Here is a 288,358-nt window from a genome sequence, read left to right on the forward strand (position 1 = left end):
AGAAATATGCATTAATGCTAAGAAGAGATCAGGCATGACTGGAATAAGTTAGGGTGTTGCGCGCTCACGTAAATGAGATGACTTCCAGTCCTAGGATAAATGATGCCTTAAAGGAATGGTGGTTTATTAGTTAATGGGGTAGATACTATCTTAGGTAAGATATTACAGAAATGAGAGCAAAGGAAAAGCACCAGCCTGACAGCCATCGACAAATTAACTTTGTAGGAAGATAGAATATGACTACATGGTTGCCCCCACTCACTTTTTTTCTGGTGTTTTGATGGTTGTTGACTTAGTTTGGCTGGGATCCTGCTAATCAGGACCCCAGCCTATCTGCTTTCCTCTATAAACTGATTGCATGTACTTAAGGTACACTCCAGATTGGTTACTGGGTTACCCTTGTGAGTCCCCAGTATATGGTACTGCAGCCTGGGTAAGGTGGTGGTTGCACCTCTTACTAAGATATAGGCTACCTATATATACCTTTAAGTACAGACACATATTAACCTATAAGTTACTCCTATGGCAGGCCTTAACAATCCTGAAGGCAGAGTGCTTGGTTTTGTGTAAGAGGTTGCACAAGCATGAGCTGAGCCCCTCTGCAGCTTTCGGAATCACTTCTCTGTAGCTGTTCTGTGATACAGCCATACCATGTACTCTTAAGTGCATTATAACGTTGCGGTAAATGCTAACTTTGGAATGGCTGCATCAAAACCTGTCGTGTTTGGTGTCAAACACTTTAGAATCCTACCCCCACCCCCCTCCCCAGCACCCCACCCCCTGCCAGTCCTGGCGGCGGGGGTATAATTCCACCCTTCTAGAGGGAGAAGACATGTACACTTTCACTTAACCGGTAATAGATTAAAAGAGTCCCAGTATCACAAAATGGATGCTGCTGCCACAGACACGAGTCTGCCCTCCTGCTGCTGGATGAAACTCCGGCAGGGGAGGCCTAGACAATAGGTTTCCTGTCACAGGGAGGTGTAACCACCTCCCCAGACAGGCTGTAGTGTATTGGGGCTGAGCGGATGCATTCAGTGAATGCTTTTCAGACAGTGCTGGGGGCACACCTGGTGTTCCTGTGCATACCCCAGTTCAAACCGGTTGCAGGGGTACTCACTACTCAGCCCCTGCTCTGGTGCAAAACTGGACAAAGGGAAAGGGGTGTAACCACCCCCTCCCTAGGTTCTCCCATAGGTGGGACCTTAGATTTAGTCCAACCCCTAAACTTAGTATAAGTATAGGGACCCAGTCCTTTGGACTTTAGATTACCCTGGACAAAACTCTGAAACATATATCCTGGAACTTCGACATTCTATTTCGACTAGAAGACAGAAGAATCTCCCTTGGGGTCAAGGAGTGACTCCCCTGTTCAAACAGGCACCAAAGAAGCATCTTGCCGGTCTGCCCTTCCAAGGCTCCCGCCGGATCCCGAAGGATTTGTAACACAGGACATGGACTTCCAGATATTTCCGAGGTCGACAGGAGATCACAGCAAAGCTGAGACCTGTAGCCATCACGAGAAAGTGGGACCAGAACTCTTGGACACCATGCACATTTGCTAGTGCATCTACTTCCCAAGCTTTCCTGAAGTTGTGCATTGGGCTACTCGTAGTCCAAGCCCTGAGCACCATCTGCACCGAAGATTGTAGGCCTACACTCCACCAGTGTTCCGTGGGCCCGCTTCTAGTAATTCCGCTCGAGGCCACTTCGCGATCCCTGGTCCGTTAACTGGTGGGTCCCCAGAAAGGTAACTCTTCTGTTTCTTGGGCTTTCCTGGTTGCTTCAGATGTGCCCTCACTCCCCTCCAAAGGCTGAGTCCCTCAAGCCTTGCTGGTCTGCACCAAAGCCAATCTCTGCTTTCTGCGTGGGTTGCTGTTGCCAAGGCCTGTTGGGTCCCATCCGGAATCCAACACTGCAGCACTCAACATACTTCATGGGACAGCTCGAATCCAGCTACTGGTCATCGTCGAGGTCTCCTGCTCCTCGTACCTGAAGAGTCAAGCTTGGCCTTCTTCACTTGAAAGCACCTGACATCGGTTGGCATCTTCTCTTCGCCTTCCTGGTCACTGGCTAGTGACCCAGACTCTGTCCCCTCTGCTTTCAGGTTCTTCATGACTCCGATTCAGGCTTGGATCCATCCGGACACTTTCGACTTGGTCGCCTGCAGCACTTTCTTGCAGCTCGCCATTGAAAACGACGACGAAACCCAACACGAAAAGACACCTATGCACCCGGCTTCCCTGGGTGAGGTAACACGAGTACTCCGGTGCTCCCTGTGGGTATTGACTCTAGAACTGCCTAGTTCTAAAGGGGTTTGCTCTAAGTCCTCTTCTAAGTGTCCTTCCTTTGTAATTTTCCAACTGCGACTTTCCCCATAGAAGTAAATTATGATTCGCGTCTGTGTTTAGACACTGCACGCGTCCCCCGTGGGTCCCCTGTGTCAATACCTTGGGTGGTTCCTGGTGGCCCCAGCGGTTCTACAGGCCCTAGGCCTTGTATCTTTGTCAGTCATGGTTCTTAGACCACTTTCTTAGTATATGGTTTGTGAGGCCCCTAGGGCTAAACGTATACTGTGGTAATTTACTGTGAGCTAAATAAGTTTAACTAATGTACTTTGGCCTCTAGCCTCATAAAGAGACTAGAGGAGTGTGTTTAGAATAAATACATATATTTTATATATATACCTGGTGTGGTTCCCCTTTCATTTGGTCATTCACGATGTTAGAAATGGGGGTCTCTAGTTGGCAGAGGTAGGTACCACTGTCCAAATAGGGACCCTTGCTTCTAGTCAGGGCAAGGAGGAAACCCTCTGAGATAACCCCTGATCACCCTCTAGGTAGCTTGGCACGAGCAGTCAAGGCTAATCAGAAGGCAATGTGTAAAGTATTTGTACCAACACTCACAGTAACACAGTGAAAACACCACAAACTGACTCCACAACAGTTTAGAAAAATAAAGGTATTTAATCTAAACTACACCAAAACGACAAAAATCCAACATACACAGTTCAAGAATATGGTTTCAAAAGAGTTCTTAAGGTTGCGATAAAAATTCTGCAGGTTGCGTTAAAATTCTTTAGGTTGCGATGAAATAATCCACAGTTACGTGAAAAAGTTCACAGTTGCGTCACGTTTAGCTCACAGTTAAGCATGGGCGGATTTTGCGGATTGGCAATCCGCGAACTTGCGTATTTACGGATTCGCAATCCGCGAAGATCCGCGAACTCTAGCGGATTTGCGGATTTTTCCGTTTTTTGTGTTGGCGCGTGTTCGCGCCGATTTTGGGACAAGTTCGCAATTGCGAACTTACTTTTCGGCTTGCAACGGCCGCGACTATGTTGTTTCTACGTCTGGTTTATCATCACAGGTTCACAGCACCCTCTGTTTCACCACTGCCACCCTCTGGGACACCCATGCCACCCTCTAGTACATCCTCACTGGCACCTATTAGGTTTATTTATCACTGTAGATTATGGTGGTTGAAAAAAGCAAGCACACCTGCCCTTCTTCAACTGCCATCAATTAATTTGTTTCATTAATGTGTCACTAATTTTGAAAGTTCCAGTCTGGCTGGCACCTGCTTCCTTCCTTATCTGTAATTTGCTTTTTGTTGCAGTGAAATTTTTTTTTCACAGGACCTTTATGGTGCTATTCTATGAGCCTGCTGTTTGGGTCATAGCAGGGTCATAGAATAGTTGCAAACTCTGGAGGGGCCCATCAGGAAGCACTACCTTGAATGTTACTAATGTTAAGTTTGAACTTTTGCACCTGCTCATTGCTTTCATTTTAGCTAAAATCGTTTTTTCTGCAATTTCGCGCGTTTTTTGGGGCGCGAATCCGTGCGAGATCGATTTCGGAAGCCGCGAATACGTGCGAATACAAAATTGTTTTTGTTGCGACGTGTATGTTCGCGTGATCTTGCTCGTGTTCGCGAGGCGCTCCTAGCTATTCGTTTGCCAAGTTACCCTATCGGTCGTACACGGGCGCGGCCATCTTGTTGGCGTGACGTAATTCCGTTTCCGCCCGCTATGTGTAATCTCGCAAAGTGTGCTGCTCGCTAGTACAATTTCACGCGTACTCGCAAGGAAAATCTCGCGCGAACTTACCCACGCGGTCGTGAACGGGCGCGGCCATCTTGTTTCTCATTCATTGCTATGGTTCTGGGCATGCTTTCTCTATCCTCTCTCAATCTCTGCCATCCTTTGCTTGTTTGAAGTTTTTTTGATCTAATTTTACTTATTATCTAACCCTCTATTTTTCTAGCTCTATATTTTTGTGTTTTCTGCAGCTTTTATTTACTTTTAAACTACTTTTTTAAACTCTTTTCTTTTCTTCTTCACTATTCTATTTCTTCTTTATCATTTAAGTTTATTTCTGCCCAGACCATGGTAAAGGGAGCCGGGAAGCACCCTGAGAAGGGGAAGGGTCCCGCACCCCGTGCCCGGCTCCCGTGCGGGCGTTTAAGGGGGGAGCAAGTGGTCCCGAGGGAGATCTTCAGCGCGGAGGAAGTGGCGGCACTGATCTTCCACGTCCAGCGCCGCCTCCCCAAGACGATCCTGGGAGGCGGCAAGATCGCGACCGGCTATGGCATCCGGGAGCGCCGCCAGCGGTGGGAGAAGGTGTGCCGGGCCATGTACAAGATCTCTGGGGTCCGGCGCACATATAACCAGGCCACCCACCGCTGGACCGATGTCATGGACCGGGAGCGGGACTTGCTGGACGCGCTCGGCGTAGAGGTCCCCGGGATTGGTGAGTAGTAGTAGTGGTACATTTACTACTCTGTTTTATCCTGCTCTGTTATTTGCAAATCTTTGTTCTTTACCAAGAGCAATAATGCTGCCGATTACATTGAGGTAAATTATATTTCAAAATCTTCTATGCATTTCATTTTCAGGTGCACTGCTCTCCTTCTCAGTAGCCTTGCTTGCTACTATGCTTCTTTGTTTTGTATGTTGTGTTCAGAAGCATTTCATTGGCCTGAGAAATTATGTATGAGTGTACTGTAAAGAAAAGAACTGCGTAATGCTAGACAGTAAGGGTCATATTTTCAATTACCGGCGCATCCCTGCAAAGTAGCAGGGATGCGGCAGTAATTGTGTGCCATGCCACCACCACCCATTGGCCCAAAACGTCACAGAAGCCTTACGCATCTGTGCCGTAAAGGCAGCGCATTGCTGGAGTTGCGTGCCAACGATGTCGCAGCTCCAGCAATGCTCTGGGGTACCCTATCTCCCCAATGCTGCATCAAGCCGTACGTCGGCTTCAAGCGCGCAGGGTTTGAGTCATGCATCATTGTCCTAAAAGTGACTGATTGACATCTTGTAGATTTCCCCCAGCCACTTTTAGGATTCGTTCCTGCGCAGGTACGCCCTCCCTTGCGCCGGAACGCCCCCTGATGGCGCAGGGCTTTACAACGTGATGCATCGCCCATATGCCCATATGTGTTTTTTTTTTAATATATACGCCGCACCAACACCATGGCGAGTCTTTTGTTCTGCCGCTGCGTCAGAAAAGGCACGCAACAATGGAGGAAAATCAACCTCTTTAGTAGTCTGTTTATTGAGTTACATAGGAACTTTCTAAGTCAACGTTCCGCAAATCAGGCAATACGAATAACGTAGTATACCACATGAGATAGATCCCGTGGAATAGTTGTCTATCTATTTGCTATTTTTCCAAATATGTTGTTATTGTTCTTTTGAAATGTTTGATTTGGTTGAAAAATCTCATCCATGTTTTCTGGTTTTTCTTTCTTTCATGTTGTACATCAGCTCCCCCCAAGGGCAAGAGGACACAGGAGGAGGGTGCTGAGGATGCAGGCCAGGATCGGGCAGGCGAGGGCTCCTTTGCTGGCCCCAGTAAGTTTACATTTTAATAAACAGTACATATTTTTTCCTAGCGTTCCTCATTCGATTTTTTCTAAATCATCTTTGATCTTCTTGTAGACTGGATATAAATTCTTATCCTGCCTCGAATATGACTCCCTGTGGTATTATTAGACTATTCTTATTAGTCTGTCTGTGTAGCTAACTAAGATTGGACATTTGGCAATTCCATTGGACTCCCATTATATTCAGCAATACCTCTATGCACTGTCTCCTTACTGACTAGATAGTGTGGTAGAGTCATTCAGCTCCCGAAGTCACCGATTATAGATCCCCAATGATCTCTAGATTATCGTACGCAGGACAAGAGAGTAGTACGGAGTCACAGCACAGTCAAGAAGTGTCAGAGGCACTCATGCTTGCAAAAATTCCAAAACCTTTAGCTCATCCACTCTAGTCTAGAGGAACAAAAACCACAGAGTCTATTTAAGTGTAAAAGCTTTATTAAAAGTAAACACATTTATTAAAATCTACTTTGTCATAAAACTATTTAACTGTAAACGGAAAAGTGGTTAGTGCTGACGATTAATTGGACACATTTCTTGTGGTCGAGCCGAACTCTCACCTAGTTTGAACTTGATCCTGGTCATGTTCTTAGGACTCAGTCAGGACAGGAGTCAAGCTTCTGTCTGTTAGGAGAAAAAGTGGTGCGTGTTAAAAATCAAAAGCAAGCATTCATCAGTTGTGCATAAAAGTGCAGCAAGACAACAGCCTTCCCTGGAAAATGGGACATTTTTACTATGGAGTAGACAGTCACAAATTATTACATTGTATTCTGTTTTTTTAACATTTCTCCTAGACCAAATATTATATAGTAGTGAGTGGTGTATTCTAACATTCTTAAATGTACTTTGTAGGTGTAACATCTGGTGACGGGGCCAGCGCGGAGGTGGCTGTGTTGGACTTGGACTCGGAGGCCTCTGGGGAGGAGGCGGCGTTAGAAGAGCTGGTGGCCGTTCCTGTGGGGGATCAAACGGTGGTGGCGGAAACAGGTAAGCTATATATTCCTTACTTATTGAGATTGAAGACTGCATAGTGTGCTTTTTGCACGGGTGTATTACAATTACAAATCAACCAGGTAGTAGCCTCCTCGAAATGTACTTCGACTTAGCTGTGAAGTTTTTGGTGAGAAGAATCCCAATAAGTTCTTAGACGAACGTGATGGATGGGATGAACGAAAAGCGAAAGAAGGGTGTAAGTAAGTGGGACGCGAACTTGTATGATGGCTGGCAAAGAAGAACGATATGTGTTTGCTTGGACCCAGAGGTGGCTGGGAAGGAAAGAATATGGTATGGTGCATGGCTGGGTCAATGATGAAGCAAGGATGGGTGGAAGGACAGCAGCCTGGGTGGGTGAAACAGAAACTGTATGTGTGCGTATACTTTGAATGAATGGATGCCTGGAGCATGGTATTCTCTGACTCTTACATAGCAAATGTGTATCTAGAGAGAGTAGATGGTCGCCAGGTGAAGTAAGTGTTACCTTGAAGAGCATGTACCACCGCACCCGCACGTCCGTCCCAGTGCAGGGAAGGCAAGGAAAAGAAATTGTAAATGTGTCCAATACTACCATGAATAGTAGCAGTACTTTGTATTGCGTTTGCATTCACAGCATATATCTGGTTATTACGGTGGACACTCCGTACCTCTCTTAATAACTTTAGTTTACTTGTAGTACGTCATTCATGTGTGGGTGTATCACTGTGTTCACTCAATATTAAGCAAAGCACCTAAAGTCATCTCATCTGTCATTAAATACGTCCCATGTGAAGTGATAGATAATCAAATTAGTTAGCTTCTTCAGTTTCCTTTTCTAGTACTCATTTGCACTGTAGGGTGAAAGGTAAATTAATTAAGCAGTAGCCCTTGTAACAGAGTATTCTCAGTGCCACCCGTAATAGAAAAGTAATAGCTTCACCACCTGCATGTACTGGACCGGTACAGTAACGCAAGTCTGTCTCCATCATCATGGTGTGCAACTTTTTTTCTCGGGTGCAACTTCACTGTGCTGTGTCCATGTCATTCTGCCGGCTTGCATAAGATAACGTACCCATTTCCCTAAACAAGAGAGAAGAAGAAGAATAAGACTGGTGTACTGTCATAGTCGACTGTAATGGAAGTCCATAGTGGTCGTAGAATTAGTTCATTAAACTACCACTACTGTTAGAGCAAGGATGCAGAAGTGGGAGGTTACATAGATACTGTCCTCAATAGTTATGTACTGTGCTTTCAATTTGCTACTTGTACTCTGTGACCCAACTTTCGGCTCAATCACTTTGTGTTATTAATAAGGAGCATTGGTTACAGACTATGTCTTTCTTTCTTCATATAGTTGCTCCTTCCAAATCAACAACAAGGAGGGAGCAGGCTAGATTGGCCCGGCAACGGAGGCTGGAGGCCACAGTCGCCGAGTATCGGCGGCTGGTGGCCCTGGAGGAGGAGGAGGACACGCAGTCGAGCGGGGCAACATCTTCGACTGTGACCACTGCATCCTCCTCCGTGACTAAACCAGCGGGACCGAGCCGGGCTAAGAAAGCCGACCGCCACCGCCAAGCACCCGAAATACCAGCTGCCCCCCACAGGAGCTGCAAGGAACGCCAACGCCGCCTACGAGTCCGCATGTCCAACCTGGAGCAGGAGGTCCTGAGGTATAAGACCTTGGTTAAGGGCCTCCGCTCCGAGCTTGCCACCCTCCGCAAGGAGTATGATGCCCATGCCGCATCATGCACCAGCACCAGCACCCTCCAGTAGTGGAGTGTCCCTTGCCCTTTTTTTATAGACTTTTGGGGGGTGGGATTTGGGAGTTGGGATCGTTTTGGGACGTTTCAGAGACAATCGTTGGGGTTAGGGTGGGTGAGGGAGATTATTTTGTTAGGGATAAATAAATATATTTTTCAACTTTATCTGACCATACCTGTTTTTTACTGCTTTTCAGTCTGGTGGGTGGGGGGCGGGGGTGTAACAGTAACTTTGTTTTCCTGAACAGTCGTAGGACTTTAGTAGTACAACCGTCAATCTCTTGTCTACTCCGAAATAATACTCCATTATACTACCTCCCACCAAACGCTTATCTTACCTGTAATTTGTGTTAGAAATTAGGGCTAGGCCCAGGGCTGGCTCCAGGTGAAATGGGGATTAACGTTGTCATTCCTGGGCGGGTGACATTTCCTCATTGCGGTGTTACTAGTGGTGTGACACAGTGGCAGTTGCATGCCTATGGAAAAAAAGAAAACGAAACCTTGTTTGTACTCCTTACTGTAGCATTACAACGGTTACGGTACGATCGAGAAAATAGCAGGTGACAGTACACTAGAACAGTGCCATAATGTAGCCTAACAAATGGTAAAGTATTGCAAGTATAACTAGTACTTGCGTTGAATTTATTTGACATTGGCTACTACTACTAGAAGATATAGTACTGAAGCTGAGTAAGTCTAGAAGATATCCTCGTATTCCTTCACCAGCCTGTTGCTGCTATCACCTTATCCTCCCCAGCAAGTGTGTGGAATTATTGATGTCATTTTAGTCAGACATCAAGCAAAACAACACAGCCCGGGGGAAGAGGGTTAGGGTTTGTAAAATGGATGGGAATGGGGGTTTCTTTTTGGGTAGGTTTTGTTGAGAGAAGAAAAAAAAAGCAGAGCATGGACAAACAATAATTGAAGATACAGAGTTTACAGACAATCTTTGTTTACAAACTAAAGGTAAGCACATGCAGTGACACTCATAGAATAAAAGACAACAATGGATACTGTATCTGTATTGCGTATGTTGTTGGAGTTGTCCTGTTGAAATTGGTAAGTAAGTTGCATGCAGCAAACAATTCCTCTTATTGGCGGCACTCCTCCATTCCAGCTGACGCTTCGTCCATCAATGTGGTGGTGACCACTGACAGAAGAGACACCCTGTCCACTGCCTGCCTGGCGGATGTTGACTGAAACCCGGCCTGTAATTATTGAACGGAAAACAGGAAGTGCTATTACAATACCACTGATAAATAAATAAAAGGTATGTACGCTGTGTGGTTCAAAAAGTGACACTTTGATTTCCCTAATAGACAGTACAATATTTTTGAAATTGCGTGCTCTGTCTGAGTCACCTTTTTAAGGATCAATAAGTATGGCCAAAATATTATAGCGGATCTTTCCCCTCAAGGTGGGTGTACTACTGTGTTTTAGAACAAAATTTGACCTTCCCAGCAATGCTCCCACCAAGACCCTTACTAAAGCCAGTCGCAAAAATGTAGAAGAACCCAATCATATCTCCAAAAACGATGCCTAGCAGAAAAATGGTTACAAAACGTACTTTGAAAGTAACAGTAGACCCAAATACAGACCGTGGATTGTATTCAAACCACTTGCCTGCAAGCAAAAGTATCCATAGCCAGCATCGCTCCAACAGTGCTCTACAACAACAGAACCGCGTTGCAATCGAACCCCCCTAAACACATGCAATCCTGCTGCTAGGGCTAACCCTAACGAACCCTAACTTACAAAAAGTGCCAAAACTGGTGTTTCCTTATGGATTTTGTCCAACTAACTTCTAGCCGGTATTAGACCTTCCCAGGAATGCCCCAGGCAAGACCCGCCAACCCACCCGCAAAAAAACACCCGACACAACACCACCAAACAGCGAAAAAGCTAAATCTCATACTTACAATGTCTCTCGGCCTTCGGTCCGAACGCGGCGCTGTGCAGCTAGGTCGTCATCATCATCAATCATCATAACTCCTGTTTTCCACCACGGATTTCCTGAAAAGCAAATGCAATCAAGATTAGACTGTCGCAGCAGTGCTTCGACAGAGACCCCGGCCGCAACCCACCCACGAACAGCAGGAAGCCCCCCAAAACGCTACATTGAGCAAGATGTCTGAAGAAATGGCAAAAAAAAGGCTGTTCCTTATGGATTTTGTCCAAAACACTTGTATCCGGTATTAGACCTTCCCAGGAATGCCCCAGGCAAGACCCGCCGGCGCCAACCCACCCGGAAAAAAACACCCGACACAACACCACCAAACAGCGAAAAAGCTAAATCTCATACTTACAATGTCTCTCGGCCTTCGGTCCAAACGCGGCGCTGTGCAGCTAGGTCGTCATCATCATCAATCATCATAACTCCTGTTTTCCACCACGGATTTCCTGAAAAGCAAATGCAATCAAGATTAGACTGTCGCAGCAGTGCTTCGACAGAGACCCCGGCCGCAACCCACCCACGAACAGCAGGAAGCCCCCCAAAACGCTACATTGAGCAAGATGTCTGAAGAAATGGCAAAAAAAAGGCTGTTCCTTATGGATTTTGTCCAAAACACTTGTATCCGGTATTAGACCTTCCCAGGAATGCCCCAGGCAAGACCCGCCGGCGCCAACCCACCCGCAAAAAAACACCCGACAACACCCCCAAACAGCGAAAAAGCTAAATCTCATACTTACAAGTTACAATATCTCTCGGCCTTCGTTCCAAATGCCGCGCTGTTCAGCTAGGTCATCATCATCAATCATCATAACTCCTGTTTTCCACCACGGATTTCCTGAAAAGCAAATGCAATCAAGATTAGACTGTCGCAGCAGTGCTTCGACAGACACCAAAAATTACACACAAACCCCCGGAACCCCGCCAAAGAGCACCTCAAAGGCAAGCAAGTCAGCAAAAACGGCAAGAAATTTCCACCTCATATTTGGTCCAAAACACTTTTGTCCATTATTAGAGCTTCACAGCAATGGGCCCAAAACCATCAACTCACCCGCAAAGAAGTACAACACCCCCACAAGTGCTGAGTCTTTCTTCATTGTGCGTAATCCAGCACTCTGCTTGGAGGTAAATCGCAGTCTGGAGGAGGAGGATAGAGGAGCATGTTCTTCAGAACTTGTGAACCTGAGGAATGTAGACTGCGGCACCTTCAAATCAATAAGCAAACAAGTGAAGACAGTTCTGATGATGGTCTTGTTTTTGGGATTAGGTGATTAAAGTTTGAATTAAATTAACTGTGCAAAACAAAGAAAGAGAGACACAAAGCACACAGGAATAAAAGTGAATAAGGACGAAAAAGAAAGTTCTTGATTGATTGTCTCATTTTCAGGGCTCGGTGTCAGGGAATAAGAACAAGATTTCGTCATCATACTCTGCGAATTCAGGCTGGATGAGGTCAGTGGCACCGAACAGAGAAAAAATCCCCTCATCTACGTTGCTGTCCTCCTCGTCTTCATGTGGCGTGCTTTCTCGCACTTTGTAATCTGGTGGTATGAGGTGCTGATTCATCTTGATCATTGTCAGCCGCTCCACATTTTTGGGCGATAGGCGGCTCCGTTTGGGAGTTACAATGCCACCAGCAGCACTGAAAACACGTTCAGAAGACACACTTGCGAGTGGGCAAGACAAATAGTTTATAGCCAGGTTGTAGAGCTGTGGCCACAATTGTTTTTTGCCATGCCAATACTGCAATGGCTCCTCATTAAGAAAGACCACTGTTGAGTCATTCAGATAGTCCTGCACCATCGACTCAAGGTCATCAACTGTTCCTCCACTTTGCTTACTTTTTGCTGTGCCTGTGATATTTTTTCGAGAACCATGCCCCATCAAACTTAGCCAATCCTCCTCCCCAGCCACTGTTAGTGTTGTCATTGTGTGTGGTGCAGATGATCCAGTTGCCGGTGTCTTTAACGGCTGAGAGGTCACTTGTGCCCCAGCCACAGGTGCAGAAGTGGATTCTTGTGACTGCGGATGGCCTGCTGATGCTGATGTACTGGCTTCTCCTTCAATAACCTGCCGTTCTTTTTCAAACCTCTTGGCTGACCAGGCTAACCAATGTTTGTACTTTTGAACATCTGCATCAGCGAAAGGAAAGAATGCGTTGTCTGCCAGCGCCTTTTTGTAGCGTGGATCCAGAATAGTAGCACAAATGTAATGCTGATCTGAGTTGATGTTTTTAAGACGTTCATCACCACGTAGGCGATGTAATAATTTCTCAGACAAAATGAAATGGTTTTTTTTTTTTTCATCTTTTTCAAACTCAGAAGAAACCGCCATCAGTTGGTGCTCCAGTATGCACAACAATGGGATAGCTTTTCCCAAATTACAGTCCTCCTGGCTGACTGCACGCGTGAAGAACTCAAAAGGACGAAGCATGTCTGTCAGGCTTTTAACTATGGCCCATTGCGCCTTACTCATCCGCAGGTCCTCCTTCTGAGATGTAGCCTCTGTCAAGAAATAGTGATCGAGTACCGTATACTGCTCATGCAGACGCTCAAGCATGTAGAAGGTTGAGTTCCAACGTGTTGCCACCTCCTGGATGAGTGCTTTCACTGGCATTCCACGTTGAAGTAGCAGTCTCCGCAGATGCTTCCGGGCCTTAAAAGAATGGCTGAAATGGTTGCACATTTTGCGGCAGGTGGCCATTACCTCGAACGCTGGACTCTCTTTATCACTCAAGAATTTTTGAACTACCAGGTTGATACAGTGCGCCAAACACGGCACTCTAACATGGTCACCCTGTAACATGGCCTTAACTACATTGGCGCCATTATCCGTGGAAACATAACCAATCTTGCGTTTTAGGGGGGATAGCATTGTCAAGACCTTTTTGTTAAACTCTTGCAAAAGGTTTTCTGCTGTGTGACTTTTCTCCAAGCCAAACATGGCTAGTGTTGCATGTTTCCGAGCAGCTTTGAAAACTTGGTCCGGGTCAACACCTGCGTTTAGCTTTGCTATAACACCTGAAAAAGAGACCCAGTGTGCAGTGATGCACATGTAATCATCGCCTGGGCCACTGGTCCACATGTCTGTTGTCAGATGTATTGTGTGAACAGCACTCTTCTGCAAAGCTGCCCCAATCGCCTGCAGCACATCTTCATGTAGTGCTGGAACCGCAACTCTGGCAAAATAGAACCGGCTCGGAACCTTCCATTTAGGGCAGAGCGTTGCAACTAATTCAAGAAAACCTACCGCTTCTACAAAAGAAAAAGGTAGAAGGTCCACAGCTAGCATTTTAGCCAGCTTAGTGTTATACAGACGCGTCAGTGGGTGGTTGCGTTCATATGGCACCTCTGAAGTAAGCATTGTTCTAATGTTGCCCTGGACCAAGCATTTACGGGCTGATAATGACTTCGTTGACCCAATTTTGCTCGCTGGTGAACTTTTGTGCGTTGGTGTCTCACTCGCTCCAACACTCTTAGTGTGCCTCACATTGGGTGTGCTGCTGAGAGGGGTACTGGGTGTAAGGGAAGTGTTTGACACGTCTTCTTCCTGCTCGTCAACATCAGATGAAACATCAACGTTTCCTTGATTTTGGCCTTTCTTGATCGCAGCTAGGTGCGCAAACCATTTGACAGCGTGCTTTCTCTCAAGATGACCACTCTGGCCGCCGGTACCATAGTTGCTACCTGGCTTACCACGACTAACTGCAAGCTTACAAAGGGTACAAATGGCAAACTTTGGATTTTTGGGACAAACAGTAAAGAAGTCCCAAACTGGGGACTTGAAGTGTCTGTGGGACCTGGAGGAGGCGGCGATACTGGTGGTGGTGGTCATGAAGCTAATGCCAGATGAAGTGGAGGATCTGGATTGGCCAACTTTTGTACGTTTTCCACTTTCACCGCCACTAATTAAGGTCGAGGTTGACGCAGGTCTCTTCTTGCCAGAAAGAAATATGGAAGCGGGACGAGTTGGTGTACTACTTAACTCCAATGATTGTGGTGTTTCCACTGCCTCCTCATCGACAACATCATCATCATCATCATCACGCGCAGCAGCTTTTCGGGCTAGGGTCAAAATGTCTGTTTGCTGCATGCCCGCTGGGGCTGCAGTGACCTTTATGATGACTGGGTCGTCGTTGGCAGAGTCTTCATCAGCAGCAGTATCCGCCACTTCTTGTTGAGCCTCATCACACTCCATAAGTCTGAGACTTTGGACGAGCTTCCTTTTACGCTTAAGTACCTTTGTTGGATCATGGTGTGCCTCACTCTCAGACGGCTGTGGTGCTGGTTCCCAAGTTTGATCCGTATCATCAGAAGGAGGTGTGCTTGAAGAAGATGTAGACACCACCCTTGATCTCTTCCTTGCTAGGGGTGTGGAAGACAATGAAGGATCATCAGGAGGAGTGGCTTCCTCAAATGATACCTCGCCTTGATTGTCGATTTCCTGATGTGCCCCTACTTCGGGAGGAACAACTATTGTGGGCACTTGTGACCCTCCATGCACCTCTGCTTGCGCATCTCCTTGCGCTGCCTCTCCTTCCACATGTACTTGGGCTTGTACTTGCACATGTGATTGTTGTTGCGGCTGTGGTTGTTCAACACTCGTCAGATGAGCTACAACAACCTGTGTTGATTGAGGGACATTGCTGCTGCTTTCTTGCGATGAGCCAACATCACTGGTCGATGGTGATTGAAGAACTATACTGGCTGCCTCTGCAGCACTCAAGGGCTTGGACTTAAGTTGGCGTGGTGGTGGTGGTGGCACTGAGCCCAATGGAGCGGGGGTGCTGCTGCCAGCTTGGTCCCCAGCAGATCCCGCTGCTGCTGCAGGCATACTTTTTTTTTTACTCCCAAAAAAAGGGGCGGGCGGCACACCAGTGTCCTTGGTAACTTGCTTCTTCTGCTCCTTACTGGCACCTTTCTTGCTAGAGGAGCTACGGGTTACTTTTTTTGGGGCCATCTTCTTCAGAGCAGGTCAGCAGGCAGCAGTTGCATGAGTTGCAGAGGGTTCTGTGTCCAGACGTGACGTCGCGTGACGTTATGCTGCACACACACACCGCTGCAGGACTTCTTCCTGGCACTGGTGGTTCTCTTGAGTCTTCTTGTGCACCTAAAAGCAATGGAAGACAGAGGAACATCAGTTCAGTTATACACCCCAAAAAATCGACAAAACACAGAAAAATTAGCACAATCCCATGCCATCCATGATGTTTACATTGAAGACACCCCACAGAAAGACTACGGACATGCAAGTATGCAACACTCACTACCCCTGGGCATAATGGATGAAAAGTAGGCAAAATAAGTGCAGGCCTCAGACACTGCCTCTCCTCAAAATGGCCCCTTACACCCCAGGCACATGTTGCCTGTACCAGCCAGCACTCAAGATGGCCACCACCACCACCCACATGACCAGTCCACATCAACAGTACACCCCCAAAAAACAGAAAAACAGCCAGAAATCACCACAATCCAACGCCATCCATGATGTTTACATTAAAGAGAGTGAGACCACACCACAGGCACACTCAGTCCATGCACCACCACCCCTGGGCAAAAGGCCACACCAGCAGCCCCCCAAAAACGACAAAAAACAATAAAATAAGCACAATCCCAGCCCATCCATGGCCTCTATTATGTTTAAATTCAAGAAGACACCCCACAGAAAGACTAGGCCCATGCAACACTCACCACCCTTGGGCAAAGGGCCCCACCAGCAGGCCCAAAAAAACGACAAAAAACAATAAAATCAGCACAATCCCAGCCCATCCATGGCCTCAATGGTGTTTAAATTCAAGAAGACACCCCTCAGAAACACTAGGCCCATGCAACACTCACTACCCCTGGGCATAATGGATGAAAAGTAGGCAAAATAAGTGCAGGCCTCAGACACTGCCTCTCCTCAAAATGGCCCCTTACACCCCAGGCACATGTTGCCTGTACCAGCCAGCACTCAAGATGGCCACCACCACCACCCACATGACCAGTCCACATCAACAGTACACCCCCAAAAAACAGAAAAACAGCCAGAAATCACCACAATCCAACGCCATCCATGATGTTTACATTAAAGAGAGTGAGACCACACCACAGGCACACTCAGTCCATGCACCACCACCCCTGGGCAAAAGGCCACACCAGCAGCCCCCCAAAAACGACAAAAAACAATAAAATAAGCACAATCCCAGCCCATCCATGGCCTCTATTATGTTTAAATTCAAGAAGACACCCCACAGAAAGACTAGGCCCATGCAACACTCACCACCCCTGGGCAAAGGGCCCCACCAGCAGGACCAAAAAAACGACAAAAAAACAATAAAATCAGCACAATCCCAGCCCATCCATGGCCTCAATGGTGTTTAAATTCAAGAAGACACCCCTCAGAAACACTAGGCCCATGCAACACTCACTACCCCTGGGCATAATGGATGAAAAGTAGGCAAAATAAGTGCAGGCCTCAGACACTGCCTCTCCTCAAAATGGCCCCTTACACACCAAGCACATGTTGCCTGTAGCAGCCAGCACTCAAGATGGCCACCACCACCACCCACATGACCAGTCCACATCAACAGTACACCCCCAAAAAACAGAAAAACAGCCAGAAATCACCACAATCCAATGCCATCCATGATGTTTACATTAAAGAGAGTGAGACCACACCACAGGCACACTCAGTCCATGCACCACCCACCACCCCTGGGCAAAAGGCCACACCAGCAGCCCCCCAAAAACGACAAAAAACAATAAAATAAGCACAATCCCAGCCCATCCATGGCCTCTATTATGTTTAAATTCAAGAAGACACCCCACAGAAAGACTAGGCCCATGCAACACTCACCACCCCTGGGCAAAGGGCCCCACCAGCAGGCCCAAAAAAACGACAAAAAACAATAAAATCAGCACAATCCCAGCCCATCCATGGCCTCAATGGTGTTTAAATTCAAGAAGACACCCCTCAGAAACACTAGGCCCATGCAACACTCACTACCCCTGGGCATAATGGATGAAAAGTAGGCAAAATAAGTGCAGGCCTCAGACACTGCCTCTCCTCAAAATGGCCCCTTACACCCCAGGCACATGTTGCCTGTACCAGCCAGCACTCAAGATGGCCACCACCACCACCCACATGACCAGTCCACATCAACAGTACACCCCCAAAAAACAGAAAAACAGCCAGAAATCACCACAATCCAATGCCATCCATGATGTTTACATTAAAGAGAGTGAGACCACACCACAGGCACACTCAGTCCATGCACCACCCACCACCCCTGGGCAAAAGGCCACACCAGCAGCCCCCCAAAAACGACAAAAAACAATAAAATAAGCACAATCCCAGCCCATCCATGGCCTCAATTATGTTTAAATTTAAGAAGACACCCCACAGAAAGACTAGGCCCATGCAACACTCACCACCCCTGGGCAAAGGGCCCCACCAGCAGTCCCAAAAAAAAGACAAAAATCAGCACAATCCCAGCCCATCCATGGCCTCAATGGTGTTTAAATTCAACAAAACAGTTGTATCATGCACCCCTAACCAACCCTGGTCCTACTGGATACTGTGGCTACCCACAATATAATTTATTTAATGTTCTGAAAAAGTTCCAAAATTTTACTTGCAGCAACTGTAATGCCCCAAACAAACTTACTTGTGAAAGTTGATTTCTAATCCAAAAGTGATCCAAAGACAGTCAAAAAGGCCTCAAATCCAAATATCCAGCAGCACCCACAAAAAGTAATCCTTCCAGCTCCAGATCCAAATGAAAGTGACCAGGAGATGGACAAAGCACTGGGAGGAGCCTGCTGGACAGGAACAGGAAGTTGGAGACTGTGGGGCACTTCCTTCCTCCCCCCCCCCAAAATGGACTCCTTGCAAAAAAAAAAAGCCATGCAAATGTCAACCTGAGGAGTGATTCTGATAAAAATCATAATTTTCTGAAGGTTTATCCTGTTTGCTGGTGATTTTCTTGTGCGAAATTGCAAAATCTCTATTTCGCAAGTGCGAGATTGTTCCTTTCCGCCGCAACTACGTGTTCGCAATTGCGAACTCTCGCGAGGTGTGCTGTGCAAGGTGGCAAGCCGCGAGTACGTATTCGCGGGCGACAAACTCCCGCGGGAACACGCAGCAAGATCTAAAATGGCGCGTCACTCGCAAAGAAAAACAACTCGGCAAACGCTAAAATGACGGAAAGTGAACGCCGTGCACCACGCCGCGCGCCGCAACCAAGCAAAAAATCCGCCGCGAGCGGATTCACGGATTTTCGACAAATTCGCGAGCGTTCGCGGATTGCGGATTTGCCGAAAATCCGAAAAATCCGCGAGCGGAGCGGATTTTACGCCCATGCTTACTCACAGTACCTTTAGTTGTGACAAAGTTCACAAAGCAGAAGCTGGTGCGGTGCAAAACAAGCGATGCGTTGCTCCTGAGACCCTGGGGAGGCGTTTGCGACAGCCCCGCTGCAGCAGTGGGCGTGTTGCGACGAATCCGGTCTGTATGGGGAGGAAGGCCACTCGTCTGGATTTCGGTGTGTAGGTTCCGTAGGAAGTTTGTTCTCGCAAAGGCATGATGCGACAATCTTTGGAGGTGCGGCGATCTCCGGAGCGACGATGAGCGGACCAGCGGTGATCTTCTCTCTCACAGCTCCTCGATGCGTTGGCTTCGGCGATGTTGGACTTTGGCCCTTAGGGCAGGTTCACCCCTAGACTTTTTGCGTGAAATGGTGACCTGGCAATGGTGATTTTTGGATTCTGCGCACTTTCACTGTGTCCCAGTGGAAAGTGCGTGCGCACTCTGAGTGCATGTGCTGAGCTAGGCCTGCCCGCCCATAGGAATGCATGGGGAATGTATGTGTCCCTGGTAGTTCCTGATGCGTGGGGTGTACAGGCTTGAGTCTGGTATGTGTGAACTCGTGTGAGTGAATGCTGCGCAACGGTGTATGCAGCATGTATGTGTCTAGTAGGGAAGAGCCATTTCTAGACATGGCTGTACGTGTGCTGTGAGGGTGCTGGCGGGTGATTGGCTGGAGCTGGCTGGCATGCCAGGCTCCAGGAAGTCTGGATGGGTCTGCCCGGTGGTGAGTGGGAGATTAGCATGAGTGATGTGTGGGAGGAGTGTACCTGTGTCCTGGATGGGCTGGGTTTTCCCCACACAATGCTGGCTCCGCCCCCCTGTGGTGTGTCTAATGACCCAGGCCCTGCCAGTGAATAGAGAGGGTGGTTGAGGTAAACAGAGTACTCAAGAACCAGCTGCGACTGGTTCCGCCCCCACTCTGCACCCTTGAACAAAGGGAAATACTGTATAAAAATGGGGCTGTGTCCCCACTGAAGTTGTTCTCTTCCAGGATCCTGAGGGGGCTGTTGCTGCTGCTGGGCCAGAGGACCGCCACTTGGGGTGTCTCCCTGCCTGGAGACCCAGTGTGCTGGCTCTGGGCCCAGCCTTGTCCCCCCTGCCTGCCCAAGGACTGCTGGGACTCTGCCCTGCTTGCTGAGGGCACCTGGGACCTTTATTTTTACTTATAGCGCCTGGGAGCGCTCTATGTTGGTCCTCTAGCGCTTGGGAGCGCTTGATTTTGTTCTAGCGCTTGAGAGCGCTGTATTTGGCATTTAGCGCAGGGAGCGCTGTAAATTGCCTTTTAGCGCTGAGGAGCGCTTTGCCTGCCTAGCGAGTGCCCACCTCGCTTATTTTGGTTAATTTGCCCCCTGGCAGGTGCCCACCCTGCCAGGGACCTTGCCGCTATATTTTAAGTTTACCTCGAGGGAGCCCACTCCTCGGTAAACTCATCCCCCGCCTACGAGTGCCTGGAACGGGCCGCCGCGCTGCCCGCGACGACCCGGAAGTGCAGGGCCCGTCGGCCAATCACAGCGCGGCCCCGGGGGAAGCGACCGGAAGTCCCGCCCCGCAGCCGCGACCTGGGAGTCAGGCAGGCCGGGGGCAGGAGAAAGGCAGGCGGAAGCTGTTGCCTGCCGGGGCTCCGGTGCCGGAAGGAGAGCCCCGCGCTGCACGCGGAGGAGTGCAGGAGAGAGAGGAGAGCTGCAGCGCCAGAACCCGGTGAGTGCTGGTGCCTTGGAAAGGAGAGGGGGGCGTCGGGACACATTGCCGGTGTCCGCCCCGCCCCCTCTCATTACCGCGACCTCAGAGGCAGTTTCCTTTTGTTTCTGAGCGGCCCCGGTTGGCAGAGGGCCGCTCCAACGACCTGAGGGCCCATTTGTTGGTGAGCCCTGAGAGGCTCAGGGGCCCAAATGCCATTTCGAGTCCCCCGGGAGGGACTCCAACGCTAGTGACGGGCCCAGAGAGGCTCGTGTAGGCATTGTTGGTTCGAAGAGCCTGCGAGGCTCAGGGGGCATTTGGTGTCTGTGGTGGAGTGGCCCCAGAAGGCCCCACCTTGCCCCCACCTTCTTGCGAGCCCTGAGAGGCTCAGGGGCAGTCCATTTGTTTAGAGCCTAGAGAGGCTCCCACGTGGCCCCCTCAATTGCACCAGTTGCCCAGCACTTTGTGGGCAACTGCTACGTTTAGGACCCTGACACTGGACACAGGGCGTCCTAGCCCCAACAAGGCCAGAGGGCCTAGGGACAGTCACAGAGGGTGACTTACGTGAGTTTGGCGCAATTGTACTTTCTATGCACCTCTGAATGTATTGTTTATGCGTCATGTGCCTTTACACCTCTGAATGAATGTTATGCATTGCATCATGTGTTTTCCTCTTATACCCCTACAGGTATTGTAATACATAGGTGGTTGTTTTCTCCCTAGTACAGGTGGTGCTAGTGAGGTCCTGGTTACCAGTGATTACTGGTTGTGTGCTATTTTGTGCTATATTCTATGTACTAAGTGCTATTTCTGAAAGTGTTACTTCTGATTCCTGACAGCGGTCCAGGTGGCCCTGTCTTGTAAATAATCCCTTGTAAATTCTGCCCGTGCCTCTGGCACATTGTAAAGTGTGTGTTTTATCTAATGTGTTTTGGTGTAATACAAAGGCTATTTTTCTATAACCTTGTGTGGAGTTTCCTTTGTGGTGGGCCCTGGGAGTTGTTGCTGGGGTGCATGCGCAAATACTTAACTTACATCGCCTCCAAGTTTAGCCTTGCTGCTCGCGCCACGTTACCTAGAGGGTGAGTAGGGGTTATCTTGGCGTGTAACTCCCTTGCCTTGACTTGGGGGTGGTGGTCTCTGGCTGACTTTGGCGAAAGCCCTGGCCAGCCGGGGATCCCATTTCCAACATTGGCGGCAAGCGGTGGGATAAGGATTTGTGTTTGCGTTGTACCTTAGTAGTAACTGGCCATACCACAAAACTCTGCATTTAGATGACCACATTTTAGGGGATTGTTTTTTTGGAAGTTTCATATTTTCTTCTCCTGAAGGTATCATTGTGCAATTGTGTCAGTACATTTGTTCCCCTGCCCCGCGCCCAGAGTCTGGTACCTGTGTCACATGTGGTCAGGTTGAGAAGTCAGGGGTGGTAGAAACTGCCTTACTAGTCCGAGGGGGGGGTTGTGTGTGGATGAATGGTGTGTGGCACTAGGCAAGTGAGTGTGAGTTCTCTGGGGTAGAGAGCTTGCTGAATACCTTTGTAATTTGGACTCTTGCTTCAGCTCTGACAGTTAAGTCCCCTGTGTTGCACGTGTCTGTGAGCATCTTGCCAAGATGGAGTCTGCTTTTAATGTCTGGGGTCTGTTTTTGCATGAACTGAGAGACTTTTTGCGAAGAGAGAGACATTGAAGTGAATGAGTCAGACACCCAGTCCCAACTTAGGGGTAACCTGATCCAATGGCAGAAGGATGACTGGGAGCGTGAGCACAGTAAGGAGAGGGCCCGGGTCTCACACCATGAGGGTGGTGGGTCTGAGGGGAGCCCTGAAGAGTCTGAGGAGGAAGAAGATGATAGCACAGGGACGCCAGCAGATAGTGAGGACCCCATAGATAGGGAGTCCCTTGCTGGGTCCAGTTTAGGAGGCAGCGCCTCATCCCTTTCCCTGTCCCCAGAGGAGCTGGAAGATATGAGGAGAGAAAGGGAGCACCAGCTGGCTTTAGAGAGGCTCAGGTTGGAGCATGCCCAGGCTATGGCACAGCTGGGCATTAGAAAGCAACAGCTGGAGGTTAAGAAGCAACAGCTAGAGACCGAGAGGGTCTTAGCGCAGGAAAGGATAGAGGAGGCTGAGAGGGCCTCCACCAGAGGCGAAGTAGCTCTGGAGGGTAGACTATCCCCTGCGCGCAGTGTTGAGTTTCTGGATCCCCCAGGGAGGGTTGGGTCCAGTGGTGGCAGCTATTTAAATCTCAGTCTAGAAAGTCCCAGTTCCCAGAGTATGGCTCCTGTTTCCCCAGAGGAGGAGAATAGGTTGAGGTTTAGGAACCTTAGGAAACCGTCTCATCAGTCTTGGGAAGACTTTGAGGATGACTGTTGTAGAGCCCTGTGTGATTGGGTACGGGAGCCCACGAAATGTGATTGGGACCTATTGCTCGATATGTTTCTCAGAGAGCAGTTGCTCAGTTGTTGTTCACCAGGGTTGCGCCAACACCTGTTAGGGTGTGGATTGTCTGAACCATGTGAGCTGGCAGAGGAAGCAGACCGCTGGGAAGGGACCAGAGGTTCTGTAGAGTCATTGGTGAGTGACTCCAAAAGTAGTGGGTCAGGGATCTTCCAGCCCAGCGTGGTGGAAGAGGCTCAGTGTAGCCCAGCGAGGTCCCAGTATAGTGAGAAGGGTGGAGGGGCTGACTGCCTGGCTCAGTGGAGCAGGAGTCAGTGGGTGGCTGAGAGCCCCCAGAGGCCCGAAGCCCTGTCTCAGAACCTGGGTGGTTTCTTGAGGGAACACCAGGTTGGGGACCTAGGCTGTCCTGTTAACCCAGTTGAGGAGGATCTCCTAGTGAGTAGAGGACCTGGAGCGTCTGTAACCAGAGCTCCTGTGGTTCTAGAGTCTGGCAGTACCGCTCCGATAGGGAGGGTACAGGAGTCCAGAGTGAGGAGTGATTGGGGGAGTTCCCCAGTGGAAGGACCAGTGGGTCAGGGACTACCCAGTTGGGCTAGGTTCCCGTGTAGTGACCATGGTAACACCACTTCTGGTCTGGGGGATCGTCACGCACTGTCAGGTGGACAGAGGGCGGGAGATCTGCGCCAGACAGACAGTCACGCAACAGATGTGACATTTGTTAGCCTCAGGGGGATTGCGTGTGAATCCCCAGAAGTCCTGGAGTGCCAGGCAATTGTTCCACCGAAGGTTCTAGACCAGAGGTTGGGAGGCCAGGTTCAGGATCAGCCTGACCTGAAGGGTAGGACGACTGTAACCAGTGTCCTGACCGGTTCTTCGTCCAGAGGAACTTCTCCAGGTGGGAGAGGGCAGACCTCTGGAAGGGGGTGCAGAGGGTGGGAGAGCCCACCTCTGACCCCGGTGCAACCTGAGTGGATAAGTCCTGGGTTGGAATGGCGTTCTAGGGGTACCCCTCGCAGAGGGAGGAGGAACCCTAGGAGAAGAGGTAGGGGGAGGAGAGCCTTCCCCGAGACTCCTGGTCCGCCTGAGGTTGTAGGCCCTAGGCTGGAGTACCAGTGGCAGTCTAGTCCTGTCTTGCAGACAGGAAGAGTGGAAAATGGCTCCTATGTGCCAGGGGTTACTACCCCCCGCTCTGCGAATTGGCATGGACCAGTGGCACCTGGGTGGCCCAGGGCCTGGTCCTGGCCGCGGACAACTTGGGAGTACCAGTGGGGTAGCCCAGTTGGTCCAGACAGTGTGTTTAGAAGGAATCCCATGGGTTCACCATGGCGTAGAACAGGAGGGTGTCCCTGCAGTTGTGGGCCCGCGTCCGTGTTCTATCGCCCCAAGCAGGGAAGTCCATCACGGTGGTGATTGGTCTCCCCTGCGTTTTGGCTGGAAGGGGGTTATGTTGGACTTTGGCCCTTAGGGCAGGTTCACCCCTAGACTTTTTGCGTGAAATGGTGACCTGGCAATGGTGATTTTTGGATTCTGCGCACTTTCACTGTGTCCCAGTGGAAAGTGCGTGCGCACTCTGAGTGCATGTGCTGAGCTAGGCCTGCCCGCCCATAGGAATGCATGGGGAATGTATGTGTCCCTGGTAGTTCCTGATGCGTGGGGTGTACAGGCTTGAGTCTGGTATGTGTGAACTCGTGTGAGTGAATGCTGCGCAACGGTGTATGCAGCATGTATGTGTCTAGTAGGGAAGAGCCATTTCTAGACATGGCTGTACGTGTGCTGTGAGGGTGCTGGCGGGTGATTGGCTGGAGCTGGCTGGCATGCCAGGCTCCAGGAAGTCTGGATGGGTCTGCCCGGTGGTGAGTGGGAGATTAGCATGAGTGATGTGTGGGAGGAGTGTACCTGTGTCCTGGATGGGCTGGGTTTTCCCCACACAATGCTGGCTCCGCCCCCCTGTGGTGTGTCTAATGACCCAGGCCCTGCCAGTGAATAGAGAGGGTGGTTGAGGTAAACAGAGTACTCAAGAACCAGCTGCGACTGGTTCCGCCCCCACTCTGCACCCTTGAACAAAGGGAAATACTGTATAAAAATGGGGCTGTGTCCCCACTGAAGTTGTTCTCTTCCAGGATCCTGAGGGGGCTGTTGCTGCTGCTGGGCCAGAGGACCGCCACTTGGGGTGTCTCCCTGCCTGGAGACCCAGTGTGCTGGCTCTGGGCCCAGCCTTGTCCCCCCTGCCTGCCCAAGGACTGCTGGGACTCTGCCCTGCTTGCTGAGGGCACCTGGGACCTTTATTTTTACTTATAGCGCCTGGGAGCGCTCTATGTTGGTCCTCTAGCGCTTGGGAGCGCTTGATTTTGTTCTAGCGCTTGAGAGCGCTGTATTTGGCATTTAGCGCAGGGAGCGCTGTAAATTGCCTTTTAGCGCTGAGGAGCGCTTTGCCTGCCTAGCGAGTGCCCACCTCGCTTATTTTGGTTAATTTGCCCCCTGGCAGGTGCCCACCCTGCCAGGGACCTTGCCGCTATATTTTAAGTTTACCTCGAGGGAGCCCACTCCTCGGTAAACTCATCCCCCGCCTACGAGTGCCTGGAACGGGCCGCCGCGCTGCCCGCGACGACCCGGAAGTGCAGGGCCCGTCGGCCAATCACAGCGCGGCCCCGGGGGAAGCGACCGGAAGTCCCGCCCCGCAGCCGCGACCTGGGAGTCAGGCAGGCCGGGGGCAGGAGAAAGGCAGGCGGAAGCTGTTGCCTGCCGGGGCTCCGGTGCCGGAAGGAGAGCCCCGCGCTGCACGCGGAGGAGTGCAGGAGAGAGAGGAGAGCTGCAGCGCCAGAACCCGGTGAGTGCTGGTGCCTTGGAAAGGAGAGGGGGGCGTCGGGACACATTGCCGGTGTCCGCCCCGCCCCCTCTCATTACCGCGACCTCAGAGGCAGTTTCCTTTTGTTTCTGAGCGGCCCCGGTTGGCAGAGGGCCGCTCCAACGACCTGAGGGCCCATTTGTTGGTGAGCCCTGAGAGGCTCAGGGGCCCAAATGCCATTTCGAGTCCCCCGGGAGGGACTCCAACGCTAGTGACGGGCCCAGAGAGGCTCGTGTAGGCATTGTTGGTTCGAAGAGCCTGCGAGGCTCAGGGGGCATTTGGTGTCTGTGGTGGAGTGGCCCCAGAAGGCCCCACCTTGCCCCCACCTTCTTGCGAGCCCTGAGAGGCTCAGGGGCAGTCCATTTGTTTAGAGCCTAGAGAGGCTCCCACGTGGCCCCCTCAATTGCACCAGTTGCCCAGCACTTTGTGGGCAACTGCTACGTTTAGGACCCTGACACTGGACACAGGGCGTCCTAGCCCCAACAAGGCCAGAGGGCCTAGGGACAGTCACAGAGGGTGACTTACGTGAGTTTGGCGCAATTGTACTTTCTATGCACCTCTGAATGTATTGTTTATGCGTCATGTGCCTTTACACCTCTGAATGAATGTTATGCATTGCATCATGTGTTTTCCTCTTATACCCCTACAGGTATTGTAATACATAGGTGGTTGTTTTCTCCCTAGTACAGGTGGTGCTAGTGAGGTCCTGGTTACCAGTGATTACTGGTTGTGTGCTATTTTGTGCTATATTCTATGTACTAAGTGCTATTTCTGAAAGTGTTACTTCTGATTCCTGACAGCGGTCCAGGTGGCCCTGTCTTGTAAATAATCCCTTGTAAATTCTGCCCGTGCCTCTGGCACATTGTAAAGTGTGTGTTTTATCTAATGTGTTTTGGTGTAATACAAAGGCTATTTTTCTATAACCTTGTGTGGAGTTTCCTTTGTGGTGGGCCCTGGGAGTTGTTGCTGGGGTGCATGCGCAAATACTTAACTTACATCGCCTCCAAGTTTAGCCTTGCTGCTCGCGCCACGTTACCTAGAGGGTGAGTAGGGGTTATCTTGGCGTGTAACTCCCTTGCCTTGACTTGGGGGTGGTGGTCTCTGGCTGACTTTGGCGAAAGCCCTGGCCAGCCGGGGATCCCATTTCCAACAGGCGATGACTCTCGCAGCGACGTGATGCAGTCCGCAAGCAGGCGGTGCTGCGATCTCACCCAGAGACGACACTCGCAGCGATGTTAGACTTCCCGCACCGATCGGGTGCGTCCTCCCGCACCGATCGAGTGCGTCCCGCAAGCGAAGGATGCGACGGCTCCGACAGCGGCAACAGGTGCTGCGACGATCTCGACCTTCGTAGCGACGGGAATCTTCTCGCACTGTCGGGGATGCGCTCCGCAGCGAGCGATGCGATAACTTTTCTTTAGTAAAGTCTCTCAAGCTTAATTTCCAGCTTCCCAACACAGGTACAACTTCCAGAGGCACCACACATGGTCCAAGCACTCCAGGAAGGACAGAACTCTCTCAGTAGAGCTCAGGGGAAGCTGGGGGGAAGTCCTTTTGTTCCTGGGACTTCCGAACAGGGAGCCAGCTCTTCTCTGGCCCTTGGAGATTCCTTCAAGCAAGGGGATACAGCACAAAGCAAAGTCCTTCCCCTCTCCTTGGTAGCAAAGCAACAGCAGGGCAATCCAGCAGAGCAACAGCTGGACAATCTTCCTTCTTCAGTTTCAGCTTTCTCCTTGGCAGAGGTTCCTTCTTGATTCCAGGATAATCAAATTTTCTGTTGTCAGGGGTCCTGTACTTATACCCCTAAAAGTCTTTGTTCTCTTTGTGCAAGTGGGCCCTGAGCCCGGTCTGAACCAGTTCTGGGTGTTGCTTGAGCACTTTGTTTTCCTGGCTTCACCTTTCCTTTCAGAGTGAGGGGCAGGGTCGTCAGCCGCCCAGCAGGAGGTGGAGCCAGCATTGTGGAAGGCAGGCACAGCCCTATTCAGGCCCAGGTGCTATCTCCTCCCACCACTCAAGTTGCAAATGCAGTCATTCAGCCTAGGGCTGACTCAGCCAGCCTCCTGGGGAATCCCCAGCCCCTGTCACTCTCAAACCAGACAGTCAATACACAAACAGGCCAAGGCACACAGAAGGGTCAGACAAGAGAACAGCAACTTTCTAAATGTGCTGTTCTCAAACACAGGATTTAAAAACAACCTTTCCTAAAAGATGTGTTATTAAATTCAGAGTTCAGGGATACTAGACTCTTATGTCCTATCTTGTTCCTATGAGAAGAAATGCTGGTAGCGACTGTAGCCAGCATCCCCCATGTTAATCTATGGAGCAAGATAGCCTTACAATAGTGAAAAACGAAAATGGCTGCCATTTACTACCAGAGCATGTCACCTGCACCAGTACATGCTCTACCTTTCACATACACTGCACCCTGCCCAGGGGGGTACCTTGGGCCTTCCACAGGGGTGACTAATGAGCACAAAAAGGGAAGGGCTAGGCCTGGTCAGTGGGGACACTGACCAGGAGGACATGGCAGTTCACAGACTGCATGCAGGCACTGCAGTGGCAGGCCTGAGACACCATTTTAGGGCTACTCATGTGGTTGGCACAATCAGTGCTGCAGGCCCACTAGTAGCATTTGTCATCACCAGCCCTGGCACACCCAGTGCACTTTACTAGGGACATCATGGTGATACAAATATGCCAATCATGTATATCCAATCATCATAACAATTTACACAGAGAGCATATGCACTTTAGCACTGATCAGCAGTGGTAAAGTGCGCAGAGTCCTATTGCCAACAGCCACGTGTCAGGATAAGTAAGGGAGGAAGAAGCAAAAAGTTTGAGGATGAGCCTGCAAGAAGGGCCAGTTCCAACACATGAGATTATATACTGGTAAAACTAGCTGCTTTACATTCCTTCAAGACTTAGCCTGAAGGCTGCTCTCCACAGCTACAACTAGGATAGCTTTCTTTAAGGTTGTCATCAACCTACCACCAATAAGGGGTCGTTTGGACTGGTGCAAGGTGCCCACAAGAATAGTAGACAGCATATGACAGGCCAACTTCTCACAAACTTCTTGGACGAATCTGTGTTAGTTTGTTTTGTAAGCATAAGCGAGACTATGCTGGGTCCAGGTAAAGCATCATACCCATGGAATGTTTCATCCTATTGGCTACTTCTTTACAGACCCGCGCGTGGAAGGACAGGCCCACCAAACATGGCAGCGGGATTATGTGGCACCGCAATCTCCAGCAACAGGTGAAGGTTCACCGTAAAGGTGAGCCAGACTATCATCTCATGTGTCACCTGTTAAGCATAACAAACACTAATAGAAGTCCACAGGTCTAACAGGTCCAGGTAGCCTTACAAAATCACAATGATCTCACAGACAAATAGTTAAAGAGAAGGAAAAGTTTGGAGGAAAATTTCCGGAGGAAAAAATCCCCTTTTGAACTAAAAACACGAACCACCTAAAGGAAAATCCTTAAAGTAGGACGGATTCCCATCACTCACCTAGACATGCTTCATCATCTGAGATCTCCTCCTGGTTACCCTCTGAGGTAACCAAGGGCAACAACCTTCCGTCTACCAGAAGGGAGGGTGCGGATGTTTTCAACTGACCTCTTTCAAATTCTATACTATCTCTTCAGTATGATGAACAAGAACTATATCAGAGTGACAGGCGCAGTGCAAGATCAAACAGTGTGAAGAGTGCAATTTAAAATTGAATACCAGGAGAAACAGTTATTTTAATAGATATCCCCTACTATCCAAACTAAAAACAGTGCAAGAACAGTTTTGACAAAATAACTGCAGAAAACGGGTCTACATGTTTCAGCCAACTGGACACACAATCATCCAAGGCTTTCTTCAGGACCACTGCATAAACTTTTGCTACTGCGTGTGTGAAAAAACTAATAGTGCCACAGGAAAAATCAAATTACTAACATTCAAAGATATTGGAATAAATACAACCAATAAACCTGAACTCCAGGCGTACTAATCCTCCCCAAATCACTGGATGCTGATGGCACCTGTGGAGAAATAAGTCTGTGAGAAACAGTGCCATTTAAACTGTAAAAAACTTTAAAAATGTATAGAACCTGTGAAGCAAACTTAAAAGAGGATTCTGAACACTGGTGACGAATGCAGAAGTGTGTTATCCAATTTAAGTTGGTTTCCAAATCTCATCATCAATTCCACACCAAAGTTTTACTCTAATTTTGAATGTTTGTGGTGAAGTCAAAATAACAGTAGTAGAATGAATTATTCAAACTACACCTTTGGTATCCTTGAAGAAAATGTGCTCCATGGTTGAGAGAGATCTAAGAAGAGCCCCTTTTCAGCTAGAACCTCTTAGTGTAGCCCTTAGCTGCATCTATTTCAATACTGGAAGGGGAAAAGAAATGAACCTGTCCATTAAGGAGTCACAGACTAGCAGTCCAGTCTGCCTGTTTCAATGTGACTGGCCTTTTCAATTCTTTCAATCCTACACTTTTCAAATATGTTAAGATCTCTGGTGAGACAAGGCTGGGGAGGAAACCACAGGGATGATGTCAGAAAGGGCCAATGCATTCCTGCCTTTAGGAGTGTTTTGCCACCTACAATGTCAGACAAGGACACTGAAAATAGATGTCCTTGTTCAGTAATGAGATGTAAAATCAATCAATATGTGTATTGTCATTTCTATGGGGTGCATGCCTGTCAATGCATGTGATGACCTACTGTGGCTGTAGTGCTGGGATGAGCTGCTATATATTAATTCTGAAAATCTGGCAGACCTAACAGCCTTCTTATGGTTAGGAAAGTACAATATGGAATAAGAAAATACCCCAGATTATTGCACAGAAAACAATATGTCAATGTCAAGGAGATTAGTAAAGCGCACTGTTACCAAACGGTGTCTTGGTGCGGGTACGAAGAACGTAACTAGGGAATGTGAGAGGATAACCATTTAAACAGAGGTCATTCTGGTAACCCAATACCCTATCAATTTTCTCCATCTGTTGAGAATATGCAAACCGCTGGATATGGAAATTCTTGATTGCATGAGAGTGCTGATGTATCATCCTAAAAGTGCCCTAAAACAATACCTCCCAGACCATAGATTGTGCTTATTTCATCGATAGGGAGCTGCAGGAGTCTCCCTACTCAAGTTCAACTCGAGTAGGGAGACTTCTGCGGCTCCCTATCGATGAAATAAGTAGAATCTATGGTCTGGGAGGTATTGTTTTGTGGCAACTTAATTTTGATTCCAGCCTCCACAGTCGGTAACTGAATCACTCCCCATTAGGAGACCCGTATCATCCTAAAATGGCACCTTACAATAGTCCAGTTGGACAGATCGTAACATCTGGGTAATTGTTTTGATTTCTGGATATAAATGAAAAGATCCTATTATAAATCTATTTCAAAGTTAGGTTGCCTCAAAGAGATACCTTCGAAGAACTGATTTTGATCAGATGTGGTCTTCTGCAATTTGTTTGTTTAGTTTAGCCTTTGAATATGTTAATTCCGAATGGAAATGGGCTAGCATATGAAGATGGTGGGGAACATCGTTTACAACGACTTTCGCTGGAGGGCGCTGTTGGACAGGGAATAGTTTAATTTTCTATCCAACTCCTTCCCTACTATCCACGGGGATTGGAGTTGGAATAGATAATTAAATTATTCCACTATCCAGCGCCCCAACGCAAGTCGTTGTAAGGACTTGCGTTGTAATACCTGCGTTGTAAAGGCATGCGTGGTAAAAGCATGCGTTGAAACGTCATACATGGAAGATGGTTAACCCTAGCATTAGAAGGTCAGTTTCATAATCTTGCAGTAGAAGAAGACCGCTTTCATCCATTGGTGAACAATACTGAGAGTTTGAAAGGTCTTCAAGAGGTTTGCTCTGGTATCACCAGAGGACCGGTATAAAGCATGGTTATCTGTATACAGTGCTTTACTAGACACTGGACTTGGCACTGTCCCATTTGTTAGTTGTGCTAATTGAACAGCTGATATAATGGGTATGATGTCTTATATTCTCTTTCATGAAGAGAATATTTCATTAGTAATGCTTGCCTTCTCTGTCGTGGTCAGAATCTGTGCTTAAGCTGCCCTCATGGCGCTGCATTCCCAGGAGAGTTCAAATGCACAAGAGCTTCATCTTGAGGACTCTCTCATGCTTTTGGCAGTGTGGCCTTCCAAAAGTGGATGGCCTATCTTATTATCCAGTATGGTCACATATATTCTGTCCAATGTTATGTTATATGCTATGTAGATTTTTAGAGCTTACTAATCATTCGTGAGGGTATCCAGGCTCTTGAGCAGGTGAGTGGGTGTATGGTCCCTGGAGAGTTATGCGAAGAGCCAGGTATTCAGCTTCTTGCAGAATTCAAGAGTGAGGAAGAGGCCCTGATGTGCTGAGGGAGGTTGTTCCATGTTCTGGGTGTGAGGTAGAACGAGAAACCACCTGTTTTCATTTTGCACATGCTAGGGATGTGTGTGAGCAAGAGTGAGTTAGGGCATAGGTGTCTGGCGCAGTTGAAAAGTGTATGGGGTTGTTAAGGTATGCTGGTCCAATCTTGTACAGGGCTTTGTATGTGTGAGTGGGGAGTTTGAATTGGCTGCGTTTATGAATGTGGAGGGAATGGAGGTCCTTAAGGTGCAGTGCAATGTGGGTGAGGAAGGATCAGTTTTTCAGCAGGGTTCTGGATGGTCTGTAGTCTTTGCAGGAGTTGCTTGGAGATTCTGGCATAGACTGCATTACCATAGTCGAGTCTCCTTGTGATTAGTGCATGGGTGACGGTCCGTCTGGTTTTCTGCGGCAGCCACTTGAAGATCTCTTTTAGCACGCCTAGGATGTGTAAGAAGGTGGCGCTCACAGCACTAACTTGTGCTGTCATTGTGAGTTTCCCTCCCTTTGTCCAGAATCATCATGTTTTAACATTAGTACCAAAACGTCAATTGATATTCGCATGCTTTACAAAATTATTTACATAACTAGCATTTGTCATCTAGAATGATTCACAGGTTTCTTGCGGGGTAGGCGGGTGTTGTTCATAGCTCCGATGGCCATCAGGTGGAGTTCCAATGGGAGGTCTTGTTTCCGAAGATCAGAACCTCCATCAATCAATCAATCAATCAAATAATTTGTAAAGCGCACTACTTACCCGCAAGGGTTTCAAGGCGCTGAGGGTGGAGAGTGGGGGGGTGCTGTTGCTACTGGTCAAACAGCCAGGTCTTGAGCAGTCTCCTGAAAGTTAGAATGTCTTCGGTTTGTCGTAGGTTGAGGGGGAGAGTGTTCCAGGTCTTGGCGGCGCGGTGGGAGAAGGATCTGCCTCCGGCTGTGGTTCTGCGGATGCGTGGGATGTTGGCAAGGGAGAGGTCTGCGGAACTGAGCTTCAAGCAGTTTGTTCTCATCTAGTCTGCTACCAAGGTCATGCAATCTGTGAAGCTTGTTCTGGAGGTGGTTGCCTTGTAAGACAGGGGGAGAATGAATTGGGTGTCATCGGTCTTGGTCTCTGATGTGAATGGGGCATTCTAAGTCTTTGGGTTCTACCTGTGAGGAAGGAGCCAAATCCAGTGGAGTGTAGGTCCCTGGATGCCTATGTCATGAAGCCTTCTGATTAGAGATTAGTGGGAGACCGTGTCAAAGGCCATGGACAGGTTGTGTATGATGAGGGCACCTGTTTCTCTGAGGTCCAGGACGGTCCTGATATTATGGATGATTGCAAGGAGTGGCATTTCAGTGCTGTGATTCTTTCTGAAACCTGAATTGGTGTTTTCTAGTAGGTGGTGAAACTCAAGGTGTGTTGAGAGTTGCTTGCTGATGGCCTTCTCCATCACTTTGGCTGGGTTAAGGAACAGGGATATTGGACAGATGGTGCGACATAAACAAGACTCCACTGCACGCAGACATCCTTGGACTCTGTAACAAATCTAGGCAAGATGGCCGAGTGAGCTGGCAATACGACTCTCTCCCGGCTATCTTCTCCCCCTCCCTTTTAACCCGAAGTAATGTAGCGAGGAAGAAAAGTGGTTGCTTTGGACGCCTCGCATGATTTGGCGCTCGTGGTTTTGGCTCTGGGGACTGCCTTTACCCTCGAGAATGGCTTGTGCGGGTTCATTTTTTCCCGCTACGGTGTTTGCTCTGCTTACCTGTGCAATAGTACTGATGCTGCCGAAAGTGTCCACTAGAGGTAGCAAGACTCGTGGGCCGCTTGCAGGCTCTGGGAGTCCTGGAAAGCTTGCTCTGGATGGAGATGGTGAGGCTACAGACGCTGGGGCACGCCGGTCTGCTATGGGGACATCTACTAGACTGTCAGGAACTGGGGACCGAACAGGCATCAGGCGGTCCCAACGCTCTTCAAGGCGCAGATTGGAAAGAATAAGACAATGGAGGAACTAATGCAGCTCTCAAAACACAAATGATGCTGATTACACCTGAGACAGCCATAACGCCCCAGGAAGAGGTCGCTCAAGGTACTGAATCACCTAATTTACACTAGTAAAAGAACTGTGTGTGGAGAGTGCTGGTGGTGGGGGAGGATTGAACTTGAACCTGAAGGCAAAAATCGATTATTAGGTGGTAATGGGCAGGCTGACAATAAAAAGGCTTTGATTACTGCTGCAGGAGCACCGGGTGTAGTGGATGGCGTATCAGCTAAGCAACAAGGAAAAAGCATTTTGGGAACTGTAGTTCTGAGAGACACTAGCCAGGAAAAAGTGGCGAAGAGCCTGAAGAATGGGAATAACCATTGTAAGGGAGCTGACATTTTGAAAATAGATCTGCAGAGACATCAAGAAGAGTGTTTAGCTTCAGGATTTACAAAAGAGGGGGATTCAGGGGATACATTTTATTCCACGTCGGATCATTCCAATTCTTCGGGGGATGATAGTCTTGGAAAAGATTGGGCTGAGGATGAAAGTGATGAAAGTGGCTTACGATGGGAAGAGGAAGGAGATAAGGCTCTTGATATTTTGAGAACGGTTTGTAAGCAAAGAGAGCAAGGTGATACCTTGTCAGATAAGATCCTAGACTCAGCCGGCTCAATGATATGGGACTATTCCTTCTCGCCTAAACTGGATGGGAACAAAGCAATGGCTGGAGGGGCGCCTTTAGAAATCACAAGAGTAAATCCAAGCCAACTATCTATCAGAGTATCATGGCTCATTGTGAGGAGACCCGGCTGGAGAGCTCCCGCACTCAAAGAGAGTGCCACAAAATTACAAAATTCAAAAAGCAGGGTCGCAAAGACTTGTTCGGATTTTGCAGGCAGAATTGGCGAAGCTGAATCTAGAATTTCCATGCTGAGGATGAACTGGCTGTACAAAAAACCTTTACTGACTCTATGAAAGCCCTGAAGGAGGATACATTTTGGAAACTGACCGTTCTTGAGAATCACTCAAGGAGGAACAATCTGCGTATTCTGGGTATCCCGGAGGGAAAGGAGGGCGCGGACGCGCAGCAGTTTGTGCTTGAACTTTTTGAGGAGGCATTCCCAGAACTCAGAAAATGGGACTGGAAAATTGAGCTACAAAGGGCCCATCGCTTCCCTTTTAATCAACATAAAAAAGGGGGGGAAGCTGTTGACAGGCAGCGGTCTATTCTTATATGCCTCAATAATTTTCTGGCTCGAGAGGCATTATATGACTTGGCTAGACCAGACAGGAAAAGGATGGGAAAGGGCTGTGAAGGTTTTTGTGAGACCTGAATTTTGTCAGGCGACAGTTGAGAAAAAAAGGCACCTGCGCCAACTAATTCCTTTGTTTCAGGCAAAGGGGTCCCAGCTCTTTTTGCTCAATCCTGCTAAACCAAAGGTGGTATTTCAGAGGCAGGTGCATTTTTTTAAAATCTGAGTCCAAGCAAAAGAATGTATGCAATCAATGTGGGATGGATATCCAAATTGAAGGCCTCAGTAATGTTTTGCTCATTATGAGGTGGTTTTGGGGTGCCTAATTTATGCTCATCTAGGTGTTAAAGATGGGTCTCCTTTTCCTTTTTTTTCTGTCTCTCTTTTTGGTTCTTCTTTTTCTTGTTTTGTGCTTTATTGAACATTTCAACATTCTATTGGGAGGGGAGGTTAGCCTAGGGGAAGGGGTGGTGGCCTAGCTGTTCATTACCAGGGACCGTCGGTCCTTATGCCTCATGAGGTGGATGGTAGGGAGAGGGGTGGGAGGGAGGGTTTAGGGTGGAGGGTGGGCAGGTGTAGGGATTTTAGGGGGGATGCTGGGTGCACAATTGGTGTTTTCAATGTATTGTCATGGCATTAGTCTTAATGTAAAAATTAAAGTATTTAATCGCGTTTTTCGTAAACTTTATCTGCACTGTCTGTATTTCTTGGCGAGTCCTGGTAAAGAGCCTGTATCTCATAAAGATGATGGATAGAAGGGGTAAAATTGGTATCTGTTCCTTAAATATATGTGGCCTCAATGACAAAAAAAAAGAGGTCTATTGGCAAAGGTCATACAAATTATGCACATAGAAGTGTTATGCCTGCAAGAAACCCATATACCTTGGAGTAAACGGGGCTGGTTGAAGGACTTGGGCCTTGACTTATTGGCATGTACTCGTCAAAGCACTACAACACGGGGGTTGCTATTTTAGCAAAGCGAGAAGTTGGAAAATGTAAACGTATTAAGGAGGATAAATTGGGTCGATGGGTGATTCTGGAAGCTGTAATTAAAGAAACTCTGCTGTCAATCTGCTCATTATATGGGTCGAAAATGTGATGACAGGAAGTCCTGAATTACTTAAGCATAGAATTGGCCTTATGGCCATATCCGTTAATCCTCTGTGGAGATTTTAATATTCATTTGAATAGCAACTTCAATCTTCTTAGCAATCCTCCGTATAAGGGGAGAAAGGTCAGGCCCTTCAAGCCTTTTCAAGGATTAGTCAGGGAACATGGACTGGTTGATGTCTGGCATAGGCATCCAGGGTTTACCTTTTATTCGGCCCCCCTCTACAAATTAGTTTGTCTAGATTATTTCTTTATTTCACATCAAATTGCGGAGAAAGTCAGTATTGAACACCCCGTTGGATTATTTCAGATCATAATCCGTTAGTAGTGGAACTCCCATTAAGTGTCATTTTAAGAGTTCAGACTTTTGAAAGGAAGCTGCTATTCGATCAGGCATATTGTGAGCATATGGCTAAGTGGATTATGGAATTTTTTTAATATAAATAGGGGCACCCCTTTTGAAATGATAGTGTGGGATGCGTTTGAAGCGGCTGTACGTGGGGAGACCCTTAGTTTTTCTATTCATCGGCATGGGATGGTACAGGAAAAGATCAGGTTGAACAGCTCAGGCTGGCTGAGGTTGAGCACATGAGGGAAATAGGGGGTGCTCAAAACACAGACAAGTGTCAACAGCTCATCGCTCTTATGAAATGTAGAATACATCAGCACTTTGGAGAGGAGCTCGCTATCAAATATGTACAGTATAGGCCTGATATATATGAACTTGGGAAAAATACGGGGAGGGTCTTGGCTAAGCGTCTGCAATGGAGGGGAGTGTTGAATAGAATGTGTAGGATCAAAGACCATCTTGATCAGATCCAGAACTCTCCAACAGGAGTTCTGGATGTATTTCAGAACTTCTACCAGCAAATATACAACGCGGAAGCAGATGTGACCGGGGATCCTCCAGAGGAGTTTTTCGAAGATCAGGAAACAATGAAGATTACATGTGATCAAAATAAGATCCTTGCAGCCCGATCATATGGGAAGAGATCGATAGTGCTATAATGTCGTTAGCTGCCAGTAAGGCTGTGGGCCCAGATGGGATACCTTTAGAATTTTTGGGACATTTCAGCAAACACTTTGGATAGATCTTGTGTCTTTATTTCAACTTCTTCAAAGGGGTCAGACTCCTGAATCATGGCAGAAGACTACCATAGTAGTATGTAAAAAAAAAAAGACAAACCCGACCTTAACCCATCATCACATAGACCTGTTTCTCTCATCAGTGCTGATAGTAAGATCTATTAAAAAATAATAGCCTCTTGGTTAGGAAAGATCATCACTCCTTTGGTCTCTATTCACCAACATGGGGTTTTCCCAGGTAGGCATACGACGGATCACGTCAGGCGTGTCATTGCCCTTCTTGACTGGGCTCAGGCCACGAAGTCACTGCTCGGGATGATCCTGTTGGACACGGAGAAATCATTTGACAGGGTCTCCTGGCAGCTCTTGTGGTCTGTCCTGCGATGGAAGGGGCTATGTACTGAATTTATTCAAGCAGTACAGGCACTTTATATACCACCTGAGGCTCGGATTCATATATCGGGACAAGAATCGAAATCATTGGTTATAAGCAGAGGCACTAAGCAGGGGTGTCCTCGCTCTCCTTTGCTGTTTTCTTTATACATCGATCCTTTCCTCCATAAATTAGACACAAACATAAATATTAAATCAGTGAAGGTTAACAACACGGAGTATAAGACATTGGCGTGTGCTGATGACATTGTGATTCTTACTAATGATATAAGATCAGCTCTCCCAGCAGTGAAGGCTCTGGCAGAACAATATGGGGCCTTCTCAGGGAATAAATTAAATATTGTTAGGACCCACGTTCTGCATTCGGATACTTTACTCCCTGCAGATCTCCCAAATGTTTCTGAAGCAACATATCTGGGGGCTAAGATCACAGCAGCAGTAGACCGTGTACCGGAATTAAATATTATGCCAATGATCGATACTGTCAATAAGACACTGGAGAGGTTATATCATTTACATTTATCACTACATGGACGAAGTAACGTTATTAAAATGTTGGTCTTTCCACAACTTTTATATTTGTTCAGGACCATCCCTCTGGAGTTCTCTGCATCTTGCTTAGCAAAGGCAGGAAGGTTGTGCTTTAGATTTCTATGGGGGTATCACAGATCAAGAAGAGCAGCCAAATGGATGAGACTTCCAAGATTGCGGGGCGGGATGAGGTGTACCCAGTCGCTTCCTTTATTATTGGGCGTCCTTTCTGCAACACATAGGGATATTTGTATTTGGGGCTAAGGTTGAAATTCCGGTGGCAGCTAGACCAACGATATATGAAATAGCACTGGGGGACAATGCTAGTCAATACTTAGTCAGGATATTAGAACCCAGTTACTATAAAAAAGACTGGATTTAAAATGATTCAGGCTGCTTATTCAATTTAGGGACAGATACGGCGCAGATTGAAGATCTCAAATATAAATGAATATACTCCATTCTTGGCTTGCGTCTCTCCGCCATCAATCTTCCAAGACCAAACCTCTTTTAGATGGGGGAATGAATGTTCTGGGGGATGTATGCAGTGAAGGTCAAATAGCCTCATTTATGCTTTTACAAGAGAAGTTTGGGCTCTGTAGGAGAGATTTTATTAAGTATTTGCAGATCCGGAGCTTTTTGGGCAGAAATATGCAAGGGCTAAATGCAAATCTGGGGAAAATAGGTTTGGTGGAAACAATACGAAGTAGATCTCGGATTGGGAAAATCTGTCAAATTTTATTGGAAGCTCTTCCCAATGATATATGCAGTCGGAATACTAAGTGGGAAAGAAAGTTCGGGAAGGAAGGAATAAATATAGAGGGCTCACTGGATTTATCTAATCAGAATTTAATAACAGGAAGTCTGAGGACCCAACATTATATGTCCATTTTCGATCTGTATTATACTCCTGCAAAGGTAGCTAAATGGGGGAGCACACAGGGTGGTTCATGTAGCAGATGCAGGACACAGGCTGCTGATACCATACACATGTTCTAAACATGCCCTAGTTTTAGCAACATTTTTACACAACATCGAATCCTTTCTGAACACAATGTTAGGTATTCCGGTAACAATGACATCAGATTTAGTAATTTTGGGTATAGAATATAATATGGAGGGAAATGCTAAGACAAGGTTTGAGATAAGATTTGTATTCATTGCCATGGCCATTGTGCAATTATGTATCACTTTCCGGTGGATAAGCCCTGATTCTCCCACCTTCATGAACTGGCGGTCCAGGATGTTAGCTATATACAATATTGAATCCTCAGTATATAGGTTAAGAGGACGCAGGAGACGAGAATTGGGGCAAAAAATGTGGGCTCCTATTACAAGATGGATAGAGTAAAACCGGACAAGACAACCTAGTGGAGAAGCAGGGGAATGCTCTTCTTTGGTCTTTTTTTTCAGCTTCTATCCTTTTTCTGGGTTTTTTTCCTACCGTTTTCTCTTCTTTTTGGTTTTGCTTCTATTTTATCAGGACTTGCATTTTGAAACTATATTATATCTTTTTATAGCTGATCTGTTAAGATATTATAAAAGTCTGAATTAATTTGATGATGAATTTGCCATGGCATGTTGATACAATAAATAAAAAAATTCGAAAATAAAAAGGACAGATAATGCACAGTTGGTTTGGGTCAATTGATGACTTTTTGAGGAGGGCGTTGACTTCTGTATGTTTCCAGTCATCCAGGAATGTGGCAGACACAATGGAGGTGGTGATGATGTAGGAGAGGGTGGTGATGATTGGTGACATTCCCAGGTTGTGGATGTGGTGGGGGCATGTATCCATGGGGCACCTGAGTTGGTGATCTACATGATCGTTGCTGTGTCATCTCTGGTGAGGGGTGTTCATCTGGTCAGGTGGTGGACTTGGTTGGTGGTGGGTAATTTGGCAATGAGGTCGCAAGGGTCAGGTTGGACTGCGAAATGCTGTACATGTTAATGGTTTTAGAGTTTAAGTTTAGTTGGCTTTTGCAAAGTTCTTGGGATGGGAAGATGTTGTTAATGGATGTGGAAGGTGTGGTGAAGTCCTTTGTGATCGAGAAGAGCCCCTTGCAGTTGTTGGATCTTCCTTCGATGCATCCAGCTAGTACACATTTCATGGTGTCTCTTAGTTGCTGGTGGAAGCGTTTGAGAGCTGCCTTGTTGGTGGATCTTTCAACACTTTTGTGGCTGGTTCTTCGTTTCATTTCTAGTTATTTAGTGTTGTTTTGATTCTCAGAGGTCCTCTGTGTACCAGCTGGCTTGCTACTTGGATCTTCTTTGCTTGTTATGTTTGAGGAGTGCAAGGCATTTTGCACAGTTCCTGATCCAGTTGATGAAGTTTGTGATGTCCTTGTTGAGGTCGTCTGTGGCGTTAGGTTGATCCATGCTGAGAGCGCTGATCCAGTTCATTTTTAGAGATTTTTCCCCAGCTGTGACTTGGTCAGCTGGTGGGTACTTTGACTTGTGGTGTGTTAATCTGGAAGCAGATGATGGACTGGTCAGTCCATGTGAGCTGTTTTTATTTGAGTCGGTCATTGGTTGTGAAGATGGGTGCAGTGTCTGCCCTGGGGTGTAGGTGAGCCTTGGCGGGCCGGACTGGCCGTAGTGGGCACCAGGCATTACCCCGGTGGGCTGGAGGGGTGGGGACCGGTTTTGTCACTGGGGCCAGTTTTGCAGCAGTGCTGCAATATTGCTCCCCTGTAAAAAATAAAAGCGGGAGCAGTTCTTTTTGCTAGCACCCCCCTTCACCCCTGCTTCCAGGGCCAGTCGAGCAGCAATCTGCCTGGGCTGGTTGCTGTTCCCAGTCCGGCCCTGGTCCTTGGATGATCTGGGCGAGACCAATGTTGCCCAATGTTGCCCAAGCTTTTGAGGAGTGCTGTAGAGCAGGGGTCAGTCTTTTCCTCCAGGTTGGAGTCGAGATCGCCAAGCAGTATGTAGGCCCTGGAGCCAATGATGTGCAGGGTGAAGAAGTTGGTGATGAGGCTGGTGAAGTTAGCTCGTCATCCAGGTAATTATTAGGCTTGAAGTGCAGGTGTTCTATGATTGGAGCGGCGTTCTCCACCCATGTAGAGCATTTGATAGATTTCTTGAAGATGATTGTGAGTCCTTCACCCGGCTTCTGGATGCAATCCAGTTGTGAGATCTTCTATCATGTTGGGATTGCCGCAGTGATGTCGCGTGCCAATGTGGAGTTGAGCCAGGTATCCATGATGAACAGGTGGTCCGTGTGTGTGACAGCTCAGCAAGTCCCATATTTCGGTTGCATGTTAGCTGAGTGGTCGTGCTCGGAGTAGCATGCATGTGAGTAAGTATGCTGTTGCATGTGGTGTTGGATGGGTGTGTAGGTGGAATTACTGGCTATGCATGGGGGGGGGGTGGCAGGCTGAGGGAGAACCAACAGTGGGTGCAGGTGAAAGCTCCTACAGTGTTGTGTGGTTTGGGCAGAAGCAGGGGGAATTACATGCCAGGTAAAGCAACAAAACGAGGGCTGCAGAATATCGATGGGGTGGTCGAACAAGTGTTCATAGCATTGGGCGCAGTCCAGGCACTGACTGGTGCAGAAAGGCTTGCCTTTGGCCTTAGCCATTATTATTTAATACCCCATATTCAACCCCATTCTCCTCGATTCCACAGTTGTTTTCTCATTCTCCTCAGTGTCACAAGTGTTTCATATCTAAATAGAATGTTCCCTTATCCTATAGGCAGTTTGATTGGCATCGGCTTAAATGCCTTAAACAGAAATGCATCTCTTGATGCTGGATTACCGAAGAACCTAGCCTATGGCGGGCCCAAGTAGACCCTATTATGTCCCATGTGACGGAATGTGCCTTCTGTATGCCATTTCCATAGAATTCCCACGTGCCAGTCACTATCCCACATGTGCCAGTCAATGCATCCAGGCGCCAAAGTATGTCCCATTAAATGTCAATGTTACACCTGTACTGAGAACTGTGCCACTGTGAAGAGTTTATCAGGATCTACACTCTTCTGCCCACATGCAGTATGCTACTGGATGCCACAGTCAGTGCATGGTTGGGTGTCCGTACCACATAGACAACAGTGGAGTCTCCGTGCTTGCTGTCACCCAGAGGTGTGTTCTGTAAGCTGAATGGAACATCAAGTATGAAGGGCAGTGGCCAGACTGCAGAATTCAGCCCTGCACAAATGATATCATATTTGGGCTTCTTTTTCCATCTCCAACTGAACTCCATGAGATTCTGGAAAGGGGAATGGCTGACCATTACAATCTGCTTTTTCAAAGATGGTGGTCTATCCGTGGAATGCTAACCAAGTTTCCTAATCCAAAAAAAGAAGAATATTTGCTGTGAAGCCAATGCACGTTGAATCATATATAAACTTAGAGAAAGGTTCCGACCGAAACGCGTCAGTTTGTTGTGGTAAAATAAATTTGTGAATACGTACCTCCGAGAGTGCCTCCTTTCTTCCTGCGGGAGATTTCGCTATTGGGAGGTGGAGCAGAATTGGATTTGCGAGTGCACCCTCGCAACGGAGGCACCCGCCTGGGAGTGCGGCGCTCTGGTGCTTTTTGAGCTGCAATATATATATATATATATATATATATATATATATATATATATATATATAATCAGTCCACTTCCTCCATTTACACCGGGACCTATTAACTGCGGTGCAATCCAGGGGCGGAGGTCGCCCTGTATAATTTGTTTGCCACCAAACACAGCGTCCGCTGTGTGTATGCAACTCCACTCCAGTAAATCCAATAAATAATTGCCATCAAACAGCACGTTTGCTTAAAGAAATTTATTCCATTAAATTTCCAGCATGTGATACACGGCAAGTATGGAACAAAACCCAACGCGTTTCGGCGATAAACTCTCGCCTTGCTCACGGGTAACTCGTGTGTTTCAAACAAACCATTAAATAAAGTTTAACCAAAGTGCAATCGTGGTCAGTGAACCGGCCATGAACATAGAAAAGGGACATGGTTACTCTAGCTTTAGTGGCCATCTTTGCATGGTGTTTGGTGCATAACAAACAAAATAGTTTCAATATTGACACATTACTTCATGTGAAAAGTAGTACACCACTATAAGGAAAAACAGATCAATTGGTGCATGCCAAGTGGCTAAATTAGTCACAACATCTGGAATTGTGTACATGATCGGTTTTCAGGCCATTGACATAGACAAAGGACCAGGCTGTAATCATTATGGTTGCCATCTTTGCATGGTTATTACCAAAAGGATTCTTAAGTGCCAAATGAATTCCTTTTCATTAATAACATACTATACATGAGTTAATGGCACTCCAATGCAGATTAAGCATGAACTCAAACCTAGTGACTAAACTAAGCCGGCTCGTCATATGACCTCATCTTAATATGAAGTCTTTGCAAGGAATTCTCCCATGTCCGATGGATAAGTTGTTAGCACACTCGTGCAAGCTATACATGAACTAAAATACAAGCCCTGGAAAGGGTAATGGCTGACCATTACAATCTGCTTTTTCAAAGATGGTGGTCTATCCGTGGAATGCTAACCAAGTTTCCTAATCCAAAAAAAGAAGAATATTTGCTGTGAAGCCAATGCACGTTGAATCATATATAAACTTAGAGAAAGGTTCCGACCGAAACGCGTCAGTTTGTTGTGGTAAAATAAATTTGTGAATACGTACCTCCGAGAGTGCCTCCTTTCTTCCTGCGGGAGATTTCGCTATTGGGAGGTGGAGCAGAATTGGATTTGCGAGTGCACCCTCGCAACGGAGGCACCCGCCTGGGAGTGCGGCGCTCTGGTGCTTTTTGAGCTGCAATATATATATATATATATATATATATATATATATATTATATATATATATATATATATATATATATATATATATATATATATATATATATATATATATATATATATATATATATATATATATATATATATATATATTACCTACTGGCGGTCGCCAGTAGGTATATATAGTTAGGATTTTTTCTCTATGGGATTTTTGAAAATTCTATGTCTAATAACTTTGGCGTTTGTGGACGGAATTGGCTGACATTTTCTGGAAAATGGAACATTGTGTTTCTGAGCAGCCCCTGGAAATTTGGGGGGGGTTCGTCAAGGGGGGGCCGAGAAAAAAGGGGGGTCCCAAAACGTGTTTTTAACATTGAGTTTTCCATAGGGCGGTTGGCCTCACTTTTAGCCCGAACGGCTGAATGGATTTCCACAAAACTTGGCAAAATTGTAGGGACTGGTAGCCCGATGTGCCTTTGCTAGGTCTCAATATATGTGCTTCAGTGGATTTTGAGAAATTAACGTTCAAAAAAAGATATATATCTGTAACAGCGGACCGGGCAGCGCTCCGGTTCGCGGACTTTTCGCGGTACGGAGCTTTGTGAAGCGAAGCTGATTGGTCTCTCCGGCGTCTGTGAACATTCCAAACAGTCCGTAGCGGCCGCCATCTTGTCTCTCGGTAGGATCGAGAGACAAGAGGAGGCCAAAGCGAAGGGGCAAATGACCATAAGGGGGCATAGTATCGCTGACCCCCTAGGTTTGATGTGGAGGTTTTAAAAGGGCCCGCGGGGCAAAAAAAATAAATAATAATAATAATCGAACGGCTGAATGGATTTGCACGAAACTTGGCAAAATATTAGGGACTGGTAGCCCGATGTGCCTTTGCTAGGTCTCAATATATGTGCTCCAGTGGATTTTGAGAAATTAACGTTCAAAAAAAGATATATATCTGTAACAGCGCTCCACTTTTCGCGTTACGGAGCTTTGCGAAGCTGATTGGTTCTCCGGCGTCTGTAAACATTCCAAACAGTCCGTAGCGGCCGCCATCTTGTCTCTCGGTAGGATCGAGAGACAAGAGGAGGCCAAAGCGAAGGGGCAAATGACCATAAGGGGGCATAGTAGATCCTCCCTGACCTCTTAGGTTTGATGTACCATTTTGCCAAGTTTGGTGTAATTCCGTTCAGCCATTCAGGCTGTAGACGTATGTAAATGTCCTATGGAAAATTGCATGGGGAAAACACATTTGAAAGTGTTGAAATTTAGAACCAATTAAAATGTTACTTTGGTTTTGTATTTGTGTGTGATGAAAGTTAATTGGTTATGTATATATCTCAAATGAGAGGAAACCACAGCCATTTTGTGATACTACTGTCTGAGGTACATTTGTGAGGAATTTTTGGTGGTCAATTTCTGGTGTTTGATTTACACAGTACTAACACTTCTCCTACTTTTAAAAAGGTGAGTTGTTAATTTGTAAGGGGAACTATGTTGTACACTTGAAGATAATTTGAAAAATGTTTTCTGTTATTTATTTGCAGTCCTTCTGTTATACTAAATACTTGATAAAGTTAGTTTTATATTATGTATTACTAAAAACGATAAATGAAAGTGATTATTTTTTTCTGCAATTTACAGCAAGCAATTTCAAAATAAAATGGCTCACAATGAAGAGACCGTGGCAATTTCTTTTGAATTATCCACTACATTGATTGAAATTGACAGCACCAATAATGAAATATTGTCACAAGGAGGAGATGACTTGAATGATTTTTTTGATCAATCTGTTGATGGCGAATTTATCGAATGTTTGGAGACCATAGAGTTACAAGAATCATCATTGCAGACTTTTAATGAGGAGATTCCAGATGAGATGATTGAAGAGGAAATTCCTGATGAGGACATGTTACTAGTTCTTTCAAATTCAGAAAATTCAGAAGAATACATTTATATTTAGAAATCAAAAATTGTTTGAGACATTATTCATTTTTATTTTTTATTTATGAGGTTGTAGCGAAGTGATTGTAGTATAAAATGAGACTTATAGTATAGAGTGCAACATTTTTATGTTACATGGTAAGTTTACTCATATTTACTTCCCTTCTCCCACTATATTATCTCCAATGTGTATTTGACATCTCTTCTTCATCTCCGGCCTCCTTTCTCTCACTGTGTGTCTCTGATGCATCTTATCGCTGCTATTTTGTGTAATTACAGAAGAGAGTAAAATAAAATAGTTCGGAACGTGAAAAGGGGGCAAAGTAGAGTACCCCTCACCCCCTAGGCCTTCTCAGGCGGTCCCAAAAGGATCAGTTTCTGCTTTCCAGAGAGATTATGGTATGAGTTCCATATACCACAATAACTTGCATTACAACATGCAAGATATCTATCTCCTATTACCAACTTTTGGAGATATTCGCGCTAAGCGCGAATATCTCCAAAAACTAACACCTGCCCTGAGCAGTTCTTAGCCATGTTATCCAATGGGAGGTGGATAACATGGCTAAGAGCATTAGCTCGGTAATGCATGAATATCGCTGACTTTTTAGCGATATTCATGCATTGCGGCCGTTTTTTATCGCATTTGCGATAAACCTTGATAATAGCAAGGTTTATCTTCGATAATTTCTGACGATGCTTAGCGGTAAAAAATTCGTTGGTAAGCATCGTTAGCGATAAATATCGCTTAACTTTGGTAATATGCACCAACGTCTGTTAACGTTCGATTCGAAGGAAATGAGAAAGTGTTGAAAAACATTGTTTGCGCCATCTTGCCTTTTTTGAAATGCCACACTTTTGTCGTGCACGGCAGCCATTTTAGATGCCTTGACCAGACCCACTCTCTGCACGCTGTCGATTCGTAGCATGGCTCCCCACCCTCGCAAGCATCTTCCCCAGGCACTGGTTACCCCCGCTCTCTGTCTTATGCATGGGCAATAAACCTCCCCCCATCTGCGCTGCTCTTCCCTGAGAATCACACTCTGTGCCCGCCCGACACCTCCCTTTCGCCCTATTCACTACCGCACCCTCTGACACTCCTCTTCCTCTGTGTCCGATTGTCCAGGCTATCAGCTAGCCCTGCAGATGTAGTTTATGGCCCCAGCTGTAAAGAATCACCCCTCTTCAAAGGAGTTATAGTAGATCAAGGCCCACACCCGATGAGATCCGTCACACCACACGTGTTCCTACTATCTGAAAACCATCCTGTATTGTGATTGGGGAGGGGACCGAACCTGAAGCGGAAGATTCCAGGGATGACTCTTTGTACATCAAAGTTTTTACATTTATGTGTCACATTAAAAATATATAGCACTCCAACAAAGTAGTAGGATTATAAAACTTTAATAACTTATAAATATATACAACAAAACAAAAACAGTAAAAACATTTAAACAACGAAGAGACCGTGGCAATTTCTTTTGAATTATCCAATACATTTATTGAAATTGACAGCACCAATAATGAAATATTCTCACAAGGAGGAGATGACTTGAATGATTTTTTTGATCAATCTCTTGATGGCGAATTTATCGAATGTTTGGAGACCATAGAGTTACAAGAATCATCATTGCAGACTTTTCATGAGGAAATTCCTGATGAGGACATGTTACTAGTTCTTTCAAATTATGAAAATTCAGAAGATGTTGCCTCGGTGCCGCACTGATTTGGGTATCCGGCGTGGGGCGTCCCGGGGGGTGGATTGTCAGTAGCGGTCTGTTGTGCGAATAGTTCCAAGGCAGCAGAAAGCGCTGAAATCTGGATGTCACGAAGGTGATGTCTAGTAAGTTGCCGCCCAGCAAATAACGGCGTGGGGCGCCGCGGGGGTGAGTGAGTCCAGTAGGCACCACAGCTATACTTACCGGCATTGCAGAATTACTGCTGGGGACAATGCCTGTGCTGTAGCAGGGTCACAGCAGAAACAAAAAGGATTCTGTTGAAGATGTTGTTGGTTTTCAATTTCAAAACAGTTCTGGTGTCAACTGCTATGCTAATGTAGTGGTTAATGTTTTGTTTTCTCTAGAAAATGTAAAAGAGGGGGAGGCAGTCCAAAGTTCTGGTAAAAGGGCAAAGGAAAGGATCGGTGGTTTGAACTATCAGTCAAAAAGGGGAGGGGGTGCAACAATTTTTCCTACCGGGTCACAGTGTGCTTTCACCGGAACTGAGGTCTGCAGGATTCTAGTCATTCAAAGTGAGGCTGGCGCCAGCATGGGAGCGCCGACGTCCCGCGGATACAGTTTCGTCACTCCACGGGCGATCATGGCAGTCATTCCCCATCGGGGGTGTCTGCGGGGGTCGGAGACTCCCGCGGCTCCTCTAGTATCTTCAAGGTCGTGGAGGACTACGGTGGTGGAGTCAACCAGTGACCGGGCCATTTCTTTATGCTGGGCCCGCTCTTGCCAGGTCGACCGCCATTTTGAGAGTTCGGTAGCTACTGGCGATCGCGGGGTCAAATGAGCGGACGGGCTCCACCCTGCCGGGCGAGACGTTGCAGCATCGCCACAGTGGAAGAACCCTTTTCCGGGCGCCTGGAGCGCTGAGGGTGCAGGTGGGAAGCCTCCACTGGGGAGGCGGGAGAGGCCTGTTCGCACCGTCTCTCCCTCCCAGTGCACCCCACGGCGTCTCGCTTGAGATTTGTTATGGCCGGACCAGGCGATGAGGACGAGGGGGGGGGGTCGGAGGCATGTGCAAGACATCCCCCCCAGTGTTGTCAAAGCCATTATTGAAGAAAGGAGAAATGTCCTGTCCGTCTTCGGGCCGGGCTTCCGGTGGATGTCGGCCGGACGCCCCTTGCTCTGGCCCCATGAACGGGTTCCTTGGTTTATCGGCTGCAGCCGGATCCCATCGGCCCCGGCCGTTGGTGGCCGGACCGATAGAGAATGTGGCGGGACTACCTGCAACTGTCAAGGGCCACCGCGGCCGGACTGGGAGAGAGAGGGGAGGGTCGAGGACACGGACATTCCCCCCCCTGCAACTCTCCAGCGTTGTCAATCCCCCTGGCCGGGTCCCGCTGGCCTCGGCCTCTCCTCCGGCTACACCCTACGTGATGATCTCCTGGCCGAGGCGTGGCAGCAGGACCCGTCTTATATGTGTTGCTTCCGGCTGGGCGTAGCCGAAAACCTGTTGCCCTTTGGAAGTTTCTAGAATGGGGCGGATGTCTGCTGACTTCTATCTTTCTCAGTTTGCCGTTATTTGGCCGAGGCAGGCGGTGGGACAGACAGGTTTTGGGGCAGTGAGGGGCGATGTTTTCAGGTTTCTTATTACAGGCTTACTTCTAACGTTTCTTGTTTCTAGGACAATAATAGGTTTTATCATTACGTATTGTTATCGTTTCTTTGTTTGTTATTTAATAAAAAGTTCATCAGTGGCCTACTGATTTTCGTTTTCCTATTCTTTTCTTTCCAGGTTTTTTTATGCTAAAGTTTCTGTTAACAGGATACAGTGATCACTTCGTTATTATTGCATATGTCCTTTTCACGAGGGGTGCTCTCTGGTCGGGCCAGATGACGTATCTCTAGTAAATGGTCCGGGTGAAACAGGTGCATCAATCAGTGGGGAGTAGATAGGCATGACAGATTACAACGGGGGAGAAAGGTCCGCATTACCTACCCTTTCACTACTTGCAAAGATTTTCCTACGTATATTTGCAAACAGGGAATACCTCCAAAAAGAACCAATTCCCAAACAGTCAATGTTTGAGCAAACAATCAATCAATGAGGAACGAAATAGGCACGACGTGTTAAAGGTTTGCGTTACCTACCCTTCACTATCTGCAAAGGGAGAGAGAATATTCCTATTCTTCCTCGTTTGCAGGCAGAGAAGATCCTTAAGAGAACCAACTTCGAACAATTCAATGCTCGATTCAAACAATCAACAAGGGGTACTGTGAACACAAATGGACGCCGCTTATGTACATACACATTGCTATTTTCAACAGGTTGTTCTTAATGTTTCTATTTTAGCGAGGTCAAAAAGAGATCCCATTAGTGGCCTACTGATTTTGCTCGATTCCTTTTGTTTTTTTACACAATTTTTCGCTATCTGCAAAGACTAAACAGAGTATTGCGACTCTGTGCTTGTTTGTAAATAGAGAATGAACCAAAGAGAACAATCAATCAAATGGAGAGAGAAGCAGGCACGACGGATTACAACGGGGGCAAAGGCCTGCGTTAACTACCCTTCACTATCTGCAAAGAGAGAGTACTCCTAATAGAAATGAGGGGTGGGGGGCAGCATTCAAAGCAGATCAGTGTGCATAAACACGAAAATGTTTTTACTTACCACGTACTTGACATTCGACAGCTTATGATATTTGCTATTAAAAAACCATTGAAATTCACTGAAAAAACCATAGGTTATAGACCATATATAGTTAGGAATTAGCATTTACAAAACCTTGAAAATTCACTGAAAAAACCATAGGTTATAGACCATATATCGTTAGGAATTAGCATTTACAAAACCTTATTTTACTCACACAAAACCATTGAAATTCCATATATAGTTAGTTGCACTAACTATATATCGCGCACCCGCAATCCACTGCTGATGATGTCACATATTACATCATTCATGACATGGTCAGTGACATCACTGATGACATCACTGATGACATCTCAAATGACATCACTGATGACATCACTGATGATATCTCATTTGACATCAATGGTCACATCAATGATGATATCATTAATGTGACAATACAATGCATCTCCTCACACTTTAATATAACCTCTGTTACACCCAGTGTTAAATACAGAGTATAATTTTTGAAACCATTGACACACCGATACTAGTTACTACATACTCACTCACTGATTCCTACGTCTACACACACATTCACTCATTCACCCATACAATCATTCTTACATACAATCACTCATCTTTACAACACTATCATATGCACTCATACACCTATACAGACACTCACACTCTGCCACTCATCCATGGAGTTACTCACACACCTAGTCAGTCCTGTAAAGAATCAATCACACTTCCATTTTCTAATCTATACAGTTAAACATAGAGTACCTTACATTTTCAAACATATACTAACACATACTTACTCTCTTATACAATCATTGATACAAGTACACATTGATCTGCACAGAGTCACACATCTCCCAGCCAGCCACACATACACTCAGTCTCCCATACAAATACTTGGACAATCAATTAATAACCCATATAGTTACTCATATAGCTACTGATCAACACATGCAGCAGTTTACAGAACAACAGACATAATAATGCACAAATTAAGACAGTTTAGTCACTAACCCATGCACTCAGTGAGACACATTTAATCACTCACTCATACAGTCAGTCACCCACCTACTAAATGCTTCATCCAGACACTTATACATCTACTCATTCTTCAATATGTAAAACATATTTAAACTTTACAGAAACACACAGTCACTGGATGATGTCATCAGTGATGTCATCAGTGATGTCATTTGAGATGTCATCAGTGATGTCATCAGTGATGTCACTGACCATGTCATGAATGATGTAATATGTGACATCATCAGCAGTGGATTGCGGGTGCGCGATATATAGTTAGTGCAACTAACTATATATGGAATTTCAATGGTTTTGTGTGAGTAAAATAAGGTTAAAATAAGGTTTTGTAAATGCTAATTCCTAACGATATATGGTCTATAACCTATGGTTTTTTCAGTGAATTTTCAAGGTTTTGTAAATGCTAATTCCTAACTATATATGGTCTATAACCTATGGTTTTTTCAGTGAATATATATATATATAGATGCACTTCTTACATTGAAAAGGGCACAGACTCCGTGGTTGTGTGCTGATTATAAAAATGTATTCAAACAAACATGTTGATATGATGCCTTTCGGCCACCACAGGTGGCCTTGATCACATATAGTACATGCTGCGATTGCATTGAAATATATAAACTGATAAGAACACGACGTGATAGACGTTAAACATGGCCATGAAAAACAGACTGTCCCACTGCACTAATCTAATGCATAAAATTATCAGTTGATGGTATAAATAAACTGGTCAGTTGACTGGGGGTGAGTGTTTGATTTGCTCAAACGCTCCGTCCATCATCCCCTTTGGTATCGATTTGTTCACCCTAAGTTGGTAGGGTATTCAAGACAGCCTAGCTGATGAGGGTTATGTACCCGAAACCGGTCCCAGGATGCTTGTTTCCGGTCCAGGGAAGACATGGCTTGGCAGTTCGGGCTGGACTGTTCCCCTGAGGCACAGGGTCAGACTGATTTGCATATGGCCAAGTCTGAACTGGGGGGGTGGAGTGAGCTAAAGAACTATGATGGATTAAACCCAGATCACTTGACTGGGGGTGAGTTTTTGATTTGCTCAAACGCTCCGTCCATCATCCCCTTTGGTACGACTCTGCATCACAGCTCTTCTGTACAAATGTATCACCCCAACTTAATGACCCAACCCTGACTCTGCATCGCATGTCCTAGTCGACGGGATTTTCAACGACACAGCAGGACCTTGCACTGCAGCATCACTGCACCTCAGAACTGCTGCATTGCTTTGGCTGCGCGCCATATGTTGACGCAGATCCCTGCAATGCTCCATAACCATGACTGAATGAACTTTGTTCGGCCGGCCTAACAATCTCTGTAGGTGCGCGCCTCCACTCTACCACACTATAGCACTCCACTGTACAACAATGCACTCCTGTCAATGTGACTCTACTATACTCCATTCCACTGTATGACATTCAACTCCTTTCTGAGACACTCTACGCAACTTCCTCTACGCTGCTCCACCCACTTTACTATACTTCACTATTGAAGTCTATGCCAATCCACTATACCCTACTGTACCGCACTCTACTCTAAGACACTCCACTGTACAGCACTGTAATCCACTATTTGGCACTCTACTTTACTCCTATGTCGCTTTTCAGCATTTCACAACAAGCCATTCCATTCCACTGTATGGCACACCATTCCACCCTCCAACACTTTACTCCACTGTACGTTATGGCAGTCCACTCTACTCTCCAAGACGCTACACTCTGCTCCACTGCCTGACACTGTACCCCACTATAATGCACTGTACGACACTCCACTCTACACCGTTCCACTATACCACACTCTATTCCACTTAATGTAACTCCACTGTCGAAAACTACTACACTATATGCCACTTTTCCACACTGCACTACACTCTATGCACCTACACTACATAACCCTCTACTCCGCTCTATGCCCCTTTACACCACTGTATAACACTATACGACTCTTTACAACTAGGTATGACACCACTATACAAGACACCACTCCAATTTATGACAGTTCACTCCACATCACTATACAACACACTATTAAACTCTAGGATACTTTAGTCTGCTCTACGCTACTCCACTCTGCGACACTACCCTAAAGGTAGAACGCTCTCCTCCACACTACTGTACGACACTCCACTTGTCTCTACAATCTGAAACTTATTTTTTTTAAACATAAAAAGTAAATAAAAAAAGATTACTTACAGTTAGTAAAAATGTATTCTTTCTATACAACCTACACAAATATTAGAAATTCTTAAGTTCTAGCTATATTGTACATTTATTATTTATGCACCACTTTTAAATTACTATAACTTTATTATTTCTATACAACCCTAACTTAAAATACACAACGATTAGACATTCTAAATGTATCCTTCGACCTTAGATTTATTATTTACACACCTTCCAATTATTATAACTTGCACACCTCCATGCACAGTCTATTAAACTCAGTAGCCACACTACAATAAATATAACGACTCCACCACGCACTGTGTTCTCACAAGTATTGTGATTGGCGATGTCAGAAGGTATGAGTTATAGCTAATGTAGTGTTGCTACAGAGTTTAATACACTGTATGGGGGTGCACAAGTTATAATAATTGAAGGTGTTGCGTAAATTATACATTTTTGCGTGGCCATCTAATGGCTCTGATTGTGGTGCCACCACACCTACTACGCTAATGACAGCCAGGCCTGTTTGGGATTGCTCAATTGTTTTTGCACATTTCATTTCTCATGATCATCAAAAACAATTGCTGTCATAATGGATCAGAATTTCATGAATCCAAAACCTTTTTCTGGCACGCTCAGTACCTTGAGGGCATATCAGCAGAAGCAGCAAACAGGAAGGTGATGGGGAGGAGAAGACATAACCAAAGGAGATTAGATGTGATGCCCATCACCTACATGTTGTCAGTTGCAAATGTATTTCTAGCCGCACCTGGACAATACATGCAGGCTCCGACCTGAAATGGCTAGGGGCAGATACTGAAAGCCCACAGAGACAAGACAAAAGAAATGCACATGATGGAGCAAGGTGGCAAAACAAAATTTTGTGTACCCCTTGTGAAATCAATGTTCCATAACGTTAATATTTACTAACGGTGTGTTGTGGAGAAATAACCAACCATAGAGTAATATGCACAGATCACGAACATTTGGGGAATACTAATTTTACATGCATGGACAAAATAATTAACTAATTTGTATTGTTATTGTGTTGTGAATTAATGCACAGCTTAAAATTAAGTAAACGCAATATGAATGTGCTTGTTGTACACGTTATTGTGCTAAAAAGGTGTTGGATATGTAAGTATAAAACGCATCTATGTGGCTTATCTGCTAGGTAATAACTAATAGGGAAACATTAGTACGGTGGGAGGTAAACAGAAGGGTTTTAATTCCATATTTAACATGATTTTGTGTTTGTTTCTATGATGGTTCCAAAAAGTGGCCTCTGAGGCATGCCAGAAAATGGCTGCTTGAGTAAACTGTGAGCAAATGCTGGACAGCGCAGGCGCGCCTAAAGCCCGCAAGTCAGAGTGAACCTGCTGTGCTCGGGGAAGTTCAAGGCTACCTTGCCCCGGAACCTGGGATGGGTGCCAAACATGGACGTTCGAATATTCTGATCCTGGGAAAAAGTTCTGAAGTTGCGAGTGAAGGAAGTGACTAGGCCATGGAATGTCTTAAACAAAGCCCCTTTATTTTTCTGCTTAATCATTGTGAAGATGATGTTGTAATGGTGATAGGATGCTCATCCACCCCAAATTGTCTAATCAGAACCCGAATTGGTAATGTTAGATACTTTTTAGATAGATTAAGTTAGTAAATTAGTGCATAAAAACCCCTGGTTTTGCTTAAGAAGTGTCGCTCTTTAGATTTCCTCTCGAAGTGCTGTCGGATTGAAGATCGATTCCTGGATGTAAGAACTCTTTGATTTTCTGGTTTGCTTTTCAGGATATAAGGATTAGATGAGGGCGTTAGTTCGGGATTCTAGGAGAGAATGAATTTGGAACTATCTGTTCTTTGCTAAACTTTTAACTGATTTCTAAATAAGCGACTTTTTCTGAGCTCTAAATAAAATGATCATTTTGAAATAAAGTTTAAGATTTTACTGAATAAAGAATTAATCAATGCCTAAATGTCAGACATATTAAAGTTTTGCTTTTAATAAAATTGGGAAAATGGAATTTTAAAGCTGGTCTTGTGATTTTCCTACACCTAATTTTCTTTCTAGCAGATCCATTGCCACTAAGGTGGTGCGTCTGAATAAAATACATGTTTAAACCATGATTAAACCATGGTATATTGTATAAATTGTAGGTGTAAATAGTAACTGATTAAATAGCTTTTAAACATTCCACCAAATGTTACAGCATTACTCCAATTGCGTTTCACCAGATTCCTTGAGACTAAGGTGTAAGTGAAAAGAATAAAAGTGCAGTGCCATGGGCCCCACTGACAAATGGTTGTGTGTTCGAAGGTTTCAGGGAAATGGGAAGTATTGATTAGAAAATGATTTTTGGAGTTCCGCTGTAGCACATATAAGCCTCTTCTCCATGCAACTTGGGAAATAAACAAAAAAAACTGTAAGGGGACAATGCATAGGGCTGTTCAGTTGCACAATAGAGGCTTGATGCAGTCCTTGTATTTATAAATCGCAATTCGCAGTTAAGTTTTGGGTTATTTAATGGCTTTTGTAACATTGGAAATAATGTATTGTATTGTTTATTATACAGTGTGTTACATACTCACTTTATTAATGGTTATTAGTGACTTGCCCACCACAGTTTAAATACCCTTGAGGCACTTACCAAGACACTAAATGGAGGCTTCAATTTGTTAAAAACCTACAGGGACAAGATAAAACAAAACTCTGTAAGGGGAGATTCCATAACTAATTCTGTACTTATTCAAACACTAGGATCTCTGATTAGGATAATACCGGTCGTGCAGTTTGGTGAATGACAGAAGCCGACAGAAAAAGGTCTACAACAGGGGAGAAGGCCTTTACTGACCCACATAACATGAGGAGTAAGAGCTATAAAGCTATTAGAACACCCCACCTACTGAGGACAGAGAGTTCTCATTAAACAGGCAGGAAATTAATCACAAACACTGGAATACCAGTGCAGGCATACCAGCCACTTTTTGCCCTCTACTGCTCCATTGTATTTAATGGAGCTCCCAACATATTTGAGCTCCAATTAAGTTTTATTGACCATATCTGCTAGCAGTAATGGCCATTATACTCCCTGCAATTATGGACCCAATTCCGGCAGAGGCGGATACTAAAGAGGCAAATAACATCTGTTATTACACAGCAGGCCAGGGTGTGGAATTTTAGTTTGTGTACTGAACATCATCTACGCCATCTTGCAGACTCACGTATGAACATACACGACAGCCATTTTAGGTACCATGGTCTCCCTGTTCACGATCGCCCGTCAGCGCACTTCCCTGAACCTTGCAAGCCTCCCCCACGCACCCTGGCTGCCCCCGCTCTCACATGCACAAGTCATGAGCCCTCCCCTCCCGCATGACTCTGTCTCTGGGAATCACACCCCGCGCCCGACCAACACCTCCTTTCCTTTCATGAATACCCCTCCTTTGATGACCCCTTCCTCTGAGCCTGATTGTCTGCACGGACCGCTGGTCATCCCTCAGCCTGAGGATACAGTTTATTGCCCACTACTGTATGCACTCGCCTCTCTTGAAAGGAGCCACTATTGATCATGACCTCCCCACCCCCTGAGATTCGATCAGGCGCACACATTCCAAAGGAATCGGCAGAACACTCAGCTGCATGATAGCCCCCTCCCATTGTATGAGGGGTAAGGGCCTCTACTGTTGTCATGTGTTGGAATGGGCCGGAACTGGGGGGGGGGGGTGGCGGTGATGTCATCCTCATACTTCACAATGTCTTTGTTGTAATAAAGAGCGTTCACATGTCTTAAACCAGTGTATAAAAGACCAGGTCTCAGAGAGGCTGAGAGAGCACCTCGAGACGATACCTTGTTGTCCGATCTGACGTGTTCTACTCCGTCGGAAAAAAAATTTGTTTCCTGTCTTCCTGTCTCCAGCGCCTGCCTCTTTATTGGATAACTTCGTATGGTATTAGAGGCGTTTTACGCCGGGCAAATTTAACTTAGGAAGCATCAACTAAATCGCCTGACCATTTTGAATTGATCTTTATAAATTGGCGTACCAAACGCGGGGCCCATCAGCGACACGTGGATCCAGTGGGAGAGGTCCCAACGACAGAGTGAACGACTGCAACGATCGGGAGAGCTCCTGTCCGATAGACCCTCGTCTGACAGCCGATCATCTGAACTTCACTGATTCCGAGCAGACCTCTCCCGAGTGATCTACGGTCCTGACTGGGAACCACCAGGAGTGCCGCGATAGCAACAGAGAGTAGAGGACGATCAGGCGCTGGATGCGGAAGACGAGAAACTGTCCATGCGGTCCGGGTAAGGTCGTGACACACGACGAATTGCAAAATTGATTGATTGTTTTTATTGATTGAAATACTAGTATTTGCTTTGTCGCTCTCTGAGATATTCGCTGCCTGCAAACGGGGAGGAATAGGAATATTCTATCTCCCTTTGCGGATAGTGAAGGGTAGGTAACGCGGACTTTTTGTCCCCCATTGTAATCTGCCGTGCCTATTTTTCTCCCCATTGATTGATTGTTTGATCGAGCATTGAATTGTTCGAAGTTGGTTCTCTTAAGGATCTTATCTGCCTACAAACGGGGAAGAATAGGAATATTCTCTCTCCCTTTGTAGAAAGTGAAGGGTAGGTAATGCAGGCTTTTGCCCCCATTGTAACCCGTTGTGCCTATTTCATTCCTCATTGATTGATTGTTTGTCCAAACATTGACTGTTTGGAATTGGTTCTTTTTGGAGGTATTCTCTGTTTGCAAACAGCGTAGAATAGAATATTCTGTCCAGTCTTTGCAAGTAGTGAAAAGATAGGTAGTGCAGGCTTTTGCCCCATTGTAATCCGTCATGCCTATCTTCTCCCCATTGGTTAGTAGTTGGGTCAACCCGGACCGCTTATTAGAGATGAACCATCCAGCTCCATTGGAAGGCACCCCTAATAAGGACATGTTTACTAAGCAAGGACTAGTCGCTATAGCTTATAGTAAGTTATGGCATAAATATACAAAAAAGGACCCCGAAAGTAAGTGGCCACTGATAGGTTCTTTTGATGAAAATAAAATAAAAACGTTAGAAGCAGCTGTAAAAATAAATAAGGCAACGCCCACTATGCTCGATAGTATTGGCATGTGGCGCAAAGAAGCAGAACAGCGAAGGAAAAGAGAGGAAGCAAAAATAGTGAAAGAGTTACGAAAAGCCGCCCATCTGGCCGCAAAAGAACTAGATGAAGAAATAAGAAGAAAAGAGGAAGTTAAACAAACACAAGAATCAGGACTGGCAGGCCAATGCCCTGTCAGGACCCCCTCTACGCTCTACCCGGAGATGCCCTCCAAACAGCGGGCAAATGACGAGTTACTGCTCGGTCCTCCAATTATCTACATGCCTCCTCCTTATGCTCCCTGCCAGCCTCTAGCACAACACTCACCAGTTCAAAATGCAGGCGAGGGTGACCCTAGCGCTAGTGCCCCGGCTCTTACGGCCTTCGCACCGGCCGCATTGGTAACAACAGCAGATGAACACGAGACTGGCAGGCAGCTAACAGCCAGACCAAATAGGTTGAGCAAAGATGAGCGGGATGGAATCAACAAGATAGCAAAAACATTGGTAGAACGGAAGGAGAGCGAAGAATATACGATGAATATGCACAACTCACATGCCGGTAGTCACCGACGGCATTTCATTTTACGGTTCAGCTTCCACACCCTGAACGCATATGAGGATAGGTACCAGAATAAGGGTCCTGCTAAACTGACGGCTCTATATAGAAGGGTCGATGTTGGAGATGGGACAGAGCGATGTGACGGACCTCTTCATGCAAACGCTTGAGGTCTTCCGCCACCTCGCGGAACAGAAACCAGAGGTCAAGATCAAAGTCCCTGAGACGATTGAGCCCCCATTAGAAGCAGCCAACACTATGATGCCTATCAGAGAAGCCGCCCCCTACTGGGTTCCCCCAAGAGGTCAGGGAACAAACGATGATATTAACCACGCAGATGCAAAAGGGAGGGTTGTGTACAATTGGGTTTACCAACCATGGGATCGGCAAGATATTTTAACTTTTAGGCAGACCCTGCCCGATTTGAGAAAGAACCCGACAGCATTTTATACCGAACTAGGCACAGCCTTGGGCTCAACCATAATGACTCTATCGGACATTGATTTGTTTTTCGGGTTGTGTCTGCCGGCCGATGTGTGGAAGCAAATCCAGAAAGCCGACCACACAGATCTGTTCGGACACACCTGGAAACAACTCAATGAACTAGATAGGCAGCGAGAGCCCGGAAAGAAACCTGTAAAAGACATACTGGAACTCCCCGACAAAATAGTGCAGAAGCTAAAGACGTTGATCCCAGAGAAGAAGGTAGACTGGTCGGTAGTCACGGCTTGCCGCCAGAAACCTCAGGAGGACGTATCAGAATACTTCTCCCGATTTGACGGTTTTCTCCGACTACAATGGGCAAGATATGACCACCGCAACCGGACAACACCTATTCGTGCAAAACTACGTAAAGGGGCTATCGCAATAGGTCTCCCAAAAGTTACAGACGAGCGAGAGTAGTTGGGGAGCCTCCAAACCTGCAGCTATCCTTCAGATGGCTCAGTATTACGAACACCAAAAGAACGAGAACGAGAGGGCGACTGAGAGAAAGAAAAAGGACTTAAAGGAACGAGTGATGATTGCTCAATTGCAGGGAGTGACTACAGGAAGGGAACGGTATAGGGGAAACTACCAGTCGAATGCCCCTAGGAATCCGCCCCTTAGAGACCGCAACCCCACACCCGGCGCTCCACGAACCGACCTCGATGAGAACCAGTGTGCATTTTGTAAAGAATTTGGACATTGGAAGTCTCAATGCCTGGCCCTTCGGGAAATGATTAAAAATAAAGAGACAAGGGACATGACAAATGGCCCCAAAACTGGAGGGCAGGGGCGAGGGCAGACCCACGACACCACCAATGACCGACCTGGCAGACCAAACACATTTGACCGCCCCCGACAGAATCAGTGCCAACAGTCCGACTGCAACAATACTCATGACTCTGCATAGGACGGCCAAGGGCAAGGGAGGGATCCAGTCGAGCTCTGTGTTGACCAGCAAGGTCCTTACATCACTGCTAAGGTCCTGGGTACAAAGTCTCCATTCTTGGTAGACACTGGAGCGACACGTAGTGCATTATCAAAGCGACTGATTCCAAGGGCACCCTTGTCTGGCTCACACATTACATCGATAGGTTTCGATGGAACGCCCTCCACTAATCCCCTGTCTGTACCTATCTCCTTTGACCTAGGAAACAATCCCACTGACACAACATTTCTGCTCTCCTCCAACTCCCCTGACGCCATTATGGGTATTGATTTACTGAAACATTTCCGAGTAACTATTAGGTGTTCCCCGGATGGAGTCCGAGTCATCCTGTACGACAACCCGAGCATGTCCAGACCCTACCCCGCACGACATATGTACACCATAACAGACGTTGACCTATCCTTGCTCGATACCCTACCCCTGTACCTATGGGCCAGAAACGACTCGGACGTAGGACGAATGATGATCGATCCTGTACACATAACTGTTCGACCAGATGCAATACTCCCGAAACTCTCACAGTACCGGATATCGCCCGAAGGCGAGAAGGCATTGGTCGCGATTATTCAGTCCTTGGTAGATGCAGGAGTGGTAGAGGAAGTGGTTATTAATGTTTGCAACAGCCCTATCCTACCCATTGTTAAGAAGCAAGGTGAGGGAGATGAGAAAGCGTACCGCTTCATCATCGACCTGCGAGAAGTCAACAAAGTGGTGGTACCACAGTACCCCGTAGTCTCAGACATCGCCACCATTCTGACTCTCATCCCGTCCACTGCCACCACCTTCACCGTTATTGATCTTAAAAATGCATTTTTCTCTATCCCCATCCATCCAGACAGCCGTTATCTCTTCGGCTTCACTTTAAAAAAACGTTCGTACCGATTTTGTAGAGCTCCCCAGGGCTACACTGAAAGTCCCAGCATCTACAGCCAGGCCCTCAAAAGACAGCTGGACGCCGTCCAGCTACCGGATGGAGTGGTGTTGATCCAATATCTCGATGATATCCTTTTGGCGGCCGACACCACTCCACTTGCAATCACGGCCACTATCCAACTCTTGCACTTTCTTGCGGAGAACGGCCACAAAGTCTCCAAAAAGAAACTGCAGTTCTGCCAGCCTCAAGTGACTTACCTAGGCCATCTCCTGTCCAAAGAAGGGAGGAAACTTACGCCCGACCGAATCCAAACCATCCTAGACACCCCCATCCCAAAAACACAGAAACAAGTCCGTTCATTGGTGGGCCTTACCTCTTTTTGCCGACAATGGTTACCGAATTTCAGTCTCATCATAAAACCCCTACTTTCCCTGTTGGCCAAAGATGTCCCTTTCCCACTCCCTTGGACCTCCGAATGCCAAGCGTCCTTTAAGGAGTTGCGGGATGCCCTTTGCTCGGCACCCGTCCTAGGAACACCAGATTACTCCAAGCCCTTCTCCCTCTTCACTCACGAAAGGGAGGGATGCGCATTGTCTGTTCTAACTCAGCCCATCGGCGCCAAACAACGCCCTTGTGCCTACTTCTCTGCCACTCTTGATCCAGTCGCCAGAGCTTTACCTGCCTGCCTTCGAGCGGTAGCCGCCGCTGCTGTCTCTATCCGTCAGAGTGAGGGAATTGTACTTTCGAACCCTCTCACGGTATTAGTACCCCATGCAGTTGACACCCTTTTGAACCAGACCAAGACTCAACACCTGACTAGTGCACGACTGACAGGGTACGAATTGACTCTACTTGCACCCCACATCACTCTGAAGAGATGCACGACATTGAATCCTGCTACACTGTTACCCTTGCCTGAAAATGACCCCGATGTGCCCCCTATACACGACTGTGTGACCCTCACAGACGAACAGACCAGGAGTAGAATTGACCTCCGAGACGTTGCTTTTACAGACCCTGATGGAGAACTATGGGTAGATGGCTCTTGTATCAAACTCCCAGACGGCACCACTTCAGCTGCCTATGCGGTGACGACAGCTCGAACAGTAGTTGAAACAGCTCGCATCACACAACGATGCGCACAGGCGGCAGAACTAATTGCCCTCACACGAGCATGTATCATAGCAGCGGGAACCACGGCAAACATTTACACAGACAGCCAGTATGCCTTTGGGGTGGTTCATCATTTTGGGCTCTTGTGGAGGGAAAGGGGATTCCTGACGTCCCACGGCACGCCCATCCTTCACGGAGATCTAGTCTCCGCCCTGATTGAAGCAGTTCTTCTCCCCAAACGATTAGCAGTAATCAAATGCCAGGCACACAAGAAGGTGACAGACTTAGTCGGACAGGGAAACGCACTAGCCGACATCACTGCCCGAACCACAGCTGAGAATAGGACGACGACACGCATGTATGTGACCAGGTCACAAGCAGAAAAATGGACTGACGCTAGGGAAACGATTAAGGACATCCAGTTGGCCAGCACACCTCTCGAACTGACTGAATGGGCGCGGGTGGGTCTAAGGGACGATGAAGGCTGCTGGCGGACAAAAGACACAAACAAATGGTTGCTGCCCGACTCATACTTGATCCCCATACTGACAATGGCACACTCCCCTGCACACATAGGTTCTGCCCCCATGATTGAACTTATTTCCAAAGTCTGGCACAACAACAAGATCCCCGACTCGGCCAAACGCCTGGTCCAGCAGTGCCTTATCTGCCTACAACACCACCCCGGGAAAGGGACTGTGGTCCCCGACCACCCCTTTGCGGTCCTCCAGATGGTCCTCCAGATGGATTACATCCAACTGGAGAGGTGCCAAGGCTTGAAGTACGTATTAGTCATTGTATGTGCCTTCAGCAAATGGGTGGAAGCCTATCCGACCCGTGATAACACTGCCATGACTACTGCCCAAGTACTACTGAAAGAGTTTTTCCCTCGCTACGGCCTTTGTCGAATTTTATGGAGCGACAATGGCCCCCACTTCATAGCTGAAGTTATCCAACTAATCCTGAAGGGGTTGGGGGTAAAACAGAGGTTCCATGCAGTCTTCCACCCCCAATCCGCTGGCCTGGTTGAACGACACAACGCTACACTGAAACTGAAACTGTCAAAAATAGTGGCCACCACAGGACTTAAGTGGCCAGATGCCCTCCCACTGGCATTACTATCGATGCGCTCCACTCCCACTAAGCACCACTTGACCCCCTACGAAGTTGTGTTTGGGCGACCAATGAACCTCTGGACTGCCCCCAAACCGACCTCCATTCACGACGTCCCCGACGTCCTGCTGTCAGATTATTTATACAAATTAACTAAAACGTTGTCTGTCATTCATCAACAGGTGCAGCAGGCCATCCCCGATGCTTCCAGGGGTCCCGGTCACGATATCCAACCGGGAGATTATGTCCTAGTCCGGAATTTTCAACGGGCAAAGAGTCTGGAACCCCGGTGGACGGGCCCCTGGCAAGTACTGATCACCACTCCGACGGCTCTTCGAGTAGAGGGGAAGAAGCACTGGCTGCATGCACACCACTGCAAAAAGGTCTCCTCGACCCTGGCCACGACAGACAACGTCAGCACCCAAGAAGAGCTCCAGAACAAAGACCGACCATCACTGAACTGCTATCCTGATACCGAGGCACTTGAACTTGCAAAACACTCTGATCCCACTGTGCCATCCCGAGAAGGGTATTTCCTGCGTCGAAAGGAGGGAGCTTCGGCTAAGTAGGCCACTGACTAAGTTAAAAATCTCAGAACGGTGGCCCAAAGCAACCAAGGGTTACCCGGAGAGAAGCTAAACATAGTCTGTGGTTCTGCCCACTACCGAGCACCTTGAAGATGAAGATGATGGAAGCGCCAGATAAGAAGATGATGGAAGCGCCAGATAAGAAGACGTCGGAAGCAACAGGAAATACCCACTACAGGAACCCAAAGACTGATAATTTGCACAAATCAAAGACAATCGCTTTCTTCATTGTCTTCCTCTTTTGCCTCCTCCTCATGACTTCCTTCTGGATCTTGGAAGAAAGCACACCCGCTCACCAGATGTTGCCGACCACTGTACAGCCAACCACCATGAAAGAGCACCACCTGATCACCCTTTCACCTCAGCTCCGAGAAAGGCGTAAGGAGTTCTGGAACAATTCCTTCGTGCAACTGTTGCACCAGCACAACCTTGCTGCAAATGCCACAAACTGCTGGATCTGCGGGTTGCTCCCGCATGCTACCGGACACTCCATCCCCTTCATCCCTTCTCCTTTCTCAGTTCACGGCTCCTGCCTCGCCTGGTTGATCCTCTTGCAGGAAAGCCACAAGGACAACGCCGCTTCTGGTCAAACAGTGTCGCACTTCTACTATGGGTTCTGGCTGAACAAAACAGGAAAGACGTCTGCCCCCTTTTATCCTGTGATTTCAGGTTCAGCCTTCCTTACGAACATCCCTGCCAAAGAAAGAGTCGAAATGCAAGTGCTCCACAGTTCCTGTCGCATCACCAAAACATTGGTCTCAGCTGACCCCCCCTCCTTTGTTGCTTCTCCGAATATGTACTTTGTTTGTGGCACCAAAGCTTACACTTGGCTCCCGAAAGGCTGGAGGGGTACGTGCTACATCGCCTTCATTCTTCCTCCCACCTATGTGGCCCCAGCCTACCATCACCGGCAAAAGCGCGCCGGAGACGTTGGACAAGCCGACTCCACCAGAGCACAGTTCCTGGATGCGGCAAAGGGACTTGTTCCTCTGTGGGGCCCAATGGCAAATAGCCGCGCTATCCGACACCTGACACAGGCAGTGGAAACAACCATTAACATCACGGCTGGCATCCTTGCTAACAACACGGGTGAGCTTCAGGCAGTCCGCCTGGTGGCTCTTCAAAACCGCCTTGTTCTAGATGTGGTTCTGGCCGACCGTGGAGGTGTATGCCGCATCGTCGGCTCCAGCTGTTGCACCTACGTGCCAGATAACTCACCTTCAGTCTACAAAGCAATCGAACACCTCCACAGACTGTCCTCAGAGGTTCACCAGGAGCAGGAAGGATGGTCGCTTGGAGGCTGGTTCTGGGACACTTTGAAGGACTGGGGATGGAGATTGTTTACGTTTATATTGATGCCAATCATGATACTGTGTGGGTGTTGCTTAGGTATTCAATGTTTACCACCTTTGTGTGCACTCATTTCCAACTGTATGTGCCCTAAGACTTTGGACTTTAAAACTGAGCACATGAGTCCCCTATACGAGATAGAGGTACGTGGTCTCATGGGGATCGATCCTAACTGACAAGCTGGCGAGACATGTTAAAAGGGAGGACTGTGGAATTTTAGTTTGTGTACTGAACATCATCTACGCCATCTTGCAGACTCACGTATGAACATACACGACAGCCATTTTAGGTACCATGGTCTCCCTGTTCACGATCGCCCGTCAGCGCACTTCCCTGAACCTTGCAAGCCTCCCCCACGCACCCTGGCTGCCCCCGCTCTCACATGCACAAGTCATGAGCCCTTCCCTCCCGCATGACTCTGTCTCTGGGAATCACACCCCGCGCCTGACCAACACCTCCTTTCCTTTCATGAATACCCCTCCTTTGATGACCCCTTCCTCTGAGCCCGATTGTCTGCACGGACCGCTGGTCATCCCTCAGCCTGAGGATACAGTTTATTGCCCACTACTGTATGCACTCGCCTCTCTTGAAAGGAGCCACTATTGATCATGACCTCCCCACCCCCTGAGATTCGATCAGGCGCACACATTCCAAAGGAATCGGCAGAACACTCAGCTGCGTCATAGCCCCCTCCCATTGTATGAGGTGTAAGGGCCTCTACTGTTGTCATGTGTTGGAATGGGCCGGAACTGGGGGGGTGGGGGTCTCATTGGGAGCTCTTGAAAAATGGCTCCTCAGCCCAGTGGTCGTTCCTCTACTTCTCTCACCGTACGTGCCCCTGCTGTGTGCCTCAGCCTGCCTTTCTTAAATCATATGAGCTCTTGTTCCATAGGGAGGCAAGGTGAGGAATTGATGAAGTCGCAAGAGCTCATGGACACAGTGGGGTTCCATAGGGAGAAGCCTAGAAGCAAATTTCTCAAGAGCTCCTATTGCGTTATAGCTCCAACTCCTGCTATGCTTTCTGTGCGCCTGGCAGAGGGAAGTAGGAAGAGGGCCCTCCCCCCCTCTATATTGACCATATTAGAAGGACAGGGAGCTTGATACACCATCAGCCAGTCTAGGACACTATGTGTAGCACATAAATGGAACATTTGGATTGGCTGGGCCATCTCCCAACAATCCAATCTACAACAGTGCCAAAAAACAATAAGACACAGAAGTAGTGCTCCCATAGAACTATTAAATGCTTTTTCAGCTGCAATTCTACATGTCGAGAGTAGATCTAACTTGTGAGAATAAAGATAAGCGTACTTCAGTGCAAACAGCATCAGCTAATAAAGATATAAACCCATTACAAAGATATAGTAATCTCTTGGAACGTGTGTAGGTTAACATATAGTTTTATTTAGATCAATCATAGATCCCACAGAGGGCGAGCAATGAGGCAAGCCATACGAAACGGAAAGTCCTCAACCGTGGAATCCAACTGTCATGAAACCAGTGTCCCGGCGAAAGCTACAGCCAGCACGAGCCATGATGCAACAGCGAGTCCTCGCACAGGATTCACAAGGACAGGTTACTACATAGGGAAAGGGAAAGGGAAAGGGAAAGGGAAAGAGAGAGAGAGAGAGAGAGAGAGAAGAGAGAGAGAGAGAGAGAGAGAGAGACAGAGACAGAGAGGGAAAGGGAAAGGGAAAGGGAAAGGGAAAGAGAGAGAGAGAGAGAGAGAGAGAGAGAGAGAGAGAGAGAGACAGAGACAGAGACAGAGACAGAGACAGAGACGGAGACGGAAAGGGAAAGGGAAAGGGAAAGGGAAAGGGAAAGAGAGAGAGAGAGAGAGAGAGAGAGAGAGAGAGAGAGAGAGAGAGAGAGAGAGAGAGAGAGAGAGAGAGAGAGAGAGAGAGAGAGAGAGAGAGAGAGAGAGAGAGAGAGAGACACGGAGACAGAGACAGAGACAGAGACAGAGAAGAAAAAATTACCTGCATCTAACAGGCAATCTTCTTGGAGCACTATGAGGAACATAATCAACAGAGGATGACCTGGGTTTTACACTTATATACATACTTTCACCAGCATCCGAACTTTGTGGGGTGTTGTGAGGCACCTGGTTATCAACCTATACAACTTTATTCATGTTCCACCAGTTGCACTGATTGACACGAACAGCACTCCGGTCATGGAGATAGGCTTTGCCTTCACACTGTGTTAAGTTAGCGTGAGCTTATTAGAAGTTTAAACGCCATTTTTTCTTTCTGCTGCTTCTGCACACGGCACATATTGTTATTAATGCTTTGAGCCTAGTAGAATATTTAGCTTCACACGAGAATAATATGTTTTCCTATTGTATCAGCTTTGCTTGGTAAGCTATGTCTGAACAGTGAGTGCCGAGGCTTTCAAGGTTATTTCAACACAGTGGTTGTTCGGTCTGAGCAGCGCACATCCTAGACATAACATATATGCAGCTGTGGCCAACTCTGGTTTTTGCGCTTTTAATAATGCACTGTGCAGAGCATGCACACACACTTGATGAATATTCGCATGCAGAGAGCTGGTGTAGAAGATGATGTGATCCCTTTCTACTAAGACCAGAGGTATGGGGCCGCCCTTCTAAAACCCAAAGAGACCTTCTGTAGATATAATATAATATACTAGCAAGGGATGGTAAGACTGAGGTGCCTTCTAGCCTTCTTCCCTTTTGCATTTTAACCTGCTTTCTCCCTTTGTATTTTATGGAATAGTAATTATGCTGATAACCTTGTTGCTTATAATATGTTTGCTTGTATTAGCGAAGATACTGTGCCTGAGAACACGGCATTAGAAATAAATATTTCAAACTTGCACGTTTCTTCTTGCACGTTTCTTCATTTACTCCTCGTTCTGGACTGGTATGATAGTATAACGAAAGAGTGTTCATGTGTTCCACGTTACCTGAGGTGTTCCAAGTCCATGTTCTGGGTCATCTAATCATTGGGGATATGGAAGAACCAATGAGACACTGATTGCTAGTCTGGTAGGGGATTTTGGATACTAAGGTGAGTTTTGGTTCACCCTAATTCACTGAGGTTCCAAGTCTCTATTCACAGTTCTGTGTAGGAGCAGAATCCCTGCGACAATCCCACACATTTTGTCGAGGTGTACAGGTTCGCTGAACTCAGTCACCCTTGCTTACAAATCATGATTTCTTGATCTTAACCAGATCACCCACAGCCAATCTCTTGCAGGCAACAGGTTTTCTTTTGTCAAAGTATACCTTTTGCTTAGCTTGAGAAGCTTCTACTTTGTTTCTTGCCTTTTCATCTAACTCTTGTGCAGAGTGTTTTTAAAACATTTTGACATCCATGCTGGTCTGAATTCTCAACATGCCTTCATCCACTTGAGCAGTTCAAAAGGAGACACACCGGTGGAGGAGTGTGGAGTGGTTCTGTAGAACCACAGCATCGTTCTGACAGCAGCTGGAATAACTTTGGTGACCTTATATGGTGGGCTATCTCACATAATAATCCCTCTGTTAAGCCTCTCTACCAAGCCGTTGGTTTGGGGGTGATAGGGTGAACACTTAAGATGGTTAATAGAAGTTTCCCTAAGAAAAAGCTCAACTTCAGATGATACGAATTTTCCCCAAGAATTGTCAGGAAGGGGAATGGAAGTTAGAGGCGGATTGGAAATCCTTAAGGTTTTTTCGCTACTAGCGCAAATGGGACAGCCATCTACTATAGTGTCAATGTCTTTATCCATTTGTCCTTGATGTGCATCAGACAAGAGTGTAGCCCGGAGTTTGTAGGGAAGTATAACCTTCACTTGTCTGATGACAAGGCCATTCTCAACGGACAATTCATCACATATTTTTTACAAATGGTTGTATGTCCACACTCACACTTTTCTCTTTAGCCCACCCTTCTGCAATGTACTTCATGACACATTTGAGAGTTTTGTCATTTTGCATGGCCACTCTCCAATCACATTCTTTCAATGTACAAACGTTTTGCGCTTCAATTGCAGCAATTAGCAAGTCTTCGAGTTCATCACCAGCACTTGGTCTCTCAACACCATCTGTGGCGTTATCTGGAACAGGCAAGCGTGAAAGTACATCTGCTCGTGAATTTTTACCAGCAGGTATGTGTTCAACATTGAATTGGAAGAGTTTTGAAGAAAGTCTTGCTGTGCGTGGTGTGCTATTGCGGAGATTGGTATTACCTAGAATGGAGACCAGAGGTTTGTGGTTGGTTTGTCGGGTGAATTTCCTACCCCAATGATAGCATTTGAATTCTCCAATAGCCCGCCAACATGCCAGTAACTCTTTTTCTAAGTACTCTGGAGGCAAAATCTATTGCGTGTTCTAGGCTGCCTATGGTTTGTTTTAATACTGCGCCAAGTCCATAGCTACTTGCGTCAACAGTTAATGTGCAAGGTACCGCTGATCATAAGGTTTCAAAGCTTTGACTTGACAGAGTTGAGTCTTCAACCAGGCACCTTTACACTCATCATCCCATACAAAGTCTGTCTCTTTTTTTAGCAGATTTGAGATGGGTCATATTCTCGTGGCACAGTCTGGAATGAAATGGGAGTAGAATTCGCTCAAACCTAAAAATGACTTGACCTCAGATTTGTCAGTAGGAGGCTGTGCTTCTACAATGGCTTGTACTAACCCTGGTCTCAGTGTGACCCCTGCACTCGAGATAATGTGGCCTAGATATTCCACCGAATCCTTTGAGAATTCACTTTTCTCGCTTGAGCACAATGCCTTGCTATTGAAAAATGGCTAAAACTTTATGCAGTACTTTTTCATGTGTTGTCTTGTCAGGGGCGTGTATAAGAACGTCGTCTTGGAAAATTGCTAAATTTGTCTAACCCTTGAGTAGATTTACCATGAGATGCTGAAAGACTTATGCTGCAGACACAAGAAAGGCATGCGGCATCATTGGAAAATGCCTGATGGGGTATTGAACGCAGTGAGATGGCCTGACTCTTTGTCCAATTCCACCTGTGGTACGCTGAAGCAAGGTCAAGTTTTGCGAAGAACTTAGCACCTGAGACCATGGGTAACACTTCATTGATGTTGGTAAGTGGGTGAGAGTCCACCCATATCACTTTATTCAAACTGCGCAGGTCTATGCAAATCCTGAGTTTGTGATTTCTTTTCCGTGCAACGACCAATGGAGATTCAATACGTTCGATCACACCTCTGTTGCATAGCACAGCGAATTCTTTTTCGGGATCCTCTCTGATACTAAAAGGAACACTCCTTAATTTGTGTTCAACCGGGGCAACTCCCTCTTTTACTTTAATCCTGTGTCTGAAGCCTTTAATTTTTCCTAGCTCTCCTGAGAATACTTTGGGATAATTGTTCAATAGCTCCTCAACCTGAGACGAATCACATCTGGCCAACACTTGTTCTTTTGCACCAGGACATATCATCATTTCAAACAGCCTCTGATGAAACCATTTTAGTATGTTTAGGCCGTTGATGCCTACATAGATTAGATTTTACCATGGAAGCGTCTACCTTTAAATTCCATGACATTTTCAAAATATCCCACCAGATCAATTTACGACCTCCGTAGGATACCGGCGCGCGATCTGGAGGCAACAGCTGCCTCTCCCCCCAATTTGCAATAAATAGTGTTGGGTAATCATGGTGATGCGCGCACCTAAATCCACCATGTCTTTCATCTCTGACATAAGTTCTTGTGGATCACTGTCACTGTTGTCTTTCAAATGACTCACCATGACCTGTTCTTTTCTCTGCCCCTGGCATACTCTTGAAAAATGGCCCATTTTTCCGCATAGTCTGCATACAGCATTCTTAGCAGGACAGTCATCCATTTTTGTCGTGTGTAGGGTGAATACACCTAAAACAGCTTTCTGTCCTTTTGAAAAAACTATTTTGGGGGCCTTCCATTTTCTTTTTGGGATAGTTGACATGTACAGGTGTGACAGACTCTACAGTTTTGTTCTCGATCTCCTTCACTGACACTATAGCTGTTTCTATACTCTTGGCAATGTGGATAACCTCATTAAGAGTTGGATTCCCTAATGGCAGGAGTCTAATGTTTTTATCACTACAATGACTAATAAACTGGTCACAAACCAAATGTTCACTTAAGTTTCCAAACTCACAATCAGCAATTAATTCTCTGAATGCAGTGATATATGTATCTACATCCTCGTCACTTTTTTGTGTACGTTCAAAAAATTTGTGTCTATTTACCACTAAACTCAGCTGAACATCATATCTGTTAGCTAGTTCCTTAATGTTTCTTGGTACTCATCTAACTCCTCCTCATCACCCCTCACAGGCTCAGGAAGATGTTTTAGAGTTGCTCTCCCTTCAAAACCTACTGAATGCAGTAACAAAAACGTTTTACTTTCTGGTGTGAATCTATGTGTTCCTATTGCCCTTAAATATGTCTAAAATGTGTCAAGCCAATGACGCCAACTAATGGGGGGATCACCAGGTGAGTCAAGAAAAGGTGGCGGAGGTTGTACTGTCTGCATTCTGTATTGTTTTGAACGGACTTTTTTTTGGTGTAAGAAAAAGATTGTAACCCGGAATCACATGTAATAAGCACGATATAAAAAAACACAGTTTAATGTAAAGTAGACAGTAATGGGTGTGCTGAGTACTAGATACAATTTGTGGGTGAAAAGCACAGCACCTGCTGCAATAATGTTTCCACAATTCTATTAAACAGGTAAACCTGCTGACATTGCACCATAGAGTGAGAATTATTTGAAAGACCGTGACGTTCTTACTGTTGCTTGGTTAACAGGCGAAGATGAAGTTCCAGAGTTAATGCGAAGGAGAAACAGAGAAACTGGGTTTAAGGATGGAAAAGAAAAAAAGAAAAAACAAGAGAGGTTCCACTCGCACACGTCAATATGCACAAGGACTAGAGACGATGGGGTGTTGTATACGTAGACAACTCACAGCACCCTCTCACATCAAGGGGGATATGGGGGGGGGGGGGGGGCAGCCGACCGCAGGAAGGTCCCCCCCCCGGCGATTTGGGAGGACTGCGGGGGAGTGCGGGGGGGGCAGGGTGGAGCAGAACATTCGAGAATAGGTTTGGGCTGTTTTTTAGTAGTTTTGGTAGCCCTCGCTATATAGCTCCCTGGCTCCTCCTCCCAGCCACCATTTTAGGTTTGGTGATCTGGTGGCTGGGAGGTTAGATAGTGGAAAATTGTTTAATTGTTCTCATTGTCTTAATATCTTGGCATTTAGTGAATTATTGTATTTAAGCCTAGCGTTTTATCGTCGGCTTTACTATGGAAGACTTTCGTGTCCTCGAGGCAATGCGTCTGCTATCGGAGGCTGGTCGACTGGATTTATTGGTCGGCGGGGGGCCGGCGCGTCCCCAGCGTCAGGCTTCTGCCGGTGTAGCTGCGGTGGTTGCAGCGTGCTCTTCCCCGAAAAAACGTCGGGCGTGTCAGGTGAGTGAGAGGGGCTGGTCTCGCACTAGGAAGCCGGCCCCTCCTGAGTCAGCGCACACTGTCGCGGGGAGGATTTTGTGCCGCCCGGCGTTCCTCCGTGTGTTTCTGCGGCAGTGGGGGGGCCGGCTGAAGTGCCGGTTGAGGAGAAGGCGGGGTTGGCGCCTCGCTCGCAGGCGAGGCATGTGGAATCGCTTTCGAAGCCTGTGGCCAAACGGGGGGAGGGCGGAGAGGGAGCAAGAAGCGCTCCGCCTCTGACCCTGTTCTGGAGCGTTTTTATGGGCCGGTTTCAGGCGTTTTAAAGTGTGGAGCACGGAGAGGTTCTCTGCAGCTGGGTGATGGGCAGGGTGTGGGTCTAGGGTTTTTGGAGCCATCTGAGCCCTTGTTCAATCCTGTGAGGCAATTGGTAGCTGGGACACAGTTCATTGCAGCGATTAGCATTGTCACTCAAGGGACAGGTGGGGCAGGGGGGCATGGAGAGTTTGATTTTCAAAGAGGTCAAGTTTATTCTGATGATGCCAGGATTGCGCTTTATGATGAGCAAGGTAATGTGGGTAGTCCTTTGTTGTTCTCTACCCCTGCTTCCCAGACAGTTGCATTATCTGTGGTGGGGAGTTCTAGGGGCGAAGAGGAGTGGGCACAAATGGGAGAAGGGGGTTTTAGTTCTGGGGTCGTTTTGGATGCGGAGGGCACGTCATTTGGGGCTGGTGTGTCATTAATTGCAGCCCAGAGTAGTTTACGGAGTGTTCATGATGGTGCACATCAATTGGTTCCTGATGTTTTTCCCTCTCATGGCAGCGTTGTGGGGCAGGTTGGTGGTTTTCAGGATTTGAGACTGCACACTTCAAGTGGGAGAGGGGTTGGTGAATTTTTGGATACGAGGGCTGCCAGCAAGTAATGTTTTTCTCTTCGGGTGGGGGTAGGGTAGGGATGGGAGGGCCAGTGGCTACAAGATCTGCTGGGCTTTGGCAGAATTTGAATGAGGTTGATTTGGAGGATGTGGTGCCTGGTCCACTTCCTCAGTATGGTAGGGGTTTCGGGCAGGCAGTTACTTTTGTATTACAAGGGTCTTCTAGGTCTGTTCCTCATTGGTCGGAAAGTGCAGGTGGCCCCCATTTTGTGGCACATCACTCTGGTTTAGACAGTTTTGGACATGGGTTTGTGGACCATGTTAGGGCACGCAGGGAGGTTGAGGAACAGGCAATGCCGGAGGGGTTCTTGCGTGGAGTTGATTCTGCGGCGGTTTCCGATATTAGATTGGATTGGAGTGATGAAGAGGATGTGGTAGGTGCTTTTCCGGTGAGGGAGGTGCCTCTGAGAAGTTTTGGTAGGGGATTGTCACTTGATAGGTTGCAGGGGAGGTCAGCGGGTACTGTGGTATCCCAGCAGCCAGAGCTTGGGGCAGGTGTTGTTGTTAGGGAACCCAGCACACTAGTCTAAACTTTTTCCTTACAGGAGGGGGGATAGGTACGGCGGTCCAGACTCGGTGGGCGCGGTCCAGCCCAGCTTCGCCGAGGTGAAGTGAAGTGAGGAGAGCGCCTAGCGCGGCCCTTTCTGTTCCACCGAGGGAGCCCGTCGCGGTCAGCAGATGTAGGTCTGGCGCGATCTCGCTGGCCCCGCCGAATAGCAGGTCTAGGTGGTCTACCTTACCATCGGCTATGGAGCTACAGAGTCAACGCACGGGGAGGTACAGGCGAGTACAGTCTTCTCACCCGCCAGGAGGATCTTCTCATCACTTTAAGAGTAATGTTTTTGATGAAGGGTTGGGTAAGACCCGAAGTGTTGCTTTCCCTCCTGATATGGAGGCGGTGGTGTTGGATTATGACGAAGATACTCCTGAAGAAGGTGAACTGCGTGAGGTGAAGGGGGGAGAGGCCTCTAATGTATCTCGTAGTGTTTTTCAGCACCAGAAAGTATCAAGGCCAGTTCAAAAGAGACGAGAGTGCAGCCCGCCAGTCAGGGCTCCTCGAGGGCGGCATACGCTTGATGTTTCAGCAACACGGGCGGAATCTGGACAAGCTGTTTCTCTGTTGCCAGGTGAGAAGACAGTCATACAGGCCACACCTACGATGGTGTCTGTGGGGACGGAGGTGGTTGGTTTCGCTGGGATTGGTGAAGGGAGGTTATTGAAAGGGAGGTATGTGAAAGATACTGCTGTGGGCACGGATGAAGTTTTTGGGTCTGCAGGGGGCAAAGTGGAAAGTAGTACAAATACTGAGGCTACTGGAGGCGTTAAGGAGCCTCTTGACAGCAAGGAATTGAAGATTAAAAAATTGCCTTACATGGGTGTTACTAAACCTTTGGGCGCTCATTTAAATGTTATCTACAAAGGAACGCATTTGGAAGGGTGAATATGTTGAAATACTGAAACTCCTCCATCGTGAAGTACGATCTAAGGAGGGTTCTAAGGAAGAAGAATATGAGCTTGCAAAGCGTCCAGGAGTTCCGTTAACTATTGAGAATTGGACGGCAGCATTTCTTATATATGCAAGTGTTTACTGTGAAAAGTTTCCAGAGCGCAGCTTATCTATTTTTAAATACATGGATGCCATTCGGAAGGCGCAATTAACTGGTGGGGGATATGCTTGGGCCCAATATGATGAAGAGTTTAGGGCTAGGATGGCATGGGATCCAGAGGCTAAATGGGGAGAGCTGGATACAGATTTATTTACTAGGAGGGGGTTTTACCCAAGAGAGTCACTAGGGACCTGGGTGGTATATGGTACAAAATGAGGGGTCCCAGTGGCTATATGGTACAAAATGAGGGGTCCCAGTGGCTATATGGTACAAAATGAGGGGTCCCAGTGGCTATATGGTACAAAATGAGGGGTCCCAGTGGCTATATGGTACAAAATGAGGGGTCCCAGTGGCTATATGGTACAGGATACAGATTTATGGCAGCATACGATGGGGGCTGCCTCAGGGGGTAAGACAATTTTTACAGCCAGTGGTCTACCCTTGATTCACCGGCCCTTTCAAGACAAGCCCACCCGTGGTGGGGTGGGGAGCACGTCCAATACACAGTCAGGAAATGGCACATGCTGGGAACTTAATAAATGGTTGTGTAGTAGAGAATATTGCAGGTATAGGCATGAATGCTCCGGCTGTGGTAAGCGACATCCCTTGGTTAAATGTTGGGATCACAAACCAGCGGGTGGCCAGCAAGGGCATCAGTCAGGTGCAGGAGGTTCTGGGACGTCCCGCCAGTTTCAAGGGGGTCGGGGAGGTAGAGGTGCACAGGGTACTGGGCCCAAGGGCTCATACGCCAGTTAAGCTGGCACAGCTACAGCTTGCCCTTCAGGAATATGAGGATGTAGGTGTTAAACAGAGACTGCTGGAGGGTTTTCAATTTGGTTTTCACTTGGGCTATTTGGGACCAAGGCAGAGACGTTGGGCTGACAACTTGAAGTCGGCATCTGAGCATAGTGCAGTTGTGCAAGACAAATTGAATGAAGAGGTACATGAAGGAAGGATGGCAGGCCCTTTTCATGACTGGCTGATCCATGACTTGATAATTTCACCTATTGGAGTGGTCCCCAAAAAAGAGGCGGGGCAATTCAGACTTATTCAACATTTATCATGGCCGGAGGGGTCATCTTTTTGATACGGATGCTGCTTCGGTTTCATATTCCTCATTTGACGTGGCCATGTCACTTGTTGAGACCGCGGGCGCAGCTGCTGAGATGGCGAAGTGTGACATTAAGTCTGCTTTCCGGCTGCTTCCAGTCCATCCGGATGATTGGAGTCTTTTGAGAATTCATTTTAATGGAAAATGGTACGTGGACAAAGCATTGCCGATGGGTTGCTCCATGTCATGTGCTCTTTTTGAATGTTTCACAACAAGGGGTGGTGAGGGACAGAGTTTCTGAATTAAGCAGAATACTCTCACCCAGTCAAGAGATCAGGGCTAGATCCAACACAGTTTTTTAGCTCACTGCACCATCCCAGTTCAGAACCTGGCTATATGCAAATTAGTCTGTTCCTGTCCCAGTGCATGATGGGAACAGGGCAAACCAAACTACCAAGCCAATTCTTACACTGGGAAGGAAACAAGTTTCCGGGGACCGGTTTCTGCCATTTCAGGCGTCGTCGGCCTGGCTTGCTTGAATCCTGATGGTGCAATGAGCAAGGGACTCACATCTGAGTATACCCTTCCACGCTTAGGGTGGACAAAATATTTAACAACTGTAGTGTAGCTCCTATTTTCCCAATAGGCTCTGCGCATTGGAATAGTACCTACAGCAGTAAAGGCCTAGGCCAGACGTTAACTAGGTCTACTACTGTCGATACTAGACTTAATTTTTGGGTTTGCCAGCTAAGCTCAGAGTTCGCTAGAAACTTTCTCGAATGTTCAAGGAAGGATTAACTCCCCTGATTAGACAAGAAGGGATTTAGTTTCTGACAACCATAGAACATGACAACTTTGCTCTCCCCTAATCAAGAGTCAATCTCAAGAGTCGTGTTAGCACAAGGCAATTATTTTACTCAGTCAGTACGTGCATTCTTAGTCTCATCAGAATGTAGAGAAAAGGAAGAGACGGGCGTGTTCAATAAAAGGTGTTATTTATTGATCAGTCTCTTTTCTCATACATGAGAAATGGATCGATATTATTGCAATACTTATAGTTAAGTAAAGTGCATACATTAAAAGCAATAGTATAAAATAATACTGTAAAAACATTGATATGGTTTCTGAGCCATATGATGTTTTAAAATGATTAAAATATATTTACATACACATATACATTTGACTAAACGTACTCAACTGGTGTTTCTAAATACGCCTACCCCGTGTACCTGACCTAAGTCTAATGCGTGGGCGGGAATAGAAAGTTACAGTTTAAGTTAAGTTTGTTTTTGCCAAGTGAATAACTAAAGAATTCTCTGTGAGGGGTTATTCAGTTCTGTACCTGGAAGTTAGGATGAATGAGGAATGGTATCTCTTTCTCTGCTCTCGATATTCCAGGCTGCCTGCGAGGGCTGCCCAGAAGCGCCGGTGCTGGGTCTCTCGGCTTGAGATAGCAGCGCGTCTCTCAGCGCGTCAGGAAGGCGGGGCTGCTGCCTGCGGGGTCTGCTTCTGCTCTCGGCTTCGGCAAGTATGGCTGCTCCGTCTTGTCACCACGCGTGTGTTTGCATAGGGCAAGGTCGGCAATATTTATACCTTAAAGGTGCCGGGATTGACGTAAGGATGGACATAGGTACGTCAATAAAGATGTCATACGACTTGCTCGTTAGCACATTCTTTACTAAAGTTCTCTGTGAAATCAAAACAATGGCCGCACGGATTATCCAGGTTGTCATAGGTTTGATTTGTTATGAGAACGTCGTATGCCTTATCAGGGGCTGGAGGAATGTCGCTTGTCTAATTAGATCTCAAGCGTTATGACCTAATCAGATAACACGTTCCTGTGCCGTAGTGTGACTGCGTCAGATAACGGTATCTGCATCATGGGGGCTGTTCTTGCCTCATGGGCTGACTGTTAGTTAGCTAGCTAGTTAGTTTAACCAGAATAGGGTCAGGAATAGGGGGATCGATTCAGAACCTATAGAAATACACGACACCCACTCCACGCTAACTATGGTCATATCTACTAATCTATGCATAGTATAACATAGTACAACATACTATAGAGTATAGTGTATACCTTACCACCCCAAAATACATAAATGCATTTCGAAATTTTCAAATATACTGAAAAATTGCAGTCATATATATTGTATGCACTTAAGCCATGAATTAAATGCAAAAGTAAACACGCATTTTTATGCATTATTGCTTTTTTGGTATATGAGTAGTACACATGAAATGGCTCTTAATATAGCTATACAGAAAGGAAAGTCGAGACCATTTCATCACATAATAACATATTTGTGAACATACCAGCGGGCAGCTAAAGTCTATATAAAGTATCTAAAAATAGAAATCTTAGTTCTCTAGGAATAATTTCTTACTTTAAGCAGAAGATCAGTGTCCCGGGAAAAAATATATAGAAAAATATTTTAAGGGGCTTGCTGAAAAAGGTTGCTGTCCGTGAACTGGATTGTAATTGTTCATGTGACTTTATTTTTAAAGTTGAAGGCCGAATTCAGGGAACGCCGTGTGCGAGTTTACTCAAAAGTCTCTATTTCTGTTCCGGAGAGAACATCATATCATTCAGGCTTTCGAAAAAACTGTCAACAGCTTCATGGGAAAGTTCCACTAAGTCGGAAATAGGGGTAACCATGCATTCATGCGCATGATTGTCTCCATTGACATTCTGATTTGCATTGCTGACAGAAGGTCGTACCTGTTCGATGCTGCTTTCATCTTGAACTTCACTACCCTTCAATCGTAGTGGTAAAGATTCCAGGAATGCCGTCATCAGGATTGGCAGCCTTTGAGGGCAGCACAAAGCGTGAACCTTGGTAGGAACCAACAGTGTATCTGCATCCACCGGCGCATCCGATTGTAGCGTCAGACAGGTGTCTAACACGCATTCTTCTCCGCATAGCAGACACCTTAGTACAGGTAAAACACACCTTTGCCACATTGGTCGAAATGATAGAAACCAAGTCATGTTTAGGTCTCTAAGCCGGGAGAGTCCCAGGATTTTTGATATCCGGTCCCGGTATCCAATGGCTAGGATCGTATCTTCCATTGTCGCGAGAGTTTGATCTGTGACATGGGTTGCCATAACGAAAAATAAGGACTAGGAATAGGATTCCTGCAATTAGTCCCAGGATCAGGGGAAGTCCGCCAAAAATCGAATGGACGAAATCTGGAAAAATACCCAGTATGGCTTTGAATGGTGTTAATGCCATCGAAAATACTGTCTTAAATACCTTTGAGACCCCTGTGGTATCAGAAATATTTAAGATTTCGCTCAGGATTTCCGCGAAATGTACGGGGGAATTGGTTGATAATAATGTATGTATCTCTGCAGTCGTCCTTGCGACTTGTAGATCATACGTTTCTTTAGATGACGTGAGCCTTGTAGGCGTCTGAAGAAGCACTGTTTTCATTCTGCTTAAAGTGTCTATTCGAATAGAAGTAATTTTCAAACCGGGCCATGCCCTTGCCTCCCTGTCTGGAAAGGAGCTGGGGAACAAAGAACGTCCACAGCACTTGACCTTCGCCGTCGTAGTGACGAGATAAGGAGTCCCGGGCATAAGACTACAACATCTGCGGTCTACAATAAGAATGTAACTCCCATTATAGAGTCTTTGAAAGAATGGTTCTATTTCAGTTGCAGGTGCGCCTTGCTGGTGACATGAAAGGTTGTATGAATTCCCTTCACAGGCTCCGTGCAAACTAATACCGTTACACAGAAGCGTGCCGCTTAGTGACATAGCACAATTGTTGCCACTAAGAAACACTTTCTGTCCTTTATTACTGACACATGCATATGAATAGGGCAGGTTCCAAGTTGTTTTAAGGTACCCCTTTCCCAATTTCTCGTACATGCCAGCCTGTATATATTTTTGGCAGTATTGAAACCTGAAGGTTGAGATTGGAATATTTATGATTCCGTGGATTATCCATTCACTGACAGGTCGTTCTGACATTGTCAACGATAATCTTTCTAGTTTTTCAATGCTAAAGATTGTATAATCAGCACCCTTTTGCGCCATACCGATTTGTCTATCAGTAAGGTTAAAGATTTGGAATAGTGACGTTGTGTTGATTAAACGCCAAGGCACATAGCCTGAACGCAGATTTTGTAACGTCCAGCCAAGCTGTACAATAGAACGCAATTGTGACTGACCATGTTGTAATAACAGTAAGTCTTGCGATAATATATCGATTGCTGAAGACACAATGCTGTCCAATGAAAAAATTCTGGAGGACAGAGTCATTAACCCATTGTCCACTACAGAAAGTGATTTTTCCAAATTAATACGGTCAATTTCCCGTATTCTTTCTGCTGTCTCAATTTGAGTAACCTTCCAGGCCTCATTGTATGCTGCATATACAGAGGCTGCTATGAAACGCTTTTGACGCTGTTTGCGCGGTCCCATTATGAAATCACGCAAGTCAGCACCATCAGTAAGTAAAGTTAGGTGTTGCTTAATTTCAGGCAGTGTGGAAGTTTGTAGCCAATGAAGGCATAATTTGCCCACACTGTAGGTTGTAATTATCCCTGGGTGATGTCTTTGGGGATATCTTGCGTCTGGCCTGGTCATTTTGAAACCCTGTGTTTTATTCAGGAATCTATCTTGACAGTCATTTGTATCTGTGGGCCAGATTAACCATTGTTTCCAATCAGGATGTGTTCTGTTTTGGTTAAGTATATGGTTTATGTCTATTTCTTCATCTGTATCAGAGTTATTGCTAAACATTGTTGGCTTTGGAATAGACAGGTTATTTAAATCTTTGATTTTGGCTAAGCCAAGACAGGTGGTTTGTTGAACAGTGTCATTTAAAAATATCATTTGTTCTGGGATCATGCAGGCTCTAAACAAAGCTTCTAAACCCTGTACTTGCCATTCTTTTGTACCCCAAACACTTTTCAAATCAACATTTTTGTCCCAATAATCAAATCCAAAAGTATTCATTTTTTCAAAGAATGAATCTGAATATATCAATTTTGTGTTGGTTATCATGGTTTTCATCCCTGTCTTGTTTGACAATTTATAATAAAATGTTTCAGCATTACTAGTGTTAAAACCTTGAAAGTATGAATATTTGTCATAAACGGTTCTTGAACTCCCTTTTGGAGGTGTTGCACAATGTTCCCATTGATTATAATTTAAAACATTTCTAGGTTGTGCAGATTTATGTAAAAAATGGTTACCATAATGGTTATAGCAGTACATACTATCATAATTTGTAGAACCTTGCAAATAATCATGTTTTGTAAATTTAGCAGACATTACTAAGTCAGACATCATATTGTTAATACTTTCAAAGTCCCAATCATCAGCAAATGAGTTTGGTTTTGCAAAGTCACTCAAGGAGATCTTGATTTGGTGTGGATATTTCAGGATCTCGACCGGACCATAAATTTCATAGTCAGTGTTGTCCCAGGCTACCCCACCAGGTATTGGAATTGCTGTGAAGTTGGCTGAAGAAAGTTCTGAAGAAAGTTCTCTTTTCTCGACGTGTGAAGATGTGTGTGGTTTGAGGACCAAGTTGATGTTCTGACTTGCTGTGTCCATTTTAGCATATTTTCCCTCAATGAAGCGTCCCAAAGTGAATACCATGATGAGCCAAAGTATGAGGATAAATGCACCAAAACCCACCCAAAATTCAATCCATGGAGAAACCAGATATGTTTCTTTCAGTTGTTTCAAAAGTTCCTTAGCTTTGTCTTTAAAGGATTTTGATGATGGCTGTGTCTTTTGTTCGCTGAAACCTTCAGAGGAATCATCGAAGTTGATGAAGTAACCAGATGCAGTTCTGTCAATTGTTCCAATTGGTTCAGGATTTTTGTTTCTTGCATTTTCACTTGGTACTTCATTGTAGATTGGTGTGTCTCTGCTAAATGTTTTTATTTGGGTTTTCAGAGGTCTGAGTTCTATTGCATTGTTGCATAGTCCTTGTTGTTCTTCTGTAGGCGTTTCGAATGTGATGAGCCTCTTTGTTAGGACCTCTGTACTGGTAGCAAACCTTGGTGTTCTGCTACTTATTGGGAGTCCACTTGGCCTACCGTTTGTTATCGGCCACATGTTGTGGTTTTACCAGGTCGATGGATACAACTCGGTTCTCCTTTTTTCCAGCAAGTGGCGGTAGTACAACTGATCTTGTCCCGTTGACAGACAAGACAGGAACTGCTTTTCTGTAAGAAGGCCCAAATTCCTTCTTTACCGCGATCTTCTCCCTGACTAGATCCCCGACTTTTGGAATCCAGACAGGTCTTGCTGGGACAGGTGGTGATTCTTCAGTGGTTGTTGGCTGTTGTTTCAATTGTATGTTGCTCAGGTCTTTTCTTGTTTTGTTTAAGTCCTGCAAAATAGCCAAACGGTCTTTGACCAAAAGGTTTTTTCTATTACCACTGATTCTGACTATCAAGGTCAGAGATCAACATCCTAGTTCCGAATAATAATTCGTACGGACTGAATCCCTTCAGAGAATTTCTTGGCAAGTTATTTAGACTACGTTGGACACTTATTAGATGTTTGACCCACCCAGCTCCCGAACCTAATATCCTTTCTATTATAGATTGCTTTCTGCCTTGGTTTTTTCTTTACACCATCCCATACCCTCAGGAAGGAAGTGAGAAGATTCCCGCTGGGCTGTGCTCATTTGGCCATGTTTCCCCCCCAGGCTGGATTGCCTGAGTGAAAGAAATGGTCGAACGTAGCATGCTCTTAGCGTATATGCCATTTAGACTCGCAAATCTTGTATAACAGTCCGGACGTCAGCCGAGTGCTGGTGATCTACATTATAAGTGGAAACTAGCCTGTATATGTTAATCGCAAGCCATTCTTTTTACTGGTAACATTATCTGCCTTGATACGACGAGGTATTAAACTCTTTCTCTCCCCACTGCGATCTCTGTTGCAGTTTGGGCAGTTTTTTACAAACATGGTATGATGTAGGCTCATGCCTGGCCACCAGTACCGTGATTGTAAATCTTCCAGAGAATCTTTTAGTTTGAGGTGTCCAAGACCTTCGCCCATATGTGCGTCTGCGATTAACAAGTGTCTCCTGTCCATGTTTGGAGTCACTCTATCCCCCACTCCAGGGATTCGAGCAAAAGGAACGGAGTTTGCATCTATGATGTATGTGTAATTGAGTGGATAGTTGATCGGTAACGCTGAGTAGTCGCCTTTTGATGACGTTTTTACTGCCAGCAATGTTTCGCCGTCAATGTATTTTAATGCACGCTTTTTTCGATCTACGGGAGCCAGTTTAGTGGCTGCCGCTGCGGCTGCTTCAGCCAATGAATTCCCTACAACGTGAACGCCATCACGCTGATGACTCAGTGAGTGTGTCACGTGAGTCTTTGGTAGTTCTTTTTTCAAAAGAGCTACTTGTTCCCAGAGCAGTCTCTGCTTTATTGGTGCATCTGTGTCATCTTTGTAACCGTTCTGAATCCATGTCTGCAAATCGCTGTTATATGATTTGACGCAGAAATATGAATCTGACACTATAAGTGTCGGGAATTCGCGATCCGCATTATCTAGCGCCATTTTTAATGCGATTATTTCAGTTTGTTTTTCTGAATTAGTTTCTACTGAGTGTGATTTTGTTAATAGAGGTTTTAATTTACCTCCGCGCCACACTTCTTTTGTAATCTCACATGTGGGGTTGTATGCTTGTTCTCCCCAAACGGATGGTTGAGCATGTCCGTCTGTGTAGATTACACAGGCGTAATGTCGTAGAGGCAGAATGTCGATTGGCAGAGGATACGTCTTTTCATATTTTAGATTTTTTAATTCTTCTAGTTCTGGATCAAAGTAGTAGTCTACTTTGTCCGTTGTGATTGAATTCACCCATTGTATCCATTCAGGATTTAATGTTGTTGTTGGTAAATTACACGGTGTTGTTAGTGCCTCAAAGGCTGATTCTGCTGTTTTGACTGTGATATGTCTACCGTCAGCTATGTCTTTTTCCCTAGCTATTGCGGTTTGAACTGCACGAATGATTTTTTCTGTATTACTGAATTTCTGTTCAGCTTCTGTGTACATGTGTGATTTGAATGCAATTGGTACCTTATCTCCCTCATTAGAGGTTAGGCATGTGAATCCGCATCTCCCTGGGATGACTCGGATCACAAGGTTGCGTGTGTTATCACGTGTTTCTAATTTTGCTTTAATTAGCATGTCTGTTTGTAAGGATCTCAAAATTTCTGTGTGTGCTTGAGTCCAACTGGATCTTTTAAAGTCTGGTTTAATTAGATCATAAAGGGGTTTGACCCTTTCTGCGCAATTTGCAATGTATGTTCTTCCGAAATTTAGGAAGCCTAAAATTGACTGTAGGTTTTTTAGTGTTTTAGGAGCTTGGATTACGGCACATTTCTCTAGGAAATTGTCTGCCAGGCTTTTACCTTCACTTGATAGCTCATATCCTAAGAATAGGACCGTCAGATGGGCAATTCTGGATTTTTTGAAGTTGAATTTGTAACCCTCTGCAGCGAACCCAAGTATTATGGTGTTCACCCTTTTCAAGTGAGTCTCCAAGTCATCATCTGTTAAGTAAATGTCATCGACATAAGATAATGCTTCATCATCATATAGTTGTAGTAATTCTGTTACTCTCGCTGAGAATACCCCCGGGCTGTTCTTGTACCCCTGGGCTAACCGACAGAATTGTTTTTGAGTGCCATTTACTGAGAATGCAGTTAAATATCTGCTCTCTGGTGCTATGTTTTGACAAAAGAATCCATTGGAGATGTCCAAGGTTGTTTTGTATTTTTTGCGCACTATGTTATTCATTAGTGCAGCACTGTGTGAGTTTTGTACTGCAAAAGTTTTGCAACATGTGTTAAGGTGTCGGTAATCCAAAACTAGACGGTATGAATTGTCTGGTTTGGCGACCGGAAACAAGGGATTGTTCATTTGTGAGGTGCAAGTTTCAATCACCCCTTGGTATTCTAGCTGATCTAGTATTTCATTTACCTGTTTTTTAGCTTCTTGCTTAATTGGGTACTGCCTTTGTGCAGTTGGTTGTGATTTTAACTGGATTTTGTGAGGAGGCGAATCCTCATCCCATCCTACATGATTTTTATATAAAGCAGGTGCTAAGGCCACTGCCCACTTTCTAGCAAGTGTATATTTTTGATGAATCGGTATTTGATTCGAGAAGGCAGGCATAATTACTTCTTCGCCATGAGGGCACTCCCTGACAAACTCTGGTGGCCAGTCTTTTTCAGCTAGAAGGATGTCATAGCCCTTGGATAGGTTATCCCAAAATAGTCCCCTTATTTTCCTAGTCTTATCTCCCTCTATACGTAATGTTATCTCGTATATCTTGTGGGGCTTGCTAACTCTGGTATCTGCAGTTTCCACTTGAAGATATTCATTCGTGTCCACTGTCTCCAGATGATTCATAAGGACTTTGCGAGCTATGCTCACCTCTGCTGCGCTGTCTAGCATTGTCTGAGCCCACTCTCCGTTTTTCAGTTGTGTCCTCAGTATTCTCGGCATTGTTAACTACCTTGACACTGGCTACCTTCTTTTTTGGAAATTGTAATTTCTTTTTCAGTTGAGCAGGTTCCTTGTCTTTGGACTTGGCGTGCTCTTCTGATCGTCCTCTTCTTTCCGATTTCTGCGAGGAATTCTGAAAAGATTGAGAGGGACGTGTATCAATGTCTTGATATCTATCAGGTTTTTTAATATTATCCCTATTTCTAAGGTTATATCTATTCCCAGAGGGGTCACTCTGGGGTGACCTTTGTCTCGGGTTTGGAGATTTCTCTCTTCGCCTAGGAGACCTTCCTCTGGACTGGAATTTCTTTTCTTTAGGATTGGATTGTTTATTCCCATCCCAGTTCTTTTTTGGTGAATTATTATTATTATTAAAAAACATTTTTTCTGGACTTGTAGTCAGTTGCGGTTTTACTGGTATTCCACCTAGACTATCTCTGCCTAGTTCTTCATAGGATTTTTCTATGATTCTGGCAATTTCAGCTGGTTGGTCTGCTATATCTGTCTCTTTTAACCTCTGGCGGATCGCCACGTTTGCTGCTTCACCTTTTATGTTGGCTAGTAATATAGCCGAGACCTGCTTGAAGTCTTTCAGTAATTTCATACCAAGAGTTAAAGCAGGTTCTGGACCGTATTCATCTTGAATTTGTTTTAGCACATCTGGTATCACCGAAATGGATGGAACACCGTGCGTTTTTGTGTAGATGGAAGCAAAGACTGTACCCCAAGTGTCACAGTCCTCAATGTGTGGTGCGATTCCCATTGGGAGACATATAGTCCGAATCCTGTGTTTTTCTAATGGGGTGGTGTCAGGAAACACCGCCTCTATTTGGGTAATTTTCTGTGCCAACCAGAATGGTATTTGTTCCCGTTTAGCTGGAACTTTACCTAGGCAGGATTGGATGTTCTGTGGTGTAATTTTATTTGTGTTCCCCTGGTGTGGGGTCAGCTGTGGTAGTTTAATCGCTGGCTGAATTGTTGAAGTCCGCATTACATACTGAACTAATTGTCTATTAATTTTTAGTAATTGTTTCAGCTGTGTTAATAATTCAGCTGCAGGCATCCTATCGATGTCTGGATGTGGTGTGTATCCGGCTAGGACCGGCCACGTTGCTCCTGGTCTTCCTAAAGGACCGAGCCTTGTAATGTGATTGTTATGTTTTAGGGCGCCATCAAATAAGAGCAAATGCTCTTGGAATTTGAGTGGTACTTCCACCTCCTCGAAAGGAGTGTAAATGTCAGGAGGTTCCTCTACTTTGTAATAGTGGAAGTACTTTGTTACAGCATTTGCTGCTGGAAAATGTATCCATGTATAGTATACCTCTGTCTGCCGATATTCGTGTGCCTCAATTACGAATATGACTGTGCCACCTCTAGGTGTCAGTCCATTTTCTATAAGTTTTAAGGTTATAGATCTCCTTTTGGCGACCTGGATGAGTATTATATCCGGGTCTGCTGCTTGCATGGTAGCATCAGCATCTGCTATTTCAGTAGCTAATCTAATTGCTTCTCTTTCTTCATCACTGTCTCCCATTTTACAGACAGGATGGTATTATGTTTATTTGCAGATCAGGTTTCTTTATGGAAACAGAGATTAGATGCACAATATTTTGGAACTGTTTTATCCTTCAACGTTGACTTGACCAAAAACCCTACATAGGAGTTCCCTCCTGCGAGGTTTTGGAGGATATAACCTTTCACCCACTCCAGACGTCTTTGGAGTATTTGGGAAAAGGGGTCTGAGTGAGAAAGCACGACTGAGTTACTCTAAATGTCTTACGTTAGTTTTATCGCCCTTTCCAAACGCGTTGGGCGCCATGTAGTGTAGCTCCTATTTTCCCAATAGGCTCTGCGCATTGGAATAGTACCTACAGCAGTAAAGGCCTAGGCCAGACGTTAACTAGGTCTACTACTGTCGATACTAGACTTAATTTTTGGGTTTGCCAGCTAAGCTCAGAGTTCACTAGAAACTTTCTCGAATGTTCAAGGAAGGATTAACTCCCCTGATTAGACAAGAAGGGATTTAGTTTCTGACAACCATAGAACATGACAACTTTGCTCTCCCCTAATCAAAAGTCAATCTCAAGAGTCGTGTGAGCACAAGGCAATTATTTTACTCAGTCAGTACGTGCATTCTTAGTCTCATCAGAATGTAGAGAAAAGGAAGAGACGGGCGTGTTCAATAAAAGGTGTTATTTATTGATCAGTCTCTTTTCTCATACATGAGAAATGGATCGATATTATTGCAATACTTATAGTTAAGTAAAGTGCATACATTAAAAGCAATAGTATAAAATAATACTGTAAAAACATTGATATGGTTTCTGAGCCATATGATGTTTTAAAATGATTAAAATATATTTACATACACATATACATTTGACTAAACGTACTCAACTGGTGTTTCTAAATACGCCTACCCCGTGTACCTGACCTAAGTCTAATGCGTGGGCGGGAATAGAAAGTTACAGTTTAAGTTAAGTTTGTTTTTGCCAAGTGAATAACTAAAGAATTCTCTGTGAGGGGTTATTCAGTTCTGTACCTGGAAGTTAGGATGAATGAGGAATGGTATCTCTTTCTCTGCTCTCGATATTCCAGGCTGCCTGCGAGGGCTGCCCAGAAGCGCCGGTGCTGGGTCTCTCGGCTTGAGATAGCAGCGCGTCTCTCAGCGCGTCAGGAAGGCGGGGCTGCTGCCTGCGGGGTCTGCTTCTGCTCTCGGCTTCGGCAAGTATGGCTGCTCCGTCTTGTCACCACGCGTGTGTTTGCATAGGGCAAGGTCGGCAATATTTATACCTTAAAGGTGCCGGGATTGACGTAAGGATGGACATAGGTACGTCAATAAAGATGTCATACGACTTGCTCGTTAGCACATTCTTTACTAAAGTTCTCTGTGAAATCAAAACAATGGCCGCACGGATTATCCAGGTTGTCATAGGTTTGATTTGTTATGAGAACGTCGTATGCCTTATCAGGGGCTGGAGGAATGTCGCTTGTCTAATTAGATCTCAAGCGTTATGACCTAATCAGATAACACGTTCCTGTGCCGTAGTGTGACTGCGTCAGATAACGGTATCTGCATCATGGGGGCTGTTCTTGCCTCATGGGCTGACTGTTAGTTAGCTAGCTAGTTAGTTTAACCAGAATAGGGTCAGGAATAGGGGGATCGATTCAGAACCTATAGAAATACACGACACAACAAGGGGTGGTGAGGGACAGAGTTTCTGAATTAAGCAGAATACTCTCACCCAGTCAAGAGATCAGGGCTAGATCCAACACCGTTTTTTAGCTCACTGCACCATCCCAGTTCAGAACCTGGCTATATGCAAATTAGTCTGTTCCTGTCCCAGTGCATGATGGGAACAGGGCAAACCAAACTACCAAGCCAATTCTTACACTGGGAAGGAAACAAGTTTCCGGGGACCGGTTTCTGCCATTTCAGGCGTCGTCGGCCTGGCTTGCTTGAATCCTGATGGTGCAATGAGCAAGGGACTCACATCTGAGTATACCCTTCCACGCTTAGGGTGGACAAAATATTTAACAACAAGGGGTGGTGAGGGACAGAGTTTCTGAATTAAGCAGAATACTCTCACCCAGTCAAGAGATCAGGGCTAGATCCAACACCGTTTTTTAGCTCACTGCACCATCCCAGTTCAGAACCTGGCTATATGCAAATTAGTCTGTTCCTGTCCCAGTGCATGATGGGAACAGGGCAAACCAAACTACCAAGCCAATTCTTACACTGGGAAGGAAACAAGTTTCCGGGGACCGGTTTCTGCCATTTCAGGCGGCGTCGGCCTGGCTTGCTTGAATCCTGATGGTGCAATGAGCAAGGGACTCACATCTGAGTATACTCTTCCACGCTTAGGGTGGACAAAATATTTAACAACAAGGGGTGGTGAGGGACAGAGTTTCTGAATTAAGCAGAATACTCTCACCCAGTCAAGAGATCAGGGCTAGATCCAACACCGTTTTTTAGCTCACTGCACCATCCCAGTTCAGAACCTGGCTATATGCAAATTAGTCTGTTCCTGTCCCAGTGCATGATGGGAACAGGGCAAACCAAACTACCAAGCCAATTCTTACACTGGGAAGGAAACAAGTTTCCGGGGACCGGTTTCTGCCATTTCAGGCGTCGTCGGCCTGGCTTGCTTGAATCCTGATGGTGCAATGAGCAAGGGACTCACATCTGAGTATACCCTTCCACGCCGACGACGGCTGTAATGCCAGAAACCCGTCCCCGGAAGCTTGTCTCCTTTCTGGCGAAGAATTGGCTTGGTAGTTTGGTCTGCCCTGTTCCCATGATGCACTGGGCCAGGGACAGACTAATTTGCATATAGCCAGGTTCTGAGCTGGGATGGGGCAGTGAGCTAAATAACGGTGATGGATCAAGCCCTGATCTTTGTACTGGGTAAGAGTGGTCTGCTTAATTCAGACACTCTGTTCATCACCACCCCCTTTTCTGAACCTTTTTGAATGTTTCAGCACATTTCTGCAGTGGCATTTTACACACCAGTCTGGTCATTCAATGGTAACACACTATCTAGATGATTTCTTCTTTGTTGGGTCCCCGGGCTCCGCGGAGTGCCAGACAGCTTTGGACACTTTCCAAGGGCTCATGGAGGATTTGGGGTTGCCTTTAGCGCCTGAGAAAACAATGGGTCCTGCCACAGTCTTGTCATTTTTGGGAATTGAACTCGATTCAGTGGCAATGGGGGCTCGCTTGCCAGATGACAAAAAAGTGAAGATGTTGGAGTTGCTGGGTGTTAAGTTGACAAAACGGAAGGTGTTTGTGAAAGAAGTTGAAGTGCTACTGGGGCACCTCAATTTTGCGTGCAGGGTGGTGAGAGCAGGGAGGACTTTTTGTCGCAGATTAGGCAGGGCTCTGGCAGGACAGCACTTGCCTCACCTCCGTGTACACCCGTCAGCAGGTGTCAAAGAAGATTTGCGTATGTGGGAATTTTTTCTCACTTCCTTTAATGGTGTGCCTATGGTGAGAGACGTTGATTTCCAGTGGGATGTGCAAATGTTTTCTGATGCTGCAGGCAGTGAGGGTTTTGGACTGTACTGGGATGGGAAATGGTGCGCGGAACATTGGCCTGAGGATTGGTTGAATGGTGGTCGGAGTATAACTTTTCTAGAACTTTTTCCTTTGTTGGTGGCCCGGACTCTTTGGGGGGAGGATTTGGTGCACAAAAAAGTCCTTTTCCGCATTGACAACATGGCTGTGGTGGAGATTGTGAATCGGCAAACTGCCAGAGATGAACAGGTATTGAAACTCATGAGAGTCTTTGTGCTGGGCTGCTTGAGACATGACATTTCCTTTCGCGCTTTGCACATCCCTGGTGTGGACAATGACATAGCGGATGCTTGGTCTCGTTCGCAGTGTGAGAGATTCCGTGGACTGGCCAGGGAGGCGGACAGATCCCCCGACCCCGATGCCATTACATCCGTGCCAAGTAGGCAACGTCGGGTATTACAACTGGTGGTAGGTTCTTTATCTGTGTCTACGCGTTCTGCTTATTCTTTGGCATGGAGGGAGTTTTTGGAATCAGGAGCTTCTAGACGTGAAGAGGTTTGGCGTCGTTCGGAGGATGTAGTTAAATTCATCTTGGACCTCATGGACAAGGGTATGTCTAGAGTAACTATTTCAGGAAAGTTGGCAGGCATTTCCTTCATGGGTAAATTGTTTTGGGGTTATTCCCCCACTGCTGGTGAGATTGGCAGGAGAATGCTTGAGGGTTGGGCCAGAGAGCAAGGGAGTAATAGAAGGCTGAGGGCTCCACTATCTTGGCAGACTCTGGCGCGTTTATTAGCAGCTTTGCCCTCTGTTTGTACAGATGACTTCGAGGCTTGTTTGTTCGCCATGTTAATGGCCTTTATGTTCTATGGTGCTTTTCGGGTATCTGAGTTGTTGGGTTCTAAATCCAAGGGAGGAATTTTTTGGAGAGATGTTTTTTGCGCAGAGGAGGGTGTTCATGTGTGGCTGGCTAGCTCTAAAACTGATCAGAAGAAGTTGGGTAAAGGAGTGTGGTTGGAGGAGAGTTCCCCTAGAGTGACATGCCCATTGTTGTTGGCTCGCCGTTGGCGCTCTTTATCAGGGGGTGGTGATGATGATCTTGTGTTTCAGCACATTTTAAATCTCCTGTTACAGCCTATCAATTTCGCATGGTTTTGCGTAAGGCTTTGCAGCGCATTGGTCTGGATGGGGAGCATTACGGTACGCACTCTTTTAGGATTGGCACTGCAACTGAAGCGTTTAATAGAGGTTGGTCACAGGGGGACATCATGAATTTGGGGCGGTGGTCAACCAAATGCTTTCAACGATACGTGAGGGGTGAAGCGGAGGAGGCGCATGCGTCATCTTCCTTTGCATGAGTATTTACTGTTTTTTCTTTTTCAGGTTCAGTTGCTGGGCCCCGATCTCCAGCGGTGACTGTTTGGATTGTGGGGCACTCGTTTGTGAAATGGGCCCGGGTTCAAGTGGCCCAAAGTTATTTTAGAGAATCATTGGGTTTTAATGTCAGAATGTTTAATATTATTTGGAAAGGTAAAGGTGGGATGCTTTGGAGGGAACTGGTTACATGCCTTAATAATGGTTTGGTTGGGGGTTGCTGCCCGGACATTTTACTGATCCATTTGGGTGAGAACGATCTTTGCGCAACTAAGGGTGTGGTGCTGTTGCGGGCCATCAAGAAGGATTTAGCGCTTATTAAGGAACATTGGGCGGGTTGCCATGTTTTTTGGACGGAATTGATCCCTCGTAGGGTTTGGTGGGGAGCAGTAAATCCTAGAGCAGTTGATCGAGCCAGGAAGAAGGTGAATGCTGAGGTTTCTAGATTTTGCCGTCAGCTTGGTTTTGGGAGAGTCTCCCATAGAGAGATACGTTTTGAGTCGGTAGAGTTTTTCCGGGATGATGGGGTCCACCTTTCCAGAGTTGGTATGGATTTCTATTTGTTGGAGTTACGAGAAGTTTTGGCAAGGTCTTTGACGATGCAGCGGTGATTTTCACAGGTCTTTTCTCTTTTTCTTTTCCTACTGGGGGGGCAGAAAGGAGGGGGGTAGTTCCCCCCCACACCTTTCTGGGTGGCGGGGTTTAGTTGTTTCAGGGCAGTTTGTGTCAGTTTTTGGTGATATATGGTCAGGTTTGTTTATTGTCAGGAAACGATGAGTTGGTCATCGGTTGACTGTTTAGTCGTTTTGGCGGGGGTTTGATGGGGTGAAGGGTCAGGCAGGCGATTGGTTTATGGAGGGCCTGGTATTCATAATGTTTTTGGGGTTGTTGATGACGTAATGTTTTATAATGATGACGAAAATTTTTAAAATGATGACGTTATGTTTATATATGTAATGTTTTATAATGTTGTTGTAATGTTTGAATTGTTGTATTGTATGGGTGGGGGAGGGGCCATGAAATTTTAGGGGAGGGGATGGGGGCGGGGTGTAGGTTTATTTATTGATTTATTGAGGATTAGTTTTGGAAGGCTTTGCCAAGGTTTATTATTTGTAATGTGCACCTGTTTCTAATAAAGCGGCCTTTTCCACATTCAAGCCTTTTCTGGTCTGCTTTAACCCCCCCCCCACCCTCGCACTCCCTCCCAAGGGGGGTTTGAGAGGGGGCAGCCGACCGTAGGGAGGTGCCCCCCCCGGCCCATTTGGGAGGGCTGCGGGGGGAGGGCAGGGTGGAGCAAAACATTCGAGAATAGGTTTGGGCTATTTTTTTGTAGTTTTGGTAGCCCTGGCTATATAGCTCCCTGGCTCCTCCTCCCAGCCACCATTTTAGGTTTAGTGACCTGGTGGGTGGGAGGTTATATAGTGGAAAATTGTTGCCCGCCCTCCCTCCCATCTTTTTTCCTTAAGTGTAGATTTTCTCTTTTCTGCTCCCTTTATATTTTTGTCACCCCTTCCTTTTTTTCTGGATATTTTTTCCCCTTTTTTCTCTTCATTTGGATGGCCATTTTTTCTTTGGAGCAGGTGTGCAGGTTTTTTTTTTTAATGTTTTGTATTGTCGCTTGGAACAGGTGTGGTGCGGGGTCTAGTTGTTTCAGGGCTGTTTGTGTCAGTTTTTGGTGATTTATGGTCAGGTTTGTTTATCGTCAGGAAACGATGAAAGGTCAGGCAGGCGATTGGTTTATGGAGGGCCTGGTATTCATAATGTTTTTGGGGTTGTTGATGACGTAATGTTTTATAATGATGACATATTTTATAATGATGACGACAATTTTTAAAATTATGACGTTATGTTTATATGATGATGTAATGTTTTATAATGTTGTAATGTTTGACTTGTTGTATTGTGTGGGGGAGGGGCCATGAAATTTTAGGGGAGGGGGCGGGGTGTAGGTTTATTTATTTAGTGAGGATTATTTTTGGAAGGCTTTGCCAAGGTTTATTATTTGTAATGTGCACCTGTTCCTAATAAAGCGGCCTTTTCCACATTCAAGCCTTTTTTGGTCTTCTTTAACCACCCCCCCCCCTCGCCCTCCCTCCCAACGACTATCTCTCTCACGTCTGCAGCTGACAGCAAGCAGCCGATGGGCTTCTCCACACGGGGCAGGAACAAACTCCGCCTACCAAGGCACGGAGCACTGGCTTGGGGAAAACGAAGATGAGTGTCAGCCGCCGTAGCTGACAGGAAGCGGTGACTGTGCTTCACCACATGAGGCGTGGAGATCGTGACAAATTCCATCCATGTAGGTGGATACGGTCCCAAACGAAGGCTCCGTTCACGGGTGTCACTACCCTTGTTCACCTTGGTAGCAGCCAGTCTTGTGACAGGATCCAGTCATTGGGTCAGGGTTTACTTTGATTGTTGTTTGACAGTGGGTGACAAAGAGCTTACCATTTGTCCTGGCAATGCCCTGTACACCGGACTCAGGACATAGACACTGGATACAGGGCACACACCTCGCTCTCCGCCTTCGCCAGGATGAACAGCTCGCTGACTTCTCTCCAATTCTCTTTGTTGGGTAGCTTTGTTGCCTTGCTTCCGACGAGGGCAGTTCATCTTCGATTTCCTCCTCCTGAAAAGCGGTGAGTGTCAAGATAACTTTGCATGGGTTCTCGGTGGGATTAGCTCGTCGCCAGTAGAATGTAGTAATCTCTCGGAACCAGTGTAGGTTAACACTTAGAATTATTAGATCAATCATAGATCCCACGGAGGGAGAGCAATGAGGCAAGCCATACCATCCACAACCGTGGAATCCAACGGTCATGGAACCAGTGTCGCGGCGCGAGCTACAGCCAGCACGAGCAACAGCGAGTCCTTGCACACGAGGAAAGGTTACTACAAAAGAGTTGGTCACTATTAATGCACTTTGCTAGAAGGCAGCCATACTTGTAGAGGTACTTGTATAGGTACTTGCATAGCGCACGACTACCCGGAGGCCTCTCGGCGCTTGTACGAATACCGCTGAGGAACCCTTCCTGGCCTTTCCCTGTGAAGTGCCCACTCCTGGGCACTCCCAAGGTGAAGCCAGGCATCCTAGCATTGTTGGGGCCGTTGTGGAGATTAAGCAAGCTATTGCCCAGAGTTGCAGAGTGGGACTCATGATTAGAATAGGCACCGAGGCGAGAATTATCAGGTATGAGGAAATTGAGACCAAGACCCGCCGAGGCGGGAACTGAACCCTGGTCCCGGGCCAGACTTCTGCATCAGGGTCTGCCACTCTAACCATTGAGCCACACTTCTCCCACTACTTGAATGATGTCATTTTAAAACTGATGTTCTTGTTTGCATTCACGACAAAATTGAACTGCTCAAGCAGTTTAACGTGCTTTAAAAAAATAAATTACACATTTATTTTAACTCTATGTCTGCTTTTGGGTCTACAAAACTTTCAAGTAACTTCATGGAATGATGCATTAAAAAAGCTGAACTAATTCATCCGTGGCATATGTCTGCATAGGCGTTTTGCTAGAGTTATCTATTAACACATAATTGTTAATCAATCCAAGATTTTTTAATGTGCCCTCACTGTCCAAGCATGCAACTGGACATATTTTGTAGAATGCTATTGACTGGTGTTTGGTCTCCATCAATAAATACACACTACAAGGCTACGTTAATATTTACACTTTATTGTTTCAACTTACACATGTAAGTCATACGATACAAGAAGTAGATCACAGAATACATTAAAAAGTGTTAAAATACACATTATGCAATTTTCCTTAACCATGTGTATTATTGTTCTCATTGTGTTAAAAGGTTCCTGTATCTATAGTTTTTCGCACATAAAAAAAGAAACCATACGCAATTTGCACCTGCATTTTCTTAGGTGAGATTCATGGGGTAGTGGCAGTACTGCAAATTTCCTCTTTCAGTCCTCCTGTCTAGAGACCTGTATTGGGTGCTTGTGGTCTCGTCTAGAAAGACCTGGCTGTTAGTTGAGGTTGGACTGTTCCTATTGGAAAGAACCTATTCTGATTTGCATATGGGCAGTCTCTGTCTGGACTGGAATGATGGGCAAAAAAGGGAAAATTCATGGACTGAAAAGCACCCCAAGTAATTACCAGTGGCTGAAATTAATTCATGCTTTTGATTTCTATGTGAATGCAACTAAAAAATGATATCAATGTAAAAAGATTTTTTTGGATTTCAACAATTACCTGTAAAGATTTACATTCACAAGTATATTTGCTATTCTTGTGATTCATTTTTGATATAGGGTTATTTTATTGTCTTCAATGACCTAGAGGGTCACTCTGTGACCATTTGTGGATAGTGCACAGTGTTGCGACCGTCTTGGTAGCATTTTTCCACTTTTGAAATTAATTCATCCACACAACACTTTTTTCCTAAGGCTCAGTTGATCTAAAATTCTGGTTATACATTTTCTCTCGGTCAGAGTGTAGCTTCTCTATCATCCACCAGAGTGTTTGCTCTACTTTATTTCCACTTTTGAAGACTAAACGTCCACCTTCCCTACTGACAATGCGTTACCAATGATTTAAGTAGTTTAGAGCTTCCATACTCGTAGCAATGGCAATACCCAACTCACCTTTTGACCTGTGGAATGCCTCAACTCATTCAGATATGCTACACTCTTTCAGATATGCTACACTCTTTCAGATATGCTACACTCTTTCAGATATGCTACACTCTTTCAGATATGCTACACTCTTTCAGATATGCTACACTCTTTCAGATATGCTGCTTGCTCCTGTTGAAGCTGCATTCTCTATTACTGTATAGCTCCTTTAATTGTATCACCAATTATTAGATTCCATTCTTTATCCCAATAATTACTCACTGCTTTACTTGCAAAACTATTTTAACAGGAATCTGTCTCGCTTAGCGGAATACATTTGGTCCCCACTATTGGCTTTGCCAGTGCTGGTTGATTTTAAAATGCAATAATCAAAAAATTGACCCAGTCCTCAAGGCAAAACAAAGATGTGGAACTGTAAACAGCTATAGATTGTCAAATGAGCATTCTAATTATATCTCTAATTATAGAGATTATAACTCTGTTTCAGTCCATTGCCAAAACTAAAAATAAGCCCATCTCTGATAAACAAAAACCCGACAACACAGTACAAACATCCACTAGAGGGACAACATTAGAAAAAGGTGTGAATAGCTAGATGACACCTCACGGGCGCACCACCAATGGGACCCCTGGTTGGTACTCACCAGGTTGGCCCTGTTCTCATCATCGGTGTCAAATAGCTTAACGTAAACGTGTCCGAAAACCCAAAGTAAAGAAAAAGACAGTGAATGGTGCAGTGTACGCAAAACGTATATGTGACACGGACTAACAACGTTCAACATATAACACACACAATACTGAGCAACAAGATGCAACTCTCTCTTTATTTATATTTTCTTGTTGCATTACAGTAAACATGTAATATAAAAAGGGGGAGTTATGAATACTACCTATCGACTCATACTCAGCCCGCAGCCGACATGTTTCATTGCCTTAGGTATTGTATCAGGCAATTTCTTCAGGGCAAACGAAAATTTAAGGTGCCACTGCCAGCAATACTGTGCTTTAAAATGCTGAAAATCAAAAAAATAGAACACATATATATGTATATATGTAGACACCTGCCGGTAGCATTACTGCATATTTAACTCTACATTGCACCCAGTAATAGACAAAAATGCTCGTTACCTGGAGGCATCTTTAGCTTTCATACCATTACCAATCTGGCTCTGTAAAACTCTTGGACCCACTTCCAGCCGGTAAGTGTGGTCTTGCCTCCCTTCTATGTTCGTCTGAACAGGAAAAATGAAGGGAAGACGCCATACGGGAGCACATTAAAAACAGCCTTTCTAGTCTCACCGTCTCAGCGTTATGAAGTCCTGCATCGGCGCGCTTACTAGTGGAGGAACTTCAAACGGCGTCTTCTCAGCACCGGAGCGCCGAGGCTAAGACGCGCGGTTTATTTACCTCGTCTGGTTTCCGCGTTGTGTGGCTCTGATTGGGCCGTGCTGTCACGTGAGTGGCAGGACTCTGATTGGACTTACAGGTCATGTGACCGCACCAACTAGCAAGAAACACCGATGTCAGCGCATCCTAATTCGTTTTTGCACTAGCAATGTATTACATTTTTGTGCGTCAGGGCAATCCTAAGGACAGATCAATGCATGCTCCGCGAGGCATATAGAGGATCAGAACGTATTACCGATCCTAAAGCACATGAACCACATGATAGGTCTCAGAAAAAACGGGGGCCATCTTGGAACAGTATAGCTTAATGAAGCTATAGCTGGCTACAGGGGAGAACACACCTCAGTCTGTTAGTTATCACCCACCTCGCTCAATTCACAGGCTATAATGAGTAGCTAATATAATAGGGCACAGGCATCAGATAGAGAAATGTTTTCAGTATTTACAGTTAAAAATGTTTCTTAAACTGAACATCATCAGTGAGGGCTACCCACAGTAGGTGTCTGATGTAATAATTTTTAAAGGCACCTTGTGGCAAATAGAATCAGGAAAATGAATGATTTCTATATTTACAGTATGATATGTATGTCATCGGATTTTAGATTGTTGAACCAAAGAACAACTATATCATCGTAGCTTATTCCATTCCAATAATTCGTTTAGTCCTTGCTGTTCGCTAGATTCCTGGTAAATCCAGCGCGCTTCTTTAGTTGCCAAACGCTTTTCCAGAGACTGTGCCTCGCCCATCACTCTTTCCAGCACTACACATGTGAAGGAGTGTTTGTTACGATGACAGTGCTGCACTAACTTTGTCGTCAGTTTGCCCTGTCGTATCGTGCTCAAATGCTCTTGGATCCGAAGCTTGATTTTGCGTGACGTAAGGCCGATGTATTCAAGGCCGCACTCACAGCTCAATCTGTAGACTACATTCGTAGTATTGCAGTTGCTAAAATGATTTAACGTCCAGGTTTTTCCGGATTTTAGCTGAATGGTATTGCATTTTCTCGTGATATGGCACACAGAACAATTTCCACAGGGATAGTGGCCATTAGGCACCGTCGAGGCTTCTGGCAATTTTTTCTCTATCATCCTGGTGTGGACCAATTTGTCCTTTAGATTGGGGGCCCTTCGAAAAGCAAAACGGGGAGGTGGCATCTTATGGTCTTGCGTGCTAAGGAGCGGCCAGTGTTTTCTGATAGCTTGTCGGATTTTTGTGGCCAGCGGATCGAAAGTCATGACCACTGGTAGACACTCAGATTTTTCTTTTTTATGTGACTCTAAGAGTGCTGTCCTTGGTGTATTTAACGCCCTTTTGTTAGCTTGACGGATTATTTTACGTGGGTAGTCCCGGGCTTGTAGCCTGTTACTTAGGTCTTTGGCTTGTTCTCTATAAGCCTCAGTCGTCGAGCAATTCCTCCTGTACCTCATAAATTGACCCACCGGGAGATTGTCCCTGAGTGCTCGAGGGTGGTAGGATTGGTAAGCCAGAAGGGAATTTCTGTCTGTGAGTACCAACCAGGGGTCCCATTGGTGGTGCGCCCGTGAGGTGTCATCTAGCTATTCACACCTTTTTCTAATGTTGTCCCTCTAGTGGATGTTTGTACTGTGTTGTCGGGTTTTTGTTTATCAGAGATGGGCTTATTTTTAGTTTTGGCAATGGACTGAAACAGAGTTATAATCTCTATAATTAGAATGCTCATTTGACAATCTATAGCTGTTTACAGTTCCACATCTTTGTTTTGCCTTGAGGACTGGGTCAATTTTTTGATTATTGCTTGACTGAGTGGAGGGCGATCTAGTCCTTTATGTCCCTCTTGACTCCTATTGTTTGAATATGATTTTAAAATGCACCTGCATTCAAAAAGGAAATAATGGCATTTTGAAGCCTACTTGGTATTCTTTCATGATGGCCGTCATGTTGCTTGACCCAGCATTGTGGCCATCTTGAAAGTATAAAAAGTAAAGTTTCCATACTTTCTAGATGGCCGCCATCTTGTGGGACAAGACATTGAGGCCATCTGAACCATTTAGAAAATTTAATTTTCATACTTTCAAGATGACCTACACATTGCGTGAGACAATATTCTTTAACTCGTCATATGACCACTTCCTTTCTGCCCCAATAATTTTCTTTGTAGCTCTTCCTTTGACCTACACTACCTACCTACCTTGATTCTATTCCACAAGGCCACAATGCTCTTTAGTGTTGTTTCCCCAGTACGCATTGGCAAACTCGTTTCATCTCCAAATTAGCACTATCATGTCGAATCCTTTCAGCTTCCTGCTCAACAATCACTCTACTGGTGTTCGCCCCCAAATCAACATACAGTTGTTGCAGTCTCTTTAGAAGAGGTCTGAGGTAGATCAGTCATCAGACACGAATTACAGGTCAAAGTCGCGTCTTAATGCGATATTAAAACTCCTGGAACACCATGTTACTGCTATGTTCTTTGCCGGTTGTAGTAGTGGACAGATGTGCACTTGAAGCATCAGGTCGGATTTTGCCCTGGTTGAATCACCAAGGCAGTGCTCTTGGAAGCCATCAAGGATGTTGGCTTGGCAGCCAGTTCAAGGACCGTCAATATCTTGATTCTATTCCATCTACTGGCATTTTTGACAAGGCTGGCCACTGCTTCCTGCTGGGAGATTACATGAGATCAGCCTAAGTGCTCACTTCTTAACCTCATTTCTCTCAAGTGGCATCCAAAAGTTGGATTAAGGGTCTTTAATTTCCTCTAGATCGGAAAACTTCTTCACCCCAACTCTTTAATCTTTAATCTGTGCATCGAGCTTCTCTCCTTTCCCAGTGGGCTTCCAATTTACAACTCTGGTGCTGGTACCCTTAGTGGCAGTCCTCGGAGGATTCCTCTCTTCAAAGCTGTAGAATGGAGAAGGACCCGGCTCAACCTGAACCTCATCCAGACAGGTTTGGATGGTGTTCTGCAGCGAGCACCTCTTTACTCACTTGCTATGGATGCTTGAACGGGGTGCACGGTCCTCGTTCTCTCAAAAGCCTTGGATTCCAAAACAAGTCAGACTTTTAACTTAACATTGCAGTGACTCTCCTGAAAACTTCAGATGTGATTGTTCATAAATTCACTTCACGCTTACCTTTGAATGTTGTTCTGCAGTATCAGTCTATTTGGTTTTCATAGATTACAGGTTAAGTCTTCAACAAAGCTTTGTGCAACACCTCTAATGCCTTCAAAACTACTCGGCCTGGAAGATCACATTGGTTATGGACACTGTAGGGCCTCGCCTACTCCCTTTCAACACCATTGGCTTCCTACCCATTCCAGCGTGACTTGCAAAACTCTTTGCTGAGTCCACCACATTGTTGCCGCTTATTCGGCCTAAATCGAACTGTCCTTACATTTAAGCGTTAACACTGAATTCTTCCAATCTCAACACACTGAAAATTCCTTGCGTTCCAAAATACAGAGCAGAAAGCAACCCTTCCTCTTATGCAGCCTCATTCACCTGGAATATCCTTTCTCTAGACAGGAGGACCACCGTCCTCATCTTTTCTTCAGCTGGAAACTCGATACTCATCTGTATAGGCCCTGAGCAGGGATCACCTGTATATCCCAATTCTTTGGACTCTTTTCCGGTGCTATAAAACCCTCAAGTGAATGAGGGTCCATAATATGAACAAAAAATCCTTCAAGCACATTCTACTAAAACAAACACCACTGGCCTTTGCCAATGGAATTCTGGTGCTTAACCACTTCCACGCTGATGACAGAACCGCTCCGTCATCAGCTGCGGTAGCGCTGTGCTGATGACGGAGCGGTTGCATGGGCGTGCCGTGCGGCCCCCCGCTCCCTTAGCACTGCGGCGGAATAGCCGCCGCAGCGAAGGTGCTAAAGGGAGCTACATGGGCATCCGGCCAAACCTTCACCAAGCGCGAGTATCTTGACTCTCAGATCCGCAGGGAGGCCATTTCGCCTGCACATTTTTACAGAAATTCCTGGTTTTGAAGTCCACTCCTCAGACCCTCCACCTTTTAGGTGGTACTAATTTGGTATCTATTAAAAAGGTGAGGAATCTGCGGTTACAAGTATGCATCAGAGAAACTCCTTTGACATTCTGCCGACTGTGCTTCTTGGTGCTAATAAGGTTCGGAGTTGGATTTTATACATTGTCGCAGGAGCAATTGCTGGGAAACATTTTTGGATCCAGTCTGGCATCTAGAAGAATTAGGAAGGTGAAGAATCTGTGGTTAGAAGAATACTTCTGTTGTAATCCTCCCTTCTCCTTCCCTTGGTGTAATCCTTCCCCCCCCCCCCACTCCCTCCTTCCCCTTGGAATGTTCCTTGAGAGTTCACTCTAGAATATTGGGGAGCATGTCAGTTACGGAGAGTGGATGACAGAATAAAGACGTTCCTACTTACCCTGCCTGAGTAAGAATCTTCATTTCAACAACTTCATTAAAAAAAACCTGAAGGGTGATATAATGTTTAAGAGCATATGGAGTGCAGTACGTGTATTGTTTGCCTAAGTCTAGTCATACGTTCGCAAGCACTGGAAGGGGAGGACCTCAATAATCCAGCCCCGCTCCCCCCCTCGACGGTGGGTGAATGAAAAGCAGTTGTGCTTAAGATGCAGTTCTGTCTCAGTAGAGAAGGAAGAAATAATGAACATAACATCCGAAATTACAATGCAGTTTCACCATAAATTGCTAAGAAACAAAAGTAGTTTCAGGCTTTTCTTTTGTGATGTAGGAGAGATTTTTTTTAACACACACCTGAGCTGCTGAGTTGGTTAATACTGATATACATGGGCTCAACAGGTCACTCAAATCACAAATGTACACTGTCATTCTATCCACAGTCCAGGAGTCTCCTTTATGGAGTAAAACAATCAACTACACAAAAAACATGAGAAATGCTAGAAATGTCCACGGTCTGATTCAAGTCCTTTATGGGTTCTCGGTCTATTAAAGAAGTTTTTTTTTAACCAAACTAGGACTGCATTCTAAACAGTGTGATAGGAGAATGATGGAAAAAAGACTAATGGTAACTATTGTGGACCTCTGTAGATATACTACTCTGGAACCACTCGGTGGAAAATTGATAATGTGATTAACAATACCTTCCTCCACTAACCTTTTAAGTGACTTTCAATCAGGTTTTAGACCCTAGAGAAGTACTGAAACAGATGTACAAAACAGGGACAAAAGTCTGTGTTACATCTTGATTCTTCTGGACCTGTCGGCAGACTCTGTTATGGTTGGCCTACTTGTATCGCATATAGAGACTGAGGCCCTTGTGTATCACTGCATTTCCCCTTAGGCACAGAATATATAAAGACCTTTTTTCTTTAAATACTACCCACATTACCACATTATCAGCAGAAAGTGAGCTTCAAGGAGACAGACAGAAGAGCCAATGACAGGGCATGAAATTAGAGTACAGTGAAATGTCCATGGATACAGGGGCAATCCAGGACAGTAAGGGCCCACACACAGAACAAAACAAAAGACTGAAGAAAAAGACCCTCAGACAATTGTTACAAAGGTAGATAGTGGGTGAAAGTGGTGGGCAGGAACAAGAGGAGCAGACTGAAGCTGTACAAAAGAACAACAAATCCCAGCCAAGATTGTAGAATTGAAGGGCCTGCAAAGGCAGCTACTAGAAACAGCAGCCAGAGGTACAAGGGCAAGAGGGAGCACATCCGTGTCAAGACCAGGCAGAAACTATTGTCATGGATGGTTCATGAAGGAGAGCCCAAAGGCCAGGCCAGAACAGGAGCTCTAATCGGGGCAAAACTGGTCTTGGGTTGCTTTTGATCCAGTTTAGGAAAAAACTGGCATGCCAATTGAGGATGGACTAATCCTATTGGAGCAGGGTCACGACTGATCTGCATATGGCTGGACCCAAACTGAGAAGGCCTGCTTTACAATATACTGATGGACTGGGATGTGGCCCGAGTAATTACCAGTGGCTGAGAATAATTCAAGCATTCCATTTATCACCTTGTTGTAGAACAGGGACTTGGCAGTCGGGAAGAGGACTTGAAAGTTGCTACTAATCACATCTACTATCTTTTATAGTATATATATTTATAACGGAAATGTTTTGATGAATTTATATATCGAGTTGTATGGAATAATGATCTTATAAAATTATGAATTTAGAATGTACATGCTTTTATGATAATTTTTTATCGAATAAAGTACATACAACACATCTACTAAAACAGCATAGAACCCAACACCCTTCAAGAAGTCCCCACATTGAGGCATGCCCCATTTCAGATCATACTCCCTATATACTAAGCCCTACCAGCATGAACAAGTGTGTGGCGACTACATCATGAGCAAGGCCAGGAAAGAACTGAAGGACCTGTGGAAAGATGTGGGCAAACCATAAAGCACAGGCTAAAAAGTCTTACGAGTTCCGCAAGAACAAACAAAAAGTAGTTAGCCAGTAGAGACATGCAGGAAGGGGCATCACCAACATCAGCCAACACTCATAGCAGTACAGCCCTTCACTCATCACCAAACCCCAGTTCCTTCCTCTGCAGCAGCCAGCACATTGCAGGAGCCCCAAAAAGCACGATAACCCTATAAACAAATATCTAAAAGGACGGCTCGCAGAAATGTGCCCAGCGTCCACAAGCATCTTACAGCATGACATGCATGATATGGGAGTTAAGTCTTTCAAAAAACACAAGCTCAAGCCATCAGGCTATAAGAGGAGATGTGGTCGGAAGCCCTCTAAAGCCCAGGGCATGTGCAGCAGGAGGGCCACATCCAGTAACTGATTATAGGGAGCAAGCCATCATTCTCAAACCCCAGGACATGAGGCTAGTACAAATAGGCCATAATGACACAGCCTGACCCTGCAGCTACTGAAGCGGAAGCATCCAAGGCAGGATCAGCATTGCGACTGCAGTAGGTCTAGGGGTGAGCGAAATTTGCTTAGTTGCGCTATGCAAAGCTCCGCAAAACATCTCTGTGAGCACGCAAAAGTTCAGCGAAACGCCCGGAATTGCTTGTTCTGCCCGTTCATGATGCTTTTTTCCTGTTCGCGAACACGGTTTGCGTGCTCGGGGAGAAATCTCTTGCAAACACGCATTTTGAAAGCGTAAACAAGCAAAAAATTCTGCAAAGCCGCAGATTGCGGAATTCTTAGCAATTCCGCGTTCTCTGCGGAACGCGATAATACCCAAATTCTGCAAGCGGAATGGAATTTACCACACAGGCCTAAGTAGGACCCTGCCGATGGGCCGAAATACTATGCCCTTTAAGAAACTACAATGTGAAGGTGAATTTGTTCTATCAAGCCACTCAAAACAATACAATGCCAAAGTTCACCTACTAAATGATAAATGACAAAAATACAGGGCACCTATGGGCGGGGGGCGGGTCAGGGATCATTCACTAGGTGCTTGCATTGGCACTATTTAGACCCACTTAGTGATACATTTATGAAATATGTCTTTTCTCTGACAGTTCTTTTTATTTAGAAGATCAAAGTCTTTATAAGTGCGCCAAAATATTCTCAAATTGTACAATTAAATTATATTATTTTAAGCATACAACACGTTCATGAAGTGTGGCAGTTCCGAATACACTAACATGCTAATAAATATTATGTTTGTCAGTATAGCAAAGCTCATCTTCCGCTTGAGAAGACTCGCAGATTGCAGTTAAATTCAGTAACCTATTTGCCATGCTAGCCGCGTGTGATGTTTGTGCTTAATGCATGTAATCTGCTCTTATATTAGGGTGTTCTACTGCAGATAGTTGTGAAGTGTTACTTCCCTCTCCCATTTAAATGTCCAGCCTTCAGTCCTTTGGAGCAAAGTAAATAAAAGTTCTAATTGTACTTTTCGCTACTGTGGTAGGACTGACCCACTACTTCATTTAAAGAAGATCGCAGATATCACAAGAGAAACAAAGGATGTTTTAGTGTGTGATACCTTCTACAAAATGTAAATCCCCTGGTGATTTTAGATCAGAAACAGGATAGAGATCATATGAAAGGTCACATTATGCTGGAGGCTCACTGAATCTCAATGATAGGACAAAGGTGTTGAAAAATTGTGGACCTCCAAAGGGAGACCCTTTTTACAAAACAATTCCCAGCTCTCCTGCGAACTGCAAGCCCATGCCTTAGGAGGAGTCTGCACAGGGTAGGGTAGACACTGGTGACAGACTACAACAGGTTTCTTCTTGGAGTAATCCAGGATATTGATAAGGTAACAGCAGGTTTATCCAATCCGGGCCCAATCTCTGTCACAGACACAAAAGATGCAAGACCGTTACTCCGGACAACATCTGCACAAACTTTTCCATCCAACCTTGTGTGTGTGCAACATCCATGAAAGGTGGCACCACAGAGGAACTGTCCCATAAGGAGCATTCAACCCAGAAGATCAGAACCAATTTTGAGAGTCCAGCAAATGCAAAACATGGTTTGAGTAGATGATGGCGAATAGGATCCTGATCACATTGACTGCAGAGGAGCACTTATCACCTGCTGTACCATCTAGTCCCTGGTTCACCTGGAAGTGCTTCTTCAGCTCTCATACTAGATGGACCTACCATGCTGGCCAACAAAGAGGGACCCTCACCACCGGTGGAACTTTGATCTCAAAGCCTCTCAGGGGGAGAGCATGTGGATAGGAAGCACATGACAACATACTTCACCAAATCATCTTATTTATTAGTGATTTTATTGGCAATGGTCCAAAGAAGGAGTGCAGAGTTTGCAGCAGGAGGACACTTGAAAAATAAAGACGCTACATGAATAAAGCTAAATGCAAACAGATGCGAACAGTCAACATTTTCCATATAAATGCCAACCACTGTACTTCATCTCGGACTCCATGTCTTCTACATCTTCTGTTTGAGGGAGATATGCATTCCATTCAGCCTGCTGCTGCAACTCTCTGCTGCAGCTCTCTTTAGCATGTTTTCTAAATCTACTTTTGTTAGAGTTTGTAACTGCTGTGCTGGTAGCTGCATCCTTGGTGTCAAAGGGAGATGAGGAGCTTGAAAATTGCTAGTTTTATCTCACAGAACATCAGTGTCCAGTGTCTTCATGCAACATTATTTGCCTTCCCAGATATGAGATGACCAACATGATTTCTGAGCCACGGTTCTTCAAAAAGAGCCAGCAAACTTGACAAGAGAGTACATGGTGGCTATACATGAGCCACAGTTTCAAAATTTTCAGACTGGGCCCAACAAGTCACGGGTGCAGGCAAGTTCAACTGATATGTTTTGCTCTGGCTAAACATGCCGGTGAGACTTTTAAAGATGTTTCTAAGCAGCTAATGGAGTCAGTGAGTATTAAAGTTTGGAAGTAGTTTTAAGTTCAGATGGAAATATTACATCAGCCTGTGTTCACCTCATTCTAAAGTTGTGTACATCTGCAGTAACAAACATACACAGGATCTACCTGGCCCACCCCACCAAAAACATAGATTTGTAAAGAAAACAAAATAACTTGCAATTATTTTATTATTACAACTTTTTTTCATTTTTAAGTGTTTATCATAGAAGGCACTTACAATACAGAAACCAAAGAGGCACTAAAGTGCCCTCATATTGACACAAACAGATACAAGACGAGAAGAGCACCCTTATTTGTTAACAGTACAGTATTTGAAAAACTACAGCGGACTTTCTCTTAAAAACAGTTTGGGACTTTTCCCTCATAAAAGATAAAAAAATGAAATTGCTCTACTTTTGATTTTAAAAAAGAAAGAAAGAAAACACACACATTAGTAAAAGGAATCACGAGTTAGTGGTTCTTTATCGACATTACGCCTTGCAGTTACTGTATTGTAATAGGTCTTGGTACACTTCAGTGAGGTGAGCAGCCTCTCGCTGTCCCGACAGCAAAGCACCATGGGTAGTCGAATAGTACTTCCTGTGCGTGGCCTCTCCAGAAAACATCACCTGTAGTGGCTGTACGGAACAGAAAACAAAAGTTATTATGCATAAAGTAAAAAGTCTTTTTTTCTTTAAGAAATTTTTATTAGTCTTTTAAAAGAAAAACAATACATAAGCCAAATAAATTGAGATGCATTTACAAAATAATATGATGCATATAACAAATGTAATAAGAGAGAAGTAAATATAGAAAAGAAGAAAGGAAAAGGGAGATAAGGGAGGAAGAGGAGAGTGAAAGAAGGAAGAAAGGGAGAAGAAAGAGAGAGGAAAGAAAAGAAAGTGGAGCAAGTGGGAATAAAATCCATGCGATCAACTAGGAGAGTTAGAAGAAAGATAGGTAGTAAAGGGAAGCCAAAGAAGATCAGATTTAATTTTTAGAGAAATAGAGGAGGAAGCGACAGCAATCCTGTGTTCATCACAAATGAAGTTCCACCAAGTATGTACAGAAAGTTTAGAATTATCCTTCCAACACGATAACATTTCTTTAAAGGCAAGAGCAATAAACAGGTCTAATAATCTAGCAGAAGAGGATACAATATCAATATCAGTTGATAAAGAACCTAAATAAAACATTCAATAGTGATAGAGGTGGAACAACGAAACATTGGCAAGCAAAAAGTCTTTTTAATCACAGATATTTGAACCATCATTTTGTGATAAAGTGCCCCCTATTGTATTTAACAGGGATGCTACATTACCCAAAGGAACAAGGCTGAAGGCAGAGCTCCTTTATACGGTCAAAGAACTCCAAAGTGACTTGTTATACACTTTTTAAGTATGGTATGAGGGTATTCTACTCTTATTAATACATGGTCCAGTCACCTTCCTCCCATTAAAACCTGAGTCTCTTGCACCTTCTAGTCAAAGAGACTGAGTGCAATAATCAGGTTCACCCTTTACTATGAAGGTAAATACATGATTAATCAGACTTTCGTGTCCTGTAAACACATACGCTTAAACAATTTAACATTAAGCCGTTGTTAAAGATATATATCTGCATGTGAATGTGCAGGTAACGGTAATTAGCTAACCTTAAACAACCACATAATGCACTCTATTTCCACGCTCAAACTGGAATGACAACATAACCATGCAAAATATTACATCACAAAATGGCAGCCCAGCTATGTTAAGGAAACTAACTCTGTGCTGGTGAAAACAGTTTTTTTTTTAATAAAACACTCACCAGGGTTACCCCTTGGAGGCATGCTTTATCATTGGGTCAATCCCGTTCCGCTACGGAGCGGGGTGTACTGCGACCTATGGACTACGCGGGAGCACTTAAGTGTCTTCACAATAATAAAGGAGATGGTGTTAAAAAATAGGGGTGGGGAGGTTCAGTGCTAGAGGAGACCTTAAAAATAACCGGCTAGTAGGTGTATCCTATTTATTCTCTTATTCAACTAGTAAAATCTTGTTTTACCCCACCAGCCTCCACTATTTCTGTAGAAATTCTCACAATCGAGAAGGTAGTTCTGAAAGAAATCTGAGACATAGACACTAGAACCATAGGACTCTTTCATAATACCACAAAAGATGAACAGGCAGCAGTACACAAACTGGCTAGTGGCAGCAGCATGGTTAAGCCAGCTGATAAAAGTAGAGTAACAGTCCTCCAGTTGACCGAAGCTTACAGAAAGCATGGTCTCAGACTTCTGGGAGACAGGAGAAACTACAATCCATTAACCACAGACCCGACAGAATTTCACAGAGTACAGACTGACTGAAGAGGCCCTAGGACATGATTGTATCACACCGAAAGAAGGGGAATTTCTGAATTATAAGAACCCAACAACCCCCTACTTTTATACTATCCCGAAAATCCATAAAACTTTGGATAACCAACCCAGGCAACCAATAGTATCAGGGATAGGATCAATCCTGGAACCTCTATCTAGATTTGCGAATGCATTCCCAAGACTAATTGTCCAAAATACGGACATATACTAGAAGGACATGAAAGCACTACTCTGCCTTTTGACAGGCATACAATATAACCCAGACATACACATACTTATGGGTTGGACATTGAAAGCCTCTACACAAGCCACCCACAAGCAGAAACCCTAAACATAATCGAAGAAGTACTCTTTGAAGAAGAACGGACACTGAAAACTGTGATGGAATGTTGTAAATGGCCTCTAACTCAGAAGGTCTTCAGATTCAAGGAAACCCCTCTATTTGCAACAGCACGGGACTAGTATGGTAAGCACCTTTGCATTAAGTATAACTGGCCTCTATGTGCACCATCTGGAAGCACGCAAAATTCCTGGTCCTCGGAACCCTTTCTCGAAATATAAGGTTATACATCAATGATGTTCTCGTAATCTGGGAGGGCAACAAAGTCAGTGACAAATTTCTTGATTTGGTTAAATGTACCGAAGGAATTTCTGAAATTCACCCACACCATAAGGAAGGAAGGAATTGATGTTTCTACACCTAAATATAGGAGTGGACATGGGTCTCTAAAAACCACAACTCGCGAGAAACCCACGGCAAAGAACTGCCTTCTATTGTACTGCCTTCTATTGTGCAACAGTTTTCATCCCAGATACCTAAGAAAGAACTTCCCATTTGGGCAGTTTTTAAGATTGAGGAGAAACTGCTCAGAGTTAAAGGACTACAGAATACAAGCCAGCCACCTAGCTTGCAAACTGGAGTCTAGGAGGTATCCTAGATGGTGTAGTGGGCAAAAACACAGGCACAAAATAAAAACAGGTCAGCCCTCCTGGAGGCTCCACCACAGAACAACAATTAGGAAAGACAAATATGTATCACCACTTTCAATATAGCGTCTAACGAAGACGAAAATCATTACAAAGCACGGGTGTGTGTTAAATAGTGGGTCCTGGTTAATACCACATACTATGTTTTCCACAAGCAAGGAAAAAGCCTCAAAGATATGTTGGTACACTCATGTCCCTTAAAAAACAGTACTACTGAAAATTTACAGAGCACCATAATACCAGTTATGGGCCACTACCCAGGTGGTGACTGTAGTGTGTCATCAATAATAAAATGACCTAGCAACTAAGTAATGTCATCATCATCAACTGCAATACACAAAGAGTGGTGTATCTAATAACGTGCCCTTGTAGACTACATTATGTAGGCATGACAACCAGAAAGATTAAAACCAGAATCTGCAAACATCGCAGCAATTTGGGATGTGGCCGTGCAACCACAAAGATGTCAACCCATTTTATAGAAAAGAAACATACAGTGGTCATCCTTGAGCACATAAATGACACCGCGAGCGCTGAACCGAGATTATTTGAAAGAGAACAATGCTGTGTTTTTAAACTCAAAACACATATAGAGGGCCTGAACGCAAATATCTTGTGGAGCTGATTCATTAGATAAACAGAAACCAGTTTGACATAATGCACCTGTCTCTTCCCAGTGGATTACTCAGTTTACTTTCACTAATACTCTGTGTAAGCCCACAAAATAAACAGATCAAGTGGGGGTGAGGGCACATTGAAACTGAACCTTCATTTGTGTCCCTTCTTTTTCTCTCAATCTTGGTTGTGTTTCTTGGCACATTATTCCATCATTTGTCTATTTTTTATACACACCCCTTCAACTACATTGTGTTGCAAAACGCCCCTCTACACGTCCTCCATCATCCATACACACCAACAATTATTTTCTTTCGATTTAGGAAGTCCAGTCATTCAAATTAGGCTTTTTTCGTGTACTTCCGTATACCTTAATGGAACCGAGTGGGAGGTTCCATTTTCAATGGCCATCTTGGTTTTCCACTGCGGTCTAGTTTTTCCTTGAGTAGAGGGACGTAACGTCCAAGCGCTCCAGACTGGACTTACCCGGCCGGCAGACACTGCGTTAGCAATAAGCGGTCCCCGGCGGTGCACCGAGTAGGTGGAAAGGCAGAGGCGGAGCCTTGAAGTGAGTGACTACAGGCTAACCTCACCCCTGGAGTAACGAAGATGCAAAATCTGAGCTTCTTATGTGTATGTGATGTGTTTTTATCATAATATGTGTGTGTGTGTCTAAAGTGATTTTGGCATTATATTCTCATACCACAGGCTGTTTGAATATAAAGCTCCATTTGAGCTACACTAGATGTGACCACTCTGGGTATGATGTTGTCTAACGTGTTTTTTTCACGTGGAGGTGCTCACTACAACATGATTGATATTGCAGAATATAAACGAAGAACCATGCATACGGCCACAGGGCTGTACCGTCTAATTTTATTTCCACAGAAACACCGATGGTGATCCCCCAAAAGGTGGTAAATGTATATGCACCATTATCTTTAACATGCAATGAGTGGGCTTTCAGTGTAATACAGCAGGACTGGTACCAGGGAGTTGGTTTCCCTAGGTCCTGATCAAAAGCCAATAAGGGTATGGCTTGAAACAGGTCGACCTTTGAGGAAAAAAGGTGCATAACATCCTGCTTTCCGATCTCCCCTTTTTAATCACATCGACTAGAGGTCAGAATAAATAGGAAACCCCTCCTGGCCAGGTATTTTTAAGATACACTCTAGCACAGAACACCCTCCCGCCTCCCCAACTCCTATTTTTAAACACGGTCTCCTTTATCATTGTATCGTCACATAAGTGCTCCCACGCAGTTCGTAGGTCGCAGCACGCCCCACTCCGTAGCCAAACTGGATGGACCCGACGATGAAGCTTGCCACCAAGGGGTAACCCTGGCAGGTTAGGGTTTTTCTAAGAAAACTGTTTTCTCCAGCTTCCTCATCAAACACTGGGTTTCCATTTTGTGATGTAATATTTGTTGTGGAGGATGAACCTAGCATATCCTCCTAACCCCCTCCCCCCCTTTTTTTTTTTTAAAACCATGCCACCATTTTCCATCCCACACCCTCCACTTTTTAAGAACAATGAATGTAGATTTTATGAGAAATCCACCCTATGTATTTATTTGTATTGGGTATAGCAATACCCAAAAAGGAATAAGACAACTATAGGTTGACATTTCTTGTGTGCAGCTTACACCAGCAGTTGTTGGGTCAGAACTTGTGCGCTCAGTGGTGAACATTGTGTGACCACACCAATTTTATGTTGAGTCACCAAGGTTAGCCTCCATTTATGAGCAGTTTGAGGAGCTGGGGGGACGGGACTACAAGTCGCTATATCACATGTGGCAGCAAGGGGCCCCCAACATTCATATTGCACCTGGAGGCGCATAAAGCCTGCATCTTGCCCCGGATCACAGGCGCGGTTTGTCGGAGCCGGGGGGGGGACAAGACTACAAGTCCCAGGACCACCCGCAAAAGCGATGGGCTGTCAATGTTCACATGGTGCCTGGAGGTGCATAAAGCCCATATCTTGACACTGCAGTGCGGAAAGTGCACGGGTCGCACCCTGGTGAAGACCTTGCCAAGAATGGGCCCGTCTGCAGCCAGAGGAGGTTGGGCCACATCTCTTTTGTTTGCTTCTTAGCCACAGTTCAGAAAGAGCTTCTGTTGGGGTGAGTGGCCGCAAAGCCCGAGTTGGTTTTATCTAGGCAATTGTTTGGTCTGGGGTGAGTGTCCGCAAAGCCCGAGTTGGTTTTATCTAGGCAATTGTTTGGTCCTGGAGGGGTCACATATTTATTAGACTGGGGTAGCCCTTTGGAGCCCTACATTTTGGCCTTAGACCTCCTTTTGTTAAACCCAGTGATGAGCAAATATGATCTACCTGTCCAAGCAATGGGGAAGAGAAAATGCCAAGGGAGGGTTCAGTCTCCAATATCTTCCACAAAACCCACTTCAATTGATAGGATGCTACATAGGGGGGGGGGCCTACAAAAAAAAGAATGAACGCAGAACGTCTTTCCCGAGCATTGATGCGCATTGCCCCACAAAGGACCCCTGCTTGTTCCACTTCGTTGTCCTGAGCACTCTGCCAATGACATTCTCCTGGCCTCTGACCAGGCTAGCATTAACGGCCCATGGCAGGGGTTTGGATAATAATTGTTCCCTGACAGAGGAAAGGAGTGTGGGGACATACATGGCTCGCAAGAAGTAGCATATTGCGCGCCACAGCCGTGTGCCCTCTAGAAGTGACAGACGAACTTGCAGGGTCTTTAGCCATGGATGAGGAGGACGATTAAGCTCCTGTGCGTGATGATCTGGATGGTAGGAAGATCTCTCAGCCTCAGGTAGTAATGTCTCTAGTAAAGGACACTTTAGCCCAGGTTAAATCAGTCCTCCTTGATGAACGTATACCCCTAAAATTCTGCTTGGACATGCAGAGTCAAATGTGCAGGGATGTCCTCTGTGTAACACCCGGTGGTTTGGGCAAAGGGCACAATGGAGAGAGGTTGCCAGACTGATTCTTCTCCACCAGCTGCCATGCCCCAGTCTAGCAAAGGGGAGGAGTAATTGTGGGGGCATTGTGAAGCCAAATGATACGAACTTGAAGGGCCCTCCCTTTGTCTGTAAATTCTGGTAGGAGTAATTCCACGGTCAGACTAGAGGGAGTCTCAACGGAGGCTGTCAAAATTAGCATTTCAAAACCTCCAATTATTAATCTACCTCATGATTGCTGACCTAACGCTGTGATCCTTTCAGGGGTCCCAGACTTAAAAACGGGTCAGACGGAATCCCATGAGGACCTAAGCAATAAATGTTTGCATTGGCTTATGAGATACAAGGACTTCCCCTTTGGCAGGGCTGGCAGCATCCTTTTTTGTTCGCAGGGTGTTGCTGGATTGGGAAGGGTCCCATAGATAGAACTGGTTACTGTGTTATAAAATTTTGAAATCTACAGCTGGATTACAAGCTTTCGGAAGGTGAACTATACATGAAGGAGCCATGTTCAGCCATAACACTCTTACCACTGGGCTATTGTTATAGACCGTCTCCCCCCCCCCCCACTGGGCTATTGTTATAGACCGTCTCCCCCCCCGCCCCCACTCAATGGTGAAATTCTGCCAACAAGCCCCTAATTCTTTGAACCCAACTTCAAAATGTGGATATTATGATGGTCAGGCGCCGTGTGCCCTGACATGCAGCGTTTTGTAGCCAGTAGATTTAATGTGCTGTAGGGGATGGACTGACTTTCCGAAATTAGGGCTGCCAGGTTTCCAGGCCAAATAAGGGTGATTTAGATTATTGCGTGGGAGGGTGGAAATGGATGTAGGGAAACTCCACCAACTCTTTAAGCCAGAACCCACCACGCTTAGCTAGGCCCCCAAGTGTGGGTGGTGATCTGCGGGCTGAAGTATGCTTGACAACTCACCCAGGTTTAGCGGTTGGTCAGGTCATGAGGGGGGGGGGGTGACCCCTTGGATTGCTACACTCCTTGACAAGAGTTCCTTTTTTTATAAGATGATTTTGAAGCCATGAATAATAGTAGGGAGGGCTGCAAACTTAGTCCTGGTGAGCATCCTTGTAGTGAAACCAATTTCAAGATGGGGGGGGTGGTCAAGTCAGGCGCCCATACAAACAGGAGAGTCTAATGCTTTGGGTGACTTCACGATACCACCGGGCCCTTTGGAAGTTATGAAGTCTATTAAGGTGGTGTCATGCAATGTTGCTGGACTGGAGGGCAATTTGGATTGTAGTGATTGGGGGCCATTTATAGACCAGTATAATATTTGGCTATATAAAAAAACACCTGGTTAACTAAGGGTGCCCTGCACCCAGACTACGCAACCTTTACTAAGGCAGCCATCAAAGGGGGGAGAGGCAGACCATCAGTTGGTTGTCCACGTGAGTAGCTACTGGGATGTGTGGCCAAAATTGTAGACACTCTCTGATGACATTCTGTGCTTCTTACTAACCTTTGCCCCCAAAGTGTACGTGTATTTGGTCAATGTTTATTCTAGACCAGTGTGCATTGGTCATGAATCTCTGGCTTGGGAGCACTGAACTATCTTTTTGTCCACACTACTGGTAAGTGCCTTCAAGGTGGGGTGGGGTGGAGAGGAGTGGATTTCAAGTGTCATTTTGAGCCCTTTGACGTCAATCATGGTGATACTTCGTATGATGAGGATAGGTTTTGGGCCTTTCCAGTGTTGTCTATACCCCCCCCCCCTTTGAGAAGTAGTCCCCCCTGGCCCCTGAAATTAATGCCCTTACTCTGAACCACTCTTTATGAGCTTGCAATGAGCGCAGTAAGTCAGATAGCCAGGGGTTCCATAGGTTTACTCGGGTGGGGTGTTTATTTAATTCATTACATTTTTGGAGACGTATGGTTAAGGCCCTTCGCTATCATGTCTGGGGAAAATTTCCAGATCTAAAACTATCACAATGCTTTGTCCCTTAATCTAGCTCTACCCACTAGAAGTGAAACAGCAACACGTACTGATCGGTTGGATGGCAGACAGACAGACTTCCTCTAGACACAGAATACAATGGATTGCGTTGGAACAGTCCCCTGACTCAACTGATGCTTTGTATAAGGCCGTGGGCAATTCCCTAACAGATATGAGCAAAGATATTACACCTGATGATAAAGTCTGCCACTCTGGTAGGGTGGCCAAGATTTACACATTGCCAGTTGGCAAACTAAAAGTTTTTGTATGTAGAAGCACGATATAGGGGCCCTGAGGAAGAATGTATCTTCATGGTTAAAAAAATACTGGCGAGTTGATAAATTATCCTTATTAAAGGCATTAAAAAGTAAAGACAGCAATTTGATTCGAACAGCGCGAGTTGCTTATGAAAATACCATTATCTCGGCAAAAAAAAAAGGGGTGGGAATTAGCAAACGGGATTCCCTTATTCGTGCCACTAAGTGAAAGGATTCCAAGCCATTCTGGAACATAGTTAGGTGTGGGCAGAGGCAGTATAGAGAATAATATTTCAGATGTGATGGCCTACGCCGATGACACCCAGCTGCTGTTTACCTGGCCTAAGGAGGCTGACTCGGTCGGGTTGGCCCAAAATTGCCTTTTCTCTGTCTTTCACTGGCTATCTAATGCTCAGTTGAAATGCAATGAAGGGAAGTCTGAGGTGTTGTTGTTTGGCACCTTTCCTTCTGATTTCAGAGAAAGGCTTTGGCCTCCGGGTTTTCCTCAGCCCTCTGACAGAATGGGCGCCGTAAAAAACCTGGGTGTTTGGTTCGACCAAAACCTGCTTTTTGTGACGCACTTGAAGAAGTTGACCGGTACATGCTTCGGCATTCTGAAGAGCTTGAGGAAGTTTCTTCCCCTCCTGCCGAGTGCCTCCAGCGAAACCGTGGTCTGTGCGTTGATTCTCTCCCGCCTGGACTACGCCAATGCGCTCCTGGTGAGCTGCTCGGGCCCCTGGTCAAAAAACTGCAGGTTGTGCAGAACTCGGCGGTCCGACTCCTCATGGGGCTTTCTCCTAGAGATAGTGTGCGGACACATTTGCTTGCTTTGCATTGGCTGCCAATCGAGTCCCGCCTGAAATTTAAAATGCTAACCATCGCCCACCGGGCCTTCTATGACACCGGCCCTTTATACCTACAAAGGAGATTTGCCTTTTATGTGCCAGGCAGAGTGCTCCGGTCCTCGGCCCAATGGCTGATGCAGATTCCGAAGTTTAAGAGTCAGCGACTTGGTGGAAACTCCTTTGTACGTCGGGCCGGTCTGGCCTGGAATCTGTTACCTCCAGCTCTGAGGACTCTTCAAGACCCAGTGCTTTTTAAAAAAAAAAAAAACAAGACTTTGCTGTTTTAATTTGACACACGTTCACTCTTTCTTCAGGAGCTAGCGCCGGGACACCGAGTAGCTGCGCGCTTTATAAGCTCAATATAACATAATATAACATAACAGTGTGTATTTGTCGATATTTTTTTCGGTTTATTGGTACTGTAATGGACTGAGTTTTATTCATCATGTACTTTATTCACCACTGAGATGTACTGTAATGAATTGTGCATTCATCTATTACGTATTTTATTCATCACGGAGAGGTTTGCTAGTGTGGACTTTTACGGTTCTATAAAATTGTTGGATGATGATATCCAACACCTCCTAAGCAAGATTGAAGATCTGTAGCCTTACATGAACTATATGGTGGTATACAGGCGTTTCCTGTAGCCAGGGAAAGGAGCTTGTATCCATGGTTGAGCATTACCTTTTATGAAAAGGTTATTGTTTTGAAGCGGAACAGAAATCCGTACAGGGGGCCATCTAATTGCTGCAGATGAACAATTCAGCAAAGGATGTTTAGATTCTAAACCGTGCAAGAGTAATGAAAAAATGGCTATAATATTGTTTGTGTTTTATAAATCAATCGGAGCACTTGAATACCGATAATCATAAAACAATATATACTTTTACAATATGGGGAAACTAGGCTTTATGTTTTGAGTGCATGGGAAGGGGCTACATCAGACTGTAGCTCACATAGATGCACAGCCATTGAAAACAATTGGGTGCGTTTATGTGACATCATTTATGCATTTTATATATACTTATTTTTGCTTTTTTCAAAGCCGGGATATTGCAAATATAAACAGGGGCCTCTGCTGAGGCCAGGAATAGCATTGCATCACTCGATCTGCAGTACTTGAACCGTTGCTAAGCACAACGAACCTAACTCTCACTCACAAGAGCAAAATGTGCAGTCAATTTAGTGTTTAAAGTAGGCTTTCAGCGGTGCATGCACAGCCCTCCGAAAGCTTTATGTAACCCAAAGGGCAGAGCCGAGCTGCGGTACCTTCTATAAAGAACCACATAAGGAAAGGCTTTTACCAGCTAGTCTGCATCTCAAGAGGACTGCAAATGTTCGGTCTTGTTAGTCTCCAGGTAAAATATTGAAGTTAAGTTACAGAGAGCTTTGTGCAGGTCCTTCAAGGCCAATCTTTTACTTTCAGACAATGGAACTATGCATACCAAGTTACAAAAATAGGGTTTCTTGCAAGGCTTTGAAACCTGTAAGCTTACAACTGTGATAGATATATTCACATACACACACACACACATATACATATACACACCCACTGCACATCCATCCAATGCCGCTCGATTGCACATAGATCCTTTACATATGTAAATAGGGTAAGTTTCACCAAATATCTAGGAAACAGCCGTCACTCCAGAGTGGATTCACACCAGTATTATTAGTGATGAGATATATATCTAAAGGGTACAGGGAAGTTATAGTCAGGCTCAGATTTCACTCGTACAAAACAAGTGAAATTCAGCAGTTCTAGTTACTTGAGCCAGCTATAACTTAAGCCCCCGCTTATGACCTCACATATTACATCACTCATGACATGGTCCATGATCTTTCCGATGACTGAACTGATAAGAATCTACCTTTCTGCCAAATTTGGTGTAATTCTGTCCAGCAGTTGGTGTGTTGACAACTCCTATGGGAGTTAGGGAAAAGCAAAAATTTTTGGCCCCACCTTTTTCACAGCTCCCGCTTCACGGATTACCCCGAAACATTTCAGTGCATAACAACGATCACCGGCACACATTTTTTGTCAAAAAACGCTTTTCCTATGGAAACATTGTCCTAACTATAACTACCTACTGGCAATATATCGATATGCAAATATATATTTCCATATCCTGGAGGCAAGTGTGGTTGTGCATGGTGAAAGTTTTATGGTGCACTATTTACAAATCACTCAAGTTTGTGGTGCGAAGTAAAGGCTGAGTGTACCAGACGTGGGTTGCAGAGGTAGATTACAAGGTAGGTTGTGGCTTAAGCCAAAGCTGGTTTCACAAAAATGCGCGAGTAAAACCAAAGATTCTGTTGTAAATAAACATCAACTTAAGCTTTGTTCTTATATAAATTTATACTACAGGGCTACATCCTCGCCATAAGAAGGATAGCCACTAAATTGCAGTGTGGCTTATGGATAAGATGAAACAGGCTACAGAAGAGGAAATCTATATGATAATCTATATGAGAAAGTGTTTGAAACAAAGATCATATGGTTGGGCAAATATGATCCGCATGCTGACCGATATCAGGCCCTCTTGAACTTGCAGGACAGCAGCCTTATTCTTGAGAACATCTGGTAATATAAGTCAATACAAATGTTTCCCTGCCTACTGGCTTCTTGGTTTTTGCGCAAACAGAAGGAGGCTCATTGGTTTTAGCCTACAATTTTGTTGTATACTCACTGGGAAACATTATACTAGGGTTCATACGTGGGTGGGAAACTCAAAGACATGGGGGCGGGGGGGGAACAAGGGTAAAACCGTTAGATGGACAAGACTGAAATATTCGATTGGTTATTTGATGTTCTGCAACAATGAAAAGTGGTGGTGGTTGTGCCATATAAGTCCAAATATGAAAACTATGTAAAAAACGTTAAAAAAAAAATATATATATATATATATATACACATACACATACACACACACATGCATACATACATACATACATACACACACACACACACACACAATCTACGTACACACACACATATTTATTATCAGCTTTATTAAGTGTGAAGCTGACAAAGTTTATTTAAAACATCAGTAGCCGAAAAGTACCTGATTATTATTTGACCAATCTGGACTCTATTTTTATGCCCATACCATTAAAAAACGTGGCAAGCAGTGACACTTGGTAAATTTTCTCCATTTGAAATATAAACCTTAAATGGCAAGCACACCAAGAAATCACTTAAATAGTAATTGGGAACTTGCAACATTATTTCGAAATAACTATTACAATAGTGGATTACTGGCATGTTGTAGAATACTGAGAATGTTAAATAATGTTTTACCTACCCTTCGTGGACTTTCTCTACTAGCAAAACAGAAACAAGTGGGCAGTGTGTTTTTTTTATTTATTTTTTATGAAAAATATGGCAATTCTATTCAGGTGCTGCAGCGGCTTATGCTCTCAAGTCAGCAGCCGCCAGCGCAGGCAAGTGTGGTGGAGCGGGAGGATGTCAACAGACAACAGCTTTGGGCAAATTAAATAAATAACTCCTATTCCATCGTCTGGTGGCATACACCACACCTTCCCCCCCCACCCCAACACCCGCAGCGCCCTGCCCCACTGCGCTCACGTGCACCAGACGCTGCAGTTTCCCAGCGCGGCTCTGGAAACTGAGGGAAGGAGATATCAGGCTTGCATGCAGTGGCATTACTAGGTGGGTGCGGACCGCACCAGGTGACACCAGCACATGGGGTGACACCAATCTGGTTACGCTGTGTTGGCTGCTGGTCAAACTTTACAGCCTAGCCTCTGCCATTAAATGGGCCCTCCAGTGCTTTCAGTATTACCTTCGGGGTCGCTCCAATGTGGACTTCCTCTCTCGTGCTCCGGTGGACTCTTGGCCCGATCGGCCAAGCCTGGTAGGGGAGTACTGTAAGGAAAAGGCCATGGGGGCTTGTGGCGGGAGCCCCGGGGGCACCAAGGAGCCCTGCTTCCTGGTCTCTTCCTCTGTTGCCTGTGTAACACTTCCGGTGCAAGGGGGAGGAGGGAATTTATATTCCGATGGCCCGGACCTGTGGAGGGGGAACTCGGATGCAAGGAGGTGAAAGCAGGAGAGCAGAGGAGGACAACACGAAGGAGGACGCAGTAGCAGACGCTACAGAGGAGAAAGCGGTGGGAGAACAACCAGCGCAACCAGAGGCCTGCGGATCCAGAAGGGACACCTTGACCAAGGACGTGGACAAACTGGAGGTCTGCAGGAGCCAGTGTGACCACCGGAAAGGCGTGCAGGACGAGGTGGCCTTGGCTCGGACACAGAGGAGGTCCATGGGGTAAGTTGTGAGGGGGTGACACGGGTTACCCGCACTGGGTGACACCAGCTCTAGTGAAGCCACTGCTTGCATGATGGCTATTACAATATCCCTCTGCCACTCAGGCGATAGTTGGCAAGGAAATCTCTGCAGTCTGATGTGCTATCCATGTTGCTTAGGACAATAGACAGCAGCGATTGAGAGAAGTTAGTTGCACCGGCCTCAGACATGTTCAGGAAAAGGAAACTTCATTCAAAGTTGCTTGACTAAGATGGCATAGTTCAAAAGTCGCATAGACCTAGTTTTTTTTTGAAGCATAAAATGGCAAATGCGGGATAAAAACATAACATAGCGAAGCAGCAAAATGAGAAAACACCAACATATTTTATTTAAAATATGAGAAAGGAAGAAAAGCAAATGTCAGTAGAATGTGTATTTGCTTGCAGATGTTCCCATGAAAAAATAAACGCATGCTTATTTTAGTCAGGTGAAAATGGAATTCATAACAGATTTCCAAGAGTACATTGACAACTGTAAAAGTTGAAGCTTCTTGTGGAGCAATGAATTACTTCCACAACAATTGGAAATGGACTTCAGATTTAGGTAAAAACCTTCAGGGACATTTCAGACTTTTTGGAAATTATTCCATCAGAATCTATACTCACACTAATAACCTTTTTTTCTTTTTTTTGTATAACTCCAAGCAAAGGATGTTGAAGTATATTATTTTGTCTCTCTGGTACCAGGGTATGCAAACGGTGTATCACCAAACAGTATTTGGATGGAAACAACACCAGATTGGGCAAGCCAAGAGGTTCTGAATGGCAGATCTAGCTAAGGACGTACTCCGGCAGACTTAAAATATATATATTATATGGGTTAAATGTATACGTGCCTTATTCATCACCTTTACTAAAAACAAAAAAGCGGAAAACTGAACGTAGGCTTTGATGGTGCTCATGAAACCCTACTCAGTAACGACTACCTAGATCTGGATTATGGACCTGAAAGCATATATCCAGGGCACATGGATATCCATTCTGAGAAGGGATTAGACCTGTGAAGTGAGAGATAATCCCAGGGAACTAATGGACTGGGGGTACATTGGAAAGTCCTTGAAAGTTTTATGGAGCTCTGCTAATCCAACTCCAAGGTGTGATATTTCAAGAGGCATTTCTTCTAAATCCAAGGATCAAAACAAGAGAACATTAATGATCATATAAGGGTTAGAATTTCATAGTACTCCATACGGCATGAAGCATCGTGTAAGCTCTGTAAATAGCGGATGATAATTGTAGGCAATATATTAAGTACCACGTCATGGGGGTATGTAGTTCCTTTTAGAGCAATACAAGGGTGACAGGTCAGTGGTAAGCTGAGAAATCAGCTAATTGGGAGTCTGATTGCTCAGGAGCAAGAACCCCCACCTCCCCCCCTCAAAAGGGGCGTCATGCTTCATCACAAGGTATGCTCCTCGTTAGGCCTGCGATGCAATGTCTGACGCCGGGCACCCACAAAGGGGCTGTTTGCCAGAGATCTTTTGTGAGGTGTGGGTAAGAGTGTGGGGCGGCTCGTGTAGATTGGTGTAAGTGATAGTGTGAATAAAAATAGACTAAGGGGTGCCCTGTTTTAATGTGTGGGTCCTCTTGCCTAGTTAAAAATAGTGATGGCTGTCAGCAGAGTTAATGATCTGGGTCAACTCAATGTTTTGTGGGTAGGTGGGTCAACATGTTTCATGCCCTAATAAGTCGCTAGTATTTAAAGAAGGAGGACTGGTTAAAGGAGTGAATATTACTTGGGTCTCTACAATGAATCCTGCAGTATTTGCAGGATGGTAATTTTGGTTGGTGTGTTTAGAGGACAACAAATGATCTCTTGATAAGTCTCTGTGGAATGGGGATTTAAGTGCGGAAATCTGTGCCACTGAACCAATCTCCATATGTAAATCAGTGGGTCTAAACCTTTCTCTTGGGATAGATTATTCTGGGTCTGACCTGGATGATCAGTCTCCAGAAATCAACCTAGTATTTCCATATGCCGCAACACCACAGGAATCGTAACCGCGATTCGCATGGAGACTGCTTTATCGACACCAAATCTGTATTAGAGGACACTCATAAAGAAGGCCTAAGTGGGCTTTCAGCCAGGATGATAAACACTACAGAGCAGCACTAGAATACTGAACTAAGTAGTACTTACAGCGGTTTTGGAGCTTTCGGTATAAGGCAGTGGCTTCATGAGCGTCTCCACATCCGCCCCGCTTGAACCAACTTGAGTGTACGAATAAGACCCACGAAAATAGGGGTTACTGCCCCATGAAGACCGCAGGATCCTCCGAGGCTTTGGAATGTTTTGATTTCCTGTTTGAAAAACAGAAAAAATAAGTCTGCTGGAGCAAACTAAACAATTCACGTTCTAGATCAAAATTTCGAAAAGTTACTAGACGCAGCACAGACCTAGCACCAGGAAGCAGCAGAGAGCTTATCAAAGCACATTTTTGATATCGCGGAAGCAACTCAATCACAGGATGCTGTGTAGAACGCTGTATGTTGTGTTGTTACACACAATCCTGGTTTATTACCACAAACACTGCACAGATTTGCATTATTTATGTAGAATTTGAGAGATACAGAAATAAAGTGAATAGCACAGAAGCTCAGGATTATCATTGCACTGGACGCGGTCAAATAACAGAAAGGATGATATTCACTCATACCTATGAAAAAACTGAATTTGGAAGAGCTTAAACACCAGCTTTAAATAGATTTTTGATATCTGGAATTTGCTTCGCAGGCACCTGCCTATAATATGACATCATAGAGCTTTATGGGATAAGAACCTCATTTGTAAAGCGAACATTAATAATTGTCCACATGAAAGCTCATTCTTTACAGAACTCCTATGGACCTGTGAGTCTAGAATTACGATTGAGGGTCAGAAGCAAGGGCCTGGATTGAGGAAGTTCTGGGTTTTAGTGCAGCTGGAGGATCACCAAATAACGATTCAATAAATTACAGACATGGGTCACGGTGTATGAAAGGGCATCATATGTTTAGGTTCTTAGAAGACCAGAATGTTGGGGGTCCCACTGAAGACAATGGAGTGGTTCAGGGACAATGGCGGCTGCTACAGGTCTCCTGCTCCAAAAATCGAGTGTTTGTATTTCTGTTTCGACCTTTGTAATTTAGAACAATCTACAATTCTAATAGCAATACAAGCTATACAAGTTGTTAAATGCCCTCTCTTGTTAAAGGTCACCATCTGTGGCTAGAACCTCTGAAAAATTAGGTCACTAGTTGAACTGGGGTGTAAGCCTTGGTCAAGCAGCAATTACCATCCTTGTCAGGTCAAGACACAAGCAAAGCTCAAATGATCCTGTGCTCAACCCCCGGTAGCTTGGCACAGAGCAGTCAGACCTAACTTAGAGGCTATGTGCAAAGTATTTGTGCAACATTTCAAACAGTAAAACAGTGAAAACACCACACAGAAAGATCGCACAACAGGTTAGGAAAATAGATCTGAATTAATAAATAAAACCAGACCAAAACGACAAAACTCTAAATCAGGAGAATTGGAGTTATGAATTCTTAAAGAATAAACTGCAAAAAAGAACCCAAAAGCAGGAAGAGCCACCCACGGCTATCTGGTCACGCTGACCAGGTTAAAGTCAAAAGTTCAGCCTGACCAAGATAGAGCACAGGTTGGATACAGTCCCAGATTAGTCCCACTGAAGTTTTACCGTCTCAAGTTTTGTGCCAAAAGTCCGTTCCCATTGGAGGTGGTCGTGGGGAGCAAGGAGACTTTTGCGGTCGGTTGTCAGTGTGGAGTGAAGAGAAGGCCGGGTGTTGCGCACGGGCAGGCTGGTGCTTTGCCTTGGCAGTCCTCCGCGAGCCATAGAGACAGGCTGGTGGTGGCTTGCACTCATTTCAAGTGCATGCAGTGTGGTCTGGGTGCAAACAAGCCCGTTCGTGGTCGCAAAGAGGCCAACAACTTGATTTCAGAGACTGAGCCACAGCAATGGTCTAGGAACTGAAGGCAACACTTGCGGGTCAGGAACTCCCTGCTCTGGGTCCAGGAGCTGTTTGGCGAGCCTTTTATGTCCCTGAAGCTCAAATCAGGATGCCAGCAGACTAGCCCTTTGAGTCACTTTTGGGTCCTGGGTTCAAGATAAAGGTCCAGTTCTTCCCCAGGCAAGAGGGCCGATGGCAGGTCAGTCAGCACAGCAGGACAGCAGGTCCTTTAGAACAGCAGTTCAGTCGAGTGGCAGTCCTTGTAGCAGCACAGCAGTCCTTCTTCCTGGCAGAGTATCCACAGATCCAAAACTCTGCTGAAATGTTGGTGCCTGAGGTCCAGTATTAATACCAAGTTGTGCCTCTGAAGTGTGGAGAAGCTTCTAGAGGCATGCCTTTTAAGTGGACTGTTGCCCTGTCTTCCTGGCCCTGGCTCAAGACTAATTACTGTGGTGCATGGAAGGACACAGCCTATTCAAGTTTAAGTGGGTCTGTGCTCAGCACCTCCCTCCCACCCTGCTAGTGAGGGCCCACACAGTTACACTAAGCTCACATTGAGTGTGGCTGTCTAAGAAGAATACATAAAGTCCAACTGTCACCCACACCCGGTCATGTGACCAGAGACAAGTTGCAGGCACCAAATGACTGAGGCAAGACAATGCCAACTTTCTACAAGGGCTATTTCAGAATTGATATAACAAAATCAGACTTCACCACAAGCTAGGATTTTAAATTAGGATTCTACATAAACCAGTTACCTTAGACCATTTGAAAATTACACTTAGCAAGTCCGAGAAGGTAATTCTAATTCCAATGTTATCCTACGAGAGGGGTAGGCCTTACAGTAGTGAAAAAAGAAGTTAAGAGTTTTTCACTACCAGGACATGTAAAACTTAAAAATACATACCCAAATATTTAAATAAACTGCACCCAGCCCTTGGGGGTGTCCTGTGCCTTAGAAGTATTAAAAAGGAAGGTTTGGGCCTGGCAAAAGGTTTATTTTGCCAAGTCAAAATGGCAGTTTAAAACTACACACACAGGCTGCAATGGCAGACTTGAGACATCTTTGAAGGCCTACTAAGTGAGTAGAACAATCAGTGCTGCAGGCCCATCAGTGCAAAAACAAGTTGATGGACAGAATGCAGAACAATGTCATACATTCACCCCAGTACAGAGATCTGGGCCTAAATCCATCGTTATTTTGTTCCCCATGCCATTCCAGTTGAACCCAGCCATATGCAAAGCAGTCTTGACCATGTGCCCCATGGGAAAAGTCCAGCCCGAACTGCCGAGCCAGGTCCTCCCTGGACCGGAAACAAGCATCCTAGGACTGGTTTCGGGTTTTCAGCCAGTAGCATTTAATTTACAGTCCCTGGGCTTATATAGTGCACGTTACTAGGGAATTTAGAACTAAATATGCCATTTGGATACAAGCCAATATTACCCTGTTGAAAGCAGAGAGCACAAGTGGTAAAGTGTGCAGAGTACCAAGGAAAGTAAAAATAGGAGGCCTGAAGGCAAAATGTTAGGGGAAAACCATGCCAATGCTGCCATGTCTAACAACCTCCAACTCTTAGTAACAGTTATAGCCCTCAGCAGCAGTATATAGTGTGCAAATAACAGCCACCTGCATTGGTGGAGCCAACATGTAAACCCGTCTCTTAATGTTCACTAGTCACGTAAGCAGAATGTGCCTGGAGTACCTAAATCCAGAGGATGGCGTCTGAGCCTCAACCCATTCCTTGAAAAGGCACCTCATGATGAAGCTTCAATCTGTCCCTCAAAAAGGATTACTGCAAGGCAGGTACAAAAGAGGTTAAGGAGTTTCAATATTTCTTCATTGCTGGACAGCAGGTAAATACAAGAAACATGTGCAATGTTAACGTCTACCTCAACATCAATGGAGGTCACCCAAAAGGAGGGCCGAGGGATAACATTGGTAGCTATTGATTTAAAGGTGTCTATTATTAAGGTAGCCTCAAGAAATCCTAAAACACCTTACAATAAAATGTCAGTGTAAGAGCAACCTGAAATTAATGTATGTAATATCTAAAATAGTGTAATTCTGCTGAAGAGCCATCTTACATATACTCACATATGTCAATGCTTCCCTAGCCACTCTGGGTAACAACAAAGCAAATCTTGACTGATGCCTACAAGATTCCCAAGGAATTCAAAGTAGGATAATTTTAAATCCCACCTCATATAAAGAAGGGTTAGGCTGCAGGACCTTTGAACAAAGATGACAACATGGATGGTAGGTGGTACCTTGAGCATTTTTGTGTTACTCCCACACCTCGAAAACACAATCCATGTCATGTTGTGATATGGCACTTACCCGAATTGAATAACGTGAATCCCTTTTGTAAAAAAAATAATAATGAGATTGTCTTCTTGAGTTTATAGTGAACGCTCTTTTTGATCTGAACAAGTATTGCCACAGGCTGAGGTTTTGTGATTCAAAACTGGTCTAACGTCTAGGGCGGTGGACCTCGAATCTGGGGAACCATGTTTGAGTCTCGGCAATGACGCAGAACATCCTGTGATTCTGGGCAAATCACGTAATCTCCCCGTGCCTAACAAAAATTAATGTGTCCTCATGTAATGCAACTGGTGCTATGTAAAGCGCTCTGATACCAGATACTGGGTCAAGTTTGCGCTATATAAAACTCTGTACAAAAAAAAAAAAGTTCACCAACAGGCATTCTTGAAACCTACTAGGTAAGGTGCCACTGGAGTTAACAGAATGGCCAACTTCAACAGTCCTTATAGAAGATTTGATTAAACCCATGAAGAAAGTAGTGCACAAGAGACACCACTGGGTACCTCTTAGTGACGTTAAACAAGCCATAGTGTAGCAGAAAGCCAACAAGGCCCCAGGAACAGACTGTGTGCCTTCCAAATTTATTTTTCTGAACTTCAACTATGGGTAATAGTTGCAAATTCTATCCTCCAGTAGTAGTTTGACCATTGGAAGATTTTGTCTAGACGGAAAGGTGCTATATTCATTCTGATTTTCAAGAAGGTGGTATTCGTACCAAAGAAAATGCAGACCACTGTTGCGATCTGAATCTATAGACTGATCTCATCTACAGTAATTCTCTTTAGGGTACAATAGTGGCTCAACACCAACTATCAAGTCGTCTACAAACCCCAGATAAAGATTAAAGGTAGACACACTTATTAAGAATGAAGTCCAGTTTAGAGACTTTTTAGGGGATTAATTGACCTGAAAAAAGACTGACCTGGTTGATCAAATGTTGTTGTTGTCCGATCCCTCGCCAACAGGCAATCAACTAGTACTTTTTTGGCTCCATATTTCATATCATAATTATTAGTGCAGAGAGCACCTGTGACCACTGTTGGACAAAAGAACTGAAACGCACACCGAACTTCTGCCCTCCTCTCGCCTCTTTCAAGTATATGAAGCTAAGGCAGTCACTGCGGCAATTTATACGGAGGTGCCATGGGGTGCATCATGATCTTACACTTATGCCTGTATGTAATGTTGAGGTATAGTACTAGCCCTAGCAGCAAAATCTCAGCTTTGAGGGATGATGTGCTCTTGGTACAACACAGAAATGAGGAGTTGTATATAACAAAAGAGTTAAATTCATTTTGTTGGTTTTGTTCCTTCTACTCAGATCTATGGAGAGGATGGGTAGGATGGGTGGTACCACCTTTATTAAGTAAGGTACCAGTCAGACTAGTGGCACTTGCCTGTTATATGGACCATACTCTTAACAAGGCTCATCAGTCCACCAATAGAGAATTTTTATAGAGAGCTAAACTAAGATCTGAAAGATAAGGTGCATTTATTATTAAGGTAGCTTGTTGTTAGTCACCAACAAAGGATGTGAAACACAACTTTATGTACTTCTCTGAACTCTAGGAGATTTAGATTTCATTTAACTACCTATTTATCAATACCATGAACTCACATTACTCTATATTGTTCCCAATCACCGTTTTAACTTTGGTTTTATCCTGATGTTTGATGATTCTTAAAGTGTGCTGTTTTTTATTATATGTCCACATTAACAATAAAACTTGATGAAGAATCACAACCAAGGGAAAACTGGTGGAGCAGTCTTACGACAGTGCATGCTAACCAACTATCACCAAATTCAGAAACCTAGTGTACCAAAGGGAGAAAGCTACAGGAGGAACAGCGGTCGCCCTTTACAATGCTTATAGAAACAGGTGGGCCATCTTTCATCGATAAGGCTATTAAATTGGTAACCACAAGTCTGCCATTTACTTCACCAGGTATGTATATACTTTCATGGCGACCCAGCATTTACTAATGAAACTTCTTTCTAAACAAGGAGGGGTTTCACACATATATGGATTTTATGTAATGCCCTAAAAGGGAATCACTAAACAGCTATAAGCATAAGGCATCAGGTGGTAATAACCAAAGAAAATTCTGACAAATTTTCATGCAGGTATTTAAAACCTAAGAGGCAGGTACTACCTACAAAGAACACCAAACAGAAACTACTAAACAATGGATGCGGTATCACATTTCTCAGGGATTTAGAACTTGAATGTTACTTTATCACATTAACCTGCAACATATTAGGCTTGTTGCCTTTTCTGTCACACCTCACAGTTTTTATTTACGCACTGTGATCTCCAGTACTCCTAACCCTCCCTCCTGTCGATCAGGTTCACTTCTTTACTATCCCAACTAAGCTACACTGTTGCATCAATTAAATCAATCACTTTCTCACTCTTTGGTCCAGAGGTCTGCTGTGGTGGTAGATGCCAGCTCTCTTTATTATGTGCGATGCATGCAGTGGAGATTGGCTGGCAAAGTAAATAAGTCAAAAGAGAACTGAAAACATAAGAGGATAATAGTATTAAAAATAACAAATAATGGGTGCCCATGTCCCTGCCTCATCTCTGTAGAGAGCAATTTTACAATAATGCATTATTCAAGACATATTGTAGATTTCTAATATTACTGTGAAATAGATTTCTAAAGAGACCAGATCACCATTTCTACAAATGTTAAAAGATATAATTAATCTAGGACCTAAGCCAGCAGTCAACACCCAGGTCATCCGTGACACTTGAATTTTAATGAGGTGGTTGATGAATGGAAGATAGTGAAAACTCAAAAATAAGCAGCTGTACGGAGCAGACAGCCAGGCAGAAAATGTCCCGGACACCGGGCAGAAAACAAATTATTAACTTTAAACTCCATTTTCGAGAAATAGTAAGATAAAGCATCAGGAAGAAAGGCTGCAGGTCTAAAATGACCTGGTACATTGTATTTAACACAAATTGATAAGCACGTGGAGTACCAGGTTGTAAACCTGCTACCGGCTCCACTAATCAATTCCTGGTCTACCCAGGCTGCCGTGACACAGAGTCCAGCTTCTGACTGACCCTGATCCTCATGGCCGTAAAGCGGGACACAAAGGGAGTTACTTCTGCATTACTTAGATCTACGATAAACATTTTATAATAGTTTCCATGAATCCTAGTGGCGGCTGCTGCTTAATGCGGGTGGCAGGGGGGAGGATGAAGGAGAAAAAAAAAATGTACTTACCTGCTGGCCGGCCGCCGCCCATCTGTCGTTGACGCAGGAAGCACACAGGCTCCCCTAGCCAATCACGAAAGCAGGGTCGTGATTGGTCTGATGGATGCGGTTTTGGCACTCAGGCGGGGATCGAAGGCTTGTGCAGGTTCTCCACCCGGGCTGTGCAAAACAGTCCGGTGGAGAACATGCAAAGTGCGCATGACTGTTTAGCCGGCTGTCCCGGGCCGGCCAATAGTCATGCGCACTTCGAGAGTACCAACCACTCCTCCCCCTGCTCTGCACAGCCCAGCCCCGCACCTAGAACTAGGGCAACACGGAAAAATAAAACATTGCGTTATTCTCATTTTATTTTTCCATTTTTTAACTGCTCACAGTGCAGTGAGGCTACGCTCCACCGCCTTAGCGGAGAAGCCGCCGCTGACAAATTCTACAATGCACAGCTAGATTCTGTACAAAAGACTAAGGGACTCTGCACTCGTGGCACTCATTGGGGGGCGGGGGGGAGAGGAGGGTAGATTGAGGGATCGAGTCTCCACACTCGGGTGGAATCTCAGCAATGAGAATTTTCATTGCGGAGATTACACCCAGATTGCAGAGTCTCCCCACAACAGCAGAGCATCCGCCATGAGTATGGAGGCCCTTTGTGAATCAGGCCCTCAATCTGAGGTTGGCCACGATTTCACTTTTTAAACTAGTTCAGTATACGAGGATAAACACAAAGAGCTGCAAGTAATTCCACAAAGTACTCCCCATCAAGTTACGGGCAAAATCTTCTCAACACTACTACGTATATTCCTTGATCATTTCTGGTGACCTCTGCTCAAGCTGGCCAAGTTAAGTAGAAAACCAAGAATCTTACAATGGTCCAGTAATGTAAGTACAATGGTTATTGCCCTTGCTGTAGTATTCTGTGCCTTTTCTTTCCATATGCTTGCGTATTGAACATTGAATGTTTGAACCACAATGTGGCCTCCTCAGTCTCTAACCGTCGAAAGTACACAAAATGGATACAAACGGTTACCTGATGGTGCCATGAGAAAATAAAAGCATGCAAACCTGGATGTGTTTGTTTTTTTGCATTACCAAGACAGGTCAGTATGAACTGTACCCCTGGGGCAACTGCTTTCACTGGCTAAGAATTATCAGCCACTATAGTGTTGACGACGATGATTCCTTGAAACCCCAATCTCAAACTCTGCATAGAAAATACAAAAGTAAGGTGATTCACAGATTCCGCTCTATCGGTGCTCTTCGTTCAGTTTCTTTGTCCAAGTCCACACCTAGTTTCATTTTCTTTGCCAATTTCCTCACAAATTCTCAATCCCACACAAAATGATTCTAGATACAATCAGCACAAGTTCAGTTTCAGGTAGCTGAAGCACCAGCTGATTCTCCATGCCTCAACCTGGGAAAGACTGAACGCCAACGCAGAGGCCAGACTCCATCCAATACATAGACCCACCCAGCAGTAGAATGATGCATGAAGAAAACCGCTGTAGCAACATCTCCCAGTTCAACCAAACATACATTAAATATTGACACGGGCAACTCAAAAACATGGGGCAGGTGAAATGATGCTTGGTTTGAGTCTGTACGCAAAGATCTCATGATCATCATTGAGCCAGGATGCAAAGATATAGGAATCACATGACGTACCAAACCCTTTCCATAAGCTAGAACATGAGAGGATGAAGGCAATGGTGTCAAGCTGTCAAGAGTTCACAGAGCGGCCTGGTCATTAGAGCAGACAAACGACTAATTAGCAGTCAGAGAAGAAGCCGAGGAGATTCCAGTGCTTAGTGTGGAATGGTTTGAAGCGAAGATCCACTTTGGAGTCATGGTGAAGGAGTCCTAGGAATGGGAGTTGCAGAATGGGAGTTGCAGCTGACAAGATGGTGGTGAATGGGGTTTACATCTTTTCCTGTGGAGCAATACCTTATATGTTGAGTGAAGCAAATAAGTGCTACAACACAAAGAGCAGAGACACAAAAAGGTTGGGGAGCCGGACGATGACTGAGTGGATCTTTCATCACAAGGTACTGTCACAGAAAAAGAGATCACTAACACACGAAAAGAGATAAGCGGTCACTGGGCATAATGAGAATAAAAATAAAGAGTGTGTGTTAACATTTGACGGTAAGGAATAATGGAACTTTGAAAGGGAGGCTTTCTGGCCAAGCTTTTGCTTGACCATTTTTACGGTTGTATTTGTGTGCGCATGTACAAGGGAGTCCAGTCATTTTATGAACAAGCTGGAGAGCTACTGGTTGAGCCATATAGTAGGCCAGATATCTGTGCAGGCCGTTGGTTGGTAATTTCACATCAGTGAAAGTATAAAGGAGCATGGGCTGAGCAGCAAGAATCCTGCAGAGCAATATACTGTGTCTCCTGATGAGGGTTTCCCAGAGTAGCACTGCTAGGGGGGACCACTCCAGGCAACTTAACCACTTGAACGCTATGGGGATTTTTCCCCTGTGCTGTAAATACAGGAACACCATTATTCATGACGAGCTGGGCTCGTCATCAGTGTAGCAGGAGGCTACTGCATGACGAGCCCAGCTCGTCATGAGCGTGGAAGGGGTTAAAGAAACAGGATTGCTGGGTCTAAAAATACTAAAACTGGGGACTTAGAGTCTGGAAAATGGCAGGGTGAGTGGGCAAAAGTACAAAACCAGCCCTCGAAAACCCCCCTTTTTCAACGCTGCCCTCGACATTGCCCTGCTCTGGTATGCCATGCTCTGGTGTGGTGAGCCTTGAAAAGTCCTACAAATTTTACTAGACCTGCAGGTTCAGTGACTTAAATGATCTACTTAATTATAATGCTCTTGACCCATATACTGGTTTCAAATTATGTGATCCTGGGCAAGTATTTTATTTCACGGAGATGCCATTTTTTTCTTTATCACATATGAGAGCACCTTCGAATACACAAGTTCAGCATGTCTGCTTTACAGAAAACTCGTGTTTGACTTAATAGACTACACTTTTGTGTCATATATAATACACATCTAGCCACATACAGGCTGCACATGACCACTGACTTGCCTCAGTTCATTAACCGCATTGCCATCAGTGCGGGGGCAGGAATGTTTCTCAAATTATGCTTAAAAACTGTCACTTAATACATACCGAAAGAATAAAGTAGCAGCCCACTGTCATTTGCAATCAACAGATTGTACATTGAAATGGCCACAGACTTTCCCACTGACATGTAGTTTTAAAACTATATAGTGTACAATGTCTGGAAATCTAGTTTCTTCAAATATTCATTGTTTACACATCACCCAGTAGTGTTCTGATTTGTTTTGCTCCCTTATAAATCTTTGTTTGCACCACACTTCTGAATTACAAAAAAAAAAAAGGTGCTTTCATAATTCCTGATATATTTAAAAAAAATACTGGTACTATTCATTTACAAGCTGTTTAAATGTTGTGTTATAAAAATAATTGACATTTTACAGCCTTTTGTTTCACAATTGTCAGATAACTCACTTGACAAAAAGCACTAACTATAATAAGAGAAAGAAAAATAAACACAATTTTCCAGGAACAGATAACCAACAGTTAGTAAAAAGACACACTGACATGTGACCTCAGTCCTTGAACAAACAGCAAATGTGTCAAGACAAAAACAAGATTTAAAGAGGTCTTTAATGCTCATTTACTTTCTGAATGAACAGAACACCTGTTCCTTCGAGCTTAAGTTAACTCGCCAGCGTAAATGATAAAAATAGCTTGACCTGATAAAATCCCACTCACCACTGCGAGTGGATTTATCGAGGCCTGCTGTAATGCACATGGTCCTTTAACCACTTGCATGCTAATGACAAGGTGAACTCGTCATGAGGCACACTGGAGCTGTGCTCATGACAAGGTCAACTCGTCATGTAGAATGGGAAACTTAAATCTGCAGCACGGGAGGGGAAAACCGCTTAACAGCCAAGTGGTTAACACCTTGTGTGCGGCGCCGATTTCCCCCCGGTGCTGGACATTCCATAACTGGGTGTGGTCGTGACGGAACCATTCCGTCATCCGCACAGCTCAACCGTGAGGCATGACGGAATGGTTCCGTCACAAGCATCGAAGGGGTTAAAACCACTGCACAACGCCACTGCCAATCACCATCTGCTCAAAGCAGGTGGCAGATGCCAGCAGAAAAGGAGCAAAGGGCTTATTATGTGGCTCAGAAGGGGAAGTGACCTGCTGAATGGTAGCGGGTAATCCTAGGATTGCACCAAATAACGGGCAAATCGTAATGAGGCCCATTGTGCTGATCAAGCCAATGCATGAATGTCTATTTACAATCTTACCCTACGAGTGATTGAAGAGCATGCCTGCAAGTCGTGGGACAATCTGGAGATCAGTTTTTCCCCTAGAGTTCTCTTGAAGGGCTGAATGTAAAAACTTTGGAATTAAACCAATGTACACAAAATGAATACTGAAACGGAGATGTGGTTTATCATCAGAGGCCTTATACACTGAAGAACAAGTTACTGACCCTTCAGTAACGCTCTTTCTAGTGGATAGTCTATCCAACCGCAGATTCCCCACCTTTAGAATATTCCCCACGCACCAGACTGAATTAGGAAGCGTTTCACAACATTGCTCCACTAGGTTGGAGGGCAGTGAGGAATCTGCAGTTAGAGTCCACCAGAAGGAGCATTATAGAAGGTTAGTCAATTGACTTTCTGATGGGTACTTCTAGTTGCAGGTTTCTAACCAGTACAACAGATACCAAAGCAGTACCTCCCTTAAGTAGAGGTTTTGTGCAGGAGGCTCAGACCAGGAAATCTTGCAAATGGGTTAAATGCCCTTTCCGTCAGAGCTGGCAGTCAAGGCAGTAGTGCTTGGTGAATGTGTGCACAGATGCCCACGTTGCAACCTGTCAGATGTCAAGGAAAGGCACTTCACATGCCTAAGCAGTGATGGTAGCAGTGGCCCTGGTGCAAAGGGCTCTCCGACTTTTGGGGGCAGCTTTCCACCCAGTGTATAACAGATGTTAATGCTGAGAACTCTCCACCTTGACAGAATCATTTTCTACTTTCTTTCTTCATCCCAGAGAACCCCACACAAAGCGGATTGTTCACCCAATGGTCCTTGGTGGGATCTATGTAAAAGCTCTTTTGGGGTTCAACCAATGGATTTCCCCCTCTTTCGAGGGGTGAGGTGGGCCACATAACACTGGGAGAGTGATGGATTCCTCAACTTGGAAAGATATCATGACTTTTGGCAAGAAGGCTGTCCAAGCCGTCAGCACTAGTTTATTTGGATAAAAGGTGGTGCAGGGTGGTTGTTAAATAGGGCCTGGAGTTCACTCATGCAATAAACTGAATATATTGAAAAGAGGAAGACTGTCTTTAGGGCCAGACAATGCAAAGTGAAGTTGTAAAACTTCTTGAACAAGTTAAGTTGCCAAAGTGGCATCTCAAATGGTTTCAGAGGGAACACGTGTGGGTTTAAGAAACTGCATCACAACAGGTGATTTAAACAAGGACATACAAAAGGTTGAAAGGCCAACAAACAACATTTGATAGTGCCCATTGCAAGGGTTTGCTGGGTCAAAGTAAAACAATTTAAAAAAACAGTTTGGCTCTATCCTCTAGATTCCACCTCAGGCCACAAATTGGTCCTCGCATCCAGCATAAACAGACTTCACAGATGGACATTTAGCAGCAAGGGACACATCCATAACCTCATGTAGCATATCAAACGCAGTCAACTGTCACCACTCAATCTCTAAGCATGGAGGTGTAAACTGCATAGGTCCAGGTGCAGAACCCTGCCTTGCTGCTGTGACTCAAAGCCCCTCACCGTGGATTTTCTTTAGCGTCTTGCCACATACACCATTGACTCGTTGTGGGCACGCCAATGAGTTTGCTAGTGCTGGTACAAAAACGCAGAAATTGCAGAAGTTTATATTCATCTACAGTAAACATCATTGGGGGGAGTCTACAGAAACCTCTGCTTTACATCTAAGTATGCGATTGAAAAATTGTGGAACTGTGTCCATATGGTTATCACACCAGACTCAATGACTTTGCCATTGCTCTTTTTTATTAGATTTTTTTTAGTTATTATAAATGTCTGGTGAACGCCTAAAACTACTTTTGCACCAGACACATCTCCGAATTTTTATTAAAACCTGAGGAACAATGATTGCCCAGTTATTCTGAAATTTTGGACTGAAGTCTGGGATGTAATATTGAAAATTTTACCTATACGTGATGTGCTTTTATTATAAATTGTTAATTTGTAAATCACTTGCTTTAACGCACCCTCTTGATGATGCTGAAGCAACGTTATTTAATTTCTTGGTTTCAGCTGCGTTAAAATCAATCACTTTTTGTTGGAAGGACGCTACTTCTCTTTCAGTTCATGCCTGGTGGTCTTGGATTATCTTTACAAAAAGAGGTGCTCAATTGTCTCTACAAGGCGTTCATCATAATTCAGTTTCTTATCAATCTTTTTGGTATCCTATTGATTCATATTTATTGCTGTGATTCAAGTTATTCATTAATTGTTATATTTAATGCTGTTCCATTAATGGTAACTCTATGTTTATTGTAATATGATAAGTTATTTCCACCCCCCTCCTCCTTCCCCTCCCTCCTTCTCCCTAAGTTTAGTTTTTCCTATGATAGACTATTTCTTATTGTATTTCATTCATTAATGACTGCCATTTGTAATTTTGATTATTCACTTTCTTTGTAATTTACTGACATATCGTATATTTTTCTGTTTTGTCTATTTGTGTTACCTTTTGAAAACTTCAATAAAAGTATTTTGAACACAAAACCTGAGGAACAAAAATTTCCGAAGTAGAACGAAGTGGCTTAATCCGCTTTCCTGCAAAATAGGAGCAAAAATCGATTTTAAAAAGCTGGTGGTGCCGAGCATCAAAACCAACGTTCGACCTCTTAGTGAAAGATGCTGCCTTATCAGGAGAGATCACATGAGCAATGAAACGGTTTACAGAACATTCTTTAGATATGAAAGATATTTAACTCTGCAGTGCTATCAAGTAGCCCAGGCTTTTTGACTGAAACCAGCATTTCTCCTCACAGAAGATTTCCTTCCCAAATGTGGACACACATGGTGTGAAGAGGGAGGCATATGAGCCATCATCCTGAATAGGGAAGTGACACTTGCAGACATTCTAGGATGCCCACATACACTTGTGAACACCGTGAAGAATGTTCTCACTTACAGCCTTGGCAGGCCCACTCACATTTACTTCTAGCACACTGACATGGAATATGGCTTGGAAGATGGCCCGTCACAATCAATCAATCAATCAATCATGCCATTTGTATAGCGCACTACTCACCCGGGAGGGTCTCAAGGCGCTTGGGGGGAGGGGTATGCTACTGCTCGAACAGCCAGGTCTTGAGTTGTTTCCTGAAGGCAAGATGGTCCTGGGTCAGCCGAAGGTGGATGGGGAGGGAGTTCCAAGTCTTGGCAGCCAGGTAAGAGAAGGATCTTCCTCCGGCGGTGGCTCTTCGGATGCGTGGTACGGCTGCGAGGGCAAGGCTGGTGGACCGTAGCTGGCGGGTGGGCGTGTAGAAGGTCAGGCGGTCGTTGAGGTACTTGGGGCCCAGGTCGTGAAGAGACTTGTGTGCGTGGGTGAGGAGCCGGAACGTGATCCTCTTGTCGACGGGGAGCCAGTGCAGGTTCCTCAGGTGGCTGGAGATGTGGCTGCGTCGGGGGACATCCAGGATGAGTCGGGCGGAGGCGTTCTGGATGCGCTGGAGTCTTTTCTGTAGCTTGGCTGTGGTTCCGGCGTAGAGGGCGTTTCCGTAGTCCAGTCGGCTGGTGACGAGTGCCTGGGTGACAGTCTTCCTGGTCTCGGTCGGGATGCAGCGGAAGATCTTGCGAAGCATACGTAGGGTGTTAAAGCACGATGAGGAGACGGCGTTGACTTGTCTGGTCATCGAGAGGGAGGAGTCCAGGATGAAGCCCAGGTTGCGTGCGTGGTCGGTTGGCTTGGGTGCGGTGCCCAGGGCTGGGGGCCACCAGGAGTCGTCCCAGGCGGAGGGCGAAGATCCCAAGATGAGGACTTCCGTCTTGTCCGAGTTCAGTTTCAGGCGGCTGTCCTTCATCCACTCGGCGACGTCTTTCATCCCTTCGTGTAGGCAGGTTCTGGCGGTGTCTGGGTCTCTGGTGAGGGAGAGGATCAGCTGGGTGTCGTCGGCGTAAGAGATGATGTTGAGGTTGTGCTGGCGTGCGATGGCTGCGAGAGGTTTCACGTAGATGTTGAAGAGGGTGGGGCTGAGTGAAGATCCTTGCGGGACGCCGCAGATGACTTCGGTGGCCTCGGAGCGAAACGGGGGGAGGCGGACTCTTTGTGTTCTTCCGGCGAGGAACGAGATGATCCACTCCAGTGCCTTCTCTTGGATACCGATGTTGCTGAGGCGCTGGACTAAGGTGCGGTGGCAGACCGTGTCGAACGCAGCGGAGAGGTCCAGGAGGATGAGGGCCACTGTTTCCCCCTTGTTGAGCAGGGTCCGGATGTCGTCGGTGGCTGCGATGAGGGCGGTCTCGGTGCTGTGGTTGGCTCTGAAGCCGGACTGCGAGGGGTCGAGGGATCCGTTCGTCTCGAGGAAGGCGGTCAGCTGTCTGTTGACGATCTTCTCGATGACTTTAGCAGGAAAAGGGAGGAGCGAGATGGGGCGGAAGTTTTTGAGATCGGTGGGGTCCGCTGTAGGTTTCTTCAGGAGGGCGCTGATCTCGGCGTGCTTCCAGCTCTCCGGGAAGGTGGCGGTGTTGAAGGAGGCGTTGATGATGTTCCGGAGTTGGGGTGCGATGGTGGAGTCGGCTGTGTTGAAGACGTGGTGTGGGCAGGGGTCGGTCGGTGATCCGGAGTGGATGGTGTTCATCGTGCGGGTTGTGTCTTCGGTGCGAAGGGTGGCGGTGGGGGGCGTTGGTTCGACGGTTGGGTGCGTGGGTGGGGCGCCGAAGCTGTTGTGGATGTCTGCGATCTTGCGGTGGAAGAACGAGGCGAGGGAGTCGCAGAGGTCTTGTGACGGAGTGATGTCGTTGGTGCCGGTGCTGGGGTTGGAGAACTCCTTGACGATAGTGAAGAGCTCTTTGCTGTCGTGGGAGTTGTTGTCCAGTCGTTCCTTCAGGGATTTCTTCTTGGTGGTGCGGATGAGCTGGTGGTGGTGCGGATGAGCTGGTGGTGCTTGCGGGTAGCGTGTTTGAGGGCAGTCATGTTGTCGGTGGTCCGGTCGAATAGCCAGGCTTTCTCGAGGGTGCGGCAGATCTTCTTGGAGTCCTTGCGGTCGTCGGTGAACCAGGATGCCTTCTTGCTTCTGGGTCTGCTGGGAGGGTTCTTTAGTGGCGCAAGGTCGTCGGCGCAGGCGGTCAGCCACTGTGTGAAGTTGCGGGCTGCTTCGTTGGGGTCCGTTGTGTTGGCGGGTGGGCTCTGGCTGAGGGAGGCGGTGAGCTGGTCTGCGGTGATCTTGCTCCAATTCCTGTGAGGTACCTGTTGCGGGTGGTGGTGGGTCGTGGATCTTTTGAAGCTGAAGTGGACGCAGCTGTGGTCGGTCCAGTGGAGTCCGGTGGCGTGGCTGAAGGTGATGTACTTGCTGGAAGAGAAGACGGGATCAAGCATGTGGCCGGCGTAGTGGGTGGGGGTGTTGACCAGTTGCTTGAGTCCGAGTCCAATCGCATCAGAGCACACATGGTCCAAACACATTTGTTTCTTGTAGTGTTAGATTACCCGTCATTCTGCCCTCTTATCAGCATTGTTCTGGCAATGAGAGCCCTGCTCCGCATTTTAAACGATCCATTTTCGATTCACCAGATATGAGAAAGCATGAAAATCCAGTAAATACCAGGCGAACAGGTGCCTTTAAAGCTTCACTTAGCATCCGCGTCTTTGCTCTTCTAGACAGGCTGAAAAGGATGACCAAAGTCCTTTTCTCGTTTTGCTAAAAGCACACATCCTGCGCCATCTGTCTGCCGTATTTTATATTAATACAATAATCTGATTACCGGACTACAGAGCCCTGCAGCAGGTACACAGCACAAGCAGTGACGTCACTGGTCATGAGGACACCTGCCCGCCACTTACAGCCAATGACCGCTTTAATTGGACCCGAGCTTGTTTGCAGGAGGGGGAATTTGCCACCGGAATAAAAATCATTCTCGATTCCAGCAAACAAAAAAAACTTTGCTTCTAATATTGTCAATTAACTTCAAGGTCAGCTTCTAGAATAAATTGGAGACTAGTTCACATTTACAGTCGGTGTGGAAGACCGGATATGATGCAATCAGGGCACTGGGGGTGAATCGCTAAGCCGTTTCGGGGGTAAAGAAAAAAGATCTGAGATTCTAAAATGTCAAGTTCGATTCCCTAAATCAAGTAATATTTTTACAACCGCAAATCTACTTCCTAGTGTAGATACAATACCGAATTGTTTTGCATAACCCAGAAAGGAAAAGACGAGACGGATATCGGGTTTTTAACATGTGGTTAGCCTTGCAAACTACTGTGCAGGACGTCAGAACTTTGGGGCGATGCACAAAAGTTTTAGTGATTTTTAGTCCACCAATGGAATCACAAAGAAGTCTGGGAAAGGGGCGTATGAGCAAGTGAGCTTCCGGAGTTGAAAAATACGGGAACATCCAGTTATTTGGGGGAGATGTCGGGGAAAATATTTTAGCTCTGGATAAGAAAGAAGAAAAAAAAAACTAAAATTACCTATAAAAGGGAACATTTTTTGTGTTCACTCGTGAGGACTGTTCACCTAGGTATACTCTGCACTAGAGTGATTCAGCAGGAAAATCTACCACAAAAGAGTATTACCTAATATAAATATATACATCAGTGAATCCACCACAGGGTCTGCCAATGCGGTATATTTAAAAAAAAAAAAAAAATCAACACGGTTTCCTATCACATTGTAAATAACTAGGTCAAGATATTCACACAAGAAAGGTGCACACGCGAAAGGGTAAAATATTGCATTAACAAACAAATAAAGCCGCAGCCAATGGTAGGAAACATTTCATAAGCATAAAACCGGTAGAGTCCGCTTTAAGCAGATGAACTAGAAATTATGGCGCTGAAGCAGAACCCTTGCGAGCCACAGACTGATGGGAATCAGCGCCGCATGACTGAACCAGCAGAGATAGTCAAAGGGTGCAGGAGAGACGGAAATCGCTCTCAAAAGCACGAATCGACCTCAACAATCTCCAGTAGGAAATGAGTCAGGATCGCGAGTCACAGTGCTGCAGATATATAACCCTAGGTGCAGGAAAATGTAAGAAAAAATACAAACACAAAAATTATCACCAAGGGGGTCTTTTACTCGAATATATGATTATACCACGATTTCAATTACCACGCATGGCTTTACCACGCGAATTTTACATCGCAAGTGGCTTTACCACGCTGGTATTTACAACGTAGGATTTTACTACGCCTAGAAACGTCTTACCTGCACGTCTTTCTCTACGAGCCCTTACTTCCATCCTCCATTGAAACAAGCGTCAAAACACGTATACCAAAATAAAAAAAGGACTGTTTTTTTGACGTACACGGCACGTCTTTGGGGGAGGCTCTTTCCTTTTTCTTTTAAAATTATGTTCGTTTTTTTTTTTTAAAGTAAACTGCTTGTTATTTTTTGGGGGGGGTCGCCCCCCTCTGCCCACCGCTTGTTATTTTTGGGGGGGGAGACCCCCCCCAGCCCCCCTCTGCCCCCCAAGCCCACGCAGAACGACTCGAAGGAATACCACATCTCCCCCCCAGCCCGTGGTAAAGACGTCGTGGAAGGCACCCTGCGTGGAAGGCACCCTGCGTGGTAAGTGTCACGTGGTAAATGTTAGTAGTGGTAATGCCTTCGTGGTAAATGATGTTTCCCCTTTTACTCGAGTCGACCAGAAGCAAAACCGCTCTGACTGGTTGAGAAAGACATATTGTGGGCCAGGGCCGGCGCTAGGCATGGGCAGCTGCCCAGGGCCTCGCACTCAGCCCACCAACATGGGGCCCCGCACTAAAGCATGTCCTGCTGTTTCCCTGTCGAAACACTGGTGCCTGGAGGCCTAGGGGAGGGAGACTCTTTCTCTTGTCCCAATTGCAAGGAGACCCATTCAGAGACACTGGGGGGCGCCCATAGTCCAGCATTTTAGCGCCCCCACAGTTTTAACTTGTAGCCTACAAGCAATTCTGACAGCTATCGGGTTGAAGGTGTGAGAATTGCTTGTGGCCTGAAAGTTAAAACTGTGGGGGCGCTAAAATGCTGGACTATGGGCCTCCCGCAGTGTCTCTGAAATGTCCAATTGCAAGGGGTCACTTACGTAAATTAGAGGGGCCTCGCACATTCCCTTTTGGCCCAGGGCCCTGCAAATCCTAGAACCGGCCCTGTTGTGGGATACAAGGAACTTACAGGGGCTTAAAGCTCGCCCATTGCTTACCATTCGCTGGCTTCACTGTTTCTCTCATTTGGCTGCTTCTTATTTGATGGCTTTTTTGCCAATCCGGTGTTTGTCTGACCTCCTGAGCACAACCTCTCTACCAACTCCTTTCATTGGGTGGCTTCTTCTGTGCACTTAAGTGCTCCCTTTTTACTTTTTGTTTAGGCATTCCATGAAAGTGCATTTGTTTTCAGCTGTCTCCCTCGTCTGTTTTTCTCTCCCCATTTTGGCCACGTGCTTCTGTCCATGCCCCATGTTGCGCTCTTTTGCTGGTGTTTTGTTCTCTCTCTTCTATATTGGTTCAACCCGTCCGTTCCCCAAGACACTCATCCCTTTTATTTCTTTAAACATTTTTGTACTATGTTTTAAAATGGTGCTTTCACGTTACTTTTATTTACCAATCCATATGGGGTTGGTAAATTTAAAAAAGTTTCCATTTGTAGGCATGAGTATGCGTGTTGAACCCATGCAAACGCTCACAAAATGACACAGCAACATAATTGTGTTATTTTTTTTAGCCATGCTACACCGCAGCCGCGATACTTTACCACATGGCTACACAATATTAGCAAAGCCAACAGGTCTTAAAGGTGCGACCTATTGGCTTTGCAAATGCTTGTGCTGTCTAGCATGACAGCGCATTATCTATAAAATATAATGTTACTAATTCTTTAAACCATGCATACAGTAGGCTTTCATTCCACTGCAAGGAGTATTATCCTCTTCCCTCATGCTGATGGATATTGGCCATATCACTCCCTCTTTTAGAAATGCTACCACTGGAATTCACAAAAGGCTATTTTACATCTGAAGAGCACACGCCATAACCACGCTGTGTCACATTCAATTCCTCATCTCCTACAGTCATCCAAGACAGAAAGCAACCCTTTTTGCAATTTTTTTTCATCAGTATTGGCAAAGCCAATTGGAGGAGCTTTAAAGCGATAAACAAGATTTGTGCATGCACACATGTAAAAAGCATTTGTGCATGCTCATGTTTGTATGCTTTGCCATATTAAAGTCAGAACTATTAGCCGGACCACTGTAATTATGCGATTGTATGGCCACGGTTTTTCGCATAATTATAGATTTGTCGCACTTGCCACATAATCCATCATCTGGTGCATGATCTGAGCTAGAAACAATTTAAGTGTTACCTGCAAACAGTTCAAAAGTGACCAAAAATGCAGCAATGCTTGGATGGCCCTTTGCAAAAAGTGGACTGGTCACCTTAGTCGTCAATTCCTATATTTGGGTGTTATACTGGTACTAAAGGAGGTGCAATCAATGCCAGACAATGTTAATAAATAAACAAAATAATCAAGTAACAGCATCATACAAAGTACCACGTTATGCCACATAACTTGCCTTTTCTTGCCACATAATTTACTCAAACCTGCAGCATAATTTGGCCTTCCGCTGCTGTATAATTCCAGTGGCCCTGCCCATTAGCTTGTCCAGCTGCTTGTTGCTTCAGCAGTCCAAACAAAATCATTAGAAAGGTCGCTTTCAAAACTATGTTTAATCCCAAGAAAAAGACAATTGGCGAAGTACAAAGTACACAAACTTGATTTCACATGGAAATCACAAGTCTGATAGTTACTACACACGTTCAGAACTGTTAGGGTGAGAAAAAGTTGAACACCTAAAAAAATAAAATAAAAAAAGCTGTGCCAGTTCTCATATATATGCCACAATAAGTTCCAATATGATTTTTGGCATGAAAAGGAATCTGTTCCTTTCACATAAGGCTATGCAGATTCCCAAATAAATACCATCTCATCATAGCTGGTCACTGTTATGTTAGGCAAATTGTAGAGCCCCAGTAGTGCAACTCTATCAGCAACGCACTACCCGCAAAAATGTTAATCAGACCACTTATCAAAGTCCTGGAAAGCATTAAGTTTTGTGGGAGCATTAATATTTCCCATCCATCTAACTCTACTCAACTCTAGACCACATTCTGAACTAATCATTCTACCGGGAACAGCCAATATCTTGCCAACATGTGGACTAGGACAGGTGTTGCATCCTGAATGCCAGCTAAAAGATGACACACCCCACAATCAGACCACATACATCAGCAACTGACACCCTACATCATCTTGCATCCTGTGAGATGGCACTAGAAATAAGCAATGGCAAAGCCAATGGGTCTCACCAGCTCTAGATATGGATGTGTGTGTTCTTCAGCCGCGGCCCGTGCAGGTAAGAGCGGTAGGGTGGTGGGGCCGGGTGGGGTGGATTCCGACACATGACGAGGTGAATTTAATTATTTAATTTTCCCTTGTCTATCGAATCCCCCAACCCAGCCCCACTGCTCCTCCGCTCTTACCTGCACGGGCCGCGGCTGGTGTTCTTTATGATAAACGGCCATGTCTTGTGCGATGTTTTGATGCACAAACAGAAAACACTTAGATGCCAACTGAGCCCACCTTCTGTCAGTCTGGCATTTCAGTCAACAGTATGCATATGCTTCGTCGTTACTGAACCTGCTGCCACCCGCCTGCGCTTTCTACTCCAACAGCAGCAGTGAAGAGAGCCACTGGGCTAAAAACTACTTGTACCTTACTAAATGGTAAAACTTCCTCTCCTATTTAGGAAAAAAACATGTTCAATGTGTTGGGAGGGACGAGACTGGTGAATGGTTCACCTTCGCACACCATGCTGAGACTCTGGGCCCGGCTGAAGGGACTGCACTTGTGACCCACTATGTGCGTTTGAAGTGGTTGCGATTCCTAGGATCTGCGTTATGCGGGGAAAAGGTACCATTAGGCTCCAAAATCTACTTGACTACCTTGCTTCCTGTGATTGTTATGCCAACTTTGATGCATTTTAGACGCAATGTACTATTTCCTCTTCATTTCATGCATTGTTTGTACTGTGCCTGTGCATCACCTGTGTAACATTACTGCATTTTATGATGTAAATCTGTGTGTCCACACAAAAAAATTCAAAAATAAAGTTAAAAAAAAAAAAAACATTATGTGAAAAATTCTGCAGAGCAATTTCAGTTCCTATCAGGTGGAAATGAAACTGACATTCCCTGGAGTGGGTACTAAGTCAGTTTCACTAACTAGGTGAAGCACAAGAAACTTAACATCAAATGTACAATCTCTGCAATGTATGTAGATTCAGGCAAACTAGAGTACAATCACTGGCTGCAACACATGTTCATTGAAACCAAAAAAAACGCCCCTGAGCCAGCCAAGGTGCAATCACAGGGTACAGTTAGAACAATGGAAGAACAGCCACAAAAACAAATGCATATTGATGCAGTATCCGCAAAACAATCCACTTATAGGACTCAACTTAACATGAGCAAAATGAATCAGCAATAAAAAAAATCTCGTTTGTTCACAAAAATAATATTGCACATATGGTGCCGCTACGAAACAGATATGGACAAATTATGATTCAGACTGGACAACTCGCGTATCACAACTTGTTCACTGTAATGCATTTAATACACCGTTTTCAACAGGATTTAGGACTACTATGAGTGCAGACTTGTCTCAAAGGAACTGAAATGCAACAGACAGTTGACCACTAAAAAAGAAGGAAACAAACACATAATAGTGAATGATAACCAGCAATACAAGAAATTACTACTTGTATTATTTAGAAATACCTATAGCATTTGTATAGCACTGTGCTCTGTTTACTTTCTAAAAACCTCCTTGGACTGATGTTTGACATCACTTTTGATACTTATTTTCATATTTGTTGTAGTACACACCGGATGTAACTTAAATTTCAATTTTTTTTAACTTACATTAAACAAATGTATTATTATGTGTCGTTAGATGTGAACGAAAAATATTTCTGTTGGATCGGACATCCGTGGCGTGGTTCTCCTCCAACTTTTTGCCTTCCAGCCTCCTGTTTTTTGCGGACTTCCATTTTACTTGATTTAGGACTCTGCACACTTTAACACAGTTAACCAGTGCAAGAGTGCTGTGCTCTCTCTCCTTTAAACAAGGAACAATTGGCTAACAACCAGTTGGTATATTTAATTTACTTATAAGTCCCTAGTAAACTGTACCACATGTATCCAGGGCCCTGAAATTAACTACTCTTGTGGGCCTGAAGCATTTGTTTTGCCACCCACTTAAGAAGCCTTATTATGCCTCAAGCGTGCCATTGCAACGTTTGTTTGCAGTTATTAAACTGGCATTTATACCTGGCAAATAAACCTGTTGCCAGGCCTTGATCTTAATTTTTAATATCTATAAGTAGGGCTCCCGGTTTTATGGTATTTAATTTTTGAACATTTCCACCTATTTAACCATATGTATTTTCTTATCTTATTATTATGTATCCATATGTATTTTGTGGCTTGCAAATAAATGGGGTAAAAAAATTGTATATTTCCACATTTATTTAACTGATACACATGCATTCACTTTGATGCCTGTACTGTTTCAGCAAATCCAGCAGCAAAACACTGCAACCACAGGTAAACATTAGCAATATACTACAACATTTTTTTAACATATGCCTGTATTTAAAGATATCAACTTGTTTTTTAACTCCCGATGCGGTCTATCTTCTCATCTGTTGCCTTGGAATTCACAGCAGACCGCATGGAAAGTCACGTTAAAAGCACAATTTTCAGTATTTTTCCGCTTATAGAAATAAATACAGACAGGAAGCACATTGTTTTCGGTCAGTATTTATCTGTAAAAATCTATAAAAATGGACAACCGGGAGCCTTATCTATAAGTTACCGTAGGTAGGTCCTAAACAGCCATGGAGCTGTGTATTTAAAATGTTGGACATGTACTTTTAGATTTTAATAGTCCTGGTACTGAAAAACTCTTAAATTGGTTTTTTCACAACTCTCAGACCTACCTCTCCCATAGGATAACAATGGGTTCCTTTTTCTTTTTTTAATTTAATAAGCAATAACTTTCAATTGGTAACAGGTAGGAATGTCGAGCTCAGTATCTAAACACTTGTACTTTAAAACCCTGTTTAATGGTAAAGTTGAATTTTAAGTCACAATTCTGAAAATGCCACTTTTAGAAAGTCGGTATTTCTTGTCCCAACCATTTGGTGTCTGCAGCCTGTTTACTGGGTCACATGACTAGTTGTAGATAGCAGTTGCTCTTTGTGTTCGGTTACCAGACACTGAAACAAAAGGCCATAAGTGTTGGCAGGATGGGCCAGCTCGGACTTGATGAGGGGGAGGAGCTGCCACGTATCACATTTGCCCATCACAAAGGCTCTACCTGGGCACACTCAGAAAGGGTTTGACGCTGGTATTTTGTGATCCCAGACAATCTGAGACCAGGGCAGGGCAGGAGTACAAGCACAGCTGGGTGTGGGTATCTCCAGAACCGTCTTCTACTTCAAAGTGGGCACCAGGTATAAATATTGGACCCTCAGACCAAACTCTTTAGTTCACCTCTAGACTGTGGAAGAATCAGGACTGCAGTGCTTCAATGCAAGAAGGACTGCTAATTTGTTGCCCTGCTGCCTGGGCGAAGGGCTGGAACTGCATCTTGATCCTAGCTCCAGAGTGCCTCCCAGGACCCGTTGTCTGGCTTCCTGATCAGAGCCTCAGGATAGAACAGACTCCAACAACCTTGACTCCAGCACCTGAACTCAGCCAGGTGAGAGCGATGTCCCCCCCAAGTGGTGCCACACAAGTCCTGGACCCTAGGAAGTGGGTTTTAAGGTGTTCTGCCAGTCCAGCGGTGGCTCTGTGGCCAGAACTGGCGCAGCGAGATACATCTCCTCACAGCTCCGCTTCGGAATTGTTGACTTTGTCCCAGTCCAGTGAAGGAAGCTACATAACCACAGTTGGCACTTTGTACTTCTAGGAACTATTTTTACTTAAAACTTAAAAAAAAAAATGCATATCTCTGGTTCTACTGAATTGAATTTGCCATGTCCTGTGGTATTTTTGTTGTGTTTTCAATTACCAGAGTGTTAAGCACGCGTTATTTGTACGTTACACCCGGACATAGATTGTGGTTTCTGCTGGAGTAGCTTTTCTCCCACCCTCAACCAATAACCCGATTTGCAACAGTTTCTATTATCCAACACATGGATACCCATTTTGACAATCTGAGAAGAATAAAATGCTGACATGACTTTGCTGGACTTGTAATCTGTGACCTGTATGCTCCATGTAGCTTTCTGGAGAAGCCACAAAGCTGGCATATATAACCATCTACGTATCCATGAAGATCATGTCAATTAACCCCTTGGCCGCTGCGGAAACTCCACCGCGGCGCTGGGGGGGGGGGGGGGGCGGCACCGCCATGCTCGTGATGGAACCACTCTGTCCCGAGCCACGGGCACGCTATGCTTGTGATGGAGTGGTTCTGTCACGGCCCCGCCCGCTCAATAGAACGCGCCGGGCAGCGCGGCGGCCGGGCCGTGACGGAACCACTCCGTCACCAGCAAAGCGAGTCCGTGGCTGGTGACGGAGTGGTTCCGTCACCAGCACGCAAGGAGTTAAGAAGCAAGATCCACAGAATGTTCTTTTAAAACCTGATGTCAGGATTAGGCCTCTGAGAATTTTTCTTTTTTCTAATACACTGGAATAGTTTGCATTATTCATGCAATTTCGAGTTAGGCAAATTACAGGAAATGTCTTAAATTATGGTAGTGTGAAATTTCACACTTTAGCTGCAAGGTCTGGTTCGAGAAGAAAATGTATCACAAGACATTTTCTCCTTCTACATAATATTACAATCTCTAGTGCTACCACAGAGGGACAAACGAGTAACAAATAGAAATACCTTAGCATCAGCAATAAAAAGTATTTTTTCAAGTCAAAGCTAATGCTTCGAAGCTGCACATTTTTTCTGACGAAAAATGTTTTGGAAAAGTTGATGTCAACAACTAATATTAGGTGCGACGTTACATAGCTCCAATGGTGTGAGGTCAGGGGGTTATTTTATCCATTTCAGTGCCACCTGTTTTCTGGTGTCTTTTAGCACCAAAGTACTGGGATTCTTGGCCTGTTAAAAAGTGGAAGAAGGTTGTTGCCGCTGGACCTCAGCACTTGCTTTGTATGGATATCTCGGCGTTTATACCCTACAGACTTTCCTCTCCGAGTCTTTGCATGTTGCATGTAAAGAAACTCAAAATTATTTCCAGAACCTATCTTGGAGGTGTGCTCCTTCCTGCTCTGGTCGCTCAGAGGTGGACAATAGCTCACCCTGCTCTAATTCTGGGCACTCTGTCCATCAAAGCTTTTATTGTTGGCAACCTCCAAGACATGTGGGTCTGGCTTAGAGGTTTGCACTTAATTGGACTTGGGCCAAAGGCAAAAACCCCAGCCTTTTTTCTTTCTCGGTCCTAAAGATTTTCAGTTTGAGTAGGATACAAGTCTGGCAAAGAGGGTCATCATTGATCTGTGGAAGATACAAACTATGTGCAATCCGCCCACAGGAACAGTCTCAACACGATGGGAAGAACCTCAATGGTGTTCTGTTGATGTTCAAGACTGAAGAAATATTAGCAAAGCACAGAGAAAAAATATAGATCTATTAGATACAACAGGTGGCACGTCATATTTTAAGTTCCCCGATGTACAGCCAAAATAGGGGGCGCCATTTTGACAGAAAAGCAATGCAGGATAGGTCATTATGTCATGACAGCCGCTCAGCATCATTTGTGTTTCTTAGATACCCCTACCCAATAAGGAGACCTGCCTCAGAGAAAAAGTAATGGAAGGCCTGCCGCACAGGGACTTTTCACCCCCTGCCGAGTAGCGCATTGAATACTTTTTCTTCCAAGCGCTGCAATGTCGGTCTTGGAAGTTCAAAACAGGAACAATGTATGTCAGAAGTCCCACCCACTCCTAACTTGTTTCCAATGGCTGAGCCAGCTGAGAATAGAGAGGTGACAATATGACTGTTTGGTAGGATAAAAGCAATGCTAAATCACAGCGCGGCAACGCAAACTCTAAATGACCTCCAACGTCTCTATTGTCCTGGGACTAGGAAACCCTCAATGTTTCAAAGTCTAGAAACCGATCTGAAGTCACTGAAGCTTCCTCCTCCGCATCTTCTTCAGGTGTTTGTGCTGACATTCTATGCATGTTTGACAGAAGTACAATGGATTTATTTCTCAATCCCTACCATGGGAACGCTTCCAAATCCTAAGGCATTAAAAGCCAGCTGATGACGGCTATCCTGTTGTCGGGCACTGCGGACGTAACGTCTATATCATCATAAGGCAGTCATTGGGAAAGTAGGTGGCAGAGGAGGCAATTTTGGTGGCAATCAGAGAAAATGGGCTGGTAAACAATGGAAGACGTAGGTAAGTCACGGAGGAAGGCATGAGGCAGATGATTGGACACAAGCGTCAACTTACAAATACCAAGGAAAATGTGAAAGTAGTGAGGACCATGGGTGAAACGGTAGTCGAATGGAGAGACATAGGAATAGAGCTCAATCGACATGGTTTGCTTTAACAACTATTATGCTGTGCTTTTAAAGATATGTTTTATCGTAATAAAGCCTTATAAAACTGGGAAACTGAGCTTTAACAACAGGAAGAAATATGGAAACTGTCTACAGGCTAACTCAGAAACATGGCCGTGAAACAGGACAATGTCAACAACAAGAACTAGACACGTGGATCTGCGAGTAAGATAAATGGGCAGGACACCAGGATAACCCTTTCAGTGGGGAAAAGGCAGGACCTTCAGAAGTTGATTGGGAGAAATGTTGGTGCAGGAGAAAATACATGCCAAGGAAACATTGGCTCTCAATACATCCACAGCCAGGACACAAGTCAGTGTGGAGATTAAGAGCACCACAAACAAAAAACACAAGTCCACAGGTCTTCTCCATCTGTATACCTAGGCCTGGAACAACAACCCCATATCCATCAAGACTGCTCCAACCCTGCTCCAATTTAGAAAAGTGCTGAAGACACAACACTAGGTAAAGATTCAGTAACACACCAGCTACCCCGCTTATAACATAACGACTGAGTTTTTGCAGTTGACTCCGTAGAGCACTACTCTGCATTTCAGCTAGGTTCAGGCTACATAAATACCAGACACACATACAAAGGCCAATTAACATGTTAAGTGATAATACAAACAATATATGGTTCCAGGATACCACACTACACGTTCAACCTTGCCTCCAGTATGCCAATTTAAACTCCTATTATGTTTAGAACTATCACATTTGCATTGTATTGCTACATTAACTTGTCTAGTACATTTCAAGGGTATTTGCTATATGAATATTAAAATGCATATTTATGTTACATTACCTCTGGAGACAATGTACATAGCCAAATATATGGCAATACCTGTGCTTTTATATACTTTGAGTTAGGTGCCACTACTGCAGGGCGATACAAAAGTCGTTTTACCTGTACTCTTGATCTAAAAGTTACTATCATCTTGATGTCACTTCCTGGTATGTAAGAGTCATTTTATATAATTTCAAGTGAACTCCCGGGCCACTGGTCATCCAATGACACTGGGGTCAAAAGCTGCAAAGAAATTTCCAGTGAAGCCACACGGATCATAACTTATTTAATGTCAATTCTTGTAGAGGAATGGTGTGTAATGTCACTTCCACCAACCCCTTGACTCCGCTGTGGATGACAAAAGAATATCACTTTTGAATGATCTAGCTAGAGAAAATACTTTACGTCTGGGTGAAATATACCGAAGAAATGTAATCCCGCGTAACTCGCATAAAATCAACTCATCTTAACAACAATGGAAAAAAAGTTTGAGCGAGAATGCAAAAATTAACATGGTACCCATTTTTCAAGGTGAAGCAGATTTCTAGAGGTCTTCGTCAAAAAGACAATGGCCTGACGAAATGCGCCTCATTAAGCTACATCAAACCAGAGAGAAAAGAATGGTGGAGAATAGGATCTCATTTTAGTCTTGTAACAGAGTGTTAACTCATTAATAGTCACAGACGTACACTTTCCCATGCTGCAAATTGCACACATGGCGAATACCAACCTGTAAATCTACGCAGAAGTTCAGTGCAGGTCTCCGCAACCGTTTCGTCATCATACTTCTCCATGATCAGAGCTTCTTCACCACATATCCATCCACTCAGCACATAGCCGTACCGCTGTGGTGGATACAGGACATCAAAGCTGCAAATCTTCCTATACCACATCTCTTCCGGATAAGTCAGGCTTTCAATTTCAGCCTCATCCTCCCAGACAAACTGAATGCTATTACACTCGGGACTCCAAAATGGCTCTTCGAACTCCAGAAATATCTTGTCGGTGGTACTGATTCCTAGTTTTTGGATCGCGACTACTTTGTCCTCCGGGAGATCAGGATGGAACAAACTTTCATGATACTTTTTAAGCACCCCAAGGGAAACCGTCACAATGACATGGTCAGCAGGAATAAACTCGTAGTCCTCACACTCAACAAACACCGGGTAGCCATCTTCTGCCTGGTCGTTGTTATGGTCAGCCACCCTCTCAATTTCCTTGCTGATGGACCGATTCCAGTGAATGCATTTCACAGGTTTGCAGAACTGGACAACAGATTCCGGGACTGAACGGGCGAGTATCTCCACAATCTTGATAAAGCCACAAGGAATGACATGATGGGCGCCAGGAATTTCAGTCCACTCTCCGAACTCACTGAGGGACACTTCATCCATACTGTGTGAGCTACTCTCGCAGCTCTCGACCTGGAGATGCAAAAGAAATCAAAATTATAAAAAAATAAAGCTAAATAAGTAAAAAAATAAAAGAAATCGACTTGTAACAGACAAAATACAATTTTCTAATGGTAAATATGACAGAATTTAAAACAATGTCTTGTAGATACCCAAGTTTTCCCAAACTACTATATGTAGCAAAGGTGGTCAGATTGACAGGTTTGCAAAAGCAAATATCAAACTATATCATTTCATTCAGAATGATTGGGACATATTTAACTCCGTCAATATATCTTTTTTATTCTGAATGTAGTTAAGATTTTCAACACTATACAAAGCATCCTTTAAGTCCAACAACCTTCCAGAAACAAACTGGAAATGAGCAGAAAGTGAAAAAGATATAGTGTGTGTCAGCTAAAAGGTGGACACATTCCACATTGGAGCTGAAGGTCTAGCGGAGAGCGATTTATCATACGGCGAATAATGAAGGCTTGAGATGGGAGATGGCTTGGGCCAGCAGAGCATTTGATACACAGGTTATCCATCCAGATGCAGCAACTTTCTCCTGCACAAACAGGCAAGGGGTAACAACCTCTTAATATATACTGTGCTGAGAATGTGTCTCAATGGGGAAGAAAAAAAATCACCTTTGATGCACAAGACCCCTAGCCCTATACGGTTTCTAGTGTCCGCTATGGTTCGCGAGTGTCATACTTGTGCGAAACCGACCTCTGGCCCAGGTAGATGCCCAAGATAGTGCAGTCAATAGTGACTGTCACGTGCACCGGACAGAGCACCGCAGGACATTGCAGCTCTAATGTAGAACTCGTTCACGTTTAATGTTTTCATTCCAAATGAGGAGCCCGTTCCAAAAAGCATTGGAACCAGATCACATTATGGGAGTAATGTTCCAGCGCAAGTCCTCCAAATGGTGTAGCCAATCAAAGGCAGCGGCCGTGTGTGCTTAATGGAGCATTTCCTGCCCTATATTAAATAGCAATGAGCACTTGCCAGCCTGCCTGTACTCCTGGTTAGTCTAACATGATTTATTAGAGAAAAGCAGAAAGACATTTATGAGAAGTGGCAGAAGGCGCAGACCAAGAAAAGTGGAATACAGGAGAGGTCAGGGCACAGGACATGTAGAGACTGCAGAAACAGATGCACTGGCGACGAGGCTCTACTGAGCAGGGCACAATAACCAGCCCTGCACCAACTTTGATAGTACCATGCTTTAAGGGGCAGTTAAATCCTGAAGTAAGACATTAGACTACGAGCACTACTGATGTGGCATGCACGAATTCCTAGGCAGATGCTCTCTGCTGTGTATGGACTTAAAAAGCAATGGTTATTTGTGATTTATTTTTATTTTTTCAATACTACCACTGAAGACAAATCATGGCTCATTTTTGGATCTTATTATGCAAAAATGTAACATTAAGACCATCTTCCAATGGAAACAAAGCCAGTTGAACCCATTTAGTTAATCAAAGTATGGCAACACTTCAGATTTAAGTGTTAATGATCTCGTAATACTTAGTTAAAATCATGCTACAAAATTTGTATTAAGAGGTGAGGAGCAAGTGTATTGCAGTCGAATTATGAGCAGGTTTCAGTGGATGAACGCAGTGAGCAAAACAGGTACAAGATGCAGTTAGACCAAACAGCTCTTAGCAGAAAGTAGGACAGTTATTAATACCGTTAACAGTGTAATTTTATCTTCTGGGAGACATCCCTTACCACGCAACTTTTACCACGCAGTGCCTTTACGACGCAACTATTACAACGCATGTCATTACAACGCATTGCGCTGGGGGGCGCTCTAGGATAGGGAATGGATTTAATTTACTATCCAACACCTTCCCTACTATCCATGGGGACTGGAGTTGGAATAGTAAATTAAAGTATTCACTATCCCGCACCCCTAAGCGCTATGCGTTGTAACAGCATGTGTTGTAAAAACTGCGATGTAAAGGCATGCGTGGTAAAAGCATGCGTTGTAATGTCATACATCCTTATCTTCTGCATTCTGTGGGGGATTAGCATCAACCCAGATCTGTAGTACCAATGGATTACGGCTCTCCACATTTCAGTATGCCTAAAAAGGACCACGTACCTTCAGGTATTGCTGGATCATGGCCAGTTTCAGCCTCTTTGTCGTCTCCGATTCGTCCTGGTCATCTTTGATGCGTTTGCGCACAACATCTCGCGTGAATACACCCACGCTATTCTGGCTCTCAGCATTGACTGGTTTACCATTCTGGAAGAATTCCTGTGTCAGGGAATAGACCTGGAAGACAGAACAGAGACAATAGATATTGATTGCAGCAACCACCCAGATGCCTGCACGGAAACTCAGGGACATGGTGGGGCCATACGTTGTTAAACGGGAATGTGCATTTATTTTATTCAGATAATGCATTTCAAATTAGAAAGAACATATACAGTACTTGAGAACGATTCAATGATTGAGAACATCATGTAAGGGTGCAGGTGGACGAGGAACGAAGAACACACCAAATCACAACCTAGAAAGCAGAAGTGTCGATCCTTTTGAAACTGAGGAGGTTGGTCAGGTTATTCTAGTTCTTGGTTGAGTAAGGTGCGGGTGTGGGCTTGTAGCAAACATCCCTTCAAGATGGAGGATAAAGGGAAGAGCCTTACATTCTGAAGTAGGGGTGGGCGGAATTTGCATAGTCGTGCTACGCAAAGCTCAGCGAAAAGGTAAAAAAATCTCCGCGAGCACACAAAAGTTCAGCTAACACGCATAATTGCTTGTTCCGTCCGTTCCCAATGCTTTTTTCCTGTTCGCGAATGCTGTTTGTGTGCTTGAGGAGAAATATCTTGCGAACACGTATTTTGAAAGCGCGAACAAGCAAATAATTCCACGAAGCCTCGGATTGTGGAACTTTTGCCAATTCCTCGTTCTCGCCGGATCGCTAAATTACCCACATTACGTGAGCGGAACGGAATTTACCGCCCAGGCCTACTCGGAGGGCACCACTACCTGACCACTAGCTGGCGAGAAAACAAAAATCAGTAGCTCAGAGAAAGGGGTAAAAATTATGTCAATTAAGATGCAGGAAGGATGGAAGAGGGGGATATTGGGTTTGATTGATTACCCAAATCACCAAAGAGTGGCTGTTCACCTTTAAGGGTTTCATGGCTGTAAAGAACAATAATTGGGCACAAGATGAGTCAGATTATCTGAAGCAAAAGGCTGAAAAGGTTCTAACTAATTTGTTAATAGACAAATCCCTTCGCGCAGCTCGAAAGTGAAAAGAAGGCTAATTTCAGCCCCTGGGATTTACTTAAGAGCTGGATTCAAGGAAAGCGTGACAAGTGATAAGTACTTGTGTGATGAATAAATGCATGGGATCAGAGAGGGGGACTTGACGTGTAACAAGAGGCAGTGCGGTCAAAAGGACTGCTGTTCTTCTAGACTAAGGTGAGAAATTTCCAAAAGCAATTGATGCAGATGAAGAGGTAGCCTGCTCGGATCTACCAGGCTGGGCTAATTTCATTTTTATGACTGTTGCAACAACAAAATAAAGCAATATATCAATGACAGAAGGTTGGTTTAGCATAATTATTGTACCCCAAGATCTGGATTGAAGTAACATTCTCTCTTTACATTCAAGAAACTTAAAAACTTTTGCTCTGTATTAGATTTTGGAGTGCTTCCTCAAAACAGATTTGTGGAAGGCATCCTATTATGTTTCTATATTAATAAAGTGCTCAAATACCTATGCAAGGGTCCTGGGGCTAAATTGAAGCCTACATCAGATTAAAGGGATAGGAGCACAGTAAACTCTATTGTGTACACAACCAGGGGCCGTATTATGCATGGTAATTGTTTGCACCCTTTAAAAAGTGACAATGTGCCCCTTTCTGGTGAATGCGCTGCCCACAGGGCAGCCACGAACTCGCGTTGCTCCGGGGGCAATCCATTCATGTGAAAACACAGATGGGCTGCTTGCAGCCGCTCCGTGTTTTCACAGTGCAGGCGGCATCCCGCCTCCACTGGTCCATGGAGCACCCTTTCTCCCCTCCAGAGGACTGCTCTCAGGGGGCGCACTCACCGTGGTCCACTTTCTAGGTGGCGCACTGTGAGTGCGCCCTCCGATAGCTTCTTTGCCTGTGCACCTGTAATATGGCGCAGGAGAAGCAGGAAATTAATTCCCTCATTTGCTTAGGGCATGCCCCTATGCAAATGAGAAAATGCCCCCTGATGGTAGCACTGGTGCTTGCGCCAGCACTATTGGAATTACTAGAGGGGACGCACTTGCGTCTGCGGCCCCTTTCGTAATACCAAAGTGCCCCAGGGGCGTGCAAAGCGGCGCAAACGCCTGTTGCGCCCCCAGGGCACTAATTGCAATACAGCCCCTGGTAGGTAAAAGATTGCATGCTTTGCACAATGTCACCAGGGCCATGTTCCATAATTTAGCAGCCAATTCTGAGAAAGACCTGCACCCGATGCACATGATTCAACCTTGGCATCGCCAATTGAAACTCATCAGTAGAACGAAGATTGCGACTAGGAACATAAGTAATTCTTCCTAGGGTTAATAGATCCGTTTATAAAATGCTCTCGGAACATGACATAAGGATTTGAAAACAATCCTTTTAGCACCACTGGAAGCCAATGTAGAGAATCCAGTTAAGTCGAAGCAAAATTGTGTGTCAAGATAATCCCAGGGCTAACTTAGCTGCTGCCTTCTGAGCGACTCGGAACGGTGGTCCGGGGGCTCTACCGGACGTACAGTAAGTGGTAGAAGTGGGAGGATTTTCCTCAACACCTGGAAGTGCAGAAACAGGAGGAAGATATAGGATTAACCCATTTAAGAGATAGGTCAGACTCCAGATAGAAGCCTATACTCTTCATCATATTGATCAGGCATGGAGGATAAGTCCAAGTCAGGGGGCAAGAATCAAATAGATTAGGCGTTATTGATTCACAACACCTCAGTTTTGGCAGAATTAAATGTTGGTGCATCATGCTTCAGCCAGACAGTAACTGCCAACAGGCATTGATGGAAACTCTTGGGGCGGGGGTGGGGCGAATGGGGGGAAATTCAGTCCCCCAACTGATCCATGGCTATGATTCGGTGAGTACCACATGTTAATTCACACAGCTGAGGCCGAAACATCTGACTAATTTGAGCAATAGACGGACAATGATTGAAAAGGTTGGGCGTCCGTGCTGATCCTTGACGCACTCCCCGATTCAGTGCCTTAAATTCCTCCCGACATCTTTTCTTCAATTAAGATTCCCACCACTACAATGCTGACCTGCGGACTCCGGCCTCAGACAAAAAGATGGATTTTTTTAACTGTATTGGATGTGGCAGGCAAATCCAGTAGCACGAAGGCTTCAGGCTGTCCTCTATCTCCTCGTATTCTGAGATCGTCAAGAAGCACCATCAGTGATGTTTCCATGCCCGACTAAATTCAGACGGTAAGGTCAGTACAATCTCAAATTGATAGAAGAAACCAGCTATCAGGTGGTAAAAAAAAAAAAATGAAGCAGGAAAGGTGGCAGTGAAAGTTGGAAAGAACAGCTTGGGCAGCATTTTTTTTTTTGAGCAGAGGGGCATTAACGCCTTTTACCATTTCTCTACAACGGAGGTGTCGGTAAAGGATCTATTGCACAAATCCAACTATTAGCAAACTTCAAGCTGACCACTTTCCAGCATTTAGGAGAAATGGGAACGAGAGGACAGACAAAAGGGGATGGAGCATGCAATGTTTATGAACTGTTCCAAAGAGAGCAAATCCAGGTGATCCAGAGAGGAGCATCGACTGAAAGAGCTCCAGTAGGCATAACCTGACCATCGTTCATAGACCCCATCTCGATCACGCTAGGAAACAGAGAAATGCGCATTGCGATGGTCCATTTCTGGCACTGTGTGGAAGGGGCCTGTGAATTGCAAACAGTAAACGCATTATATAGACAAGGGGCCCAAGGTTTTTTTTGGGGGGGGTATATATATATATATAGCACAAACTTGACATAAAGATATCAGAGAGCCTTACATGAGCACAATCTGAATTAATCAGACATACATTTTTCAGGCACGGGGAGATTAAGTGATTTTCCCAGAATCGCAGGATGTTGAGCGCCCCGGCCGAGACATGAACCCGGTTCCCCAGCTTCAATGTCGACCGCTCTAGCGGTAAGGCCACATCCTCTCCCCAAGGGTTAAGCAACAAAACTGAAATCATTGTTACTTTGTTCAGTTCAAAAGACTTTATTTCGATCACTATAGATCAAAAAAGTACAACATAAAAACACTACTTTGTATGTGCGACATCCTATGCCACTGCAATCCTGATCTTTTGTATTAATCATACACTTTTTAAATCCATACAAAGTTTGTACAATACAGGCATCTTTTCAAATGCCTGCAGATTTGGGTCCAAATAGCAGCAAATGTACTGTTAGGACATTAGAGTGATTTGCAAACTCATAACAGCAAAGCAGGAAACAAGACAGAGCCAGTAATGCAGGAAGTGCCAGCAAGAAACTGCATTGGCAGAAATCCAAGAACTGGCGCTGGCATACCTTGGCATTCACATCATGTTCTACTATCTTTCTAAAGGAGTGGGAGATTGCAGGCAGAAACTAAAATTCGAAACTTGTGGGCAGGAAGGCGAGTGGGAGTGTTTAAAACACTCCGGTGGCTTTTTTTTGTTAGTTATATTTGAGAAGACATGTCCTCAATGCAGTGCAATGTAATGCAAGAAGAGGCGGAAGTTGTAGCAACTCAGATATTTGGCGACAGAGTAGACCAACTCTCCAAGAATTGGAGAAAACAATATAAAATGGTCTGAAGAGATATTGTTTCATCTGAAATGCACTATATTTAAAACCTAGGATTTAAAGAGTAGTTTGTGAGATGATCCTTGAATACCCCATTCCGACAAAGAGCAAAGTGAAGGCGACCCCAAGCAGTATCACACGTCATAGGAACTCAATTAAAGGTCGGGATGGCCGAGCGCGCTTCACTCTTCGGCTCCACAAATTTAGTAAGATTGCACGAAAACCTGGGAAATTATTAATGAAAAAGCTCACTTTGTCACCTCTTTTGCTGAAAGGAAAAAGGCTGGATTTTTGCTTGCAAATGTGCTTGCCATTGCAGAACTAATAGAGCAGCTTGAGACCAGTGCATCTGCTATCTTGTCACAGAATTTAATATCTAATTTTCAGCAAAATGTAGCCTCCAGGGATAGCAGCTTTGCCATGTCAAAGTTCCTTGAAAGTGTCGAAAAGCTGGGACAGCTGCTAAATGTCATCAATAGCCACTCTTGGAATCAGATAGTTTAAAAAGTACAACTGTGTAACAACAAATACTAACCTTTGTTTTAAGGTTAAAGCAGTTATTTAGGAGTTTCAACATTTTTATGAATGGATCGCGCACGGTCAAATTTTTCTCTGGTATAATGTGCACCGACAAATCCGCCTTTCAATAATCTGAATTTGAGCAAATTATCTTTAATTGGGAATTACTAAATTACATGTCACAGGCTTGAATTCAACAACACAGCCTTGTCGTGCCACTGAACTGCATTAAATGAAAAGGACTATGCTTTACTAGCATAGGCCCGGTCTGATGTTTGAAATAATGAAGGTTAAATTCCTCTAGAGCAACTTATGGAGAGCTAAGCTGCAACAATACCAGTTGCACCCATACATTTCCCACCTGAAAAAGTGTAAAAATGTGCTACACGTGGCAGTGTTTCTCTTCTTGGACTGCAATGAGGTTCTTCCCACGTGAAGTTCAAGGGCATTCAGGGGTTCACACAGGTGTGCCAGGTTCACTAGTCCTAGCATGCCACTGGAAACCGGATTTCAACAGTATGTAGAAACAAAAACAAGAACTGCCCGAAAGTGTTGTCTGTACAAACACACTTTCTTCGAAAAGCTCCAGTGAACCACCAATAGAAGTACCGGGGAGGGCGCGTATAAACTCCTTTCCAGAGCTCGCCCACCTCTTTCTAAACATATTGAAAGCAAATCTTAGACAAATAAACCACCAATCCAAATCACTGCATGTTGAAGGATGTTTGTCATCACAACGCATGCTATTACTATGCATGCCTTTACAACGCAGGTTTTACAGCTCAGGTTTTACAGCTCAGGTTTTACAGCTCAGGTTTTACAGCTCAGGTTTTACAGCGCAAGTCGTTACAACGACTTGCGTTGGGGGGCGCTGGATAGTGGAATAGTTTAATTTACTATTCCAACTCCAGTCCCCGTGGATAGTAGGGAAGGTTTTGGATAGTAAATTAAACTATTCCCTATCCTACAGCGCCCTCCAGCGCAAGTCGTTGTAATGACTTGCGTTGTAAATCCTGCGTTGTAATGGTAGTGCGTCGTAAAAGTTGCGTAGTGATGGATGTTTCCCATGTTGAATGCAACAGCTTGCAAGTTAAACCTAAAAAGGCTGAAGAGATCCTAAAATATACAGCTTTCTAGACAGAAGAAATGTTCTGAAAGTCTTACTTCAAAAATTAATACCTAAAATGTCTAACTTTGTTTTGCACGGTAGGGGCTGGTTTAGAGTTTGACAAACTGAGAAGTCTTTGATCGGAGTACCCTGTCCACCAAACTCAGTCTGTCCACCTCAATTAGAGACGGTTTCTCATTGGCTCAGTCTATGAAAACCGAACTCACACTGCACAACAGAGTTGGGGTAGTTAGATTGAAGCCATCAAACTGCACACTTAATTTCTTGGTTTCTTTGTACTGTTCAGCACTGCACGGGGACCGAAAAGAAACAACCTAGGAATAACCCACACACGCGGAAGTCAAGAGTTTTTTTTCCAGAAACAAATTTCCAAAGCAGGAGTTAGTATCTGAAAAAGAATAAAGTTCGAAGTTTGGTCATCAAAACAGACAGTAGCCGTTCACCAAACATTTTGTGCCTTGAAAAGAACCGCAGTGAGGGCATTTTCTTTCAAGGTACGTAAATGACTGTTCGGTCAGCGGTCAAGTACATCTGATATATGCACGGTGGACTCCATGTCCTCTGCCATCCTGGCAGATGATACTCTATCCTTCACATATAAAATTGGGCCACTAGTGTAGAACCACTTTAAAGGGTGGCCTCAAGTTTCTGGTATTGACATGTGCTTAGTGAGAGTTTAAAAGAGGTGTTGCAGTTACACTGCTTTTTTCCACAAAATAAAGCTTTGACACTATTCTTTGATCATTTTACAATACACCTCTGGTTTGTAGGTTGTGGACATGAGCATTCCCTTCGGATGTATGTCAGTACCACGCGATCTTATAGATCGCGGTACTTTACAAGGCGGTTTCTACAATGCAAGACGTTACAACGACTTGCATTGGAGGGCGCGGATTATTATAATTTTATATTCCAACACCAGCCCACGTAACAGTAGGGAAGGTGTTGGAATATAAAATTACAATATTCCTTAACCAACAGCGCCATCCAGCGCAAGTCGTAGTAACGACTTGCGTTGTAATGGAAGCGTGGTAAAGGTAGTGCGGTGTAAACACCGTGTTGTAAACAATGTTTCCCATTCCCTTCCTATATACAACACCCTACATTTAAGTAAACGGCCCAGGACGACATCAATGTCTTGTGCCGACAGGTACTGCCCTTGCCCAACTGTTTGGGTTGAACGCATTTAAGCGATCACATCACAGGACTCTGGGAACTTGGAACCTCAATATTGAGACTAACAGGACAATCTCATCAGGTAACCATCTGTTACACGGATAAGATCATCACAGAAGAGAAAAGCCACAAGGAATGTAGACAGGGAATTTGCAGGCATGTGATCCTTTTAGGGTGCCTTAGGCACGTCTTAAGGTTATCTGTTAAGGCTGCTCTGCCACTGGAGAGTACATTTCCCCATTCACCGATTGTGACTTTGCTGCTCTGTCGGTTGCCTCTTCGTCCCGAATCCAGCAAAATGAGCTCTTCAAAAAGTACATAACACTCCTTCACCTGCTGGCACCCAGCCTCACCTAGGCCTACATCAATCTCAGCGGTGGTAATATTACCCTAATCCAGATACATCGAGGTGACTAACAGATGGAGGGCCAGATCCACCCACATTTTCAGGATTACGACATTCATGTCAATTACACACAATTAATCTTGTTAGGAGTTCTTTCATCAGTCCAGGCTTATTCATGAAATCAAAAATGGAGCCGTACCATAACACACCCTGGGTAGTCCTGGGACGTATGAAAACGAGATGAACACACCAGACACCCCCATTATTCTGGCACAGTTTATGTGCACTTGCACATCCACCAAGTAAAGAAAAAGGCAATGAGGGATCCAGCAAAGGTCTGTACTTGTGGTCACTGAACTTCAGTAGTGCCCCGGCCTTAAGGCAAAGAGACATAGTAAAGACAAAAAGAGGAGTACTTATTTCGGAAACGCCTCTTGTTGGGGCTATGGATGTCCATATACATGCGGATAGTTGTATTAAAAAAGACACACGATATGACCGAACGGAGGGGAATCCACTATTTATAAAATCAGTATTGAAGTTATCAGAAGACTCTGTAGAAGGCGATAAAGAACTTGGAGCTCATGCAGAACTTTGGATACCTTTAATTTGACCATCATCTGCATAATAATTATAGTGCCCTGAAGAAGCCCTGGTCTGGGGCGAAACGAGTTGGTTGCATCTGTATGTATTGAAACCTTCAAGTTTGCAAAGAAAAAGAAGAAACTGAAAAATTCAATGAATAAAAAAAAAAAAAAAAGGACGTTCAAGCTAAACTAGAGGCTATTGACTAACTTGTCAAACTTATTACAAACATTGTTTTTTACTGAACGGATTTGACTGTGGTTGTGTTGACGCTCAACGAGTCAAAAACCAGACCCACTTGTGAAAGGCTGCCTTCCATCTAGTGGGGAAACACACATCATTGACAAATCTGCTCAGCTCAAAGTACTTGAAAAGACCTAAATAATTGTATTTCTAATTGTTCCAACTCTGTTCATTCACATTAACAGTTGCCTCGATCACAGAAGCGTTAAGATCTACTGTTTTTCGCAAAAATTTTGAACAATGCCAAGTTAACCATTAGATGAATTGAGTCACTAGCTTTTGAAACAAAGTTCATGATATGATCCTTCTCCTGTCACTCCAGCAGCTCCTGTCACTCCATAGCTATAATATGAAGATTTCCAAGGGCATCACATAAACTCAGGTTATTGAATGCATTGGTACCTATTGGAAAGATCAGCAGGAGGATTGCCTGTGACCTTCCGCCAGTGGTTTATGGGATATTAAGTCTGTCCAGTTCCGCACAAATGTGCATTAACAAGAACCATTCTGTCTAGTAGCTAATACTATTAAGAACAGCGCCCCAGATTATTAACAATTAGTTTCCACTCAGTTTTTCACAACTTTGCCCTCCCACAAAACAAGCAAAAAAAATACATGACAGATGGATATATAAGAGGTTTAGAAATCAGGCCCACCTCGTTGTAGAGATCACTAAATTCTTCAACCAGATCTTTTGGGATCCTCTGGCCACCATTGGTAAGATAGTGAGCAACTCCATTCTTGGAGTAAAGGCTGATGCGACCAGTACTTCTCTCTCCATCAGTTGTCTCTTCAAGTAAGCCATTGTCTTCTGCTAGATGATAGATGGGGTTGCCATTCGAACCATGGATCCACGTAGCTCCCAGTTCAAAAGTCGCGTGATCTAACAAAAGATATCAACGGTCAATACAAAACACTCAGCGTTACAATATGGCATCTATTGAGGTGGATAAGGGCATTCTATGACTATGAGATAATGTACATCAAGTTACTTTTTTTTTACACTTTTGATCATCATGCGGTTACATTTAGCGCTTTGAGCATTCTTTTTAAAGATACTGCTAGATTTAGTGATTGGGACAGATTTGTCACTTGTCACACGTCAAACGGGGGATCGTGAACAAGGTCTATAGGAAGTGATTAGAGTACATCTCCATGTTAATGTAAACCAAACAAAGCATATAGACTGAGAGCACAGCGTCAGCAATCTCCATCCAGTCAGGGGTAATAAATTACCAGAGATGTGTTTATTTCTATTTTATTTTTTGCATTTTAAGCATTTCCAATGGTCATGTATGGACTTCTGGTACATGAATACAAGTGATGAAAACAGACATGTTTTACCTATGAGCATGATCAAAGAGTTCAGGAATTTTTAACAAATCTCTCAAGACAGAGTGAACGACTTCCACAAAGACAAAGTGACGTTGCTCATGCCACAGGGACGCACACCAAACCTCGAGAACAATCTGTAAATACCTTGATAAACTCGTAGCTAAAAATGAATCGGGTTAAACACATGTGCGCTTCCATCACTAACCAGCCGGCAAAAAGCTCACTAGATTGAACAGATAAAAGAACCTTGTATAGTGTAGTCATAAAATGGACCTGCCAGAATATACTTCCGGTATGGAGAACTTAGGAAAGGTGTGACAGGTGGGGCTACACATGTCATGTGTGGCATCTTGTATTGCAAAGCTTAGTTCTCAACCAGCAATATCTTAAGGGGTTCTGGGGTAGGCTTTGGTTGTTTGAGCACAAGGAGTGGTCAGCGATGGAGTATTGTAAACTGCTGCAGAGGAGGGGGGGGTCTTATTTGGCAGCATTGTTGGAAAGCACTTTATGTGCAAAGGATTGTTCAAGGCATTCGTGACTCTAGCATGACTGGGAGTAGATAGACCTGAATGAGGAACAGGGTGTTCTATTCTTTTTGCAGTCATTGGTCTAGCACTGATGCTGTGACCTCTTTGGTACCGGAGATTGGATATTGTGGTTGGTCAACTTACAAATGGATCACACAAAGGAACATTTAATAAGTCACTAATCAACTATCAACGAAAATAACTTGTTATAGAGAGTTACTTGCAGCACATTTGTCGTTTCTAAACTCTGTCAATAAAAGTTATTATCCACTTTAATGACACTTCAATGATAGATGCACACATCTGCTTTGTCGCCAATCCAACGTGTGAAGTTGACATCGCCACATATCACCTAAATTATAATTACAGAATAAGAATTATCATCCTAACTGTTGGGCAGGGGCTGACTTTTGATTATCGAATTAGGTTCTTTGGAATGCACTTCTTAGCTTCTATGCTGTGACTGATTTCCACTTTAGAAGGCCATCTGAATAGAAGAAGAGGTCAGGCATTTTCAGAGAAGATTGGCATTTTCAGGGTTTCTTAGGCAAACATAAAATCACAGGACATGCATGAGTTGCTCTTCTCTCCACATATGCCGAACATGTTCTTAGGGGTAGCCCGGTTGAAGCAATTCACTCAATTCACTGTATGAAAGGAAATCATTCCCGCAATACTTGTACCACTACTAAATCTAATTTTAATACAGTCTTTATATCTCCAAATAATGAGAAACCATACATTGTACCAGACAGATCATCAGCCTAGTAAATTCCTTCGCCCTTGGTGAAATCATTCTGTAGGTCCTCAAACATGCGATCGTCTCCCGTATCCTGAAAGACCACACATTGGATCCAGACAATCCTTCCAAGTATAGGTGCATCTCCGGTTTACATTGTGCAGTTAAGGCACTCAAAACATAAGCCATGCGCAAACTGTTTGTCTACCTAGAGACAAGTGGTCACCTCAATGACTTTCACTCAGGCTTCAAATTCCATCAGGCTACAAAGATCACTCTTCAGAAAAATCATGGAAATACTAGTTGGCTTGAATGTAAAGGGTCAATCCTGTGAATTGATCATGTTGGAGCGCTCAGGTGCCTTCAAAACCATCAATCGCCCCGTACTAATAGGAAGATTGCCCACTTTGACCAACACAGTTCAATATCTACATGGACAGCCCTCACTGTCATCTTATACTCCTAAGATATGTAATGAATGATATGTAAGTGGATGACACACGATTTTTAAATCCCTGCACTGCAAAAGCCCCAAGTTCATAGACAATCTGATAGTCAGGCACACCCCTACCCGCAACTTACGTTCAGTCCACCTTTCACTTCTCCACACTCCCCCCTTTAGACGTAAGCACACGGGAGGCTGCAGATTTGCCACACTTGCTCCTCGTCTCTGGAACTCCTGCCCCCTTGATATCCGAGCTTGTCCGGACCTCATGAAATTCAGAAGAGCACTTAAAACTTGGCTCTTTCAGCAAGCTTACAACTAAGGTCCTCTCCAGCCACGCACCCTGTCTCTTCTATAGCGCCAAGAAACCAATCGGTGAAAGTGCGGTCTACAAATCATTTTTAACATAACACAATGCTCCACTTTAAGATTGTTGGTGTGGCTAGAAACGTCAATCGCCTGTTACAGATCCACTAATGAATGCAGAACAACGGTCTCTACCTCAATAGGGACATAACTGCAATCATACTCTTTAGCCCCATCGCACTACCAGACCTTCTGTTTATCTTTGCCTGAGGAAATGAGCTATTCCTTGATCCACCTGGATAAAATGCATAATTGGGAGTGCTCTTAGACAGTGATCAAGTATTTACAACCTCCCAAAAAGTGCAGGCTCCATCATCTTTGTCTTGTAAAATATGTCCCGTTGTTGCTCCACTGCTCAGAGAAAATTGTGCTGATCTTTGCCTTGGTCATGTCCTGACCGGCTTATTGTATTAACTTCTAAACATGCATCCCTCCTAAAAATCCAGAGAGCCCACTTTTTTGGGTTTGAAACAACACCACCACATCAGACCACAACTACATAAGATGACCCTTTTTCATCAACAAACGAACTCGCTTAGCTGTGTGTCCCATACCATATCAACCAGAAGCGCCATGTCTACCAAGCAGATGTTTCCCGACTACCAGATCTGCTATATAAAAGATGTGGAACATGATCTTTTCATGTTCGGTCTAGTCCTTGTGGAACTCTTTACGCCACCTTGCTACATGTTGCCAAGCTCAGAAAGTGCTTAAAGACTTGCCTCTTCTGCCCGGCATTTAGTTAATCCAAACCTCTTCCTTTCATGCACCTATTGACCACCCTAGCTGTGACTACAGATTTGCACGCCTTCACCCCACTGGCTCTCAGAAGCTTGTTTTTTTTAAGGTTTTGTTGCCTCTTGGGATAGAATCCATGTTGGGCTCTCCCAGTATGCTCCTCTTACCGGATGGAATACCATATTCTTAAAAACCTGGCTCTCATCACTGGGTTTCACATAACACTATCCAGTGACCTATATGTTTATAAGTGCTCACTCTAAAGTGGTTTGAGGCCACCATTCTTGTTTAGCAGTGGGTTACAAAGATATAAAATAGATAAATACTAATAAATATTTGCTTATTGGGATTAAAAGTCTGTTCAAGCTCAATTTTCAGTGTGTGTTAAACAGAAATTGTTTTACATTATTACCATACACATGCTGGATAGCATATTTCTAGAGGCTGTTTGGGCCCAAAGTATTTTGGAAAACTTGACTCCCTTTATGGTTCAAAGATTCTCGCTGACTGGAGTCAAAGCGGTCTGTGGACATTGTACTTGGCTGTGCTTTGTAAGTGAATCATACTGAATCGTGACAGATACAGTGTGTAGTAATAGATTATACTGGATAGTTGCCACATAGATTTTTTTATGGATATACTTGAAGCGTATGTATATGTGCATGTCCAAGGACTTTGTTGTTTGTTTCATTTATGAATACTGGTAGGGCACACACTAAAGCAAGAACCTTTTGGGAATGGGTATTTATGCAGCTTTTCCCTGCTATCTAGGAAACGGACGAGACGCGATTCTGCGCTCCGAGCCACTGAGCTCCTCGAGCCTATTCGGCAACAACCGTAACTGCTCCCTGAACCAAGCACCCCCGTGTAAGGCTGTTCGTCCAGGATCAACCTCTTAAACGGATCCATCCTGTTACTATGCGCACCCCGTTGCCGACATTGGAACTGGAACCCCCCTGAGGATATTGAATTATATGACTGGCAGTGCCCATCCTTTCGCTCTGCCTGGAGAGGCATCGCTGTAATATATCAGGCATTGCAATTTTCTTAGTCCTGATGATGATCCCCTCACCCTAAGAGCGTGGGATCGAAACGCCATCGACTTTAATAAGTACCACTCCTGCTTACATTGAATTTAGTGGTGGTTACTGTTGTTGGTTAGCTTGCTTGACTTAATGACCATACCAAGCAACCACTGCTCTCTTGTTGCCTGTTTAAACCTAGTATGTTATGTACTTGTTTTCTCCTCCATGTAAACTTTTTCCTCCCCCACGTTGGATGCAGGATTGTTTCGTTTTGTCATTTCCACGCCGTTTTGTATTTTGTATGTACATTTTTCAATTAATACTTTATTAAATTCATTCTCCAGCTGGACATTGAACTTCTATAGCACCCATTGAGGTCTATATGTTATTCTTTTTCATATATTAGTGACTCAAGGACCATTGTTCTTAAAAATAGTCAATACCCAGGGTCCTTGCTTACTCATTGGGTTCCTTTGTCTCTGTAAAAACGCTTTTCCCCTGAAATGGCACCATAATGAAGGGGCAATGTTTTCAAGGAGTACACACAGCCAACTGGCTGGCTTTGCTGCACAAATAACCACGCGGCATTGCACATTTAACTCGATCTGATTTGAGAGTAGTTCCAACTGAGAAGCACAACTCACAGTAAACATTGGTCAAGCCTCTTCTGCTGCTGATCTACAAGCCATGGCAGTGGTTTCTGGGGACATGTGTAATGTTCTGACTTTTACATACGGAGTTAACCGCGTTATCTGCGACAACAGTACATTATCAGGTTTCAGAAAGCTAATATTTTATACTATATCCGTTTTTTAAACAAAGTCCAAAATGACAGACCCTTAACGGGAAACATGTCCGCTGTGCTCACCACAGCAGTGTTGCGGAACACGTCAACCCAATTAGATCACGTACACCCTCAAGCCCACCTTTACTACTGCAATTAGGAACCGTGGAAAACTAGGTCGCGGAAGCGCCTTCCGAAGAAAACTACTCAACGATGCGTTCAGATCGCACAGTCAAACGTGTGTGGTACTGCGGGCCATGAAACCAAAATGTAATTGCTCAAAACCCAAGTGAATTATTAACGAAGGGCTGGGATTTTAGCTCCTTACAAATGGCAGCTCAGTGTGCTATGTAATGAGGACCAATAGTTCTTCCAGAGGCTGTTTTAGACTCCCACTGTCTTGGAAGCAGTAAAGGGATAACACATCAGTCTTCTAACCCAAAGTTCAGTCAATGTCACACAACATCACATACTTAACTCCAGGCACTCTGATGAGCCTTATCCTATTTGATAGTAGTCATCTGATTTGATCTTATTTCTGGAAGCAATTGTAGATTTGATCTGAGGACCTCAGCATGGTTGCTTAGCCCACATATCTGTTTTACAAGAGAATCCATATTTAAAAAGGCAGCGCTTTGAGACGCCAGAATCAAGAAGGGAGCTAGGTTGCGAGAGTGATTTGCCTGAAGAAACTGCTCTTTAGGTGGAACTGCAAATTAAAATGACCTCTAGGTGCTTCCATGTTGGGGACAATCATTTTGTTTGGGGTTCATAAAAGATGATTGAAGATAAAAGATTATTCAAATGAGGTGGTTATGGTGAAAGGATGCGCGTTCCATAAAAAGGGTCTTTGAGCTAAGAATTCACCAAACTATGTAGCTCCATGGAGGGTCTTTGCTGATCAAAAACATCCAGAGTGGATTGGATTTTCGAGTCTTAGACAAGATGCTCTTTACTCCAAGCCTTTGTATCTGAGGCTCTCTTCGTGATTCAATTGGTATTTAGGTGCAGCAACAGCACCCAGGGAACTAACAATACTGCATGCTTGTCTGGTCACTAGTGTGTTTTTACCTGTCCCTCCTTTAGTTTTGTGGATGAGTGATCACCGCAGGTTGCTCCCTTTCTGTGCAGCACGACTCAGAATACCATGAAGCATAATATGTATAGACTGGGAAACTGGCTAATATTCATCTGTGTGCGGTCAGCATGAAATGTGAAGATATATACTTTTTAGCATCATTTACAAGAGAACAGAGAATAGTAGCTAATGATTGAAAAAGAAATATGAGAGGGCACTGAAGTAAAAGCAATAGAGACAAGTGGAATGGTAGAGTAAAGTTCAGAAAGACGGTGAATTAAATGTATTTGACCAATACTGATAAAGGTCTTTTTTTTTTTTTTTAGTCAAAGATTCATTAGGATCAAAGTGTTTTAAAGTTATCATGTTTAATAATAAATGCACAGAAGTGGCCTGATTTCCAAAATTTGATTTAAAAAGTTAGACAACTTCCAAATATCCATGTCAGGCGAGGTCAGCTTGTAATGCGTGTAGCCTAAAAATGGTCACCTGTTAAAACTAAATTCAAAACAATAATAGAAGGAAGGAAGGTTGGCAAAACAGTATCACTTACCTAGTTTCACGCTTTGGACTCTGCCTCCAATTCGGTCAGAAGCCTCGAGGATGGTTACATCCGTGAAACCGTTCTCCAGGAGGGTTTTCGTCGCCGAAAGGCCCGCGAGCCCAGCACCAATCACTACTATTCGAGGCTGCCGCTTTCTACGTAGGCCACTACTAAGAGGATCATCAGTGCTGTCTGAAGATATTTCACAACTTTGCATGCCGTCCAAGCTCTTTCTTTAAGGGATCTGTGAAGTGCAAGAAAACAAAAAGGAGGTCAAAGCAAGATCCTCAAATGTAATTTACATGATCTACTCAAAAGTATACAAGAGCAGACACAAGCGGCCGTATTACACAAAGTGCCCTGGGGACGGATGTATGACGTTACAACGCACACTTTTACAACGCATACCTTTTCAACGCATTTTTTACAACACAAAATCCATTACAACGCATTCCATTACAATGCATGCCATTACAATGAAACTTTTAAAACTACATTTACAACGCATTCCATTACAACGCATAACATTACATTGCATGTTTCGTAAGTATTGGATAGTGTAGGGGTAAAAATTACTATTCTAACTGCAGGGGGTGCAACAGTAGGGTAAGTGTTGGATAGTGTAGGGGTAAAAATTACTATTCTAACTCCAGGGGGTGCAACAGTAGGGTAAGTGTTGGATAGTGTAGGGGTAAAAATTACTATTCTAACTCCAGGGGGTGCAACAGTAGGGTAAGGGTTGGATAGTGTAGGGGTAAAAATTACTATTCTAACTCCAGGGGGTGCAACAGTAGGGTAAGTGTTGGATGGTAATGTTATGCGTTGTAATGACTGAGTTGTAATGGCATGCGTTGTAGTGATGTGCGTTGTAGTGTCATGCGTTGTAATGGATGTTGCGTTGTAAAAGTTTTGTTGTAATGGGAGTGCGTTGTAAAAGTTGCGTTGCAAAGGTTGTTTCCCTCTGGCGATGCAACAAGCGTGCGCGTCCACTTTATGAGCCCTCTCCCTTTTGGGCACTTTGGTATTTCAGAAGGGGCCGCAGATGCTTGTGCGACCCCTTCTGTAATACTGATTGCGCATGTGTGCCAGCGCTTTTGTGATAAAGAGCCTTCTCATTTGTGAGGGGACGTTGCCCCATGCAAACGAGGGAATCCCTTTACCTCTGCACCCACGCCATATTATGGATGCAGGCGCAAAGAAGCAGTTAGGAAGTGCACTGTTTGTGCACCCCCAGAAAGCGCAGGCGGGTTGTTGCATGCACAGTGAAACAAACAGAGCGGTTTGTAAAAATCTGCTCTGTAATTCACTTGAAAGCGCTGCTGCCAGGACAGCTCGAGTTTGCGGCTGCCCTAGGGCAGCGCACTCACCATAACAGGGCGCACTTTCCCTGTTTTTGCATGGCACGTCTTCTGAAAGGTGCACCACGGCGCAAACAGGGAAAGTGTGTCTTGCGATTAATATGGCCCCAGAAGTTTCTTCTATTTTTGACAACTCAACCAAGAGTCTGCAGATAAAAGCAACACCAAAAGTTTATATCATTTATTTAAATATTTGGATTGCTATAGAGATATCTCCACATGGGCAACTTGTATTACTTAGAATGACATCCAAGCCAGATTTCATGTTCATTCAATGGTAGCCTTTTGGTTTCCAACATTTACTCTCTTGGGCGCTTACATTACATTAACCATTGTGGCCAGAGCATCACAATGATGCTGGCTATAGAAATAAAGATCTGTACAAATACCCTTTTGTTGATAGTTTGAATCACGGAACGGTAAGTCTACCAACCGGCCCCACTAAATCGAAATGCTCTGCTTTTTTCACGAGCTTTTCATTTGCACATTTTTATTTTCAGGTGTGCTAATTCAGGCTGCATCAACTGAAACAAACCTAGATTACAAATTACAAAATACGCGAAGCGACAATGGCAACCCCTTCTGTATAGTCCACCACAATTAGTGACAGGTAAAGAAATTTGCTCTGGGTAATGAGGAGCTCTTTGACAAACCAGGGTAGTGCAATCCCAGACAGACTCTTCCTTCATCTTCTACCAAATTTAATTTGTAAAGTGAAAACACTATATGTATGCGTGTAATCTTCAGATCAGGATTTGTCAACTTCTAATGTAATCCTCGCTGGTGCTGCCGTCGGCCAATGGCCGACGCGGCCCCGCCCGTTTTTTAAAACGGCCGCACTGCCGCGAAATTGCAGAAGCAGACAACGGGTTAATAAAATCATAGAGTAGCTGTGCAGAGTTTAAGATGTTTTACAATTTCAAAACTTACAAATTTACATACCAAAAAAAAAAAAAACCAGCTATCGATATGTAATGTCGCCATGTTGTACTGACGGTTAGGGAAGGAGTGGGCGGATGTCTACTTTTGTCACTTAAGTTATATTTATTTGATGACATTCCCAAGGTCAGTCTGAACATAGAAATGATATATTCAAGGTCTATAAGTTGTGCTGAGGAAGGCTCTGCTTGCAGAGATGAATATGTTGAGTTGGGCATGGTTGTCTGCATACGGTGTGTTTGTTCCGAGAGTTATTAGGGATTCTAGGTTTAGATGAGCGGGCTTTTAAAAAAACTTTCATGAGGTAGACGAACCATTCATGTCTGCCTCATTACCTCCTCGTTCGTCTTCCTCGCCACATGATTTACAAAGTGAGCTTCAGCTCCACACCAGAACCCTCCAAAGCAAAAGAGCCTCCCATCCCCTCCCAATATGGCCGACCCACGTCACCCTTGACCTCTATAAGAGGCGGGCCAAGCAAACATGAAGCCGATAGCTAGAGAGGGAGGGATGGATACTCATGTGGCTAGGAAGACTATACTCTGAGTAATGAAGATTACCGGTAAGTAACCGGGGCATTACTATTGTAGTGGGCTGAACGATTTGTCTAACACACTAAACAAATAAGCCTGCTGTACCGTTTCTACAGGGAGAAGTGTGGGAACTCTGGTGGGTGGTAAGAATTTTGCAGATCCACCACAGATTCGAGAAATTTCCCTCACAGAAATGACTTATTTTAGCCAACATTTGATGTTTGAAGGGCATTCTGGATAAGAAAAGGTAGTGGGATTCACTCCAGTCATACAAACCAGCACCCCTTAGGGTGTAGCTGTCAGAAACAGCTGGGTTTAGTTGGTCTCTGGGATGGTGCTAGAGTCCAATCCGAAACGCTGCAGCTAACCACATGACCAATGCAATTTTCAAGGCTGAAGTTTGATGCGTCATGGTTGCATTTTAGTTGCTTTCTTATTGGGGCAGGAGTAGGTCCAGCCAAACAAGTGGGGTTTCATTTTTAAATGGGAAAAGTGTGTGAACACAGACTAGAAAAACATTTATCAATTGAATTGCTCTTCATTTTTGGCATCTAAATGTAAGCCAGAGGGAAAGAAAACTAATTTGGTATAATACCCATTCTATCATAGGATTCAGAGAATAACACCCAAATTCTAAGTAGTGAAAATAACCGTACCTCAGCAATTTAGAAATAAACAGGTTTCCTTCATACCGGTTTTTCTATTTACTAGATGTTACTATGAGAATTGCTGCATGGTTGGTAAACTATGAAATACCATAAACTGCAGCTCATTGTTGGCCCTGGGTATCACATGTTTTTAGACAACCTACAAATTCTGTATATCTGTGCGCCAGAAGGAGGATCTGAGAGACATAACAGTATAGTACTTCTGTAAATCTGCAATTGGGACAAACATGTCACCAATTTGTTTTATCGTGTAGGTCACAAACCAACCATTCATCAATTTGCAATGAGTTCTACTTCAGAAACGTATAGCGTTCTAGCTTCACCCATGAGTCTTACGCCCGTTTCAACTATGTCTTGCACGTACATAGAAACTACAATGAAAATAACAAGAATGGACACACCACTTAGAAAAATACAAAAAGTGTGCTAAAAAGAAATAATTAAAAAAAAATCTGCTAGTTTCTAGCTTGGAAGATAATATGCTGTCTTGCACAGGACATTTCCCCATTTCTTACCCCCTCCCCAAAGAAATGCTGCTATATGTTGTCCGTTTTCCAGGTTCTAGCCAGGAGAATTCACTAACCATTGGTACCTGTAGAATCACGAACAAGTGGGGGGGAAAGAATGCATATTTGGCCTGTACATCTTGTGGATATAGTTAGTGCCTCAAACATAAAAAAATATATAAAGAATGTATAAAGACCATTATCAGACCCCCCAGGATATAGCGGCATGGAATAGCAAATTTAGCGGCACAAAAATGGAAATTTAGCGGCACAAATATGGAAATTTAGCGGCAATTTTGCGGCATTTTATGTGGCCATTTTTCCTACAACAAACACAGATATCTTAGTTTTTTTAGTTATTTAACAACATGAAGCTATGTATATTTGGTTTCTTTACAATGTAGACACTTTGGGGCAGATTTACAAGCCCCTTGCGCTGCTTTTTTGAGCTTGGTGCCACTGTACCTGCTGCACTAATGATGGCTATACCTATCGCCCCTTTTATTAGTAAGCACGTTAAATAGTACAGTGTATTTTGAACACAACCTGATATCCCACCGGATGCCCGTTCGACAGACCTAACCACTAGAGAAAGAGCAGTCAAAACCGCCAAGTGGTCACTTGTTACACAGTAGCGAACTGCATGTTGGTACTTGTAGTTTTGTTGCAAAATGTCAGCCTGCAAATCGTCTCCGCTTTAAAAGCGGGGACTGGTTGAAGTTGACACCCATGACATGGGGCCACTTGACGCCCGTGTTAAATTTCTCGCCTCTAGGATTTTTTCCATGGCTCACTCCCAGGGGGAAATGGTCTGCAATAGGTGAGCTCAACCCTCCGACTTCATCCCTTGTCCAGCGCGCCTCTGCAGATACCCCGTCCCGTGTGCGCCTCAGCTCTCTCGGCTGAGTGGTTCTGTCTGTTTATCTTGAGGGACAAACATCTCTGCACGGCGCTCCGTCTCCAAGCCAGCGAATAGGGTGACCAACTGGCATTGGTGCAAATTCAGGACGGTGAGTGTAAAAATTCAGGACAAAGGGTCAAAATTCAGGACACCATTTCAGGACAGGAGCTCAAAATTCAGGACAAAACTTCAGGACAATAGGTACGTTTTACAGACACATCAGAGGTCGCGCAATAGTATATAAGTAAGCCCAGCCATTTCCAAACATATTCAACCGTTTGCAAACCTATCCATCATGTATCCTTCCATCTATCATTTCACTCATCCATCCCTTCATCCATCCCCTCATCCATCCTTTCACTCGTCTCCATTATCCATCCACCCTTTCACCCTATCCATCTGTACACTTATCCATCCACTCTTCATCCCATCCATCCATTCACTCATCCATTCAGCCATTTACCCTTTCACCAATCCAGCCATCCTTTCACTTACTAATCCTTCCACCCAACCACTATTTTAGTCATCCATCCTCCCTTTCTCTCTCCATCGACCCTTTCACTTAGCCATCCTTCCTTCCATCCATCCTTTCACCCACCCATCATCCATCCATCCGTCCTTCCCCTCATCATCCATCCTTCCCCTCATCACCCATCCATCCTTTTCCCTCATCATCCATCCATCCTTTGCCCTCATCATCCATCCATCCATCCATCCATCCTTTGCCATCATCCATCCATCCACCCACCCACCCTTCATCCATCCATCCTTCCCCTCATCATCCATCCATCCTTCCCCTCATCATCCATCCATCCATCCTTTCACCCACCCCCTCATCATCCATCCATTCCCTCATCATCCATCCATCCTGACTGTGTTTAAAAACAATTTGCCAGGTCAGTAAATGAGCCTTCTCACAGGCCTAAGACTTGAAGTTCCTATTCCTGTCACTGCAAACCCTTTCACATTACACTCGAAGGAGAACTGCTCTGTCCGATTCCTGCTCCATCCTCTGTGACAACAACCCATCCCCCCCTCCCCTCCTGTTGATGTGCAAGGTGAGGGCTCCCATTGTCATTCTTGTGGGCCAGGAAGAGGTGCGAACGAGCGCAGTCCCGGGCAGCTCTGAATGACAAAGAGCCTAGACCTTCACACTGCCAGCTACAGCTGAGCTGCTTTAACCCTCTGACCCCATTGTCTGTAGATCATCTACAGGTGTGGGGCAACCGGTGCATGTCTTTGGATAAAGCAGACCCCCCAGAATATAGCGAAAAATGCCGCGATTTCTACAAAAATGCCGATTTCGCTGGCATTTTTGTAAAAATCGCGGCATTTTTTTAAAAGTGCCGATTTCGCGGCAAATCGCGAAATCGCGAAATCCTGGAGGGTCTGATTATAGACACTTTGGAGTGTATTCACATCTGAGAGGAAGAGGAGGACGTTTGACAGATTTGAGTAGTTCTTGGATGGATGGATAAGGGGACGGCAAAGTATTCGTCTATTACAGTTAATGAATAGCAATGCTGACAGGGTGAGGTTCATCATTTTGTTTTTCGGTGGTTCTATTAAGTGCCTTCCAGGATGATGATGTGTGAAACTGGATTCTTTTTGTCGTCTTTGTGCCGGTGAACCTGGGCCTGTTGAAATCTCAAAGCAATGTAGAAGAATTGTGCAAGAGACAAATGATTTCGACAAAGTTTATCTAATGCGTTACCATTTTAGCAATACAAATACATGGACAAATTGTACCACAGCTCTTTTACATAAATCAAGCATAGTGTAAAACTAGTAAACCCTATGCCCGTTTGCAATATCTATAAGAGATCAAATCCTTTTAGCATATCAACGTACAGACCAGACCTAAGCTAGTCCTCTTTAATCACTATCACCACAGGCACTTGTTACAATATAAAAATGATTTGAACTCTAAAAAAAAACCACAAAAAAAAAACCTCAAATCGACTTTAAAAAAAAAAAAAAAAAATCGAGGAAATGTTTACAACTACAGAATTCTGTATCAAAATGCTAATGAAGCACTGATCCTGGAACCGTGTCGCTAGAAGTGTGATCAAATAACTAGGTTAGCTATTCGCGACGTAAATGTTGAGTCTGCCAAAGACATGCATGGCGCTCAAGCTGTTCCCTTTTTTCTGCCAAACACTGAGCGCCTGCCAGGAAACTGTGGTACGATGTAGTTTATGGATGGTGTGCATCACAGCAGGGAAGGAATGAAACAAATCAGGCTGGAATAAAATCCACAACCCCAACCAAGAGCCTAATAAGAAAGAACATACTGCCCCTTCTACAGCTGTAGTATCAGTCAGGACAAGGATGCCGCGTACGCAGCATAGGGATCTTGTAGACAGTTATAGTCAAGAGCAGGGTAAAACTAAAGAAGATTTTATTTATTTATTTATAACGTTTTCTATAGCGTGAACTTGACCCAAGAGGGTATCAGAGCGCTTTACATTTAGGATTGTTGCGTTACAAGTTACATCAGATACAAGAGCATACATAGGAAGGTACAGTGCACATAAACATGAGGAGACATTTAATGTTTAGTCTTTAATCCAACCAACATAAGAAGCACTTGAATATGAATGCATGAAATTAAGACGTGTCAAATGTATTAGAGCAGCGGTTCTTGACCTGACTTCTGTGGCCCCTCATTGAATCATTATTTAAATCCAGGGACCCTCACGGAGTCATTATTGGTAGTCAGGACCCCCGGCCTAAGTACTGTCTATGATCTAAAACTTAAAACAATTAACAAAAACAAGTATACACCAAACAAATGCCCAAATATGTTGTTAAATTCACAATCTAGTATAGAAAATGTTTTACATTTTTAAATTTTGCTTCTTTAAATTGTACATGCTTTATTAATTTCATTATTATTTAAATTTTGTGTAACTGTCGCGGATATCCTGAGGTGCTTCGTGAACCCGCAGGGGTCAACGGACCACAGGTTAAGACCACTGTTGTTTAGCATCTAGTGAAGCTTCATCTAAAAGCCAAACTTGGGTCTGGGTCAACTTCGGTCACGTACTACGTTTTCCTGACACAATTAAAATATTTTTCTGATCACTGGTAAAGTAGTGTAGGCGTCGGAATAAAGGCTTTGGTCCTAAATAGCTCCATGAGCAACTTTACATAATGCACAGAGGATCAGAGAGATTGGTGGTTCTTGAGATACACTTTGAGAAGAAGACCGAGCATCTCTGCTAAGCACAATATAGTCTTATGCAGAGAAGAATGTGTGAAAAAGGACCGCCCAGACTGGACAACAAAGCCACAAAAAAAAAACATATACATATATATATATATATATATATATATATATATACACACACACACACACATACATATATATATATACATACATATACATATACATATATATATATATCAAATTAGCACTCCTGAACGCTGTCAAAGCGGTAACGCAGCAGGCGCAGACCTCTTCTCATTTTACACAGATTAGGCTTTGAAGTAAAGAGCCATCACACCATCAGTTGAGTAAGCAGTGGAAATTTATTGCAGCAAGTGCAGAGCAAATGCTCTCCTCGACGCGTTTCGCTCCGCAGGTGGAGCTTGGTCACATGACGCGCCCAAAGTAGGTGTAGCATTATATAGTGATTGAAAGGCTCTATCACCCATGGAAAAAAGGATGACAAGCACAAAACACCACATTGGCATAAAATTAATTCATAAATGTACATAGGTCACAATGTGTGTGTGCTCAATAAAACACACAAACACAACAAAACAAATGCAAGCATAGTGCTCGAATCATTATACAATGAAATATATATATCAGAACAAGTCCTGAATCTTTGGAATCCTCAGACGCCTGAGACAGGTACAGACCACAAACGAGCTCCAAATGTGAAATCAGTGCTTGAATCTTTTATTTCATGATGGCGTTTGTCAGATATATATATATATATATATATATATATATATATATATATATATATATATATAAAATATTTGTCCAAGATGAAGAGTTAATCTGACATGCATGGCCATGACTTGCCCAGTACACAGAGCCTATTAACCGAGGTAGACAATTATTTTTAGCAGAGAAACGCAAATGAGGTTACACGCTCTATCTAGCTTTCAAGCACGCATCCGCTATACGAATAACCTGGAGCAGCACCAGCAAACCAGAGTCGAAGGGCACTGCCACAGACCAATCAAGAGCCCATTGGATAGAAGAAACAGAGGCAATGCACTGAACAATTTTAGCGGCCTGCGATGGCAGAACAAGACATGATGGCTATCCCTTGACCTGTGCTGGTAAGTTTTGGATACCACGTCTTCCCATTAGAAATCGCTGAGCACTGGTCAACGATAGAACAGAAACGTACCCGTTCGACAGGTTACAGGCTAGGTCTTTTCTAACAGTAATTGAGGAACTCATCCATCTTGGAGTTAAGAGTTGAAAAGCGCACTGGTTAATGCTGAAGTGCAGCTGAAGTGCAGCGGGCGCCTGCTCGGCACAGGGCCAGCGGGGCTTCAGAAGATGATCCTCAACATGCACAGCAGAAGGCAGTGCTCAGTAAGGCCACGCGCACCTTCAGTCACAAATCTACAACACGTGGCCATGGGGGGCTGTGCCAAGAAGACCAAGAGGGAACAGAAGGTGGGCAAAGGGAATGTTCAAGGACCACAGATTGAACCTGCAGAGCACAATTGAAGGCTGTGGCAGGTCTTGAGGGGGCAGAAAGGGGCATGGGGGAGCACAGCTTTAGGCCACATGCTTGTGCTAAGAGGATACAAGTGCTGTAGCAATGGGCACCTGGTGTGGTCAATAGCAACACCCAGTGTCAAGTGCCTGCGGGGAACGGCTCCAGGCAATACCCAACCAATACTTGTAGGAGTGCATCTGCATTTAGGCATGTATTAAAGTATGGCAAATCCTCCCATCACTGAATAAAACCTGCTAAAGGAAGGAGAGCTGGTCTACTAACTGGAGGTGACACCATTATAAAAAAAGTTGGTGATGCATTGTGGTTATGATGCAAAGCGAAAACAAAAAAAGCCAGAGTAATGGCCTGGGGCAGCATAGGAGACATGCAATAGATTCTGGAACGAGGAGCATGGTAGTTTGATGTCTGAGTAACCTTAATACTCGTTTAGTCTCGCTGTCTCCTCAGATGACCTGCTGTTATGAGAGCAGCACATGAAGCAATCACCAACTCCCACACAATCGAGTGAATTGAGGAAGCCGCCACCTTCAGATAGGGAGCGCTTTCGATGCATCAGCGTCTGGCTGGATCCGGCTCCAGCGGCACGGTTTCCTGTGCGGGAATCACACGAGTGTGAACGTGCACCCAGGCAGGAGTACACATTTACAACTTTGTGTGCCATCAAACAGATTGAAGTCAACCTTTAGCCTGCATCAGGGCTGTAATGTGTGTGGGTCTATCTGGAGCACAGTAAACCGCCCCTGGACAGTTTTCGTTTGCTCCTCGCCAGCCTATTCTCAAACAGACTCTTTGCAAACTCTGATTCCACCAAAAGACACCGGGTTGGAGCATGAAAAATGTAATAAACTGCAAAAAAAAAGCTGGAAGAATGGACAATATATATCAAAGGACGCAGCTCTCCAGAGCTAGATGTTTAGTTGAATCTTAACACAACACTCCAACCAACACGTTTCAGCCCTCCCACGGCTTTTCTCGCGGTTAGTGAGTCCTTCTTTTGTTATACTATTTACACCCTAAGTAACCTTAATGGGGCATTGTGGGATTTGAAGTGTTTTACATATATTTCACAAAACTTTATACAATTAAAACAAAAGACACTTGCGCTTGAGTCAGGCTGTAGTTATGACATTGACAGAGTCATTTCATCTGTTTGACTAATTGTCTTTTCTTATATTATCGCAACTTTCTATGGCAGCATTGAGAACTCTGATAATGTTGATAAATAGGTCCAAGAGATTAAACCTATGGGCAGCTGTGCCAATGCTTGTTTACAAGCCATTGCATCCTCACTTTTCATGCCAAAGGGGTATCCTATTCCTCAGATGCTTAACTGCAAAAACATCTGAAAGCTCTCTAGGCAGATCAACTACACAACAATTTACTGAAGATCACAGAAGTCTGCAGGACAACCCTCCGTTAAAACCCCCCCAAAAAAACACTAGAAATGTATTGAAGAAAAAACAAAAAGGTTAAAGTAGCGTTACATTATAGTTATGTGAATAGATCAATGACATTACGTTTTGAAAAAAGAAAAGAAAAAAAAAAAAAAGAAATTCACCAGTTTTAGTTAGCAGAGCGAACTATAATTTGCTCCCCTGCCTTGCACTGGTTATGACCTCACATGTTACATCACTCATGACATTCTATGACATCACTGATGACCTCATGCAAGCTTATTTTGTGCACATTACTCTATAAACTAGTATAGAATTAGAGACCTGCAAGTAAGTACAAAATAGCTCAGAATGATAGGAAGCAACTTTAAATGTCATCATATATACAACTTCCTTAAGTGTAGCAAGCAAGTGTTATGTACATCATTGACCCTATACCATACATTTCACGGGCAGCCTAGTTCACAAGAACAATCAATCACGAACATATGGTAAACCCTCACTGCACACGGTGTTATTCAAGATACTCAACGTCTGTACCAAAATAAAATCCCTACTACGGACAGCTTTTATCTGTATCAAACACTACTATCTCTGTATCAAACCCTGTACTATAAACTGTGTTTAATCTATGGAGCGTTTACTCTGTACCCACACTGTTTGTAGAGTGAAACTCTCATGCGAACTACACCACAGAGAATTAAAAATTGTGCACACTTTATCCAACACTTGTGAAAAAAGACACTATTCACTTAAAAACACCCAGATCTGAAAGTGATACAGATTATACAACCTGCAGCCTTCATACGGTGGTCAAAACATTCCAGACAGTTCATCTTCTGAAGCAAAAGAAGCACATGTACATGGGTCAGTACCTGGTGCACAGAGTCTTCTCTAATTATGTAGAAATGTCATGCTGTGACGATGCTGTCTAATAACTCACAGCTGCATACAACACTTATGGCCAGATGTAGGTAATCTCGATTTACCTACTCTTAAATACCGAATCATACCGATTCGGTATTTATGAGTAGGTAAATGGGATGTAGGAAATTTCTCTTTTTAAATTACCGAATCGATAAGGTTCGGTAATTACCGAATCGGTATTTACCGATTCGGTAATTGCCATTCATTCCTATGGACCTGGAGGGCCATAGGAATGAATGGCAATTACCGAATCGGTAAATACCGATTCGGTAATTGGGGGAAACATTGAAGGGTGGTAGGGTGTCACTTTGACACCCTGTTGCACCCCTCAATCGTGTATGGGTGCACATATTGCAGACATACATGCCCTAAGGGCATGTATGTCTGCAACATGGCAGTGTTTGAAAAGCAAAAAAAAATGCTTTTTCAAGGCTTTTCATTATTTACCACCAACTTCTAGTTGGTGGTAAATAACAAATTCTTAAAGCCCTGTAGCACTGATTACAGTGCTACCTACATCTCATAATACAGGTTCAGTAATTTTACCGAATCTGTATTTTAGGTGGCCCTACATCTCATTTTCCAAATATCGGTCGGTAACGGCCGAAATTACCGAATTTCGGCCATTGCCGACCGGTATTTGTATTCCTACATCTGGCCCTTAGTGTGTTGTATGTAGACGTGTGTGTAACATGCTGAACACAAGACGTCAACTTTCACCTGCAGAGTTACTCTCCCATGTAAATATTCATTACATGTTCGGTACCTCTACACACCTGTGATGCATTAAGAGCATGTGTGTTTTGTAAACACCGACTGCCAATAGCTGGACACAGGCTGTACAGCATTAGGTAGAAAAGTAACATGGTAGCTACTTGCCATTATGTAAACTATAAAATAAACTAACTCACTCATTGGATGAGGTCATCAGTGATGTCATAGAACATGTCATGAGCGATGTAATATTTGAGGTCATAAGCAGTGCATGGCGGGGCACAAGATATAGTTAGGGATATAGTTAGTTCTACTAAAACTATAACTGCTGAGTTTCTGTTTTTTTGAGTTCAAAAACGTCAATGTCGGCACTCACTGACATTCACCCAACTGCTACGTTATTTAACCTTTGTTTTTTTAGCCATCATTGGCCTTTGATACTGATCTGTCCTTTGCTTTCAATTCCCAGTCAGGTTAAAAACCATGAATATATATTGAAACACTCAAGAAATCTCAAAAACGAATCTGCTTTGATGTTAATTCTACTGCTGACTTTGTAAATTACTCAGTTGAGAAAATGTTCTGTTATTAGTCTTACTTGACAGGCGACGGGAGCAAGAAGCGGACAGGAATAAATTACACATGTACTCCCTGATGGTTTCTGGTTAGGTGTTCCATTTGTTAACAGGTTGCTAAAGGTTTTAGTGTATAACACATGGAGCTCCAAGAAAAGATAATCCTCAACACAACCACTTGAAAAGATCAGTATCATTAAAAAACCGCAAGCAGTTCTACCTACCTCCTCTATGGACGGTGTAGGTTTAGAACATAGTCTTTCATAAAGTAGCGTTGCCCGTATGGTCATTTCTCGGTCTCTGAATTCACAACAGTAGTTTCCTAAATGTCCTCTAGCCATCTTGTTCCACGTATGAAAAGAAACACTAGCCTCCAAGACTTTGGCTAGAATGGAGGGATCCTCCCAGGTTCTAGCTACTGTGACATGGTGTGATGTCACCAGAATTCAACCTAGAACCTTGTTGGACATAAAGGTTCTCTTGGTTGTGGTGGTGGTGCAGAGGGAGGAAGATTTGCAATTTACATAGAAACAAAAAAGCAGAGTATTTTAGAAAAGAAAGATTATGAATATGGTCTTTGCTGAAGTTGACGGATCCCTAAACCTCTACTAAATTAGTTTCCTTTCTTCGCAGGTAAGTGGTAGAAGTCATTTTGAGAAGATAACAGCTGTGAAGGTGTTGGCCTAGTATGATTTAATATGCAAGAGCTGTGTACCCTTTTATCATAGGAAGTGTGTGTTGAGTTAATCTTTTTATGTTTCTTGAGACAGTGGGCCGTACACACCTGAACTGAGAATTGCATGATTTCTCACTTTTAGAAGATCAATGAATCTTTAATTAAAGATTAATAAAGATTAATAATCTGATAAAAGTACAACTTTAGAAGTAGAATAGTATGTGCCAGTTGCCTATGCTTTACTTCCCATTCACGGCCTCTTTTGGTAAAATATTTGCATTACTGAGAGTACTTTGGAACCTCAAGGACGCGGCAGCTGGATTTTATATATACACACTTATCTAAACGGCATCTCTTTTTTTTTTAGTGACTTTTCCTCAATCGGCCAAGGAAATCAACAAACAATTATTGCCTCAAAATGTGGTAAGAGGGCACTCGCCATTGGTGCGATAGGAGAAAATTGCTCACAATCCTTCCTTTAAGATCTTCAATACACTCCATACAGTCAGTGTTAAGGAAAACCCAAATAGTGAATAAATTGCTGTCCATCTGTGTGTGTCTTACCAGCTTTTCTACTAGGGGATTGGCGTATGCGCGGGTCATGAATGAGGACCCCATTCAGGTGAAGATTCCAAATAATTTTACTAATTTGAAGTCTGATCTGTGTGCTGCAAATGGTATACTCTCAGAAGGCAGCCAAATCATGTGCCACGTGTATGTAGCAAGATTGGTCCCATTCAAAGTGGGACTTAAATGATCCGATGAACATCCCGATGCACCTGTAGTTACTATGAGGGGCTCAGGGCCAAGGTTATAAAAACCAAAAACATTGGTAAATGGCACAGCAAGTGAAACATCCAGGCAGGATATAAAGTAGAGAACACAACACAATAAAACTTGCCAACCAGTAAAGCAAAAATTAAAATATATTAAGAAAAAAGGTGCCAAGATCAAAATAGCTTAAAGGGGACCAGAGATATGGGTTTTTCCCAGTTTTATGGCAGAATTCATTTAGAAAAGGCAACATTAGAGAAAATCAAGAGTTTAAGGTGACGAGTACTTCAGCACAATTTCAGGCCAACCATGGTGGAGAAGAGGTTGCATACACCACGCATGTTGTTCTGGATCAAGGTTTACCTTAACGCCTTAACCTGCGGGCGTTCTAAAGGGTGGACGGGCCGCGGCTGCCGTTGGACGTGCGCAGCACCAGGGAGGTAGCGCGTGCGACGTCCAACGGCCGACGGCAGCAGGGAAAGGGTTAAGACTTAGGCTGCTGGGAAAGCTTCTTCAAGTCAGTCCAGTGGCCTCAAACTCCTCAGGTCATGCACAAGGTCTCTCTCCGGCCAGGTCTCCTGCAGTCAAGTGCTATGTAGTCAGAGGGGCGCTCCTGTGTTTTATGTCCTTGAAGCAGGTAAGTAGGAAATCACTCACTGGACCCTCAGAGAGCCGTTTTAGTCCCTGGGTGGAAGGACTGGACACCCCCGAGTCCTTGTGGTAGTCCTTGTCTTCCAGCATAAATCTAATGTCGGACTTCTTCTCCCAGAAAGCTTTATTCTGATAGAAAAAGAGTATTCTGTGCACTAGCCAGTGATTGGAGAAATTCTACAGCCCAATTCTAACAATTCTCTTATAGCCCCCAATCTCCTTTTGCAGCACTTCCTCTTTGCCTTATTGCAAAATAACTCAGGAACCCTTTTTCAAGATTGGAGAGAAACAGCTGCGATCAAGCTGGCCTGTCATCAGCTACGTGGCCACTCCCCTACTCAACAGGGTCAATAACTGATTTTCCATACTACTGCGGCTGGAGCCCAACTGGCTCTGAGAGTCCTGGGGTGAATAAGAGAAGCCTTTCTTGGCATCCCTAAGTCAAAAGAGGGAGTGCTAAAGCTGTCCTTTGTTCTGCTAAGTGTTTGTCAACTCTCACTTAACTTATCCCTGTTAGATGGTCAGCAGTTAACACCCATTGGCCCTTCCTGGGCCCAGAGGCAAGCTTTTGTCCTCTCAGCCAGAGTTGTTTACTCTCCCAGCCAAAGAGGTGTATTGCAGCTCAGAAAGTGTGATGACCACAATAGTGTGATATATATATATATATATAAGCACCCTGCCCTCTAACCTTAGAAGGCACACTTTAGGGGGTTACTTATGAATCTATAAGAATAGATTTGGAATACATGACAAAGGCATTTTCCCCATCATTGCAGTGTATTTCACCTGATACCTTACCAGAGCACAGTTGAGCACCTGGCAGAAATATCTTTTTGTCTCATAAATGGCCCATGTCTGACGTTTAACTTTTGTGCCAAACGTGCACTTTAGACACACTTTACAATGGATTTAAGGGAACTTAAATCGGCAGTTCAGATGTACAGAACATGGTTTTGAGGGGGGTGCACAGGAACTCTGCTACTGTTTGGCAGCAATAAAATGTGCAGAGTCGTAAAGCCATCAAAAATAGGGTCTAAAAAAAGGAGAAAAGGTGGGGTGACATGCAGAAAAGGCATATTTGCTACATAAAATTATTGTAATTGTTGAGATCATATCGATATGAAAGCAAAGCGAGTGAATAACAGCAATTCACAGAATATTGCAAACATTCCTAAGTTCCAGAAGGAAAAGACACACAATTCATGGACGGAATGCAGAACAAATCGAAACATTCACCCATAGTCAAGAGATTTGGGTTAAATCTACCATTCTTTTGCTCACCATGCAACCCCAGTTTAGACCTGGCCCAGACGTGAGTCCCGTGCTCTCCATGCCACTGGAATCAAGCCATCCTGGCTGATGAGGGCTGAAAGCCCGAAACCGGTCCTAGGATGCTTGTTACCAGTCCAGGGAGGACCTGGCCTGGCAGTTCGGGCTGGACTGTTCCCATTGGGCGCAGGGTCAAGACTGATTTGCATACGACTGGGTTCAAACTGGAATGGCATGGTGAGCAGAAAAACGATGGACTTATGCCCAGATCTCTGTATTGGGGTGAATGTATGACATTGTTCTGCATTCTGTCTATCAATTGTTCTTTTTGCATAAAATTTAAATTACATTTTAAATTTGAATTTTTAAATTTAAATTTAAAACATTTATAGAGCGCAACGTCCACCGAGCGGCTTCTTGGCGCTAACAAGGTCCGAATTACTGAGGATTGCAGGGGTGAGCGAGTTTATGAAGGGAAGGCCTGTCTAAACAGAAACGTTTTGAGATCTTTTCGAAAAGAGGCATAGTGGGTGGCAAAACGTAGGTGATCAGGCAGAGAATTCCAAAATGTGGGGGCCAAGGTAGAGAAATTTGCACCACCCCACTTTTTTCCCTTAAAGCGTGGGGTTTGGAGGAAGGCTTTAGAGGAGGACCGGAGCTCTCTGGAGGGAACATATTCGCTTATCAGCGAGGAAATGAAGGCCGGGGCAGTGCCTTGCCGGGCCTGGAAGGTCATACAGGCGGTCTTGAAAAGGGAGCGCTCCCTGATAGGCAGCCAGTGGAGCTCCCTAAGAAGGGGGGAGGAATGATGGTAGCGTGGGAGACCATAAATAAGCCGGGCCGCGTGGTTCTGCACCACCTGGAGCCTCCGTAAACTGTATGCCGGAATGCCATTATAGAGGGCATTAGCATAATCCAGCCGCGAGATTACCAGTGCGGCCATGATCAATTTGAGAGCTTGGGGGGAAAAAAAAACGAGAAACGGTACGGATTGTTCGAAGGGTGAGGAAGCAGGAGGAGACTACGGAACTGATTTGGGAGTGAAGAGTGAGGTGACTGTTCATTTTCACTCCCAGTGTTTTTACTGTGACTGAAGGGGTGGGGGCGGGACCAAGAGTAGGGGGCCAAAAGTGGGGGGCATAAGTTCTAGAAGGAGCAGATATCTGATTGGGTAGATTGTTTTCAAAACCTCCCTCCAGGAATAAGTTAGCGTGATCCATACCATGAAACCAAACTACAACACAGCATTTGTTGAGGAAGGAAATGCCAATCGATTCACAAAGTCTCTTGGGTTTCAGGCTGGGAGTCAGAGTAAAGCGAGATTCCTATTCCATTATTGACCAATCATAGTTTAATTTCAGATTATTTAAAGCTCAGCTTTCAACTAATCATAATTTAATTTGTATAAAGTAGCAGACAATCTTAACAGCGATACCTTGAGATGATCAGGAAACAGTTCTCAGTGTAGCCTTACCAAATACTTATACATGGGAATTACTGCCCCATCTCTACATAGTCTAATAAAGCAGACCACTTGGTTTGCTGTACTGGCTCGCAAATGTTGTTGCTACCCACTGATAAATTGCCCTTTATTGCACGTGGAACCTTCACAGAGGTGTTATGCCCCAGCAGAACAACTGCACAGAAAATCGCTATATTATAGTAATTCATAAACATTTTAAGGGTGCGCATTACAAAATCAATTATCTGTAGACCCCAAGAAACATAAATAGAGTAATGTAACTTGCAATTGCTGCAAACCGGTTACATAAAACCAGCAGTAGTACAAAAAAGTCCGATACTTCATCAGTACTCCATTGCTAGGCTGAAGACGTTCCAGTTACTCTTCACCTGTAACAGTAGTATTGTAACCTATTTGTTACCAAAACCACCATCCCTGAAGAAGGCTCAACTTATGAGACGCATTACCAAATATTTTACTGAACCCAAGGAGGGCCAAGTTAAGGACACCCACTTGAGAGAAGAGAAGATTTATTTTCAAAAACCTTAGATTTCCATCGGAAAACTTATATTGTTTATCACTTGTTCTAGTGGTTCACCCCTTTAGGGACACATTAATTATTGACTGAGCTCATACCTTTTACCCCACTGACTGAACAGTGGCGGCTGCTTCTGACGGGAATGGTGAGGCGGGAGGCATGAACAAAAAACAATAAACGTACTTCTTCGCTGGCCCACGTCTCTCCTCCGTCCTCGATCTCTGCCACCGGAAGCACCCAGACTCTCGGACTCTCCCAGCCAATGAAGACGCTGATCGGCGGCCGCTCAGGCAGTGCCTGGGAGGCTGGGCATGTTCTACACTGGGCTGTGTAATGCAGCCCAGTGGAGAACATGCCAAGTACCATAAATGTTTGGCTGGCCCCAGAGGGATGGACAAGCCATCATGCGCACTTAGGGAGGGAGTGCAAACTACACCTGCTCCCTCGGATTACGGCGAGCCTAGGCCCACCCAACATAGCTGGAGTCCCGCAAACAAAATTATAATAACTTCTTGTTATGATCATTTTTTTTTTTTTTGCACTGCTCCATGAGCAGTAGGGCGACACCACTGACTGAAAGCACCATTTCTGCTCCTCTAACGTCTCCCATTGACTTGAACAACAACGCATGTAGCCCCTTTAAAACTCAAGCTCTAGTCTGTTAGGTTCCCAGTGGATTGACCATAGTTTTTCCTACTCTTTACAACCATTTATGCCAAGGGTGCCATATGTAGTTCTAGGAGGACTCGATTCATGCTGAAATTGTCATATATTTTTACAAGCCGGCAACTGAAAAAAAATAGTCTCCCAACCAAAACCAAATATAAAAAGAAATACCTGGCCTCCCTCCACCCACCCCAAAATTCTCAGTTTCGTCCCACCCATCTCTGTAAAAGGAGGAAGCTCCACATTGACAGCGTCTTTATGAGAGTTGCAGGTCAGCGAGTTGCAGTCTGCAGGGAACAGCAATTGCAGGAGAGAAGGCGCCAGGGGCGGCCTTAGGCATGTGCAAGCTGTGCACCTGCACAGGGCCACCAAACCACAGGGGCAACCACGCCAATACATATCCTTAATATAATAATCCTCTGAGGATGCATAAATATTTGCGTGGCGGTCCCTGGCAGGGATTTGTCGGCCTCTGGCTTTGTTATACTACCAAACAACCTGATCCCCCCCCACCCCCTCTTCACTGGCCTCCGTGCTCTGCCCCACCCAGACCCCCTCTTCCGGGGGCCCCCTACCTACGCTCCCTGCCCAGGGCTGCCATGAGCCTAGAGCCGCCCCTGAAGGCGCATAGCACAGGCACAGTCCTGCCTGTGTTCACCTATCATTCTCAGGTCTGTTGATATCCGAAGAGGACAGTGGAAGCCACTAAAGGACTTTGAGCCGCTGAGCACTGGACCCTTTAGACGCAGGCGAGGCAGCGGGTCAAAAGGGAACTAAGCACTTCTTGGTGAGGTCTCAAAAATGGGAACCCACTGTGGTTACACAGTTACGTCAGTCACAGCTGCGAGTACCAGGATTTCGATCCGGCTGTTCACGACACACATTGACAATAGAAGACATAATTAATACATTTAATTTGCCAGATCAGTAATTATCCTGTAAATTTGCTATATACCTGGCCTTACTGGACATGATCAATCTGGTATATCAAGAGAAAGACAAGTAAAAGAAATCCCATTTAAAGAAAATGAATCAAGGTACTAAAAGAGATGTTAATTACACTTCAAAGTTTATTTTTTGAGACACAGATAGGAACTTCTCTAAATTGATTAGGAACGAATATCTTCTACAGAGCTAAGAAAATCGCTTATGTCTGATGAGAACCAATCCAGAGAAAGACATGTGAATTTAACAGGGCCCTTTGTACTTATAAGTGGTACAACGACAACACATGTGGAGTTGGTAACACAGGAGTGTGCTGACAAGTTAGAGATAATTTGCAAGGCGGAAAGCCTGCTGGCGAGCAGCGCAGTCCAAACAAGTTACAGGGATTTAAAAACATGTGGGTGAGCTTGTCCTCGCCAAGAAACCCTTGCAGCTAGAGAACCACATGTTCAAAATAATTTTACACACGCAGGAAACAACCCACCTAAAGGCGATATTTATAAAACTCACCTAGACTATCCCGCAAAAACAATGAAACCGCTGATTAAAATAGAGTCTGCAAGATGTTCTGAATATACACTCATGCCTGTGGAATCTCTCTGGTAGAAAAGACCGAATGCTGCAATAGTGTTGAAGGTAAACAAATTACCATAGAGATGCACGAGTAAGAACCTCAAAGGCACAGAAAGAGAGAAGGAAGGATAATTGGGAGAAAAAGTGTGTGCCCCAAATAAACTTTTTTAGATGCCTTTCCATCTGACGTAATAAACATGCCCAGGACAAAATGAGTCAATAAGGAGAACTAAAACAATCACTTCCCAGTAAACGGATGCTTTATTTAAAAAATAAATAATAAATATAATTTAAAAGAAAGTAGGCATGGGTCAGTCTAAGCCAGAGTAAGTTTGAGAACCTCTTCTGCTAAAATTCAACACTGAAAATTCGGTTGGTCTTTTAATTGTGTCAACAATCTTTTTCCCCATGTTTCTGTTTTAGTTTGAAAGTGGACCTCCACCATTAGAGATGATGAAAATGTCATCCTTGCTCTGTTGATCTGGCCTCCTATACAAGAAGAGGGACTATGGGGCATATGTATGCTTCGTTATTTTAGTCGCAAACGCTGCGATTCGCAAAAAAGCAGCGTTTGCGACTAAAAATTCGGAAAAAGCGATGTATGATGAAAATCGCATCGCAAAATTAAGGAATCGCAAAATTTGCGATTCCTTAATTTGGCGTCAGCATTTAAGGAATCGCAAATTGTGATTCCTTAAATTCTATGTATGAAGCACCCAAGTTGTGAGATTTCTCATTAAGAAATCGCAAATTACCACCCACTTGAAGTAGGTGGTAATTTGCGATTTCTTTCACAAATGCACTTTTGGCATTTGTAAAGGTGCCATGTGACATGTCCCACACATGTAAATTTCAGGGGTGCATTAGAGTGTCCTTATGACACCCTTGCACCCTTGAAATTATTCTCAATTTGCGATTCTCAAATTGCGAATCGCAAATTGAGAATAACTTCCCATTCATTCCTATGGGCCTCCTGGCCCTTAGAAATGAATGGGAAAGTATTCCTTAATTGCGATTAGCAATTTGCTAATCGCAATTAAGGAATATTAAGAAATGGCTAAAAAAAATGCGATTTTTTACATACATCCCTTTTTGCAATTCTCAAATAGCGATTTCTCAAAAAAAAAAACTCGGTATTTGAGAATCGCAAATGAGGATGTCGATACATATGGCCCTATGTTCTTACCAATCACTCGTTTCCTACTCAAGAACGAAAGCATACCTTCTTCGTTGATTCCTACATACCACCATTTACATGACCCACCTTGTAAGTTAAGACTTTACTACTAATCTTTTCACTAGGGGGCAAGTCACCTTCCTCAATAAACCCCACCTACCTCAACCCAATGGATAGGGACTCGACTGAACAGAGTAACAATAATATAAACATAACACATAATAATATTAACTAGATTGTCATGAAGGCAGAACCACAATAGGTTTGGCTCTTGGGTTAGGGTGAATTAAATAAAGTCATAATAAATCAGTTTTCTACAGTGTTCTTTTGAGCCAATCAGAGACCATTAAACCAAATACAGAAGTAGTAACCCTGCCAGAGAAGTGGAAGGGTTCAACAGATGGGCAGCCCTGATGAGTTGAAGTTGCATCCCGTAGTCCGCAGCTTGTCCAGCAGCCCATTCCAGATGTGTGAGAACAACATTTGACAAAGTTGACAAAGTCCTCTGAACCATTCACAAGTGGACCGGATGCCGGCCATCACACGCGCGACATGAAATGTTATTCTGGTGGTCACCGGCATATTCTGTTCATCAGATGGTAGTTGCAAGATTATAAACACCTTGTAATCCTGGGACTATATTTTACCGTCCAGGTCTTCTCCAAATTCGTTTTTTGTGGACCTCAACGAAGAACGTTTGATAAAGATATTCCAGGTCTTGGCCTAATAATAGTCCCTTAGCTTGTACTGGTTCTTCTCTTCCTCCTCTAGGAAGGGTTCTTGTAAGTAGATTTACAGCTCTTACCAAATCCATGTAGATATGGAACTCTAAAGGTCAGAATGAACCCTGCTGCACAGAACAACAACTACTAGGCACGCCAAGGTCACGCAAGAGCAGAGGTGCCAGGAGACTTGCAATGGTGCCCTTCTCATTACATCACCAGCCCTCGAGCTCTTCCACTGCACTTATTTCAACTGTTGCACTAAAAAGTCTCCGGACTACAAATATTGTGATTTACTTCAACCCCCGCTGGCGTCTGGCATATATTATTTTATTTGGGTCACTCTTGGCCAGTTTCCAGTCCTTCAGACCTTATTTTTGCAAAATCGCCCTCGCCGACTAAAGTGCAATTGTATCTGCTGGTACCTTCTGACCCTTTAAGCCCAAAACTCTGGCCATAGGTGGAGACCCTCTCAAGCGCCTAGAAGCAAGCGGAATGAGCAATATACAGATCTTCTGCTAGAAATAGAGAGAAAGTGGAAACGAGCACATTTCGATTTGCAAAAGAAGCTTCCAGCCTGTGATCTAGCGCTAGCAGGAGGCTGCTAGGAAGGGCAGGCTAGAGGCTGCTAGGAAGGGCAGGCTAGAGGCTGCTTTCAGTGACGTGGCAGAATTGTTTGCAGGCAAAAATCAGAAGAGAGTTTGAATGAGTCTTAATGGAAGATCAGTTTATTGTGTTTAACCCAACCTTCCTTAACCTGCGGCCCGCTCCTTTCCATTAGGGCGCCATCTGTCAAAATCAGCCTGTATTATTCATAACCACCACTCATCTTACATAACCTTTTCACTGGTTTTGTAAAGGCTGCAGTATTTTTTTCTATTTGCTTTTGTTTCCAATCCCTCCATGACACATTCTGTTATTTCCATCCACGTCTCTGTTGACTCATATAAAGCGTAAAAATGTCAGGCTGACAGCACCAGGGCAATCCATCATGTCAAGAAACAAACACGGTGGTATTTATAGCAGCATTCTGTCTGATCACCTCTTCACATGAAGAACTACTTGTAAAATGGAAATTGGCTGTTTGCACCGCTGTGAGAGTGCATTCATTCTGATGCACAGATCAAGGCTGAAAGCAGTCAAGAGCGCCAAATGACTAAATTCAACCACAGTGATCAGTCTAGAGTGTAAAACACATGCAAGAATTTAAAGCACACATTAAGCGCTACAACATATGCTCCAGCAAGAGAGTATAGAGCCCTGGACGGTGTATCTACACACCACAAAAATCACAGCACAATGCAAACACGGCTGAAATCCGCAGACCCAAGGCCGAGGGCCAGGTGCAATTTGAACTCTCAGGTGAATATGGACAATCTCGCTCTCTCCTACGTGGATGAAAAGTTTACTGCTAGGGTACGATCAGAATTTAGTTTGAAGTTTAAACTAGCTAACATTTCCTAAGGTTCTGGCCGTTGTCTCATGGTCTGGACGCGCCCCTTACTGGCTCGACTGTTTGCTGCTGAAGTGGGATCACAGAAGAACCTTACACTCTAGACTGAAGTTGCATCACAGCAGAACCTTACACTGTGAGCTGAAGTGAGATTAGAACAGAACCTTACACTGTGGGATCAGAACAGAACCTTACACTGTGAGCTGAAGTGAGATTAGAACAGAACCTTACACTGTGGGATCAGAACAGAACCTTACACTGTGGGCCGAATTGGGATTGCCGCAGAACCATAAACTGCAGAGTGAAGTGGGATCAGAAAAGAACCTTACACTGTGAGCTGAAGTGAGATTAGAACAGAACCTTACACTGTGGGTTGAAGTGAGATCAGAACAGAACCTTACACTGTGGGGTCAGAACAGAACCTTACACTGTACGATGAAGTGGGATCAGATCAGAACCTTACACTGTGGGCTGAAGTGGGATCACAGCAGAACCTTACACTGTGAGCTGAAGTGAGATTAGAACAGAACCTTACACTGTGGGTTGAAGGGGGATCAGAACAGAACCTTACACTGTGAGATGAAGTAGGATAACAGCAGAACCCTACACTGTAGGATGAAGTGGGATCAGAACAGAACCTTACACTGTAGTATGAAGTGGGATCAGAACAGGACCCTACACTGTAGGATGAAGTGGGATCAGAACAGAACCTTACACTATAGGATGAAGTAGATTACAGCAGAACCTTACACTGTAGGATGAAGTGGGATCAAACAGAACCCTACACTGTAGGATGAAGTAGATTACAGCAGAACCTTACACTGTAGGCTGAAGTGGGATCAGAACAGAACCTTACACTGTAGTATGAAGTGGGATCAGAACAGGACCCTACACTGTAGGATGAAGTGGGATCAGAACAGAACCTTACACTATAGGATGAAGTAGATTACAGCAGAACCTTACACTGTAGGCCGAAGTGGCATCACAGGAGAACCTTACACTGTAGGATGAAGTGGGATAAGAACAGAACCCTACACTGTAGGATGAAGTGGGATCAGAACAGAACCTTACACTGTAGGATGAATTGCGATCACAGGAGAACCTTACACTGTAGGCCGAAGTGGCATCACAGGAGAACCTTACACTGTAGGCCGAAGTGGGATCACAGGAGAACCTTACACTGTAGGCCGAAGTGGGATCAGAACAGAACCTTACACTGTAGGCTGAAGTGGGATCAGAACAGAACCTTACACTGTAGGATGAATTGCGATCACAGGAGAACCTTACACTGTAGGCCGAAGTGGCATCACAGGAGAACCTTACACTGTAGGCCGAAGTGGGATCACAGGAGAACCTTACACTGTAGGCCGAAGTGGGATCAGAACAGAACCTTACACTGTAGGATGAATTGCGATCACAGGAGAACCTTACACTGTAGGCTGAAGTGGGATCAGAACAGAACCTTACACTATAGGATGAAGTGGGATCAGAACAGGACCTTACACTGTAGGGTGAAGTGGGATCAGAACAGAACCTTACACTGTAGGATGAAGTGGGATCAGAACAGAACCTTACACTGTAGGATGAAGTGGGATCAGAACAGGACCTTACACTGTAGGGTGAAGTGGGATCAGAACAGAACCTTACACTGTAGGATGAAGTGGGATCAGAACAGAACCTTACACTGTAGGATGAAGTGGGATCAGAACAGGACCTTACACTGTAGGGTGAAGTGGGATCAGAACAGAACCTTACACTGTAGGATGAAGTGGGATCAGAACAGAACCTTACACTGTAGGATGAAGTGGGATCAGAACAGGACCTTATACTGTAGGGTGAAGTGGGATCAGAACAGAACCTTACACTGTAGGATGAAGTGGGATCAGAACAGAACCTTACACTGTAGGATGAAGTGGGATCAGAACAGGACCTTACACTGTAGGGTGAAGTGGGATCAGAACAGAACCTTACACTGTAGGCTGAAGTGGCATCACAGGAGAACCTTACACTGTAGGCCGAAGTGGCATCACAGGAGAACCTTACACTGTAGGCCGAAGTGGGATCACAGGAGAACCTTACACTGTAGGCCGAAGTGGGATCAGAACAGAACCTTACACTGTAGGCTGAATTGCGATCACAGCAGAACCTTACACTGTAGGCCGAAGTGGCATCACAGGAGAACCTTACACTGTAGGCCGAAGTGGCATCACAGGAGAACCTTACACTGTAGGCCGAAGTGGCATCACAGGAGAACCTTACACTGTAGGCCGAAGTGGGATCAGAACAGAACCTTACACTGTAGGCTGAATTGCGATCACAGCAGAACCTTACACTGTAGGCCGAAGTGGCATCACAGGAGAACCTTACACTGTAGGCCGAAGTGGCATCACAGGAGAACCTTACACTGTAGGCCGAAGTGGCATCACAGGAGAACCTTACACTGTAGGCCGAAGTGGCATCACAGGAGAACCTTACACTGTAGGCCGAAGTGGGATCAGAACAGAACCTTACACTGTAGGCTGAATTGCGATCACAGCAGAACCTTACACTGTAGGCCGAAGTGGCATCACAGGAGAACCTTACACTGTAGGCCGAAGTGGCATCACAGGAGAACCTTACACTGTAGGCCGAAGTGGCATCACAGGAGAACCTTACACTGTAGGCCGAAGTGGCATCACAGGAGAACCTTACACTGTAGGCCGAAGTGGGATCAGAACAGAACCTTGCACTGTAGAGTGAGCCTGCATGGAGCACAAGGCTGGCACTGGAGGTCCTGTGGGGTACACAGGAGAAAGAGGCAGCAACATCCTCCATTTCTAAATTCAAGGTAACTCCCTTGCTTACTTCTTCCATCAGGGTCTCCGGGCAAAGCTTCCTCTAATACAGCCCGATGTGTATATAATGTTTGTAATCTCGAACAAGGAGCGCGTCACAGGTCCACAGAGTGTCTTTTGCACGGTAAGTACCTGAGCTGGCCCGGGCACGTGCCTCTGAATCATTCACACTCAGCATGGTGAAACAGCAAGCGTAGAGGAACAACAGGTCTTGTGCAATGAGCACATTTACAGTTGGCGACACAGACACTGCATGGTTATAAACCACATTACACTGAAAAGGAGTATTTTTGTATAGTTTGACGAATCAGCACATGACCTGGTGACAATCAGCTGCAGTGGCTGCTTCGGGCCGAGGGGGATGGATGGATGGATGGAAAGCTTAAAGAATGTGTGTCAAAAGATGTTTTTTGACCCTTGCATTGTCCCATAGAACTGTTTATTGGATGCTACAGTAAAGAGCTAAACAGGATTACGTACATAAATTATACTAAGATGTGTACGTGAGAGTGTGGGCCATAGTAACATCACATACTAAGTTAGGCTATATATCTTCACAAATGACCTGACCATCCTTTACAAAAATGGAGGTTAGGATTATTACTGCAAACCTAAAAAAACATCAAAACACTGAATTCAGCCACTTCTAGCTTCTTACACAACCATATCCCTTATTTCTCAGGACTGAACACAACCCGGATGACGCAAGGAATTACTTCATCGCAGGCATAACTGTAGACAAGAGTGATTTGTAACTGGCACAGGGCACACAGTGGAAGGTCTGCACCCAGGCCCTTTGAGCAGCATGGGCAGAGCCGGGGCAAAAAAGCAATGCCCTCTGCACAGAAGGGCATGAGAAATGGCAACAGACCATGGCAGGAACAGGGCATGCTGCCCAGGAACACAAGGCGGAGGGGCACATAGAGCACAGTCGTTTCTGCTGTATGTACCACACTCAGGACATGGCATTCACCTATGCCAGGTGTTTCTTGCACAGAGCACATCTGTATGTAGGGTGCTCACGGCTGGGCCCTGTGGCTGTAATAATCCGTGGTATATGGCAAACTAGGCACAGCATGTAACCGAGCCCAATAGGTAGTCCACACACTGCTTGTGCATGCTACATACAAGTGATATGTAAAACAGTATCACTTTTGAGCAGGTTTGGACTTTTTGTAATCACAATTTAGCATATGGAGGGTTCCACATAATGCAATGAAAAGTAATATATGGAAAACAGAGAAGGTAATCAGTATGAGAGGGGCTAATAAACTAAAATGGTCACTACACAGAAGAGAACCACCAAGTCTCAAATAGATTTAATCAGTCTCACACAAGTCTCATACTATCATAACATCAATGGACGCAGCACTCAAACCGGCCAACACCACAATGTGTACATGCGTGTACATGTAAAACAAAATTCATTTAGTTATGAAAATTCTAAGTAGCCATGTGGAACAGTAATTATTAGGCGAGAGACACCACCCTTGTCCTAGACAAGTAGCACAAACATTGTTTCTGCAATGTGAAAAAAACTAGGAATTTGGAATTTAAAACATTTGTAGAGCGCAGCGTTCACCATACGGTTCCTTGGCGCTAGGAAACTATGATTGAACACGGTCGGAAGGTGAAGTGTAGAGTCAAGAGGAGAGTACATCGAGGCTTGAATAAACCTGAAAGGAGACTGGCCAAACGTGCCAGCAAGGAGATTTCACAATATTCCAAATGGAGCAAACCTATATCAGTTACAGCGGAGCCGCGTCAGGGGCAGCAAGTCAGAAACTCTTCCTTGTAATCGATGCATATTGGCTCGATTGGTCCCCCATGTTAGGAGGCTCATGAGGTACATCGTACAATGAGAATGAGTTCGCTAATTGCAAAAACCTCCTCAAATGAAGTGAATTAAGTACAATATAGCCTTAATTTACAATCTTCACTTTTCTGTAGATTACAGATTTTTTTTGTAGTATACGTGAGTAAGGTGGGGTTTTGTGCACCCCGTCCTGAAGAAGGAGTTCCACTCCGAAACATGTTGACGCACACATGAGGTGATGTACATTGTAATACATAAGAACCTCACAACACACCATTTTAATAGTGCCAGCCCGGGGGCCCATTAAAAGTTTTTTTGAGTACACCCCACGAGCAAGGTACTTTTTAACCATCACTAAATAACACTTCGAACCCCACCACTCACTGATCATCACAAACAACCTCACACACACCACACATAGTCTGTGTATAAGTGCCCCCGCGTAGACGTAGGTAGTAGCATGCCGCATCCCGTGGAGGGGTGCGAAGACCCCGATGATGAAGCATGACACCAAGGGTCCTTTTGGTGTGGGAGGGGTATTTTAAAAACACTGTGCTCCCCACCATTGTAGGGACCACACCCACCCACCCACCCACCAGTGGATTCCACTTCTGAAATTCTGACCAGGGAGAACGAATCCACATCTTCTCTCTCTCTCCCTTAATGTTACTTTCGCAAACCTATATCAGCCAAAGGTAAGCCTCATTGGCAGAGTAATCAGGATGCCTAAAAACAATTAGATCATTAAGTCGTCTTCACCAGAGGCTAACTAATCTGGAATTGCTAAATCATCCCCGCTACTAGTTCACATATTAATTAGTAACCCAGATTGCCACCCTGTTTCTTTATCTGTTGCATACAAGCCCATAGGGCAGCCTGTGAACCTTACAAAGAGTGCCCATTCCTGGCCCTGCTCACAGTCCCCATAAGGCACCATGACCTGAGTGTTCTCCAAGTAGCAACAGTCTGGAGTCAGGAGCCACAGTTACTGTTAAGTAATGAGCATTTGTAAAGCGCAGCATCACATGCGGGGGTATCCTGAGCACAAGATGTGCCAGTGAGCAACATCCGGGTCCCACTGCCAACAGTACCTACATGTGCTCCACAAAGGGCACAGGCAGCGGCACATATGCCAGTGCCGCACAAAAGGTCAGGCCTTGTGCCCTGTGTCTACGATCGCAGGGCGAGGCCTATGGGCATAGTGACTACTGGGCATGGCAGCCATGTTTTGTTCCCAGTGCCTAACGGGTATGGAATTTCCAGACTAATGAATGAATGGGGTGTGCGGGGGGGGGGGGGGCTTTTCCTGGGGTGGGCAGTGTGATTTCGCTGATGGGGCATTGCGCTCAACAACACAATAGTGTTCATGCTCAGTTTTGGTCATTTTCTTGGCTTTCCTTGGTGTACTTCCTTTTTAGGATGTTAAGAAATATACTCGGTCTCTCTCAATCAATGAGCATTGAATGAATGCAAACTCAACAATCCACCACAAAAGTACTGCATGAACTGTAGCACAATCTCCGCTTGAGTTTCAAGCACAAAAATCCCTCAAAGATCCCTCAAGGTAAACGCGGGGGGGGGAGGGAAGAGTAGGAGGTGGTGCAGTTAAAGTTTAATCAGGGACCCGAGATATAATCTCCCAAAATAGTGCAGAAGGTTTTAGCCCCAGGTTACACAACAGTAACAGAAATGTCACATTGGCAGGACAATGGCCACCTCAAAAAAAGTCCCTCTGCTGAAGGATTTTCCTTCTGTAATACGCTTACATTTGTATGTTAGATCAACACATTGATCTTTACAACTTTAAAGAAAAGTCATTAATTTAAATGATCTACACAGACAACGACCCTACAATATTTGAAAGATGCAAATTGATAGACCACTTTTTAGAAAGGTCCTTGGTCCATGAACGTGCTCAACTCCTCTTTTTTATAGCAAAACCTTGTAAATGAAGTAAGAAAAAATAGAAAGACTCAACAGTAGCTAATCGTGTCCCAACACCAACCTGTACGCGTATTGGGCAAGAAAGGGAGATTTGCAGTTATCCTCTGCATGGAAGCCCCTCCCCCATCAGGATGAAGTCTCAAAATGCATATCACAGGGACTGGGGCTTGACAGGTCCAGCATACGCGCCCCTGTGTGTCAATAGAAAGAACAAGGGTCTGCAGTTCCTAATAGCGCCAACAGGGTGGGATTGGGGGAGTTGCGGAGGGGGGGGGATTATATTCCAGGTGTACTAAAATTTGAACTTGTGGTGTCGTATAGTTTATATAGACATACATTGTACCTTCTGGATACACCCAGTGGACAGGGCTACTTGCTCCTGTCATTATGGTTAGGGCACTCGCACATTGGCGTGAATAGGAGCATCAGTTAGTGCTTCGTATGGTAGGGAGCCTTGTGCATTCTGTGACGGCTGGACGCAGGGTAGGCTCCCTACCATACAAAGCACTAACTGATTATCCTAGTCACTCCAATGTGCGAGCGTCTTAGCCATAATGACAGAGGCAAGAAGCCCTCTCCACTGGATGTAAACAGGAGGTACATTGTATGTCTTGTATAAATTATACAACACCACAAGTTCAAATATTAGGGTACGGTCCCACACCTACACCGTCCCTATATGAGTAGACAAGGAACTCCTGGTCCTGATGAAATGCCAAGATCCCTCGGACTATAAAAGGCATGAAAAATGTTGACCCCTCTCTCCCCACATACACTAATTTGAGCTTGAGAGGCCTAGAATAGCCTTCTCTAGCTACATCTTTGCAGTCTCTTGTTTTTACTATAGCATAGGAGTCCGGCAATTAAAGAACCCTGTGGGATTCCTGTAGCCATTTTTATCTTGCGCACACACCATTTTCCACCTCTACTCATACCACTCCTTAACACACACTCCACCACCCCGCATATCAACATCGGCAAGAAGAATATACCTCCGGCAAAGAGCCCCCTCGCTGGCCCGCTGGGCATTGCAGTGCCGGCCCAACGAGGAGCTGCCCGATGGTGAAGCATAACACCCCTTGTGGTGTGTGAGGGGCCCTTGCTCCTAAAGGAGCTACTCCCCATCTGTCCTCCTCTCTTTTTGGCACCTGGAATAAAACTTTTCCAACGCCCCTCACATACCACCCTGTTGCCGCCATTAAGAACTGCATACCCTTGTTCTTTCCATCGACACACAGGGGCGAGTATGCTGTTCCCAAAATACATAACACCACACTGCTGAAAGCTAGGACTCCCATATTCACTGGAGCAGTAAACCAGATGGTATGGAGAATTTGCTAGTAAAACAGTTGTAGGGTCAGTTTGCTTGTCTGCAAGTAAGTTTGTGACACCTTGATTCAGGTCATCGGGTCACGATGTGTCCAGGAGTGATACTTCCATTACAAATGCTGTTATCAGGTGTGTCATTCCACTACACTTAAAGCGACTCGACAAAATCTGGGATGGACAATCCTGCCGACACCTTAGGCCTAAAGCAAGATGCTAAATGCTGCAAACTAGCTCATGACAAAAAAGGCACAACACCCCCCACCCACGAAAATATAGATAAGGAATAGTTTGCAACTAGTTCAAGTGATGAGATTTTAATATTGCGTAAATCTAGAACGATATTAGAAATATTATGAACTGGCTACAAGAAACAAATCTGCTAGTTCTTGAGAATGCATTTTAAATCTCCACAATTCTCAAATTGCTGCCTGTATCAAGTGGTGAAAACAGCTGCATTGCTATTTACTAAATGGTTTGGGACAGAATCTACAGTGGTACCACGTGGGCTAAGGTGATTATTACTCATCTGCAGAGAAGCTTGTAAATGATTACACTGGCTTTTTAGATTCTTATGTCATGTTAACCATCCAACTTCCTAGAAACAGTGTGGAAACATTTCTGAACATATCCTAGTCAACAAAGCAGCTCTGTTTCAAAGCAGCCCATTCTAGTGACAAAAAAACAAGAGTTTGGACAAGACTTGCAGTTTTCAAGGCTGACAGATTCCAGACAAGGCTTTCGTTCTGTTTATAGTAACCGGACAGAAAGGTCGATATTAAATATTTCCACTTCACAAACTGATGCGAGGCATGGTTAGTTTCTCCTGATTACGAAATACAATCTATTGTAAGGTTGCAATAGAAGTCAATTATAAAAGCCGGTGAAATTCAGTCTAAAGAATGAATGAATGAATGAGCGAACATGATCTTATAAAGCGCACAGATGCTCAGAGGAGTGTCCCAGCACATAACAAAAGGTGGTAGAATAAATGCCTGAAGCCACCTTTCCACAGATGAGTTTTGGAGTGCTCATTTGAATGTTCAGTTTGTCTCAGTGAAGAAACCTCCTTTGGCAGACAAGTATATAAGCGATTCATGATCTGTCCTTGGCACAAGTTAAGATGGAAATGCTTGAGAACAGAATTCTGAACTTCGAGGGTTTCCACTTCAATTTTCCTCAGCTGCTGTACGAAAGGGCCAACCGTGTGACTGGTCTCGCCCACCTCCAGGAGAAGCAGCCCCTGCTCAAAGAGATGGACCATGCAAGCAATGTGCAGGAGGCGGGGCATATCAAACCACCTCCTCAGACAGAGCATCTGCATCCAAACTGCTAATAAATTCACTCAATATAGAAGGGGAGCAATCCTCACCGCTAGTCCTGGGTGGTAAATTCCGTTCCGTTCGCGGAATTTGGGTAATTTTGCATCCTGCGGAGAACGCGAAATTGCCCAAAATTCGGCGTTCCGCGACTTCGCAAATTTTTTTGCTTTTTCACGTTCTCAAATGCGTGTTCGCAAGATATTTCCCCGCGATCACACAAAAAGCGATTGCGAACAGTAAAAGAGCATCGCAAACAAGCAGTTCCGATTACACAAATTCCGCCCACCCCTACTCACCGCACAAGAGGATATACTAAACTAGACACCCCCAAAAGGTAGGAGCCCATGTTCAATCTGCTAGGGCAGGGACTCAGAGTGCAGAACAGCATGCAACCAGAAAGGAGCAGTCAAAAGTCAATTAGTACACATTTTTAATGAATTCACCAAAGCAATCCAGAGGGGATATTGTACATGGGCATTCAGGGTCTTTCTGGATGAGAAAAACAATAAATAGTTATTTTGGATTGCAAAACACATGATCTAAAAAAACTCTGACATCACATCCTCGGGCGCTTCCGATACAGAAGCCGGACTAGAATTCAGCGAGGTCCATATCCACTGGAAATCCAGGACAACGATAATATTCTGAAAAGCTGCACAACTGTTCAATAGAACATGAGTTGTGAAAGAAAGGGCCCGATTCACAGAACTAACTTAAGACAAAATCCTAAACTTACTACCATGTTGGTATTCACAGAAGGCACTTACTCATTTTGGTATTCACAGAAGTTAGGCGTCCTAACTTTAGGAGTCCTAAATGCCTTCTGTGAATACCGAGTCTTAAAGTTAGGATTTTTCTCAGTTTAGGAGTAGTAAAGTTAGAAAAATCCTAACTTTAAGACTTCGGTATTCTCAGAAGGCATTTAGGAGTCCTAAAGTTAGTACTCCTAACTTCTGTGAATACCGAAATGAGTAAGTGCCTTCTGTGAATACCAAAACGGTAGTAAGTTTAGGAGTTTGTGTTAAGTTAGTTCTGTGAATCGGACCCAGAGTGTATATTAGATGTTTAGAGATAGTGGTGAAAAATAATTTGGTAACAACTCATGATCGCTTTCAATAGCGTATCATCTTGTATATAAGTAGACTTCAAGAGCCACTAATTAATTAATACTTCAATGCTTTCCAACCCACTGCTTGTAAAGAACTGGAAATTATCACTGCAAATTCAGTTAGCCATTGGTTAATGCAGAGGTCAGCAGCACTAGTCAAAGACGGGTTATCCTGTTGTTGGCAACAAACAACTTTTTTCCAACATCTGTTCCAGCTTCTATAATTTAAGATTAATATGTATAATTAACTACTCAAAAATTGATCTACTACAAACTACAGTGGGTTATGTACAGTGTATTTTACGTTGGAAACTTACTTTGGGGTCAACTTCTCCCAATAACCTTTTTGGCCAAACACACTTCTTAGAGAGCATTGCTTCAAAGCTTCGCCTCGCAAGTATATTCAATAACTTTAGGAAAGCTTGGTTTATGGGAAAATTCCATACATTGGTTTACTTTTTCTCTCCGATTAGCGCCTAAGGAAGTGTTTCCCTAAAAAGGGAGCAATCCTTTGTGCATTGCAAACTACTGTATTCATTTTACAGCAAGGAGCCGGGCAGTCCTGTAGAATTCCTTTGCGACTTACAGCATGTTGATTGTTCACGCCTACATCATGGCGCTCTGCTCGCTGCTGCGGACGACGACGACGATGACACTGCTGACGACACTGCTGACGACACTGCTGACGACTTCCTGTCAGCATCGCGCGAGTTCTGAAGGATCATGTTAACTCAAATGATGCTGCCAAATTATCAAAGCTTTGATTGGTTGGTTGTAGTGTCAGCCCTTCTAAACACAGAATAATCAATACTTCTGTCATCCACCACCCACTGTGGCTGGATTTTATGGTGTCAATGTGAGAGAGAGCGGGCTGTCTCAGTGAGAGACCCAATTCTTTCACCAATGTCTTAATCCCAAGCGCAAGACATGAGGTCTCCGGGAAGGACACACCAAACAGCCAACACAATGAGGTGAGAGTAGTACTCGTCGGAGGAGGTACCAGAGACTGCTCTATGCAGGAGTTACAGGTATGGTCAACATCATCTACGGCTATGCTGTCCAGACCTAAAAAGTGCTACTCTTTCAAAACAGCAGCACCTGTGAAAAGTAGACCCCTGACTTATTTCTTGGGGCAAGTGTAGGGTAAAAAACAGAATTGTCACTGAAATACATGACTATTGAGTGACAATGAACTAGCATTGGTCAATGAGAGGGTCACTTTGCAACCTAAACAAGCACTTCTAAACTTGCACAGTCTGGGAAAAAAACATGCATAAGATAGTGAGAATGTAGTTATCGCAGGAGACAAAGAATTCGTTAGTCATTAGAACTGTGACCTATTTCTAGGAAGAGGCGAGTCATGCTTTCAGGCTTCACTGTGAAAGATGCGTCACTCAGAGGCACAGAGGGAAAGCGCCCATCCCTTCCGCGGAGGGGTTTGAATGAGTTACCTCGGAAGTAAAGGAATACGCATTCGTGACGAACGTGAAGAGGGATTTTCGTTTCCATTGTTTACTCAATAAAGGTTAAGTAGGGCACACAATAGAATGTTGACTTTACCTGAAATAACTTTCACGCACATACGTAAAGCCTACGCAGTCCGTGCTAAATGGAGTGCAATGCGTCAGTTCATTATGCCTGGCGTTAGCCAAGACATTCGATTTTACTAAATTATATACATAATATATTTACTTATAGGGGCTTTCGGCCAGCCCTCTTTGCCCACTGGTCTGTGTCATTCACAATTGTCTTTTACTCACTAAGCCTCCATCATGAAACAACGAGCCAACCAGCTTCCTCCAATGGCGAACTGGACTGCAAGCAGGGCCGGCTCTAGGGCGGTGTGACCGGTGCCATCGCACCTGGTGCTGGCTTCCTGGGGGCGCCATGTTTGCAATTTTATTATGCTTTTAAAGCACCTGCTACCGCGTTCCTTTCCGCTTGCAATTACGGAGCCTAACAAAAATGTCAAGATAACTCCTGTGATGAATGTCCTTACTGGCCAGAGATCAGAGTTTTGTGTAGTTGAGGTTTTTGACTTATGTGAAGGTAGCACAGAGGGTTAATATGCCTACTGCAAAGAACGTGTACCAAGAAGATTACAGAGTGCATTTAATGTAAATAGAGCAGCAGGTTACTGCTTTTAAAAGAGCCATCCTTCTGTTACCTGCAATTTATAACTTAGAGTCCTAACATGGAATAGTGAGGTATTAACTTGCATAGAACTGCATACACTCTGCAAAGTATAGAACATGGATTCATGTTGCAAAAAGGGTTGCTTTGGGTAGAAATGGATTCTTCTTATTAAAGAAAATTCCCAACTATGCTGTTTCTTTTTCGACTCTAGCTTCTCCACACCAAGCACTCCTAAACTAAACTGCCTACCAGTATGGATGACATGCGACTCCTACACTTTTAATCCTGGGCCAGTCCAGCCCGAACTGCCAAGCCATGTCATCCTAGGACCGGTTTCTGGCTCTCAGCCGTCTTCAGCCATTTGTCACCCCGAGTGGGATGGGTATGCTCAGACGTGAGTCCCATGCTCTCCACACCACTGGAGTCAAGCTATCCTGGCTGAAGACGGCTGATAGCCAGAAACCGGTCCTAGGATGCTTGATTCTGGTCCAGGAAAGACATGGCTTGGCAGTTCGGGCTGGACTGTTCCCATGAGGCACAGGGTCAAGGCTGATTTGCATATGGCCATGTCTGAACTGGGGTGGTGTGGAGTGCAAAAAAACTATGGATTTAGGCCCAGATCTCTGTACTGGGGTGAATGTATGACATTGTTCTGCATTCTGTCCATCAACTGTTGTTTTTACTTTAGAAAAGGGCTCTTTGCGAGACCCCCCCACCCAAAAAAAAAAAAAAAACACTTTCGCTTTTAGACCAGGATTAATTTTAATATTCATGAGGGCCGCACAGCCAAGAAAAAATAAAAGTTTTGTAATGTGAATGCTTGCTTTTAGGCTGCAAATATATAGATATATATCTTTTAGCAAATTTCTATTAAAGTCATCCAATAAATGAAAATTTCACTGAATGAGGCTGGGCCCTACCTATGCCATAAATAAGATACCCGGATACTGCATGTTAGGAAGTAGTACTTATAAATGCAAGAGGGCGTGCGAAGTAACTAACGATAGAATATCCTGAAGAGTGTTCCCAAATGTGGGTACCAGATGCAAAACAAGCCATAATTACAGGGCACTGGCACTTTAAAAATTCATAAAGGCCTGTGGCAGGTCTTCATGCGCAAGCGATAATCCCTGACGAGCCGTAGCTTGTTCCACTAAATGAGACAGGTGAGGTGTGCTTGAGCCTCCAGCACACGCGTTAACTGGAGGCACATTACAGCACGTCACTGCTGATCCCAGCAGTCCATACCGGAAAAAAACATTAGCCATTCTTGGCTTCGAATTAAAATGGCTGACTGTATCGGAGCACCGGGGAGGGGAGGGTAGGGCCACTGGGTACATCCATGCTTCAAATGAGATTAAGAACCAGAGAGGTTTGAGGGAGTTCCCAACCTGAGAATCCTGCAGGATAACCACGCAACACACTTTCGTTATTCCACAGACCCTTCTCTTCAATGAAGGTTTTAGCTAACAAGTTCTACGCATCTCCCAAACAATTTTGCAACCAGGTCTTGTCCTTGCAAGATTCGATTGGGAAAGAATCTTTAGACTACCCAGATATACTACACTTAAGGCACAATTTATAGAGTTATTAAAATTTATATTGAGATGGAGCATATGATTAGTTGACATATTTGCATTGTTCTACAACAAAGTGTATTTGTAAAGCGCACATTCACCCAGAAGGATATCTTGGCGCTGAATAAGAGATGTTTATTGTTACCCAACTTAATGGAACTCATTTTTATCTACCTAAGAAGTATGAAAGGATGAGTGGACCCACTGGCTTTGGACCTGCGACCAGGAGGTTGAACACAGGCCCTTAACCCCTTCCGTGCTCGTGACGGGTGGGCTGTGCTGGTGACGGAACGGTTCCGTCACAGCCCGCCCGCCGCGCCTGCGCTGACGTTCTAATGGGCGGGCGGGTCCGTGACGGAACCGTTCCGTCACAAGCACAGCTCACCTTAGGGCCGTGACGGAGCGGTTCCGTCACGAGCACGGAACCGCCGCCCGGCCCCGCCCCCCTCTTAGCGCTGCGGCAGAATAGCCGCCGCAGCGAAGGTGTTAAGGTGGATGCATTACTCCACTAAGCCACCAGACTCTGCTCTAAATACTACACCTGCTATTCTTTGTACAGTATCCGCGAAACAGATTTTGAAATGGGGAATTTGTTCAGAATTAAAACTGTGTGCCAAGCCCTGGTTCTTGTTCCATTGCCAAGGAGGGCAGCTTTCCAAAGAAACAGGACATCTGTACAGGAGCACCGAAGAGTTTGCAAAAAGGAGATACAGCGACATAGCACAAACTGGTCGGTCAGGAAAGCGTAGCAACCAGCTGCCTAGAGTGTTTCCCCTTTGTATCAGACAGAGAATAGGAAACAAAACACAAGTGCCTCCGCACCTGGCAACACACCTGTGGCCCTCCATGGTAAGATCGGAGATGTTAATCGAAAGGTCAGAACAATATCACAATCTAAAGGCAATGCCAACGAGATACCAGGAATGAATCCAAGAGTCGAACGTGGTGTTCATCGTATATCCAGGAGATCCCGGTTCATGTCAATTCTCAGGATAGTCCTAACTATGGTAATGTTAGATTTAGAGAGTGTATACATTTATCTTATATGGATAGCCTGGAAAGCTTGCCTGGATCTAGACTTTTCTGGACCCACATACAGGAAGGTCATGGCCTGAGACTTCTTTCTTCTTTTAAAGGGCCAAATTAGTCCCTTTTATACCATTCTTTCCACATGCATGTACTACAGACCCAGAGGCCCTGCAGTGGAATGAATGTGACATTCAAATGCTTTTCCCACAGGAGCTTTAACTTCCTTCAGACAGATTAGGCTGACCCACCTGAAAACAACCTTGGTCAATGGTGACTAAATAATGGATCTCTTAACTGGTTAAACAGCTGTACCTATTACAAGAAATGAATGCCCTTCGTAAAATGCCACATTGACCATCTTTATTCAGAAAGCATGCAGCATCTTTCTTCTTCAGATGCTTCTATTCTCTTCTTCTCTGAATAGTTTGACATATTTTAACAGTGAGGACCTATTTTAACCCCCTGGCTGTGTCCGGAATTCTACGCCTGTGCGGCACATTCCGATCGCGGGCGTGGTCAGGACGGCTCCCGGCCGTCATCAGCACACGCCCACCGTAACTGATCATGACCGGGAGCCATCATCAGCACCAAAGGGGTTAAGAGGCAGGAAAAAATATCAAAAAGGTATAGAACAAACCAAACAATTACTGGCCACAGTCAGCAGAATTAACCAAACCTTACATTATAACACAAAATTATCCCGCTCAATTACACAGCGCTTAGAGGCTCAGACACCAGAATTGGTACACCCAGCCCGGAGAGGATCAGTGACCTATTCATACGTTTAATGAAAGGAGGGCGGGATGCCTCCATACCAATCACGAGTTAATAGGCATAGCGGTCACGTGTCCTTTAAAATCAAGAAACTAAACCACCCTTTAAACTCACCATTAATCACCCACCAACTATCAGCATTAAATCATTTTTTTTAATGTATTAATTTTGACTGAAATAACAGCTTGTGGTTTCTAAAAAGTCAGATACAAATCTTTATTTTTGACATACAACTTTGGTTTCCACAAACAGAACCTTGTCAGCACTAGGCCTGGGCGGCAAATTCCGTTCCGCTCGCGGAATTTGGGTAATTTTCCGATTTTTTTTGCTCGCGTTCTCAAAAAGCGTGTTGCGAGAGATATTCCATCTCCCCCCCCCCCCGAGCATGCAAACAGCAATTTCGAACAGGAAAAAAGCATCGCGAACAAGCAATTCCGCGTGTTCATTGAATTTCTGCGTGTTCGTGGAGATTTTTAACCGTTTCTCAGAGATTTGCGTAACACGATTCCGCAGATTCCGCCCACCCCTACTCAGCACCAAGAAAAACACACAGGACCAAAGTGTCAGTATTTTCAACAAATGTTGTTGTTCCCAAACATCAGCTTATTTCCACTGAGCCCTGACAAGCATTATTGTCCCACATGGACACATACTACTCGTAATCATCAGATACAGGAATGGCCACGAAATAGGACAAGATTTTCACTCCCACTGTACCAGGAACAGCCAGGAGTATGTCAAGAATGACCACAATAAAGTAGACATGTCTATGCCACCACAATGCAACAGATAATCACAAGTAGGTAAAGAGCAACCATAAAGTCTCAAGGATGGGCCTTCATGATGCCACGAACAGCTTTACGACAATCATCAGCACACACCTTTTCAGGTATTACGCCTGCAAGTGTCAAACAAGGACACAGTCACAAGTAGTCACAGGATGACTCACGCACAAACTCAAACAAGTACGCACGCACAAGCTCTTCTTCACCCCCTTAGGCAGGTGGTGTTCTGATTTGAGATTATCCACCTTTGGAATTGAACAACACACAGTATTGGGTTCTGCCATTTCACAATGTGCCATGTAAAACTAAACTTTGTTTGCTTGCAGCACATTAAGCCTTTCTCCTGGTTCAACAGGTTTTGAAAAAGGCAAGCCTTAACAATAAAATGCACATTCCTAGAAAGATTATTAAATGATGAAAGCAGGGAGGGACGGTTCTGGATCAATTATGACTTACTCAACATCAATTTGCTCCTTTCCTCTGAGGACTAGGATGTAGCAATACTCCTGGCTGTGTAGGAGCAAGCGGGTACCTAGAGACTTTAACAAGTGCTCAAGCGGGACTTCCAATAACCCTGATCTAGAGATTTCCCAGAGGTCTGCACAAAATATCCTCGCATTAGCATGGGCTAGTGACAGGGTTTTCAATTCAAGTTAGCATTACAGTTAAGAAAATGGAAACTGAAAAAAATAGCTTTGTCCTTCATGGTCTAGAAAAGGGAATCAACATGAAGGTCTATGGAAACCAACTTTATTTGTAGGAAAAGTTAGAAAGAAATTAAAATTAAAAAAAAAATTGAATAAACGTATCGCTAAGATCTTTTCAGTGGGAAGCAGAGTTAAGTGCAGAGATTCTGACACAGCGTAAAGGTTAAGCTGGTTCAAAAGGTTCCTTAGGAATTGGTCATTTTATGGAGCTCCACTTCAGCTTTGGCAACATCCTCCATACTGCATCTGCAGAGGCCTCCAGGAGATGGGAAACACGGGTTGGATCCTCGCGGTAAAAATGAAAACAGAATTCTGCAGACTGATGATTGCACTAGTGGAGTATCAGGCATTGTGAAGCACCGTCCATTGCCAGATATACTGGTCCCATTTGCTTTTTTTTGTGTTACAAAGGATATTTACTGTGGCCAGCAAGGATAAGGAACTGGTCAACTCTGGGAAGTAAACAAGAACAATTCAAGTGGCAAGGTTATAGATTGCGTAAACTGTATGTTTCCATAGTAGTCTTCGGACTAATCTTGCGTTGCTCCACGGAGAAAAAGCAGACACTGTCAGTTCCAGATATCAGAGAGAGATGTCCCCAAATTAAATAACAGAGTATCCTAAGCAACTCTTTATATATAGCAAAATGTTATTCAAAAGTCAATTCAAGATAAGTTTTTCATACTTTTCTTTTTATTCTTTCTTCACATATATTCATACATCCTCAGCAAAGATTTGTAGCCAGAACGTTTCGTCATTCAGAGTATCAACCACTGACTTCATCAGGGCTCTACGTAATACCACAATACCAATTATAGTCCTGTGTCAGCAGGACTCAATTTCACCTCACTTGTGTTAGCAGTCCAAAATACACGTAGTTGTTCCGTATTCCGTCCAGCGTCGACGGAAGAGTACTCCACCGTGGGCACGACCGGCATGTAATTGCAACTCAGGGAAGTAATATTTTTGGGGTGATTCAGGCACCTTGGAATAACTTTTCCACGGGATTCAAATAGTTGGAGACTTATTTAGCAGTTAACGTATTCTGCTGCACAATAGGGAGAGAGGGGTTGGCCTAACGGCTAAGGCGGTCGACCTCGGACCTGGGGATCTGGGTTTGAGTCTTGGTAACGACACCAAAAACCCCCTGTGATTCTGGGCAAATCATTTAATCTCCCCGTGCCTAAAAAAATGAAAGTGTGTCCTCATGTAACGTAACTGGTGCTATGTAAAGCGCTCTGATAACTGATTCGGTTCGGTTCTAGTTCGCGCTATATAAAACTCTGCAAAAAAAAAAAAATAGTTCACACTGAACAGCAGACTCCTACATTTGAGGTTATGCAGACTTGGGTCCTGTAAATGAGGAGAGAACATTCAGGCACAATGCTCAGTATATTTGGTTCCTAAGCTACCACGAGTGTTCATTGAGGGACAAAGGGTGCTCTGTTCTTCTTGGATTCCGCAGCAACAAGGAGGTCTGTCAAATGGGGGCTCTAACAGCAGACCGGCGACGAATTTGGGAATTCCCTTATTGCCTGAAATGTTTCTACTAGAATTATTGGCCCATCTTTGTTCATTTCCAAGGTAAAGTCCTAACAATATGAATGTCATTTTCAGGATGTCAACCCCAAACTTATCCCACACTCCTCTACAGCACGGTGAGACATACAACTACTGCACAAACTAAGAGGCATTCGGCCACTTGGAAAATGCTTCAAACTAGATTTGCAACTGAATATAGTGGTTTATCAGACAATGCCTGAAGACATGCTGGCATGCACACATGGGGAACAGTGAACATATCACTCAATTTCCATTTTCTTTGTAGCAGAGACCAATGTAACCAGCATCTACAAGGCAACGCGTGTGTGTGTTGGGCACTCCAGTAGCATGTGTCCAGTGATGTTTAACAGGCTTTGGGGATAACTCAGTCCTCGACTAGAGAGCGATGGTCAGACCGTGAAAGAGATGGACAGCGTGTTCACAGATTAGCAGGTCACAGAGCTCATACAGGTTCAGCTTGAGGTGAGTAGGTTGGTTTCAAAACCAAATTTAGGTGCAATATTAGCAGAAAAGTGAAACCACTTGGAGTGGCAATAAGACTTAAGTGCAACACCAACAGGCATTAGGAAATTAGTGTAATAGCAACACCAATTTAGATGCAGCGATCACACTTCAGCTCAACAGGTGTGTAAAAACAGTCATGTGAAAAAAGAACGGCGGTTATATATTACATTAGATGTAAAGCCTCTCAGTATGCAAAGAAAATGTAGTTTTAAATGTAACTGGTGTAAAAGGTGTGCACTGATAGAACATCACATTTGGCTGACAGCATACAGGTGCAAATATCAACTTTGTGCAACACCACCGACAATGTGTTGGAGCACAAATCAAGTTTATGTGCAAAATCACATTACAGAGCACAAACTGCATTATGGAGGATATTTAACAGGAACGATGAAACTGTAGAAGCAAATTAAAAAAATCTAGAGTTATGTGCGAAACTGCATTTAGGTGCAGAATCCACGTAGGAGCAACATGAGAAGGATCGTGGAAAAAACGTTTGGGTTTGGGCAAAACTTTAGGAACAGAATCACCTTTGGAGCACATGAAGCAGAATATGGCATCATACTTGGGTACAAAGTAAAAAAGACCACCATGTGCCAATTAAATCCTGAAATAAGCAAAAACATTCAATGAATACAAATTTGCATGAGAAGTGGAAAACAAATGTCACTTCCAAGGCCTAACCTAAACAACCCTGGGGACTACAAAATCAAAACAAAATAAAAATAATTTTTTTTTTTTTTTAACTCACGCGGTTCAGCATAAGTTTGACAAACTACTAAAGGTCGACTCTTTGCTTCCCAAAATGCTAACGGTGAGTGAACAATTGGTGATGCAGTTCTCAACTGTCTAAAACTCCACTGTCTAAAAGTCTCCTCTTCTAAACCCTGTGAACTGGACAGAAGACTTTAATCCTTCTCAAACTCTACCCATCCGGTTGGCATTTGACCAACCCAAAAGTCTCTTCATGCTTGCGCCTCTCAGATTACCATCAGCCTCTTTACAACGAAAAATCTAAATTTTTCTAAGTTGGGTAACCAAATCATTCAAAGTCAGAAGTCTTTAGGAGATACGCCACCACGCAAAAAATTGGCATGCATTGTATTAACCGGTAACCCGTTCCGATCAAACTACACTAATCAATAAAACAAGCACCAAACGTTCCCATCTAGTGTTAATTTAAAATCGGACAAGGATCAACTGCCCCACTTACCAGGCCAATTGTCGACTCGTTAAACCATACTTATTTTTTATTCAACCACGTATTACTTCTAGGCTTTGAAGAAGAAGCCTTCTTCAATCGAGAGAATACATAAAGACATTAAATCCCACATTTTAATGTATTTCCCTACCCCAAATACCTTGCTCGGTCTCTCTGCTTGGTCATTAATAACCTGCTCCACCCAAGATGCAAAGCATCGAAACTAACCTTCCACACTCAAAGACCAGGCCTCCAACTCCACTCACAACTTTACCTCTTCCCCCCAATCGATGACCAGAGTGAAATGCTCTAGTCCCAACATTACAGACAACACTATGCCTACCTTTGTAGCAAACAAATGTTTAAAAGTACTCGCTTTATTAGGACAACACGGTACTATCCTTAAATCTGGAACCGTGTTCGTGTGGAATAATCTTTGACTGCACGACATTGGGAAAGCCCGGTAACGAGGAAGTAACTTTCCAACTCTCAATGACCCTGGTAAAACAATTGATACATTTGTAAAAAATAATAAATAGCACAAACAATAAAAAGGTGGGAGCGACATGAATATTGTAAACATGGAACTCCTGAATGTCAGCCATACTAACCCGAAACCGAACAAAAGCTACCAAATGTAAATTCAGAGTAGCTATTGCCCACATGCATCATTGTGAATTGCATTCGCAAACTGTGCGAATCGCAATTTTCAGCCGTTTGCGAATGCAATTGACAAATTTTGGATGCATCATGTTTTTCGCAATTTTAGGAATTGCAATCATGTTGCGATTTCTAAAATTGCGATTGCATTTAAGAAATCGCAATTTTAGATTTCTTAAATGCAATGCATGAACATTTTTAATTTGCGAATTTGCAAATAGGGAGAGGTAAATTACCATGAAGTTGACCTTCATGGTAATTTGCAAAAACTTTCAAAAATGCACAAAAGTGCATTTTTGAAAGTTTCATTTTACACACACACATGCCCTTGGGGCATGTGTGTGTGAAAAATTCACTTAAAGTTATATTTCAGGGGTGCAGGAGGGGGGTTCTTTGGACCCCCCTGCACCCTTGAAATTGCATTTTCAATTTGCGATTCGCAAATTGCAAATCGCAAATTGAAAATGACTTCCCATTCATTCCTATGGGCCTCTAGGCCCATAGGAATCAATGGGAAGGGATTCCTTAATTGTGATTCGCTAATTGTGAATCGCAATTAAGGAAAAATAAGAAATCGCGAAATAAATTGCGATTTCTTGATGCATTGCCGTTTGCGATTTCTTAATTGCGATTCCTTAATTTTCGCAATTAGGAAATCGCAAACGGGAACAATGATGCATGTGGCCGTATACCCATGCCAAGTACCGCCATTCTCTTCATAAGCCATTACATCTAAACTTTGATACAAGCGACAGACCCGCAATCAACCTAACATGTTGAACCACATCAATGTCAAGATTGATCATGTTGGTGATTTCTGGGCCCAAGTCTCTAGGATCACAAGAAAGTATATAAGAGACTATAAAAAAATAATGACAATTACCAAAAATACCTGGAATGGGTTGCTTGAATGATCAAAAATGCAACAGGGCAAGAGAGCAGTCTAAAGTCGGCAGCCACCTCAGCGAAGCCTAAATGCAATCACGAGCATGTGGGAGGAGCTATTATTTCCACTACAAAAAGTGTCCCGAGTCCCACTTTTGTAGCCCTTTAAGCACTTTTCTTGACTCTGGAGTTTAAGCTTCTCCGGCAGGTGATCAATAAGCCAGGGATTATTCCTACTGCAGAAAGAAGGTTTGCAGGTGGCTGTGCTCTTTGCAGACAGTTCAATGCTTCTCATCCTTTCATGGTCTTTGGGAATTAAATTAGAAGATCCTGGGGAGGTTGGAAGATCATATTTCTGCACATTAGCCTCTCTTTAAGGCTTGCAACTACTGGGTATCTCATTCATCCTTGAAGATTGTCAAAGCATTGAAAAAAATCTTACATTTCATACTGCTATTTTAATATAGGTGGATATTCACGAATGCCAGAGAAGGCGCAATGTAGTCCGGGAATAATCTGAAAAGAGAAGTAAGAATGGGGCAGGCGGCTGCAGTTGAAGGATGATTCGCATTCAATTTACTCAGAAAATATCACAAACGTGATCCCATAAGTCACAATCCACCAGGTAAACTATTCAAGTCTTTCAGCCACTGACTGGTGCCAGCCAAGCACTGTTGGGATCTGATTGATCACTACTATGTAGAAGAAAGAGTCAATGCTGCTCAGAACACGATTATAGACTATCAAACAATACCACAAAGGCGGTGACTGGACGTCACCCAGTATAAGCAAAATGTTGTGCACATAATGTTGCTTGGCACACTTTTATGCTATTTTTTTTTTTTTTTTTTTTAAGGGTTTAACTGTTAATTCATTTTCAAGGTACACATACCATCGCCTACAACCATCTGGCCGGCGACGAGCTGTTGAGTATGCAAGCACAGCATTTTATGAAAATCAAATCTCCCACATGCTCCCCCGCCCCAAAATTGACTAGGCATTATGATTGAAACAATAGGAAGGGGTAAGATGCATAAATGCGGCATGGGCTTTCAACAAAACAATTAACAATGCTGTCCCGCCATGCTACGGTTACCCATCTCTGATATTACTTGAGACTTGCATACACTGACATTATTCATACCATGTCACTGGTACTGTTCTCAGTTGTGCAGGTAGGTCCGAAAGGAAGCAGTGATGTCTTGTGTTCTAGACATCTGTAGGAGACTCAGGATGTAGGTTTCTGGAAGCTGGACCAATTGGACAGATCCACGTCAATTCTTCCACAGTGTGGATTTTTTTTTAAACAGTTCTTCTCAATATGGCATTTTGCCACCAACTGACAAGGTTCTATAACCAGTGCTTAATTTGTGACCATGGTTTCCGGGGATTAGCACTGGCACTTATTTCTCAGGGCCAGGTCTACACGCAATATCAGCTCACTAAGTTCACATGGTCTCCACGGTGACCGTCCTGACACTCAGCTGCGGTCGCTCCCCAAGCTCCCTGCTCCATTCCTGACATCGTTTGGGCTCACTGCTCTTCTGCTGGTTTCGTCTGAGCTGCGCTCTTTGCCCTGATCAGAGAAGTGTTTCATCTGCTGGCTATTGCGTAGAATCGCGCTATTTTGCGATACGCTTGCAATACTGTAGTGTTAATTATACTTTCAGCGCTCTCTGTGTTGCCCTAATTCACATGTGCATTGCTTGTATTGTGCCTTAATTATTTGTAAAGCCTGTTAGAAAGATCGTAGAAGCTGCTTCATTTTGGCTTTGTGCCCCAGCCTCTCTGTCGTTTCGTTTTTGTTGATACGGCCATCTTGTTGTTTGTTGTGCCTGGGAGACCGTCCCCTACACCTCGCACCCGCCTCCCAGCTGACCCTCCCTCGCCCCTCCCCCTCCACTATCCATATATGACAGATGCATTTGCGCGCCGAAGGTGCGCCAAAGGTAAGCCCGTCTACGCCCGTCCGCGCCTGGACCGCGCCCAACGCCAGACCCCTTGGCCCCCGCAAATCGCACTCCTCCCGCATAACGTATGACGCCGCCACCCTTATAGCCCTTAACCCCGAACGCACACCACAATGCTACGAAGCTGCCCCGGGACGTACCCATGGTCCCTTCGCCTGCCACTCCTGCAAATTTACCAGCATCAAGTCCCATACCATATCCACTAACCCCAAACATAGTTCCGACTCAAACCACCTGAAGTGCATCCTGCTGAACACCCGCTCGGTCCACAGACACGCCACCGAACTCTGGGACCTACTCGACACTGCTTCACCGGACGTCGCCTTCCTTACAGAAACCTGGATGAACGCATCATCAACACCCGACATCGCCATAGCCATCCCGGACAATTACAAGATCACCCGAAAAGACCGCCCCAATCAAACTGGAGGAGGCATCGCCATCGTCCATAAGAACACCATCAAAATCACGATCAGCTCCGACGATAACCTTGCAACCGCCGAACACCTTCACTTCCAGATCCACACCGACCCTAGGACCACACTCAGAGGCACCCTCATCTACAGGCCTCCAAGAACCCGTAAACAATTCAGCGAACACATCACTGACTTCATCAGTCCACATGCCCTCGCCTCCGAGAACTACATTCTACTAGGAGATCTCAACTTCCACCTGGAAAAGAAAAACGACAGCAACACCACCACCCTCCTTGACAACCTGGCCAATCTCGGCCTCAAACAAATTGTTAACACCCCCACCCATGTAGCCGGACATACGCTCGACCCAATCTTCACCTCCAGCAAACACATATCCTTCGATCGCACCACAGCTCTCCATTGGACGGACCACAGTTGTATTCACTTCAGCTACAAAACCACCTCGACCCACAACCCCCCTCAACCTATTCCCCGAAGAAACTGGAACAAAATCACCTCCGACCAACTCCTCACATCGCTCAACCAAAACCCACCCGCCCTCTCATCGGACCCAAACCAAGCCGCCATCAAATTCAAACAATGGATCACTCACAGCACTGACGAATTAGCACCCTTGAAAAACCATCACACCAAACAAGACAGCAAAAAGGCCCCCTGGTTCAACGATGACCTTAAGAAATCCAAGAAACTATGCCGTACTCTCGAGAAAACATGGAGAAAAAACCCAACCACCGACAACATGACCACCTTCAAGGCAGCCACCTGCAAACACCACCAGCTGATTCGATCCACCAAGAAATCAGCATTCAAGAATCGACTCGACAACAACGCCCATAACAGCAAGGAACTATTCAACATCGTCAAAGAATTCACCAACCCCACCGCAGCCTCAAACGACATCACTCCCTCCCAAGACCTCTGCGATTCGTTATCCTCCTCCTTCTACAACAAAATTGCCGACATACATAACAGCTTCGGAAACAGTTCCAACGAACAATCCTCTCCACCCCCCTCAGAACCTAAACCGCCCTCTAACAACCTCAGCGCCTGGAACCCAATCACCACTGAAGACACCATCCGCCTAATGAATTCCATCCATTCTGGCTCGCCAACCGACCCATGTCCCCACCACATCTTCAACAAAGCAGACTCCATCATCGCACCCCATCTCCGTGATGTCATCAACTGCTCCTTCAACTCTGCTACCTTCCCAGAAAGCTGGAAACACGCCGAAGTCAACGCCCTCCTGAAAAAACCCACAACAGACCCCTCTGAACTTAAAAACTACCACCCCATATCCCTCCTCCCATTCCCTGCCAAAGTCATTGAGAAAGCCGTCAATAGCCAACTCGCCGCCTTCCTTGAATCCAACAACTCCCTCGATCCTTCACAGTCCAGCTTTCGAGCCAAACACAGCACCGAAACCGCCCTCATCGCAGCAACAGACGACATCCGAACACTACTGGACAACGGAGAAACAGTGGCCCTCATTCTACTCGACCTCTCCGCCGCCTTCGACACTGTCTGTCACAGCACCCTCATACAATGCCTCAGCAACATCGGCATAAAAGGAAAAGCCTTGGACTGGATCATCTCGTTCCTAGCTGGGAGAACTCAGAGAGTCAGACTTCCCCCATTCAAATCAGAGGCCACCAAAGTCATCTGCGGTGTACCACAAGGTTCATCACTCAGTCCCACCCTCTTCAACGTTTACATGAGTCCACTCGCTTCCATCGCGCGTCAACACAACCTTAACATAATCTCCTACGCTGACGACACCCAGCTGATCCTTTCCCTCACCAAAGACCCCAACACCGCCAAAACCAATCTTCACAAAGGCATGAAAGAAGTAGCCGTATGGATGAAAAACAGCCGCCTAAAACTTAACTCAGACAAAACGGAAGTGCTCATCCTAGGATCATCCCCCTCTGCCTGGGACGACTCATGGTGGCCTTCGGATCTGGGGTCAGCACCCATACCCACAGACCACGCACGTAACCTTGGCTTCATCCTAGACTCCTCACTCTCGATGACCAGACAAGTCAACGCCGTCTCATCCTCCTGCTTCAACGTACTTCGTATGCTCAAAAAAATCTTCCACTGGATCCCCGCCGAGACAAGAAAGACTGTCACCCACGCACTGGTTACGAGTCGACTAGACTACGGAAACACCCTCTACGCCGGAATTACAACCAAATTACAGAAAAAACTCCAACGCATCCAAAACGCATCAGCGAGACTCATTTTGGACATCCCTCGCCAAGATCACATTACCGGCCACCTGAAAGACCTCCACTGGCTTCCCGTCAACAAGAGAATAACGTTCCGTCTCCTCACCCACGCACACAAGGCCCTCTACAAACTAGGTCCCGAATGCCTCAACACTCGACTATCCTTCTACACACCCACCCGCCAACTAAGATGCTCCAATCAAGCCCTGGCCGCAGTTCCGCGTATCCAAAGATCCACCATGGGAGGTAGATCCTTCTCCTACTTGGTGGCCAAGACCTGGAACTCACTCCCCACTCACCTCCGCCTTACACAGAACCACATCTCCTTCAGAAAAGAACTTAAAACCTGGTTATTCGATAAATAATGAACCCCCTCCCCAAGCTCCTTGAGACCCTCTGGGTGAGTAGTGCGCTATATAAATTCTTGAACTTGAAGAGCTGATTTCGCACTGTAAATCAGTGTTGCCTGATTGGGCTGGATTAGTGCATAAAATCTATACTACTATTATAAAGGAAGAACTTTGCACCTTTGAGGCGGGTAAACTCGGTAACCACAGCGCCAATCCACACACCCGATACATCATTGTATTTGTCAGGGTGTGCAGATGGACATAGGCTATATAAAGTTTAAAAATATGCGTTATTTAAAAAATTAACATAAAAAAGTAGTCCCTTCAAAGTAGCGCCGGCTGCGACCTGCGTGCTGACGTCAGGAGCGCGGGGAGGAGCGGCGTCCAGGAACGCGAGGAGGTGCGCGGACATGGCGCGGGGGAGGAGCGGTGACGAACGGCGGAATGGCGGTGAGGACCGGCGGGAGTAGCGGTAAGCGGCGGAGCGGTGAAATGAGGAGCGCGGGGGAGGAGCGGCGGCTGAGGTAAGGCTCCGGGCAGGCGGGGGCCCCGGGCTGCTTGACAATGTCGGGGCGGGTGGGGGGGCAGGGCTGCTGCACAATGTCGGGGCGGGCGGGGGTCGGGGAAGCCTGATTGCTCCCGGACAAGGTCGGGACGGGCTGCTAGTATTTAATATTTGGATGCCGCGACCGCTCACCTTATCATGAGGCACATGAGCAACACGCACACACGGCCAAAAACTGCCTTGGTGAGGTCCCTACCTCAGCCTAACTAACAGCAAGCAAAGCTATAGTGCGCTACCATTGACTGCTTGAAAATGAATTATTAGCTCGGCCCCGTCCCTCCTCGTCGTTGAACCGTCAAGTGTTTTCTCCCAAGTCGAACCAATGCAGATTAGTGTCCCGACTTATCGCCCGCCACCAGCGTACTGTGCAGCTGCAGCGCTAGTCAGTCGGTCCAAGCAGCGTGTCGCGCAGCAGCAGGCTTATAATTAAAAACTTTTAAAACCAAAAAAGGCTGTAAGTAATTATTTGATTTTCAGAACATGCACCAGTAGTGTGAAGTAAGTATGTCTTGTTTAATGGTTGGGGAACGTGCCAAGAAGAGTGCAACCTCTCATTTCTTGCGCTTCTTTTTTTGTAAAAGTAGTGTAGGTACGTTTGCCAATTCCACTGCAGATGACCTGCCGTACAATCCTGACTGCCGGGCTACCCGAGTGATAATACATAATGTGCCCGAGTGTTGTTACTACAGCAACCAGGTTTCCAGCTGCCTGCCCTCTGCCATTACTTGATCGGCACCGTTATGTGTTCTTTTGCTGTATTTTGTAGATATCTGAAACAAGCATTTGCAATTTAACAGGTCACGCATTCATGCGAGCTTGAGCTATTGCCATTGTAAATGACAATGCCTTTTATTTACGTTTTGGGTTTAAAACATAAATAAAAGGCATTGTTATTTACAATACGAATAGCTTAAACTCTCACAAATGCGAGACCAATAGCACTGCAACAAAGGGCCTTCTCAACCGATTGATAGAGTGTGAATATCAGAGGAAGAGACCAGCCTGTGATGTCCTCAAAGTAGTGATAAATAGTGCAGTGAAGAAGATGTGTAAGTGTTGTAAATTACACAGACACAAAGTGTGAAGTGAAAGTTACTTACATATGATCCGAGCTATAAACACTGAAAGCGCTCCAACACCTTTCACTCGGATTACACTGTCTCGGCTCAGGAGGAAGAGCGGGGGGGGCTAGTTCCTGCCCTCTCTGCAATTTAAGTGTGCAGTGTGGCATTGCTTAACGTCATTGCTATCTCTGGCCTAATAAAAACACTCCAGCTGTAGTAGGGCACTGGCTTCACCTCATAGTGCAGGGTGGGCTGATCTTTATGGCAGGCAGGGAGGGAGGGAGGGATGTTTTTGGCTGCAGCTCCGGCCTCGTACAGTGCCCCTGCTATTACTGGTGAGCGAGAGGCACTGAGGTGGTGAGATTGGTATTGGAGGTGGCGATATTAGTGGAGGTTGTACTGGTATTGGTGGTACTGATACTGGTATTGGCGATAGTGGTATTGGTTGTGGTGGTGGCATTGGTGATGGTATTAGTACTGGTGATGGTACTGGTGGTATTGGTGGCATATTGGTGGTGGTGGTATTGGCGGTGGTGGTGGCATTGGTGGTGGTAGATGCGGTAGTGGTGGCGGCATTGGTGGTTGTGGTGATATTGGTGGTAGTATTATTGGTGGTGGTGATACTGGTGGTGGTGATATTGATATTGGTGGCTAATCATTTCTAAATCCATTTTACTTGAGGCGGGGTGAATTTGAAACAGACAAGAAATAATGCTGGGTTAAAGTGATTGAAAGTAGGAGGCCGTGTTACGCTGAAGCAGCGCATGTCCGGCCTGCAGTTGAGAAACTCAATAAAGTAAATAGTGCTTACAGACTAAATAACAGGTCCTGTGTAATAACCGAAGTAAAAGGGCTAGTCGCCATTGGAGGGTACAAATGAAGACAAGGCCGTACTAAGGAGGGACTAACAAGCCTATTAACAAATCCGAAGGCAGCACTTACGAAAGAATGACACAAGCCAATTAAAAATATGGGAGGAGAGTGGGCGCAGCTTCTCTCCCATACTCTATTACAGCAGTCTAGCAGAGCAAGCAGTGCTTGCGTGCTGCCGCTAGGCTCGACCTAAAAAGCACGCAGGGAGGTAGGGCTTTATAAATATGAGGAGAAAGTGAAACCAACAATGATGGAGGAGGAGTTTGCGTGAAACGTGGATGCTGGAGATTGCAGACTTTGTGACAGAAGCATGTAAATTACTAAACGATAAACCGTCATAACTGTAGTGAATTTTTTTACTTAGTCCATAAAAGAATTATATTACATTGTATTAAACAATACACACATTTGCTAGATGTCAGTGCAATGGAGTATGTAAAAAATGTGTCTTGGAATCGGTTTAATGATATCGCGGCTCATTACAAGGCAAATTCAATCAATCTACCCACAATAACGTCCATGTTGTGGTCAGGAAACAAGCTTCAGAATTAAAAAAAAAAACTCTGTTTTACAGTGTCAGGTGTAGTATAGTGGTTTCCCCAGCAACTGCAATCACGTTAAAAACGTTCCTTAAAATATTCTTGTGGCTCATTCACCAGTTCTGAATTTTGGAAAGGTGGGCAGCTGGGTTGACCCCTAACATCTGATTGAATGACCCTGCGTTCTTTCACCATGCGGAGAGGCACAGCTGAGGCCTTCATACAATTTAATACGTGGTCCATTTATACAGGATTTGGATGACTTTTTGTAACTTAGCAGACAGGACCCTCGCCTTTTATTTTCTTTAACATCCCATTGCATTCTGGGATCTGTAGTTCTGGTTTGCTTTAATTACACCCCTTGTACTAAAACGAGATTACACAGTTGACTAAAACAGACGACTAGATTAGCATTTCCGTAACGACGTAGAGCCATCAAGTAAATACACAACTGCGTCCCGTTAGATGGATTTTTAGCAACACCGGTAAAGTACCTTAGTTTCCATGGGTGACCTGTGATTAAGGCAAACCATCAAGTGATCTGGCCATCAACTTCTGCTCCTTACAAAACCAGAGCGCACCACGTCATGAGCATCATTGTTTACTTTTAACCAGCATTCCACCAGATCAAAGAGGAAATCACCGTTCTTTACAAAAATGTTGTAATTGGCAAAAATATAAAGATCTTTCCCCCTCTGTTTTTGAGTATCTGCGCCTTCTTTCCTCTGCCTGTCCATCCACTCTTGTCTATATGTCTTTCTTTGCTAGTTCACTTTCCCCAACTTCCATTTTTTTTTCCAACAGAAGTACTCCATTTCCCTCTTTTTAGATCCTCTTCCTCTTTCTCTCTCTCTTTTGCTTGCATCCTTCGATAGCACTCTCTCTTCATCCAGCTCATTCCCTCCATTACTTTCTCTTCTTCATGTTTGTCTCTCTCTTTCAGGTTCTGTCTTCTCTCTCTTGTTCTCTCTCTCTATTTGCAGTCCATGCTTCCACCTCGTTTGCCTCAACTCATTTTGTTTCTTTTTTTCCCATTCTATCCCTTTCTTAATCCCTTTAATTCAGTTTGCCCCTTCCATTTGGTTACCTTTTTTGCAGTACACATCTGTGTATCCCTTTACATTACTTGTACTTTCAAGTACCCTTTCTGGTGCACATGCTATTGAGGATCTTTCAGCAGTGCTGCACCTACAGAGTCCTAAACCCTTGGCCTACCAGCTGCAGAGACGTTTTAAGGCATGGGCAAAGTGGGCTCCGGCCCAGGCATTTCAGGGGCGCCTTATAGAGCCTGCTCTGTTTTGCATAGAGTCTTGCCCCGATTACCATGACTAATTCTTAAATAGAGTGTTGTAAAGACAGTTTCCCTTTTTTTAATGTGGCTAATATGTGAGACTAATAACCTCTTCGCTGCGCGCGTCGACAAACGGCCGTCGCGAACACTACCTCGGTAGAGCTGTGCACGTCCGTTGGCAGACGCGGCCCCGCCTACTCGTTTAAACCGCCGCACCGCGGTGGAATTTGCGCCGCAGCTTAGGACATTTTGCAGATACATGCTGTGTTTATGTTTCATGCAACATCCATAAAAACTGTTTCTTTTAGATCAAAACAGCACCTCTCAATGAGAAATGGGAGGGTGTCGCAGAAATTATTTGCAGCAATATTAGTGCGCTGCTGCTGTGTTAAATATTGAAAACACAAGTCACTATCCCTGAATATTAGATGTAAACACATTTAAAATGTGGACGAGTTTCCTTGATCACATAACATGCATATGAATGAAGCCTGCACTACTGGTCACTCATTGTCCACAAAATATGCATTTGCCAAAGGTTTGAAGCACTGGGCTAATAGCTGGCCATATAATAAGAATACGCCAGAGGCTTAGAATACTGGACAAATATCAGCTGCCCATTTGGTGTGAATATGACAGAGGCTTTCACAACTTGACATATATAATAGGCCAACCAAATAAAAACCTGCACAAGTGGACATTTTTGACTCAGTATGTGCACTCTGCAGACCTCTGTAATATGCGCGGTAATTGGTTATGTCATCTACACTTCTGAAGAATGTAATTTTTAGATACCATACCACAGCATTACATACTGTGCATATACAAAGGGTGTGCAATGTATTCTATAGGCATAGCTGTAACGTTGCATTTTACATGAGCCTATGATGTATGCACATTTTGGAGACCTGATGTATGCATACAATCAGAGGTTTTGGACTTCAAAATTGAACTGAATGATGTGCATAAATCAGTTACAGGAAGTGTATATGCCAGAGAGGTGCATCTATCAGAGTCCAATTGTATTGTAATTGCATTTATATAGCGCTTACTACCCCTGACGAGGCGTCAAAGCGCTTTTTCGGCGGGTAGCACGCTACTCCGGGACCCATAGAGGATTAGTATAGTGAAACATGCAAGTACATTTTAAGTGGTGGATAGGTTAGGCAGTTATTTGGATTTGGAATGAGCAGAAGGATAGAGGAGGACAAAGGTTTGTATTTATATAGCGCTTGTTGACGCACGCTATTCAGGAAGCCTATAAAGGATTAGTGGTGAATTAATATGGTGAAATATGAGGTAATTTCAGTGGTGGATATTAGTCTGTTACTTGGAGTGAGAAGGATATATTCATACGATAGATGCTTTCATAGTGGGCTCATACCTCTGAGGTCTATAAGGTCATATATTCTCTGGGAACATTATCTACATATATCAGTGGAAAGTGAATTCCCGAAATTCTCAGAGTAAAAGAATTGAGAAGTGCATAAGGTGTGGTGCTCTCTTCCACCAACAGAGTGGGGCAGTTTAATTGCTGGTGTGTCCACCAGACGGGGGTAAGTTATACCTTTCTTCTCTGTAACTGGTCAGTCTGTCACAAAATTCAGGCAGTCAAGCGGCCTTGTGACAGTAAACCTGGTGAATGGGCAGACGTAAGTACTGAGTTCACCAGAGGCCCTCCGCCCACTTAACACCGAAAGGGTCAAAATACCCCAATATGACATGCCACATGATAATGATAATGATAATGAAATGTATAAAGCGCACAAATATCAAAAAATGGTGTCTCGGCGCTAGAACCATGAGCAGAACCCCAACCAACACCCCTCACTGAAACAACCAGGTTTTAAGATTTTTTCTAAAGCTCATAAGAGCTGCATAATTACATTTTTTACGGAAACTGACCCAGATTCAATTTCAGTGTGTGGATACTTAAAGGTAAACCACTCAGTGACTGACCTGCACCTATGGGCAGGTTATAGTAGGCGCACTGGAAATAAGATGTTGTGGCTGCTGCATTTTCCACATATTTAGGCATGTGCCACATTCAATCACCGGCTGCATAATCTGTAGATTGTAACAAAAAATGTAGTTTCTTGTCAAATGGATCAAAAATTAATAAAATCGACACGTGGAAGGCCCGCTGCAAACGTTGGCTGTCACCTATCTGTTGCTTTTTGCTGTATTTGGATGTTAAATTGATACGAATGAGATTAAACCTTTGCCCGCAGTGTTAAAAATGACAAAATAAGTAACACTATCACAAAATGTGCCTCATATTTTGCCCTTTTTTCTGCATAATTTAATCTACCCTGCCGCATAATTTGGTACTCCCCTACCACATAATTCCAAAGTCCCTGTTTATAAAGCCGATAAAAATAGTCTACGAACACACACTTCTGGTACCGGGAAAACGAGGCCCTCTGGCCTAAACTACAGGTGGCACAAAACAACATCCATTGGGTACCAGTTAAGAAGCACAGTTTATTTAAACTCCTTTGTCACACTTACAGAGCACCATTTGGGAATGGTCCCATCTACCTCTGCATGAGAAACTCACGGTTCATGAGGACTTAGGACAAGGCACTGCTAACCTCATGGTGTACCCATACAACACGAAAAGGCTAACTATCATTTTCCTACCAAGCCCTCATCATTGGAACAGGCTGCCATTTCAAATTAGTTTCTGCCAGGATTTTGGAATACTTGAGAAATTGCAGAAAATCTGGATATATTATGTTATGTCAATTTTTAATTTAGAATGTGCGTGAATCGCCCTGGGAGGGGTATCTCGGCTCAACTCATAACCAGATTATCAGACTAATTAAGCCAAAAAATAGCAGTGTTTTAAGAAATGTTCTAAATATGTAGGGCTCCTCGCATTGACATATACGAAATGGAAGCTTTTTCCAGAGCAAAGGGGCTATTTTAAGATTTGTTTGCTGTCACTCTCCAGGACTGTAGCATAAGTGCTGGGATACGCCTCTGGGTATGAAATGTTGCGCTATACAAGTACAGTTAGCATAACAAATACAGAAGGGGATAGTAGGGTATCATTTGGGGCCGTGACCTCATGAGAGGCCAAGTCACTCCATCGACAACACAGGTCCCTTCCAATAGCCTTTAATACGAAGATGGTCTACAAGTGTGGGGGACATATTGAGCAAGAAGCCACTTCTGGCTGCCGGCTGCAAGGTACCAGAAATCAAGGCCACGTCTACGGTGGTCAGGCCCCTGGCTGGACGACATCTAACCTTAGTTACGGACATGCATGGCACGGGAAATCATGTGAGGGGGTTTCTAAAGGGTATGGGCTTTCAATGAGTAGTTATAACTGAGTGGCCAATCATATGGCTGCTTTGTATTCACGTGTTGGTGAATGCAATCTCTGGTTCCACCTGTCAAGTCCTACGGATAGCTTTAAGTGAGATGGGTCTGTCCAGGTCTCAGACCCGGGAGTAATTTAAAATGGGCATTGAAAGGGGTCCGTGTCGGGCCCTATATTCGTGTCTTAACTTTATAGGAAAATACACGAATCACATTGTGAACATTGAATGCCTAACATGTTAAGGTAATTCCTGCCAGTGATTTAGCTCACGTACTTTACATAATCTTGCACCCCATAAAAGGGTTAGATATTTCCAGTGTTGTGAATAAAAAAAAAAACCTGTGTGCAGCATATCGCGCTTGTATAGTGAATTCTTTAAACTGAGTTGCCTCGAGGTGTTTATAACATGCCACCAGTTTTCTAACTGTGCCACCTGTCAGTGGGCCATAAAGGTGTTCAGAATACATGGTTATCCATGTTATTGGCCTCTCTGCAGAGACATTAGCAAAGTCGATAGTCCCGGCTGGGGGGCAGAGGATGTGGCGTAAGGGTCAGAGCTGCCGTGTAACTGGGGAACCAGGTTCCAGTCTCGGCGTAGGTAAACTCAGCCTGTGAACCTGGGCAAATCTTTTAATCTCGTCTGCCTACCAAAAAAAAAAAAAATGGATAACATAACTGGTGCTCATGCAAAACGCTCCGAGACATTCGGGTCAAGTTCGTGCTATATATATTAACAGCAAAAAAATACATATATACACACACAATAGACCTCCCGTGAGGATGGCTGAATGGAAACCTTTCTGCCCACGGTCACCTCACGCAAAGGCCTGCCACGGGTGGGTTCCAGGCCTGTGCTCCAGATTCACCATACGTCATACTCGGATCAGGTGCACAGGTGTGCATTATTCATCGCAGCCGAGGGGCACTCACGCGCGCGGGCTCGAGGCACCTGCAGCGGAAACAACGAGCCACTCAAACGTGATGGGTGATTGGACCCGGCGTGGGGGCCTCGACCGCAGCACCGGTGCGGTGCGCGTGACACGCACGACGTGACCCCAGCCAGGCAGAGGGGGGGAGGGGGTGCAGCGTGCAGCTCGCTGAGCAGCCCGGCAGCCTAAGCGCCTTAGCGGCGGTGTGGCGCTGCGGACAGCAGGCTTTGTGTCTGAATGGCTGATCCACCGGCACGTGGGTGAGGGGGGGGGGGTAACCTTACACACGGGGCAGGGGGCAGGAGAACTGTGAGAGGAACCCCACAACTGGCCCACGCCTGCTGCGGCGGAGGGGCCTCGGGCACCCCCTTGGCAGCGGTGCCCCCCCCCCCCCCCCCATACAGACGTCAGCTGAGCGCCTTGTTTACCTTTCCAGGGTACAGTAGCGGCCGTATGTGGGGCCAGAGAGGTGGGAGGTAAACACGGCTCCTTCGCGGGGGGGGGGGGGGGGGGCGTAGGAACAGGTTGTACAGACGTGTGTCTGCGGCAGGTGGGGGGAGGGTGAGTCATGGTAAGAAGCTAGGTCAAGGCCAGAGCCCTGCAGACACGGCTGCGTGTGATGCACAGCGGGGAGGGAGCAAGGTGGAAATGGGAAAGTGTGCCAGGGGACGTGTTGTAAAGAGGAGTGTGCAAGGGGACGTGTTGTAAAGAGGAGTGTGCAAGGGGACGTGTTGAGAGGAGTGTGCAAGGGGACGTGCTGTAGAGAGGAGTGTGCAAGGGGACGTGTTGTAGAGAGGAGTGTGCAAGGGGACGTGTTGTAAAGAGGAGTGTGCAAGGGGACGTGTTGTAAAGAGGAGTGTGCAAGGGGACGTGTTGTAAAGAGGAGTGTGCAAGGTAGAGAGGTGCGTGCAAGGGGACGTGCTGTAGAGGAGTGTGCACGGGGGCGTGTTGTAGAGAGGAGTGTGCAAGGGAACGTGTTGTAGAGAGGAGCGTGCAAGGTAGAGAGGTGCGTGCAAGGGGACGTGGCCCAGGGGAGGAGTACCCTCAGCAACGGGGCATGTAGAGCGGTGCAAAGCACCAGAGCCCTGCAAGTCTAGACGGGCCTGGTTGTGAGAGGGCAGGCACACGGGTCACCGGGGGCCGTGTAAACAAATACTACGTACAGCGCAGGCATGTGTAAGACGAGTAGGCGGGATGTCAGAGAAGGTGTAAAGGCACAATGACAATTCCATAGAGTACGGGGGTAGCGCCACACAAAGGCAGAGGTAGAGTGACAGCTCTGCGAAGAGACAGGGCCCCGGGTATTGCGCTGTATGAGCGCGGTGCGCTGTAAGAGACAGGGCCCCGGGTATTGCGCTGTGCTGCTGGGCGCTGTAAGAGACAGGGGAGCCGGTACAGCGCTGTAAAAGGTGGGAGTCCGGATGCATCATTGTAAGACAGGGGGACAGCTGGTACAACGCTGCAAGAGAGACTAGAGCGGGTACAACACTAGAAAGGACGGGAGAGCGGCCGTAGCGCTGTAAGGGGTTGGGGTGCTGGCGTAGCGCTGTAAGGGGACGGGAGCGCGGGCGTAGCGCTGTAAGGGGACGGGAGCGCGGGCGTAGCGCTGTAAGGGGGTGGGTGCGGGCACGGCGCTGTAGCAGGCCGCGCTCTCGCAGTACCTTTCTCCAATCTTGAGCTCGGTGCGGCCGCTGCTGCCTCCCCCTGCCCTGCCGCTGGTTCTGGCCGCGGTGTCGGTGCGCAGCCGCCTGCCTGCTGCCTGCCTGTGCTGCTCCTGCTGCTGCTCCTGCCTGCTCAGCCCCACAGCCGCCGCTGCCGCGTTGTAAGCCGGAGCCGGTCTGCAGCTGCCGGGTATTGGCTGCGCTCTCCTCCCCGGGTCCTCCCCTCTTACTCCAATGCCTCCCACCCTTCCCCAATCCCTCCTCTCGCCCCTTCAATGCCCCCTCGCCCCTGGTCTCCACGCCTCGCCCCTCCCCTGCCCGGCTCCTCCCCCTTCCTTACAGCCCTCTTCCCCTTCTTCAATAACATTACCCTCCGCTCTGTCATGGTGTCCGTCCTTCCTTCCTGCGGTCTTATCTTTCTCTTCTTCCCCCTCGCTTCTGCAACTTTCCTTCTCTAACCCTTCCGCTTAATTTCTTTTCCCCTCTTCTGTCCCCCTTCCTTTCTTCCCACCCACTTCTCGGGTCCCTCCCCACTCCCCCTTGAAGGCAGCAGGCCGTGGAGGCGCAGCTGAAAGAGGGCGAGCCGGGCCGGGCGGGCCGAGGGCGGTCACGGCCTCTGTGACGCGCCCCTGCGCGGCTCCTCCCAGCGGCGGGCCCGGCGGAGTGGGTGGGTGGGCTCGCGAGTGCCACTGTGGCACTTGTGTGTTCCTGTGCCACCTCACGCCTGCCAGCATCAGCAAGTTCAGGCCAGGGCCAGCCAGCTGCACGTAGACGTGTGAACTAAGGCGACTGATGCCCCCGGCCTCAGCTGGGACTGCTCAGAGTTTACGTTTCATTAGCAGTTTTATATAACAATCAACAAGGAACAATATCTTACAAACAATATATTTAAAAGATTTTTTTTAGAACAATATTATGAGTTTGTTAAGTCCGTGAAGCTCGCCGTCCTTTCCCAGGATAAAATTCAAGAGTCGCAATAGTTTGTTGTCCAAAGTATTTTTGAGTCAGAACAAAAAACAAACACCCAAAAAAAATCTCTATATATATGCTATCGTGTGCTCCTCTGCTGCAGAGCAATTGGGAATAAAAATACATATATATATATATTATATATATATATGTGTGTGTGTTTTTTTATTCATTTTTTCGTGGGGGGAAAAAACAAGTTTTAAGGTTGATAGAGCAAGCTTCGCATCGCGACTTGCTCGAGTCATGAACCTCGCCCGTGTGTAATCAATTAATAAACTTGTACGTCTTACGAATCTTTTATTTTTTATATTTGTGGAAGAGGTGTGGCGCCGTGGCCAGGGCGACTGACGCTGGAATCTGGGGACCACGGTTCGATCCCCGGCTCCGGCGGCAGGTTAGCCCAGCACCATGTGACTCTGGGCAATAGCTCGCTTAACCCCTTCGACGCTCATGACGAGCTGGGCTCGTCATGCAGTAGCCTCCCAGCACGCTCATGACGAGCCCAGCTCGTCATGAAACAATGGGATTCACGATTTACCAGCACAGCAGGGGAATATCATCAGCAGCAGAGAGGTTAATCTTCCCGACGGCCGCCTAGAGACCCTTACGGGTGATTGTGCGCTTTACAAATGTGGACTTTACTTTACTTTACTTTATATTCGAACGAAGTAGATGAAGCTTGCACATGTATTTCTAATACAACTAATCCATGTCCCTAAAACATGGCCGCCGCTTGGAAAATTGCTTCTGCGCATGCGTCAGTCACACTCACGTGACCTGACGTAGTTATAAGTTTGGTGGGAAAGGGTGCGCATGCGTAATACACAGCTTTCGTGAATAACGTGGTGATGCTCTTGTGAGCGTGTATATGTTGCTAATGTTTAAACTGCATAGTATATTTTTATAATGATAAGTTTAAAGTACAAAACCAATGATGTGTTTTCCATACCGTCACTTCTATGTTTTAATTTGTTTTCGCTTACTTTTCATGTATCCTCGACTCGGAGGGGTGCTGGGGAGTCCATCTTGGAGGGTATTTCTGCGCAGAATCACTAGAGTCTGCCACGACATTGAACTCAGGCCAAAGAAGGTTGATTACACAGACCACAATTCAAGGAGTCAACATAAGATTAGATTCTCACATCCGATTTGGGTGATAAAGAAAGCCCTCACACACTGACCTGGTCAGTGTCATGCTTCATCATCGGGCCCCACCGACAGAGGCCGAATGCCTCTGTGGTGTGCTACGACGCCAGAAAGACTGCGGAGCAGGTTTTTTGTGTGTGGAGGGCGTGCTCTTGTTTACAGTGAAATATTAAAAGTGCCTAAAGCAAGGGTATCGGAAAAAATATATTTAATAAATGATCCCTGAGGCACAAAAATAAGGAGTATTACGTGTCTGTATTTATATGCCAAGGTTCAAGGTTGGTGAAATACAGAATATACTCAGTTCATTCCAGTCAACATGTTTCAGCCATAAGGGTGGTATATTACCGTGGCATTCATCAGGACTATACTATACTATTTAAAAGTGCATAAAAATTGTGGAAGAGTAAAAATACTCAATTCCAAAAATACTCCGTAATTTTGGAGTGTAACTGCACTACATCAACCTAGTAGTGACCTCCAAACCGGACCCCGAATCTTCGGGGTCCGGTTTGGAGGTCACTACTAGGTTGATCAGCGGGTCGGAAGCGCTGAGGGCGATGTGCCAGGTCGCTCCGACCCCCTCCCGAGACCCATGGTGCGAGTAGCGCCCCTTTTGAAAGTGCAGTTACACTCCAAAATTACGGAGTATTTTTGGAATTGAGTATTTTTACTCTTCCACAATTTTTATGCACTTTTTTCACTTTTCACTTTCACGTCCCCAGGTTAGGGTGGGTGATTAGAGAGCCCATACCGCCGGGGTATAGTCCTGATGAATGCCACGGTAATATACCACCCTTATGGCTGAAACATGTTGACTGGAATGAACTGAGTATATTCTGTATTTCACCAACCTTGAACCTTGGCATATAAATACAGACACGTAATACTCCTTATTTTTGTGCCTCAGGGATCATTTATTAAATATATTTTTTCCGATACCCTTGCTTTAGGCACTTTTAATATTTCACTGTAAACAAGAGCACGCCCTCCACACACAAAAAACCTGCTCCGCAGTCTTTCTGGCGTCGTAGCACACCACAGAGGCATTCGGCCTCTGTCGGTGGGGCCCGATGATGAAGCATGACACTGACCAGGTCAGTGTGTGAGGGCTTTCTTTATCACCCAAATCGGATGTGAGAATCTAATCTTATGTTGACTCCTTGAATTGTGGTCTGTGTAGTTTACGCTTAGACTGATCAAGTGTTTGATCTGACCTCTCTTTTCTTGTTTTTGTATGACTAACCGGGGACTAAGAGAGTGCCTCATTCTCCCTACCTCTCCTATTGTTATTGAACAAAGAAGGTTGATGCCAGAGCCACCCTGGGAAAGTGCACCTTCACCCAGCAAAAGCATCATGATTATGTTCTATTGTATCGAAATGTATTCTTTCCATTGTATTCTCTGCGACTTTCTCGTAGGAACCCCAATCTTGCTAGGCGGTACCCAGAGATGCAAAATAGGCCTCCAAATAGTCTGTTCTGATTGGTGTGTTACCCAAATCCTACCTTAGGACCAATCCAAATTGAGGGATTCTGACACTTTGCAACATTGGGGGGTGGTACACCGTCCCAAAACAGTATATCTACCCTGGGTTCGCCTAGGGAAATTGTCCGACTTGTCTGGTTTAGCTGACCTGTCACTGACCCAACGCACTCAATAGGTGACTGAAGATACAGAGAGCTGCGGAGCACTCTGTCCGAAATTTGACCATAGACTAAGGTTTTACTAAACCTTAAAGTGCTGGCGGAGCACTTTGCTGGGAGTTCGTTGACCCAATCGGGGTCTTGATCGATAGCTGCAGAGAGGGTGGAGCGCAGGCGTTGCTTCCGAACTGCGGGTGCTGGTCCTGTCCTGAGGGTCCTGTCCGAGAGGTCCTGTCCTGATTCCTAATCTGAGGGTTTCCTGTCCTGTCCTGGGTGTCCATTCTGCACCTGCTGTCCATTGAGGGGTATCCTTCCTTGAGGGTTTTCCTGTCCTTAACTGACCCGTGGCCAGGGTTTGGTTTCCACACCAGTCTAGGTAAATATTCCTCTGAAAACTCTGAATCTTGCACCTTTCTAAATTTCCTGTCTTTTGCTTCAATAAAGACATACCTTTGCATATGTTATTTTTCCATGCTTTTCCGCAACCATTTAATCATAAAGTCATTTGCATATTGGTTTTATAACGTGTTCCTATGCTACCTTATTTGTTAGAAATTATATTCTGCATTGCAGTTTGTCACTTTTTCGTATGGTCTAGAACCTCCTTACTTAAATTGTCTAAAGAACTTTTGCCTTAAAGCATAGCGTGTCTCTCTTCATAGACTCTCCTATAGTTATATAGGATCTTTGAATTTACCAGAGTATAAACTCTTCCAATAGGGAATCTCTAGTACGTGCATAAGATTGTTTCCTTAATGAATGTCCATTCTTAAACTTTCTTCTAAAATCTGCATAGCATATTCCCGTTGCATCTCATATCAGAATTTCAATGGTTACCCTGACTTTATTTCTCTATAGTTATGTACTTTTCATTATTTTGATTATTGATTGTCTTTGTAAAGATCATGGACACAGTGGATGATGAAGGAAAGTACTTTATTTAATATAAAACAACCCCAGATACATCCATAGACAGCTTCCTCTGCAACTGTCTCTCCTTGGACTGCTCCCTGGATTCCACACTCTGGAATCCAGTGAGCACTGAGTGACACTTGGAACTTTACTGCATCATTAGGAATATATTAAGATACAACATATCTCCCCTCCTATAAATTATTCAAAATAGCAATACCTAAATACATGTGATTATATCTGAAAGAAAATTAAAACTATTATATTACAAACTATATACACCTGAATGCACCATCATAAATTATGAACATATGAAATCCTTCATCCATATTGGTTTGTATTTGTGCCTAGCTGGAAGAGATGTAACTCCTGATGTAGAAATAGGCACACCTTCACCCTTTGCAGAAAACATTTCTGAGTGATTGATTTTTTGACCATCAATTTGTTTGCATTCCAGATCATTACATTTCGTTATACTTCTTATATTCCATTGTTTCCCATCATCTAATTTCACTATGTTTCCACATACATAAATGACTTGTTTGGGTTTTGACCATTTAGAAAATCCAGGTTTTCGATTCCCCATTACTTGTGAGCGTACCCAATCACCAGCTTTAAATGTTCTGATATTACGATTAATTTTGACATTGTGCTCTTGTACATACTTTTTTTGATATTGTTGTACTTTATTTAATAATTCTTTTCTATTAACACTATCTGTAAGATCTCTCGACATCCAATTTGGTTTGACCTTAGATCCAGCTACACGCCCTTTTAATAAGGAAAAAGGAGATTTACCTGTAGCTGTATGGGGAGTGTTTCTATAACACCACAACATTTCCTTAACAGCTCTTTTGCAATTTTCATCATTATTGTTGGCAAGTTGAATACATTCTTTTAACACACGGTTGAATCTTTCCACTAAACCATTTTCTCTTGGATTATATACAGAAGTGGTAATGTGTTTTATGCCAACTTGGTTTAAATAAACAGAAAATTCTTCAGCTATAAATTGTGGACCATTATCCGATAAGATTATGCTCGGATAACCCTCTCTACGAAAAATTTCCTCACAAAATTCAATTATTTTGGAAGCCTTAATATCCCTTACAAAAGCTACTTCAGGCCATTTGGAGTGAAAATCCATTAATACTATTGCAAACTTATTTTCAATACCTTTAACATGAAATGGACCACAAATATCAATAGCGACTTTGTCCCAAGGTCCATCTGGAAAAACAGTTGCTGAAATAGTTGTTTCTTGAGATTTGTGAGATTTATCACTGCACATGCAGGCTAAACAATTCCGAACACATCTATCTATATCTTTATCCATGCCAACCCACCAGAAATCATTTCTAGCCCTTCTTTTCATGCTTGTCATTCCACTATGTCCTTCATGCAATAAACACAACATTTTTTCACGTAGTGTCAACGGTACTACCAGTCTGTCGCCTCTTCTAAGTATGCCATCATTAAAAGATAACTCATGCCAAATCATTTTATAATCAGCTAAAATAGACTTATCCAAAGTTGATAAATCACCATCAATATGAAGATTGTTAATAATTTGTTGCAATATCGTGTCATCAGCCACTGCTTGAACCCATTCCTGTTTACTAAATGCATTGCTGCACGATTCTTCTATATTAGCTATCAGCCATTCATCATTATCCTCTACTGTATGATCCTTGTCACTGGGTAAAGGAAGACGAGATAAACAGTCTGCATTGATATTTTTGTGACCAGGAACATAATTAATTTGAAAGTTGTATCCTTGTAACCTGTATAACCATTTGGCTATTCTAGGTGTAGCCCTTGAAGCTCCTTTTGTGGTAAAAATATCTACAAGAGGTCTGTGATCTGTTCTCAATTCAAATGCAGTTCCCCAAATAAACGTTTTAAAATGATCTACTCCCCACCAACATGCCAGCGCTTCCTTTTCAATTACAGAATATGAAGGTTCAGCACCCCTCAATGTGCGAGATGCGAAAGCTATTATACGTTCAACACCACTATGCTGTTGCATCAAAACAGCACCTAAACCGTATGCACTAGAGTCTACAACAATTATAGAGATGTGATTTGGATCATATGGTTTTAAAGCAACTGCTTTGGTGATATCTTTTTTGATATTGTCAAATGCTTGTTGACATGATGTGGACCATACAAAAGAAACACCTTTTTTCATTAAAATCCTTAAAGTATATACTTTGTCAGCAAAATTTGGGACAAATTTAGAATAGTATTCAGCAAGCCCCAAAAATGACCGTAACTGGTCTTTATTGATAGGATGAGGTGCTTTTTCGATGGCATCTAATAATTTTATCTTGGGTTTAATTCCTTCTCCGGAAATTGTATGTCCTAGATAATCTATTTCTTTCACTCCAAACTTGCATTTTTCACCACATACAGTTAAACCAGCATGTTGTAATTTCTGCAGAACACTGTGTACTGCTTTGTCATGAGAACATGTATCCTTGCCCCAAATGAGAACATCATCTTGAAATATTCTTACATTCGGTTCATCCTTTAAAATGCTACACATGACTCTTTGAAATACAGATGACGCAGACGCCAACCCAAATGGCATTCTGAGATACTGAAAAGCACCTTCAGGCGTAATGAAAGATGTTAAATGCCTAGATTCTGCATGTAGTTTGATTTGATGATATGCATTTGATAAATCAATTGACGAGAAGTACATAGCATCTTTAATACTGGATATCATCTCATTGATATGTGGCAGAGGATGTCGGTCAATCCAAATATTTTTATTTAAATCTCTTAGGTCCACACACATCCTAATTTTGCCATTGGGTTTGCGAGCCAAAACAACAGGACTAAGCCAATCTGAGGCTTCTATAGGTTCAATGACTTTGGCATCACATAATCTCTTCAATTCCTCCTTTAAAGGTTCTCTTAAGGCAAATGGTACATTTCTTACTTTATGTACTGCAGGTATACTGTCTGTTTTCAATATTATCTTATGTTCAAATTTGATTAGGCATCCCAAATTTTTGCTAAACAATTGGGGAAAAACAGATTCCCATTTGGACGAAGATTCTCCACCAGTTAATAATACCTGTTCATTATAATCTTCATACAACACCACTTGATCAGGATGATTTGGATTTAATAATAATCCCATTTTTTTCAGATCTTTCCAACTCAATAATGGTCGACCTTGTTCGACAACATATACTTTTGTTGAACAAGATCTTCCCTTAAAGGTTAATTGTGCTTCAAAGTAACCTATTACAGGTAACTTTATTCCACAATATCCTTTAGGTCGAACATCAGATGATATCAAGGTGTATTTGTTACCATTCTCCCACATGTTTTTGTCAATGATAGTATATGGCGAACAGGAATCTGCCCAAAGCGACATATATACTTGGTTTATCAGAACTTCACATTTGGGAGGACAGTAATCTTCAGAAATATCATTTACAGAATCATCATACAGCACCATTACTTCAATATCATTTTCACTTCTATCATTTTCATCGTCATCACTGTCTGGTTGAGATTCTACTAGATTAACCGATCGTTTCCAATTGCTATTATCACCTGTTTTGCAACATTTGGCAAAATGACCTATCTTCTTGCATTTAATGCATGTGACTTTACTAGCAGGACATTTAATGAACTCTGCAGTGTGATTTTGACTCCCACATCTAAAACATATCCTTTTAGTGAAATTGCTTTTGTTTTTGTAAGCATTGGTTTTCATATTTTTATTTTCATTTTTAAATTCTGTTCTTTTGTAACCACCACTCAAAGCATTTATACTGTTAGATTCGTCTTTGTCTTTTTGTGGTACTGAGCTCAATTCTTTAACATAATGGGAAGTATTTTCCATTTTCCTAGCAGTGTCCAGTGTTTTTTGCAAAGACGGATTTTTGAGTTCAAGCAAGCGTTCTTGGATTTTTATATTTTTAATTCTATTAATGAATTGATCTCTGATGATCTCTTCATGTAAGTCTTTAAATTTACAAGTGATAGCCAATGTTCTTAAACAAGCTACATACTGTTGCACATTTTCACCTTGTAACTGTGCTCTAGAAAAGAATTTGTGTCTTTCAACTACAATACTAGTTTTCTTTCCATAGTTATCTTCTAAAGCTTTTAAAGCTTCAGAATATATGTCAACTGATGTGTCATTTGAACTTGTTTCACTAGTCTCACTAGTCTGATCACTGTCAGACACTGTTGAAACAACACGATTGTTAATAGGTAAAGTTTTTAACACTTTCCTGCCTTCAACTCCCAAATTGTGTTTTAATAAAGCTAACTTTCTAGATGGTAGGAATACATCACCACCAATTGCTTCTAAATAAGTCTCAAAAGACTCTGACCAATCTTCCCAATTCATAACTGGAGGACCAGGACATTGTAAAAACTTAGGAGGAGCTACAACAGAAGAAGAAACATCCATGTTTATACAAAAATTGAAATATGTGAAATATAACACTGTTAATACAAGAAATAAATAAATTAAAATAAATAATGTAGTCACCGTTGTCAGCGTTTCTTCTATGCAGATAATTGTTGCTGAGGTGTTCAATGTTGTTAGATGTTAATGTCTTCGTTTTGGTTGTTTGTATAATATGTTTTTAATTATTTTGTAGAATATGTGTATTCATGCCTTAGATAGTTCTTTGTGATCGTTGCCGCTTTCAGAAATTGCCGCTTTCTGAAACCGCGTTTAAATGCAGTTGAAGTTGATAGCAAACGACGATAAAAATGTATTTATGTGGTTTCTATGGTGATTCAAGATGGCCGCCGTATTACGTGGATAACGTGATGACGCGTTGTTTCAAAGCGTTGCTGCGCAAGGAAGACGAACTGTGACGAGCAGAGTGTTTTCGTCGTGATGCAAAGATGTCCAGAGATCAACACGGCATTTTTCAAACAGGTACTGCAGTTCAGTTGCAATTTTCTGTTAGGCGCGAGGCGCGAGGATAATGAATTATAACCTAATACGCTCCAATAGGTAATTTCACACGGCAATTGTTCATTCAATGGAGATTATTTGGTTAGATTGAAATCTCCTTTACAACGCAGCAGAGCGTATTAAAAGTCTAAAATTCAGAAAGTAATATCAACGCTTCAGCATTAAATTAGTAGCGCTATTTTAAAATGACGTGGAAATTTTTTTTTTTTCATCAAATATTTTAAGAGTTCATACCGTGTTTATCTGGGGTTGTTGTAGAAATTTCCACGTCTTCAAAAGATAAAGTCTTTTCTCCAATCTTCATATAGGATGGTTTTTTAATTTCTTTCTTTCCTTTCTTTGAAAGCTTTGGTGAATCCGATCCTCGTGGCCACTGTAAAGATCATGGACACAGTGGATGATGAAGGAAAGTACTTTATTTAATATAAAACAACCCCAGATACATCCATAGACAGCTTCCTCTGCAACTGTCTCTCCTTGGACTGCTCCCTGGATTCCACACTCTGGAATCCAGTGAGCACTGAGTGACACTTGGAACTTTACTGCATCATTAGGAATATATTAAGATACAACAGTCTTATTCTTGTAAATCTAATGATTTCTGAGAACGAACTTTAGATAAAGACTTTAAAACTTCCAGTTGTCCGTGGTCATTTACAAAGAGAATTTGAATGTTATTTGTTGGGTTTGTATTTTGCTGCCTTTCCTTTTACAGCTAGCTCCCTGATCCATTGTGGTCATAGGTACCCGCATCGGTGGATGGTAAGTCGGGTATTCTGAAGAATAACGAAAGGAACTCACAAATTATTGATAGTAGACCGTGAGGTCATCCGATCAATGTATATGGTGATTTGAAATATATGGGCCCGAAGACCGGAAGTGGCGAAATTATTGGTCGGGTGACTCGCGCGCTCTATCAGTATTTTCTGGTAGCAGAGTTATGGTTAGGGAATAGTTAAAGGTTAGGTAGGACTAGTTAAGCTAGCCAAGTCGGTAGCTGCTAAACATTATTGCTGCTATAAGAGCGGCCATTTCGGGGACTTGATCATTCTCTTGAGATGCGTTGCTTTTGAAATTTATGACCTGTTTGAAAATTGTTATTCTTGTTCTTATATTGTTATATGTATTAATCCATGCGTATGTAAAACGGTTTGTTAAGTGTTGTCGTAAATCCCCGGGGAATTGAATGGCAAGTGGTGAATAGAATCTACTTGCCTCGAGGTCGCAGGCTCAAGGAAAGTTAGGTGCAGGTTAGGTAGAACCGGAAGCACTAACTAGGGCTCTTTCTGAATACATGTGTGAATAAATGTTAGTAACGAGGTTCATTGGCAAAATTCCCATAGTGGCGTAACCTAATAAGGGTCACATCGGAAGAGTAGCAGGTTCATCGGAGCTTGGGTGAAAGCAAAGGGGTCCGCTGGGAAACCTTAGACTCGGATATATCCCGGAAAGAGTGGATGGGCCTAGGGAAGTAACAGGTTCACTGATGCTAGAGTGAAGGGTAGGCGGAAGAGATCTACCCGTAGTGTGTGAAAAGTAAATGGAAGTAGTTTACTTGCAGTAAAACAACTCTTTCCTGTCTAGACACTTGAGCACTGTGGCGAATGTGTATTCGTCGTAAAATAACCAAGTACTAAGCACTTTAGAAAGAAAGAAAGTTTCCGTTACCTTGTGAAGGGAGGGAGTCAGTCGCGAAGCGTCTCTGACGTCACTCCGTGCCGCGCTGGGATTGGTAGAAACAGCGGGCGGGTAGCGGGGCTGGAATTGTGAAGGAGGGGTGAGCGCCGAAGCGTGAGAACTGTCTCGCGAAAAGGCCGCGCACCCATTGGCCGAAAATTATTTGAACTCGTGCACCCCATTGGTCGCACGGAATTACAAGACGCATTCTGATTGGAGGTAATTTTGTAAACAAAGTTAGGCGTAGGAATCGTATGTGGCACTCGTATACTCCAGAGACTAGACCCGATCCAAGAAACCTAGGGTTTGAAAGGGATCAGTGGAAGGCTAATAGATACGACATTATGTACGGAAGTAAGCGAAAATTGTCCCTTGTAAATAAGGTAAAGAATTACTTCAAAAAGGATAAGCCGATCAAAACTAGAGAGGGCATTGTTATTCCACCACCAAATACTCCCGCCTCTTTCATGATGTTCGACAGAGGGTACAATACATGTGTGTGGTTAGAAAATTGGGCGAAATACACACAAGATGACGGGAAAATGGCCTTTCCGTTAGAAGGTACCTTTAATGGTAGGATCCTATTCAATTTAAGAACCCAAATGAATGAATTACATCCCAGACCGAGACTAACGCAGTATGAGGCATTAGAGGAATGGGAGATCGAGGCTTTCCAAAGAGAGAAGCCCCGAATGGACAAAGGGCTGACAAAGTATTACCCAAAACTGAAACAAGAAACCCGAGACAAAAAAATGAAAGAGTGGAGACAGAGCATGATTGTTGAGGGACTGTTTCCCATGATGCCAGCAGAAGATCCTCCTGGGGGGGGGGGAAAGGACAGAGAAATCCAAGCACTGGGGGCCCCTAGGAGAATCAGATGACGAATTGTTAGATGACATATGCATGAGAAGTCCGCCTCCTTATAATGAGGGACACCGACCTTCGAGTGCAGGAGATATTCCCCGGAGACCCCTACAAAGGGAAGAGGTCAGGTCCGCAAGTGTAGGAGGGGATTATCTAATTCCTCCTTATACTGAAAATCTAGGACCCGTAGAAACAAGAAGAATTTACCCAAGGAGACCAATTGGTGGGGAGGCGGGATATTCACGTGAAGGAGATTTTTGCTCTCGTCCCCCTTACGGAGGTGAGGTGAGGTCCTTAAGTTCAGGAATGCCATTATTACAGCCACGGGATGAAGAAGATCCGAGAATTCTAGGCACAGGAAGTTTGTTTCAGAAACCTAATTATGGCGGAGGACCAAGTGAGACACATCCCACTGCCCCGAGTTATGCTCCCATTCTAACACCGCAGGTGTTACATGACAAGTCATTGGACAGGTTATTAGAAGAGAAAGAGCGAGAAGCGCTAGCAAACCAGAGAGCTGAGATAATACAGAAAATGTCACAGCTAAATGCAAGTCCTGAAGCCTTGACGATCCCAGTAACTATCGGACCAGTGGTTCCGTTGTACGGGGACCGTCAAGGAAGTCCGAAAACTCCAGTAATTACTCCTGTCATTGCACCGACCAGACCAGAACCATTAATTGTAGATGACCAGACAAGTGAGTGCGAGTCGGAGGTCTCGCTGCTAGATCTGCCCGTTAGAAATGCCGGAAAAAGGATACAGAAAAGACATAATCCTTTTAACGCAAGGGAAATTCAAATGGAATCGACCTCAGGTACTAAGAGTGTCACCTTGGTGACTCCTGAAGAAATCGAAAGATGGAGTCAAGAATTTGAAAAACAAGCGTCCCCAACGAAACCTTTAGATCTCTACAAGCTGAGAATAGAAATAGAGGAATTGATGGCAGGAAACGTAGGATTAGATAGATTAAATACCTACTCTGAAGATGAAATGCTGTTTATCTGCAAGAGTCTCACCCGAAATACCCGAGTACTTCATGAAAAACTGACAGACACTGCTGCTAGCATGGGAATAGATATTTCAAAATCGAAACCGCTGCAGAAACCATACAGGGCAGATTTCTCAGACAAGGATTTGGAAAACTTGAATGTTTTAGGGAAGAAAGCACAGGTCAAAGAACTATTGACAGTATTACAAAAATGGGGAGATGTGGAAAGGTGGAAAGCCAGATGGGCCAAGAAAAAGGATGAGGCCAGGTCTAGGCAGGCAACTCCCGAATTCGCTCTAAGGGAAGCTGACAAACCAGAACAGTTATGCCCTATGCGTGAAGTACCAGGTGGAAAATATGTGCACGTTCCATGGTCCAGACAGGATATTGTGTCCTTTACTAACGATTTCCTGAAATTACGCGAAAAGCCCGTGGATTGGTATAGGCAGGTAGAAAGATTCGTGAAAGTGCAAAAATGCCTGTGGAAGGACCTGGATGGGTTTTTCGATAAAGTGGTCCCTGTGGATCTATGGACCGAGTGTAAAATAGCCATAGCTTGGCCTAGTGAGGAATACCCAAGAGATGACAAAACAGGGGAACCATCGAAGGAAGTAATGAGAAAATATGAGCAGGTAATACAGCATCTGAAACTAAAAGTGCCAGCAAAGGAAACTGATTGGACCAAGATAGATAGAACCACGCAGGAAAGAGACGAGACAGTGCACTCCTTTTATGAAAGACTGTTGCAGGTGTTCAAAACATACAGTGGTATAGATAACATCGAGATGAAGGATATGACACATTTTATTTACAGGTTTGTAAATGGTTTAAGACCCGAAATTTGTCAATGGATAAAAGATAACAAAATCTGTTGGCATACTAAAAAGATGGATGAGGTCCTAAGGTACGCAAAGTACTGTGCGGACGAGATGGCAGAAAAGAAAAAGGCTCTCAAGGAGAAGGTTATGTGGGCTCAAGTGAAGCTCGCAGAACAGCAGGAAAAACAATTGAATAAAATAGCCAAAACTACTCAGAATCCAGGTCCTGGGGGTGGGGGTGGAGGAAAGCCCCGGCCCAAAATGAGCAGGGAGGAGGCTAAGAAGAAATTTCCCTGCCACCAGTGCGGAGAAATTGGACACTGGCGAGACGAGTGTCCCTATTTGCAGGATGGTAACTCCCAAACACCTGATTTAACTCCACAGACGCAGAATGAAAGACCAAGAAAGACCCAACAACAGGTAAAAACGATTCAGTTGCCCCGAGCACCAAAGCCAGTATTTAAGGGAAAATCCACGCAGGGTGAGGACGTAGAAATCTGGGGGAGCAATGAGAACAGAAATGCAGCAACTTCGCAGTATTTACTAAATGATACCTTCTTTTGTGATGACCAGTACTGACGGGGCCTGAGAGGGGAGGACGAGGAGTGCGTACTTGGCGCCTCCTTGCCGGTAGACCAGTCAGGGCCATACATTGAAGGAAAGGTTGACGGAAATGATGTCACTTTTCTGTTGGACACTGGCGCTACCCGTTCTACTGTGAGAACAGTGGACGTTCCAAACCTACCCCTCTCGGGAGAAGCAATCCAAGTAGTGGGGGTATCTAATCAACTGATTAGTACTCCTGTTACCGAGCCCATGGAGATCTCAATTGGAAACTTTAAAGAAATGCATAGATTTGTCGTTTGTGACACCAGTCCAGTGAACTTACTGGGACGTGATTTGCTGTGCAAAATGAACTGTACCATCTTTTGCACACCAAAGGGTGTTGAAATTCAGACCCCAGATGAAGATGGCATTTATAAATTAATGTTAATCAGACCCGACTCAGAAATTAAACGAATGACTATGCAGGATTTGCCCAAAGAACTCCAAGAAACAGTGAAGCCAGAGGTATGGGACTTTACCGGGAAAGATGTAGGATTAATGAAAAACGTAGACCCCATACAGATAGCAATAAAGGACAATGCAGTGTACCCTAATACTAAACCCTACAGAATGAATGCAGAAGTAAGAGCAGGTGTTGCCCTAGAAATACAGAAACTGCTAGAAGGAAACATCATACAGGAAGTAATGAGTAGCCCATGCAACTCACCGATTATGGGCATCAAGTAGCCTAGTGGCAAGTACAGAGTAGTGCAGGACCTAAGAAAGGTAAACAAGATAGTGGTTCCTTGTTGTCCTATTGTACCGAACCCAGCAGTGATTCTGTATCACATTCCCTGGGATGCTGAGTGGTTCACTGTGATAGACCTATGTCATGCATTCTTTTCCATTCCCATGCATCCAGACAGCAAATTTCTTTTCTCATTTGCTTTCAACAGTCACGTGTATGTCTGGAACAGGGTCCCCCAGGGGTACACAGAGAGCCCCTCTATCTTTAATCAGATCTTGAAAAAATGCTTGGAAACTTTGGTCTTACCTGGAAATTCTGTTTTGGTGCAATACATTGACGACCTCTTGGTGGCGTCCAAAAGTCATAAAGATTGTGTGATTGACACCATTGCCCTACTGAATCACCTGAGTGAAAAGGGACATAAAGTGGCTCCTGAAAAATTACAGTTCTGTGCAAAATCAGTGAAATATCTGGGGCACCAGATAGAGAAAGGAATCAGGAAAGTAACGTCAGAAAGAGTGAGAATAATTCAAAAGATGCAGTTACCCCGTACTCAGAAAGAAATCAGAATGTTCCTTGGGGTGATAGGATACTGCAGGCAATGGATTCTGGGATTTGCAGTCCTAGCTAGGCCTTTGATAAAAATGACCAAGAGAGGAACGCCGGATATCGTAGAATGGGATGATGAAAGCTTAACAGCCTTCACAAAATTGCGAGATTGTCTGTGTACAGCCCCTGCGTTGGGAATGCCAGACTATTCCAAGGAATTTGCCCTGTTCTGTGACACTCGCGATAATTGCGCGTTGTCAGTCCTAACACAAGAGCATGGCACAACCAGAAGGCCAGTGGCATATTTCTCTGCCACCCTGGATCCAGTGGCTGCTGGATTACCAGGATGTCTGAAAGCAGTAGCTGCTACTTGCACAAGTTTAGAGCAGAGTGAATCCATTGTCATGGGACATCCTGTAACTGTGTATGTTCCGCATGGAGTGGTGATTTTACTAACAAGAACGAAAACTCAGTATCTCACCCCTAGTCGGCTGACTAAATACGAGAAGATTCTCGTGGGTGCTGGGAATATAACCATTGTCCGGTGCAACATTCTGAACCCCGCCACTCTGCTTCCCAACTCAATGGATATGGAAGATGGGGAGGAAGATGAGCATAACTGCATTGATTTAACAGAATTTAGCACAAAGCCACGCCCAGACATTAAAGAAACACCTTTGCCTAAACATGACAAGGAATTGTTTGTGGATGGTTCATGCCTAAGACATGAACAAGGAGGCCTGAATGCTGCCTATGCTGTAGTCTCCTTAACCAAAATTGAAGAAGCAGGTTATTTATTTGGAGTAAAGTCTGCACAAGTAGCCGAATTGATCGCTATGATAAAAGCTTGCAAATTGGGGAAAAACGAACGCCTAACAGTGTATACTGACAGTCAGTACTGTTATGGAGTTGTGCATGACTTTGGCCAATTATGGCTACAGAGGGAGTTCCTGACTTCATCAGGTACCCCTATTCGAAATGGAAAAGTTGTTCAAGACCTTTTAGAGGCAATCCAATTACCAAAGGAATTGGCAGTGGTCAAGTGTGTTGCTCATAAGAAGGACTTTGACCCTGTATCTTTGGGAAATGATTTCGCTGATCGAGTGGCAAAATTATGCGCCAGGGATCGACTGATCATAAATCCAAAACGGGGGGGGGCCGGAAACAGCTGCCAACTTCGAGTGTTTGAAGAAGTGCCTACATGGGATGAAGTGAGAGAATGGCAGCAGACGACACCCTGGCAAGAGAGAGAGAAGTGGAAGGAAGAAGGGTGTAGACCAAGACGTGAGGATGGTGTCATCTTGGGCCCAAATGGTATGCCTGTGTTACCCAGACACTTGCTTGGCACAATGGCTAGACTGATACATGAGGGATCACACATTGGTAGGGACGCCATGATTCTGGTATTCCAACAGACTTGGTACAGCAAAAAGTTCAGGAAAGTAGCAGAGTCCCTCTGCCAGAGGTGCTTGTCATGTCAACAGTTCAATGCAGGCAAGAGAACAATGGTGGAACTAGGGAGAATTGGGAGGTCAGGGTGTCCCTTTGTGAGAATACAGGTTGATTTCATCACCATGCCACGTTGTGAAGGGAAACGTTATGTCCTTGTCATTGTCTGCCTATTTTCAAAGTGGGTGGAAGCTTACCCTACTCCCCAAAGTGACGCACTGACAGTAGCAAAGTGTTTACTGAAAGAACTGATACCTAGATTCGGGGTTCCAGTCACTATTGAATCAGATAGAGGCCGACATTTTCAGAATGACGTGATCGACCAACTCTGTAAGGCATTTGGGATCTCGCAAAAACTCCACTGTGCATATCATCCAGAGGCTTCTGGAGTGGTGGAACAAATAAACGGGACTATCAAAACAAGACTAGCGAAATTGTGTGATGCATCTGGCATGACCTGGGTAAAGGCCCTGCCTCTGGTTCTGATGGGACTCCGAAGTATTCCAGACCGGAAAACAGGCCTGAGCCCCCATGAAATCCTGATGGGAAGAGTGATGAGACAAGCGTGGGTACCAGGAAGCAAACTGTTGAGTATTACTGATGATTTGGTGCTTGAATACTGCAAGAGATTAGGTGACCAAGTGCGTTATATCTCTCGCCAGATCGGAGAAGACGCCGTCGCCAATCCAACGACTCCTCTCCACAAACTGGTTCCAGGGGACTGGGTCAAAATCAAGAAGCATACTCGGTCGAGCTGCCTGGCACCAAGGTGGGGACAGAAGCGCCAAGTAATCCTGGTAACAACCACAGCAGTGAAGTGTGCAGGTGTTCCCCATTGGATCCACGCCAGCCACACCCAGAAGGTACTACCAGACAAGGAGCCTGGAGAAGAAAGCCGTCCAGCAGAGGGGCCTGCAGAAGCAAGACCAGAAGTAGCTGACAACGTACAGCCCAGTACCAGTCAAGCTGAGGGGTCCGCAGACGTTGGTCCAGGGGTAGTTGATGACGAGCTACCAAGAGTCAAGCCTGCTGAGGGGTTCCCAGACGTTGGTCCAGAAGTAGCTGATGACGAGCTGCCGAGCATATGGCCAGAGGAGTGGATACCCTTGATTGACCTCACAGAAGACCCAATCAGAACAAGAGAGCGAATTTGGGAAGGTAGAGAGTGGAATAGAGAGGAAAAGCAAGGCACAGGTGAAGAACCTCAGACTATTGAGATTCACATCAAAACTGAGGAAGGAGAAGGTCAGACAGGGACTGAGCAAATAATTGATACACCTCCACTGACTCCTGATGTCGAAAAGGGACAGACTAGACATAGTGTAATAGTTCGAGCAGAAGAAAATCAAGGGATCGAAGTGCTCGAACAGGATCAGATAGGGTTAGAAGAACGTGTTCAGGACACAGAAACAGAGACATTTGAAAAGCAAACACAAAACTCTCCTGAACAAGGCCAGTTTAGTAACCAGGCAGAAGAAATAGATGCGAGCCCTGGAACTAGTCAGATAGGAAGGGAAGAAAAGGAAGAAGAATTGCCACAAGCAAATGAAAATAAAAGGGCAATAAAAGAAAACGAAATTCCAGTACCAACTAAAAGACTTAAGAAAAGAAAGCACCTTGAGCCTGGATTCATAAAGAAATTGAGACTGAGGATAAAAACGGTAGAAGAAAAACGTGCCGAAGAAAGGAGGAGTTCTCGCATAGCAGAGCAACCAGAAGACACTTCTAAAAGAAGGAGCGATCGAATAAAAAGACAAAACAAAAAGTACAAGTCTCCTGAATGGACGCTCGTTTTGGAAGAATTTGAAGATCTTGATATAACTGACGAAAGCGACGTAGAACCAGTCGCTGAGTACTCTGCCGAAGAAGAAGACGAGCCACCGTGAAATTGCTCAAAATAAATTACTCGTGCAGAGACACAAAGAGGGGTCGAGAAACTTCTTCTGAGCCAAAATGTCTGATTCAAACGTGAGTGGTAGACCTAGTCGCAGTTGTTGCAAAACATGCTGCAAGGTATGTGTATGTAGTATAATTATAGTGATATTAGTTTGGATAGGACTAACAGTTTTCATTCCTTTTGCGGTGAGCAAAAATACTAATATTGACCCTACTGAGATTGTAAATACTGACATTGAAGAACTGACAACACAGAGTGTAGCAAGACATGAGAGAGCACTCAAACAAACAAAACGAGACCTAGAAGCATCAGATGAGGGAGGACTACATTATCATGGAGTTAAGAATAAGACACATTTAAATGTTTTCGCAAACTTGTTAATACACTATGTAGAGACTATGGAAATTGAAGATTGCTATGTCTGCATGAAGCTACCTACCTCTGTGGCTGAAGGCGTGACATACCATCACTTGCCCCTGACATACGGAATATCCTGTAGCATTTTAGCAAGCTTATTTTACAAAAGAGGACCGTTACAGTACTATTACTCTAACAATGACGTGATCTTTTCTGAACTTCCTATACGTGGGAACCTGAATCCTGTACATACCAAAAGTGACGTTACTCGCTATATGGGCGAATACTTTCTGACTATAGGTAATATAGACATAGGTGACGCACACAGAGATAACTTGACCTGTTCTTTGCGTGAACAGGAAAAGATGTTCCTGAACATGGCAGAGAAGAGGAGAATAAAAATACAAAGAAAGGCAGATGACGAAAGACAGTAAACGCCAAAATGGGCTGAGGACATGGAAGGCACCTCAAAGGGTGGAGCGGGACCTGCTCTGTTGCTGGATTTTGAAAGGAAGGGACCGGATCACTGGTATGGAAGCTGCTATTTTGGCATTGTCTTCCCGAAAATATACCATGTGAATGAAGTTGCTGGAAGCAGTGAAAATACTAATGGCTTAGTGCGTAGTAAAAGAGAAAGCGTAGGTGAAATAATGGGTAGTATTTTCAGTGCACTGATACCTGGAGTGGGAGTGGTTCTGAACACTCACAGAATTTGCAAATTATCCACAATAGTGGATGTGTTGTCTACTGACACAGCTCATGGATTTCTGCTGGTCAATACCGAAATGGTTGCGATCAGATCAATGGTTTTGCAGAACAGACTTGCTCTTGACACCTTATTAGCAAAAGAGGGCGGAGTCTGCCGGATGTTGAAGGCGCAACATCGTTGCACTTATATTCCGGACAAAAGTGTGCAGCTCAAAAGATATGTGAAAAACATTACTAATTTGGAAAAGGAACTCAAACCACTCGAGGTTGACAGTGCCTGGAAGAGACTGGTAGATGGTCTCTCAAATGTAGGTCATTGGCTTGCTAGCTTAGGTAAAAGCTTATTGTTTAAGGTACTGATGCCAATTGGAATTATAGGTCTTATCCTATTTTTCATATTTGTCTGTTGCAAATGCCGTAAGCACACCAGAAAGCATCAAGTGAATGCCAGAGGAGTGAAACGGAGTGTGGATGAGCTTGAATTAGAGGAAATGAATAATCAGATATACAAAAAGGTGAAAAATTCTCACCCTACCAAAAATGAAAAAGAGAAGCTGAATCGCTTGCTGGAAGAGATAGAGTTGTATAAAGTGTGAGAAGTTGGCATCTGGTTCCATTATTTTTGTGATGATAGTAAATATCATCAAAGAGGGGATTGATAGAGCAAGCTTCGCATCGCGACTTGCTCGAGTCATGAACCTCGCCCGTGTGTAATCAATTAATAAACTTGTACGTCTTACTAATCTTTTATTTTTTATATTCGAACGAAGTAGATGAAGCTTGCACATGTATTTCTAATACAACTAATCCATGTCCCTAAAACATGGCCGCCGCTTGGAAAATTGCTTCTGCGCATGCGTCAGTCACACTCACGTGACCTGACGTAGTTATAAGTTTGGTGGGAAAGGGTGCGCATGCGTAATACACAGCTTTCGTGAATAACGTGGTGATGCTCTTGTGAGCGTGTATATGTTGCTAATGTTTAAACTGCATAGTATATTTTTATAATGATAAGTTTAAAGTACAAAACCAATGATGTGTTTTCCATACCGTCACTTCTATGTTTTAATTTGTTTTCGCTTACTTTTCATGTATCCTCGACTCGGAGGGGTGCTGGGGCTGGGGAGTCCATCTTGGAGGGTATTTCTGCGCAGAATCACTAGAGGCTGCCACGACATTGAACTCAGGCCAAAGAAGGTTGATGCCAGAGCCACCCTGGGAAAGTGCACCTTCACCCAGCAAAAGCATCATGATTATGTTCTATTGTATCGAAATGTATTCTTTCCATTGTATTCTCTGCGACTTCTCGTGGGAACCCCAATCTTGCTAGGCGGTACCCAGAGATGCAAAATAGGCCTCCAAATAGTCTGTTCTGATTGGTGTGTTACCCAAATCCTACCTTAGGACCAATCCAAATTGAGGGATTCTGACACTTTGCAACATTGGGGGGTGGTACACCGTCCCAAAACAGTATATCTACCCTGGGTTCGCCTAGGGAAATTGTCCGACTTGTCTGGTTTAGCTGACCTGTCACTGACGCAACGCACTCAATAGGTGACTGAAGATACAGAGAGCTGTGGAGCACTCTGTCCGAAATTTGACCATAGACTAAGGTTTTACTAAACCTTAAAGTGCTGGCGGAGCACTTTGCTGGGAGTTCGTTGACCCAATCGGGGTCTTGATCGATAGCTGCAGAGAGGGTGGAGCGCAGGCGTTGCTTCCGAACTGCGGGTGCTGATCCTGTCCTGAGGGTCCTGTCCGAGAGGTCCTGTCCTGATTCCTAATCTGAGGGTTTCCTGTCCTGTCCTGGGTGTCCATTCTGCACCTGCTGTCCATTGAGGGGTATCCTTCCTTGAGGGTTTTCCTGTCCTTAACTGACCCGTGGCCAGGGTTTGGTTTCCACACCAGTCTAGGTAAATATTCCTCTGAAAACTCTGAATCTTGCACCTTTCTAAATTTCCTGTCTTTTGCTTCAATAAAGACATACCTTTGCATATGTTATTTTTCCATGCTTTTCCGCAACCATTTAATCATAAAGTCATTTGCATATTGGTTTTATAACGTGTTCCTATGCTACCTTATTTGTTAGAAATTATATTCTGCATTGCAGTTTGTCACTTTCTCGTATGGTCTAGAACCTCCTTACTTAAATTGTCTAAAGAACTTTTGCCTTAAAGCATAGCGTGTCTCTCTTCATAGACTCTCCTATAGTTATATAGGATCTTTGAATTTACCAGAGTATAAACTCTTCCAATAGGGAATCTCTAGTACGTGCATAAGATTGTTTCCTTAATGAATGTCCATTCTTAAACTTTCTTCTAAAATCTGCATAGCATATTCCCGTTGCATCTCATATCAGAATTTCAATGGTTACCCTGACTTTATTTCTCTATAGTTATGTACTTTTCATTATTTTGATTATTGATTGTCTTATTCTTGTAAATCTAATGATTTCTGAGAACGAACTTTAGATAAAGACTTTAAAACTTCCAGTTGTCCGTGGTCATTTACAAAGATAATTTGAATGTTATTTGTTGGGTTTGTATTTTGCTGCCTTTCCTTTTACAGCTAGCTCCCTGATCCATTGTGGTCATAGGTACCCGCATCGGTGGATGGTAAGTCGGGTATTCTGAAGAATAACGAAAGGAACTCACAAATTATTGATAGTAGACCGTGAGGTCATCCGATCAATGTATATGGTGATTTAAAATATATGGGCCCGAAGACCGGAAGTGGCGAAATTATTGGTCGGGTGACTCGCGCGCTCTATCAAGGTCATTAAAGTTAGAAATTAGCATTTTAAAAGCCTTAGAAATGCACAGAAAAAAACAAAGGTTAGAGAGACGTTATAATTAGTCTGAAATTTCACTCCTACAAAACTACAGAAACTCAGCCCTTATAGTTAGCAGAGCTAACTATAACTCGTGCCCCTGTAATGCACTGCTTATGACCTCACATATTACATCACAACGATCTCCTATCAGATCTGGACCTTCAAATAGCAAACATCCCGGATCACAGAACTAGTTCATTAGAACCGACCTATATAGGAAGAGGTTTCAGCACTACGGTTGATTACATTATAATATCAGCTAGTCTAGAACCCAGAGTAAACAGCTTTGAAGTCATACCCAACATTCAAAGTGACCACGCTATTCTTAAAATGGAAATGATTACAAATCATCAACAATCTCTCCCTATGACGATAGCTAGTGCACTGACCCAGGATAATATAAACCTGGGCCAACTGAATGGGTACTCTATAAAGTGGGGGAAGATAAACCCAGAGGAAATCACCAAAGACTTGATAAAATCAGTATACCCCCAAATCAAGAAATGTTTAGATACACTGATAGAAGATGAGGAACTTCTTAATAGCTTCGCTCAAATTATGGAAAAAACAAAGTCCCTACTCACAGCAAAACATAAAGCTGGACCACGCCGTTCAAAAGGATGGTTTAATCAAGAATGTACTCAGGCTCATTCAAAACTCAAAGTAGCACTAAACAAAGATGAAAGGGATCTTCATACCATATCCGCTCTAAGAAAGGAATACCTTACAATCAGAAAAAAGAGAAAAGCGGAATTAAAGCAAGCTTTATGGGATGAACTCCACGTTAGTGCACAGGAAAAAAATAGTCAGGCCTTCTGGAGAGTAATAAGAACCCCCTTTTTGGCTGACGACACAAACCCAAAAATTGAAGTTGCGATAGATGAGTCAGAATGGGTATCACATTTCTCAAAAATCTTCCAAAAACCATCCTCTGAGCAAGAAACTGAAGATGAGAATCTAAAAGCTCCGCTCTACCCTATTCAAATAGACTTTGAAATCTCCGAGATCCTTCTGGCCCTGAACTCAAGCAAAAATGGAAAAGCACCAGGCCCGGATGGAGTCCCGGCTGACTTCTTCAAGTATAACACAGATCTTTGGGCCCCGATCATTACCAGTGTGTGTACGGCAGCGGCAAAGAAAGGAATCCTGGAGTCCTGGACAAGGTCCGTCATGGTACCGATATTCAAGAAGGGTAACCGCCAGGACCCTGCTTGCTACCGCCCAATATCTTTGTTGGACTCATTGGGAAAGATGGCAGGTAGGGTGATCCTGGAGCGACTTCAGGACTGGGTGGGGGAGAGAGGCATACTGTCTGAACTACAATTTGGCTTTAGAGAGGGCTTTGGAACAGTGGAGCAAGCCCTAAACCTTTCCGTGATCACTGGAAAACACATACACGCCAAAAAAGATAAACTCTATATGATTTACGTGGACTTGTCCGTGGCGTTTGACTGTGTTTCTCACACCAAATTGTGGTCCCTCTTAGCCCAAATGGGGGTAGATCCGCCACTCCTGAATTTTCTAAGGGAAATGTACTCCAAGCCCTCTGCTAGAGTCCGTTTTGGCACAAAGGGAGAGCTGACAACGTCCTTCAGAGTGGAGCGTGGAGTCAGACAAGGATGTGTCCTGGCGCCTTTCCTTTTCTCCCTCTACACTAACAACTTGGAGGTTGAGCTCTTGAAGGGCGCCCGGGACCTCCCACAGGCAAAACAACACCCGATTCCCGCTCTGCTCTACGCGGACGACGCTGTCCTTCTGGCACGGACTCCCCGTGAACTCCAAAAGACCCTCAACAGGTACTCTCAGTTTATGGGTACCCTAGACCTTCACATAAACGTGAAAAAGACTTTTGTGATGACGGCAGGTGCTGGGAGAAAACATCTGAAAAACATCACCCTTAATAATCAAAAAATAGACTCTGCAACTGAATACTGCTATCTGGGAATTACAATAGACAACAAATTGTCCTGGAAAAAGGCAGTGGAAGCGAGGAAACACTGCTTTAAAAGAGCGCCTGCGGCATTGGTGACGTTTTCACAAAAACTGTGAAAACGACCGCCCGTGGAACTGTTAGCGATATATAAGGCCAAATGCCTACCAACAGCCCTGTATGGAGCAAGTTTATGGGGTCACACCTGCAAATAGCAGAAAATAACTTTTTAAGGTTCCTTCTGATGGCCCCAAAGCGATCCTCAACCTATGCTTGCCACGCTGAACTAGGTGTCCCACAGATTGAGGACCTTGCAAAAATCCAACCGCTACTTTTATGGCGCCGTATCTGGACTTCGGAAAAAAATGACCTTACCAAGATGATAGTGGCAGACGCTATGACATTGGATCATGCCCAAAAAATCAAATGGTTAGCCTATATCAGGAACTTTTGCATTGACCTTGGAGCAGAGCAATATTATTCAAACCCTGAAAAAATCAGAGAACTCACAAAGAAACAACTAAAAGCATTAGCCCTGGGACATTTGGAAAACCAGAGATTACAATCTGAAGCAGGCAAACCATCCGTTCAACACGCGATAATGGTCCAATCTACTCTTTTAATTCAGCTCTATCTAAACCTTAATATTGGTATTTTTGACCGCTTCCTACTGACAAGATTTAGACTAAACATGTTTCACAGACTGGTAGCTTTTCCAACAGCAAATGTTTGGGATCCGAATCCACCCCTATGCCCCTGTGACGAAAAGTCAATACAAACTACCTTGCATACTGTCTTGTTTTGCAAGTTTTATCACGAACATCGCAAGATCTGGCTATTGACTTTTTTAAAATCCTGGGGTCTCAGACAATGTCGCCCTGCCATGCTGTGTCTACAGCTTTTGGACACTGAAGCTACTTGTTACCATGTTCTTAATTTTCTGAAGTGTATACATAGACACAGAAAAAATCTTTAAAGTAATTTCCTCAAACAAATTAACGTTTTCATAAGTCAGATGTGGAACTTACCTGTTATATGCAACCACTTTGCACTTTTTTTCTATATAACTGTTTTATTATGTATTATCATGCTTTTATGGATTTCTAATTCTGAAATTCCGAATAAAGATTATATTATTATATTACATCACTCATGACAAGGTCAGTGACATCACTGATGACATCTCAAATTACATCACTGGTGACATCATCTAGTGACTGTGAGTATTTTTTTAAAAGTTTATGAGTGTTAAATACTTAAATACATATACCAAGGTGTATTGGTGAATCAGTGGGTGTATGAGTGACTAGTATATGGATGACTCAGTGGGTGCGTGACAGACTGTATAAGTGAGTGATTAGGTGTCACGTTGAATGTATGGGTGAGTGCCTGGTTCTGTGAATGTGTGTATCTGTCTGTCAGTTGATGTCTGAGTGGGTTTATGAGTGTGTGAGTGGGTATGTGAATGGCTATATGGGTGATTGATTGATTGTTGTGACTAACATATCCACCTCTCAAATTACTTTCATATTTCACTTTACCAATTCACCAGTAATTCTTTATGGGACCAGAGTAGCGTGCTACTCGCTGAAAAAGCGATTCAACGCCTCGTCAGGGGTAAGCGCTATATAAATGCAATTACAATACAATACGTCTATGATTGTCTAGTCCTCTGTGGATGAGGAGGTGTGTGACTGCCTGTATGGATCAGTGAGTTGGTGAGTCAGTGGCTGTAAGGGGTGCTGTTGCATGTGTGAGAAGTTGTATGGGTGAGTGAGTGTCTGTATGGCTGTGTTGGTGATTGAGTGCATGTGTCAGTATGAGTGAGTAACTGCGTAGGTGAAAGGCAGTATACATGAGTGATGGGGTATGTGAGTGACTGTATGCATGAGTGAATTAATGGGAGAGTGGCTATATAGATGAGTGCATACTTCTAACAGTGAATGTATAGCTGAATGAGTATGTGTTACAATTTGTATGAGTAAATAAGTGGGTGGTTGTGTAACTGTTTGGATGAGTAAGTGGCTGTATGATTGATTGTATGGGCGAGTGTCTAGGTGTGTGAGTAGTTCTATGGGTGACTCACTCAGTGTGAGTGCCTGTATGGCTGTATGAGTGGATATGTCAATGGCTGTATTAGTGAGTGAGTGAGTCTCTGAGTGGCAGTATGAGTGAGCGAGTGGATGTGTGTATAGATCAATGAATCAGTGAGTGAGTGTATAAGTACTATTATGGCTCTGTGACTGGGTTTGTGAATGGTTGTATTGGAGTGGCAGTATAAAAGATTCTATAGGGGTGTGAGTGGGTGCGTTAGAGATACTGTGGATGATGTCATCACTGATGTCATCAGTGATGTCACTGACCATGTCATGAGTGATATAATATGCGAGGTCATAAGCAGTGCATTGCGGGGCGCGAGTTATAGTTAACTCAGCTAACTATAACGGCAGAGTTTCTCTGGTTTTGTACGAGTGAAATGTCAGACTAACTATAACGTACCTCTAACCTTTGTTTTTTTCAGTGAATGTCTAAGGTTTTTAAAATGCTAATTTCTCACTTTAACGTCTCTGAAACCTGTCTTTTTTTCCATGAATTTCTAAGGTTTTTGTAAATGCTAATTTCTAAGTATAACGTTCCTGAAACCTGCATTTTTTTCAGTGAATTTCTAAGGTTTTTGTAAATGCTAATTTCTAAGTATAACGTTCCTGAAACCTGTGGTTTTTCCATTGAATGTCTAAGTTTTTTTTAATTAGCAATCCCATTTGCAGAGTGGTGAAGAAAGGGGTCTAGGCCTCCCACCAGCTCTCAGGAATTCCGATGCGTAGAACTTACTGGAGGTACCAGGAGGGCTTCTTGGCTCCCAAGTACCTTCTGCAGTAAAGTGCATTTCATCCCCCAAACAGTAGTGCACCAGGAGGCGCGTTTGCAGAGTGATGGACAAAGGATACGTGGCCTCGGAAGACCCCTTAGCAATCCCAATGTGTGGGACTTACTGGAGATAACAGGAGGGGTAGTTTGCCTCCAAGAAAGTCCTTGGGGGCCAACTACCCCTCCTATTACCTCTAGTAAGTCCCACACAGCAGGATTACTGAGTTCTGATAGCAGGCCATGCCCCCTTTTGTCCACCAATCTGCAAACAAGCTTCCAGGCGCTCTCATGGTTGGGATATGAGGTCCCATTAGCTGCTGGTGGTCACCCCAGGACATTGCTGGAGCCAGCCCTGGGGGGTGGAGGTCCACAGTACCATTTAGAGCTTCTGGAGGGGGGCCGTGCGTCCCCCCCCACCCTTCTTAAGTTATGTATATATCACTTGTTAGTGGGAAAAATCTCTCCAATGTGCAAGATAGCTGCTATATATATGTATATATACATAACTTAGTGCTCTCCAGGTACGGCCATCACACAGTCCGCACACGTACATGTCATCCCACGAGCAAGCGATAGACACCTGAGCGCACCCAGGCAAACACACGAGACATAACAGGCACTTAGTGGCCAGTATACTGCAACACGGACGTAATTTATTGAACAGATTACTGTGAGTATCCTATACATTGTCACTCGCTGAGTTTTCTACCCCAAGGCAATACAACAGATGTTGATTGAAAAACGCACATGACACTGTTGGAGTACATTACCCACAAGGCAACTAAGCCCGCAACACTGGTAATGGACAAGATCAGGCGCTCTCACTAGCACGAACACCCATCCACGCGACTGGCATTTACCCAAATGACAATAGATATTGGTCAATATAGAATACAATACCATAAGCCAACCTGTGTCCACATTATTAGAAGCACAATGTGTTTCAGGTGAAACAGCTATAGTTGCGTGCGGACTATACTATTTTAGTGTATGTATTTTACGGTGACTTTTATAATACACAAAATTATGAATTATGATGCATGTACCCTGTAGATATATACATATATTTTATGCAGAAGTATGCTTTACGATGTAAATACCCAGCTTAAGATGGCGTTTACTTTCTTGTCCTTTGTGATCAGTCCTTTCAATGCAGATTAAGTTTATTGTATTGATGTGCATATAACTTGAGAACAATTTCTGATCGAGTCGTGTGAACAAGCCCTTTCGGGGGCGAAACGCGTCACAACAGGTTTATGAATACAATAAACCTTTTGATGTTGGCATAAGACGGAGCCTTGGTGTTTATTTTGGGGCCTGAGTTGATTTTACCAGTTCTCAGCCGGCATTGAGCCACCCCTCTAAGGACGTCGGATCCTCGGAAGGAGTGCTTTTAACTTGGATATATATATATATATATATATATGTAGTGAACAAGGCGGCAACGCCGAAACGCGTCTAAGCAGCAACTGACTTAAAGAATAAAGTTTGGATTCAGATTCACGGAGTCAGCGCCTTCTTTGAATATAAAGTTTGGCATGCAAGAATATATATATATATATATTACCTACTGGCGGTCGCCAGTAGGTATATATAGTTAGGATTTTTTCTCTATGGGATTTTTGAAAATTCTATGTCTAATAACTTTGGCGTTTGTGGACGGAATTGGCTGAAATTTTCAGGAAAATGGCACATTTTGTTTCTGAGCAGCCCTTGAAAATTTGGGGGGGGTTCGTCAAGGGGGGGGCCGAGAAAAAAAGGGGGGTCCCAAAACGTGTTTTTAACATTGAGTTTTCCATAGGGCGGTTGGCCTCACTTTTAGCCCGAACGGCTGAATGGATTTGCACGAAACTTGGCAAAATTGTAGGGACTGGTAGCCCGATGTGCCTTTTGTAGGTCTCAATATATGTGCTACAGTGGATTTTGAGAAATTAACGTTTAAAAAAAGATATATATCTGTAACAGCGGACCGGGCAGCGCTCCAGGACGCGTACTTTTCACGCAACGGAGCTTTGTGAAGCGAAGCTGATTGGTTCTCCGGCGTCTGTCAACATTCCAAACAGTCCGTAGCGGCCGCCATCTTGTCTCTCGGTAGGATCGAGAGACAAGAGGAGGCGAAAGCGAAGGGGCAAATGACCATAAGGGGGAATAGTAGATCCTCGCTGACCCCCTAGGTTTGATGTGGAGGTTTTAAAAGGGCCCCGCGGGGCAAAAAAAAAAAATAATAATAATAATCGAACGGCTGAATGGATTTGCACGAAACTTGGTAAAATATTAGGGACTGGTAGCCCGATGTGCCTTTGCTAGGTCTCAATATATGTGCTCCAGTGGATTTTGAGAAATTAACGTTCAAAAAAAGATATATATCTGTAACAGCGCTCCGCTTCGCGTAACGGAGGTTTGCGAAGCTGATTGGTCATTCTGTCACTGGGCTATAGTTGGGCTACATCTGGCTGATATTTGGGCTACATTTGTTTTTTTTCGTCTCTGGCGGCCATCTTTGGGCTACATTGGGCTACATTGGGCTTCATTGGGCTTCATTGGGCTACATTGGGCTACATTTGGGCTCCAACATATATATAGGCCAATGTAGCCCAATATATATTTTTCAAAGTTAATTTTCGTAAAAACCACTGGAGCATATATCTTGAGACATAGCAAAGGCACATCGGGCTACCAGTCCCTACAATTTTGCCAAGTTTCGTGGAAATCCATTCAGCCGTTCGAGCTAAAAGTGAGTCCAACCGCCCTATGGAAATGAAGGAAATGAATGGGTAATTTGTAATTAGCAAATAGCTCATCGCAAACTAGGAATGGTAAAGAATCGCTATTTATTCCTTAAAGTTCGCTATTTAGGAAATGCAAAAAACTTTGATGATACATATGGCGGTTCATCTCTAACAAGATAAGAAGCATAGGGATAGATTTATGATGACTGGCGCATCACCAGGGATGTGTTAGTCATTCTGTGCCGCTGTTCCGTCACCTATGGTGTGCTGCATTTACAATGCGGCGCATCATGGGGCAAAAACAGCACAGATGCGTGATGTATCTGTGCCGTAAAGGTGGCGCATTGCTGGAGTTGTATCGCAAGTGTGATGAAGCTCCAGCAAGGGTCGGGGGTGCCCCTGCCGCAGGGTTTCTGTTCTCACACAGAACTGTGGACAGAGGATTGGAACCTCGGTGAATTAGGGTGTCCCAAAACTCACCTTAGTAATCAAAAACCCCTTAGCAAGCTAGGTACAGTGTCACATTGGATATAACAAACTCTCAATGTTTAGACAATCCAGAATATGAACTTATAGTACCTCAGGATACGTGGAACTCATGAACAGTCGGTCGTTATATATTTCTTAGAAACCAGAACATGGAGTTAAGAAGAACACATGTGTATTTGAAATGTTTATTTACTAATGCCGTCTTCTCAGGCGTAGTATCTTAGATAATACAAGTACACATATTATCAGTAGCAAAATTACCAGCATAGTTACTAGTACATAAAAAGCGAATGGTGACAGTATGTTAACATGCTGTAAATGAATAAGAGTTAGCAACACTTATAAGCAGCCGCGGGCCGTGGAGGGAGTTACGGTGGGGCAGGGAGGCGGGGAGGGGGAGGGGCAGGGTGGAGAGGGCTCCACCCTGCTTCTCCCCCTCCCCGCCTCCCTGCCTCACCGTAACTCCCTCCACGGCCCGCGGCTGCTTATATCTCACCCTCCCTAATACACATATTATATTATTTGCTAAGAAGGTCTCTTTGTGTTGGTTTAGGGCGTGCCCATACTTTAGTGTCTTAGATTTGAAGGAATCACATCAGCATACACCAGCTCTCTCTTCATGTGAACCGCATCAAGTGTTGTGTATGTGTGTTCGGCAAAGCAATATAAAACCCGCCTCATGCCCAGAATTGGCAGAAGTTGCACTTATGTTATGAGTATGAAGTCGTGGAGATCAGACCTCATAACAATTCTGTATCGTGTTGTTCTTGAAACTTTAGCACTCGCTGTACAGATATAGTTTAACAAGCAAAGCAGATAGTAGAGCAATAACATATTATTCTCATGTAAACCACGATGAACTACTAGGTTGAAAGCTAAAGCAACAACTAAGTGTCGTGTGCAGAAGTTGCAAAAAAGGAAAAATGGCGTTTAAACCGGTAATGAGCCCATGCTAACTTAACACGGTGTAAAGATATCCAGGACCTAGATGACACCTCCCCATGATCCGGAAACGAACTGAATAAGATAATAGAAGTGCCATCTCATGAGAGCAGATTGCAAGTTTATATGTGGACGGTCCGCAAGGTAAAGCATTAAAAACTAGGAAAATTTAATGCTAAAGAAAAATAAAACAGCCAAGTACTTTATCGAGTCTTAAGCCAATAGGCAAGGTAAATAATAAAAACTTGACAAATAAGTCAATGAATTGTCAATGAAATGCTAGTACTCAGCATATCAAACATGAAAAAGGTCTATGACATAACTGTGTATGCAAAATAAGCTGCAACAGCCTCCAATAGGAAGTCACCGTCTTCATCCGAAAACAGTTCAGCCATCCAATTTAAAAGCGGAAAAGAACATACGTGCTCTCCCAGCACCGGATCCTCTATCACCATCAGAGGACAGCTCGGTGGGTTTTCAAGAAAGCTCTGTTCCAAGAAAGACTGTGTTGCCGCCAGTAAATTCCAGGGACCAATTAGTCCATGCATCAATGCCACAGCCATAATCCTTTCGCCAGGACAAACCAACTCGTGAGTAATGATAGGAGTCATCAGCTGATTAAAGTCGACGTCAGGAGAAACCGGTCCGCAGAGACACAAATCAATGGCCCAATCGAAATCACAGGTCAGGCAGTGAAATACAGGCTGGACACAGGTGAAGTAGGAGAATCGAAAAGATAATCCATATGCCGTGCTTAATATCGCCAACGGCATTGTGCCATAATATTCTAGCATGCGATTGCGGAACAGTGTCAGCAGCTGCAGGGCGGGAGGTTGCATAGGAGGAACATCCATATTTAAAAATGTAAAAAAGCACAAGAGCGTCCGCTGGTAATGCAAGTAAAAATGGCAATCCACGAAGCAGAGTGGAAAAAATAGAATGAAAGAAAGCAGGGATGACTCCAAAGATTTTCTCAAATGAAGTCACGAGACCACTGGTAACAACTTTAAAAAAGTGCGCCAGGGCCTTTGTGGAGGATGCGTTAAAGATAGTCCGAACCATCTTGCTGAAATGGAAAGGCAAATCTGAATTGAAAAGGGTCTGCACCTCTGTACGGGTGTTCGCTATGTGAAGCACGAAAGTTTCACGGGCCGAACTCAAGGCCACCTCTCTCTGAGACAAAAGAGCTCTTATTCTTGCCATGCCGTTGAAATCTGCTCCCAAGGTTGGTATTTGTGGCGAGATTGAAAACTCCCTATGTTCATGTGTGGGAGGAAATAGAACATTTCTGCAGCAAATAACCCGTTCACTTACTGTTACGATAAAAGGAATACTTTTAATTAACCCAGAACAATCTTCATTATTGAGCATCAAATAACTACCATTTTCCAACAACTTGAACGTGGGGATGATAGCAGGAACTGGCGTGCCTTGCAACACGCAAGCCATATTTGGTCGGTGTTTGTTGCATGAACCGTGTAACTGTATGTGCCTACACATTAGTGAATGATCTGGCGTCTCAGTGCATTCCTCTCCATTCAGATAAACTTCTTGATCATCTTTGAAACATCTGTATGTGTATGGAAGCGACCAGACCTCATGAAGAAAAGCACTACCTAAAGGTTCATAACGACCTATTGGTATATATTTCATACAATTTGAAAACTTATATAAAGCAAAAGGCAGCGTTATTAAACCGTGGATAAGGCACGTTGCCAAAAAACCCGCAATCCTCTGCTGATGATGTCACTGAGCATGTCATGAATGATGTAATATGTGACATCATCAGCAGTGGATTACGGGTAATAGTATCTCTAGTTTACTCCCCTATAGCTGTCTTTCTTTTAACATAAGTGTCTGTTTCCTTCCCTTATACTTACTGTTTTTGGTTCGCTTCCGGTTCGCGTACCGGCGAGCGAACTGGGAAGCGAACTAAGAGAAATAGAGGTTGGCACAGTTCCAAATATTGCACCAATTTTTTAATAACGGGGAGGTAGTTCTGAAAAGAACTTTTTTTTTTATTGTTTTTGTTGTTTTATATTTTTTTTATTATTTTTCGGAACATTGTTTTACTTTTTTTGAATTTTTCTGAACAGTTTTATATTTTTTTGGGTTTTTCTTGGAGGGGGCAATGAAAACGATTCATTGTAAAGGGCTCAACAGGAGCAACAAAACAAAAAAAAAGTATTTATTATTTTGGGCGTTTCGTACAAACTTGCATATGATAGTCAATAGCTCTGTTGATCAGAGTGATGCTTCTTTCTCCGTAGCAAATGAATCCATCGCAAAATACGCAGATGTGTTTTACTTCACCAAATCTCATTTGTATATTTGGCACCATCTCCCTGCCCTCTGGTCCCGTTACTTCCGGTACAACAGATCTTCTGGCCATAATAGGGAGATTATCTAGGCCGTTCCGAAACTGTGCAGCACTGTAGTTGTTAGGATGCCACCTAGTCATATGGTGATGCATTGTGTAGTTTCCGAAACTGTATTTTTTCTCGGTTCCTCTGGACAGTCTATCTTGACATATAAGGCAAGTTACGTATCTTGCATTTACTTTTTTCTGACCTTTGGGAATTTTAAAAAGTTTTCTTTCCGGTGAGACGTCCTGGGCTCCTCAGGCAAAAACTGCCTCTCTTCGTGCTCGTCGTTCTGTTCCTCTTCTTCCTCTTCTTGTTGAATTATAACTTGAGCAGGTGGTCCACTCTTCCTTGGATGTGGTGGAGGTGGTGGGGAAGCACCAGCTGAAGCTACTAAAGAAGCCATTGCTCAGTGATCACAAAGGGTCTTTCTCTCACAATGATGAAAGTCAGAGTGAGGAAAGAAGGAGGGATTTTCATCATTTGGGAAAAACAAGAGTTCTCAACCAATGAAAAGTGTTCATTTTAGATTATATGACCTAGTCTTACATCATTAGGAAACCAAAAGTGAAATGAACCAATGAAAAGTGTTATTACCAAGTCACATGACCTGCTGTGTTTACGTTAAGCGCTTTGCAGGGCCTCCCGGTTTGCTTCCAGAAACCTGCGCTTTGCGACTCGCTTCGCGTACCAGTTCGCTAACGTAGCACGTCATATGACGTATCACGCGACAACGTGAAACGTCATGCGGACGGGAGGCGTCACGATGTTGTTTTCTAACGCGGCAGTTGCGGTAAAGAAACGTTTACCGGCTCGCGGTCTATTTCGCGGCATCAAGGTCAGCTAACGGGAAGCTTCCCGATTCGCGAAGCGGGAACGAAGAAAAAAAAATATTTTAAAAAAAAATTATTCATAAACATATAAAATATATTTTTGGATTTAAAGAAGAATACATTTTACAGCTACAGATATTAGCTGTTAAAAAACCAATGAAATTCACTGAAAAAACCATAGGTTGTAGACCATATATAGTTAGGAATTAGCATTTACAAAACCTTGAAAATTCACTGAAAAAACCATAGGTTATAGACCATATATAGTTAGGAATTAGCATTTACAAAACCTTATTTTACTCACACAAAACCATTGAAATTCCATATATAGTTAGTTGCACTAACTATATATCGCGCACCCGCAATCCACTGCTGATGATGTCACATATTACATCATTCATGACATGGTCAGTGACATCACTGATGACATCACTGATGACATCTCAAATGACATCACTGATATGTATATATATATATATATTCACTGAAAAAACCATAGGTTATAGACCATATATAGTTAGGAATTAGCATTTAAAAAACCTTATTTTTCTCACACAAAACCATTGAAATTCCATATATAGGGGCCGATTATGATGGCGGATTTCCCGCATCCACCGGGCCGGCGGAAGCCACCGCCGGCCCGGAGGATGCGGGAAATCCACCGGGGAGCCCTGCAAGACCCACCGCCATATTAGGATGGCTGGTGGGTCTTCCTATCTGTCCGCCGCCTTTCCGCCGCGGGCGGATTGCGCCCGCGGCGGAAAAGCATTAACATGGCTGGCGGTGTCTATCAGACACCGCCAGCCATATTAGGATGACAGCGGAAAGATGCCTTTACACGGCGGCATTTCCGCCGTGTAAAGGCATACGGATTTGTGTTTGGGGGCCCGTTACGGGCCCCCAGGGGTGAAGGGGGGTGGGGGGTGCACATGGGGGGTACCTATGGTACCCCCCTGCATTTGCCTGCACAAAGCGGCAGGCACCGCGAGGTGCCTGCCGCTTTGTGCATGCAAATGCACAACTTACTTTTTTAACATTGCGGCGGGTGCTGCTTCAAGCAGCACCCGTCGCAATGATAAAAATACAGGATGTGACCGCCAGGGTGGCGGTCACATCCTAATTAGCACGGAGGGACCGCCGCTGCCCCTGCGGACGGTCCCTCCTCCTCTAGGGTGGCGGACGGACACAAGTCCGTCCGCCATCCTAATGAGCCCCCTAGTTAGTTGCACTAACTATATATCGCGCACCCGCAATCCACTGCTGATGATGTCACATATTACATCATTCATGACATGGTCAGTGACATCACTGATGACATCACTGATGACATCTCAAATGACATCACTGATGACATCACTGATGACAACATCCAGTGACTGTATGTTTCTGTAAAGTTAAAATGTGTCTTACATATTGAAGAATGAGTGGAAGTATAAGTGTCTGGACAAAGGATTTAGTAGGTGCATGACTGAATGTATGAGTGAGTGATTAAATGTGTCTCACTGAGTGCATGGGTTAGTGACTAAAGTGTCTTAATTTGTGCATCATTATGTCTGTTGTTCTGTAAACTGCTGCATGTGTTGATCAGTAGCTATATGATTAACTATATGGGTTACTGATTGATTGTCCAAGTATTTGTATGGGAGACTGAGTGTGTGTGTGGCTGGCTGGGAGGTGTGTGACTCTGTGCAGATCAATGTGTACTTATATCAATGATTGTATAACAAGGTAAGTATGTGTTAGTATATGTTTGAAAATGTAAGGTGCTCTATGTTTAACTGTATAGACAAGAAAATGGAAGTGTGATTGATTCTTTACAGGACTGACTAGGTGTGTGAGTAACTCCATGGATGAGTGGCAGAGTGTGAGTGTCTGTATAGGTGTATGAGTGCATATGATAGTGTTGTAAAGATGAGTGATTGTATGTATGAATGATTGTATGGGTGAATGAGTGAATGTGTGTGTAGACGTAGGAATCAGTGAGTACGTATGTAGTAACTAGTATTGGTGTGTCAATGGTTTCAAAAATTATACTCTGTATTAAACACTGGGTGAAACAGAGGTTATATTAAAATGTGAGGAGATGCATTGTATTGTCACATGAATGATATCATCAGTGATGTGGTCATTGATGTCAAATGAGATGTCATCAGTGATGTCATCAGTGATGTCATTTGAGATGTCATCAGTGATGTCATCAGTGATGTCACTGACCATGTCATGAATGATGTAATATGTGACATCATCAGCAGTGGATTGCGGGTGCGCGATATATAGTTAGTGCAACTAACTATATATGGAATTTCAATGGTTTTGTGTGAGTAAAATAAGGTTTTTTAAATGCTAATTCCTAACTATATATGGTCTATAACCTATGGTTTTTTCAGTGAATTTTCAAGGTTTTGTAAATGCTAATTCCTAACTATATATGGTCTATAACCTATGGTTTTTTCAGTGAATTTCAATGGTTTTTTAATAGCAAATATCATAAGCTGTCGAATGTCAAGTACGTGGTAAGTGAAAACATTTTCGTGTTTATGCACACTGATCTGCTTTGAATGGTGCCCCCCCCCCTCATTTCTATTAGGAGTACTCTCTCTTTGCACATAGTGAAGGGTAGTTAACGCAGGCCTTTGCCCCCGTTGTAATACGTCGTGCCTGCTTCTCTCTCAATTTGATTGATTGTTATCCAAGTATCTACTGTTTTAGAATTGGTTCTCTTTGGTTCATTCTCTATTTACAAACAAACACAGAGTCGCAATACTCTGTTTAGTCTTTGCAGATAACGTAAAATCGTGTAAAAAAAAAGAAAAGGAATCGAGCAAAATCAGTAGGCCACTAATGGGATCTCTTTTTGACCTCGCTAAAATAGAAACATTAGGAACAACCCCTCATGACAAATACAAAACTAGTGAAATGAACTGAACTCCACACAATGATGGCTGCAAAACAGCTCGGCTCCGCCACCCACCCCGTCCAAAATAACGATAAAGAGCGGCTGCCATGATTGGTTGCGGAATGGCCACGACGGAGCTACGAAATGGTGCTGCTCTCATGCTAACCCCAGCTTCAGTCTGAAACATCCAGAAACACTGTAGACTACCAATTCGATCAGTTCCGGTAGCGCCCCAATGTAACCCGGTAGAGAAGAACTAGCCCTCCCCTCTTTGACTAATGGTTCTTGTTGCCTGTCCCTTCTGTTGTCATTTAACAGAACTATTTAGCCTGCTGAAAGGGGTTGTGTTCCGACCGCTGGTTGGTGGAGACATTTTGACTATATTCTGGACCTGCGTTGTCGCGTAATGCGTCATATGACGCGCCGCGTTAGCGCATCCGGAAGTCATCCGGGGCGCGCAGCGCGTAACGTAAGCATAACAAGTCATGTGACTTGTCAATAAAACTTTTCATTGGTTCATTTTACTTTTCTTATTCTAATGATAAAAGGCTTGGTCATATGACCTAAAAATTACGCTTTTTATTACTTCCGAACATTATTTTTTCTTAAATATATGTTATAATGTTCCAGGCTAATGTACTTTCCCGGAAATTTTACAACTGTCCTGCAAGTAAAATATATTCTTTTTTCGAGAAAAAGAGCGTTTCTTCGTCCCATGACGGAGCCGTTGCGCAAAAGAGGGTCGACCTGCTGTCTTAGTCGCCGATACGCCTGAATATGAGATTCTTATCGATCACTTTATGTTGCAGGAATAGAAAACACAACAGCCCTTGACCATTTATCTTTACTGCGTTCCTTCGTATTATACCTTTTACCCTTCATGTAATTGGTCTGCTTTATTTCACTTGCCTTTTAATGATTCTAAAACAGTGACTATTATTAAAAACTTTACCAATGTATATACTACTACCATGTTTTCTTTTAAAAACCTTTATTGTGAAAATTTCATTATACAAATACGAGCCTATAACCACGTGGGCCAGCCACGGAGCAAACTGTAATCGTATATGATGAGTAGACATTTACACTGTAGAGGAACGTAACGGGCGGGCCATTAGGTTGCAAGAACTAAGGTGTCTAACAGTTACGGAATCGGTGGACGTACATTTTGTAATTAAAATACGACAGGGCCAGTTACAATAAAATTATCTAGATATACATTTGCGGGCAAGTACCATGGGTGACGTTAATTCGAACTTTCAATAGTACAGTAATCAATAACACATCAGAACTTAATATCAATAGGGATGTCGAAATATTCAATCAATTCTCGTCCCCGCCCGCCATGTGCTTCAAAACTGCATACGTATCTCGTGATTTCAAGGTTCTGCAACCAGTACACAACAAGGAGTTACGAGTCCCATTTATTCCGGCGCCATTTTGGGCGAGGACGGGCAGGTCCAGGATATAGTCAAAATGTCTCTACCAACCATCGACTATGATGATGTTCATATGCTGTATTTATTAGAGTAACACTCATCTGTCCACATGAAATTAATTTGCCACAATCTAAACATGTCATTTTAATCTTTCCAAAGTTCTTCTAAATATTTGGGACCGTTTCCCTTGCCTCTGATGCTGTCAGTGCCACTTCTTTGATGAATGTACTAGCAGGTCAGGGGTTCTCCTCCAAATCTCTCTTTTATGCAGCACTATAATTAATTGGTGCCACCTCTCCATATGACGATGCATGGTATAGTTACCATAACTATATTTTTTTTCGGTTCCTCTGGAGAGTTCATCGTGGCAGATGAAGCGTGTAACGTACCGGGCATTTACCTTTTTTTGCATGTACAGGAAAGGAAAAAAAAATCGAGCGTCCGAGTTCTAAGGTGTCCCAGGGCCATTTTAGTGGACCAGGCCCAAATCCAAAGAACAGGCCGCCATTTTGAGAGTCCTGTTGCAGCCGCCTGTCGCTGTAGCATCAAGAGCAGCCGAAACTCAGCTGAATGGCAACTGAAACGGTAAAGGGGCGCCCCACTACAGCAGACGAGCCTCCACCTAGGAAGGCCCGTTCACGCCGCCTCCCTCCCCCTTCGGGCACCCCACGCCGTTATTCGGAGCAGTATTGTAGGATGGCCACACCAGTGCGGCAACTTGCTAGACATCACCTCGGTGGTAACCGAATCTCAACGCCTTGTGGTGTCTTCTATTCAGAAAACATTGTTATGCTGCCTTCGACCTATTCGCCGCAAGTGCGCACGCAACTCAGCTGCATAGCTTGCTAGACACCACCTCTGTGCTAACCGAATCTCAGCGCCTTGTGGTCTCTTCTATTCCAAAAAAATTGTTGCGCTGCCTTTGGCCCCATTCGCACATCGGTCCGCTACTGACGCCATCTCACAGGCTAATGGGGCGCCCCACGCCGAGTTTCAGCATTGTAGGATGACCACACCAGTACAGCAACTTGCTAGACATCACCTCGGTGCCATCCGGATCTCGGCGCCCCACTGCAGATGAAGTGCCTCTCAACTATGAAACCACCACGGTGACATCCGGATCTTGGCGCGTTGTGCTGCCTTCGGCCTATTCGCACATCGGTCCGCTACTGACGCCATCTCACAGGCTAATGGGGCGCCCCACGCCGAGTTTCAGCATTGTAGGATGACCACACCAGTACAGCAACTTGCTAGACATCACCTCGGTGCCATCCGGATCTCGGCGCCCCACTGCAGATGAAGTGCCTCTCAACTATGAAACCACCACGGTGACATGCGGATCTTGGCGCGTTGTGCTGCCTTCGGCCTATTCGCACATCGGTCCGCTACTGACGCCATCGCACAGACTAATGGGGCGCCCCACGCCGAGTTTCAGCATTGTAGGATGACCACACCAGTACAGCAACTTGCTAGACATCACCTAGGTGCCATCCGGATCTCGGCGCCCCACTGCAGATGAAGTGCCTCTCAACTATGAAACCACCACGGTGACATCCGGATCTTGGCGCCTTGTGCTGGTTCCGGCCTATTCACACATCGGTCCGCTACTGACGCCATCTCACAGGCTAATGGGGCGCCCCACGCCGAGTTTCAGCATTGTAGGATGACCACACCAGTACAGCAACTTGCTAGACATCACCTCGGTGCCATCCGGATCTTGGCATCTCAACGCCTAGTGGTATCTTCCATACAGAAAATATTGTGGCGCTGCCTTTGGCCCCATTCGCACATCGGTCCGCAACTGACACCATCTCACAGGCCAACAGGGCGCCCCACGCCGACTTTTACCATTGTAGGATGGCCACACCAGGACAGCAACATCCTAGACATCACCTCGGTGCCATCCGGATCTTGGCATCTCAGCGCCTTGTGGTGTCAGTCAGAAGATATTGTTGCGCTGCCTTTGGCCCCATTCGCACATCAGTCCGCTACTGACACCATCTCACAGGCCAACAGGGCGCCCCACGCCGACTTTTACCATTGTAGGATGGCCACACCAGTGCCACAACTTGCTAGACACCACCTCGGTGCCATCCGGATCTTGGCATCTCAGCGCCTTGTGGTGTCTTCTATTCCGAAAATATTGTTGCGCTGCCTTTGGCCCCATTCGCACATCGGTCCGCTACTGACGCCATCTCACAGGCCAACGGGGCGCCCCACGCCGACTTTCAACATTGTAGGATGGCCACACCAGTGCGGCAACTTACTAGACACCACCTCGGTGCCATCCGGATCTTGGCGCGTTGTGCTGCCTTCGGCCTATTCGCACATCGGTCCGCTACTGACGCAAACTCACAGGCCAACGGGTCGCCCCACGCCGACTTTCAGCATTGTAGGATGGCCACACCAGTGCTGCAACTTGCTGGACACCACCTCGGTGCCATCCGGATCTTGGCGCGTTGTGTTGCCTTCGGCCTATTCGCACATCGGTCCGCTACTGACGCCGCCTCACGTGCCAACGTATTTTCTCCGCATTTTATACCCTATGCCGCATAACAGGTCATGTGACTTGTTTATAAAACTTTTCATTGGTTCATTTTACTTTTGGTTTCCTAATGATGGAAGGCTTGATCATATGACCTAAAAACAACACTTTTCATTGGATGAAAACTTTTTTTTTTTCCCAAACGATGAAAGCCCCACCTTGTTTCTGGATGTTTCAGACTGAAGCTGGCGTCAGCATGAGAGCACCACCATCTCGTAGCTCCGTCGTGGTCATTCCGCGAGCAATCATGGCAGCCGTTCCCCACCAGAAGCCTACAGGAGTCGGGGGCCCCCAAAACTTTTGATGAATCCTCAAGGCGGAGGGGACGCTTTCGAGAATGGGGTCCAAGACCTAGCAGACAAGCGTCCGATTTCCAAGGTGTCCCAGGGCCATTTCAGTGGACCAGGCCCAAAAAGGAAACAGCCTGCCGCCATTTTGAGAGTCCTGTGACAGCCGCCTATCGCTGCACCGCAAGAGTGGGCGCAACTCAGCTGAATTGCGGCTTTTGACACAGTGGACCAAAAACGGACGGAATGGCAACTGAAACGGTAAAGGGGCGCCCCACTACAACAGATGAGACTCCACCTGGAGAGGCCCGTTCACGCCGCCTCCCCCGGGGCGCCCCACGCCGTTATTCGGAGCAGCATTGTAGGATACCAAAACCAGTGCGGCAACTTACTGGACATCACCTTGGTGCCATCGTTCTGCTGCCTTGGAACTATTCGCACAACAGTTTGCTACTGATGACCCACCCCCCGCGACGCCCCACGCCAGAAATCTGGACGTTGTGCTGCGTTGGGACTATTCGCACAGCCGACCGCTACTTCGTTGTTTTTCCCTAAAAATGTTTATATGTTATTACTGTTTTTGTTTTCTTGTATATATTTATAAGTTATTAAAGTTTTATAATCTTACTACTTTGTCGGAGTGCTATATATTTTTAATGTGACACATAATTGTAAAAACTTTGATGTACAAAGAGTCATCCCTGGAATCTTCCGCTTCAGGCTCGGTCCCCTCCCCAATCACAATACAGGATGGTTTTCAGATAATAGGAACACGTCTGCTGTGACGGATCTCATCGAGTGTGGGCCTTGATCTACTATAACTCCTTTGAAGAGGGGTGATTCTTTACAGCTGGGGCCATAAACTACATCTGCAGGGCTAGCTGATACCCTAGGACCGGCCTGGACAATCGGACACAGAGGAAAAGGAGTGTCAGAGGGTGCGGTAGTGAATAGGGCGAAAGGGAGGTGTCGGGCGGGCACAGGGTGTGATTCTCAGGGAAGAGCAGCGCAGATGGGGGGAGGTTTATTACCCATGCATAAGACAGAGAGCGGGGGTGACCACTGCCTGGGGGAGATGCTTGCGAGGGTGGGGAGCCATGCTAAGGATCGACAGCGTGCACAGAGTGGGTCTGGTCAAGGCATCTAAAATGACTGCCGTGCACGACAAAAGTGTGGCATTTGAAAAAAGACAAGATGGCGCAGACAATGTTTTTCAACACTTCCTGATTTCCTTCGAATCGAACGTTAACAGACGTTGGGGCATATTACCAAAGTTAAGCGATATTTATCCCTAACGATGCTTAGCAACGATTTTTTTACCGCTAAGCATCGTCAGAAATTATCGCAGATAAACCTTGCTATTATCAAGGTTTATCGCAAATACGATAAAAAACGACCGCAATGCATTAATATCGCTGAAAACTCAGCGATATTCATGCATTACCGAGCTAATGCTCTTAGCCATGTTATCCACCTCCCATTGGATAACATGGCTAAGAACTGCTCAGGGCAGGTGCTAGCTTTTGGAGATATTCGCGCTTATCGCGAATATTTCCAAAAGTTGATAATAGGAGATAGCGATGTTAGCGACTGTTTCCAGTCGCTAACATCTTGGCATGCCCACTTTGCATGTCATTAGTGATAAATATCACTCACATGCAAAGTGGGGCCCAAGATGGTCGCTATCTCCTACTAACCGTCGCTAACTGGTGTTAGCAACAGCTAGGTAATACAGATATAATTTTATCTCCGCGAAGCGGAGCGCTGTTACAGATATATATCTTGTTTTTGAACGTTAATTTCTCAAAATCCACTGAAGCACATATATTGAGACCTAGCAAAGGCACATCGAGCTACCAGTCCCTACAATTTTGCCAAGTTTCGTGCAAATCCATTCAGCCGTTCGATTATTATTATTATTATTTTTTTTGCCCCGCGGGGCCCTTTTAAAACCTCCACATCAAACCTAAGAGGTCAAGGAGGATCTACTATGCCCCCTTATGGTCATTTGCCCCTTCGCTTTGGCCTCCTCTTGTCTCTCGATCCTACCGAGAGACAAGATGGCGGCCGCTACGGACTGTTTGCAATGTTTACAGACGCCGGAGAACCAATCAGCTTCGCAAACCTCCGTTACGCGAAGCGGAGCGCTGTTACAGATATATATCTTTTTTTGAACGTTAATTTCTCAAAATCCACTGGAGCACATATATTGAGACCTAGCAAAGGCACATCGGGCTACCAGTCCCTAATATTTTACCAAGTTTCGTGCAAATCCATTCAGCCGTTCGATTATTATTATTATTTATTTTTTTTGCCCCGCGGGACCCTTTTAAAACCTCCACATCAAACCTAGGGGGTCAGCGAGGATCTACTATGCCCCCTTATGGTCATTTGCCCCTTCGCTTTGGCCTCCTCTTGTCTCTCGATCCTACCGAGAGACAAGATGGCGGCCGCTACGGACTGTTTGGAATGTTCACAGACGCCGGAGAACCAATCAGCTTCGCTTCACAAAGCTCCGTACCGCGAAAAGTCCGCGAACCGGAGCGCTGCCCGGTCCGCTGTTACAGATATATATCTTTTTTTGAACGTTAATTTCTCAAAATCCACTGGAGCACATATATTGAGACCTAGCAAAGGCACATCGGGCTACCAGTCCCTACAATTTTGCCAAGTTTCGTGCAAATCCATTCAGCCGTTCGGGCTAAAAGTGAGGCCAACCGCCCTATGGAAAGCTCAATGTTAAAAACACGTTTTGGGACCCCCTTTTTTCTCGGCCCCCCCTTGACGAACCCCCCGCCAAATTTTCAAGGGCTGCTCAGAAACAAAATGTGCCATTTTCCTGAAAATTTCAGCCAATTCCGTCCACAAACGCCAAAGTTATTAGACATAGAATTTTCAAAAATCCCATAGAGAAAAAATCCTAACTATATAAACCTACTGGCGACCGCCAGTAGGTAATATATATATATATATATATATGAAAATGAACCAAAATTTCCGACTTGCGCTGCCAGAGTATAGAGCGCCACTCGCCGTAAAACTGGACACAGACCCAAAGTAAGTGCTCAAGATGAATTTATTTTCCCAATGCCAAGACGCGTTTCGCAGCACACAGCCACTTGCTCACTCGACAATTTCTGTTGCTCGGGAAAGTGCTTTTAAAGTGACAGTGCACACAAATAACACGTGATCAACTCTATAATAGACATAAAAGACATACTCCTGGCCATGTAGGGTGTTTGAAACAAATATTTGTGCAATACACATTTAAACACATCAAATTTCCAACAATGTAAAACTATCCGACTAAAATAGTGTGACTTAAGTAAACATATATATATATATATATATGCGATCATTTGAAATGTAACTGGTGCTCATGTAATGTGCTCCAATACCTTCTGCTGCAGTTCACACTAATTAAAACTGCAAAATTGTGGTAAATTACAACGCGGATGTTACAACGATAGCGTTTTAATTCCGCATACCATTACTCCGCCAGTCGGGACAACGACTTGAGTAGGGGGGAGAAGGTGTTGGATTTTAAATCCAACACCTTCCCTACTGTCCGCACAGACTGGAGTAGGAATAGTAATTTATACTATTCCAACATCCAGGGCCCCCCCTGCACAAGTCGTTGTTACGACTTGTGGAATTACAACGCAGTCATTGGAACGAACGCGTTGTAATTCCCCGCAGGGAAAAAGACTGCGTGATAACGAGGTATGTTCGCAAAATGTGAGCCCCTGCGGGTTGTGTCCCTATGGACATCCACCCACTGGGTCAGTGGACAGGTGGCGCAGTCCAGACCCAGGATGGTCTTGGATTTGAGGATTTGGGTGCAGGGAAGGGGCTAGTTGGTTGTTGGACCCGACCCTTTTGGCAGGGTTATGCCCAAACATTTTGTCTTCCTCCTGAATTTTCATGACCCTCTTTTTGTTGGCTTTAGGACTCTGTGCACTTTACCACTGCTAATCAGTGGTAACGTGCATGTGCTCTCTCCTTTAAACCATGGTATGATTGGTTTAGACCTGGATGGCATATTTAATTGATCTGTAAGTCCCTTGTACAGTAGTATCCTCTATACCCAGGGCCTGTAAATTAAATGCTACTACTGGGTCTGCATTTAAACTGAACGAACACCAATACTGTTTCTTATGTTTTATGATCCAATCTATACAGCCATATTGCAAAACAAGACAATATGTGCAAAAGACTGCTAGTTCTGTCTGAATTAATCACTTTTTAATTTCTTATTTCTCGAAAAAAAAATGTTTTCCTTTTTTACAATTTTTTTATATTTTTAAGATCACAAAACATTAAGACATACATTTATATCAGTGACAATATACCCCATCAGAAATCACAGTGGCTCTCATTCCACTTTCATCCTCTTAGTCAATTTCTTAGACAAAACCCTCACACGTTCACACATTCAAACCCCAAAGTATTTTTTCTATTTACAATACAATTCCACTGAGAACATTTGAAAACAGAGCCATAGAACCAAATAATATCCACATTTCATCGTTTTAGACATAATTCAAATTCGATTTGAACATTCATATGGCATTACACTGTCTACGCGTTTCAAACTCTTCTTGTTAGTAGAGTTCTCTTCAGGACCACATAGCTGTAAAAAAAACAAAAAAAGACAGGATTTGTTTTTGCCCTTTGCTATTTCCTAATGACTGTTGCCACCCAATTGCCTCTAGTTCAACTCTTACCTTATCTTGATCTGAGCTTACTCAACTCGTTGTGAGATACTGTATTAAAAGACAAAACCAAAAAGCCATGAAGTTGGTGGCGACATCTTAGTGGCCCCAACCATTAAAAGCGGCCACACTGACTTACTTCAGTCTTGTTTAATTCTGCCCGTATTAGCTTCAAAATCTTTTGTATGCCTGCAGTATCTGCAAGAATAGAGTGACACTCATAAATATAACCGCTACACTCATGGTGGTAAGAAATGAACAATGCACCCAAACACTCACTTTCTACGATCGAATATACGATCTGCAGGTCTTCTCTGTGATTATTCAGAACGCTCCGGGGGAACCTGTTGGACGAAAAACCACTTAGAGTCCTGTTGGCTTATTAAACGGGATGAGTAGGAGAGGTTTAATGTTCCTAAAACAGGAGTTACCTGTTCAAAGTCTTCACCGCGCCATCAAGGAAAATGGGCGTCCTATCACGTTGTGATCTGTAACGCGGAGGCGCCTCGTCTGCTGTTGTAATCAGCTTCCTGGTGCTGAGAATCATAGGGATTGTGGTCCAATGGGCTGGATCGTGTTACAATATTAAAAAATTAAAAACGTCTTTGATTAAGCAGCCTCTTGAGCATGAAATGCCGACTGCAGTGTGCATGTACAATTTTTAAAGGAATTATTTTCAGGGATGCCCTGGGTTGTGTGCATTGGAACTATATATCTGGATCTCGGTATTGGGCTCAACGTGATATGAGTGAGATAGCCAAACAAGTGGTGGTTGGGAGATGTAGGCGAAGTCTGGTTTCTTATTGATACAATGTAAGCAATCGTTATTAATGCCTGCCAGTTTAAGAATGTTTTCAAAAGCTGGAAAACTATGTTCAACTTCAGGGGCACATTTACTTGTCAAGAAATGGAGCGGATTTTTCACAGTTAGTCGTGTGCATCAATTTAAATCGGGCAAAGAAACTGGCAGGTGGACCGGACTGGTATTCACGAGCATGGGTGTTTTTAAGCATTCTATCTGACAGATAGATGGGCCCATGTGGTGAGCTGTAGCTTCTGCGGGTGTCTTAATTCTGTACTGACGTATTAGCTCAATCTATAGATTTCTGATAACTCATTTAGGCCGTCAGTGGCAGTGTTAAATTTGACGATGAGCATCGCTTCTCTTCTAGATAGTTTCACGTCTAGATCTCCACCTCTGATATCATTCTCTACCTTTGAGATAATTGTCCAAGACAAGTCTTTGTCAATTTCTTAGACAAAGCTATCACACATTAACACATTCAAACTCCAAAGTATTTTTTTATTTACAATACAATTCCACTTAGAACATTTGAAAAGAGAGCCATAGAACCAAATAATATCCACATTTCATCATTTTAGACATAATTCAAATTCGATTTGAACATTCATATGGCATTACACGGTCTACGCGTTTCAAACTCTTCTTGTTAGTAGAGTTCTCTTCAGGACCACATAGCTGTAAAAAAAAAAACAGACAGGATTTGTTTTTGCCCTTTGCTATTTCCTGATGACTGTTCCCACCCAATTGCCTCTAGTTCAACTCTTACCTTATCTTGATCTGAGCTTACTCAACCCGTTGTGAGACACTGTATTAAAAGACAAAACCAAAAAGCCATGAAGTTGGTGGCGACATCTTAGTGGCCACAACCATTAAAAGCGGCAACACCGACTTACTTCAGTCTTGTCTAATTCTGCCCGTATTAGCTTCAAAATCTTTTCTATGCCTGCAGTATCTGCAAAAATAGAGTGACACTCATAAATATAACCGCTACACTCATGGTGGTAAGACGTGAACAATGCACCCAAACACTCACTTTCTACGATCGAATATACGATCTGCAGGTCTTCTCTGTGATTATTCAGAACGCTCCGGGGGAACCTGTTGGACGAAAAAACCACTTAGAGTCCTGTTCGCTTATTTAACGGGATGAATAGGAGAGGTTTAATGTTCCTAAAACAGGAGTTACCTGTTCAAAGTTTTCACCGCGCCATCGAGGAAAACGGGCGTCCTATCACGTTGTGATCTGTAATGCGGAGGCGCCTCGTCTGCTGTTGTAATCAGCTTCCTGGTGCTGAAAATCATAGGGATTATGGTCCAATGGGCTGGATCGCGTTAGAATATTAAAAAATTAAAAAGGTAATTGATTAAGCAGCCTCTTGAGCATGAAATGCCGACTGCAGTGTGAATGTACAATTTTTAAAGGAATTATTTTCAGGGATGCCCCGGGTTGCGTGCAATGGAACTATATATCTGGATCTTGGTATTGGGCTCAAGGTGATATGAGTGAGCTAGCCAAACAAGTGGTGGTTGGGAGATGTAGGCGAAGTCTGGTTTCTTATTGATACAATGTAAGCAATCGTTATTAATAACTGCCAGTTTAGGAGTGTTTTCAAAAGCTGGAAAACTATATTCGACTTCAGGGGCGCATTTACTTGTAAAGAAATGGAGCGGATTTTTCACAGTTAGTCGTGGGCATCAATGTACATCGGGCAAAGAAACTGGCAGATGGACCGGACTGGTATACACGAGCATGGGTGTTTTTAAGCATTCTATCTGACAGATAGATGGGCCCAGGTGGTGAGCTGCAGCTTCTGCGGGTGTCTTAATTCTGTACTGACGTATTAGCTCAATCTATAGATTTCTGATAACTAATTTAGGCCGTCAGCGGCAGTGTTAAATTTGACAATGAGCATCGCTTCTCTTCTAGATAGTTTCACGTCTAGATCTCCACCTCTGATATCATTCTCTACCTTTGATTTAATTGTCCAAGACAAGTCTTTGTCTGTATGATTGTTTAGTCGCTAGTGATTTACCAGCGGGGCTGTTTGGATATTTTTGTTAATGCTTGATTTATGTTGGGAAATCCAGGTTCCTATTTCCTGATTGGTTTTCCCTATATATAACATGTTACACAGACATTTAATTCCGTAGACCACATACCGTGATTTACAATTCGTGAAGGTGTCATGTTTCCAATAGATGTTGTTATGTTCGAACAGACTGCCTCCCTTCGCGGAGGCGCAACATGTACAAGTCCCGCATCTGTGGTGTCCTTGGACCAGGGGGAGCCCAACAAAAGATCTTACTGAAACTTGACTCTTTTGGGGTAGTGCTGCTCGCACTAGTTGATTCGCAATGCTGCTGTCTTTTTTAAAGGCAAACAATGGTGCCTTGTTCAATGTTGCATTTAAGTTTTTCACCAGGTGGCAATTTTGTATTATCACTTTTTTCAGCAAGTTTGAATTTGGGCAGAACGTCGACACACATACAATTCTGTCCATTTCTTTCCATGTTCTTTTTTGGAGAAGGCTTTCCCTTAGGTTCCAGCATGCGTGTTTCATGGCTCTTTGCAGTAATTTATTTGGGTAACCCCGTTCTCGTAAACTGTCTGTCAGTTTGTTGGCCTGCAGTTGGTATTCATCTTTATAATGACAATTTCTTCTAATTCGGAGATATTGCCCGAATGGCAAATTCTCCTTAAGATTCCGAGGGTGATTGCTCGCGAAATGGAGAGCCTTATTCCTATCCGTTTGTTTTTTGAAGGGGGTTGTGACCAACCCCCCATCAGCTGGATAGACCTCCACATCCAAGAACGACATTTTTGTTTTTGAATGGTTGATGCTGAACTTGATTTCATCCGTTCGATTGTTTAGCCACTCGTGAAATTTTATCAGGTCCTCCTCATTTCCCGTCCAGACCATACAAACATCGTCAATGTAACAACTCCAATTCCCAATGAATTGTGCAAATGGGTTGTTTTGATAGATGTACATCTCCTCGTATTTAGCCATAAACAATACTGCTAATTGTGGGGCAAATCCCATGGCTACTCCACGTACTTGGTAGTAGAAGTCGCCATTGAAATAAAATAGTTTTTCTTTAGCACGAAGCTTGCTAGTTTCATGATAAATTCTGTGGGCACTCTGTGGGGTCTTTCACGGGTTTCTAAGAAATGCTTGATTACATATAACCCTTCATCTTGCGGGATCTGGGTGTATAGGGACACCACATCGAGTGTCACAAGGTAGTGAACTTTCTGCTCAAATTTTATTGTGACTAATCTGTTAATGAAATCAGTTGTATCTCTCAGGTAGGATTTCACAGTAGGTAGAAAAGGTTTCAGAAAACGAACTTTGAAATTGGCTCGGTCAAAGACTCACACCCCGAAACTATTGGCCTACCGGATGGTGAATTCTCATTTTTATGCACTTTTGGAAGTACATAAAATAGCGGGATTCTTGGGCTTTTCATTTTCAGATATTCTAATTCCTTTTTCCCAACGAATCCCTTGGTATGGCCTTCTTCGAAAATAGAGTATAATTGATTTTTTAACTCAAGAGTTGGATCTTTACTAGTCCTTTTATAGCAGTCTTTGTCATTGAGTTGTCTCATGACTTCAGATGTATATTTTTCCGTGTCCCAGACTACAATTGTACCGCCTTTATCGGCTTGTTTTATTATAACCGATATGTCTTTTTTAAGGTTGTTCAAAGCTTCCGTTTCCAATTTAGTTGTATTGTACTTTAGCCATCTCTTTTTCTTTTCCATTTCAGACACCGCTGACAAGATAGTTCTTTCAATGGTTACGATTTCTTTTGGGACTCTCGCGGCAGAATTCTATTGCTTCTGTTTTTAATTTGACAAAATCTGTATTTTTAGATGCTACAAATGACAATCCTTTTTGTAATATACTTTCCTCTTGTTTCGTTAAGATCTTATTTGAGAGGTTGTATATTGGAGATGGTGTCAGTTTTTGTAACTGTGTCGGCGGGTGGACATCTCCCATGGTTATTGGTTGAACCTTACCCGTCCTCGGGATCTTCGCTGGCCTCTTCCTAAAAAAGGACCCTGCTGTTGTTGATACGATCCCCTTCTATTTGAGCTTCTCTGTCTTTCAGTAGTTTCCCCTTCACAACTACTCGCCGATGAGGAAGTATCCAAAAATGTTATAAAATTGTTGGAAGATCTACCTTCAAAGTCTTGTAGATGTTTGCGTGACTCCGGTCTGGATTAAAAATCTGACTGTAAATCTGGATATACTTTTTCAAGATTGAAGTTCTTACTATCTTTTTCAAATTGGTTTCCTTTTTGGCTAATTGTGTAGTCCTTGAATTCCGCTATTTCTTTTGCGACTTTTTCTAGGAGAGCTTTTGAGTCAGTTTGAGTCAGTTATCTGTTGGTTTGTTGAAATTGCAATTTCAAGACTCTCTATTTCCTCAAGCTGTTGTTTCGATATTCTCTGTGCAGTTTCCACTGTTAGGACCATAAGGTCTTTGCTACATTTAGTTTCTATATAGCTGTATCCTTTCTTGTACAATGGATCTTCAGTAAACATTACTGGCACATTTTTAATTTGGAGGCCTCCAGGTATTGTTCTGGCTCTAAGATGTTGTAGTAGAAAGTGTCTTTCGCGTATAGTGAAGAACATATAAAGAATCTTTTTGCTGCACCCCCCCTCTTTGCCTCCGCCTCTTTGAGTATTTCAGCGCAAAATCAAAATAAGACGGACAAACTGGTGAGATTAAAGAAAAAACAAATAAGGACAGACTTACACGGACACTTTCTACCACAACATCTTAGAGCCGGAACAATACCTGGAGGCCTCCAAATAAAAAATGGGCCAGAAATCTTTACTGAAGACCCACTGTACAAGAAAGGATACAGCTATATAGAAACTAAATGTAGAAGAGTCCTTATGGTCCTAACAGTGGAAACTGCACAGAGAATATCGAAACAACAGCTTGAGGAAATAGAGAGTCTTGAAATTGCAATTTCAACAAACCAACAGATAACTGACTCAAAAGCTCTCCTAGAAAAAGTTGCAAAAGAAATAGCAGAATTCAAGGACTACACAATTAACCAAAAAGGAAATCAATTTGAAAAAGATAAAAAGAACTTCAATCTTGAAAAAGTATATCCATATTTACAGTCCGATTTTTACTCCAGACCGGAGTCACGCAAACATCTACAAGACTTTCAAGGTAGATCTTCCAACAATTTTATAACATTTTCGGATACTTCCTCATCGGCGAGTAGTAGTGAAGGGGAAACTACTGAAAGACAGAGAAACACAAACAGAAGGGGATCATATCAACAACAGCAGGGTCCTTTTTTAGGAAGAGGCCAGCAGAGAGCCCGAGGACGGGTAAGGTTCAAGCAACAACCATATCCGTGTAACATGTTATATATAGGGAAAACCAATCAGGAAATAAGAACCCGGATTTTCCAACATAAATCAAGGATTAACAAAAATATCCAAACAGCCCCGCTGATAAATCACTGGCGACTAAACAATCATACAGACAAAGACTTGTCTTGGACAATT

General features: G+C 44.5%; 1 protein-coding gene across 2 annotated transcripts; it reads right to left on the reverse strand.

Annotated features, from left to right (window-relative positions):
* Window positions 1–108,291: 108,291 nt before the first annotated feature.
* Window positions 108,292–235,405, reverse strand: SMOX (spermine oxidase). 2 transcript variants are annotated; one of them, XM_078678692.1, is made up of 7 exons: window positions 235,276–235,405; window positions 173,370–173,604; window positions 166,436–166,662; window positions 157,075–157,248; window positions 154,298–154,991; window positions 124,552–124,712; window positions 108,292–108,759 (listed from the first exon to the last, which is right to left on the reverse strand). In XM_078678692.1, exons 2-7 carry the CDS (start codon window positions 173,575–173,577, stop codon window positions 108,613–108,615), a joined length of 1,611 nt encoding a protein of 536 aa, XP_078534818.1. In that variant the 5' UTR covers window positions 173,578–173,604; window positions 235,276–235,405; the 3' UTR covers window positions 108,292–108,612. The 2 variants fall into 2 exon arrangements, with proteins under 2 accessions (XP_078534818.1, XP_078534817.1); XM_078678691.1 differs by lacking the exon at window positions 235,276–235,405 and adding an exon at window positions 234,906–235,148.
* Window positions 235,406–288,358: the final 52,953 nt, after the last annotated feature.

This window comes from Lissotriton helveticus, chromosome 2_2 (genome assembly GCF_964261635.1).
Source record: "Lissotriton helveticus chromosome 2_2, aLisHel1.1, whole genome shotgun sequence".
In the NCBI taxonomy this organism is placed as follows: Eukaryota; Metazoa; Chordata; class Amphibia; order Caudata; family Salamandridae; genus Lissotriton; species Lissotriton helveticus.

Excerpts from the sequence above, each read along its gene's own strand:
- SMOX (XM_078678692.1), bottom strand. The coding sequence starts at position 173,577 with ATGCAAAGTTGTGAAATATCTTCAGACAGCACTGATGATCCTCTTAGT. Across the intron at positions 124,713-154,297 it reads ACTTCTGCGTAGATTTACAG|GAAATCAAAACATTCCAAAG; the intron begins GTTGGTATTCGC and ends TTTTTCAAACAG. Across the intron at positions 108,760-124,551 it reads CCGAAAGCTCCAAAACCGCT|CCACTACAGGTGATGTTTTC; the intron begins GTAAGTACTACT and ends TGTTCCGTACAG.